The 288358-nt window shown below is 41.8% G+C and overlaps 5 protein-coding genes and 7 non-coding genes across 12 annotated transcripts in view; 9 read left to right on the top strand and 3 right to left on the bottom strand.

Moving 5' to 3' along the window:
• Positions 1–18550, top strand: part of nuak1b (NUAK family, SNF1-like kinase, 1b) — a 19301-nt gene extending 751 nt beyond the window's left edge. The window contains exons 1-7 of the mRNA XM_070830549.1: positions 1–483; positions 5469–5589; positions 9710–9861; positions 11029–11094; positions 11224–11343; positions 13050–13182; positions 14075–18550. The exon at positions 1–483 is cut by the window's left edge and continues 751 nt beyond it. Coding sequence (XP_070686650.1) covers positions 184–483; positions 5469–5589; positions 9710–9861; positions 11029–11094; positions 11224–11343; positions 13050–13182; positions 14075–15168 — 1986 coding nt within the window. The 5' untranslated portion in view covers positions 1–183 and the 3' untranslated portion in view covers positions 15169–18550. The remainder of the gene's footprint in view (positions 484–5468; positions 5590–9709; positions 9862–11028; positions 11095–11223; positions 11344–13049; positions 13183–14074) is intronic.
• A 59378-nt stretch (positions 18551–77928) lies between these two features.
• On the bottom strand, positions 77929–86202 carry LOC139201970 (overexpressed in colon carcinoma 1 protein). Its single transcript, XM_070831421.1, has 5 exons — positions 85938–86202; positions 82254–82278; positions 80022–80057; positions 79354–79433; positions 77929–78479 (listed from the first exon to the last, which is right to left on the bottom strand). Exons 1-5 carry the CDS (start codon positions 85978–85980, stop codon positions 78475–78477), a joined length of 189 nt encoding a protein of 62 aa, XP_070687522.1. The 5' UTR covers positions 85981–86202; the 3' UTR covers positions 77929–78474.
• A 4754-nt stretch (positions 86203–90956) lies between these two features.
• On the top strand, positions 90957–108055 carry appl2 (adaptor protein, phosphotyrosine interaction, PH domain and leucine zipper containing 2). Its single transcript, XM_070830162.1, has 21 exons — positions 90957–91053; positions 92834–92932; positions 93692–93751; positions 94680–94751; positions 95720–95807; positions 96054–96095; positions 96182–96240; positions 96666–96812; positions 97148–97230; positions 97566–97718; positions 99348–99536; positions 99635–99677; positions 99933–99989; positions 101563–101657; positions 102714–102869; positions 103072–103124; positions 103326–103500; positions 104318–104354; positions 104532–104687; positions 104782–104829; positions 105363–108055. Exons 1-21 carry the CDS (start codon positions 90997–90999, stop codon positions 105492–105494), a joined length of 2001 nt encoding a protein of 666 aa, XP_070686263.1. The 5' UTR covers positions 90957–90996; the 3' UTR covers positions 105495–108055.
• Positions 108056–108101: 46 nt separating this feature from the next.
• tubgcp6 (tubulin gamma complex component 6) lies at positions 108102–134018 on the bottom strand. The gene is made up of 25 exons (XM_070830161.1): positions 133762–134018; positions 132690–133492; positions 132364–132527; positions 131675–131888; positions 130542–130700; positions 130121–130242; positions 129894–129957; positions 129681–129790; positions 129440–129531; positions 127245–127384; positions 125723–125872; positions 125031–125112; positions 124419–124507; positions 123947–124062; positions 122356–122494; positions 122144–122242; positions 120214–122047; positions 119634–119795; positions 117156–117324; positions 116241–116382; positions 114182–114376; positions 113386–113518; positions 112265–112478; positions 110215–110408; positions 108102–108628 (listed from the first exon to the last, which is right to left on the bottom strand). The coding sequence occupies exons 2-25, from the start codon at positions 133470–133472 to the stop codon at positions 108537–108539; spliced, it is 5658 nt and encodes a 1885-aa protein (XP_070686262.1). The 5' UTR covers positions 133473–133492; positions 133762–134018; the 3' UTR covers positions 108102–108536.
• Positions 134019–139622: 5604 nt separating this feature from the next.
• Positions 139623–254827, bottom strand: plxnb2b (plexin b2b). Its single transcript, XM_070830166.1, has 37 exons — positions 254656–254827; positions 231277–231463; positions 178338–179470; positions 177001–177189; positions 176725–176850; positions 175633–175733; positions 173908–174034; positions 173145–173304; positions 172108–172219; positions 171461–171572; positions 170979–171080; positions 170091–170186; positions 169397–169484; positions 168502–168686; positions 166892–167040; positions 163634–163745; positions 162668–162804; positions 162029–162211; positions 160846–160939; positions 158310–158507; positions 156958–157137; positions 155448–155584; positions 153670–153770; positions 153075–153304; positions 151565–151746; positions 149138–149204; positions 148651–148797; positions 147368–147524; positions 146354–146454; positions 144518–144602; positions 143953–144104; positions 143534–143694; positions 141825–141972; positions 141558–141622; positions 141346–141421; positions 140291–140365; positions 139623–139727 (listed from the first exon to the last, which is right to left on the bottom strand). The coding sequence occupies exons 3-37, from the start codon at positions 179466–179468 to the stop codon at positions 139623–139625; spliced, it is 5571 nt and encodes a 1856-aa protein (XP_070686267.1). The 5' UTR covers positions 179469–179470; positions 231277–231463; positions 254656–254827.
• Positions 254828–263396: 8569 nt separating this feature from the next.
• Positions 263397–263537, top strand: LOC139202069 (U4 spliceosomal RNA). Its single transcript, XR_011584335.1, has one exon. It is a non-coding gene; the product is annotated as a U4 spliceosomal RNA (small nuclear RNA).
• Positions 263538–264337: 800 nt separating this feature from the next.
• On the top strand, positions 264338–264478 carry LOC139202081 (U4 spliceosomal RNA). Its single transcript, XR_011584346.1, has one exon. It is a non-coding gene; the product is annotated as a U4 spliceosomal RNA (small nuclear RNA).
• Positions 264479–265285: 807 nt separating this feature from the next.
• Positions 265286–265426, top strand: LOC139202088 (U4 spliceosomal RNA). The gene has a single exon (XR_011584353.1). It is a non-coding gene; the product is annotated as a U4 spliceosomal RNA (small nuclear RNA).
• Positions 265427–266233: 807 nt separating this feature from the next.
• LOC139202071 (U4 spliceosomal RNA) lies at positions 266234–266374 on the top strand. The gene has a single exon (XR_011584337.1). It is a non-coding gene; the product is annotated as a U4 spliceosomal RNA (small nuclear RNA).
• Positions 266375–267181: 807 nt separating this feature from the next.
• Positions 267182–267322, top strand: LOC139202087 (U4 spliceosomal RNA). The gene has a single exon (XR_011584352.1). It is a non-coding gene; the product is annotated as a U4 spliceosomal RNA (small nuclear RNA).
• Positions 267323–268120: 798 nt separating this feature from the next.
• LOC139202070 (U4 spliceosomal RNA) lies at positions 268121–268261 on the top strand. The gene has a single exon (XR_011584336.1). It is a non-coding gene; the product is annotated as a U4 spliceosomal RNA (small nuclear RNA).
• An 807-nt stretch (positions 268262–269068) lies between these two features.
• Positions 269069–269209, top strand: LOC139202086 (U4 spliceosomal RNA). The gene has a single exon (XR_011584351.1). It is a non-coding gene; the product is annotated as a U4 spliceosomal RNA (small nuclear RNA).
• Positions 269210–288358: the final 19149 nt, after the last annotated feature.

Genomic DNA, 288358 nt, shown 5'->3' with positions numbered 1-288358 from the left:
TCTGGAAATGTTAGTTTCCACATGTTTTGATATGTCTAGTAGGCTACGCGTTATCCCTTGTAATTTATTTATTTATTATTACTATTATTAGACCTTATAAGTATTATATTATCAATTTGTTTTAGATAGGTAGTTTGGGATATTTAACAGCGGGAAGGTTGTTTAAAACGCTTCCCTAGTGAGATGGAAACCGCTTATTTATCGCCCCACCGGGGGGCAACCCGTCCCGAGGCCCACAAAGACCAAACCTCTGCGGGCAAACCGGCGGGGGGTGACCTCTCCCCTCCACCTCCAGCTCCACCCCTACCTGCCGGCACCTCACCCGAGGAGACCCCGGCAAGCAGCGATGGACGGAGAAACTCGGGCGTGAAGAAACACCACCACAAGCATAACCTGAAACACCGCTACGAGCTGCTGGAGACGCTGGGAAGAGGCACCTATGGCAAAGTCAAGAAGGCCATCGAGCGACACTCAGGCAGAGAGGTGAGCCACTTCAGCAGCTGTAAACATCTGGCACCCTGCTTTTACAGAACCCACATGCTTGTAACACGTGCATGCTTTTGCAATCTAGTAGCCACTACAAACACTATTTGTCCTAAACTAAGTGCTTTGCTGCTCTCAGAGGCATGTGCATGCTCCCCCCCACCCCCACCACCACCACCACCACCACCACCTCCTGGGAATTCCCCCTGTGTTCTAAAGGGCCCTTGGGGCCAGGGAGCTGTGGCTGCACACGCCTCGGCCTATGTGGGGCCTCACGACCGGATGCTGGAGTGCAAATCCGGCTACTGACTGACTGATGTGACTTCAGTGATCCCAGTATGGAAAACAACTAACGCTCCCACAGAGATACTAGGGGCGCCCACTCACGTTGTTTTTGCTTGGTGTTTTAAGTGTTTCAGACACAGGCGGGTTTGTTTGAGTTTTACTGTGTGGGTCAGTCCGTCGGTTTCTGTTTCTGTATATACATATATACATATATGTGTGCGTAAAAAGTTATTGGCTGTCTTTGCCATTGTGAACCCACCGTCTGCTGTCTCCCTTGCAGACCAGCACATCTCTCTAGATAGGCTATTTTCACCTGTGGCAAAATTTGACCCCTGAGCCCATTCTGGCAGAACATGAGGAACTTTCCGTGCACTGAGAGGTCCAGGGGAAACTTAGTATAGGTCAACAATGTCCCCCAATGGTTTCATCCCTCCTGGCATATGCAGGCTTGATATGGGGACTGTAACTCTCTCTCTCTCTCTCTCTCTCTCCCTCTCTCTCTCTTGGCCTGTCCCACTTGGCTACTTGTCCTCTCCTCAGTATGTTTTCCTATTCATTATTGCCATGGCAGCAGCTCTAATGGGAAGTATTTTACTTTCACAAGCATTGTAAAATTGCACAATGAACGGTCGAAATGACTTATTTTGACATGAGTGACTTTGAGATACCGTGTCCCCAAGATAACTCAAATTGTTGGCCTTTTCCCCTCTGAAATGTTCCGTTTGAATCACTAAGAGTGTTTGACGGTCCCTCACACGAGGACCACACTTGTTTACGTTTGCAGTGTCTCTAAAACGGTGCTATAAAGCACACCCTGGTGGTTCTGATGTTTAAGATTTAAGATAGTACACGACAGTACACCCAAGCTATGCACTCAGTTGCCAGTTTATTAGGTACATCTAGCTAAAACAAATGCAGCCTAATACAACAGTCCTGCAATAAATCCTCCCCTCATGAAGGTTATAATACTCCGTTTTTGTTTAGGCTATCTCAAAGAGTTGTTGATTCAACTGTATGACGATTTCAGAGGTTGTTGAACTGTATTGCATTACACTGAGTGGTGTTTCTGTTATTTATCCCTCACTGATATAAATGGGATGACAAATAATTCTTTGTAGGTCAAAACTCAGCAGCCTAATGCTTTCCATTCCCCTGTAATCTACTGCAAAGTGTTGAGCATGGCATTCACACTTAAAATAGCATGTTAGTAAAGCATAGGACTTCCTTGCACCACCGTGCTTCACTTGGGAGTTTGTATATCTTAGGGGAGTCCTTTGAGAATCAACACCCCTGCACATGGAGTACCAGCGGAAAACAGACGGTGCACCTCACAGGCCACGTGTGTCTGGCACTGCCTTGCTAGAGTTTACTTGACCTCTGACTTAAAGGTAGTCCCTTGTGTCCATATGGCAGATACAGCACTGTGGTGAGACTGTTATGCAATGACAGTCGTGCAGACTCCCTCTACCTTTTCCTGGTGCGTTCCTCAGACCAAATGAGAAGAGCAGGGAGAGCTAAGCGAGGAGACAGACTGAGGACCGTGTGTATGCACATGTGTAGAATGAACTGAAGGCACTTGCGGAAGATTGATTAGATGAAGGCACATTCAGTGTGTCAGCGAAAGTGGAACTGAGTGACTGTCTGCTTTAATCTGCAAACCCATATGTTGTACTTTCTGGCAGCCCAGTGGAAACCCAACATTATATGGAGTGCAACTGATCATAGAGATCATAGTCTGGATGTGTGACACATGCACAAGCTCATGTGTTTGTGCTTGCCTCTAGAAGATGTGTTTCATCTTTGTATACTCGTGAGAAAGATATAAAGAGGCTGTGTGTGTCGTATACGCTATCTAGATGGCTACAGTAAAAAGGTTGTGGTGACAGCCAGGCCTAAAATGGGCAGTGACACATGAAAGGATGTCCACAGCAGGAAATGAGATTGGAGGGGAAGGTTAATATCCTGTATGGGGGATCCATCACAGACAGGAGGGGGTGGGCAGTTAGCACAGAGACACAGGGAAGCCCACCACCATAATAAGAGAGGGACAGCTTCAGTTAAAGGGGTTAGAGAGTCATATTAATATGAGCTTAAATCACCACATTACATCATTCCCCAACAATGGATTCGCTGGGGAGGCTCTCGAGAGGGGAAAACACTGACATTCCTCTGTTATATGTGGTGCCGTTGATGAGGTATTATGATTCCTGGCTGTGTTTGAGAATATAGTTCTCTGGAAAAGTGATGGGCCTCTTCCTCCCACTCTCTCTCTCGCTGTCTTTTTCTTTCTCTTTCTCTCCCTAACTGTGAGTCAGACACACACACACTCAACACAACAGATGATCATGATCTTCAGAAAGCCCAGGGAAGGGTGAGCTTGTGATGAATACTTCATCTATTTTAATGGCCTGAGAAAGCTCAGAAAGATGTCAGGCTTCAGTGAAGCGAAACATTCACTTTCACTTCAAACAAGCTCTATTGCGAACAAGGAGGGGGTGGGCGGGGGGCTAGACGAGGCCGGTCCATACCTGGCAGGGGCCAGCGTGGGCAGCAATGCAGCGCCTGTTTACTGTGAGTGACAGTAATAGGGATCCACTTAAGGACAAGCGTAGCTGTGTGTCAGCCAGCCTGGCCAGCTGGCAAGTGGCTGATCTGCAGTCCTGTTTAATGATCCACATCGGGGTCAGAGCAGGGGAACATGAGGAGATACACTAGAGATACCTGCCGTCAGTCAGAAGAGACCTGGCTCAGTGTGGAATTAAGATCGTGGCTGTTAAAGGTTGATTACCACCCGTTAAGGAGAGAAGATCATTTTGGTTTTAGGCAGCAGTTTCACAAAGAAGGTTTCCTTGCCTTTGCGTGTTATTTTTGTAGATCATTTAGCAGTTGTTGTTGAAATTAACAAATTCCTGAATTAACATTAAATCCAGGACGGTGACTCACACTCGGCCTCACTGCTAAACACCCAAGTCAGAAATGCTACTCAAGTTTTGAGGCTCAGTGATAAAATGTCGATGAATCTGATGAGGTAAAGGAAAACAACAGTGTGAAGACACAAACAACATTTACTAATTACGAACACAGCATGTGGACCCCGTCGACCCCATCGTGTTTATTATGGTATCATTTCTTTGAATTCTGTGTAATCAAGGCACGCTGTGGAAGGGAACTATTCCGGTTTGGGGTTATTTTTATTGATGTACACGGTAATTAGCTTGGCACTCGCTACTGCCTGTGGTTTCTGCTGCATGGAATAAAGCTGGGCTCCTCCGAATACTACCGCTTAGCTAGGAGAGGACAAAAGTTTAAACTAACAGAATTCAGCGAGAGCAGACTCTATACAGGCCTGATCAAAGCAAAACCAGGACTCAGTCCAGAATGTTTAGGCTACAATTATAGTGACATGTGCTAGACTATGTACTCTCGATTGGTTTATTTGGAGAGGGCCACTAACCTCTCATTTAAAGAGTGCAAAGGCTAGACGTTTGAATGCATCCACTTGCGGCTGACTCTTCCCCCTGGTGGCATTGCTATGGCGGTGATAAATCATCAAATCAAGTGTAGTTGTTGACTGTCAGACCTCCTGGAGCAGGCCCATTGGCAAGGCAAGCAGACTGAATCACTTCCTCAACCCCTGCTCATTCTCCTGATTCCTCCATAAAACTCCCAGCGGGCCAGCTTTTCAGGCTATTTCAGAAGTAGGCCACTGGCTGTTGTTAATCAGAATGACTAAAAATAAGAGACCGGGTAGTGATTTACTAACTTCTCAAGGACTTTTTGACAGGGAAAGAAACACAGCTGTGTAGGTAAATACTGACATGTGACTTATGTAGGAGCACTCTGACCTCTCCTCTCCTCTCCTCTCCCTGCCATCCTCCAGAAACCATGATCATTTAACACCTTGCTCACATGTTTTTCATGATAGTCATGGTCCTCTCAACAACTATTTAGATGGATTTCACGGAGTCCAGAGGATGAAATCTACTGACTTTGGTGATTCCCCTGACTTTTCTGGTTGCTATGTAAAGTCACCATGTGAATCTGACTTCTGATCGCTCTCTTAGAAAAAGGTTGGGGGCCCAGATCAGAGACCTAGCCCAAACACTGACTAATACCTGGGTAAATGTAGCCCCAGGCCTTGAAAGAGTACAAAGTAAAGCCTCCATTACAGCTCCACGTGTCAGGTTGTTTTCCTCAAAGAGAGCACCTTTTCATTTAGCTTCATACAGAAAAGAGGCTTACTAAATTACACGGTGTGAGACTAAGATGACACCCCCTCCCTGTTTGACTCATCTGGTTGTCATGACAGCGAGGCCAAGTGATGAGGTCAAAGGTTGTTATTCAGGCTCCATGAGACCCCAGAGAGGGGAGGTAAATGAGGGTGATGAAGTGCATGTTTATTGGGGAAAGAGATGGAGCAATACATATTGAATTGGCGCATGTTTTTCTTAAACAGACATCACATGGAGTGGCGCATGTAGCCACGTACATTTTAAAGGTCACTGATAAGATAATGAATGTGACATATACACGTTGTCCTTTAGTCTTATGTTACAGTTTTCTTTGGTCTTTTCCTTTTCCAAATTAAATCAACATCAATCAACACAATTTGTCAATGTGATTAGTTACCTATTACTTTGAAATGCAATACTTCTGTTGCTTCAAGTCATCTGATTGAAGCGTCCTCTATCCTTTTCCAGGTGGCTATCAAGTCAATTCGAAAGGAGAAGATCAAGGATGAGCAGGACATGGTTCACATCCGCCGAGAAATTGAGATCATGTCATCCCTCCGCCACCCACACATCATTTCTATATATGAAGGTGAGCAACTGCAGCTTGTCTGGAACTAGCACACACATACACACATGTATATACACACACACATAAAACAAATCATTCACACTTGTTTGACTTGAACATATGTAAACAAAAACACCCACGTCTAAAATTCACCCCTCCCTCGGCGCGTTCAGCACTTGTGGCCAAGGTGCAGGATCGTCATGTTATGACATGCAGATGTCATAATAAGACCTGGACTACAGCTCTGGGATGTTATTCATCTTCTCTGCTCTGTCTGGCTGCTTGGGCCAGTAAAAGTCTGGATGGCTTTGACGGTGTGCTTCTGGATCTCTCTAAATGTGTGAGTGTGTGTGTGTGTGTGTGTGTGTGAGTGTGTGTGTGTGTGTGTGTGTGTGTGTGTGTGTATGTGTGTGTGTTGAAAGATTGTGTGTATTCTAAGGGATTGCCTCTCCCACATCTAAGAGGTCTCATCTCTTGTCTTCTCCGGTCTTGATCTCAGGGCCAGACATCTGCTGATACTTAGAGACAACTGCAGCTGGGAACCAGACTGTACTTTTGTGTATGTGTGTGTATGTGTGTGTGTGTGTGTGTGTGTGTTTGCACATATGTGTGTCTGCGAAAGTCATTGTGCCTATATTTGTGTCTATGTATGAGCCCGTGTGCATGGCTGTGTGTGTGTGTGTGTGTGTGTGTGTGCATAGCCAGGGAGACACTGGACTGACCTCAGTGACCCAGGCCTGCACCTTGTCTGACTCCAGTCCAGTGCTATGCAGAGGGAGGAAAAGCCTTAAGCCTTTCCTGAAGCAACCTGAACATATATCTACTCCAGGAAGCAACTCTCTAAATATCAAAGCCTTCAAGTCAGATTTAAATGGCTCGCATATTTACTCTTTTTTTATATGAGTCCTTTTGAATGACCTTAACCCTGCTGGTAGAAAACATAGATTAGAATTAATGGTGAGTATAAAGGTTAAACAATTCCCATTGAATTCTTTCAACATATTGCGTGCAATTAATCATGTCTTATAATGTAGTCTGGGCCTATGTGCCGGCAATTAAAGTCACAAAGCGCTGCAGTGTGAGTAGGCTTCATATGATTTGTGACTCGTGACTATTTTTATGCCCATGTCAACAAAGCAAGGGTTTCAATGCCCTTTTCAGGATAGCAGCCCTGGCACAATGGCAGCGGGTTGTGTGCCACTGCTCAAACTGGCTTACCCACTGTCCTTTGTTCAGTTTCAAAGTCCCCAGGTTGTTATCAGCAATGTGAATATGCAACAAACATCGTTATTTGTTATGGGAACGTGCCAGCAGTCAGCTGGAGGGCTGAAATGCAGACGAGTTATATTTGTTTTGTGGGAGAATGATTAAAAGAACACCAAGTTTTATAAACTCCAGCGAGGCTGTATGGTGTCGCTATGTGTGCCGCCTTCCTTTATAAGCAGGCAACTCCACCAACGAACTCGACCAGACTCATTGCCCTCACTCTTTATCCTCAAACCCAGCGTTTACTGTTGTGGCCTGGCCTCCACCCAGCCTTGCTTTGGAGATATATAGGAGGCCCAGAGATTTGTGTATCCGGCAACACCCTCTTCAACAGCCCCTGCTAACTGCCTTGTGTGAAGCAAAGCTGAAACAGATGTGTGTGTGAAGATTGATTTTTACCACTCCCTCACATTCTGCATCCATCAGCATGCTGTGCCGGGCATTTAAAAGTGGATTTTGCTCTTCGCTCCTCAGGCAGAACTAAGCACCCTCGTGCCCCACTTTTAAAACAGTCATCTAGGAGACTGCTGCAAAAATTGATACATCCACCTGAAATGTTAGCAGCATGCACTCATATGTAGTAACTGTCGCTGTAAAGCTAAGCCTGACCAAACTTGCACAAGTTAAAGGAAAAGTTTGATGTTTTGGGAAAAAAATGCTCATTCACTTTCTTTGGGGGAGTTAGATGAGAAGATCAGTACCACTCTCATGTTCATATAATAAGAAATGCACTACAGCCAGCAGCTGGTAAGCTCAGCAGAACTGTGGTACTTTTTTCTACACTCAACAGATACGAGAGTGGTGTTGATCTTCTCATCTCACTATTTTACCAATAAAGTGTATTTCCCACAGTGTCGATCTATTCCTTTATTAGGGAAAAGGTAAATGAGGGGGAGATATAAAGTTAGAACAGACATAAAACCATTCACCCTGCTGTGAGTGAAGAGCCACAATTTTTATTGTACTCTTAATACTGCATTCTCTAAAGATGACATAAGCCTACACGGCCATTTAAACTTTGATGATCTTTTTTATGGTGGCTCAGTTTAGTAAATAAGACAAATTCAAGAAATAGCACGCTGTGGTAATCACCTAAATCAAAAACGTGTTGTAATGCTTACTTGTTCATTGTCTGCGGCGGGAGTGTTCCACCGCTCTTCTGCATTACACAATGTAATGGTACTCTGCTTCTTAGCCCCTATTCAAGCCTGCTACAGTGGTCTATCATCAATGCAGGCAATAGGACAATAGGTGCTAATTAGTCAGATGTGAGGGCCTGACCTGTGAACAAAAGCCCAATGAGTGACAGCGAGGCTGCAGTGGTGGTTGGCATACCCAACGGGCTGTAACAAACCCAAGTTATGTAAGCCAGGTAATTACTTCACCACCAGGGGTCAAAGGTAGATGGGAGTGCAAGCTGAGAATTTCTCTCTCCAAGCACAACCCCACCACGGATCACTGTGAATGTCACCCCAGGTCACCACTCTGTCCACCAATCAGAGGCCTGTATCTGCTCAGCCCTTGTGGGTGCTTGGCTTACATCCCGTCTGTTACTTCCCGAGCAGCCAGACACTCACAATCAGGGAGCATTACCATCACTCAGCAACTGTGTGTTTTTGTAGAGGATTATATCTTTAAAAGGACCTTGGGAGAGGGGGCGAGGAAAGTAGTGTGACAAACTATGAAGGTGCTCACTCAAGGGTGCAGAAAGCAGAGGCCCTCACCCCCGGTGACCCTGCTGTGTGGGAAAATCAACCCACACAATACAGAGCAACATGGCTGACTGTGGTGTTGTCATCTCCTCAGTATTCCCTCTGTCTCTCTCTCCTTCTCGCTGCCTAACCATTTTCATTCCCTTCATGCCAAGGCGCTGGAAGAGAAGTATGTTGCCAAGTTGAAATTATACACCAGAAGGCTAAATACTGACACAGAATGATATGTTTGGTGACTGCAGTTGGACAGTAATGCATCCACAGTAATACAACTGTAATTAGATTACTTTCTTCAGGCACCAGATGCGTAACAAGTCACTATTTTAATTCAAGTGATACCGTCAGTTAATGTAAGAAACATTTTAATCATGTTATTATCTCTTCTAGAAGTCCAACATTGTTTCCTACCATATACTAGAACATTGACATGGATATTGCTTGGTTTCCAGTATTATCCACACACACAAACACAAGAGACAACTGAGTTTTAGTGATTCTCTCGAAATAGAAAGGGGATGCTCATACCGGTGTTGACTCATGACTTACTCATGAGTAACTGCTTTACTTTTTCTTAATGATTATGATTCTGCTGTGAGAAGGGGAATTTGCACCGTGCTGCCATATTAAACCTGAATTTATGTGATATTTTCCGATCACATTCACACTCAGTATGGCAAGTTAGCATGTAGGAGTCAGCTGTGAAATGTGTTGACATGATGCAAAGTGGAAGTGTGATGTGTCAAGCGCATTTCCTGACACGACAGTGTGCCCTCTACCTGCAAAGTTAACGCCTTCCCTCCATTTCGTTCCTGCTGTCTCTCTGTCTCACTCTGGTCTCTGAGGAGTGGGACTGATTGAGTTAACAGCCCCTCCCTGCAATGTTGTGTTGGAGCCAGACACATGAGGTGGGGTTTGGGTGATGTAACCATAGGAGAAGTGTAGAGATTTAATGCGCTCAGTTGGAATTTGGACTCCTGCTCCAAAATTAAGGGGGGCTGAACTAGTTTACTCTTCTTTTTACAGAACAATATACATTTGTGATTTTAACATGATTGAATAAACCTAGAATGACTTTATAAGTTGTCCTCCTATTCCTCTTTGAGATGTATTTTCCTGAAAGTAGATTTTAATGGACTCCTATTGTTTTTGTTGTCATTTCTCAGTGTTTGAGAACAAGGACAAGATTGTGATTGTGATGGAGTACGCTAGCAAGGGCGAGCTGTACGACTACATCAGCGAACGCCGTCGCCTGAGTGAGCGGGAGACGCGACACTTCTTCAGACAGATAGTCTCCGCCGTGCACCACTGCCACAAGGTGAGAAAATCCATACCATGCTATAAAGAAAAGCATGCACAATAATTTTCCCCTTAAATCTCTCTTTGTCTCTCTCTCTCACACACCCAGACCTTGTTTTCCAGGCCACAGCATGCTTAATGTAACATTAACCATGCACCTCCACAGTCAGCCATATAGCCAGTTAATCTGCAGGCCCTACACAGTATGCTTTTCTTGGCACGCTGGTGTTAGGGAGTCATCTGTTTCTGAGTGAAGATGGAACACAGGCCAGTTTAATTCAAACTTACACTCCGATTACAGTGCAGCAAACAGGCCCTGCATTATTTTTGGCCTCATCTGTTGACACACTGATGGATGTCCCGAGATACCCCCAAACACCCCAGAGATTTGGCTCCAGCCACACCCATGTCATCCCCTGTTCCACACCTCACTAAATCCCATCAAAACCCCAAGGTCCCAGGGCTTGTGTATGTGGGCTCCCCTCTCGCCATCTTCCTCCCAGCTGGAGATATGGATGATGTCATCACCCTCAGATAGGAGAGTCCCAGACAGCCATGAATGATGAATCATCACAATCAAGCACAACCTCCCGCAGGGTGGGGTAGCGTGAGTCACTGACACAACAAGCGAGCAACCATTTCTTCCTTTTATCCACCAATCAGGGTCATGTGAACATGAGCTCCCTGCCGGGCATTAACCACAGGGAGATGCCATGTTGCCATATAGAGCGCAACCCTGGGGGAGGTGGGGTGGTGGGTTTTTAGGGGGGTGAAGTCACTCCTCCACTTCTGAGGTGGGTTCTGTCTGTCTGCATACCACATGTTCATTCCAGGGGTTTCAAAACCAGGCATTAACAGCATAGTTGTTTTTTAATCCCAAAATGTTGTGAGAACATCATTCATACAGGGTGGTAATTACAGGCTCATGTTTATGTGACACATGTGAGTCAATTTGAAAAGAAAATCACAGCCGATGTCAGCAGAAAGACCCCAGAGGGGACAGGACCAATTAAAGAGTACTACACCAACAGGCTGCCTTGATTTCCCGCGAGAGCCACAAGCTAGCTTTGTCAGAGTAAATCATCTCTTAATACAATAGACTGTTCATTACTTGGATCCATCTGTCATGAATAATGCATAGTTGGATTAATCAATCATTACTTTGTTTTTTCTCATTGTCTTTCAGAATGGAGTGGTGCACAGGGATCTGAAACTGGAAAATGTGCTACTGGATGAAAACTGTAATATTAAGGTACGTTTTCCCATTGATCTGTGATGCTTCACGCACAGGACTATAATGCCTAACCTCAAATGATCTTTGCATGGGGGATTAACAATCACATGGCCATTGCAAAATTCACACGCAACCCTGTTTCCACAGATTGCTGACTTTGGGTTGTCCAACCTCTACCACAAGGACAAGCTGCTGCAGACCTTCTGTGGCAGCCCGCTCTACGCTTCACCAGAGATCGTCAATGGGAGACCCTACCGTGGCCCAGAGGTGAGGTCCAGGGAACCAAACATCAACAATGACAGCAACTGCACTTGTTTGTTTGTGAACTTAATTTCTAGGACACAATTTCCTTTTTATCCATCATTGCCATCAGTGCTTAGCTCCTAGCCATTAAATTTGCTGTGAACCCCCTAGATCTCTCCCTTATATAGATTTCATTATTATCTCACCGTATCATCATCATCACATAGGCCATACACAAAGAGTTGGATAGGCTTTGTTTTCTGCTTCTTTGATGGGATTACCGATAGTCTCCAGTCAAAGGGAGGTCTCTCTTGCAGCTCCACAGTGGGTCAGCTCAGATACTGTCTGTATCGCACCCCTGTCCTCGCCTTCCTACAATGTCTGGGTCCTTTGAAGTGAGGAACTGGAGAATACTTTTTGCTCACTTTCTCTTCATCTTAATGGAATCGGAATGAGCTCCACAATCTCAAAAAGACTCTTATGGCCAAAGTCAAATAGTTTTGGTGAAAGAGAGAGTGAAAATGTCTCCCCAAAGCCACTTATCTGGCAATTCCAGTCATTCTGAAGGGCGTTGTCTCTAAAATTGCATAAGTTACATAAAACAAAGCAACAGAAGGGGAAAAAAACTTAGCATTTTTAGATATTCAAGTCCAACCGTTCAATTTAGCGTAATTCACTATAATTTACTCAAGAGTGCTAAAAACTACAGCAGTCCGATTGCAATCGAAATTACAGAACCCCGGTTGGGGTGAGGCCACAAATTACAGCAAACACAGGCAACAAAAATAGAACACAACAATAGTGCGTGCCCTGTCTCGCCCTCGAGAATGGACCAATGGCAACAGGAGAGTGAAACATTCTTGATATGGGTCCAGATCCTTAGAGGAAGTACACTAGCTCCTTAACTGGCCCTATCAGATTTCCTTTTCCTTGACTATGTGTCAGCTACCGCCATCAGAAGCACATTCCTCAGGACATCTCATCCTCCCCTAACCGCAGTCAATACACACACACACATCCCTTTTTTTCCTTTCTGTCACACTCTCACACACACTGAGACAGGTCATCTGCTAAATCGCAGCGTGTGTTAAGCGAGTCATCGGGGGCCATCTCTGCCGGACTCATTACCCCCTTCCATTCCCACCACTTCCCTCGTTGCTCTGTACCTCCTCATGCCCCAGACACAAAGTCTTATGTAACCGCTTACTTAGAAAGCCACATTGCATTAGGTTGGTGGTCAGAAAGTGTTTTTCTTCTGCCTGACGGAGCAGGAGAGAGCAGGGAGGAATATGGGGATTTATCTATGTGGAAACAAGCCATTTCCTACCAGTGTACGGTCATTTGTCATTATTACTATGAAAGAAGCACCGGAGAAGCACTGCTGCGTCACAAGCTTTTTAACAGAGATGTTCTTGTGTGATGTTTTTGCAAAGAAGCGATTATGGTGCTTATTAATGTCAAAGTAAACTCAAGAGCATAACTCAAAGTTGTGTTCTGATGTTGAGCAGAGCCGAGCTCATTCCACAACATTCATTTTAATGCCATGAATCACTAATCAAAATAGGACTGGGAAGGCTGCATATTCATTGCTTAACATCAAATCCAACACACTTAAATTTTCTGTTTTATTCGCTTGCTGCATACAGTGCATATGTCTCATTTGACAGCACGTGTGTGTTCTGTGTACGACTGAATTAAGTAGTTTATGAGTGGTTTTTTGTTTTCACCAGGTGGACAGCTGGGCTCTGGGGGTGCTGCTGTATACCCTGGTCTACGGCACCATGCCATTTGATGGGGGAGACCACAAGAACCTCATTCGCCAGATTAGCAACGGCGAGTACAAAGAGCCAACTCAGTCCTCAGGTACTGCAGAAACTACTTGAATTTCCCTTAGTTCTTCTCATGCAGTTGGAACACTCCTGATCCCAGAGCCATTTATAGAACTATATCATAAACTCTACTCTTTAAATCTAGTTGGCTTTTATTTGCCAGAAAATGAATTTGTCAGAAAGTACCCACGTCTTTTTGTAAATTCCAGAAAACACTGAGTAGACTTTGAGACATTAGCCCATAAATTACTCAATAGAATATGGATCAGACTGCACGCATATAGCAAATCTGCACAATCCATTAAGTTTGATGCTTTATTTGTCCAGACAGTGTAAAGAAACTAAATATTGCCTAAGCTACAAAGCTGTCACAGTTTTTTTGAACATATGAACCTGTTCATTTTTTATTAATGTGAAGTCTAATTGGTAGAACAACACAATTATAGGGTAGGAACCGGAATGCAAAAATACACTTTCCCTGCAGAACGGAGCAATTTTTATGTCCATTTATACTGAACTGTCAAAGACAGTGTTGTGAATTCTGTCACTGCCATAACAGAGGGTGCATTATTGTGGTTTACACTGAACAATGGAACTATAATATAAAACATTTAGTGACGATACTTTCAGTAAGGGTATAAAAGCAGTGCAGTTGTTTTTAAAAGCCATTAGATTGAATAATTGCAGCTTAGCTAAAAGACAAAAAGGAAAAAAAGCAGCATGTCACAAACAATTATCTCACCAAATGTTTGAATATATCTTAAATTATTCCTTTATTTAATGAAAACCCACATCAACCATAGCCAGTTCCAGCTTCATTGCATTAGGTAGTTATAGCATATAATGTTATCAAATAATAGCATTTTTATGCCAAGTGGTGTGTGGTGTGAGAGCTTACAGAATGCTTTTGTTCTGTGTCCCACTAGATGCCCGTGGACTGATCCGCTGGATGCTGATGGTGAACCCTGAGCGCCGGGCAACAGTGGAGGACATAGCCAACCACTGGTGGGTAAACTGGGGCTGGAAGAACAGTGTGTGTGACTGCGAGTCCCAACGAGACCATGGAGGCTCGCCCATGCTGGCCCGCTTCATCGACTGGCAGAACCGCACTGAGCCACGTGGTTCTGGAGCCAAAGCTGCAGCCATGCCTCAGCTGCTGCGCCAGAGGCCCAAGAAGTCCAAGAAGGAAAATGTTGAGGCAGGACAGACCCACTGTGGAGCAGAGGACAAGCCAGGTCTGAAGAGACCCAAAGGGATCCTGAAGACCAGGGTTACTGGGGAGCAACAGTCTGCCAGTCTGGAGGAGGTGGAGTTGGGCCAGGCAGCTCTGCCTCAACAAGCAGAAGGGGGGGAGGAAGCCTCAAGCCCAGATAGAGAAGAAGAGGAGCCGACTCTGGGAGGAGGCTCGCCAGCTAAGATGGTGCCATCTCTGCCCAAGAAAGGCATCTTGAAGAACAACCAACAGCGGGAATCAGGGTACTACTCCTCACCGGAGCGCAGCGAGTCCTCCGAGCTGTTAGGGGGTGCCAGTATGTCTCTGCTAGCCACCTCCCCGCCCAAGAGAGTGATGGGGAGAAAGGGCATATTGAAGCGAAACGGCAAGTACTCCACCTACAGCGGGCCTCCCTCGGCGGCAGCGGTGGCTGGAGCCCTTGGTGAGCCTTCTCCCTCAACTGACTCTGGTCTGTCCCGCAGTCAGAGTCGGCCCTCCAGCATAGTCGGGGAGGACAGCTCCGTCCTGTCTCTGTCGCCCAGTTCCCTCAGTGGAGCTGAGTGGCATCCCTCCACCCCCCACCTCCGCCCAAACATCAGGGCCTGTGTCTCGGCTGAAAACCTGCTGCAGCTCGCCAACTTCAAGGGCTTCCAGCCAGCCCCGCCGCTCCAGGGACCCAAATTCAGCCGCGGCCCCAAAACAAAAGGCTCCCCAGGGGACAATGGCAGCTTCTCCTTGCTGGGGGACCTGGAGGACATGACTCAGGTGTACCAGCAAGCCCTGGACATCAGCAGCAACCTCACCTAACAGATGGGTGGCAGAGAGAGAAGAAGCAGAGGGAATTGAACATGACTGTGTGTGTGTGTGTATGCGTGTGTAAGGATGTCTATTGGTGGCATTAACGACCAGTGTGTTACTGGGATACACCTTTTGGGAAGTTGTGGCTTCCCAAATGGGCTGAAATCTTGAACGAAATGATATATCTGCACACATACATACACACACAGATGTACACACTTAGGTGCACTTCTCTGGCCAGAGGAAATTTAGTTAGGGTTTTGTGAACAAGAGAGAGAAGGAGCTGGCACGAGAATATGCCACCCAGTCTGCTTTCTTGGCCCGCCCATAGACTTTGCTGTGTTCAACATGTTTACATATTCAGCAAGAAGGCAAGTTAGAATCATAAACGCAGCAACCAGAAACTGGTTGGCTCTCCTTGTACACCACCCATTTTGAGTTTGAGTTTACAAAAGCACCTTAAAACTCACACAGAGCACATGTTTTTGTGATCTTTACTTCCTTTAAAAAAAAAAAACGAAACAAACCAGGGTCTTGTTCCAAAAAGTAACTGACATTGCTGATTATTTATTAATATTTTCATTGCTTTTAGTTTTAAGTGCAAAACTGGTGGGTGCTGGCTGTTACTGGAAGAGTCCTAATCTCGTTGTCTCCAACTCTTTGTGTGGAACTGACATATATAATTATGTTACTCAGTAATGAGAAACATATATATACTCAGCATATATAAGTATGTCTGTGTTTGTAAAACACGCAGGCAAATATACCGTCATAAAAGCGTATGTCCTATATATGTGTATGATACTAGGGAATATGTAGGAAGTGCCTTTTTTGATTCATAATAAAAAATTATGTATGTCATTTCCTTAAAGTGGAGGGAAAAGCCAGGCCAACCTGTCACCAGTTGTGCTTTTTTTTCTGATGTTGTTTTTGAATGTGGAGAGACCCAGGGCCTTGAGCGCACAGCTGACTAGCTTTACTTGTTTTGGGGTTCAAAGTTCAATCTCAGACAGTCTAGATCAAACAGTCTCGTCTCCTCCCCCTTTTCCATCCACAAGTGCAATCACACACAGATATGCCAGGATCTGCAGGCCACCTCAAAAAAGACCTTCTCTGTGTTCTTTGTCAGTGTTAAAGCCCATAGTTTGGTTTGTCAGCAGTTTAGGTGGCTTGGTTGAGCACAGATTCAGCCCCTGCAGCACCAGAAGTCTGCAGGGGCTCACCTAGAGGGACATTTAGTGAGGGGAGATGGCGCAGACACCATCTCACAGTCCTGGAATGTGCCTGGCTCTCTTAACATCGGTTGTTTTACATTTTTCAAGGCTACCTGAAAAAGCGAGCTGATTAGTGAGAGATTCTGTTTTTTTTGTTTGTTTTTTTAAATTTTTTTTTTTTTTTACCAAAGACACGAAAGGTGGTTTCCATTGTCAAACTAGTTAATATTTCACCCTGGGCTCTTCAAAAGAGCTAAGTAAGGCGGTTTGTTTTAGTCTGCTGATGACACAGCAAATTCCTCAGACAAAGGCTGGAGACGTGTTGGTGCTAGAGATCTCTATCAGCCCCAGACTGACTCAGCACAGGTGGGATCTGCGGTGCGTGCTCAGCCCTCCAGCTGTGTATACTAGTCCATTATGTCAACCAAGCACAATTAGCCAGCTATTGTTTTCATTTGACACTAAGAAAGAGGCAGCGTGTAGACATTTGTAGCTAGAGGGAAAAGAAAAGAGTGTGAAAGAGTGATGCGTGGAAAGGTGCTGAGATTAGAGAGCCTGTAAAACACAGGACTGCTCAAAGAGGTAGATTTGTTTGTTTGAAGGAACGGTAATGTAGAATAGTGAAAGTAAAGAAAGTGAGTAGAAAGAGTAGATGGAAAGTTTTTGTTTTATACCAAAGATGTTGTGAAGCTTTGACATGATTGAGGGGATGGAATGGATAGGAGAGGGAATCATGAGAGGATTTTTCTTAGGAATCCCCATCGGTGAATGAAATCATCCCCACATTGGCTTTACCTCACGTTTGAGGTAGTTTTTATTTGAGATGCTGGAGGCTGTTGATACAGCTTGTCTGGAGGTCAGTCAGTGTGTGACTTATGTGTTCTGCATGGCCTTAGAAATTGTGTTACACTTTTCGACAGCAGCAAAAAGTGGGAGAACGGTGACTGACATCATCCAAAATATCAAATGATGTGGATGGAAAACCACGCAGTAGATGACCCCAAGGAAATAGATCACATGTTGAATGTTTTCAGTGGCCCTCTGGTGTGAAGGAAAGGTCCTGGGTATTGATTCAGATGAAAGACCCATTGCGTATTATATTGCATTTTACTGCCTTTTGTATTGCATTTAATTGTCAACTGGATTTACAGTGAGAAAATTATACTATGTTAGTATTTTGTTTTATTATGCTTCTGTTTTTGATTTTCCAAAATATAAGAAACTTTATATTGCTTTATGTTATGGCAGAAAATACTTCCTTCCTCAAAGTATTCGAATTTCTCTCCCAAAAACTGACAAATTTGATCTGAAAAGGTGTAGTCTCAGTTTTCCCCCGTTTTGATACACCTGTTGGTGCCTATTAACAACCTCCAAGTGGCAAAAAAACAACTCTTAATTAATTGAAATAGGGCAAAATGCTAGGATATACACTACTATAGCAATATCTAACCCTAAGAAAATTTCATTTCCACCTCTACCAGAGAAGGGGAGGTCCAAAATGCTTAAACAACACCAGGAGGAAAAGGAAATAAAGCAATGAAAAGAATCTGAAGATGAAACTTAAACTGCCAAACTGGAAATAAGTGGTGCATATCTGTTAGTTAGCAGAAAGTCTAATCATAGGAAAACTTGACTGGATATTGTTATGACAATAATAATAAATTAGTATTATTATGTTATTTAAGTATTATTTTCGTTACAGCTCATTACTATTGTTGGCTATTGCCACAGTTTTGGTTTTATTTTTTTTGTCTGTTGGTGATCCTGGACTGCCAAGGTGGATTAAGTTGCGTGCCTTTGGTATCTTTTATGAACTTTTTTTTTTCTTTTTGATAAGGAGAATTATTATCAATGTGATTTTATACTTGTATTTATTGGTGATCAAGCCATTTAATTTGTTGTCAAAATACTCCCTGTTCATGCTTTGGCCTGCTTTTGAGTGTGTGCCGTGTTCAGATCATACTGCACACAAAAATATTATTTGTCTGTTCAAAATAGAGTGGTATCATCTCATTGTGAAGGCAGTGGCCAAGTGCGTGTTTTTAAGAATAACAATTCAATAAGACTTCCTCAAATCCTGTAAAATGTCTTAATTCATCCATTCGGGTGTATTTCTACTCAACACAATGCCTCTGTAGTACTGTATCAACTCAAATAAATGGTTCTTGAAAGTTAAATGTGTTTGTTTTTATGCTCTGTGTGATCATTTGAGTTTACACAGTTAAACAGTAGGATAACGTTAAACTGTAATGAAGACAGTCCCTTTAAGTGGACATGGAAAAGCCTCAATAAATACAGGTACACACCCTCCATCCCATTCACAATATAGGTCAAAATTGCTGCCTCTCACACACTACCAGTGTTCCTTCAATCAAAATGATTTCCAGAGTTCAAGCTCGACTTCCAAAGGTCGCTTTAAAATGGGAAGATACTCAAATGAAAATCCTTATAACCAGAACAACTTCTTTCTGGTTTGATACAGTGATAAAAATTTAAACAAATATTCCCAAAGGTTAGAATGGGACAGAACTATCAATACGCCATCCACCACTGTGATTCTTACAGTAGGGATGCATGTAAAACAAACTATTAATGGAGTGTCCTAATTTATTTTTCTTTTTTAAGCATGTGTGACCCAAAAACCTACATGAATGCATGAGGGATATCAGAAGTTGTGATCCACATTGCTATTTTCACCCTTAACTCTAACATGATGAATTAGATTAATTGATTGAAGAGTGTGGGGTCAAAATGCCACGCTCAAAGATAGAATTTATTAGAACCTCATGGCCTGCTTAAAACAGGCTGCCAGCCTGTCCACAGCAGAACTACCAACCAATCTTGGGCACTGAAATTAGCTAAAGTTTCCACACAGCCCCAGCCTGAAATTAACTTGATGGATATTAAAGTGATACTCCACCCAAACTCTGTTTTTTAAGCATTTAAAAGTCATTAGGCTTCCAAGGTGGCTGCAAAGAGTTTGTAGTATTGTCCCTCACGGAGCACAGCAGTTCTGGTCAGCATGTCGGTTTCAATAAATTCCAATAGTGACCAGTTTTCTCAGTGGAAAAAGGATCAAAACAACCAAAGAGAGTTATTAAAACACCACTGCAGAATAATCTGTTATGCTTCTGTCCATCACAAACTGAGATTCAGGTTTAGTGGGCCAGCTAATGATTAATTTAGGCTGGAGCAAGCTGTCAAGGCAATCTGTAAGCAAGCTCACAGTAGAACAAGCTGCATGTGCTACAAAGTGTGCCTACTAATGTACATGGGTGTACATTATGATGAACATACATGAACGTATGGGGACTGAAATGAAACCAGCGTATTTAGCGTATTTATTTCAGTTCATTCAGGCTAACATATAGACGCAATGAAAAACCAAAATACCCCAGGAATAAGGGTTATCATTCCTCCTCTACCACGGTAACAAAAAAGTGTAGCTTTATCTGCGGCACGCCAACTTGACGTTCAGCAAAAAGACAAATAAGTACATTGTCACTGTGGCTCTGTGGAAATGTTTCCACCATGAAAACTGACCACAGTCATTGAGCTCTGTGTAAGTCAAAACTACAGAAAAAAAAGGGTAAGTGCTTTCACACTCAGGACAAAAGGGCCTGTGTAACTCGATTATTTTAATAATGAACTCTGAGCAGTGATTGAACAACCAGCCCCAATCCAGGAAATTGCGATACTGGCCAATCCAATCAAAATTGGGATCCCACTTACATGATGGACACCATTGCAGGCTAGTGAGACGGCACAAGCCAAAACCAATAGGTAAGTGGTGGCTTACCTGAAAACTGCTGGCAGTAGAGCAAATATAAAACAAATCCTCAGGGCAGTTATGTGACTAAAGTGTTGATATTACATCTTCAATGAATAGAGTTGTTTTTTGGACCCAGCACACCTGCTGGTAATTACTAAAAAAAGTAGACTTTAACATTCTCTAGAGAAAAGCAATTTCTTTGTCATTGGAAAACTGACAGAACCAAACAAACAGCAGCAGACAACATGGAGCAGAGAACACAGTTCATGTCTGGCTCGTGGAAGAAACAAGAGTGTCTGTTTTTAGGACTTGGAGAGTCAATTGATTGTCGAGGGAGAACATTGCTGCTGCTGGGTTAATTTGATCCACATTTTGTAGGGGCGAGTGGGTGGTTGGCTGGAAGCTCTGCAGTCTTTCGGGGCTTTGGTACTGATGAGTAGGACAGCACCCCCAGCTCGTGCTGGCCAGACTCAAGCTGCAGGCCTTGGAAGAAGACAGCATCAAATACTTCTACAATATGGTGCAGAGTAGGATTTAAGTTTCCTCAATCACACATTGAAGCTGTTATCCCAAGTCTGAAATTGGCCTTTGTAAGCTAGTCTGGGCTATAAAAGTTGTCTTTAAGCCTTCTATTTATAAACCCCTCCTACATCAATATTCATTTTTGTAACACTGACAGTGAACTACAGAAAATTACATCAATCATTGTCTAAAGTCATTATTTCTTTTGGGAAGTTTTCTGTAAAAGAGCAGGATAATTATTCTTGGAACAAGCACAGTTCTCTTTTTGTTATAATGCAAATTCCAGTTGTCTAAGTCAAAGGCGAGCAAGAACAAAGCTCAGACGTAACACTATAAGCAAAGGACAAAAATAATAAAGTAATTGTGCACCAATTTAAATACTTAGGTTATGGTATGGTTGTATGCAAAGGCCACTACAGACAGTATTATGGAGAAAAAAAGTCTTTTGAAATTTCAACGGCTGTAACCCCGACACTGATATGATCTGCGTTTCAAAGGCATTTTTTTATGTCCTCGGGACAATTTCTGGTTCACTTTTTGACCCTTAAATAAAGTCCAGCTGCTAGACCCTCTGAACTATTCCCTCCTTTATCCTCCTCCCTCCATCTGCAGAAGGTGAGCCTGTTTGCCCCTGAAGGCGGGGGTTTACTGGTGTTTTGAGGGCATACCCAACTACACACTCAAAATGCCCAAAACAACCCCCACAATACCCCATTCGGTCCTTTAGCGTGACCCCAACCCTATGCCTTGCAGATATGAAGGTTTGCATAATGTTGGAGGATATTAGCCATTCTCTACTTAAAGCAGGAAGCACAGACTTGAAAAAAGCCTAGCAGCCCCCTCGAGCTGCATCGGATAAAAGCCGTCACACGCAGAGGGATTTGAGACATAAAAGCTGAAGAATTTACATGAGCTTCAGATCCCTTTGTAACTCCTACATATGAAGAAAATAGGGGGAATATTCTGCAAATTGAGCAAAAAGCGGCAGAGAATTTGGCAAGGTCAGTGCTGCCTTGGCGCGTCTGGCTGCTGTTGCAGGCAGGATGTTCCACAGTGAAGGTTTAGGGTGGCTGTTGTAAACCGAGCTGCCCGTACATTGCAGGAAAAATAAACAGAGGGCCGGGTCTGAAGAAAGCCCTGAGTACAGTGGAGCGTGTGTTCGGTTAGCTGACACATTGTTTTAGAAATAACAGTCTGAGAGGCTGCTTTTCATGCTTCTCTAGACACACACACAAATGCATGGACACACTCACATGTGCACATCTTTATGAGTCTTCTTTGATTCTTTCTCACTCTCTCGGAAAGGACTCACACAGGTTCCTAACTCACATCCCTGCAGGACTCCTTTTCCTCTGTGCCGCTGTGATAACATTGTGACTGGATATGGAATGGAATAAACCACCCTCCTTTCCTGCTCAGCTTCCACTCCTCTATCATTCATTCTCCATTCAGCGGGCCCCCTCCACACACCCAGCTCTCCATCCCTCTCCTGTCCAGATGACTATTTTTAGCGGCAGCGCTGCTATTCTGGAATTTGTTGCTGACTGGCTGCTGGGTGTCTGGGCGGCGATCTCTTCTGGAATGTCTGGCCCACTCTCAAACCACTCCAGAGTCCCAGCGCAGGGCGGACTGCTCAGGGCTCTGATTACAACTTTAAGCCCACTGTAGCTCACTCTTCCTCCAGCAGAAACGCAAAGCTGGAATGAGGAGAGAGAGAAGTTCCCTGTCCTATAGCCTACCACTATAATACTTTTATGTATGGCTTGGTTTTGTCTGTGTTTATCTGCTTGGTTGCTTTTGTGCTTGTAATGATTATGTAGTAAAGACAAAAATCTGCTCAAACAGTGACTTTATCTGGACCCCCCTCCCATTTGGCCCTCACAAGCTAAACCATTAAATTTTATGGTTAACCCTTGTTTTTTGGTTAAAACAACCAACTACTTTGAAGTGGAGATGAGAAGATCAATACCACTCAGTTACATTTTAGGCTACCGCCAGCAACAAGTTAGCTAAGCTTACCATAAAGACTGAAAACAGGGGAAAATAGCTAGCCTTGCTCTGTCCTAAGGGGAAAAAATCCACTCACCACTATTTCTAAAGATCTCTAATTAGCACATAACTTCTATAAACAGAAATCATCATATGAATGCAGAACCTGTAGGCTAGGAACAAGAAGCGTTCTGGTTTCCATTTGTCATTTGTTTGTAGTCCAAATAGTATTGACCAATCATGTTTAAGCAAGCAGTCCATATGGAGAGCAAAAAATGGCACCCACAAAAAAGTGACTGGCTGAAATGCAGCCTTGAAACCCATTGGCTTTTATCTAAGGACAATTTAACTATTTATTCCCTTTTTTCTGCATTCGTACGCAGATGAATCATCTGTTCATAGAGAGTAACCAAAATGTTGAAAAGAGGAAAGAAGTATTGGCGTGGACATCTGCTAATCAGATATTCGGATATCTGCTGGCTACACTGGAAGCCCTGAAACATTAGCTCTTGCTCCCGAAGCTAAATCAACCTCAGATGACTGGCTCGGAGATTAACACATGATATGCAATTTCTTGAATCTGTACAAAAACCCAGATGTAGTTCGAGACTATTTAGTGATGGGATGACACCAATCATGATGCCAAATCAATGTGTTTAGTGCAATTGAACAAATGACATTGGAAAAAGAAGTTTGGCAAAATGAGAATGCTGTCCAAAAATTTGCAGTCAGAAAGCATATAAGTACATATCAAAATATGTTGAACTGTTCCTTTAAGGTTGGGATAAGCCATGGTTATGGTTAAATTAATTGGTTAAGTCTCCAGGAAACGAAAAAGTTAATTCAATACCGCTTTGCTTACATGTTTTGGTGTGTTTGTGTGTGTGTGTGCTTGTGCGTGTGGTCCATGAAAAGAAAATAAGCAGCACTAATGGGAAGTTTTTCCTGTCTTGGACCAGGCTTTAGGGGTTTCAAAGCAAAATTGTTTGCAGTGGAGGGAACGCCGTCCAAGCCCACCTGTTGCTCATGATTGCAGAGATCCGCTTGAGCTGGGCCTTGTCGAGAGACATACTGCAGTATGCCACTCAATAACATCAATGGACCAGGCAGGCCGCTTCATTTCACAAGATTACCCAGGCAGAGACAATGCACTACAATGCAGTGAGGATATTATAGGCATGCCTGAACTGCTAAGCAACGGGAGAGATGCAGTCAGCAGTGATGCTCACGTTTTGTTATCCATCACCCAAACATTCAGACATGACTAAATCATTTAGCACAATACTGCTGCTTGTCATTCCAGTAAATCATGGCTTTGTTGATGTTTTCCCCCTGGCCACAATCTGAATCAACAGGGTGTACTTTACACATGTCTCCATAGTGTTTTATTGGATAGAACCTGCCATTCTAAATGGCAACGAGAGTTCATCCGGCGAGGGAGTGGTTTCCCTCAGGCCAAGTGATTAGGGCATGAACAGGAGGGTGTAAAAATAACACGATGGGACACAGCCAACTTTTTTAAAACACATATTCATGCAGCCTTTGCCTCTTCAGAAGCCAAGAGGAGGAAATACTTCTATGGCATGTAACCCTTTCATTGTAAATCAGTGAACTCTGTGTCCTGCAGATCCTCAGGCTACTGATAAGAATTCCCATCACAAAACATTTTGTTCTTGTTAGCATTAGGATGTACACAGGCAAGTACGAAAAGTGAACAGTCAGCAGTGTGAGCATGGATGCAGCTAATTGGCCTTGGCTCCCAATAAGGGGATGTGGGTTTAGCTCCAGTATGGTGGGGCCGAGTCGAGGCCATGGAGAGGGAACAGTGGAGACTGGGAGGAAGCCCGTCAGACGCTGTGGCCGAGCCATCCAGCTAACTGGCCAGTCAGGTAATTAAACAGCCTTCAGCACTCAGTATGAGAGCTGTCTCTCTCCAGAGTGTGAAAGGGCTGGGAAGCAAAGTCGTTCTTGGCTAAAGCTCAGAGATGTGTGGCCTGGCTGCTCCGAGACCCAATCCCATGGCTGCAGGGTTTTAGCACTGCTGGTTTTAGCTCATCCTTCAATTTGGTTTTTGTTTCGGAGGCTTTTTCTTGTACCAACCCCCCACCCCAATCCAATTCACTCGTAGCTTTAAGTAGAAATACAGCAGAAAGAGCTGGATGGATGGATGTATCCCCCAGCTGGATAACATTCCTTTGGTTTCCACTTGTGTCTGCTTCTCCTTTTTTATGGGTCAGTGTTTCTGTGATTAAAGTTTCTTTTCCTTTTTCCCCTCCCTCTGCTTTTCCACTCTCTTTCCATTCATAGTTATTTTCCTCTCTGTCTTTTTTTGCCTATCCATTCTTCATGTGAATTTAAAGAGTCACAAAAATGTAACCAGGGAAACTCCCATCCAGGTTTGTCCTACAGACACTTCATCATCAGAATTGAAAAAAAAACACATCTTCTTGGTTTCGTCCTGTGAATATGTTCATTTCAAAGGGAAGTCTAGCAATTATTGTACCGGATTTGGGTTCAGCCAGCTCACAGTAAATACTATGTTGTGTCTGCTCAGAGAACAGTGCCTTTGCATCAACACAACATGTTGCAGCATCACTATCACACTTTCTCACGCTCTGCCACTATTTAACAATGTCTGTTCACATCGTCTTATCAACTGTGCCAACTGACTGGCCATCCTCAAACTGACTTTACAATGATTGATATGAGCATGGGTGTGGACTCCTTGTCTTGCTTCCTCTTTCTCCACTGCTCTCCAGAAGTGGCTGTTTCACACGGAGGGGGGTTTGATGAGATTCTGAGTGCGAGACAAATGACTTTGGCTGTTCAGAGCAGTGACATAACAGAAATGACCCTGGCGTATCCGAGTACAGTATGTATATTTGCATGTTAATAAACGCGGTCCCAGATAAGTAAGCCAACTGCAGCACTGTGTCCACAAGCTGGATTTATGCATGACCAGAACAACCAAACAGACATTTATTCTATAAATTCCAACCTAAAATGAGATTACAGCTCATCATTACAAAATTAGATTGTCCGTTTTTTCCACATCCAGTCAATTTATGCTGTTAGACAGTAATCAAATCTCCCAGTCTCGTGTTTCTGCAGCTTGTTTGGAAAAGTACACTCAGTCCATTACGATAATCTGCTCAGTACAACTAGCCTACTGTACATATGATCAAGTATCACCAGGGAGTTTTTTTTTAATCTGACCTCTTTGAACCTTCGCCACGTTCAGATAACTTGGTAGAAAAACTCTGTCTACATTAATCCCTGTCAGGGTGGTCCATCTACCGTTGTCTCTTTTTAAAAGGAAGTGGAAAAAAAACTTCCCAGGAGTATGTGGGGCCTGACATTTGCTATCCCATTACAGCCCACCTAAGACAGGGCCGTGCACATAAAACAACGTGAGACACAAGGTAATGAAGTGCTAACCACTGAGGTAATCACTCTCGAAGCAGCGACCCTTTCCCCTTCTCTTCTCGTCCTTCCACCCTTGGCTCTTCTTTTTCCATCCTTACATCCTCATGCGCTTTTACAATAGTATGTCACTGACAAGAGATTCCAGCAGATAAATGAAAATGTGTTTTTGTCCCGAGCGTGCCTGTGGGAATGGAGACAACTATGAGGAGGTTTTGTGGTTCTTCTCATGATGAGGGGATTAAAAGCAGCCTCAGGGGGATGAATACACGCTTCTTGGATTGATTTAAGAAAAGAGGAACATCCTAGACAGATATCACGGTTTGTATTGCCTGCCAAGATGAGGGGTGGGGAAGTTCTTTTGGGAACGGTTGAGTTTCAAATAAAAGCAACCGCTCTGCGACCACAACAGGTGAGTCCCGTTTGATGCTCACTTAGGGTGACATTTGGATGGAAACGCTATGCTTTTTCTCCCAGGCAAAGATACAAATCTCCCTTTGGCAGCTGCGGTTTGTTGGGGTGGGGGTTGACTGTTGGGGTGTCCTGTCTTAACATGGTAGATAGGCTGGTGAGTTGTTTCAGAAAGATTCCCTTTATGAGTGATGGCCATCTGGGCCATTTCTCAATATGTGTGTGTGAGCATGTGGATGGTTTTTCCTTTTTTTTTTCCTCCTCTCTTTTTTCTTCCTCCTAAACAGCAGTGAAATGTTGAAGGAAAACAAATGAAAAGATAGTGCTTTGAAAATGGATCTGTCCCAGCAGCCCTCCACCACCGCCTCCCTCTCCGCCTCCCAAAATTCGGACCCCCCTCCTCCCTCCACTTGTACAGGCTTGACGAAAGAGTATACCTCTCTTTGTTGCACGCAAGGGTGGGGGGGTGAAGGGAGGGCTGTGGTAAAATTAAAAGAAAAAAAAATTGTGAGGGAGGAGGAAGGAATGATGGAGACAAGAGAGGAGGAGAGGGTGATGGTTAGAGGAAGATCCATTTAAGGAGGCTGGTGATGTAAAATATAGAGTAGCTAGAGAGGAGATAACAACAATGAACTGAGAGAGAATAAATGGCAAAGAGGTTGTGTGTAGGGGGGAAGAGAGGAGAAAGATGAAGAATATTACAAGGTTCAAAATGGCTGAAGAAATGTACAAGGGGCAATGGTGCAGGAGTGCTGAAAGGCTGTAGCTTACCTGGAAATTAAAAGACAAGGAAAAGGAGGGGTGGTCAAAAGGGAGAAAGTGAGGGAGATGAGGTTTCACTCAAAACTTTCATATTTACTATGTAAAAAAAACAAAACAACGAATGCACAAAAAATTGCAGAATTTAGAAGCAGAGATCAATATCTCTAACACATCTGTACCACCCAACCAAGAAATAGACATATGTGTAATCATGTGTAAAGCCATGTGTCATTTTTAGACATAGGTTTTGTATTGTATTGTATTGTATTTCTTCAACTTCATGCTGCTGTCTGCCCTTTGACGCTGGGCAGGAAGTGCGCAGTGGACTTTTCAGAACTGTTCCTGACAAAGCTGCTTGTTGGTACTGAAAACACGTTGGATGAGAGGGGAATTTTTAAGCCATAAACCCAAAAACATGAGCAAAATGGGGCTGAAAAGCTGTGTAGACATACACACACATATATATTTGTACATGCACATATGTTTGTATGATGCTCCAGCTTTAATAAAGAAGGCTGAAACTATGAGCGGTCTTCGAAGGAATGATTTGAAGTCTTTGAAATCAGAAAACAATGTCATCACTTTCATGCAAAATATTTTTCACTTGCATTTTTTTTTTACACGCTTTGTTCGGAATCCAACTCTTGCCACCTCTTTCAAAACAATTATTGTGTGATTAGCAGGGAGCTGCCATAACTTGTTCCTCTGACCACCGAAACATTTTATGCCAAGACATTCAGTACCTGACAACATCAAAGACAGTAAGAGACACACACACACCTCCCACACGTCTCTTTCTCAAAACACAAATCTTTCATACGCTAATGACACGCTATAGTGGTGAGCTATGTACTTAGCAGGGTGGGAAAGATTAGTGAACTGACAGACATTCCTAGCAGCTGATGTCAGTGTTCTATCACAAAATATGCTCAATATGATGTTACAAACCAAAATATGAACCCCTTGGACAATGTGAGAGCTGATATGTTTGGACGAGGGTGGTCCCCAACTGGCCGACCTGGAGGTCAAAATCATAACTCCTGAGGTAGAAATTCCTCAGGTCTGGTCCAAAGAGAACCCCACAAAGGTGAGAGGTGGACCAGGATGCCTTTGTTGCCAGACTCTGGAAGCAATACTTGCCAAATGACTGGTTCACGGGCCCATTGACCACAAGGGCACATTCCAGACATTCTGCCCAATGACAGTGACGTCCTGGTGAGTTTACGGAGGACAGATGTCCTCTTCGCAACCTGTGTGGCAGAAGGGTGGGTGTCAGAGCCGAACGGGGGATCTTTTGATATCATTGTTCTCTCCCACTTCCAGACTTGCTGTGGTTTGAACTCTGGTGATTCACTCTCTATGAGTCTGTGTGAAGCTCATCCATCTAAAAGCCACCAGAAGTTTATTTAGACGCTGATGGTGGAGCAGGAAAAATAACTTTAGACCCTGCAGGGCTTGCAGCTTGTAGTCTCAAGGTCAGGTCATATTAACTATGGTACAAAGCTCAAGCCCACATGTCAGAGTCAGACTAAGTTGTCTGTCTAATGGTATCTAGCCATGCAGATAACTGTTGGTTCAACACAACACAACTTTACGTGATAATGTGTCAGTGTTGTGTTTCCAGCTTGTTGTACTGTGGCCAAGAAGAGCACTTGCTGCTTTAACTGCCAGTTTTGTAATACACTATCAGTAATGAATTCCTTCTGAAACATGCCTGGAGTTGCCCGACATGTTTTTATATCAAAAACCCATACAGTAACACACCTACAGTAGTGGCAGTCAGTCTGCATCACTACAAATCTGCCAAATCAATTACCTGCCCTTCTCTTTAATCTTATTTTTTTCCCAAAGGGTCAGCGCTCGCAGAGCTTTGATTGAGTTCAACCAGGTGCACATAGCTACAGTATTTAGACGGGGTATTTTCCTTCATCTAGTTCACATCCTGAAATGGCCATTTTATCTGGAATTTTCCCTGAATAAAGCAGCTGCATAAACAGGACAAGCAATTTGTGTGCATGCGATGCTAAGCACCAGGGCTTCCTCCGCCACATTTGGCTCCCAGTGAAATGTCAGCAACAGTTTAGAGTTCCATTGCTGATCCAGTTTCCCTCCTGCAGAGCGAAGAGTTTCATTATGGGGCTTGCCATAGAAAGACGATCTCACTCCAATTAACCTCTGCCTTCTGTGGATGGAGATAGAAGCTTTTGTGCAGCACGTGTGACGAAATGCAAGCCTCATATCCCCAGTGTAAACACGGCAATTATTGGAGAGCTTTTTGCACAGAGTCACAGTGACTACAAAGGGTTTTGTCTCACTGGTGGTGTGTTTGACTTCCTTTCCCGCACACATGATTTGTCTTTCAGTCAGGCCCGACCATGGGTGGAGCAGCTACTTCCTGTGCAAAGGCAGAAAAGGCTGAAGGGGTTAAAAGGCAGCCCAGTGACCCACATAAACAAGCACTCTCATTCATGGCCTCTGTTACTCCCTCATTGCTAAAGTCTGACTCACAAACGTTCAAACACCACTGAAGTGCCCCCTCTTTCCCTCCCTCCCTTCCAATCCCATCACCACCATCAAACTCTTCTCCTTCTCCCACACAATTCACCCACTCCAGAAAAGCTCTCTTGTATCCTCCCCTCAGTTTAAAAATCAGCATCCACACCCCATAGGCCCCATATACGCAGAATCCTAATGTACATGCAGCATACAAGAGCAAGGACACATACTGTATATACACACATGCACGCACCCACACACTCGGTCTTTCCTTCACACACACAAACACCCGAGAGAGGGAGAGGAGGTCAACATAACTCTTCTCGCAAGAATGCAGAAGAAGTTTATGTTGCCATTGGAAAGGGAGAGAGGCATCTTGTGTGAGCTCAGATGAGCAATTATCCTTTTCAGCACACAGACAAAAAAAGGGCCCTTTTTCTGGGAACGTGCCTCCCACCAATATTTCTCCTAGCAGCCGCAAGAGTACAGCAACATTTGCACTGAATGGGCAAATGTTGATCTGTCACAGGGTAGGAATGTGTTATTTTTACCGCGACTATTTTTACCTCCACTTATTTCCATGGCGCCAAGTAATAACATTTTGTTTGGACACATAAAAGTACAACCAGAAAGCGTTCTTGAGGAATTTGCTTTAGATGGTATTGCCCTTTGCATGCTAGGTAAGCCTATATAGATGCTTGGTATTGCATTTTGAATTATGAGCTAATTTTGTTTATGGTCCCAGCTTACTAAGATGTGGTGATATAACATAGAGTCATGACATCATAAACTCAGAGTAAATAAAATGTTATAGGCCTATCAGATAGAAGAAAAAAAACACAACACATAGATTCATATGTCTGCTTTGATTAATGATAGTAACCTATCTCTGTTTGAAGAGGTTCACACAACTTTATGGGTGGGTTTTAGGGTTGTGTAAAGCAACTTCTGCACTGCAACCAATTACTCTCTATGTGACTTTGATAAAGAGTAGAAATAAACAGTCAGGGTTCTAATCTTAAATAAGTCCAATGACTCCACATTGACTCCACATTCATATACAAACATACATATAAATGTATATATATACATACACACCATCAACCAATCCTTCCTGTCTTTGGGCTGATGGACAGTGTTTACAACTGTATTCCCACAGTCGATCATTGATGCCGTCTCCGCCAACATTTTAGCAGCCGGTCTGTTTATGCGGCCGTCGTCTGTGGCAGGGTGGCTTCCATGGCACGCTTTCCTTCACGATCCCTGTTTATGTCTCCTAATCTATCTCTTCTCTCTCTTCTCTCCCTGTGTGTGTGTTTGTGTGTGTGTGTGTTTATCCTGTCCTCTACACAGTCTGCTTGCCCTCTGCCAAAGATTAATTGAATTGTTTTCTGGCATCTACACTCATGATGTGAATAAAGGAGAGGCATGCGAGTGTTTACAGTTCATTTCTCCAGTTGGCAACTGAAACAGACTTCATGTTTTGCTTCGCCTTCACAATCCCAAAAAAGAAAACAGCAGGACCGGGAGTCTAGAAGCTACAAAAAGGCTTCTTCATTGAGGGTTAAGCTTCCTCCCCTATCAAACAGTTCAGAGTGGTGGTGTCAGCTGACTGCCCTGGTTATTGTGTGAGATGTCTGTGAATGTGTCAAAATTCACGACCAACTAATGCGGTGCCAAATACAAGCCACAACCGTTTTTTGTAAAATACCGATATCTTTTTAAAGACTATGTCATGACACAACCTTTCATTTAAATGTTCCAAAAATCTTGGAATGTAAGGTGTATCAAAGATTTCAAAGACTTCATCCCTACAAGAAATTTCCCCAAAAAACCCTTCAAAAATCCTGGAGAATCTCATGCAGTATTAGTAGTAGTAGTTTTTTTTTAAATAAATAAGGCTCATGGTTGTGAACACTAATTCTCTGTTTGGCTTGTGGAAGATGCATTGCCTTTCTGTCTCCTTCTCTTTCCCAACCTCCCTCTCCTTCCTTCCCCCGACCATGTTTTTAGGATGGTTGGCAGACAGTGCTCACTGTAGAAAGAGACAAAACCCCTTTAGGCAGGATGGGAGCCCTTATTTACTTTGCAGATAAGGATTGTGGGTAGTGGAGGGAGCGAGGCGTGCTGGCATGTTGGCTTGTTTTCGGGAAGCTTCTGGCATGTCTATGATAAGAACACAATGAGGGAAGTTGGGGGTGGTTGTTTCCAAACAATTAAAGACTGCTTAAAATCAAGTCTTTTATAGCAGCTGTGCTGCTAGTCTGCTGAACCCCACTGATTAGCTGATGTCAGATAAACTCAAAGAGCTCAATCAATTATTGACAATGTGCCAAATGTTATTATTTCATACTTTTAGTTATATAAAAAATTCAGTCAGTGTTTAGGCTGGTTTGGTCAAGTTTGCATTTCAACACATTTAGTTATTTCGATGGTTTATTCATTAGCTCTTTCATTAATTCAATTCCACTTTTAGCTATAAACATTCCAACGTATAAAATGTATTGCCTAGCTAACTTTCAGCTAACTTTTAAGATTCACCCATTTGGCCATCACATTTAACTAAGAATTTATCCACTTCTCGTTAACTATTTGGACTTTTCATATTCTAGTAAACTGTTTAAACTTTTAGCTACAAATGATTGAATGCTTTGGGCTAAATACTGTCGACATCATTGTTCTATAGCATCGAAACCTTTTGTGTGACTACATACTGTAGATCTCACTGTACAAGCATACTGTCTGCTGCTAAAAGCAGACACAGACTTGTCAGCTTCAGAGTAGTGTACACATAAATTGGCCCTTTAATCTCTAGAGAGAGGAGAGCAGGAATGGTGTGGCGTGTCTATGCCAGCCGAGCAAGACTGAGCCGAAGTGTTAAGTGCGTTGAGTGAGAATTACAGCTGAGTGTGATCATTGTAATTATGAAGTTCAGAGTTGCTTGCACTCTATTTATCATCACTTGGGGGTAGCTCATATCTTTCACACACTGACTGATTTGGCTGATGAATGTGTGAGTCAGGGACTTGGGTGTAGATACAGTAGGACTCCAGCCAAGGAGTGTTTCGTGTTTTATAATCATTTTCAGAGGTGAATACTCTATCTTGTCTTATTTTTTGTGTTGGCCATGAGCATGTGCGTTTACCCGAGAGTGTGCGTGCGATGTGACGGGGTGTTAGTGAACAAACGACTAAAAATCACAGCCCTTGAACACCGTCAAAGCAACCAAGCTGTGAATCACGAGTGTGAGTCAATTTTTAAAACTCAGGCTGACATGTGCTGAGCGCTGGAGCGTGCAGGTGTTTGAGGTTCTCAAATGAGCCATTTCCCAATCCAATCTCCAACTATCCGATATCTACTCCCCAAAGATCCATAACGGCACTTGTGTGGTGTTTTTCCAGTCACTGTCTCCACCCATTTCCATCATTCCCACTCGTTCTTGCTCTTCCCGCTTCAGTTGCTGTTGGCATCCATTGTAGGCACATCCATCACCAAAACGCACGCAAAGCCTAGATACCTCGATGGAACTGAGATGAAAAGATGGCCTTCTAGCATTCCTAAACATCCTGCTCAAGTCCAATGGACAGTCACTCCTCCAATCTGTGATAAATCAGCGTGTTGACAGACAGGACGAGCGAGAGAGGTGAAGACACCTGTGAAGGGAGGAGCTGCAGAAATTCATGGCGTGACTATCTTTACAGCAAATTGGTCATCACTACTGAGAATGTGGTTCATTTCGCTGAGCAGCATGAAATTCTGAAGGCGTGTGTGTGTGTGTGTGTGTGTGTGTGTGTGTGTGTGTAGATAGATTAGATAAATAGAGAGAAAGAGACAGAGAGACAGAGAGAGAGACACTTTCATGCTGAAAAAAATGAAAAAAAAATGTTTCCTTTTCATAATAGGGCCGCTGTGCCCTTGTAGAGAACCCAGTTGACCAGCAGTATTTCATTAACATCAAAGAAGTGAGTCAGGTGCAGTGCAGTTTCAGCTTGTGTTGTACAACAAATCAGCAATTAGCTCATTCTTGTGCTTTGGCATCATCATCATCCTCTCTGGTTTAATTTAACTTACGTAAGAGTGTCCCCTCGCTGCAGCATGCCCGCTTTGTTTGGATGCTTTAGCAATGATCATGTGGGTGAAACTGACCTTGTGAATGTTTATACCCCGTAGTGTTTACATGTTTACGAGTGTGTGTTTACGAGATAGCGGCTGTGATCACTCACTGGATTAAAGATAGATGAAGGCCGGTTTTTGGTTTGTTTGTTGTTTCATTTGCCTTTGCTAAAGGCAGTAATACAGGGGTGTAACTATTTGGGCAACTTTTAATTGGCACCTATCTTAATGGAGCTAGTTCAGCATTTAAAATTGCTTCAAGTAATATTTTATTGGCTATTTGCACAGTAATCGCAAATATATCAGCAGGGGTTTGTTTCAGGTGTTGCTGATCAGTACAAGTTGCTACTTTAACGGCTGAACAGATACTGTATCTGTAGGAGAACGCACTTACCAAGTCCATTATTTATTAATGAATTTGGGCTTGTTTGCAGGTTGCAGTTTTTTGGCCTTGTTTCTAGAGTTTGAGTTGCTTATTTAGGCTTGCGCCCTATATTTTTTCTGTCTCAGTCCACTGTATTTCTAATGAATGTAAAGCATTTAAGCCTCATTAAAAAAACATATTTAAAAAAAATCCTCAGCAGATATGTTATGTAAACTGTTGCACAATCAGTCCACAGCCCTGTTTCTTCCGTCATCCCCTTCCTTCACACACACACACACACACACACACACACACACACACACAGGTGACACAGTCAGTGAGTGAGACTGGATTCAGTGGTGGATAATTTAAAGGCAGTGTGCAGATTCTGTTTAGTGTGAAATATGTGATCACCGTGCAGAATGTTATACGCAGCTAATTCGTTAATTTATTGCAGTATTAAATGCTTGCTTATGAAATTCAAAATAAATTCATAAATATAAACTGCATACAAATTTATCAAATGACTACAGTCTATGAGTAGGTAACATTTCCTATTTTATTTAAGTTTATGAAGCCCAGTCGCTTCTTTTGGGCTTGCGTCTATGGACCTGATTGTTTGTTTCTCTCTCGAGATCTGGCAACACTGTCTCTACACTCCCAGGCCTGGGGGCCAAAGCGCAAGTTTCAAGCACTAATAATCCTCCATAAACCTTTCTCACAGCAAACACATAGACTTGTCGTTGCAGAAAAGGCACAGATGTAACTAATAACATTAATGATGGCTGCATTCCATTTAGCTGCGCCAGTAAACCATGCCAGTGAGCCGTAGCATGCACAGTATCAGGGCCCTGGCACTGGAATACCTGAATGGAATGCGGCCATAATTATTGTGATTAGTTACACCTGTGTCCACTGTAAGAAACTATATTCATTGTATAAGCATTGTATTTGTTGGACAGGTAAGCTGAACTAAGATCAATTTACAGCAAGAATATTAGAGCAGCAGCAGTTGTTTTTCCGAGTCCCTTTGCACTTGGGAGAAATGTGAATATTTGCTAGTCTAAAAATGAACTGAATAATAGTGTATCCCTGTTCTGTCACTGGTGTAGTATAATAAGATGAGATTCCCAATGGCAGACTTTGCTTAAAAGTCTCAAGTCTCTTCTCCTATTTTCTGCTGACTTAGACAACAAACATCATGCTAATGAAGCGGGTCGCTGGGGTCAAGTGCAAAATGTTTCTCAATTGCGTCTCACCATTACTGAACCGCAGCAATTGAAGCAGTGCTGCAATCTGGTTTCAAATATTGCCTTTCTAAGACTGGCAGGAAATTGGAAGCAGCCAAAAATAATGATTTTCCGGCATTAAGGATGATGGATCATAATTTATCTCAAACAAAGGGGTTTTTAAAGTATTTATTCTACGAAAACTGGCTTAAAAATATCCTTTAATCAATTTGGTGAAAGATTAACTACCTTGCATGAGTTCATGCTATTGAGTTCTGTCTCTACAATTATCATGTGTTCAAATGAAGTAATTTCATTATCGAAGGCAGATGTTCATTTAGCTGACACTGCTAATTGTCAGTCTCCTCCTGTGTATGTGTGTGTGTGAGTAAATGAATGTGTGTATGTGCATATACTCCAAACACACAGCAGGCAAAAATCCCAAAGAAAGCCAGAAGTGATCCAATCTGACTCCAGGCCATCTGTCTCTGCCAGAAGAAATGATAGAGGGAGCAGTGATAAATTATTTCTCTGCTTGTGATCTTCTGGGCAGCATTCTTCCCTTTCCACAAGCATATGTGACCCCTGTCTTCCTTTTTTTAAATATACTGCCTTCCTCTAGATGCACGTTTTATCTTCTTCCAAATGTACCAGCTCCTCATCCTTGTTCTTCTGTGGTTGGGTCTGCGTGTTGTGTCGTGTGGCCGTCTTTCAGATGTCTCCCCAAGGCCTCCATAAGCAGCAGATGGGTATAACGGGGTCCATGAGCACTTTGAGCTCCATAACCAAGATCATGTGATTATGTGACACCCAAGGGACAACATAGGGAGAGACTGATCTCATCTCTTTTCCATATAAGTCACCTCCCTTGTTTAGGCTGTGTAAGTCTGGAAAAAAAAACAGATGCTGAAGCAATTTAATATGGAGTTTGTGAAGAATTAGGGATGGGAATTTTCTGTGGCGGCTGCACCCTTGAGCCAGACCCACACGAGTCTCACATTGCCAGACCTGTCTCCACACTGCAGGAGAAAGGGCTGGCAGAACCAACTATCAGTGGTACTGTAAGTAGCAATAAACTGGGGGTTCTTACAGCTAATTTGCATAACCAGTCTGTAACTTTAAAACTAAGATTATTACAATTTTCTCATCAAGATGAGACCTTTTTTCCATTGGTTCAAAATAGACCAGTACTACAACAGACGCAGTTTATTGCCACCGCTAGATGTCACGTCACCACCTTAACTCAAACCCTACAATTTTATATGATGCCAATTCTTTAGGTAACAGAATGTAATTTATGTTTCTGCACTTGCCATACCAGCTAAGTTTCCATAAAGCACAGGCTCGCAGCAAAACCATATACACTAACAATGGCAATCAACCCCAGCGACCAAATGCAATCATTTGCCATTGTGCTGAGGGCTTACATAATTACATGAATAGAATGTGTTTGACATTTGTCTGCTCTTGGTTCTTGCGCTTTGATTTGATCTAGAAACATGACATTTACATGGAACCAGTAACCAGATACCTGGTTAAGGTGTTTACATGCCATAGCATCTCAGTTCTATTGGAAAACTCTTGCCCAAATATGCACAAATTTCTCAAACGTGGGATATGGTTCCTGAACCCAGGCTTATGTGTACCAAACAAACTGATTTACTCTGATAAAAACCTGATAAAAATCTGGACTACTAGTATAAGTGTAAACACTCTTATTGATAAGGATACTAAAAAACACACAGCAATTAAGTAGTTCCTGGCCACTGGGCGGCAGAATAGCTACAAAACACACTGACGAGCACATAATCCTGACCTACAATTTGATGATTTTTAAAGAAAAGTGTGAAGTATGTCATTGTGTCCTTATATTGTGGCTCCTATTTGTTTTTGACTATTAAGTAGTGAGTGCTGTTTTGGGATTGGCCTAGTCTAAATTAGCGCTGTATCAGATAAAGTTTTAAAGTAGGTGTGTGTAAAAACCCACCACTGTATGAAAAATACATGAATGAAATGCAATATAAAGTTTGTACAACACAAAGTGCATTGAAATCACAAATGAAAATATTACATTACCAGTTACCAAAAAGTTGTTAAGGAATCATGTATAACTGGCACACATATGATGGCTACTTCAGCATATGGTCGCTCTTTCATTTTCCAACTTCAACCCCTCTGCCTCCACCCCTCTGTGTCCTTGACACCTTGGCTTATCCTGTCCTCCTTGATTTGGCTACCACCCGTGTACCCACATGAGGTCATTCAATCTTTGATGTGAAGCTGTTTGGTGCTGCCTCTCATGAATAGGAGCCATCTATACCGCCTTTGATCACAGTTTTGATGCAGCTGATGGAGCAGGGTTTATGTGGTAGCTGCCACTTCTTCAGCCTTCTAACTCCCTCACAGCTGGTCCTCCGCTTCCCCTGCGGCTTCCTCCTTAACTCTGACACCTGTGTTTGGCTCTCCTGACAGGTAAATCACTAACAACGACCTTGCATAGCTTTCACTGAACTACTCAGTCTACTGTACGTCGCCGTAGCTCACATACCCTCAGTCTATGTCTTTCGCCACCAGTCTATGATGGCCAGACCCAACGATCGTACCAGTGATGAAATGGTCTGTCCCCGCATATAAGCAGCCTGACTCGGAAAATTAATTAGGCCAGGGAAGATGGGGGTGCAAGAAGGGGTGGGTTGGCGTGGGCATGTATGACTTTCGTCTTCACAGGCAGCCAAGAAGCCTAATGTTTACATAGGGGGAACAGAAAACATACATGTGCATTGACAAGTGGAACTTTCATGTGCTGTAATGTTGTGTTAATGAGTAAAACAAGCGGCTCTCTGTGTGAAAAAGCTACGTGTCACTAAGCGAGGCAACTTCAGCAGCTGTGAATTTAAACATGAATCCACACACATGTTAAAATTGTACATAAACACAGAGACACACACAAACCACCTGTCAGCGCAAGAAACAAGTGACAGAGCTTTACACTGCTGTAGTTCAAATAGGTGGCTCACGCGTACAGCTCACGTGTTGATGCATACTCTGGTTATGAGGCCAGAGCTTCAGAGAAACAGAAAAGGTCACCTGCACACCTGCACACATTATGGTACCCGCTCTTTCCACTTTATCATCTCCACTGGTCAACTCCTACAGTTAGCATTTGACTTAATGGCTGTTAGACACACACAAGGAGCCTTTCTATGGAGACAAACACAGTGAGGAGGTGAACAAGTCTGTGTTCTCCGCTGAAGATGGGAAGCGAGAGGCTGTATGCGTGCAAAGCCTCCATTCATCATTGTCAGTAGCCTTGTGTTGTCTGGCCAACCCCCAAAAAGCTCAAGGATGAACCATTGACTCCTGTAAAAGGGGTTTCCACTTAGCCATGGCTCAATAAAAAGGGCCAATGCACTTAGCGTGCTGTTAATTACTCCACTTCAAGTGAAGCAAAACCTCTGTTAACTTAACATAATGGACTCTGTCACCACTTGTTCTGGGTAAATGATGGGGTTGTTGTCAACGCAAGTGATACATATCGAAGTTAAAGTTGGTGATATATGTCTTACGAAAACAGTACAAGAACAAATGTAAATGGTTTTTGAATTTTTGATGGTACCTTTGATGCGGATATCTTAAAGTTTGTTAACCACACTTTCTTCTGTCAAAGCTGGAGAAGCAATTTGATTCAAAAGTCTGTAATCGATTCTACAGCTCACTAACATCTATGTGAACTTGTACCATGGATGTATTAATGGTTGTGTGCACCCTCACAGGTGTTTTCACTTATTCTGTCTGATTAGACTGTTTCTCAGGTTGGAACTGGCTGGAGCACCGCTGGGCTTACGTTAGCTCAACAAACTAAATGAACCAATAAGAATGATAAAGGTGTAACTCTTCCACCTCAACAGGTGCACCAAAAATAATTGGCTGGTCAAAGTGAAGTCAATCAAGCAGCCTGTTCTCAGAGGAGCTAATCGAGTACAGTAAGTGAAAACATCTGTGTAGGTAGACCGTAGGTGTGTAGGGCTTATAAGAAAGCTGCAGACAATGTGACCACTCACTTTTGATATCAGTGGCAAACTGCTGTACCAAAAGCCCAAAATGCTTTTTTCACCATTATGAAAATGTCTATTGATTATTACACAAAGGTTTTATATTTGTAAAGAGCCTATAGAAGCTACCAGCCGAGTGGGACTGAGCGCAGAGGGCCTCAGAAGATACTGATGCACACGTGCAATTGGCCGCACAATGAAGAAGTAATCCAGGACACAGGAAAACTTTTTAGGCTCATGTTCCAAGTGAGTTATCTATCTCTTACAATGCATCCATGGGCTGTACTAAATGCTAATGTTAGCATGCTAACATTCTTATAAGGTTGTCTATCTTTTAGCATGTTAATATGCTAACCATTACTAATTAGCATTACAGGTATTTGGTTATTAACCAAAGAAATGGAAAAGGTTTAAGTTAAAATTCTGACCTGATGATGGCCCTACCAAAGTTATCAACAAAGTTAGTATAATTCATCCAGGTTTGGGATCATAAAGGTCTGTGCCAATTTTCAAGGACAAGAGTTATCGAGATGTTGCCGATATCCAAAAATGTTAGTCTCATGGTGGTGTGGCGCTAGGTGAAAAGTCCAGGGATTTCCAACTATTAAGATTCAGTGTCCGGGAGCATGAAAGTCTGGAATAAGTTTTGTGCCCATTAATCTTGTCAGATCTAATGGGCGAGATATTTCAGTCTAGGTCAAAAAGGTGGACCCGCCGACTAACATTGCTATCGGCTGAGCCCCACCACTGTGTGGTTAAAAAAAGAATGATCCTTTTTTGCACTTTAAAAAGAACTGATGTGGAAAGGGACTGACCCGTTTCTGTCTTTAGAGGATGTATAAATGCACAAACAAAACCTAGTGGCCAGAGGAGTTGGAAGTGTGCGTGAGGCTGAGAATATCTGGCCTAGTTCTGAACTAGCCCTCTCTAAATTGGTACACTTCTCTCAAGGGCAGCTGGCCTCAATGTTTATTGGTCTTCTTAGAGACAAATGCGTTTGTGCGTGTGTGTATAAGTGTGTGTTTGCACCCTCGTGGTTTTCCACATCACTTTGAAACAGATATTATTGGTCTAGTAAGGAAGCAAGCGGATGAAGACTTCACTTTTTCTCAGTTTGGATGTGAAGTGAGTAATGTAGCAGCTAGCGGACCAGTACTGGAGAAAAATGCAAGAGTCAAATTCAATTACCTTAAGTGGACCAGATTCAAAATGAGTGGGTCTGTTTCAAATTGGGCCAGTTTTCAACTCACAAAACACCCATTTTAACTCACTAAATGTAATATGAGCTCAGAGGCAGTGCCACTGAGATTAAGACTTTTACAGACAAAAGGGGCTATCAGCAGTTAATGTTTATAACTCAACACAGCAGTGTCACTGTAGATGGCGAATTATCTGGATTCCTTGCGATCGTTGCCTTACTGGAAAGTCGCAGGGGTAACGTTTCACTTTGAACTCTAGCACAATGTCCTGCAGTGATAGAGGCTTCTGGAAATCCTCCTTTTCAGCCTTAGGCAAATCTTTCAATAGCCATTACAGTAAAATATTACCTGTAGAAGGCAAACGAAGCCCAGACAGCCATGTGTCCAACAGCCCAGCCCAAGGTAATATCCGCTCGCTATTCATCTGCCTGCTTCAATAGAGAGGTGCATCTGACACAAGTAACCTCACATGCAAACATGCACTGTATCTCATGTGAGGCCATTTATCTAATTTCATTTGTCTAATCTTTAAGGGAATCTGTCGCACTTTCTGTCTATGAAGATCTTACCTTTATGGAGAGTGAGTGCAGGAGAGAGAAAGAGAGAGAGAGAGAGGTAAATTACATAATGAGATCAAGGGCCAGAGCGTTTGTGTGACCCATTTTGACGAGCAGTAAGCAGACACGATCTGAGAACCATTATGCACTCTGACAGGTCCAAATGAATGGGCCATTCCTCTAATGTGGAACAGGGATGGGGGGTCTCGGATACTTCAAATGTTTCAAATTCAGCAAAACAGTGACCTCCCTCCAGAGAACTGCGAAAATAAATCCCTAGTCACACACTTCGACCACAGGAAAAGAGAAAAATGGGCCCTGTCTGCACAGCCCACTCGCTCGCTTTCTCACCAACACATGAGACTAAGTGGAAAAGTATGTGACGCTTCGCTTGCATTATGTTGCATGTTTCACGTATGTGTTTCATGCTTTTTGTGTGTGTTTGTGTAAAATATTCCGTGTGTCTTTTCACATGATGTGTATGAGCGTGCACTGATCCAATTGTAATACATGTGTGTGTGTGCGTGTATGTGTGTGTGAGGATTGCGCAGAATATCTGTTTTCTCCATTTTCTATTTCCTTCTCGCCTCTTGTTCTCTGTATCGTCTCCCACTGTCAGTCTGCCCACTAGGCCAGCGTCTCTGGACCTGAGCCACGAAGAGGCCACTCTCTGGCTCCAGTGGTGTGTGCTGAAAAATCCCTACTTGAACTCAGCAGACCCTCCTGCTTCATGACAATCCAGCTTCTGGTTAAAGGGTTGCAGGATTGAATCCCAACACTGGCTGGAAGAGGTGCAGCAACATATTAAAGTATGAAAAATGAGCCTTATGTGTCATGGAGCACAATGGCATCAGTTATGGCTCCAAGAGGTAAACATTTTTGCTTGCTGACATTATTTAATGGCATCCATTAAAACTGCAACCTTCAGAGTTCTCAGCTGCTGACTGAAAATGTATAAAATACATTTGTAGTCATAAAAAAGTCCTTGTCCTACTTCAGAAATCTACAATCAGATTTTTAAATTGGGGTTTGTGGCAGACTGAGGTATTTGGAAAATGTAAACTAGTTACCAAGTTCGGACATTTGCTCTTTATGAGAACATTTGACCCATTTTTACTCTCCAGTTTAGTTTTATGCAGACAAATGTCTGTTTGTAGCAAAACTCTGCTTTAGTTTTTAATTTTGAAAAGTTTCTCAAAACATTCTTTTATTTTATTCTACTTTTTTTTTTCCTGCATGTGGTATTTATTCTGTTCCTTTTGTCTAAGTATTGAAAAAAAGGAGCAGAGAAGTGGATGAACTGCAAAAAAGAACGTACTTCAAAATGAGGAAAGGTGAAACTCAAAACTGTTTTAGCACATTGTACACTGAAGAAGGAATGCATACATATCATCTTAGAGTCAAACTTTGTTTTCATTCCAACATTGTTGCAAACGTTGTGTGTGTGTGTCGAGCCTTGAACGTTGTACCATGTATCCGTTCAAACCATTAGCATCTGTAAGCAGGCAGTATGCACACCAACCGTCTCCCAAACAATAAAGGTTAAAAAAGTTCACAGTACAGTACAAAGTTCAACCCCATAACTCTCTTTGTCTTGCAAACTTCTGCTCACAGGTCATGGTTCTCAGCCCATGTCACTCAGTCTGTGAGTGTGCCTGCAGAGACAAGGAAACCGTAAAACCATGAAGTGCTTCTTTTCCTTCCCTCCGACACATTTCTCTTTCGGCAGGGCTTTTTTAGCAGACTGAGCAGGAGGCGGCGGCGGCGGAGGCGGAGGCGGAGGCGGCGACGGCGGCTGCAGTAGGAGGCTGATGGAGAGGGCCACCTGAACAAACCCAGTGTGGAACCAGGCAGCCAGGACAGCCAGGCCCAGCCAGATTTATGACTCTCCACCCTTCTTTTCCCACACAGAGGCCCCTCTCTGGAGCTTCTGGATGCATTGGACCTTGTCTATTACCTTTTGTCACCTCTGTCTACCTCTCCTTCCTCTCCCTTTCCTGTCCCACTATCCCATTTCTCTTCATTTTTTTAATGTCCATCTATCTTTCCCCTTCCTCTATTTCTCTATCTTGGTATGTCTTTCTCTCTTTCTCCCCCTCCTTTTCTTCCAGACATCCTGACCAGCTGTTCATCCAGACAGGGTGTCTGCAGCTGTCTGTGCGAAGCTGAGTTGCAGCTCCAGAGGTAGACCGCATAGCCTGCAGCGTGGAGCTCTTTCCCAACACCTCTGTGTCCTCTCTTCGCAGTATCCATGACCTGAGCATGACCTTGACACCAGAACTAGATGTTTTCTCCAAAACCACCCACACTGCACAAAGGTAGACAAGAAGAGGTAACAGCAGAAAATGGACAGGACAAATACCACAATATTATGTTGTACAGAGGCACATGATACACTAAAAGAAAAAGAAATCTGCACACAAACTCTATAAAATTAAGCACAGCTTTGAGGTTGCAGCATTTACAGTACAGTAAATACACATGAAATGGAAAAAAAGTGCTTTCAGCCTTTGTCCCACTTTTTTAAAATTTTCTTCTCCACCCAGCAGCAGCGAAGCCTTGGCAGAGGCTTCCCATTGCCTCGAGTAAAAATCAAACCACTGGCTATAGACATTCAGTAAATGGGCAAGAAATTTCCCCAGACATGGGTAAACTCTGTAACAACACCCCACGAGACAAGGGGTAGTAAAACCAAATGAAGTGTGCAGCAAATTAGCCCTGCTTTTCTGCAGACACTGGAATAATTAATCCAGCCCTTGCACGCTTTTCTGCTATTGCATTCTACACTTTTGGCTAAGTCCACCTCAAATGATGGACTCACAGAACTCTCAGTTGACTTTTTACCTCCAGAATAGGAACCTTTTAAACTACACCTTCATGCATATTTGCTCTGGGGTTTGTGTTTAAGTTATTTGTCATTATTTTTGGAGAAACATTTCTCCTGAAAAAACATTGACATAGCTGTGTTCCTGTTATTAGAAGGAGTTCCATTATTGGAGGGAGCCGCATAAAACATTTGGAGTAACACCGTGTTAAACTGCAAGTGAACTCAAACTGACAACATACTGTAGTTTCCGTTGCAGCACAGTGTTGACCAAATGTTATGAATCATCCAAGCTTTCGCAACCATGGCTTATTACTTATGTAGGGTCTTCAGTGTTGCTTGGTTGATTGTTGCAATAAACTGTGTTGCCATCTGTGCTACACGGTGGAGTCCTGAGACCTCGGAGATGGACGTGTTTACTCTGCAGTTAATCACCATGTCTGATGCGGACTCTGTGGACGTGTGAGGGAGGGGGGGATGCCGCCTAAATGCAGTCACCACAACCTAATGAGGTGGTTTAGCTGCAGCAGCGCGTCTTAAGCCCTACTCTGTAATTCAGAGACATCGACTCAACAGTTCCCCTGGCCAGCCTGCGTCACAAGTGCGTTCGTCCATATTCGCCATGTCGCCCACAACCCTGTGAAACATGTTGATCGGCTGCTGGAGGAGACCAGGGTCCAATGGGCTGTCAATCAATGTGGAGTGTGTGGTTTGAAAATGGGGAGAATAAGGGGAGCAAGAATGGTTACTGAGGATAAGGAATTACAATTTGACCGATTTTTGTGGGGTAAGCGTCAAACTTGCCATATGAAAACAAAATTAGTCTAAAATCTGCTGCACACTCACACACATGCTGTAAATCTCTACTATATACAGAAGGCACTGCAACAGGCCTGTCTCCTCCTCCCTGTCCTCGTGGCACAGCAGCAGTGTTCTTGGCAGCGCCTGATGCTGTAGCTCCACTCTTTGCTAATGGTTAAACAGCATGCCCATGCCATGCTCACTAATGACAGGCTAGGCTTACTCCACTGAGGTAGCGCTTTTCAGAGTCAACAGCGCACAGAGAGCGTATCAAGCACCTCCCAAAGCAGCTGAGGTACTGTGAGGACACTGTCTACATGCACAAGAATGCACACATGTATTAACAAACACTCCGATGTGTTCAAACAAAGCTCTGCAACAGAGAAAGTGTATGCCTACACAGATTTTCGTGATGGATGTGGACTAAAACACACAAAAAGCTATTGATTTTTATTTAAAACATTTATCTTTCAGCTGTTCCTCAAAGATCTCTGTCTGATACCACTATTAAATTCCAGTTTAGTCCGATTCTGTTCATCTAGTCCTTATATTTATGTCATTTGTCATCATCAGAGCATTGGTCTACTTTGCTTGAGTATAGAATATTATAATCAACAAAAGCTGACGTCCTGATAGTCTTGTTGTTCCTGGTAAAGTCAAAGTGTCCCAGAATGAACTCTCACATATTCTGTATATTTTACTGACAAATTTGTCTACACATTCTTAGATCTAAAAGTAAATCTCTCCAGGATTCATAAGCTATAACTCATGGCACTGAGTTTCACTAATTCACCCTCCCTTCACTGAACAATCAACAGATGAGAGCAATTGTGTGTCGTTTGTTTGTCTTTAAAAACAGCAGGAGGGCCGGAGAGCTTTGTTTGACTTGGCATTTGTTTAGCCATATTATTAGGACAGTAAACTTCCGAGTTTGAGCTCAGTCGGTATGTAGACCACATGTTGGGCCTCTTTTTTTTCAGCATTTCCCATGAGACAGCTAAAATGTAAGAGGACCTCCACCTATTCGCATGAGAGGTGATGTAGGGGAGGTAAAGGTCTGCAAAGTGTAGGAGAATTTCATGCACATCATCCATCATTTCCAGCTAGCAAATCACAAGTGTGTGTACATATGTGTGCAAAAAAATCCCACAAAAACATTTGTGTTTGTGTGTGTGCATGGGCATGCATGAATCTAAAGGTATGCATTCACTCAAATTCTCTTTCTTTGAGATACCTGACTCTCAGATCCTGACACACTTTCCCAGCATCCACAGGCTGGATCTGTTTCTGCCCCTCGGCGGGCCCACTTCCACACTTCCTCAGCAGAAAAGGTGGGAGCTAGAAGAATGTGTCTTTTCATCAAGACTGGCGCTGCATGAATATTTCAAGCAGGCAACATGATTCCTCAGTGCCACCCGACACAAAGGAGAGGCCTCTGGGTGAGCTCGTTGGTGGAGCGAGCAGAGGTGAAATCTCAGATTGGAACTTGGCTTCAAGGCACCACCTGCTCGCAGTGACAGATGAGGCCCTTGTGTTGGTGCCGTGCCAGAGGTTTGGTTAAACTCTATCTGACCATGTCTGCATGTATCAGTGCCAGGCCCACCACTGGAACTCACTTTGCTGTGGAAAATCATAACTACAAGCCCAGGCATGTCCTTGCATTGTTGATTGTATGTGTATGTGTGTGTGTGTGTGTGTGTGTGTGTGTGTGGACGGAGAGGATGGGTGAGCCTGTGGACATTCCAGGCATTCCAGGTTGGCAATAAAGCCAAATTGAAGGTGGGGGATAAAGTCGGGACGTGTTGAGTGATACCTGTGCAGCTGGGACTGAGAAGGTGGGACAGAGAGGTTTGGGATGGTTGAGAGGTGCTGACACTGCTTTAGGTGAAAAGTGGGGAGAGATTAAGTTGGAGTGAGGACTTTGCCCCATTTTGTGGCCAGACCAACATTAAGTAGGTTGTGCTCCAATTTTGACCCAGAAATAGAAAATTACACCCTCAAAAGTGCACAATATTACACACATTGTAAAGATGTGAATTTGCCCCAGTTGTTCACTCTCCCACAAGCAGCTGACTTGGTTTAATAAGACTTGAGTGGTTTTGCTCAATGTTGCCCTGAGCGAATGTGTATCAAACATTTCTGTCAAATGGTACTGATTCCTGTGCTGTATTACTGCCAACACACTGTCATGTTGTTATTGTACATGTTCATGTTGGCGACCGTGGATTTCATGTTGGTATGATATCTCCACATTTGTTTGGGTTTAGAAACCTTTCCAGTGTGTTGGTTAAGGCACTGGCCAAGCTCAGTCTCTCCAGATCCGAAGCAGATAGCAGATACATGGTTTAAAAAAATACACATGCTTTTCAAACACGGGGAACAAAATGTTCTTTCACACATACTGCAAAGAAGGCGACGTCCATATGTCTACAACAGTTATCAACAAGAGCAGTTCCGTTATGGTCTGTAACTACTTTAAAAATAATGCCTTCTCACGTGAGCAGTTCAACCAGCAAGTCTTCTCAGACTGTTTAATGTGAATACCGTTAGAAGGCTGAAGAGGTAAAACTATCCAGTATTTCATGAAAACTTGTGAAGCCTATAGTCAGCCATGCTTGCAGCTTTGTGATGCTGTACATAGGCACAGAGCTAAATGCTAACGTCAGCATGCTAACATGCCCATAGTGACGATGCTATTATGCCGAGGTTGAGCCAAGCCCCCAAGCCAGTTTTACATACAACAATAGCATCTGTCATGTGATGCCATTGGGCCCAAACTGACTTTTTTCCAAAGACATCATAGTTGTCTTTTTTTAGCATCAACCCCCCCACCGAACTGACTTATTTCACCATCTGAATTTGATCCATTTGCTCCGATAACATTTTGAAACTCTTGAAAAGCTGCAAGATTAAATCATTTTATCTTTATCTGCAGGAGAACACCAATGTCATTAAAATTCAGCGTCTGCAAACCATGTATGTCTCTACAAAGTGTTTGTGCTGATCCATCAAGAAAATGTTGAAATGTTTCCCTGGATAAACTAAAGAACATTTCTTCCAATATAAGATGAAAGGTAGAGTAAAATGTTTCTTCTTCTTCTTCTTTCCTATTCTGTTATCATTATCTTCATTCCTTCAAATTGGTCTTGTGACATATTTCGGTGATCCTGACACCCAGGTTGAAGACCTATACTCTACAACATGCAGCACACTAAAATCCAAACTATGTGGATTTCTTCTATAAACCTTTTCGTAGCCATAAAATCATGAAAGCCAATGTTACATTGTGAAAGAGCCATATAACAACTCCAATGGTAGCAATTAATTTTATATCATTTCCCTAATATGCTCAATTTATCAGTTAAAATGCTTAAGTACTGCCAGTTGATGTTGAACATGACCTCATCTGTTGAGCAACAAATGTTTAACACCTTTGGTGCACAAATCTTCGCACAGCTTGAGCTCTGGTATGTCCAGTTTTCTGGACAGCACCTTTTGAAATATACATGTGTTTGATACGTTTCCAGATCTCTCTGTTTGTGAGCACAGCTGAAGGCATGGCTCATTAAGCCCCAACACTGAAGCAATTAAAGCCAATTAAAAGCCCAATGGACTTCCCGCTGAGACAGGTCCTGAAACATGACACTGGAGAACAATACAGGAAACAAAAGGTCCAGGCCGCAAACACAATGTGGTCATCAGGGCTCACCGGGGACTGTTACAGTAGTTCCACTAATCTGAATGAAACCTTATGACAGATTTGGATTTTAAAATGTTTTAGATGCTCGAGCGTAACCTTTCCATAAACATAAATAACATGTTTCACCTGCTTTTCGCCTTTTAATTTTCCTCTATCAGTGGATTTTGAATTTGTAAGGCTGAAAAAACAGCCTCCATTGTTCTGATGTTGTACTCTGCAGACCCGAACTCTCACACAGACTCTGCTCTGCTCTGTTGTGGCAAAGACACAGAGTTCTGTTGAAGCCCCCCCCCCCAAAAAAAGACTGCAGCTTTGATAATGGAGCAGTTTTCAAAGCTGTGTAATAATGCCCCTCAATGCCCACAGTCGATGGTGGCTGCTTCAACTCGAGTCTTCTGACATCTGGATGCTCTTCAGATAGTCTCCCTAACATGGCACGGTCAATTCAAAGTGAGGCAGCGTTTCAAAAGAAAACAGAAGAGGCTTTTGTCTTGTAGTTTGACTGACTTCCAGACAACATGTGGACGGGGCAGCCATTTTAAGGTATGTCCCTCTGCAATTCTGGGCTATTTTTTTTTTTTACCCCTGGACAGCCTAATGCGAGCCAGATTGTTGGTGCTTTGGGGAAAATATAGATCTCATGATCACCAACAATTGACCAATTCATTTGAGACCTCCTTTGACATGGCGTATGTGCAGCTGCATTTAGGACTGTGGTTATTGTGTGTCTGCTTTCGAGTGTGTGTGCGTGCGTGCGTCTGTGTGTATGTGTATTTAGGCTCGATCACCCCCACAATAATAAATCAAAAGAGGCTGGTAGCCTTTAGATCATGTTGGGCCCCTTGTTTTGAAGAACGGATTGGCACTCTATATGAGCACTGATTGAGCCACTGAGAGGGTGTTTGGATTAGAATGAGCCTATACATTGCACAGATGGGGCTCAGCCTAAGTGTGCATGTGTGTGTGTGACAGCCAGCATATTCTTATACACACAGTTTTGCAGATATCTACTGTACGGCGTCATTGAACCCAGCCAAATAGCATGGAGCAGGCAGCAGATGGAAGCAGTGGCATTAAAAGCAACAAAGGTCATGTGATGAACGGTTTGAAGGTTCAGTTGAGATCACCAGCCTGTAGCTGGAAGTTTTTAGCGCAGATAGCTTTAGATGGGCTGCCATAAAATCTGTTTGGAAAGGAAAGGAGGCAATAGAGTAACTTTACTGGCTTGAGATGAAGTGCTTGTGTACAAAGGGATTCCAGAAATGCCACAAGAGATGGAGACTGCCCACGGCCAGGTAGGTCTCTAAAACATCCTCCTCCTTTATCATGGAGCCGTTCACAGCTGGTATACAGCTGATTCTTTGCACTGCTCTATTAAACCACTGGCACCAGTACTCATACACAGTCTAATATAAAATGTATGAGTGGGAGAGCACTGCAGATAACAGCAAAGATAAATCTGAAACGTTTTTGCCTTTTATCTTGAATGCATTTTATCACCCACTGCTGACTAGTACCATATCCTCAGACAGTGTAAAAGAGGCAACCGCAACGACTACAGTAAATGGATAAAAAGACACTTTTCCTTAAAGTACAGCCAATTCACTTTTATCTTTATGTTTGGAAGTTTGTAAATGGCCTTATCTTTAGAAGCTGTATAGCCTGATTGCCTGGCAAGTCACTGCACCCAGCTGTTGTTCCGCATGGTGTGTCGTTTACATTTTTGTTTGTGTGTGGGTTAAAAACCTTGATACAAGGTGAGAACTAGTGAGCTCCAGAGGAAAGAATAATTTTGAACAGTTTCCCACTTCTGTCAGTCTTTATGCTAAACTAGGCTATATGGCTAAACTATGGATTGTATATAAAGATGGATGACATGTCTCCACTTCCTCCCACTGTGCAAAAATGAAACCAAAATATCCTCCATGCAGTCTGTGCAGCAGAGATTGTAGGTGGAGCCGCGGTATTCAGGTAGCGCCAGTGCAGCTGTTCAACTCAGTCCAGCACTGCAGAACAACTCATTTTGTCCGTTTGAAACAGACAATCAAGGTAATGGAAACTTAGAGCTTAAGTTGCATCTCCTCTCCATGTTCTATGTGAGTCTGGAGGAGCGTCTGCAACTACTTCAGCAGCTGCCAATCACAGATGTGAATCATGACGCCACATCCCCTTTTTATAGTGTCAAACAATTAATTAAATCCAAACTTATCAGAAAGACGAACACTGGACTTGTTGTAAGTGAGGATTCATTAACATACACACAAAAATAGTATTAGTGCACTGTGTATGAACGAACACACATAAATGTCCCCAAATTATGTTTTTTTTCCAATGTAAAATTGGAAATCATATCATCATCACCATCATCAATCATGTCTATCTGATTTTCCAGATATGTCTTATGGTTGGCCACTGACTGAGAAATAAAACAAATCCTCATACTGAGTTGTATATTATGATCCAGTGGCTTTTGTGTTTTCATGAGGAAATTTTTACTCAAAACTATTAGTCTGTTCCGTGAGTTGGAGTTTTCTGAGTCTTTGAGTTTAATTCTTGATCAGAAAAAGGGTCTTCTAAGTGGTAGGACTCCGTTTAGTCAGAAGAAAATTGAATGCCATTGGGATCAAAAATGCTTCCCACCATTTTAACCCTTAAAAGATCGGAACCACACGTCTGTTATTCCACTGCCTGTTAGCGTGCGATTCCTTGATCCTGCTGTAACCTGAAGCCTGTGTAGCGAGCCGGACCACATGGGGAGTGCGATGTTGTAAGGTGAGGTATTTTTCGACTGGGAGACGGATATATAATGCATTCCAGACACTCGGCCGCACACGGCTTTCTCCCCTGCTACCTATACGCATCAATCCTCTCCCCTTTCGCCAGAACAATAAACCCGCTGCCACTAAGGAAGAACTCATTTCAGACCGAAAAACACAACTACCTCTTATGTCGCTTCCTGGGGCCTCCCGACGTAGTCCACGGGCTTGGAGTTAGTCTCTAAACACTTTCTCTGACCTATTAACATCAACCCTTGACCCATAATTTAAGACCTTGTACCCTCATTCACACATTCAAGACCCCATAACTTTTTGCCATTGACCTTCAGCTCACTCATAGAGCCAACCAGGACACTAAATCTCCTACCCAGCCCAAAAAAAAGTTGCCAGTTATCCTCCACTCGTGACCTTTTGGATGATCACCTTGCGTAAAGATGTTTCTGGTGATTCTCCTACACGGAGGTCTAAGCTGGTTTAACTGAGTTGCATAACTGGGATGATACTCAGGTTTCTCTGTACAATGAAGCCCAGATGGAAGATGATGTGTGTTTTTAAAAACAAAGCCCAACGGGTCCTGCGTGCCTCCCTCCTCCTCCCCTCACTCACTTCCTGCCCTCTACCCTCCATCTTTTCCTCATCTCCTCCACTGCATTAAGGAGCACCAATCAGGTTTGAGCCTAAAACAACAAAAATCACCTCTGTGAAAGCCTCTCCTTTCACCCTGTCAACACACAGGAAACACACAGACGGTGTGCTGAGATAATACTCTAATTACTAATTAATGTCCAGGGTTGTAAAAAAAACAAAAAAGGAACATTGTTATTTTCAACTTGCAAACATTTTTCCTCCCACGTTCGAGTTACATTTTCAATGATGTTCACTTGCAAAGCACCTTTCTCCCTCTGTGATTTTGGTGTTTCTCTCTCCCACTTTCTCTCTTCATTAAATCAGCTCATTGAATGTTATTATGTCAGCACTGACTCACCAAACAGAGTCAGAAGCGAGTGGGGGTTGCAAGTTAAATTTGATATATTTTTTACTTCAGTAAAAGCAGATCCGTTTACCGGTGTTTCTTCAAACTGCCGCCAAAGAACAACAGATTGACAGCTCTCCCTGTGTGAGACGAACACTCCTGCATGGCCTTCATTTAATAGGAATGCATGGAAGCATGTCTGCATGTGTGATGTCTATATGTGTCTCAGCTTCCCCATGTCGTTCCAATGTTCTTCACTCTTTCATCCCTCCATTTCTTGTTTTCATTCTTCCCTTCCAAGGCATCAGATCCTGCAGACCTTCAGACATATGAGAGCTGATGGTTCATTCTTCCTCTCCAGGCTGGAGAGCTTTGAACAGAGCTGCAGGAGACAGACTCTGTAAAGCCAAACTGAGCCCTACTGGGCTGGATTATACCTCCTTTAGGCTTTAGGCTTGATATTTTACAATAGGAATAATCCATTCCTATCGTATAAATATATTATGACAATGTGAAAACACTGTAACAATATCAAAGTGATAAACTTACAGAAAATTACTCCAATATACAACTCCCCTCACCCTTATATCAAGTTTTAGCTTGATATACAGATTCGCTGTAATCGTGCCGTAGGTGTCCATGCATAGGCTTTATCTGTTGGCTGTGACAGTTTTGATCAGAACTATGAATGCACTTGTTCTAATGTATACCTGAAGTAATCGTTTACAGTCCACATTCACTCTATTGCACTGAGCAGCAGAAATGCACAGACCTGCTAAATGAGAAATAGAGAGATTAGTGGCTTTTCTTAAATTTGCAAACCAACACTCGTTGCATGAGAAACAGGTAGGTGGAAAAACAAAGCTCTTTAAGCGAGGCTGTTGTAATGATAGTCACCTGAGTAGGTTCCTACTGGCTGTTCCATTTTTAAAAGGAGTGTGTAAGCTGCGGTTTAGCCCTCCTAATACCTTTCAAAGACATACATCTTTGAGTTTGACTGAAGGTAAACACAGACGGTAGCTGTTTTTGCAAAACTGCCGAGCACAGTGGATCCACTTCCTTGTAAAACCTCATGTCAGTGTGAGGTTGAAGCTTTCATTTGAGCGTGTGTGCATGCTGTGGGAGTGGGAGCAAATGCGAAGAAATGTTTAATTTCTGCAAGTGTATGACATGACAAGTAAGACAGTAACTGGACGTACATGATATACTGAGACTGTGGATAATTTTTCTACTGTTATACAGTTCCACTGGGGTTTCACAGTTGACAGTGCCATTAAAGTGATGCAGTAACAAACTTTAGATAAGAAGTCCTCAAGGTGAAGTATGTGTCCTTCTTCCTTCCTGCAGAGGATGGCCTAAAAATGTTCATGCCACACCAGGCTAGGTCATGCTCACTGGCTCATAACACACTCAACTACCTCTGAGACTTTGTCCTCTTTTAGTTTCTGAGAACTGCAGTCCAAATTCTCTTTTATTGACCTACTTTAGAGGTGGTGCACGGATGATATATGGAGCAGGCCTTTTTGGAGAACAGGGCTAGCCAAGTGGTGGGGGCTGTGGGGGGTTGCAGCGGTGCATACCTCTGTGTATGTACAAGGAGTAGCCTTTCACCTCTCAAGCTCTGTGCTGCCTTTGTCTTTGCAGAGGAGGGCATAAATCACCAGAAGTCCAGCGCAGGAATCCACAGTCACCAAAAAATCTAAATGAATGAAGAAAGAGAAGGGGTGAGGTGAGCAGAGAGGTGGAAGTTCTGCAGAAAGATTTTGTTCAGTTGTTAAATCCAGAGATTCATTCTGACAGTGAGAGCCAACTCACAATCCCCCGTTCCACCCCCATATATATATGTGAGTGCAGAGGCAGGGTTTATGTTCAATCTACAACATGTTTAACTCACAAGTCTGTCAGGCAGCTAGGAGACGGAGCGAGGACGAGACAAAGACAAAGCGAAGAGAGAGAAGGAGAAAATGATCCAGTTTCTTTTCTCAGGCTTTACTCTAATCAGTTCTGCAGAGGGAAAACACAGACAAGAGACAAGGAAAAAGAATGTGTGAAAGCCCAACTTTTGGGTCACACAAAGGTGCAGAGTTAAAGGGTTTTCTCTTATGGTCTTGACCTCTGACCCTTTTCACCATTATGTCAAAAACAACCAAGATTCACGTCTTTTAATTGTCAACAGAAGACAGACTGACTTGATGTTATCTCATACTGTCTTTGGGCTTTTAAAGAAGATTCAATTTTGTCCCAGGATGAAGATTCACTAAAACAATTTGTTTTTATTAGTTTCAAAGGATCTTTGGTCTATTTGACATCACATCATGTTCACCACAATGTCTCCAAAAATGTTTTCCAATTATCCTTTTTATCAATCAGCCAATCAAACTTTCATATTTGCAATGCAGCGTGAAGACGACACAACAGAATTGAAAATATAAAGATTTGGGTTTAAAATAGTAAACTTGTAAAACAAAAAACAGAAATATATAAACATTTAGATATGAGACAAGAAAAGCGAAAAACAGCAAATTACAGCCGTAAAACCCACAAAATCGAAATCATTAGGTTTCGAGTTCAACACTTTCAGTTATGCTCAGATACTCGGGCAGCCTGTGTCCACAGCGCTTAGTTTACCTAATGTTTCAACCCTCATTTAACATGAAAATACTTAAAGTAAACTTTCCTGGAGTTTTACATACAGTAGAGCAATTTTACCGATTCCCTCAGCAGCTCTCCAATGAACCATTTAACACTAACATTCCCAATGCAGCAGCCCTCTGACCTCGTCATTGTCTTATCTTTACGCTGTAACACCATGTGCATTAAAGAACCATTTTACCAATTACAATTAGACTTGAGTCAGCAAAAAAGCATTAAGTAAAACTAAAGAAGCAAACACTGACGTATACAAGGCTGACTACACTGGAGCCACTCTATACAGAAATGTTATATGATTATATCATCTCTTACTATAGGAAAAGTCCCAGGATCACCAAAGTTAATAAGATTCATCCTCTGGGGACCATGATTGTCTATATGAAAAGTTGCATGAATCCATCTGGTAGGTCCTGAGATATTTCACAGTGGAAAAGCTTGACCTGTCGGTAGTGCTGCTGGAAAAGTTAAGGAATCACTAGGATGGATCCTCGTTTGGATGCATCCTCTGAGGAACACTGATACCTGAAATGATTTCCATGGCTATCCATCAAGTCGTTGTTGATATATTTCAGTCTGAACCAAGTCATCCTTATAGCTGTGCCGCTAGCATGGCCAAAAACTGGTGCAGGCCACATGCAACTTTCTCCTCTTTGATACAATCAATTGGATTTTGTTCTTAAGATGTATTTTTATTCAGCACTACCTTATTGACTTTACAGGGCGCACTTTTAAATGTGCGCCCTGTAGGTTTTTATGTGTATAATGTATCATGGAAAGGTGGTCGTGTAATTTAACACCCTGTCATCATTAGAGCATGTAATCGCTCATCTACACCCACAGCCGTCACTCTCAGAGCTGTGGATTGGCAGTGATGATGGGTATCAGTCATTACACACACACACACACATAAAGAAACACACACTGTAACCTCCAGCAACAAGCTCGGACAGGTGTAGATCCTGTACACCGAGAGGTATTACATGCTGTCACTGTGCCATTACATAAGAGTTTTCAGGGGAGGGTAAAGCATTCTTACAAGCTGATTCAAGTGTAAAAACATTATAAAACATGGAAATGAGTAGTCTGCTAAGCGCGACTTGGACAAGGGGGTGAATCAGGAGCCCTTAAATCAGTTTAAGACCTGAGCAGGGCCAGGACAGGTGTGAGCAGCTTCCCAGGTGCACCTCCACAGGCCATGCAGCACCAGTAATCAGCAGTCAAGGGCGGTAATGACAGGGTGTTGTTGTCAGAGAGTTGGTCACACACACATGCACACACATGCACACAAACAGTTAGAACTCAGAGGGACACTTGCACGCACATAGTCAAACTTTTATCATAACAGGCATTTTGCTTTCTCAACCCTCTCACCCTCTCCCCTGTGTCTGCCTCTCCCCGTCGACCACTCACACATTTTCACACCTCTGCTCGGCTACTATCTCACAGGTCAGCACATATGCAATAAAGTCAAACAGCAGCTGTGTGGTTATATAAGCAGCTTCCAACTTGTCTGCAAACCTGTTGACCTCAAGCCATTCGGGTCAGCCCAAAGGTCAAACAACACTTCAACCAATAAAGACAGTATGTAATCCATTTTTTGATATGGAAAATTAGCACAATACCTGTATTGTTTTATTTTTGTTATTTGGTGGCTGACCATGGACAAAATGAAATCTGAATTCTCCTTATGTTGTGTGTAAGGAAATATTAACTATTTTGTACTGTGGCTATCATGCATATTTTTCTGTTTAATAGGATAAAACTGTTTTGGACATATGTTAAAACAGTCTCTATAAGCCTCAAGCGTGGGTATTTCCCATGGCATCTGACATCTGAGGTTTAGCACGAGGGCTAGGCGTGTTTTCAATGCCAACAAGCCCATGTTGCCTTAAGTGAGCTATATCTTCTGGGTTTTGTTCGACATGAGAGAAAACCTAATTCAAAACCACGTTAAAATTCAGCCTTGAAACACAACCATAACCAACTGTTAAGTGGTTCACTTTAAGTTAAGTTGATTATTCAATATTTCTGTTAAATAAAAATTCTTTCTGCCTTGTTTTTTCACTTTCAATTGTGAGTATCTAAGGACCTCAGACCGCAAAGAAACAAAGTTGATTCTGAGACTATAAGGGGGAGTGTATGTTTGCATTCTGTCAAAGCCAAGATTGATGTAAAAGATTTGTGAAAGGCTAAGTCAGTCAAAAGCAGCCCAAAGTCCATTCTAGGCCTATTGACAGATGAAATGAACATTTGCCACCTGTATGCTCTTATCTTGAGCTGCTGCTAATCTGAGGGGGTGAAGCACCCCATCTGTCACGGACTACAGGTATGTTAGGACATGCAGCTGTTGTCTTTCAACTGCTTTCCCTCAGTAGGGTGTGGTAACGGTGCCGGCACATTGTGTCCTCAGCTCAGGAAAAGAATGCAAATGGTGCTCTCAAAAACCACCCCATACTTAGCACCAGCACCAAATACCTCTTGACTAGCAGTGTACTTTTTTCCCCTCAAAATTTCCCTCATGGCGATGTCAGAAGTGTAGTGAAGTGAATAGTGAGTGGATCTGGCCTCTGGTCTAGCCAGGATGTCATTATGAGATACCAGCGTCACCGCATGCTATTTTTAACTCTGTCCTTTCCCAATTAGACCACAGTCACAGCCAACAACCCGGGCTTAATGTGTACGTCTGTGTGACCCTGAAGTCTAGTTGGTTACGTATCAGGGGGGCAACTGTCTCGCAGCTTGTCTCAAACACATCTCTAATATGCCTGCTGATTACAGGCCCTGTCAGAGCTTATTCAACAGCGTTGCAGTGGAAAGCTCTCGTCCCAAAGATATTGTGAGCTTATGGAGCACTCAATGTGGAGGTATGACCGCAGATACCATCCTCTGTGACCCTGCTGACTGTAAACACACACCAGGCTTAATCTTCGGGGGCCTCCATAAGCTGCAGAGCAAACAGAACCCCTGACATAAGAGCTGTGCTGAGGAAATAATGAGTTGAGCATCTTGGGCATAATGAGTAACTGTCGATGAAAAATACAACGGGTTACATAAAGGATAAAGTGTTTTGCATGTTTTGGCTCATTCACTACAAATCATGTATACTTTACATCACAGCTAACCATTTTATACCATTGCTTTCCATTCATTTTCATACAATATGAAGATCTACAGATTCTGGACATCAGTCTCTACACATCAAAATGTAACACTAGCAAAAGATGAAGCGGGTCTGATATTCACTTTAATGGATTAAATTACCCATGCAGATTTTAAGGGTCTGCTAATAGATTCTCACACTGTACAGAAATGGAAAAAATCATGTCCCAGAAACAGTAGAAAAATCCTGTTCAGTCAATTTAGATGATAATAATTTAGACATCAGAAATGAAGAGAATCGTGACATGAAATACTCCCAATATGATTCCAATGAAAGTTGATAAACAATAATGTTCTACTATAAGTAACACAAGGATTTGTATAAAGGGTAGTTATCCCATCAAGACTTGAAATTATGATATCTATACAGAAACTGTATCAGTGAAGTCATGTTATAGTGAAACAGGGTGGGCGTGTGTAGCAGCAGACAGGCCTGGACTGTAAGGCTTCCCTGTACACTCCATTTCATGTTGACAGGTCCTTCGTGTCACAGCTAACACGCATGCCAGATTGGCATCTTTGATCTTACATAACCTCCCTAAATTCTCCAGCCACCACCTCCGCTGCAGAGCTCAGCGCAGGAAAAAAAGCTTTTGTCTCCAAAAAAAGCCAAAACACCACATCTGTGAGCAACACTCATTTGTTTTGAATTCCTCTTTTTATCCTTTTACATCGATACTAAGCACAACCCGGGCCGGCTTAATGACCTACAGCACGGAGATGAGAAGTCAGTTGCAAGGCAATTGTGTTTGTATAGACTGCGGGTTCCGCTTAAGGGAAGCAATGGGTGGCAAGAGGAGGAGGAGAGAGGTGAGAGGATGTGGGGAGGACAGTAGTGGCTTGGCAAATGCTGCTGTGGGTGAGCGTCAGGCCTTGTTGGCGGGCTAAAGAAGAACATCATGCTATATAGTCCCGCATTGGAGGGTTTTTATAGAGTGAGAGTGGAAGAGGGAGAGAGTGATCATTATGGCTCCTGGAATAGCATAATTAGAGAGAAAGGCCCCGCTGTCTCAGTATTTGTGCGTGAGTGTGTGTGTGTGTGTGGGTAGGGCTGTTGTTTTTCTCTTTCTCTCGGGATCAAACAGTACAGCATCCCAGGTGCACTTATGTAATCCAGCTCTACTCATGTACAGACAAACTTTGCTTAAACTCATAATACTTAACCGTAACAATTTTTTTGCCCACCTGGGGGCAGTGGAAACACAACACTGACACATTCTCAACTTTCAACTTTATATGGTGTGCTGGCTTGTTGGTGTGTTGGCTTGTTAGAAAGCAGTTGCCTATTTACACGTCTAGTAGACACAGCTTCAAAGAAGAGCTGGAACAAGCTACTACAGAATACATACTGTATAATGCCGTCATACAGTCACAGTGGAATAAGATTGATACATCATGGCTTGACATTTTGGGAAACACACTTGTTTTCTTGCAAAGGTTTGGACGAGAAGATAGATAGCACTTAAACAATGTGGTGTCAGTAATTAAGAAGCAAGAGGCAGCAAATGGTTGGCTTAGATTAGCTATCTCCTCTGTACTTTCTATTGAAAAGTCCAGATGAAAACAGTTTGGAGGGTCGTAGGGTAATACAGAGCAACATGGACACTGGTTCTGATTAGAGGTGTCCGGTTAAATATATTTAAGCCCTTTTTACGGTGCTTTGAACGCCACAAACTGCAATGGATTAATATCCACCCACTACCTTGGATTGGATTGGAGGTTTATTTGGGTGTACTGAGCATTTACGTTTATTTTATTAACCTCAGAATAGTGAAAACCAGAACAGTCAAGACATTCTTTTGAGTTGATACCGTCTAAGTCAATACACCTAATGATATAAAGATCTTTAGGTTTGTCATATTAGTGTTTCTGTCTGTGAACACAGGAAACATTTTATCAACATCTCTCAAACAAAAAATCATTGGGCCTTGATTGAAATTAGTCCATTAGGTAAACACCAGACTGATGGAGTAGCCTAATCATCACATCTCATCAGGAGAATGTGGATTCGATAGCGGTTAAACACACATCAAGGCTGGATTCAGGAAATAGGAAGTGAACGGCAAATTGATTTTCTCCTCTGAACAAAAGCACAAGCATACTGTTTCCAAATTTAGTGCTCCGCCATTTCCGTTTACAAAGACCACATTTAATGCTTACAGCTACACATACGCATACTGGCGGGCGTGCAGACACACTTTTAACACATCACACACTGTGAGCTAATTGCATACATCCAAGTGTGTGCATGTGTGTGTTCACACTCAGACACACACCACTGTTCTCTTCCATCAGCTTGACTTGATTAGCTGTTGCGGTGTGTGCAACCGCTCTGCTGATGAAAGACAAGGAGCTGGATCTGTCACTGCCGCACGGGCATTACAAGCACAGCAGTTTACACAACAATGGAGCACTAAAGTTGGCCTTCATTACAGGGATTAGAAGCCTAATCTAAAACACTGTTCAAGTCTCTCATCCCAACCCTAAACAGCCTCTCTAGGGGGGCCCTTCCCTCCTACACCAACCATAACATCTCAGACTTCAAACACTCCATCTGTAACCCCAACCTCTGGGTGCTATCCCCTCTCTCATCGACCCCTATCTCAGAGGGTGATGGACCCCATGTGACGGCGCAGCTGTGGAATGATTTATTGCTGGGTTAATTGTTGGGTGAATGGGAATTGTACCCATAGGCTGCAAGTTCTGGTTTGATTACGGGTTCACCTGCTATCAGATTGTAACATGCAGTTCATTAGCTTCTTAATGGGGCTCATTCCCTCCCCCACTCTGGACAACTAAGGGCCATGGAGGGAAAGGTTAGAGTCCAGGGAATAGAGGGTGTGCTGCTCTATTGCTGTAATTAAGGGTCATTTGTTTTGGACTTCCTGTGCTGACCAGCTGCATGATGTCTGTCCACCATAAAGCAGCAAGGATCAGCAGGCCTTGAAAAGCCTTCTGATGCCTGAGACCTCAACCCTGTCATTCTGTGTCTGATACCATGTGGTTTAAAGGGTCGGTTCACCCACATTTCCAAAAAACATATTTTCTTATTTACCCCATTGCTATCTAGCCTTGAAAATAGTTTTGGTTTTATGTCTTTGAAGGTGCTTGAGGTTTTGAGATATACGCCATAACTGCTGCAACCCCAAAGGAACGAGATGATTGGAATTTTGTTTGCGCTGCTCAAAACATTATAAAAACATATCTCAACAGGAATGTGTCTGTCCAGAAACAATTTCCCAATTACTAAGAATGATAATTATACATTTTGTTTTATTTTTAGCTCTCCAAAACACCCAACCAATCAAAAAAACAACAAACAAAGCAAAAACATTAAAATTATGAATACATTGCTGAAAAGCAGACTTTTTTTTTTTTTTCAAAGTGAAGTGATTTAAAGGAAAAAACAGAGTTTGAAAGTCCAAAAAGCTAGTGGTCAGGTCAATGGGTACATCTTGGGATTGACAAACAAATGTCGATGGGTCCTGATGACAAAACGTTGAAATCTTCAGTACAGATAAGCAAACCTCAGACACTTACACGTGGCAATATTGGCGAGTATTGATTTAAAAAAAAAAGCCTTTCTTCGTCACATGGCTTGCACAAGACCCAGTAATGATTGTTTGAATGAGTTTTTGGATTTTTTAACTAGATGCAACAGTGTATCCTGGCTTAAAAATTAGGAAAATTATTTCAGACCCTTGTGTGAAACTTTTATTATAACACAGAAAAACTGATGCAATGTTTAGCTTTATTTTCTGGATTAATGCTTTGGTTTGTGAGTTTTGGTGAAGTACTCCCTGAGTGACGCTAATTATCTCCCACCTGTTGTCCCAATTATCCACTTAGCGCACATCTCTGAGTGAATGTACAAAAAGGTCAGTGTCAGGCATTTTCTCCTCATTTCAAACCTTACCAAGGTGGAAACCACGTGGGTTTTAACTCTTTCATCATCAAGCCATGAGACGAATAAATGCTTTTGAGCAAAACTCTACATTAGTCTTACTCCTCTACATGTGAGTGCCCTGAGTTTGCTCCTTCGTATGTGCTTTACATACGATGTGTTTACTGCAGTGATCTCTGTCAGCCAGTACACATCCACAGACTTCTCTATGAGGGTGTAGAAAAACAACAATTCAAGAACACTAGAATCTGCACTCTTGTGTTCAAAATGGACTGAAGAACAAATTAATGTCAACTTTAATTTCTGTTTTAAAGACGTGAACACCTAAACCAGACCATGAAATCCAAGAATGTGAGGTGGAGGCTGACGGAGGTGATGGAAAATCAGCTGCCACATTTTTAAGAGTGTGATTGGATTGGTTTGGAATGGATCTCCTAACGCCACCCTGGAATCTATACCTTTTTATTATTTCCCATAATATGGGTCTACTGGCGGAAGCACACAGAAAAAGGCATCCCTCTGAAACAGTGTGAGAAGTGAAGTAATCGCCCAAATACGTCCTTGTTAGCCCTGAGTCCAGTTGACACTCATTGGGCTTCTACCCAAGCTAAAAATATGTCTCAGTTTCTTTCATCTCTCCTCCCTTTCATTCTGCATGTGAGAGCTTTACTGGGTGCTGCTGGTCCGTGGCCTAACTGAGGCCTAAAGCCCCCCTCCTGTAAAGTAGTGGGATGCCAAACATCCTCTGATTTACAGCTTGGAGCACACGCAATGCCTTCTGCTCCTATGGGCTATAAAAGGCAACTGAGAGCAAGATGTCCAGATCCCGCTTGCTATATTAACCTACATTCTTTCCAATGGAGTAGAGTGGCTGCATGAACAGACTATAACCACATGGTGAAAGGAGGTAAACCTTCCAGGCCCCAACAGAGAGCTCACGTGAAGGGCAGATGGAGGGTTGGAATAGCGGTCTGATAAAATCAGCCGATTACCTGCTTTTGCATACTGTGCACAGACCAGTCAATAACATTCCTTTTCTGCTACACAACACTGGCTCCACAGCCTTCTCTGGCCTCAAATCGTATTAAATATTTTTCTCAGGTGCTTAAGGCAGAAACATATGGGGATCTAAGTGACAAGGAGTCAGAGAGAGAAGCAGCAGTGGGATCCATGTTCAGGACCAAATACGAACGCTCTGTGAGGCTGTTGTTAGTCACAGCGGTGCGTTGAAATAAATGCTAATATAGCGTGCTAACATAGCGTGCTAACATGCTCACACTAACGATGCTGACACATTGATGCTTAGATGATGTGATGTGTAAAGAATGTCTACCATGTTCACCATTTTAGTGTGCTAACATTTGGCAGTTAGCGCTAAACAAGAAATAATGCTGAGCATGATGGGAATATTTTTCAGGTATTTGGTCAAAAACCAAAGTTTTGCTTTCTTGAACTGAAAATTATGAATTAATGGAAGGTCTTAGCACAGCAGGTGTAGAGTACTGTACTACATATTTTGAATCACTTTGAGATAGATTTGTGTCAATCTGCCAGAGGATCGAGTAGGATCACCAAGGCCGTTCGGATACACCGTCCACAGACAAAAGCATCTGTGGAAAATCAGGTAGATGTTGAGTGTTTTCCAAACAAATAGAAATGTCAACCTCATAGTAGCGCTAGATGAAAACTCAGGCAATCACCAGGGGAAGCATGAATATACAAACACACAGACGTTGCCATCCATCGAGCCACAGCGTTAGCGTGGAACAAAATCAGGGGACTGGGGCAAAACATTAGAAATCTAAAAAAGGGAAAAAATTAAGCATCTGTCAGGTCCTTGCAATGCTTTGAAGGCTGCACATCCTCCAAAGTGAGCAGGCCCCTGTTGAAGATGCCGCCAGGACTCTCGACTGCCTTTTCACTCCACCCATTCCTCTCAGGATTAGCTTTGCTATGATTTAGCACTGTTTCTCACTGGCCTCTGGAATGCGACGGATGACGGATCTATTTTCCTACATTGTTTCACCTGCTCTAAATGGAACCACATGCTGAACAGCACCGCCTCTCCTTTGTCTGTAATTGGAAGCACATGCACGGTGAAGCACGAGAGTAAAGCAGAGCCGCCGCAATCGACAGGGTCCCCTGCTGCCCCCCTACACCTTCCCTCCCCTTCCCTCGGGTCTGGGGTGCCACATTTTAGTCCAGGCCAAGTGGCAGGCCACAGAGCATTTATTGAACTAACTGACCTGGCATTACATGTCAAATTCAGTTCAGTGGGATGACTGTATCGTGTGTCCTGTGAGTCTTTCAAGCCCTCAGACTGAAATTTGAGTGGCAGTTGAGAGTCTGCTGAGGAGGGAGACCTTGACATTGCTGACATGCTTTGAGAACACGGTGCTGCGCTGTTCATTCGCCACGGTCTGCGATGTCTGGACGGGGACAGGCCATGGATGCGGGGCAGAAGTATCACCAACTCTTACATCATTGCTTTGTACTAGAGCAAGATTGCATAAGGGAAGAATGTACGATATTTATTAACCTCATCAGTCACGTTAATTTAACATGTCTGTCAATGATGTATGGGAGGGAAACAGAGCTCTGTACGTTCAACAAAACGCAAGAATTGCTCGCGGGGCCGTAGCCAGGAATTTAGAAATACTAAGGCCATGACCCTCCTCTCCTCCAGAATAATTTTAAAAATATGCTAAAAATAGTCTCAGCATTATCTTAATTTTAACATTTTAGCTATTGTGGTAACTGTTCAATCATGTGTGTTGATCATTGCTACTATCCTTGGATGTTTCAAATGTATGTGCAGATATTGACAGACTGGAGCCAAAGTTTCTCACCTAAAACTTTAGTTTAAGATGTTTACATTCAAGTAAGATTTTATGACCCCATAACGAGTTCATCATGTCCATCGTGGTCCATTGAGCAACTTACAAAAGTGTGTTGGTGGAACTAGAAACCTCTGAGAATTGACTTTTCTGTGAAGCAGGGAACACGTTGTGTCTAAGAGTTCAAGTTTTGGAATGAGAAATATTTACATAATCATATATTGTTTTTTTTTTCAGAGGGAGAGTTTAAGTATTTCTGTGAAGTGAATTGAACTTTGTGGAAAAACTATATCAGACAAAAGTTATCATTCTAAACACAATATATTTTATATGTCAGAAAAACTGTCTGGAGATGAGTTTTGAATATATTGAAAGTAAATACATGATACTTCATACTCCATGTCCCTAAACCATCCTTATTCCAAGAAAAAGTAGACAGGACGTCTCATTCATATCATCAATGGTATCTTTGGCCCTGCGTGTTATGTCGGCAAAATAATTTGATCAACAGTGAGGTGGAGAGGTTTTTACGTCTTCTTCTCTCTCAGCCAGTTTGGAACATTGGATGGGAACATAAGGCATACAGATTTGAAATTAATGAATCATGGGTATGTATTTTTCAAAATATTTTTCATAAATTCACTCGCCAGCAAAGCGCTTCCTTTCCCTTTATTTCTCAGTATGAGGTGAAAAGGCCAGATAAGTCATTACTGGGAATATTGTGACGTGCAAAATACCCATTTTCAGGTTTCAGCCTCATTATTGTGAAAACCATAAAACAGCGTCCTTGATTGAGCCTGACATCAGCTGTAAACTCTTCAGAGTTAGCTCACGGGGGCCTCTAAGTGGCCTGATTGCCATGGAAAAGCTGGCAAGGTTTTTTCCACCAAAACAGTAATTAGCACCCTGTTACAGTTATTGAGTAAGATTAGCAACTCTGGCGCCTAAGATTAGTGCAACCCTCTGGCTTCACACATCATCTGGAGGAGATTGTGAGCGCTGCTGACTGACTTAAACCATTTTATCACAATGTAGACCTTGAAGCAGTTGCAGAGGCCTTGCGGGCAAAAGAAGAACATGCTTCTCACTTGTTATGGGTAACTCAGAGGAAATGTAAGCGCTGACTGGGTATCCTGGATCTTTCAAGCATGCTGCAGGGTTGAAGCTTGGGCTGTGCTACAGCGACATCTACTGGTGATAATTGGAGTTACAGCATAATCAATTAGACCTATACGTGCTGAATAGATCTAGTCTTTTCTTAACTAGAGTTTGGACTAAATGCCTTTTTTTTCTTCTTCTTCTTTTCCAGAGACAGCATGGATCAGATTAAAGTGACACAGAAAATGAATTTGTGATGAAAGTAATGAGAAACAGGTTTTCTTTTGTTTGCTCAGGGCAAAAAAAAAAATGTATAAGCAGTTTCTTTCTTTTGCTTTTTGTTGCTTTATTCAGCAATAAAACTTCTGAGATTATTTGAGATTTTGTACTCAAACTAAAGGCTAATGCCTGGCTAAACAGCTCCTGGGACATACAGATAAATACTGTATGAAATGTCATTTTACCGTCTAAAGTTGCAGTTTGATTGACATGCATTAGATCATCTTCAGTTATTATTATGTGTTAATATTATGAAAGTGAAGACATTTTGTATCTATTGGTATGTAGCTTAGAATTTGTTGTCAGATAAAATAACATGTTTATTTCCTTATTATTTTATCATACATTTAGAGTGAACCAGGCTTGAGGTACAGCAGAGAGGAGCAGATCAAACGCTGATGTTGACTAAACATTTCTGTTGGAGAAAGAGCAGCTGTGATGTCGCGGTGGGCCAGATGCACAGATGATCTGATTAAGGACGTGCTCTCCATCACGTAGCTCTCACAGTTCACACACAGACAGATCTTTATCTGTGTCTGATGCAAAAAACACCACTCACATTTACCTCAGCGGAGAGGGGGCTGCCATGTTGTGGAAATTTTAGCTTGACAGATAGAAAGTCAATGGCTTAGTGTGCATTGATTCAACATGCTGTTGAACAGGATATCACACTCAATACTCTCTGCATTGATGATATAACACATCACGTGGTTATAAAATTATATGCGAAATGGAAAGTTTTCATTGAACCCTTTCCATTAATTCAGCTGGAGCATCCACAAAGATAAAGACATGAGACCGTTGCATTGGAAATAGGCGCTTTAACTCCACACAAAAAAGATGTAAAGAGCTAGATCGCTCAAATGACCAGAAATATATTCATGTAGGTATGTTTAGTTTTATTTGTTTTGTGATATGTAAGATTTCTGCAATGTTGGCCACAGAACAATTTTAAATGAGGGGGAAAAGGAGGGTTTTTACATAAAAGGGTTTTTACATAAAACCCTCAACAACAGAACACACAGTCAAGAGTATCCAAAGGGACGACCTCCTCAATAGAAAGTAGTTGATGGTGTTATGTGAATCGCCCAAGATAACTGTATCCCATTGTATTGGTGTGGCAACCCAGACAAGTATTGGATAATTCTTCAAAATGCAATGACAGCATTTTTGTTTGTCTTGCATCCAGTCCAAAGGCCCCCATGGCACATACAAAATCTGTAAATGGTAGCTGTGGTGTGGTTTAGGTTGTGATTATGACAAATTATGGTTGAGGTATGGTTATGGATTGGCTTCTAAAACACTGTGTTTACGTTAAGGCCCTCATCATGTCAGTGAGTATTATGCTTTAGTGTTGCATATTCCCAAATATTTTTCTAATTGAATTACTGCCAACCAAAGTTATATCACTACTGAGATTATATATTAAGTTCAAGTACTTCACAACTGTACTTGTGGAACAATTAAACTCACAATATCAACTATCAAACTAATGACCCTCTGCGTTGTGTCTAACACACATGCGTTGGCCTAAACAGGAGCTTTTCTCTACACTTGAATTAGTGTAGATTTGCTCCTCAGTAGCTTTATTCTCTGTGCTGTGTGACCCCTGGGGTGGGCTGAATCCACGCACAATGTGATACAGAATTTTACTGCTGTACTGCTGGTAGTTTAACACCATTCATCAACCAGATATCATCTAAGGAACAGCTGACCAGCAGTAAAATTCTGTATCACATTGTGTGTGGATTCAGCTGCCTGTCCTGTTTCCTTAACCAAACACTAAGTTCAAGCACTTTACAGTTAAACTTGAGGTGACACTTAAATTCACAATATCACTGTGTATCCCAGCAGGGACCAGCAGGGACCTGGCACGTTTCTTCGACACATCGCCACATCGAAATGTCATTACCACCACATTTTCTTTTGGAGGATGTGGACGAGTCTTTTGGAGACGTCCCACCTCCAAGAGACATGTGCGCAGGTTCCTCGCGGGGCCCCGTACACATCTATGGATGGATGGGTGTGTTCTTTTAGACATGGTTATGTTATGTAAGGCAGGCTCTAGGTAGCCTGCCTTTTATAAGGCAGACTCTAATAGAACCTCCCCGATCCCCTCCACAGGGCAGAGGAGGAAGCTCTGCAGCTCGGAGAGGAGCAGTCCGGAGCCTCTGCTCATCCTAACAGGAGGCCAGCTGCTTCACGCAGGCCGTCCCTTAGCCGAGAGTTGGTGTCAACAGTGGTCTCGGCCTCTGGGGAAGCTGCTGGCCTCCAGCTAGGAGGAGAGCAGGTGTTCAGACCGCCTCCCCCTCTGGGCCTCAGAGCTTCCAGGCTCTCTGCCCTGCCGGAGATCTGAAGCTAGAAGCTCACCGTGGGTCCTATTTACAAACTTCTGTCACAGCAAGGTGATGTCATATATGAGGTCACAGATGATGTCATCCAGCTGTCAGGTTGCCATGGTGATGTTACAGATCAGAATCAGAATCAGAATTAGAATTCCTTTAATAATCCCCAGGGGGAAATTACTTTTGTTACACACAGCTCCAAAAGAATTAGAATAAACTTCAAACACAAAAGTAAAAGTATAAATTTATAAAAATTACGGTTTAAAAATTATTATTACAAACTATTACTCAGAGGTAAATTATTGCACCAGATGAGTCCAGAGTCTTATAATAATGATAATGATAATGATAATGATAATGATAATAATAACAACATGTACATTCAGAGTAAGGCGTTGTATTATATAATACTAATAATACTACTACTACTACCAATAATAACATATAACAATATGTACACTCAGAGTGAGGAGTTGTACATTATAATAATAATAATAATGATAATATTACACAGAGGTAAATTATTGCACTGTGTTTCTGGGATGGAACACTAGCCCCTGTTGTTTCAGATGGACTCTGTGGTAACACAATCATTTAAGAATAAACAACATGTAAACACACTGTTGAACTGATGAAAGTCTTCAAACCACATTTTGACACAGACGCCCTCTTCAACAGAGGGCATCAAAGTCAGGTAATAAAGGAGGACCCACCTTAACCCTTTAACCTCCTCACCAAGAAAAAAGCAATGAAAAAATGTATTCTTTATATATTTTATTTCCTTGGGGCACTAATCACAAAAATCAATGTTTTTTTAAGAACAGACCCCACATTTTTTGAAATATTGGCCTCTACGAAATGGTTGAGATGTCGTAAGTAAAACATGTTTTCAATAAGATATAGTGAGTCAAAATGTGCTCTACCATATGGTTGAGCAGAAGGTTAAAGGGTTAAGGCCCTCATCATGTCAGTGAGTATTATGCTTTAGTGTTGCATATTCCCAAATATTTTTCTAATTGAATTACTGCCAACCAAAGTTATATCACTACTGAGATTATATATTAAGTTCAAGTACTTCACAACTGTACTTGTGGAACAATTAAACTCACAATATCAACGTGTGTCCAAGCGGGGAGCTGGCTGATAGAAATGTGTGATTTGTATTGTTGTATTGGATATTTTAAAAGATTATATTGTCAGTAGGATGGTGATCTGAACTATTTTGTATCATTTTCTGTCATTTATTTGCCTCCATGAACAGATTAATAGAGCCGGTCCAGTCCAGCAGTGACCGCGTGCATCATCACAGCAAACTAATGACCCTCTGCGTTATGTCTAACACACATGCGTTGGCCTAAACAGGAGCTTTTCCCTACACTTGAATTAGTGTAGATTTGCTCCTCAGTAGCTTTATTCTCTGTGCTGTGTGACCCCCGGGGTGGTGGTGGGGGGGGGGTGTTCATAGCGACTTTATTGGCGATGCTTCAGTAAAGTTTGAGTCCTCAGAAAGTCTAAAATACATAGAAAACAGCATCAACTTTCAAAGTGTTTAAATCTCAGAGTCCCCATGATGGAAGTTATGTCCACTTCCTTTATACAGATATTCCAACACAGAGATCACAGACTTGCTCCACTGATCACCGTCAGTACTTGTGGGTGGTCGGGTGGTAAAGTGGATGATCTCGTTGTTACTACAAAACCTGACTCAACACAATGCTTACTTGATTATGTCGACATCTTAAGGAAACAGGACAGGCAGCTGAATCCACGCACAATGTGATACAGAATTTTACTGCTGTACTGCTGGTAGTTTAACACCATTCATCAACCAGATATCATCTAAGGAACAGCTGACCAGCAGTAAAATTCTGTATCACATTGTGTGTGGATTCAGCTGCCCGTCCTGTTTCCTTAACCAAACACTAAGTTCAAGCACTTTACAGTTAAACTTGAGGTGACACTTAAATTCACAATATCACTGTGTATCCCAGCAGGGACCAGCAGGGACCTGGCACGTTTCTTCGACACATCGCCACATCGAAATGTCGTTACCACCACATTTTCTTTTGGAGGACGTGGACGAGTCTTTTGGAGACGTCCCACCTCCAAGAGACATGTGCCCAGGTTCCTCACGGGGCCCCGTACACATCTATGGATGGATGGGTGTGTTCTTTTAGACATGGTTATGTTATGTAAGGCAGGCTCTAGGTAGCCTGCCTTTTATAAGGCAGACTCTAATAGAACCTCCCCGATCCCCTCCACAGGGCAGAGGAGGAAGCTCTGCAGCTCGGAGAGGAGCAGTCCGGAGCCTCTGCTCATCCTAACAGGAGGCCAGCTGCTTCACGCAGGCCGTCCCTTAGCCGAGAGTTGGTGTCAACAGTGGTCTCGGCCTCTGGGGAAGCTGCTGGCCTCCAGCTAGGAGGAGAGCAGGTGTTCAGACCGCCTCCCCCTCTGGGCCTCAGAGCTTCCAGGCTCTCTGCCCTGCCGGAGATCTGAAGCTAGAAGCTCACCGTGGGTCCTATTTACAAACTTCTGTCACAGCAAGGTGATGTCATATATGAGGTCACAGATGATGTCATCCAGCTGTCAGGTTGCCATGGTGATGTTACAGATCAGAATCAGAATCAGAATTAGAATTCCTTTAATAATCCCCAGGGGGAAATTACTTTTGTTACACACAGCTCCAAAAGAATAAGAATAAACTTCAAACACAAAAGTAAAAGTATAAATTTATAAAAATTACGGTTTAAAAATTATTATTACAAACTATTACTCAGAGGTAAATTATTGCACCAGATGAGTCCAGAGTCTTATAATAATGATAATGATAATGATAATGATAATGATAATGATAATGATAATGATAATGATAATGATAATGATAATAATAACAACATGTACATTCAGAGTAAGGCGTTGTATTATATAATACTAATAATACTACTACTACTACCAATAATAACATATAACAATATGTACACTCAGAGTGAGGAGTTGTACATTATAATGATAATAATGATAATATTACACAGAGGTAAATTATTGCACTGTGTTTCTGGGATGGAACACTAGCCCCTGTTGTTTCAGATGGACTCTGTGGTAACACAATCATTTAAGAATAAACAACATGTAAACACACTGTTGAACTGATGAAAGTCTTCAAACCACATTTTGACACAGACGCCCTCTTCAACAGAGGGCATCAAAGTCAGGTAATAAAGGAGGACCCACCTTAACCCTTTAACCTCCTCACCAACAAAAAAGCAATGAAAATATGTATTCTTTATATATTTTATTTCCTTGGGGCACTAATCACAAAAATCAATGTTTTTTTAAGAACAGACCCCACATTTTTTGAAATATTGGCCTCTACGAAATGGTTGAGATGTCGTAAGTAAAACATGTTTTCAATAAGATATAGTGAGTCAAAATGTGCTCTACCATATGGTTGAGCAGAAGGTTAAAGGGTTAAGGCCCTCATCATGTCAGTGAGTATTATGCTTTAGTGTTGCATATTCCCAAATATTTTTCTAATTGAATTACTGCCAACCAAAGTTATATCACTACTGAGATTATATATTAAGTTCAAGTACTTCATAAACTGTACTTGTGGAACAATTAAACTCACAATATCAACGTGTGTCCAAGCGGGGAGCTGGCTGATAGAAATGTGTGATTTGTATTGTTTTATTGGATATTTTAAAAGATTATATTGTCAGTAGGATGGTGATTTGAACTATTTTGTATCATTTTCTGTCATTTATTTGCCTCCATGAACAGATTAATAGAGCCGGTCCAGTCCAGCAGTGACCGCGTGCATCATCACAGCAAACTAATGACCCTCTGCGTTGTGTCTAACACACATGCGTTGGCCTAAACAGGAGCTTTTCCCTACACTTGAATTAGTGTAGATTTGCTCCTCAGTAGCTTTATTCTCTGTGCTGTGTGACCCCCGGGGTGGGCTGAATCCACGCACAATGTGATACAGAATTTTACTGCTGTACTGCTGGTAGTTTAACACCATTCATCAACCAGATATCATCTAAGGAACAGCTGACCAGCAGTAAAATTCTGTATCACATTGTGTGTGGATTCAGCTGCCTGTCCTGTTTCCTTAACCAAACACTAAGTTCAAGCACTTTACAGTTGAACTTGAGGTGACACTTAAATTCACAATATCACTGTGTAGCAGGGACCAGCAGGGACCTGCAGGGACCTGGCACGTTTCTTCGACACATCGCCACATCGAAATGTTGTTACCACCACATTTTCTTTTGGAGGACGTGGACGAGTCTTTTGGAGACGTTCCACCTCCAAGAGACATGTGCCCAGGTTCCTCACGGGGCCCCGTACACATCTATGGATGGATGGGTGTGTTCTTTTAGACATGGTTATGTTATGTAAGGCAGGCTCTAGGTAGCCTGCCTTTTATAAGGCAGACTCTAATAGAACCTCCCCGATCCCCTCCACAGGGCAGAGGAGGAAGCTCTGCAGCTCGGAGAGGAGCAGTCCGGAGCCTCTGCTCATCCTAACAGGAGGCCAGCTGCTTCACGCAGGCCGTCCCTTAGCCGAGAGTTGGTGTCAACAGTGGTCTCGGCCTCTGGGGAAGCTGCTGGCCTCCAGCTAGGAGGAGAGCAGGTGTTCAGACCGACTCCCCCTCTGGGCCTCAGAGCTTCCAGGCTCTCTGCCCTGCCGGAGATCTGAAGCTAGAAGCTCACCGTGGGTCCTATTTACAAACTTCTGTCACAGCAAGGTGATGTCATTTATGAGGTCACAGATGATGTCATCCAGCTGTCAGGTTGCCATGGTGATGTTACAGATCAGAATCAGAATCAGAATTAGAATTCCTTTAATAATCCCCAGGGGGAAATTACTTTTGTTACACACAGCTCCAAAAGAATAAGAATAAACTTCAAACACAAAAGTAAAAATATAAATTTATAAAAATTACGGTTTAAAAATTATTATTACAAACTATTACTCAGAGGTAAATTATTGCACCAGGTGAGTCCAGAGTCTTATGATAATGATAATGATAATGATAATGATAATAATAACAACATGTACATTCAGAGTAAGGCGTTGTATTATATAATACTAATAATATTACTACCACTACTACTACTACCAATAATAACATATAACAATATGTACACTCAGAGTGAGGAGTTGTACATTATAATAATAATAATAACAATATTACACAGAGGTAAATTATTGCACTGTGTTTCTGGGATGGAACACTAGACCCTGTTGTTTCAGATGGACTCTGTGGTAACACAATCATTTAAGAATAAACAACATGTAAACACACTGTTGAACTGATGAAAGTCTTCAAACCACATTTTGACACAGACGCCCTCTTCAACAGAGGGCATCAAAGTCAGGTAATAAAGGAGGACCCACCTTAAAAAAAAAAAAGTGACGAATGCTGACCACCCTGACCTCCAAACCTTTACCACTTCCTGGATTGGCACTAAACGTTGGACAAAATGTGAGAGACAGATATGTCAAAACTTGGGCATAAAAAGCCAAAACTATCTGCATGGCTAAATACCACAAAGATAAATTAGAAAATGTATTTTCTCATGATTTGGATGAAACAATCCTTTAAGTGAGTGTGTCTCCCACATTTATACGACAAGACAATATATCTCACACAGAGTAATGTAGGATTACCTTATGATGCCGTGCATATATAGGTTAGCTGTGGTCTTATAAGTCCATTCTCTACAGCTCTCTGTCCCTTGGTGAGTTATTAGAGAAGCTCTATTTCATGAGCAGGATATATTTTTCAGTCTGTTGTTGCACCTACTGCATAATATGATGTGGGATCACTGGAGGGGCTCAAACTGCTGCTGTGTGATGAGAGAAAGGACAGAGCTAACATCTCTACACCACCTCCTGCTCCTCCCTCCCTCTCCTCCGCGCACTCCCAACACAGTCACTTACTGAGACGGAGCTGTGATTGATCAGGTTGCAGGCAGACGGAAAGGCCTCGGCTCAATAATGACAAATGTTCTCTTCAGCAATCCTCACTTGATTTTATCAGGCAGTCTGTATATGACACTCATGTACACACATGTAATCCTTCAAGTCCCAGGCTTATTGATTACAAAAAGGCAGATACATTTCAACAAGGACCACAATCAATAACCGCAGCTGTGCGCAAACAATATAAAAGTCTTTAATCATAAATTATTGAATCAGATTATCATGAATTTGTTTCAGGCAGTCAAGTTTTTTTTATCTCATCATGTTGACATTGAAGAATTAGGTGATTTGATTGTGTGTTTGGAAAGGATTGTATGGACGTTTATGACAAGCAGATAACTTGTGTGTCAAGAGTATGAAGTGTATGTGTGATTGAAAGAGACGACTGGAGAAAATGTGATTTTCAGTGTGAAACATCACTGAACAACCCGATCACCTCACTCATTAGCTGTTTAATAATAACATCATACAGCGGTCAACAGCAGAATGAGACACTGGTGGGTTTTTAATGACCATTTGAGGTGTTTCCCAGTGTGTGAATAGGCTTGTAAGTAATGAAAACACTTCACAGCTGCTTTGATCTCAAATGGTCAAAAACCTGAAGGATGCTATATTTCCAAACGTTAAAGGAATAGTTTGACATTTCAGAGAAATATACTTATTTGTTTTCATGCCGAGCGCTGGTAATACCCCCATTTATGTCTGTCTGGTAGATATAAAGCTACAGCCAGCTGGTTAGCTCAGTTCAGCAGAAAGATCACCATAAGAGTGTAATGGTGTAATTTTTACACCATGACTTGAAAAAAGCAGATATGGTGTTAATTAGTGAGCTTTAGTGTTGCTGGTAGGTGGGTTTTGTTACCTTTGGTCAGAGCCAGGCTAGTTGTTCTGCCATTGATCCTGTTTTTGCGCTAGGCGAAGCTAACTGGCATCTGGCGGTAGCTTCACATTTAGCGTGCAGGCATGAAAGTATGAATCTTCTCATCTAACTCTCGATAAGAAAGCAAATAAACACATCCCCCAAAACAGTGAAATACTCCTTTACAACATATGTTGCTTCTCTGCGCACACACCATCCCTACTACATTCAAACAACATGCCGTGTTGCACAGTTTTTTACAGCTTTCCCATAATGTGCCACACCAGCATTTTAATGTAGAGGACTTAACTTCAGACTGTGATATTCATCCACATTCTGCCCTCTTGTCCCTATTAGACTAATTGAATAGGGCAAAGGCAATGGCATTCCTCATATACAGGAGGGACAACCATAAAGGGCAAAGAGGGGCTGATAAAAGAGGGAGAGACAGGCGAAACAACACGCTGTCAAAGCCAAAGGCCTCCGGTAAGGACTCACGCAGAGAAACCGAGGCAGCAGCAGGGAGGAATATAGCCATCAAGGATAAGGGACACCACAAATATAATGTCTCAGGTGTGTTTCTGCTCAAATCAGTGCTGTGGTGCTGTAGGCACACTGCAGCAGCTGTAAACTACACAGTACATAAAGCAGCTCCTCTGTATCTGCAGTGTATTCTGCCTCTACCACAGGTGAACAGTGTAACCGCAGCGGCAACGTGAGCTGACAAATGGCTTGCAATTAAAAGACACTACATGAAATCCCTTGGTATTAATGTGACTGACGCAGCTTGGCAGCTAGTGGGCGTCACTCTAAACAGAACAGACACAAACCGTTAACAGTAAGCTTGTGTTCAGGCATGATGAAAGAAGTCCCTATTTTTCCGCAACTGGTCAGTCGAGGCAGTCAAGGCTATACACACAGGCGTATAAAGCGTTTTGTGTTGCGCGGAGAGAACATCTCTTGAATCTCAAGTGTTTAGGGTTGGCCTATTTCCACCTTCCTCTCGGGTCCTGGTGCGTAGAGGATGTACATTCATTAGAAGAGAGAACTGTCAAGAGCTTGGCTGACAAATGACCTTGGCCCCTAATAACCGCCCAGCTGTAATGTGTTTTTTTTCTGGGGATATTGTGGTATTTACCACTTTTTGTTAAAAGATAAGTTTGGTGATACGCTATATTTTTCTTATTGTCAATAAGTCCCATGGGGAAAAAAAGCAAAACCAACAATGAATTGATCCTACTAACAAATATGCAGCTGTGATATATAGCCAAAACCTGATATAGATTACTCCTCTTTACCATAGGCCTCCATTGCTGTTTGGAAACTATGAAAACACATTATTGTACAGCATGACATGTTCCTCCATGATGAACATGGGCACTGTAGTTTATTTTTAGCCACACATATACCATCCTGCGGCTGTAAATACTCACTAGAGCTCCACATGTGTATGAATGCCGCTCAAAATAGTCCCCAACAAATACACTATTAACTACAGTGCCCAGATAGGTAGATAGATAGATAGATAGATAGATAGATAGATAGATAGATAGATAGATAGATAGATAGATAGATAGATAGATAGATAGATAGATAGATAGATAGATAGATAGATAGATAGATCTATTCATTCATGGGATTTGTTAACAATAAGAAAAATTACACATAGTACCAGCTTTATCCTAACATTCACATTAATGTGTGATACATAATATATAAAATAGGTTGTAATAAAATCAGTGCAGGTGTTGCAAAGCAGGGTCAATAAAAGATAGAAAATTAAAGAGACAGGATAAAACAAAGACACCACTTTTGTCTTCCTTAGTATGTTTCCTTAGCTCACAATGTTTTTGCAACAGAGTATAATTTAATGTTGTGTAGTGTATAATATTTGTATAGTTTTTTGTTTAGGTTTTTTTTTTGCTGTTACACATTAGATCACATTTATGTCATGAGGTATGAACACACTGCTTGACACTTCTGCTTCTGAGAAAGATTTGTGTGAATTATCCAGGAGCACTAGAATCAGAGCACTTCAGGAAAAAAAACCCAACATACTGCAGAGAGAGAGAGAGAGAGAGAGAGAGAAGCAGACAGACAGACAGACAGACAGACAGAGTAGTATCATGAGTCATATGTTACATAATCAGTCTGGTGTACAAGTTGAGCGATAACAGCAGGTACGACCTGGTTGACGCACTCTTGACTTAAGTCATTATTATTATTAGCATCTAGACCCATCAGTAAAATCAGTGTCATTTTCAGACTCTGGTGTTGCAGCAGGAATGTGTTTGCTGCTTTCTGTGGAACGCAGATTTGTCTCTGTCTCTCTGACTCTCTGCCACACAATAAATCATGGATGGCATCTTAGAGAAATAACTGAGCAGTGATTATTATTGCAGAGGGCTATTGGGAATGTGTGTGTGTGTGTGTGCGCGTGTGTGTGTGTGTGTGTCCCAGACAGTTGGTTAGAGAGTTGGCTGGGTGTCCTGTCTCCTCCTGAGAAAGAACGTTCCAGTGCCGTGACCAAGAAGCCAAGCTGGCTGTCACAATGCCCGCTGCCACCGCCCACAGCTGCCAGTCCCAGGGTGGGTGCTTGTCCACTTCGATGCCCATCGTTTTTCTTTTTTTCTTGCAAAGTGAAGGGTGATGATGGATGCCTTATGCAGACCTCCACTGTGCATCCCTGCGTCACTGTGCCACCCATGACTCCATGAGGCAGCGTCCTCAGAGCCCCGGCAAGCTGTCCACATCCCCGCTCAATGAGAGTGTTAAAGCCTGAGACTTATTCAGTGTGTGGTGAGCCAGAATTGGAGCACTTTACATGCTCTCTGTTGTAATGCGAGTGTCTCTGGGTGAATGACTATGCAGGACTTATGCAGACAAAGAATAGAGTCATCAGCTTTCATCTGAGTCCTTGTGCCAACTTCTGTTCACTTTAAGAGAAGGAATACAGACAAGCAGCAGCGTTTTTTTCAGAGTACCTGTGTTGTGTTCCCTTCAGCAGCTGCTAGTCTGCAAAAGGGGGAAAAACAGAATCACTGGCTGGATATTTATACAACACTTATTAGACAAATTTCTAGTTCTTGTTTTTCTGTCTTTAGACAAAAGACTCAAAAACACCCCCACACTCTACCCAGCACACTTTGAACTGAGAAACCTCAGTGGAAAAAAATGGTCTTGCTGTGACAGAGAATACCAAAACAAACCAATTCATTATTACATTTAACCCCTATGAGCACAAGGACAAACATGACATGAGGGAAGTTGTCAGGACTGCAGCTTTCAACAGTGAGGTAGCGGTTTGTCGACTGTAACCTCTTAAAACAGGTTACATTACAGTACAAAATGTCACCATTTATATTGTTTTACTACATCCGTAGCTCTGTCAGGGAGGCAGGTACACATATGGTGGCTTTTTAAGTCAATGCCATAGTACACTGTATTAGAATGAGCGAACAAATACGACTGTTATAGATATCAGTAACGTTTAAAACTAAAGTAAGACGCATATCAATTCAGAAACGACCTGTAAAAGTGAAATCAAAATGTTATTGTGATTTACAATGGTCAAAATAAATGCTGCAAACCATATTTACATTATCTCAACAGGTATGAGCAGCCAAGCTGTAACAGTAAAGGGCATGTTTCTCATTAAGATTTAGTGAAAATAAAGGTCAAATTAAACAAAGAATGCTGCAGGCAGGAGTGTGGTTTCATGGGGCGGTGGCTCGGCCACTAGGGATTATTTTTCTCTACGCCTTGAACTGCTTCACTATGAAATGCCCGTCATTGCCAGACACCATCATTACAGCGCCATTCATTTTCTTTGGAGGGATGCTCGTTTTCAAGAGTATGGGGCGTACAGTACAGTGTTTTAGATGTGTACCTTTACGTGTGGACTTGGACTGACTAGCAGCCACAGTGGTCAGGTCTGTTGGTAGACCGACATACACGCCACCATAGTTCCTGAGAGGAGAGGAGAGGAGTACGTTAGCTCTTTATATCTTGGAAGATAACACACTTTTTAAAAAAAAAAAAGATCATATTAGGCTTCAGGTTTTGTTATTATGCTTCTGACTGATTATTAGATGTCCCTTCACTTTTTATTGCATTTTGTTTTCAAAAGTCTAAAATTGAATTATTTAAAAAATTGTTATATTTGTATAGTCTCTGGTTTTTATGTGGTTTCTGTGGATAATGGATGGTTCTGGCCATTAGCTGTGGACAAGCTAAAGGTGGTAACATTAATTTTGCCAACACAGACACTCCAACACCATTAGCATTGTTACATTAAAATAGATGGTGCATGCAGATAAAAAAAAAATGTTTCTCAACTAAAAGGTATTAATGATTTTACAGTCACTCCATCCATTGCTCATTAGCAGTTACAGCTAGTCAGAGCTTTTTGTAACTTAAGCTAGATGTGTCATCTAATGACCATTGATCTTTTTGTAAGAGTATTTTGCAAGTACAAACTGCAAAGGTGTAGTGATTATCTAAAAATAATCTAAATGAGCAATGCGGACAATAATCTGGAGAAAATTAGCAAAATACCTTCTTTTCTCATCTTCTGCCGAGGGATCTTCTGTCCTGATTGAGAGAAGAGGTACAGGTCAGGTCAGCTCATATGAGCACAGAGGACATAAAAACAAACTACAAACAAACTAATGAGAAACAGGAAACACTGAACTGTGGAAGTGCAGTCATGTAGCTGAGAACATGACATTTGCAGTACGCTGCATTAACTGTGTAGGGATATAATATTGCTAACTTGATGAATCGACTGACTTGCCCTTTTTTCAGGTCTGAGGACAGGCTAATGAATGACCAATTTCCTTTTACCTCAGTTTGTTTTTTGTCCTTGTTGTTGTTGTTTGTTTATAAAAGGCTGATATGAAGCTGCACCACCTGATTCATTGCTTGTAAGTTTCCCGGCAGTGTGCGCAAAATAATTATGTAAATTTCTCTTTTGGGGTGTATTTTTCCCAATATATTGTTGTTTGTGTGTGTGTGTGTGTGTGTGTGTGTGTGTGTGTGTGTGTGTGTGTGTGTGTGTGTGTGTGTGTGTGTGCGTGCGTGTGTCTGTGTGTGTATGTGTGAGCGAGTGTGTGTGTGTGTGTGTGTGATATTTTGCTGTGTAGTTAAGTCCTAGGAAGCTGTGATTAGCTTCAGTGAGTCAGTCTTGTGCTGCTGTCAGCTCTCATGGGTCCTGTGCTGGCTGCTCAGATAGTTATCAAGGTGCACACACACACACAAAGATATATGTGCAGTAGACACATGCACACACACACACACACACACACACACACACACTAATTCCAGGAAATGCTTTGGAAATGCTGCCCCTCCCAAAGTCTTGATAGACATTAACTGTTGATGGTAAAGAACAACGTGTCCTCTGATTTGACACTAAAGCCACAAAACACAATTTTACCAAAACAGAGGTTTAACAAAGTGCTGGACTGGGTTTCATGGTGAAACATCTGTTTATTTATTGTATTATCAGTCTGTTTTTTACTGTGTTTTCAATATTCGTAATGGATTTTGATAAGCAGGGAGACAACCTTATGATAATCTAAAAATTAAATTTTTTTACTGCATTTACCAAACTATGGATCACTGCAGAAGTCTTCATTCCACCAACACACAGTATCTACAGAACACACATGCACTTACACACACAATGTCACAATATCCTCCTGATTCTTGCCATTGTCCTCTCCCAGCCTGCTAATTTACCTGTATACTAACTCTCATGTCATGTCAGACCTTGCTACTCCCTCCTGACTCCCCCAATTCCCTCATTGTTCCTGCAGTAAATATACTGAGCCATTTCCATCTGTTCCCTGTCAGGTCGCCTCATGTATTCCTGTGTTTCAGCCACTTCATCTGCCTGCATGATCCTCTGCCCGAACCTCTGGCTTCTGTCTTTTTGCCTGGTTAAGTTTGTCTTTCTTTGTCTGGCTTCCTGATTCCTGCCTGACTTTTGACTTTGAGCAAAGACAAGCTTTTATTCACATCTACTTTGAGTAAATAGCACGTTTGAGTTGTGCTTCAAGGTCTAAACCTGTGACTTCACACACAAATATAAATAATTTCCAAATCAGATTTGTAGGTCAGGTATATCATAGGTATAGGTATATCATTCAATGTCACATGTGAAGCAAAAGAAAACAAATTAAAGCAATACTTTCATATACATTTCATTTAATATACTGTGCCCCCCCTTGTCCATCTTATGGGTAATACAAAAATAATCCATCACTTTTATATCTCTCAAAATCAACTGTGACTAAAATAAAAATTGAAAAGAAACCAATGATATAATCCCAACATTGCTTGTTTTTCAAGTCTATTGTATCAGTAATGGACTTTTGCAGCAACCTCTGCAGAGGCAAGCAGTTAAAAATGGTAATTGCCATTATATTTATGTATGAAAGGGATCTGAATTTAAATATTAAAGCTGTTCCATCCATGTTGCAACACATGACAAACGTATAGTACCTAATTTCAATGGGGAGACAACCAAACAAACAAGAAAAAAAAAACACATCAATCATCAATGATGAACTTTTGAGAAAATTGGGTTGCAAAACTTTAAATAATGTAAAAGTAAAGTGCTTTATGTTTAGAGTTTGCTGCAACAAGCATACTGCTTGAATACACTGTGGTTAAAATTAAGTCTTTTGCTTTCACTTTTGTTAAGTGTGATCTGAATGTAGGTTCAAGGCCACAGATGAACTTCACAAATACTTTACATAGTTAGAAAATGAGTGATGTACTTACACATCTTTGGCGGCATCTGCTGGGCCTGAAAACAGATGAAAAGACATCATTTAATTCATTTTCATTCTGAAAAGTACTGTTATGTCACAAACAATTATTTCCACAAGTTTACAATCCATGGTCCATAGAGCACGGTTTTTCAAGGGTCACCATTAAACAGCCTTGGGATGTGAAGCTTTGACAACCATGCATAAAAGACAACGAACACTCACCATTATATAATAAATCACACTTCAACAAATGTATTATCTGACTTATGTAACAGCTCTCCGCTCACTTTTTCACAATATGTCAAAGAAATCAACTACTTTAATGACTAACACTTAGTGCGACTACAGTAACACTCCTTTAGTCACTCAGAGTGACAATAGTAGAGATGTGAAATTCCATGAGAACAACTGGGAGACTTCTTCCTATAGGATAGGATGAAAATCAACCAAATATGAAATTTTGCGTGTTTTTACAGACATATAGCAAATGCTTCATTCAAAAGGCCACAATGTCTATTCAGGCTTGGATGACTGCAAGATGTGCCATTTTTGCCAGGGAACGTACTGAACCTACTTGGACGGGCCAAATGAACCCTTTAGTGACTTTAGATTCACACAGTAAATGTGGGAAGTAAGTCACTACATGTCTACTTTAAGTCTACTTTATTTTTCCACCAGCTCATTTTAGGGTGACATATTTGACTTTTCACTCTACAACATTTATATGATTTCTGTAGCTATGTTGCATATAAAGATGACACACGTTAAGACTGTAAAACACAGTGCGTAGCTACAGTTTAAACAACCCATGAGTGTTACTATGAAGTTTTACTTAGCAAAGTTTCGACCACAAATGGCCTTCTTTAGGTAAAAGATTTACCTGTTTTGGTTTCATGTTATAGGTCATGTAGAATAAAAGAACTGGAGGTGAAATAGTGCAGATATTTGTCATTTCTTAGTGCAGATTAACACATGCAAAGACTTCATGTATCATTGGCCTCATCACTGTGAAGGGCATATCTATCATCAGTCTTCAGAATGGGCACAATTATCTTTTTGTGGATTTTAATGTGAATATCATTTTTATTCATTTTCTGATTAATTTTACTGGCACAAGTACGTCCATCCCTAGATTGACCTTTAAAAACCAAAGAGCACAAAACCTAAACAATGACACACTAACATTGCCGATAAGATTAACTGAATAAAAATGCAGGGGTTTATACTGGACTTAACAATTGGCTTTTTATCCCAACATGAGATCACATAAAGCATACAGAGTAAAATGCCTCAACTATAAATGACACCAGTTGTGCTCGTCTCACTGTTGCTTGACTCTTTCATGGTGTGACAACAGCTCATTTTTTTTTTGCTGTACCATAGGCCTTCCACTGAGCTTTATGTGAACTGAAATGAGATCATACATTAAGTTGGAGGATGATCTATCTTACTGTTTGAATGTACAGTATTGTATTGACAACAGCAGGGCAACAAAAGCCTCAGTTTTGCTCGTCATTCGTTTTCTCATGCCGTTGTATCATTGCAGACATGTGCCTTGAATAGAAAAAGAGTGTGTAATAGTGGACAACAGAGACATACGGTGAATTTCATCCTTGTTAAAAGAATGTAGGGCGCTTTTTTTTTTAACGATTAATGTCTGAGTCTGCTGACATGACACAGGGGTCTATTCAGTAGCCCGACAAAAGCTCATTCATTTCCAAGGGTGCACATCTGGGTGCATAAGACTAGGGATGAGCAATGTGAGTGCGCTGAAGAGGTCGTTTGAGTTTGGCAAGACCAAGGCTTGAAATTGAAACATTCTTGTACGACTTTAAAGCCTCCTGAATCACTGTAGCTGTGGTTATGATGCTATTATCATCTGAAAAGAAAAAACTTAAAGCAAATAGTAACACATTACTTTAACGCACCAAGTCAGCGTTTATAATCAGTACACAAAACACTTTAGAAATGGCTATTATGTAGTGCTGCATAGATATAAGGTAACTTTATATTATTACATGTGTTGTACTACATTCTTTGTGCAAACACCAACCCTTCACAGGAGAAGTTATAGCTGTTGAATAAACACCAATAACTAAATTACAGTATTAAATGTTTATATTCTACTTATAAATGCTAAAATGCTAAAAATGTCGTTGAAAGATAGATTTTTATACACAAAAAACTCAAATGTGTAGTGACACCTTTACACATCCTAGGTTAAAATGACATAAAGCAGGGGCAGGAGGTCCTTCTATCTAAATTCTACCAAAAATAATAGTGTGGGAAACAGTGTGCTTTGACTCTGGTTTTGTGTCAGCTGGCATGGACAAATAAGTGCAGCCACTAGTCCGCATTTATCAAAGTGACAGGATGTCACGCGTCCTTGACATTGTGCTGAACGCCGACCTCTAAGAAGGAGAAGAAAAATGGATACAGCCTGCTGCACAGATATTAACACAGCTGCTGTCCTTCATGAACAAACACATGCAGACACCTACTTAGATGCTATTGTGGACAGTGTAACCTCGAAGTAGATCAAATTCAAAGGGCAAAAGAAAAGAAAAAGAGGAAACACTGGGTCCCGTTTCACAGTAGCTCTGTTAATATGCCTGGCAAGCAGTGATTATGTACCTGCAAGCCCACACACACATTTGCACAAGCAGAAACACACACCATGCTGCTTTAATGGGCAGTGGTGGTGAGGTAATCCTGCAGATACTTCAATCTAATTATTACCTCAATTTGAATGTGGTGCCCAGAGATTTGCTCAGTGTAAATTTAAAACAGGTATCGCATCAGCCTAAATCAACTGACAGAGATGTGTTATTTGAGGACAAGCCACAATAATGCAGGATATCTGAATGAGCGTTAGTACAACCACGCGATACACTGTTTTCTCCATTCAAATGTGTCCTCCAGGCTTTATGAATGAAATCTTGCCATTGATGGAGTATTTCGAAACCACCTGCTTACAGGCACAACCAGCATCAGTCAAGTGGGGAGACAAAGACGAGGGAATGTCAGTAAAACTGTTTCCCTTTCACCCACAAAATCCATGGAAACCAGCGCAAACACACCAACAGGAAGAAGGACACATAAAAAAAAAAAGCACACAGGTGACCTATGGAGGACTCGCTTTTGTACCAATGTAGACACTGACAGTGTAATTACAGTATCAGTGTCATTGTCATTATCAGAGCGGGACATTCCTGAGGCTACTACTCTGGTGTCTTTTACTAGAATATGGGAGACCCTTCATGATCGACCCACCACCCATGGGAATCCACAGCACGAATACACACACATACACACTCTACAGAGCGGGAGCCAGAATGGCGCAAACTGATGAACATGGGGTGGGGGATGTGGGATGTGGGGGGCTTTTTACAGACATTTTGAGACACATATATACATGGTGTTATACAGTTGTCTAATTATTTGTGAATGAAAACACACACACGCGTGCATACACACACACACACATACAGATAATGCGCACAGACACATCTGTAGACACTGAATGCAAGGGTAACCCCGACATACTTCATTTACATTCAAAATACCCTCTCCCCTTGGTGCAGATACATTGACAACTCTTACACTCTCTCACACACTCATCCATTATCACACACACACACACACATACAGATATATGAACAGATGCACACACATATTCCTTAAAAACACTCACCCCCTCCTGAGGTGCTGGTGGCTGAGGAATTGCCACAACCCATTTTGCATCGATGCAGCCACCGTCCAGGCAGAACGGAGACGCTTAAGAGGAAGAAGAAGGCGAAGAGGCAGAAGGATGAGGATAGGAGGGAGGCTAAAGACACATTGGGAGAGGGGTGAGGAAGTGAGGAAGAGGGGGAAAAAGAGGTGAGGTCAATGATATGTCTCCCACTGTAACACAGGGACCTCCTTTGGTCGTGTCCCCTCCTATCCCCTCTCTTCAGTCTGGCTCCTCTCTGCAATGCAATGGAGAGCTGAGAGTGAAGTCAAAGCATGGAGAGAGAGGCTTTTATACACACACATACACTAGGAGAGAGACTGGGAGAGAGAGAGAGAGAGAGAGAGAGAGAGAGAGAGAGAGAGAGAGAGCAAGAGAGAGAGAGAGAAAGATGCTATGCCCTCACATGATTTGCTCTTTTCCTCTACCCTGACATGGTTGCCCGGGAAACCGGGGGAAAGGAGGCGGAGGGTGGGGTGAGACTCAACCAATAAGGAGCTTCCATTTTATATAAAGGTTGGGGAAAAATTAAATGCGTTTAAGAGGCATCAATATATCAGCCTTGTCTGTGTGTGTGTGTGTGTGTGTTTGAGAGAGGGTGTTAGTGTGCATGTGTGTGGTTTTGCAACATCCTGTAAAATCCTCAACTTGTCTTGGTGTGCTGAAACATAGAGGACCTTTTATTCACGCTTTTTCTACGGGTGGGACGCACACACACACACACAAACAGAGACACAGCAAACTTGTTTGAGCTCGTGACAAGCAATGAGAGTGAGAAGATGAAAAAAGCCTTGTAGAGTCTTCATGAAACAACGAGAGTCATGCTTTGGTCACTTTCAAGCCCCTAATAAAGTACGCCTCTTTTCCTCTTCAGTCACGCCACTGCATGCTCTGACAAGACTAAATGGAGTCATTTGAGTCGAGTTTGGACAGCAGGATGCGTTACATTACATTAGCACCCTCAGCCAGCGACAGCTAGATTTAGTCAGTGGTGTTATTTTATGATGTTAGGATGTCTGTCTGGCTGAAATTTCTTTATGAGAGGTTTACACTGACAAGTCTCCAAATGAAAATTAAAGCAGAATTTCTCCTCCCAGTGTTTTTTATTTTTTTAAGCTTGGAGGTCACAAAGCTGTTGTTTGATAGTAAATAAATTGTGCACAGGTACAGGGTGAGAACACTTTGTGTTAAAAAGTTGATCTTCCACAAATGCATGTGCTTAGTAATGTTTGCTCCACCTTGAAGGAAGAGTTTGATGTTTTAGGGGAAAACACTTACAGACTTAGTTTAACCTTTTATAGGGCACTCATTAAAATACTTAGAAATTCAAAATTTCAACCCTAGACCATTACTGGTGGTCATTACTAGACTTTTTTTTACTTTACTTTAATTTTATGGTGAAAATCAGGGTCAGTGAAGTTACCATATATGGTTTCTTGCCGGTCTGTCGTGTATCCTGATTGTCGCTGATTGGCTTGGAGAAATCTCATAGTTCTACTGCCTCATGGTGAGGCAAGGGGCGGGTGTTTTGAACTCCCACTTAAGTTACCAAATATGGTCCCTTGCCCGATAAAGGGTTAAGAGATGGATACCACTCTCATTTCTGTCGATTAAATATAAGGCTACGGCCAGCAGCCAGTTAGCTTAGCTTAGCATAAAGGGAATTTATGTGCCTCTGAAGATTGATACTATGGTGATTTTGGTGTTCCCCTGAATTTTTCTTTGGCACCACTGTGAGGTTTGCATTCGTTTTATTGCACGTCATCAGCACCTGCTTTATAGGTCACATAAGGTGCTACTTTTCTGCAAATGGTAAATGTACAATAATCAACTTCTGAGAACGGGTCAGTTCATGTACCAGTCACAAGCTTTTGCACTATAGCAGCTCTTCTCTACTTTCTCCTGAGAGAGGCTTTCCTTGGTCAGCTGAATCGCTGCTTTGTTAAAGCCAGGTTAGTTCCACTGACATAAAGCATCTATTTTTATAGACCAGACTTAGCCGCACCAGCAAACACAATTAATTACCAAAGTCAGTACTGAAATGCCTCGTCTAATTTAGAGCCACAACTTAACCAATTAACCAACACAAGTCCACTGGGGAGGAAAGAAGGAGCTCCTGCTCGGCCTGCGTGGGAGCTTGATGAGGAGGCACTGCTTGTCACGGCTTGCCTACATTATCAGGACACAACACAATAAGACATCTTCACAAGACCAAATAAGTCAGTTAGACCATTACTGAGACCTAAAATGTCTTGGATCACCTAAAATAACAATTTCACTGTTACATCTTGTGTCTTGTCTTTAAGTGGCATTACCCTGAGATCACAAAGTCTTCTACATAACTACCAGGTATTATCACTGTTGTAAAAAAAAAAATAATTTCTAGAATATTTTTTTTCTATTATAATTATTGTATTTATCTATGTGTGAGAAAATATCCATGTTCATGTTTTCCCTCTAAGTACCCAGTTTCTCCTTATGATAGTTGTTGCTATGAGTCCCCTAATATCATACGTCCTGTTTGGACTCTAAGCTTTTTATGATATCCATATGGAGATTTTGTTGTTGTTGCTATTTTGTATATTCTACTCTTTTATTAAATGTATTGATGTTGTTGGGATGTTGTTTTCTGATGCACTGGTTTGTTTTGTTTTTCCTGATGTGGTTTGTGAATCAGGTGTTTGCTCCTCCCACAGTATTTGGATGTGACTGAGGACACTCCTCCTCATGACAGAGCACACCTGTGTTGTATTGCTTCAATAATGTTTGCTGGGCTGTTGCATCCCTTAATACCCTGAGGGAGACTTCTATGTCGTAACGTCCTTATATTTAAAAACATTTGTTTTTGGATGGTGGCTACAAGTGTGCAACTTCCTCGTCCCACACCTGTATTTTCACTGAGGTCAGCACCTCTCCAGCACCTCTCTCCTCTCTGTTATCATTGCTGCTGTTCTCGAAATGGATCATGTTGCTCTTGAAACAGGTGAAGTTATTATGTTTCAGTTTATTTCACAGTTGTTTTAACTAAAATTCTTTAATAGAAGTTTGCACAGTCAGATCATATAAAAGTTTTTCATTTTAATTCCCAAGACACTTACTGACAGTATTATTTTATGTATTTGAGCACCAAAGTGTTTGCATTACTTATGTATTTATTTTTTAGAGCTCGTCAATTTCTACATCCATAATGTAGATGGAAGCCTGAAAAGATGTTCTCTTTCAAGGAAAATACACCCAGAAACGTACTTAAAACCACTAACCACCATTTTTAATTCCTTTTTGTGGAGATGCCTCGTTCCAAATCTAAAATAACTTTACAGTAATCTCCTGTAAACAGATTTTTTAGATTTTACATCAAACCAATCTATCATTCAATATTTGTATGAATGAATTTAATGAAAAAGTGCCAAGAGGGTCACCTGTTCAGACTGAATTAGATCAATTTAAGTAAAACAAAGTGTCAAATCTGTGTGGATTGGAAATACACACAAATCAAGGCTTAACGGTAAAATCATTACAATATAATCTAAAAAAAAAATTCTGGAGGATGTTTTTTGTAACGCTGGAGTAACCCTGAGTGACCCCGAGAGTGGTGACGGGTATAAATTAGATCAGATTAAATGAAAATAAAAGAAAAGGAAGCATGACATTGGAATGTGTCTGACATTTGGAAAGCACAGCAGCATGGTGGTTATTCATCACTCAAGGAAGGGATTTTTTTTTCCCCTGAATGTGTGCAGCCTCTGCAGGAAGTGTGAAGTAATTAGACGGCACAGTAGCTCCAACAGTAGTCAGCATCAACACATTCACTGTTTGTAATTTGGCAATTATGACCGAGACAAAGCGACACAAAAGCGGGACGATGATTACTTCCAGGACTTGGTAAGGAGATGTGATTTTTTAAAAGGCAAATTTCTCAACTATGTTTTACATTGTATATCCATTTATTTTGCCACATATTTCTATAACTGTGAACTGAAACCCTTTTTTCCATCATTCTACAAACCAATTAGTTGACAGAATAATGTTTAGAATAATTATAAATGATACAATAATTAATTTAATGACATAAAATACTTTTTAAAGGAAAATGAGTTATAGGATGAATAGAACTTTCATTGAAACCAATAACCATCTCCATAATGGGTTCAGCTTTTTTGTGGCAATTATTTTGAAAGAGGTTCCCAAATTATGATCTCTCATTTTTTCCATTACTGTGGAATTCATGAGGTCCATTTTCTGCCTTTTGATTTGTGCTTGGACTCCATTACATTCAAGAGGAAAATATACTTCAATGCATTAAATTGATTTGATTTACATTTCTTATACACAATACAAGATCAGCTTATAGACGCCGTGCATTATACACAAACAGCTCAATTATATATTGAAAAGAATTCATTCATGATAATTTGATCAAATATGATAATGCGAAGGGCTATTCTGCCTCCCTAGTGAGTAATTGCCTTTTTGTACTAGTACTTTAAGTACTTATTTAAGTAACATTTTGAATGCAAAAACTTTACTTGCAAAAGAGTATTTGTACATTGGGGCATTGAAAATACTGATAAAAACAGACTGATGTTGTGCAATCAGTCTTTTTTTATTTTTTTAAGAGTGTCACATTTTTTCCATTTTATGTCGAGAATAAAACTCTGCAGTTCCTCATGTGTCCACAGGGGGTCACTGTTGATACGAAAATGATAAAGCACTACACGTAGCTTACCTCCATTTTAATAGTCAACCACAAACTGCACATCGAAGCTAAAACAAATCTAATCTCCAGAACAAGAAGTAAATCAAATATAAAAACCACCAAACCACACAAATGTCTAGTTTAAAGTAAAATTGCAGCAGTTCTTACTGGTTGCTCTCAACAGCTGTGGATGCCGTCAGACTTGGGCCCGCCTCCAACTCCTACGTGGTCCTCTCGGCCTCTCGCAGAGACTTCTGGGAGACCGAGTCCACGCACTAAATAATTCAAGCTCCCAGACTGTCCTTCTCTTCCACTGCTAACAAGATGCCGGCCGTACATCACAAACTGCTCCTGGAGGACGCCTTACAGGACAGTCCTCAGGTAGGCCTGTGTGGCTTGTCTCACGTTTAAAGCCACAACTGTCACATAAAAAAGACGTTAGGAGCGCTGTTAGCTTACTAGCCCAGAGAATATCCAGCTCCCGCTACAGTCTGTTTCCACTGGTCGATGACAGCTCTCAATTGACACATTGTTATGGGAATATACTCCTCTGGTAGGAGTGGCTGCTCCTTCCTGCTGTAAACAATGCTGTAGCTTATATTGCTAGTCATTATTATCGGGCATGTACGTGTTTCTGTTGTATTTACAAAGCTACCGCTCGTAGCAGGGGCTCCTCAGGTGATATTCTTGTGTGCACCCAGACCAATGCCACAATGGAAGATGTCACGGCCATAGCTCAACCAGAATCACTCTCCTGCAGTCTTTTTTTATTTTTCTAATGTCGTGTGAAGTTTTGAAGTGAAGATTTTGGGGCTAGACCCTCTTCTGGAGCCGAGCTGGGCCTGATTCGCAGGATGTGGGAGGGGTTTCCATTATCGGACGCCAGTGGAATTAGTCAGTAGCTTGCAACAGAGCAGCAGTGGTAGCTGCCTCTAGTGAATACAAGATGTTGTTGGGTGCTTATAGGGCTGAAATGCAGTATGAACGTTGTTCACCAAGGCCTGGGCCTCATGCAAAGATACCAGCGACGGTGAAGTGACACACAGGGTAATCTCAGCTGATAATGCACATGTAACACAGCCTTGTGTGTTCTGCAGTCTGCTGCATCAGTGTTTCCCCAAACAGGACTGACCTCTTTAGTGGTTCTGCTTAAGTGCAACCCATGCTGGAGGGTCGTGTCTGGCTTTTAAAATGCAGTTTCTCCTAACAAGAAATAGGGATTTTGCCTTTCGATGGCAGCACAGCCAAGCTTGACAATATTTCAGATGATTTCTGTTGGGTGTACCTCTCAACCTTTGTGTTGTGAAAGTCACCAGGAATGAACTGTAAACAGACTTTAGCCGATGGGTGTGTTCCTCTCTGCTGTATTTGCCCTGCCTTCCTGCACCTGGAATGGAAATAAACTACACCCAAACAGGAGTTTCTGTGTTTGCATAGGAAGCCTGCAGTAAAATCATGATTCCTTTTAAATTTTTCTTCAAAGCAGCGCTTCACTATGCGTCCACATACTGCAGATACCCTCATTGCTTTCACTTATTGTCTCATGTACTCTTTCCACTTCTAGCAGTGAACTATATACTGTGTGTGTGTGTGTGTGTTTCAAATTGGTTGTTAGTTATGTTACTGTGAGTGTAGTGTTCAGTAAACATTAAACAATATAAAGAACATTTGACAATTATAAAATGCTCAGCTCCACCTGAATTGTCCTGATTTACACACACAGTTAATTATCACTTATGGCTAAAAGAAATGCTTAAACTCATTTGCAGCAAGTTTCAAAACAAAGCTGCAAAGGGGGAATTTTATACTATTAATGGAGTTCATTTAAGTCTCATTTAAGCTTCAGATAAACAAATGTATTAGTGCGCTGAATGAGGATTCTGGATTTTGTTCCCCATCACTTACACTGAAATCGCAGTAAGAGGGGATCACTTATCGACCCGTATAAATAGAAGGAACTAACAAAAACTTTAAATCTTTAAATGTTTATATGGGCAGTTTGGGCACCTGACTGTGTTTTTAAGACGGACTTGAAAAACTGTGAACCTATCCTTTTTAATAATTTTCTCTCCATCGCCTGTACTTACAGTTACCTAGCCAAATGTCTGTTCATCCCTTTGTCACATTTATCAGAAGAGTGTGTGCATGTTTTGTCCCGCAGACTCGCTCCTTGCTCAGTGTGTTTGAGGAAGATGCTGGGATGCTTACAGACTACACCAACCAGCTGCTTCAGTCGATGCAGCGGGTGTTTGGAGCCCAGGTACGGAACAAAACACAAACAGATGCACATATGCAGCCTCTATTCCCTTAGCTGTGTGTGGCGCTTCAAAAGCAATAACATGAGGCAGTTTTTTTTTACACAGGACTCATACTTTTTCCTGCTCGACTGAAGATTATTTTGTGTTCAACATATGCAGTATTGATTTACACTGAAGAGACGGTGGTGCTGGAGTCAACCAAACTATGATATTACACTCATTTTTGTAACCTCTCACATGCAAATAGATGAATGAAACATGATGTACTGAGGGCTCCTCAAGAAACACCTGAGAAACCCTTTTATCCAGTTTAACAACTTAAGTGGTGCTACATTTGGCCTTTGAAACCAATTTTCTATACAATTTACTCAGTAAAAGCGATATGCAGTGAGTTGTGCTGTCAGGTTGTAGAGAGTTTTGACTTTGCTTTTCTTTGTTCTCTATAGAAAATTATGCCTCAATGAGCGACATGCTCAGATGCTTCATCTTTCCCCTAAAAATATACACGACTTATGTAACATGACGTCAAACCTTTTATGAACCAATAATGGTTCACCGGCGGAGATGGCATTTATATGACCCATCGCCTTTGTGCTTTTTCCACAGGAATTTTTCATTGAACCCTGATTCACCTGTTGTCCATTCACTTCCTTTTATTCCTTCAGGGGTTGAAGAGAGAATGACAAATGGAGACGCTACAGGCTAATCCCCAGTAAGCCAGACTGTTAACTTTGCTCTTTCCCTCTGTCTGCCCCCCACAGAGTGAGATGGGCTTGGCCACAGACCAGCTCTCAAAGCAACTTCTGGAATATGAGAAGAAAGTAAGTATGAGGACCATTAAGGGCGTACCGTTGGGGATGGATGGGGGGCGTGTCCCTTTTCAAAATCTTACTTTTGTCCCCATCCCTTTTTATTCTTTTAAGGTTGCATCTTACTGCAGTTTCTCTGAACTTTGTCCTCTGACTGTCCAGCCACCATAGTCCAGATAAGAGAAGAAGTTGATAAAAATGGCTGATACGTTTGTCAGACTTGCTTTCAATTATTATCTCAAAGCAGCCATCTTAACGTCATAGCTAGTGTGGGTGAAATAATTCTGCTAATGACTAAATAATTGCTAATGTGCTACAACTATTGTTTGAATGATAGAATTTTACAAAACGAGTCAAAAAGTCCAACCTTTGCACGAAGCACTGCCACTGTTGTTGAGACACACCCATTAGTATTATCATTTTCATCTGAACTTTCTTCCCATGTGCGATCTTGCGTGTGTCTGCCACACCTCGTCTTCGCATGTGTGTCACATGAAATCTGTGTGCATGAAAAGAGCCATGAAGCAGAAGTGCCTCTCTGTTGGTATTCTATCATGGTCTCATTTTATGTAGGTATGAAGAACAAAAAACAGAATAGCTGCTAGAATCAAAACAGCAGATCTATAAAATTGTTCTGAAAAAGTAAGAGAAGTGGATCAGCTGACCTGGTTGATTTGGATTGCAGAGTGGTAGTAAATCTGCAATGACCTGTATTGGATGCGCCTCTTAGCTCCCCTCATCAAGGCTTAAACCTCAGCATCTCAGCATGGGGTTTATTAGCATCCTTGGCCTTGTTCCATTAAAGTGATGTGCCAGAAACCCTGGCAGAACGGGGTATTTTCTAACTTCTTAGCCCCTAGCATGGACAGGAGCTATACTACATTATGCAGTTTTGTGGTTTAAACTTGCCTCCATCCCTTCTTCCTCTCCTCCTGTTTAGAATTTTGCCCTTGGAAAAGGTGATGAAGAGGTAATCACCACGCTGCAGAACTTCGCCAAAACTGTAGGGGAGGTGAGACCTGCGCTTGCAGTTTTGCTGTTATATGTGTGTATATTTCTGTATGTGTGTGCACTCGCAGCCGAAGAGAGGGATGATGAACCACTGCACAGTCAATAGCTGATTCTTAATCATGTTACAAAGGATATTGCACCTGCGCTCCCCGAGCACAAGGGTGAAAATTACCTCAATGAAAAGACCTGAGCATTATCCTCCCAGCAAGACCGGAACTACACAGACACTAAGAGGGAAACAGTGAAGTGGATTTGATGCCTATCGCACCGGATGGATAGCAGGGAGGCAGCGATGGGTGGTTGGGTAGATGGATGGTTTGGGTTGTGTAGGCTTAGGTATATAGACAAAACAGATGGGCCTTTCATTGTTAGCTATGGGGGGTCCACAAGCCTGCCCACTAAGTACTCAACAGGATTCACGACACTCACATCCAACACACATGCTCAGAGGACACAGGCTGATTGTTTGCTTGACGTGTACCCTTATAATTTACAAAGGAGAACTCTTCTCAAAAAGAATTAGGCCTACTTCTGCTTCCTAATCCTGTGAACTTTAGCACTTTGCTAAATCATTCAGATTTTACTGGGTGTCAGCTTGCTAGATTTTGGAATGTAGCTTGTTGATAAGCAGAGAATTACAGGTGGATTAGCCTGCATGTGCGATATGCGGTCCTATTTCCAATATGAGAGGAAAAAGGAGCTGTTATTCTTCTCTTCACAAAGTGGACTGTTCCTCAATATGGGCTTTTTAGGATGTAGCAGAGGCTTTGTCTGCAGTTACAAACCCATTTCCCTGAAAATGTTACTTTACAGAATGCTGCAGGAGTAACTGGAAGCAAATGTCACTGTACATATTAGGACAAATTGAAATCCCTCAAGATGTTTGCCAAGGGTACATTTCCTGTTGTTACTGTGCATTTCTCTTAGTTTTTTTTTTTTCTTTCATAATTTGTTTTTTGTGTCATCCAGCTGAACTCGCTCCACTCTGAGCTAGCCAATCAGATGGCCGACAGCATGGTCTTCCCCTTGATCCAGTTCAGAGAAAAAGACCTCACAGGTAGGGACTACACACACATACAAAATACCCATTATCATTTTACATGTTTGTTTTTTATTTCAAGTATTTTTGGATATTTATGCCTTTATTTTCCAAGTTACCATGTCCAGACCCCATAACACGACATTATTGTCATATAATTACAGATCATTCATCTGTTCTCTGTGATAGTAACTATGTACCTCAAGCAATAACGCATTTTTAAAAGATATTCTAACAAAACTTACTACATGCTAAATATTTCAGAGATAAGCACACTGAAGGAAATATTTGGCATCGCCACTGATGGTGAGTACAAATGCTAACCTATTTCACAAACCATTACAGCATGCAGTTCTATCTGACCCTCAAGTCCTTCGTCTCCTCTCCTGCAGAGCATGAGGCAGCTATGGTTAAATACAGCCGATTGCCCAAGAAGAAGGAGAACGAGAAGGTAGAGAGATTTCAAAGTGCTTTCTCAGCTTTACTGATGGAGCGTTTCCTCATTGATCACAAGCTGTAAAAAGCCTTGCAGTGCAGTAATGCCCTGGTAATGCAGCTCAAGTGTTTTATAATCATACAAATGGATGGAATTAAATATTCCTCTACTGCCAGGCCGCACTGTTCTAGTAAGGCTGTCGCAGCACCATGAACTATAATGGCTGAAAAGATAAGATTCCTCTGCTATTTGCCTCTGTTGAATGGATCGCAATGTCTTCTTGGACATACAAGATAATGTGACTGTGTTACCTATTTGTATGCGTGTAAGAGTAAGAAAAGTGGTTGCATATGTATGAGTGTGTGTGCAGAGCTTGATAGTGAGTTATGTTGTGTGTGCGTGTGTGTATTTGCATGTTTAACCCTCTCCTGTCTGGACAGCTGAAGTCAGACCTGGTGAAGGAGGTGGCCTACACTAGAAGAAAGCAGCACCAAGCCTCCCTGCAGTATTACTGCGCCCTCAACGCCCTTCAGTATCGCAAGAGAGTAGCTATGCTCGAACCAATGCTAGGCTACACACAGGCACAGGTACTGAGCAGCTGTTTGCAAAAGTGATTTTCCTCATCAGAAGGGATTTGATTCAAATAGGACAGATGTTTGTGTATAATGTGACCAGGCAATATGAACTATGGGGGGGGGGGGGGGGGGGGGCATTTTATCCTTGTTACCAAAGACCTTTGCATGTTAGCATGTGACTAGAGCCGCATTGCGTGGTCGCAAATTAATTGATAATGAAAACAAATTGATAGTTGGAGCACTACATGTGATCAAGTGATTATGTCTGTAAGACATTTCTATTGCATAAAAGTACAACTGTAAGAAATATAAGATGAATTGTTTGTGTGTTATCTCTAATCTCTCAGATCAGCTTCTTCAAGAAAGGCTTTGAGCTGGTGTCAAAGAAGATGGACAACTTTCTGTCTTCTGTGTCCAACATGACACAAAAGTAAGGATTACCTCATTAACATTCATTTTCGTGGGTACAGTACATGTGAAGAATCATAGTTTTGGTAGGGAGAATATAAAGTACTGTGACTATTGTGTATGATCCTAAAGAGAAATTAGTAATGCTCTGCAACACACTCATTCTCCACAAATATTCTGTATGTTTGGTCATCTTTTCAGATAATGCAATGATTTTACACAATAACTTGTATAATAATAATCTTAAGCATCTGTATAGAAAATCCTGTATTTTAATGCTCATGTTGTAGAAAAAAATATATATCTGGAAGTCAGTGTGATGGATTTTGGCTATATCAAAACTTTTTTCACGTCCAGTATTCAGGCCCAGCTGGATGCAGAGGCGGAGGCCATGCGTGTGTCCCAGAGGGAGCTTCTGTCTGTGGAGGACACTGTCTATATGCCAGATAAGGACACTGAGCCTGTCAATCGCACACTCATCCAGAAGGCTGGCTACCTCAACATTAGGAAGTAAGATTAATTATACCCATTACGGCCCTAACTGTTTCCTGTTCACGTAGCGTTCCTTATTCGTCGATATGTTAAGGGGTGTCTTAGGAGAAGAAGCGTGCAGCTTAGCAACAAGCCTTTAATCTTTCTTCATTTAACATATGTGCAAGTTGAATGTTTTTTTTTAGGGAATAAAATCTGTTGCAATAGATGGTAGAATAAGTCTTGAATGTAAATAACCAAACACAACGGAGGAAATATTTTTGCTTCTCCAGCTAAAGCTGCTCAAAAAATGCATGAACACAATAAATAACAAGTCTGTCACAGCAGACGGTGGGTCAGGTAACATGTTGACAGCGTGCGCTGTCAGCTTATTGCATAGTGGATGTATGAGAAGGGAAACTTCTTTAATGGCTTCAGGGGCCAGAACTGTAGCGTAGCCCGCAATGTGATTTAGTGAAATGTCAGAGCTGTCAAACCCTGTCTCCCCCTCATACACATCCAAAGTCTTTGACAAATGTCTGTGACACCAGAGAAAAGGTTTCCACAGACTGCCATTCTGTTTAATGACACACACTGCCAGCAGCCTCAAAAGCTTGTCAAATGGAGCTGAGTCCAGAGAACATTCGCTGTTTCAAATGGTTTCTCAATATTGAGCGTCTGAGTCACCCACAGCAGCATGAGCTACACGTTTCGATATTTATTAATCAAAGGAAAGGATTTGTTTGAAGATTTTTGTGAGTGTTATAGGTGAGTCATACACGTGTTTTGAAACTGAGTGTGTCATAGTGAAATTACGTTTTAGGTTATTTTTTTGAATTTATATGGACATAAAACCTCATTTGTCAAAATAAAGCAGCCCTGCAAGGATACATTAATGTTATTTCAGCATCGGCTGAGTCATTGCAGCTCCTGAACACTGAACATTGTGTTTGTCCTACATTACCACTGCAAAATAAAACTTGGTTTTGTTTATAATTATAATAAGTGCACGAAGGAAAAACAAACCCTGGGGCTGTTGCTTTTGGAAAAATGTATTAGAATTTCAGTTCAGCTCAAAAAACACTCACCTTCCCAATGTTGAAAAATAAAAAAGCTTTAGCAGCTTTGAATGTGACGTCACTTCTAGACAATCGTATGACATGTAAATCAGTGGGGACACAATAGAGGAGGAAACCTTGATTAAAAAAGGACTACCGCTAATGTCGTGATGATGGCAGCAGAGGGTTGCAATGTACAGATGAAAGTAACGAGTTCCTCTTAAAATAGAATGCATCCTTGAGGAAAATTCATTCAGAAAATATTTCAATAAACATCATATGATAACTGATGGAAAACATGAGACAACTTTATTTCAGTTTCAAATCTGGTTAATAAGCATTTTAAATATATTTTTTCCAGTTTTAAGTGGAGAAGGATTGAAAGATCCTTGCACAGCTTTATTTTTGCTGAGCTCATTTGTAAGCTAGGAATTTCCATCACATTCAACCTTATGCCCTTGACATTCTTACTCTTTACGTTGCCCTCGTCTCTCATTAAACTTTCAATAATGTCACTTGTGGCAGCAGAGGCTAGTGTGTTTTTCATAATCTCACCCATTAGTGCTGACCTTTTATCCTCACTCTCTGCTCCTTCTTCCCTTTGCTCCAGTAAAACAGGCCTTGTGACTACAGCATGGGACAGGTTGTACTTCTTCACCCAGGGTGGGAACCTCATGTGCCAGCCACGTGGGGCGGTGGCGGGAGGCATGGTACTGGACCTGGACAACAGCTCCGTCATGGCTGTGGAGTGTGAGGACAGACGCTACTGTTTTCAGATAACATCCCCCTCAGGCAAAACGTATGTAGAATTTTCTGCATATCCGACAGTAACAATAATACACAAACATGTATGAGATTTTTTTATTTCATTTTCTGCATTGTCGTCAATACCTTCAGGTCAATGATTCTCCAAGCTGAGAGCAAACGGGAATATGAAGAAGTAAGTGTGAAAGAGTCCGTTCAAACAGCTGTTTGATCTTCGTTTTGTTTTACATCTTCGTCCCAAAGATTTAAAAGTATCAGTCATAGGACAATGAAGGAGCTGTCGAGACTCATTTGTGTGGTTTTCATATTTGGTTTTGTGCTTGGACACATCTGCCAGGCCTGTCACAGCTGGTATCAGTCAAGTGATTTCAGGCGGCTCGTGTCTGAGCTTAAGGAAGTCCTGACATGGGTCTCTGTGTTTCTTTCTCAGTGGATTTGCACTGTGAACAACATCTCCAGACAGATCTACCTGACTGACAACCCAGAGGTAAAGCACCCTCCCACACAGTTTCATACCCACACGCACACTGCAAGATGGACCAAATATCTGAGAATTAGACTCGTACTTCTAAATCCGAAACAAACATTCCATTGAACTTGGTAGTTATAACCTCATCATCAGGTTATTTAATCAGGTAGTGGGACATGTGTTTGTTGTTCCATCACTCATATTAATCAGTAACACTTAATATGAGGAACTAATTCTGTTTAAGAGGCATAAAATGTGATGATGCGTTCTTACAGTGGTGTCACATAGACGTCCCTCCTTCTGTCTCTCAAGTGTCTCACAGCTGTTGTTGCCTTTCAGTCTCAGAATCTTGCATGTTTGCAGAAGGGCCTCCCCTATGAAAATTTGTTTTTCTCAGATTTTCCAGTATAGCTGTATCTGAAAACACTCTTTTCCCTACATGATCATCACTTGGTGGTTTACCACAGTGTAAGTAATAATTACATATTTCAGATGGTAATCATCGTGGTGTGTTACCACTGGCAGGTGAGGTGTCATGCAACTGCAAATTACATTTGTAAACTCAGGAGCAAAGGCACAGCAGTGTAGGATTTTTATCAAATAGTTCTGTACCATAAACTGTATGTAAAGATGGATGACTTGACTGCTCCCCAAAAATGAAGCCAAAACATCTTGATCGTCCCTTGGTGACTGGCTGCAGAGTAGGTCATAAACCCCGCCGCCTCAATGTTGGTGTGTGGGACATAGGCAAACTACCAAAAAGTCCCAAAGACTGTTTTTGTCATTTTTAGTTATCACACTGATGTATGTTCAATTGTTGTGAACAATTTGGTTGTAATAAGTTATTTGATGCTATAAAGAGGGGATCAACATCACGATGGACAGCCAGGTCTGACCTGGAATTTGACCTGGTTCCAAGTGGCCTCATCAGCGCAAGATGGCAGCAGCTCTATCAGGGATATTTTGGCTTTATTTTTGTACAGTGGGAAGAAGCGGAGACATGTCCTCCATCTCTTCATGGGTGCAAAACTGGATGGACTCGCCCTCATTTCTATACAAACAAATGTCGAGCTGATGATCAGCATTCTGTGTTCAGCGTTCTGCTTTGTCTCACTTCTTCTCTTCATGACCTGTTGAGCTGTTGTATTTTTAAAAAATCCACTAAATGCATTAAAACATCACAGAGTAAAGAGAAAATGTTCTCTTCAATAAATTGCTATTTTGTATTTTCAATTATTTTACAATTTACGATCCAACTTGAATAACTGTGTTCAAGGACAACTTTGTCAAATGTATATATATTTTTTAATATCATGACAGGCCTATGAACACTAATAGGTAAAATGACTTATTTTCCCCCCTTCAATCATTTTCTTTACCTGAAAACTTTTCTTTTTGCTGGAGAAAAGCTACTGGTAGACAGAGCAAAGGTTAGGTTGATATAATGTAGAACTGATGACAGGAAAGAGGTAATCTTAAAACTTGGTGCTGTTTTTAAATGTTTCAGGCGTATTTAAACACTGTTCTGGTTTAATAAATCATTCACCAGCCGATACAGACATGCTACAATGTCCCTGTTTCGTGTTGTTAGGCTGTGGCCATCCGACTGAACCAAACTGCCATCCAGGCAGTCACCCCCATCACCAGCTTTGAGAAGAGACCAGAGGGCTCGCCCAACCCTGACAGGTAAGCCATACTGCCTGTGTAAGGGTTTATATAGAACACTAAATACTGCATCCTCTCCTGGGGTCTATAACTTAATACTTTTACAGTGGCTGCACCATCCTTTTGTTCTTTTCTCAATGTGACATGCTTTTGCATTGTTTTGGTTTCAGCTCTTTCTGTCAGTTTTTATTGTAAAATACTAGTTTTTCTATGTGCCTTTGCAACAGTGCAAACATCATACATAATGACTTAATGGATGGTCTGGAGGAATAAAAGTGGATTTGTGCAGTATGAAGGAAATTGTTGTTTTTTTGTTTTTACAGGGAACTGCACAATATTTTGTTCAATAAGCAGTTATTGATTTTGTAAATCTGGATGAAATTGGATTGAGCTGGTTGTTCACATATGAAACATTTAGATTAGCCAGTTACTTGAAGAAAGCCCAGGAGATGAGGGGAAAAAAAGCTCTTTACTAGGATAAACTGTAGGTATGTAGTACTTTTCAGTTTCAAATGTTATTTAAAAGAATATAGATGTGCTTTATAATGTGGTAATCCTTTTTCTTCTGTGTATATGTGCTACTGGAAGACTGTGTCTTGTAATCCCATGTGGGATGGGCCTGAAATGTCAAGAAACAGAAATATATATGTAAACTGATTTTTAAGTGTCAGTATTGAAAACTATTGTCTGTGTGAGATTATGGGGTGCTGACAGACATAACAGCATCTAAGAGTGGGCAAGGCAGGGGGTAATTATTCCTCTTGTCTGGCTGGCTGTGAGCAGAACGTTCTCATAATAAAATAAAAATGTAAGTGATGAGGACAAAATCCATCTTTTTATGCAAATATGCACACTAAAGTTTTTACTGCAAAAAAAAAAGTATAGATTTTATCCCCTGTCACTTACAAAGGAGTTGTATATGGAAGATCTGTTTATCTTAATACTGATTTGACCATATGACTCAAAAGACAGACTTCAAACAATGTGAACCTGCCCTTTAACCTGAGTTGTGGATGTTTTCGGGTTTACTTGCTGTATTGTTTATGGCTCATTCTGCATTCTGTCTCATTCTTGCAGAGCGAAGCCAGGAGGCATACACGCTGCCGGCAGCGATTCCCAGAAGACGGGGGCTGCTCCGGAACCAGAGGACCTGATAGCCCCCGGGACACCCATTCAGTTTGACATCATGCTTCCGGCATCTGAGTTTCAGGACCAGAACAGGGCAGGGGGGAGGTGAGCAGACAACTGGATCAGGAAGTTTGTGTGGGTGCATGTTTGTGAGAGACAGGAACAAGTTACTGCTGGGTAATTTCCTGAAAGTTGGCCTCATAGTGATCATTATATGATTTCCTGGAAGCTGAATGCTCCTTAATTGCTCAATGCAGGGGTTTAATTTTGTTTTTTTTCGCCTGTGTGTGTGCTCCCTTCCTAACAGGCGCACAAATCCATTTGGAGAAACAGACGATGACTGTTCAACAGAAAGTGACGGTAAATGTCTAAATCCTACTTAATGGTCCATTTTTTACTTTGTCCATCACTATTTGATTTTAGTTTGACTTCACTGTGTACATGTTAGCGTACCTTCAGTTTACTCTCCATTACTGTTACCGTGTTGCTTTTATTCACTGTGGGTGAGTGTTTATGCTGCTGATGTTCGTGCGTGTGGGCGATGTTGTCATGTTTCCCCAGACTCCCTCCTGCAGCAGGTGTTCGCCGTGCGCTTCCTGGGATCAATGGCGGTGCGCTGCGGCAACGGTCAAGAGGTGATCTATGAGGCCATGAGGCAGGTTCTGGCTGCCCGAGCCATCCACAACATCTTCAGGACCACTGAGTCCCACCTCATGGTCACCAGCAGTAGCCTCAGGTAGAAATCAACACGCATTTATGAACTGTTGCGTGAATACACAAAGACAACTGATTGGACCTCAGCATATACAGGTGGTGATGCATTCACACATTTACCAGCAATATAGTTAAAACAATTTTGTATGGTATGGAGAAAAAAATAATATGGTGTGCTGGCATTACTGATTGTAGAAAACACAATCTGTAATATAATAATCTATATTATTCTTATGATCATTCAATAGTTTCGGCATTGTTTGCCACACAGCCTCACAATCTTTCTACTGCCCATTACAAATTTTCCTAATTAAAACTTTAATTAAAATTATTAAAACTTAGATGGCCCGGTTTGGGTTTTGATCACACTGCTATACCGTGTAGTCTTGTTGCAGTGCAGCATGGAAACATCTTACAGCTAAAACTGTCTTTACAGTATTACAGTTCATATAACTTCATCTAGTTTGACTTATAAAATCCAAGATATCTCTAATAACGATTGTGCGGATGTCTCAAGTTGTGTAGGACTTAATCATAAAAAATCATTGACTACAATGTCAAAAGACCTTGGAGCAGGAACCCAGCATAAATGTCTGTGACAAACAATTCTGTCGTCCCACACTGGTTTTTCAACAAAAACATGATGTCGAGCTGTTGCATAACCCATGACTGAATGTCACATTTGTAAGAAGAAGTGTCATAGCTCAAGACTGTGAAAGAGGGACAAGAGCTCCCAAAGAAAAACAGACTAATCTAATGCCAAGGCTGCAGTGTCAGTAGTGGGGAGTAGATGCAGTGTCTTCATATTTTTCTAAAAGTAATTTTTATTTTCACAACAGGTTGATTGACCCTCAGACTCAAGTTACAAGAATAAGTGTAAGTGTGAAAAAAATCAAGATTACTCAAGAAGCATTCTTTCTTTTTTATGTAGAGGTTAAGAAGTTCAGTCATGTTGTTGTATTTTCATATTGCGTTATTGTTATTCAACTGCTGCCACATTTTCAGAAATCTTTATTGTGTCCCTGTCACCTCTTAACACTCCTCATTTCTCAGTTCCAGCTTGGAGAAGTGTGTCAGTTTGCAGCCCACCAAGAGAATGGGAGGCTGATGGGGTTCGTGGTTGAGGGCAGAGACTGGAGCGACGGCGATGAGGAGGGAGAGCCCTCGTTTAGCACCTTTGTGTTTGAGAGCAACACCGAGGGCGAAAAGGTTGACGCACAAAAGACTGACAGTTATTGCACGAGTGGAAACATGTTAACGGATGCACAAATGTATACTGAAGTTTGTTTGTCCTCATTCCCAGATTTGTTACACCATAAGCTTGGCGAAGGACATCACAGAAGCCAAGAAGGTATTGTCATTGTTTGTCTTTGTAAACATACAGTGCCTATTTAAAGTAATAAATCTTAGTTCATATGCCCCCAAACTCACTTTAGAGAACTTTTAAAAGAAAACGTAAGTCATCCTTTCAAACTTGCTTTTACCTTTAAACTTGTGCTATATTTTACCTCACTCACAGTATTGTCATGAACTGATTATTTTGAAGTCTTGCATCTAACCCTTTTGTGCATTTTTCATCTTTTGTGAAGCTTTTGTACAAAACATGTTGATAAACAAAGTTTAGTTACAGTATAAAAGTTTCAGGGTTTATAGTCTCAAATCGCTGAATTACATTTTCGTAGCTGTTTTCAGCAGCTAAATGGCAGAAAAATATTAAAGTGAAAACATCTCTTCAAATTAGAGATTTCATAATGGAGCTGTAGGAACACAACCACTAGAGGGAGTTAATGAACATTTTACATCATCACACCTTGAGGGATTCAGAAAAAAAACAAACAAAAACCTCTTACTTACGCCGGACTATTCTATTTTGTCACCCCCAAGGACCCAGAGGCCTTGGCCCAGCTGATGAAGAACATGCCTCTAACTAATGACGGCAAATTCCTGCTGCTGGAGCCTGAGACGGGCGACACGACCAACGGAGCAGGACAAGAAGACCTGGAGTCTGAGGCCTAACCCCAGTCAGGACCAGAGAAGAAAAAACAACCAAGACCAGGGCCACGGTCCAACTTCTGCCTAGGAGAGAAGGCTGTTCCTGGATGAGGGCGTCATCGTGACCCCCTCGCCCAAACTCTGGTACTATAACACCCATATTAGAGCCTCTAGGCCACTTCCACTCACCCTGTGTTACTAGATCTCCAGTTTTAGTAGGGGGTTGCCAGGACCAAAAAGCACATCTCATGGGCGCTCCATTAGATCTGCTTTTCTGCGGTCAGACTGTAGCATGGGTCTTTGGATTTGGAGATGTTTCCACCACTGTGGCTGGTACTTCCATCGAAAGGGACATTATATAGGTATCGATTTGTGTTTTACTGTTTAATACCCCCATCCATCTAACAGACGGTGGTGAATCATTTGCCTCAGTTATGGTTTACATCTGTTTTTAGGTTTACATAGTGTGGAGTCTGTTTGGAGTTTATTCCTTTGTTGTTTTACATATTAACTTGTATGTAAGGCTGTTATGCAACTACTCTGGCATTTATTTCTTGTTTTATTTGTGTGCAAATGTTACTGCACTTCCGAGGTTAATATCTTTTTAATAACTCTTGATGGCTACAGAATGCACTAATTGAGAAATGTGACAGGTCTTAGATTTTTAGACAATGACAGACAGGTTAAAATCATGTCAATTTCTCTTCTCTGCAGAGCAGTGACTGTTGCATTGCTCATTACTCTGTGTGAGCATATGCGTCTTAAGGCGGTGAACACAATTGGCACAAGTGATAAGCCCTAAACGTTTTTGCTCTTTCTGCACTCCTGCCACTATGAGGTTACACAGACTTGGCATCCTAACTATCCTGTATAAACTAAATTAATGTAATTTCTTACATTATTCTCCACTGCCTGTACAAAACAAGTACAGTATTAAGATGATTTTCATGCAAGGTCCTCATTGAGTAGCCCAAATAGTGTTAAATAAAATTAAAAAGTACGTCAGTGTCTATAAAGCTTATGTATATATGAACTGTTCAAGTGTCCACACGATATTTAATCAGCGTTGGCTGTAGTAGGAGCTTTCAGAGTCAATATGCTTGGACTGATGCAGTGTATGATTAAATAACATTGATCTCTCTCAGTCCCTTCGCAGAAGATTAAAACCTCTATACTGAGCATTGAGTTATAATACTAAAAAAAAAAAAAATCACTGAAATGTTACAGAAAGGCATGTAGGCAGATTACAGTGGGGTATTATAACCTCATTGAAAAGCAGTCTGCTCTTTGCTTTATACAAATGAATGCTAATCAGAACAGAAACTGAGGGGAAAGTGATTGATCCGTGAAATTCTGCCTTCCCTCTGGATCCCAGTGCAGTTTTGTTCCATTTCAGCCCATTTGCGCTGTAACACTAATCTCAATGGACAGTGGAAGCCCATGGTGCACTGTGTGAATGTGACATGTTTCGTATTGTGCAACACAGACGAGGTCAAAACCACTGACTTGACGTTAATCGTAAAAGTTTCGATATGTAGACCAGTGCGGTCGCTTCTCCGCTTGCTTTTTCTGCTCTACATCAGAGGGCTTGGCAGAAAGCACACGTTGAACAAGGATAAATGTGGGGATATTTCATTTTCTGCTTTACTGGTGAAATAATTAGACTGCCCATGACACCTTTCATTATAATGTCAGGAATGGAATTCAATGAATGGTACAAGATTAAGGGAAATGCAATCACTTTCTGGTGCAGTTAGAAGAGAAAGCAATCCATCCATCCACTGTCTATACCGCTTATTCTTAAGGGTCGCGGGGGGGCTGGAGCCAATCCATTGACATTGGCCGAGCAGCGGGGTGCAGCCTGGATTGGTCGCCGGTCAATCACAGGGCTTTTTGGTTTTAGTGTGCTTTTAGACGAGCTGTTCAGACCCTTTATAAAGTCTTTGTGCTGGCTGTAGCCTTATATTTAAAGAGCAAATATTAGTGATGATGATCTTCCAATCTAACTCTCCACCAGAAAGTGAAACATTTTCCAAACTTTTCTTCAGTCACAACAGTTAACCACTTCTATTTCTGTTGCCTGATGTAAATGTGTATCGGCAGGTCTTGTGATACTATTAAAAAAAAAAAAAAAACTCGCACCCCTAATAAAACTATAGCGATGTACACAAATGTGCTTAGAGCCAACAGAAGTCACAAGCTGGTGCCTGTGTTGTTCCTCTGATTGATGGCTCGGTTGGTGAGAAGATTTTCTCCCAACTTTACCATCCTGTCAAGAAACCAAATCCTCTTACTGTATGTGGCCTGCTGCAGCCCATTACACTTATTACAGCTGTGCTGCATAGTCTTGATATATTTGTGCTTTGTAAGTAATGCACCGTCAGGAAAAATATGGGTACTCATGGTGTAGAAAATAAATTCCAGTAATATAGCAAGGACTGCATTTTCTCTCCTCTCCCTGTCTTTTTGTAAATGGCTGAAGTTGACAGAATCCACTACCCATAAGGCTTTCTCCATAGTTTGTCCTAGTTTTCTAAAACCAATGTTAACATGCAATCTTTAATAAATAACTCCTTTTTTTCTTATTCAACTGTTTTTTCTTTACACCAAAAAAGCACCTTAAGATCAATCCAGAGAATAGACCTTTTATTAAACAAAGTATTTTGCTTGTGTATTTACATATAAATGACAATTAAGTTATACACACTTAAAACCTACAAAGCTGGAGGCACACCTGAGTGACATTACAGTATGCATCGGCTTCATCTCAGTTTGGCAGCACACAGTTTTAAGAGAAAACTCATTCATCAAGCACACAGACATGTAGGCCAAAGCCATGCCCTAATATAAAGTACAGGTGGGTTTTTTTTTTTAAATGTATTTTGAGACTTGATTTATTATACGTCTGATTATCTGTCTTCTGACCTATAAACATATTTTGGGGATTCTAAAACCGTTAACACCTACGGTACACATTGGTGTGTCGGATAAGTATCTAATAAATGGTCATTATTACGTCAAGTACTCACACTTGGCTCGTGTACAACATACATGCCAGCTGTGTGCTCAGGAGTCTTTGTAGTAATTGTTGAAGTTGATGCGAAGAAGAAAATCCTCTAGATGAGGCTGGTAGCCTCTGTTCACCAGCTTGGTTACCACTGAGGGAAGAAAAAGAAACGAAGCACTTTGAAAGTTTGTTTTCTAAAAACTGTTCTCTCCACAGCTCAAACACATTTTTCATGTTAACACGCACGTGTACGTAGAAACATTTTTTTTTCCCCCTGCTGTAACCACTCCTCCTGTTCATCCTGCCATTAAGATGCTCCCAATATAAGCAATGCAGGAAAAAATACTCATTCTGCGCAAGAATATTTCATATAGTTCATCTGAAGCTAATATGAGAAGTGGAAACCTAGTTGGTGTAAACATAAAGAGGGAGATGTGCCCTTCAAAGACTGACTATCCGGATGCCTCAGATCACTGGAGGCTCATCATGGTCAGATAAACTTCTAGAGCATACACTACTCACAAAAAGTTAGGGATATTCGGCTTTCAGGTGAAATTTCAGGATGAACCTAAAATGCATTCTAACCTTTCCAGGTGAACTTAATGTGACCTTCTCTAAACCTTTGAATGCACATGTCCAACTGTTCAGTGTTTCAGTACTTTTTGCACAAGTTGCTGTTCTCTAACAAGAAGCTTAACAGCAACATTCACAACAGGTTTGATCCATGAATCCACCAATACATTTCCTGCTTCAGTTAGAATTGGTATTTAAACAGTCCTCCTCATCATGCTGTTCACATTCTGACATCATGAGACCAAGACGACACCTAACTATTGATCAACAGCACCTCAACACTGGAGGCTTCAAACAGGAAGTCCTCAGACGGAGGTGTTCACTGAGCTTAGAGGGTCCCAGAGTGTCATCAGGAGGTTGTAACAGTGATACAGAGACTGGAAGAGTCACAGAAAGGAGAGGAGTGGACGTCCTTTGGCCACATCCCAATTTATTTGTTGTGGTATACCTACCACTGTTGTTAGATTTTCTTTCAATAAATTGTTTAAGATGAAGAAATAACCATTGCATGCTTCTACTTAAATGCCCTACTTTCATGATATAATATCACTGTAGCATTGACTTTTTACATTTTCCATATATTTCACCTGAAAGAATATCCCTAACTTTTTGTGAGTAGTGTATTTAGATGGATGAATTGGATGTATCGGAGCACAAAGAGAGGACTGGGTTGCAGACCCTGGCTTTAACATGTGACTGGATGATTTAATGAATCCCTTACACTTAGAGACATGCTTTAAAAAAAACTCAAGTTGTCAACCCTTAATTAAGTACTGTACCGCTTGAAATTTGAAGACTACATTGTAGCACCTTTTGAAACATTTCACAATATCGTACCAATGTAAGTGAAATGAACTGGATGGGATTATCTAAACTCTTTGTTTTGAAACTTTTCTTCCTCTTCTTCCTATTCTGCTGATTGAATGTCAAGTCGATATTCCACAACACATCCTTTGGCTTTATAGTCGCTGATCTGAGCAACAACTGAATCACCACTTAAAAAACTACTCCATAAAAACATGTTTGAGAATAATGAAAATAAGGGATTGGACCTGCTTTACATTTTGATTACCCTGTTCCCCGAATGTAAACGTGGATGGATGCAAATAAACAGACCAGACAGATTCCCATTAAATTAGATCTCAAACAATATTCTGTCCTTACCTTTGAAAAGGAAGTGAGAGTAATACTTGAAGGTGTTGTACGACTGCTGCATGGCAATGAAGCTGGGGTGCACTGCCTCCCCCTGCTGGCTGTCCCAGGGCTGTGCGATCAGCTGGGCCCGAAACTTGAGGATCAGGCTGAAGATGCTGTGGATGATGTTCATGACGGGCGCCGCCTTCTCCGTCAGCAAACCCCTGTTGGGGGGGGGGGGGGGGGGGGGGGCGAGAGTGGGTGAGTGCAAAGTTAAAGAAATGTGAAGTGACTTTTCAGACAGGATGAAACTATACAGTGTGTAAAGTGTGATACTTACAACCTCTCCTAATGAGCTTAAATCATTCATAGGGTTCAGCAGTTGAACTCAGATCTTGCTGGAATTTTAATGAAGTTGCAACGAGGCGGTTGAATTAATTTTTATAGGAAATTATGGATGCCACTTCAACTCGCTGTGCCTGTACAGCCTGAAGAAATGATTTAACATATTTGTCCTCATGCAGCCGAAAATCCTCATAGTTTAAAATACATTTTTGCTCACTACACTTTGCAGAGAATCATTAACGACACATTGTTTTCAGGGCTGCAACCGACAGTTATCATGATTTATTGACTGAATTCATCAAGATAAATGCCAAATGGTTTACTGCTTGCTCATGTGGGAATTCTTGAATCCTTAATTTTGAATTCCTGAATTGTTGGGTCTCTCTCTCTCTAATTAAAGAGTTTGGTCTAGACCTGCTCTTCATGTAAAGCGTCTTGAGATAACGCTGTTGTGAATTGGCGCTATATAAATAAAGATTGATTGATTGATTACTGTTCCAATCTGAGAATGTCAGCCAAACAAATGCGAGAAACTCAAAGATGTTCACTGTTATAGAAGGAAACCAGCAAATATTCACCTTTGAGGAGCTGGAACCACATAATTTATTTGTATTTTACCTTTAAAAACGACTTAAAATGATGAATCAATTACTTGTTGTAAAGTAACTGTCCAATTAAAACAAAAGACAAGCTAGAGAGCATCTGGACCTGAGCCTGAATGAGCCTAAGGAAAATGGGAGCCAATACAAAAAAAAAAAAAAACATTGAGTGTGGCCTATTTTTAGGGATCAACTGAGCCAACTTTTTCTCTGCCAATACCAACTCCAACACCTCAACCCAGGGTGTGATTTCATTGTAAATACGGTAATGGGTTTGAAAAAACACGAGAAAGCTGTGACATTGACAAATGTTTAGCATTTTTGCTTGAAAAATTACCTAATTCATTCTCAAGATAGCTAGCAATTAATCAACTAACTAATTGACCAACCTGTGGAGCTCTACATTAGATAATTTCTAAGAAAGGTAACATATGTGTCAGCATCACCACTGTTGGATTGTGGTGTCCCCAGAACATTTTTGAACAAAAATAATCTCAAATCAGAACCAGTTTAGAGCATCTGGCTCCTCTGCATGCATCACAACATTCATTCAACAGATTGGTATACACCTTAACTTTGTGAGTTACTGCAAAATGTCCTGACAAACCAAATCACGTTAATGCTTTTTCCCCCTAACATTTTAACAATTAGGGTTATTACATGTAGACCTACAGATCAGTCGTAAAATTCTGATTTAATGCATTTTAATTCAGGCAGCAACACCAACAAATTCACGAGGGGCCAAATTCTAATATAAAAGCATTATACCAAATTAACCTTAAAGAGTGAGGAGAGACGTCCTGGAGAGAGCCGCCTTGTAATTGTGGCACATACATTCAACTGCGTAGCCAGGTGACAAGTGCTCTCTGTACACTTGAATTAATGCATTTTATGCATACGGTGTTTGAGTTTACAAGGTTATCTGTACCTGCTCTCACAAGCACGGGATAAAAGCTGATACCACTGAATACTTGGAACTGTGATCACTCAAAATGCTGAAAAGTTTAAAATGTATTGCATTAAAGAGAAGCCAAGGACATTTGGTCTTTTTCCAAAATATCTTCTTCTAGAATGTAGTAACAGCAAGCATTATATTGCAATACTGTACTATGCACATATGCCACTCCGGCTCTCACCTGAAGATGGCTCTGTTGAGGTAGTCTGCATGTGTGCGGTGGATGGCGTCCAGGTCGCTGGCAGTGGCCAGCTTGGCTGTGAACTCGCTCCAGGACACTTGCAGGATCTGGTTGGCGATGTATCCTTGGATCACCTTGACAAAGTGCTGCATCTCATGTCTGTACAGCTGCAGCTGACGAAACTGCACCGAGCGCCCCGCACCTTTCACCAGCGCTGAGGGAAAACAAAACAAAAGGTGGGAACAAGTCAGGATCAGTGCGGGACGGGTTGAACATAAACATTTGCAACATCTCTTTTTTTTTTTTTCCTGTTAGTCAGCAGCTTCAGCTCACTTTGGCCTCTGGAAGCTCAGAGAACTCAAAGACAGTGATCTATATTTTACTTTTATTACACAGCTTTGTTGAATACTCCAATTGAATTGGTCAATTACAGCATTCTGTGGTCTATTATTTCTGTATATCGGACCGTTGCTATGGACACATTTCTGATAGCGGAAGTAATAAAATCCTTTTAAATCAATACAATCTATTTTATGTCAAATTATTAATTTCTTAAGTATTAAGCCATGTAATAAGCAGGATAAAGTAGAGCCAGTGATGATCATTATTACAAAAGAAAACCCCTCAGGATGGTGATAATGACCGGCTCGACGCACATTATCCCTTGCTTTGAAAAATCATTGCACATGAACTAGTAATGAAAATAACTGATAGTTAAAAGATATATTTAAGTCACAGACAGACCTTGGTTGTATTCTGAGTCTTAAGTGATCATCCACATTTTCACCTGGTAGGCAGTAATATTAATGTAAAAAATCGAATGTTTGCCTCCCCCCAATACTATAATACTTTGTTTTTTCCCCTTCAGTGTACCCATTTATGTAGTCTGTACACAGGCTTTCACTGATCAATACTATCCAACCCACTGAAGCATACTGTTTTACAACAATCCCACTGGTATGAGATACGCTTTGTATTAATAAAACAAAGGAATCGCAGTAATCCCCTCTATGAATATTTTATAAACAGTTGAGGCAGAACAGGCAGAATCTTAACTCTTCCTTCTCAGAGGTGAGGTGGAGTCTGAGCAGGGCCTGAATCAAACGCTCCCACCCTCTCACCTGTTCTCTTGAGGTGGAACCAGACCTCACGGAGGCTCCACACCATATGTTTGAGCTGTAGCAGGAACGAGAACAGACGGTTGTACTTGTTCATGCAGCTGTCCGTGATGATTATGTTCAACGGCCAGTCCACCTGGGAGATGACCCGAAGGAAGAAAGACAGAGACGCCAGGGGATGATGAAGGAAAAAAAAAAAAAAAAAAAAGTGTGTGGAGGTGTGAGAGCGAGTGAGTGTGAAAGAAAGAAAAAGCAAAGTGGAACAGGAGTTGGGGAAAAACAGGTAGAGGTGGAGTGACGGATGAGGCGAGGGGAGAGGAGAGGAGGGGAGGATAAATGTGTGAGTGCAGAGACGTTGATAAAAGAGGTGAGAGGATTGTGAAGGGAAGACAGTGGTGAGAGATGGGGGGTTGGGAGTGGAAGAGGAATGGAAAAAAAACAAAAAAAAAAGATTTATGGGAAGAGAAAGAGCAAAGCAAAATATGCGAAGCAAGAGATAAGGAAAGAGAGGGAGGCAGAGTCAGGAAAGGTGCAAGGTGGAGATTCAGTCGGACAGGAAACAGTCGAGAGGGAGATAGGAGTGTGAAGAACAAAGACCAAGAGCAGAGGACAGAATGTCCAGCATTAGTCACCGTGCATTACTGCATGTCGTCCAAAAGCTCCAACTCCAATCAATCTGACTATTTAAATTCGCGATAAGCTGATTTTCCAAACCCAGAGCAGTTTGTCGAAACATGACAGGTTGTCATATTCAAGCTGCCACTCATGCTGACACCAGCACACACACTCTGTTACTCACCTTGTAGCGCAGCTCCAGACAGTTGAGAGAATCGGGAGCGTGTGGGTGGAAGGTCTCTGGGAGGAAGCGCAGGGCGAACGTGAAGTTGCCAGCTAAGGGGGTGTCCCCGTGTAAGCTGTACTGCAGGGACTTACTGAGGATGGAGTTCAACACCAAGGGGGTCAGCAGCTCACCGGGAGTCTGGCCGCTGCCCAGCTGGGTGGAGGAGACATCGATTAGATGGATACACAAAGGTCATACGTGGATGACTATCCATGACTCTACACCTGTTGTTTCAGATGTGCCATTAAGGCCTGTGCTATCAAGGTTTTCATTCCAAACAAACACTACGGGAAGCTGATTACAGTGATTGGCTGGCTTTCCGGTTGAAGGTGTGCTAATCAGTGAAATCAGCTGGCGCGGTGTTTGGCTGGAACAAAAACCTTCTGTCTCATGGGCCTCAAGAGACAGATGTACATGAATGTTTCTGCAGCACAGCACCGAGGTGTTAGCGAAGGCTGTGCTTGTTATTTCGTGCCAGGAAGCTTGAGCTTGACAAGAAGTAGACTAGAAATCAGGCTGTGACGCATCATGTGCTGCATACAGGCACAAGAGAAACATCAGCAACTGGGATTAATGCTTTAGAATAACAAATGTATCAAATGGAATGAATGTTAAAAGGATGCAACAATTATGTAGCTGACAAACCTGCAACTTTACTGCGTTGGTTCACTCTCACCGTTTCATAGTGGGTTTTGTTCTGCCACAACAAACAGCTGGTTTTAGAGCAAAAGCTCTAAAAACCCTCTGTACACCTACCAGCCCAGCACCCAACAGCAGATAGGCACAGTTAGCAACTAGCTGGTGAATGAAATGGAGCATTTAGCAGCTACAGAACCAAATATTTCCCTCAAGAGTTGATAGAGATTAAAAACAGTTAAAAAAAGAAAAAAAAGAGTGAAGACTGGGCATACATTCATCAGGTGGATAGAAACACGACTTCAAATTATAATGTTGTTCCATAACTGCTGGATGTGTAAACAACAAACTCTTAATAAGACCCCCATGTTATCTTCAAAGGTGATTTTATGTCAATGTTGTGTTCACAACTTAAAATCAGATACTGCAGGTTTAAGCAAAATTGACGCTTTAAGCATTATTGATGTGTAATCCTGGAGTCTGCCATCTGGGGTTTTTGTGTCCATGTTACAAAAGTTGGTCCAATATTCACTCTTCTTTAAGCTCCAACTTCTCCACAGTCTCCTGAGGAATAGCTGGCTCTTTAGCTGCTAAATGCTCCCCTCTATTCACAAGCTAGTCATTAACTTTGTCTGTCTGTTGAGCAGGTAGCGTGCAGTCAGTTTTTACAGCTTCTCTTTTTTTTTTTCTTTCTGGGTGAAACAGCTGCCTGCTGTTGCTGAAAATGATGCTGCTGAGAGCGTGGGGAGTGAACCAAAACAGTAAAGTTGCAGGCTGTAAACCAAAACAATGAGTTTAAAGGCGGTGAAAAGCTCCATTAGGCTGTCGGGTGATAATCCTTTGTGGGTTTGTCAAGACTAGCAACCCCCTTTTTGCATTAATTAATTAATTAATTAATTAATTGTCATTTAATCCTTTGATAGAAAAATACTGATAAGAGCTGCTTTTAGTATGCTGCTTCTTACATTTTACAACAGCGCTTTTTGGGGAAGCTGTGTGTGGTACAGATGCAATATACCCAGGCTCTTGTTTCATATTTTCTCCTGCAAAATGCAATATAATATCCATCATGCGAGACTCATGCAACTTCTTCTAGAGAACTGCCATTCAACTGTGGCGCATACGTTTCTAAATAATGGCCAACTCAGTGTACTGTACAGGTTTCCCTGGCTAAAAACAGATAACACCTAATGCATGCAGTGCTAATTAATCAAAGAGGCGGTTAAATATGCATATTGCATTCAAAGTGAGGACAATACATTTGGTCTTGTTCCAAGTTCTTGTCTTCTCCTAGAATGTGATAAGCTGAAGGAAAACACCACATATCTCCCCGCTTTGAATGTGCATAGAGGTGACAGTAAGACTTCTTAAAGAGTTTCACCTTTTCAAAGAGCAGATCGCCGAGGGACTGCGCGAACTCGCCATCCTCCATCAGCAGAAAGTGGCGCAGTGCCTCAAAGTGTCTTTCCACCCCCAATTCCACAAAGAAATAGTCCACCACTGCCTTGTTCACCAAAGACACACTGGGGATGGAAGGTGGAGGAGAGAATGACCAAGATAAGGAGAGAAAAGTTTTGACACAGGAATCAGGACTGAAAATGATGCTGACTTGTCGATTTGATTCAGGGTGAGAGGCTGATAGACATCAGCTCTTTTTTTCCCCCCACTTTTTGGACATCTTCCTCTCTCTTATTACCTTAAATTATTCCCAAGCAATCCATATTTATATAACAGAAGGATTTCAGGTATGTTCTCTTTAACTGAAAAGTCAGCAGGGACAAGATAAAAATAGAGTCAAAACTCTCTGGCGAATTCCACTGTCATCTGATCATGGGACAAAAATGCGTTAAAAATTTAGAGCCATGAATTCCACTGCTAAATATACTGCACCCCCTTTGTGTGCAGAAAGGGATGACAAAGTCATTTCATTACACACAAAGGTTAAATTGCACAGTGTGCAAAAACATTGTAGGTGGAGACTGACTGACTTGTCTGGAGCTCTGATGGAATTTCAAACAGAAAAAGGATCCTACAAAGATGGAAGGTAATAAGAATTTAAATTATTCCTCCAGTGCAGAATGTGCACTCAACTACAGTTTATGAGGCCTGAAGTAGCTGAAAAGTGACGAGCCTGCGTTTTTCTTCAACATAGCATTTGGCTTTATAGGTCAAGTAATTCTTTCTCAGACACTCAAAAGTCACACTTGTAAACAGTACTGTAACTTGTGCTTTGAATCCCTCTCTAACACAGAACAGACCCTGTCCTCCTGCAGTTTTCTTTCAGTCAGACACTCACTGTGTGATGAGCGGGGTGGTGACAGAGTGTTTTATCAGCACTGGCAGGGAAACCATCTCGCTGAGTTGGACAGCAGTGGTGTCTGTGGCTCTGCGAAGTGTGGGGTCCATGGGGAGGCCCCAGGGGCCCCGAGTTACCTGCTTCAGCAGCTGACACTCGGGAGATGAGGCTGTGTGAGAGGGAGATGACAAGCGTGTTGCTAAATAAATATCACTCTCACAACTGCAGTAAACCATTTTCTTCTAAATAGTGCAGAGAAAAAAAAAAAAAACATATTTAGAGGCAAATGAAAAAGAAACAGGAGTCACATAATTATCCAAGTAATGTTTTTGCCAGATTGGATGGAGTTGAAACATTTAGTCAGTCAACAGAAAATTAATCATCAAATATTTTGATCTTGTTTTGATATCATCATTATTTGATTCGAAAAATTTAAGTCATTTTTTTGAGTAAGAATGCCATAAGCCACCTTTCCACGTTTCTCAGTGTTCTATGATATTAAACTGAATATCTTTGGGTTTTTGGCTGACCGTGGGATAAAATGGGGCATTTAAATAGACAAGCTTAGGTTTTTTACAATATTTTACAATGTTGTGAAGTAGATGATTAACCAGCTCATTGAGAAAATAATCACCTGATTCATTGCTATGACCATAATCCCTAAATTTGGCTTCCTTTGAAATGAATCAAAACCTTCCTGACACAATCTGTAAAAACATAAAAGCCTCACAATGAGCAGTATTTACAGCAGGATGATTTCATTAAATAGCATGATATTGTAGGTTGTTTCAGTTATTTTGTCCATCCTTTATTTTTTAACGCTGGGGAGCGTTAACATATGGTTAACACTCCCACATAATTGAAGCTCTTGACTTTGATCAGTAGTGTGGAAGATGGATTCAGCTGAGTAGTTTCTGATTGATTCCATGGAGACCCTGGAAGCTGGCATAAATAATACTACCATGACCAAACTACACACGCTGAGTGAAAAAGACAAGATATTCAGTCATAATGCTACCACCCAAACATAAACCAGGCTTAATGCCCTTATGAAATAGCACTGCTTTTTATGCAACCTCTGTGCTTGCTGATGGAGTACATATTTAACAGCCTCTGGAGATGCATCACTCCTGAACATGTTTTAATTTACATTAACTAAGCTCTGCCGCTGTAAGGTGTATAATTTTCATTTCTCTGCAATTTGACATGATGTTTTGCTGCATTTCAAAAGATGTTTCATTTCTCATTAAGTTATTTCAGAGACATCAGGGAGTAAACAGACCGCACACACTCATACTGAACGACTCGCCTTTGAACATGTAGATGTGCTCATATTCTTCAATTAAAAAAAATTAGGAGTCTACTATCAGAGGATCGGGGGAGTTCATTTAATTTTTTACTAGATTGTGCTGCAGGCTACAGCTCTTTTTGTTGATAAAAGAATGGGTCAGGGACCCTGCATGTTTAATCTCATCTAATTCATGTCCACAAGCGACGGTCGCTGTTTTAGCTGAATTATTGTATTTAATCCTTTACACATTTTTGTTTTCACTTTTGTTAAATTATGACAGATAAAACAGAAGCAAGAACATCGATTTTAAGTGATTCTAATTACTCTAATTATAGACTCTGAATGAATTATTTCATTCTAATAAATTTCTGAGTCACATAATTTGCTTCTGACTGGAATACGGTACCTGTTTCATTTTGCTGTGAAAATGGCAAGTTTTCAATATTGCTGAGGCTTCTGCTGATGGGATTAAGGGTAACCAACAACCTTGTACAAAATGTGTACTTTATGAAACTGCTCAGCTTTTGCAAGACCTTAGTTTAGTTTTCAAATGTTTTCTGTTATTCAACATAACTCCATGTCCTCTCCTTCAGACTTAAAAATGTGGAGCTCCTCAAGGTTCTGTTTTGGGTCCCTTTCTTTTTTTTATTCAGATGCTCTATTTTGGGTAGTGTTTGTAGTTACATTGTCTCTTTTTTCATTGCTATGCTAATGATAGCTAGGTATATGGTCTTGTAGGAGCCTGTGAATAAATTAACTTTTTTCTCAGCAGAATAGTCTGGCTGACATCAATTAAAATTCTGAATGTCAAGTACAAACCGCTCACCTCTATTTTTGTCAACTGAGTGTACTACACTCAACACAGTTGCCAGTTCATTGGGTACACCTAAATAAAACTACTGCAGTCTAATACAAGTCCTGCAACAAATCCTACCTTCATGTGGATTCATAATGTTCAGTTTTTGTTGAAACTGTGGTGTTGATTCAACTTTATGGTCATTTTAGATTTCTAATTTCTAATTCTAATTTCAACAGAGTAGACATTATTGTGTCTAGAATTGTGGTCTGAACTGCCAAAATGCCCCACTGCATGCACAAACATTTTCATGTCTTGAACATTACATTTCCCACATTAATCATGGCCAAAGATCAATGGTTCCTTTGACGCAGTAATGTTTTCAACTAACCCATGAGGTTGTAGCAGTCTTCATAGTGTTCCACCTCGTACTGAGCAGACAAAGCCAAGAGGTATTCCTGCTCTGACCTTTCTCCTGGTGACAAACCAAAACCAGCTGCCCAGGACCGCCAGCTCTCAGGCAGCTGCTCACCAGGGCTGTCCGACTTAGAACCTGAAGTGAGATGTAAACAATTACTTACATATAGATAGAAAACATTTTTTGCTAGGCACAATTCGTAAGGTTTTCGGACTTTATTTGACACTAATTCAACAATTTAACAGTTGAGTCACTCTAGTTCACTAGAGTGAAGATGGGGTAAAAAAGGGTATTATATTGAAACCTAAGGCATGTCCATCCATTGTCTATGCTGCTTATCCTTAGGGGTCACAGCTAAGAAATAATTGATTTAATTTATGTGTAAATTAAGTATTTATGAGGAGTAAAAGCACCCCCTCATCTTGTCCTCTTTATTTCTCCTTGTTGACATGATCATTGCCTCCATGTTTTTCTGTTCTCTTAATGTAGATAACATTTGCATCAAAGATCACAACATCACGTTAAATGTGTATCACTTAATCTTATTCATTACCTTGACCATCCTCAGTGTTCTGTTGAATTCCACTGTCTTTGCCCTTCACCACACACCCAGCTCCAAGTGAAGAATCTGATGAGTGGCCATAGATGCTGCCTGGCAGTGCAGAGGCCTGTGGCTCTGTCCCCAACACCACACAACCCACCCCCAGCGTTGAATCAGATGAGTGACCGTAGGTGCTGCCTGGTAGTGGAGATGGAAGTGGTTCTGCTTTGGATACAACGCATCCTATACCTAAATTTGAGTCTGAAGAATGACCATGGGCACTGCCAGGTAGAGGAGAACGTTTGGGTTTGTCTCCTGAAACTACACATCCAATACCCAACTTCGAGTCTGAGGAGTGTCCATAGGAACTTCCAGGTAGAGCGGACAAGGGGGGTTCAGTTCCAGATACCACACAGCCTGGTTGAAGGATGCAGTCTGAGGCATGCCCATGTTTACTCCAGCGAATTGTCTCTTCAGGTATGTTTGACACAAACTCGCCCACTTTTATATTAGCATCAGAAGAGTGACCATGGATGCTGGGAGCAGGAAGTGTTGCAACAACATCTGAGATGTTTTCTCCAACTTTAATGTGGGCATCTGAACTGTGACCATGAACACTAGGGGAGGGCAGGGGAGCAACTACATCAGAAACATGCTCACCGACTTTAATGTGGGCATCTGAGGCATGACCGTGGACATTTGGAGTAGGAAGAGGAGCGACAAATTCTGAAACATTTTCCCCAATTTTAATGTGAGAATGAGAAGAGTGACCGTGAACACTGGGGGAGGGTAGAGTAGCATCAACTTCCGAAATATGTTCTCCAATCTTGATATGTGAATCTGAGGCGTGACCGTGGACGTTAGAGGATGGAAGAGGAGCAGTTACCTCTGATACGAACTGCCCAACCTTTATGTGGACCTCAGAGGAACGTCCACGGGTGCTATGTGATGGCAGCGCAGCAACAGCGTTTAGGTGTGCACTGGAGATGTGAGTGTTTGGCAAAGTAATTTTCTCATCCGTTTTATCTTGAGCAACTTGAGTGCTTGGGTCATGTGATTCCATCTCACCATGGTCAGAAAGATTTGTCACCACTTTGTGATGATCATTAAACTTGCCACCTTGGTCTGGTGCAGTGGAAGGGGCTGTATCAACCAGATCTTCTTTTGTAGTCTCAACAGATTTACCCTCATCTTCATTTGCCTCTTCTTTAGAAGTCTCCATTTCGGCTTTGTCTTCTATCACAGATGCAACTCTTGTCTGCTTGCTATCTGCCATTGAGCCACTCCTGTGTACTGGCTGCACTGAGGCATGAGAGGGATGTCCATAAATACTTGTCTCAGATGTATTTTGGGGCTCTACTGGAGTGTATTGGCCCAGAGGAAAGCTTGAATTGGAGGCTTTGCCAAAGGGGTTGGCTTTGGGGAGACTCTCCTGGACTTGAGACATGTTCGCTCCTATGGGGATATGAGAGAAAGATGGGTGGTTTTGGATCAAGTCAGGCTGGACTGCAGGTCCCCAGCGGGGCCTGTGTTGAGCTAAGGCTTGGCCAGTGATTCCCTCAAGTGGACTAAAGGGGGCACTGAAGTCATAGTCTACTAGCTGTGCTGTGGCACACACTTCAGGTAGGTCAGAGCCAATGTCCTGCAGGGCTATGTCCACCTGCTGACTGTCAGGATTTGGTGATTTAGGGAGAAAATCATTGATGTCAATGTCCTCAGAGATGAGGGCAGGGTCTACTGTGAGGGGGTTGACGTTGGGTGCAACTGGGCCTGGTGGTGGTGATACAGCATCTGATTCTTGAGTCTTTGCTGGCTGCTTTTCAGACAGATCCTGAGTGGGAGATTCCTGTTAAGAGAAGATACTATTGAGGAAGTACACAGCACACACTTTTGGACAGCAAAATTATGTGAAAAGAAATGTTAAACCAGCGTGTTGTCATACCACTGGTGCTTGTGGTGCAGTCTGTTGTGCTGGGGGAACAGATGGCATTACTTCCATAGGAGGTCTCTCATGGCCTAAAGGATATTTCTCTAGCATTCCCTGGAAAGAAGTCATAAGAGCTTTAGTTAAAATTACTTCCCTTACCTTAAATGATAACAATCACTTTCATTTCCTTGTCCTTTGTGTGTTTTCTGTGTTAATTTATTGTGGACCTGAATCTGCTGCCTGTCATGCATGAAGAACTGTGCCCGGGCATCGTCAAGTCTCATTCGCTGCACCCGCCACATGGCCCGTCTCTCTCTGCAAGCTGCTTCCTCTGACAGACGGCTGTACTGAGCAATCAGCTCCTTCCTACAATGTAACACAAGTTACAAATTGTAGTAATAATGTAGCTGCGGGTTTTATCAAGAGCAACTTGTAGTAAATTCACATATAGGAAAGGGCTAATGGCATATAGAGCTAGGGCTGTGACCAAAACCATGTTACCACAATGTGGGGCTGAAGCATTACTGGTGTATGGTTAACAGCCAAACCTTGGGGATACACTGCTTTTTCACTTCCTCAAGAAGAAAATCCAAACCGTCACAGCCCTATGTAAAGCTGGCACTAATGATTATTTTCATTATCTATTCATCTGCATATTATTTTCTTGATTAATCAATTAATCATTTAGACTAAAGAACATCAATATCCCAGTGAGGTCAGTGGGGATGTCTTCAAATGTCTTGTTTTGTTCCACCAACAGTCAAGAATCAAAAGATATTCAAATTACAATCGGATAAGAAAACTAAGGACAACAGCAAATACTGAAATTCAACCAGCTGGAACCAGGGAATTTGTGATTTAAAAAATAATTCAAAACAATCAATTATCAAAACAGTGGCTAATTAATGATGAATGAACCAATCGCTGCAGCTCTAATGGTGAGATAGGACACATGGCTGTAAATAATCAATTACGCAACCTGTAATTTGTGGGGCCGTTAGCTTCATACTAATACTCAACTTAGGTAAGGAAGCAATATATCAATAATCTTCCTAAACACAGACCGGCTGATGTAATTCTTGCACCGATGTTCTACAACATACATAAATAATACGCCTTATTTGAATCCTGAATAATTTAAATTTAAAATGTCAGTGCAAATCATTGAGCAATCAGTGTTCCTTCTTTTCTATGACGATAAACTCAAGCTTTCATGTATATGTGCTTATGAGGGGCTCTGATAAGTGTATTGACAGGCGCATGTAATATGCTTTCAGGCTCTGTGATGACTCTGAATTCAATTTTAAGCAATTTTCTTAACCAGTTGGCAGGCACTTTGAGCATATATAATGAACTACAGGCCTATTAAATACAAAATCCATGTGTTTCCTTGATGAAAGCCTTATTTTCACAACTGATATGGAAAATTTTCAAAGCCCATCTCCAATAATTAAAGTATTTAAATCTTGAAATATACTGCAGTGCAGGAATGGTAGAGGAAGCCACTGTGAAGTGATTGGGTGAAAAGCTTCAGTTTTGGCAAACTGTGATCTCTAACACCTCGTTGAAATAAATAACTTTTAGCCATCTTTTGGAGAACCACTTATGCCGTGCTCTGATCACATTTTCTCATGCTGCGACATCGTGCAGTTACCCCAACAAGTCCAGCTGCTGAAATATCCCACACAGATGGCATTGACGTCCCCTCATGTTTGCACATACTTAACTATTTCTAGATCAAATAAAGTCTTAACAGTGATTAATCAATCATCAATAAAACATTAACATTTCTAGTAGCGGCTGTAAAAACAGTCAGACCTGGCTCTCTGCTCAAGTTGCTCCTCCAGGGCTTGTAGTCTCCTCTCTCTGTCCCTCACCTCTCTGGCAAAGCTGAAGTCATCCTCTTCCTGCTTCTTCTTGGCTGCATTTCGCCACTGGTGTCAAACACACACACACACACACACACACATATCATTGCTCTCAGCTTCTAAAATGAGTATCAAAGGCTTTGGGTGAATCTTATGAACTTGTTTCTGCTACCTCAAAGTGGGCAAAAAGTTGTTAGTTGTTGCAGGTTTACCATTTGATTAGTATCGAAATATAAGGAATAATAGAGAGTAAAAAACGATGGTGTGTCAGACCAAAACTCTAACATGCTCACCATCTTACTTTCTCACACATTTCTCATGCAAATATATGCATGCATACGCGAACACACTTTTAAATCTCTGTTACTCTTATTCACACAGCAATATATTTCCGTCTCTCTCTCACACACACGTATTACTACCTCTTGCTCCTGCTCCAGGTGCTGTTTCAGCTCCTCAAAACGTTCCCTCTTCTTGGCCTCCTCAGCCAGACGTTGTGACACCTGGCGCCCTACAGGAGTCGAGAGATAACAGTGGGCTGCTTACCCCCCCTCCACAAAGAAAAGTACTAATATCTCGGCCTCTCTCGCATGCACACACAGACACACACGCCGAACAACATCACCATCTGCCTGACACGCACACAAATATGCCGATGCCAAGACATGCATAGAGCATCAGGCCAGCACCACCCCTCCCAAACATTGCCACCCATCTTTTGAAGTAATAAATGATGTGAGGAGTTTGCTAAACTGCGTAAGAGATGATTAGATTTCACAGCCCATAATACTGGAAGCTTTACAAAGCATTCCTCACTGCTATAGCCCCTGTGCTTCTCTGCCGCTCTCCTGAGAGGAATGAATTGAGCTGAAAGAAACTCTCGTAGTTAAGAGTCAAGTGTGGATTGTATTCAGAGCAGACCCATTTGCAAAATGTGTACTCGGGAGAACAGGAGTGCGCTTATACATCAACCCCAATATGAAATTATACTTGGAGTATGTGTGTGTTTGTATGTGTTTAAGTGTAACACTAACCGCGAATGCTCTCCAGGGTTTTGGCTGCTGACTCTCTGACCTGATTGATCAGCTCCTGGCGTGCCTCCTCTGCTCGCTGGGCCTAACAATAGACAGACAAGAAATCATCATTAACAAAGATCCATCTGCCTGCCCTGTGCCTCACCTCTCTTCCTTACCACACTTCTGCCAGTCAGCACACACGATATAGGCCATACAAACCAGGCTGTAACACTAAATCAAGAGGCGTGCAAGCCCCAGACTTCAGCTGCATCATTTTAATGACTTGGTACAGAAATTCGCAGCACTTGGGGGGGCGATTTCACCATCATGGATCATGTAAAAAAAATCCACTCTTTGTCTTGAGGGACAGCAGTGCCTGCGTAATGACTTTTCTTGCTGCAGGTTTGCCCCCCTCCCCCCTCCCGATGTTTAGGCTTCCTTTGATTTTTAAAAATCAATTAAAGTCAGCTAGAAGAGACACAAATGTGTCTTTATTAAGGTAATGCACCATGTTGACAGCCATATCTACTAACATTCACTGTATATGAATCTGTCTTCATGTTAATTTTACCAAAGCTCTTTTGAAATATAACTGAGGAGGAGCATTATTAACAACAGCTCAGACTTAAAAGGAGTACATGGGGAAAAAAAACCCTCACAGATAAGAGGCTATTGCATGGGAACAATATACAGTGAACGTGTCTCAGTACTTGCTCCTCCCGGCTGATGGCATTGTGCTTAGCAACCCTCTCCATGCGTCCGCGGTACACAGCACAGTCCCTCTCAATCTCCTCCACCTCCTGGAGAGAGAACGTGACAGCAATGCGAGGCACTGGCAGCTCAGACCAGCAGATGTAGTGCTGTGGACAAACAGTTAACAGGCAGTTAGTACCCTAAAGAAGGCTCAATCTTTTATATCACAATTCCTAAAGTTCTCACATATTAAACGAGTTTTTTCCCGAAACATACGCCTTCACATCAAATCAACACTAGCCATTAGTTAGCATATTGGCAATGATACTTTCACTTGTGCATTTTTTTAAATCCATGATTTCACCTGTGGTCATTGCCATCCTACACTTGTCCAGACCCAAACAAAGCTCAGTGGAAATTAGCATACACAGAAACACTGTAGTTACAGAATGCCAATTAGTCAGGAGCATGGGCCCTGTGCTTCAGGTCAGGCAGGTCGAGTCGTAAAAAACATTATGTGCTGGTGAATCAGCAGGTGAGTTACAGAGAAGTGAGAAAATGAGATACAATTACATACATAAAAACTACACCTCATTGAAGCTTTCCATTTGTCTGGCATGCTGAGTTTAATGTCATTATGTCAAGTGAGGTGAGTGAGGGGTCCATTTATGTAGAAAGAAAACTCTTAAGATTCAGGTTTTATACAGGTGACTCACAGGCTGTAGTGCTGAGAGTCAAAAGGCACCTCGTGATGATACACAAACAATTAGCCGATTAAATGTACAGGCAACTATTTTGATAGTGCCAAAAATGCCAAACAAAATGCTTCTCAGCTTTTAGATCTCTCACATTATACTGTTGGAAAAATGAATATATTGTGGTAAACTGACTATCTTTAGGTTTTGGACTGTTGGTCAGACAAAACAAAAAGCAATTTGGAGGCATCATCTTGGATGCAATTGAATCATCGTTTCGCGCCTACATACATCAACAAAAATCAGTATCTAAAATGACAATATTTGTTTTTTTCTTTTCTTTTTACAAAGTCTGCAGTGGCAATGGGCTGAACAGTTTTGAGTCCGAATGTCTATGAAAACACATTTGCCTCATTTGCCAATTTGCACAATAGTGACACAACAATAGTGATGTATGTGTATTGATGACGTTTTGCAAGAGCTTCTGTCCCCATATGTTGAAGAATCGATTACTTGTCCCATCCCCTTTGGGAAGTATGGATTTCCAAATAGGGACAATCATTGTTGTGGCAGGTAGATAACTGTGTAGTGCATGTGGATTTTGTGGATGTCAGAATTGCATCTTTAAGCCAATATTGTACATTTAATGGATGTTAACAGCAGCAATCAAATGTTATAAGGTAATCTTAGGGGTTAACATTATATATGTATATTTTATTCATTGCAAACAACTGTCACTTTCTACTGAATAAATTAAGAAATGTATCTGTATCTTTACACAATATTCAGCTGCACAAAATTTCCTGTCTGCATATATGAATGTGTTAAATGTCTAAAAACAAACCTGTGGACAGCAGATTTTGAGGAGGTTGATAGTCTTTCCGCAGACGTACACGTCATTGGCGATGTGTCTAAGGAAGATGGGCACACAATCCTCCACATCCTTTGAGATCAGAGTGTAGCCTTGGACCCAGAAGTGTTTGTCTGCAGAAATCCAAAGATGACTATTACATGCGGTTCTAAAATTCAGACCAAGTAGTTTTGCGTGTCCATTTATGCCTCTGATAACAGTACAACACACTCACAATTGGAGGTACACAAAAAGACAGTGGTGGAGCAATACTCAGCCTGCACTTGGCCTAAAACTTTTCCTTATTAGTATGACTTACGGGGCATGGCAAAACTCTGCCCGCCTGAATTAACACTTGGAAATTGTTAGCGCTTAGCTCAGTGATCCTAAGCAAAAAGCATAAGAGAACATGAATGCACTGAGCTTCCAGGGCTCTTTACAGAAAGCCTGCGGCTTGCCAAGAAAGCTTAGTCGCTGATTGCTTCCCTGGCCGACGGACTTCGAGGAGAACAATGACATTTGTGTGTCCTCCAAAAAGCAGGAGCGAGAAGTGCAGAGGTTCACTGCAGGAGTTGATGAGGTGTAGCCGATGAGCAAATGAACCTCTTAGCCAGACAAAGCCGAGGTGATAGTCTGACCTTGAATGGGGTGTTGCATGACATACAATATTTGGACAGGCTGTAATGATTATTATAAAACTATATTTATGGAGTGCTGTCAAAATGAAGCAGTTACAGTGTGTACTTGCTTGGGCAACAGGATTTCATCAAGATTATTCTTTACTTTTAAAGAATTCCCTTGCAGGTCTGCAACTATGGATTTTTATTATTGATTAATCTGCCAATTAGTGTCTAGATGAATTGTTTTGTCTATAAAATGTCAGAAAATTGTGAAAAACGCCTGTTATATTTTGCCAGAGCCCAAGGTGACATTTTCAAACGACATTTTCAAATATATTATTTTGTCCACCCAGCAGTCCAGAGATACTCACAGTACTATCATATATGACAAAGGAAAGTAACAAATCCTCACATTGAAAAGCTGGGGGGAAAGTTGGGCATTTTTACTTTTAAAAATTACCCAAATGATTCATTGATTGTCATAACAGTTTCTCATTGCTCATAATTTTCTACTATTCTGTGATTCTACTCTTCTACCCTATTACGTTCATATCTTGAATCCTTTATTTCTGAACAACCGAAAATACTATATCTAAAAAGTTACTTGTTTTAAAACTTTACTCAATTACTTGATGAAAAGAAAATTCATTGGCAACTACTCATTTTTCAAACTAAACTGACAAGAATTTGATGTGTGCAGGCTCATAATTTGCTGCTTTTCTTGGTCTTGCATTATAATAAATGTCATTTTGCACATGTAAATGTAGTTTTTGGGGTTTTGGACTTCTTGGCTGGATAAAACAAGACATCTGATGATATCATCTTTTACCCTTGATATTGTGATGGCCATTTTTTTTCCCTGTTTTTTCTTTTTCAAATAATTAATATGTAAAATGAGAAAGTAACTAACAGTTTAACTGATAACTAAAAATATCCAGCCCTATTTGTAGCATTCACAGTAAAATCTGGACTTGAGTTATACCAAATGACTGTGTCTTTATATCAACCATTAAATATTAACATCTATAAAATGTTCAGTCAGCCAGTTCCTGTAGTCGATCCTGTATTTATCTGCCCTGCGGGGATCATCTTCTCCTGTCTAAACTCTACTCCTCTGCTCTCCACAAAGAGCCAAGTCATTAGTTGGCCTAAAAAAAATAATTCACTTAGTCCAGATTTGTCAAGAGCAATTACAAGAGAAGAGATGTAAGAAAAAAAGAAAAAAAAAAAAATCAGAAAGTGTTTTGTTTCAGTCAGCATGATGTACGAACTGAAAAGAAAAAAGAAACACTATCTATTTGTGCTTGTCCCTGTGGCTTACTGAGCGGAGATGGCTCTGATCCCCACAGCTGTGGTAGCAGTGGTATCTGTTTCCCACTGATTATCATCCAATAACTTCATGACATCCTTTTTAGAAACAAGGACAAATCCAACTAGGCAATAAAAGGCTGTTATGAAACCTATTTTTTTCTGCTTGACAATCTGTCTGGCAGGCTTTTCATTTTCCGAACCTGCTGAAGCCAAAGTGTTTATGCAATGACGTGCGTGTGTGTGTGTGTGTCATCTCACCTCTGAAGCTAAGATACTCCTCATTGACCTGGATCATGAATTCTCCATAAACATCTCGAAATACGCCGCTATACACCCAGTCAGACACGAACCTAAGTGAAGCACAATGAAATCAGTCAGGCACAGTCCTGATTATCCCTACAAAAAAAAAATAATAGAGCAGGTTCTGCATGTCAATAAGATCCTTGTGGTTATATCATTTTGTTTTGAATGCATCTACATGAGGAGTGCAGTGACTGACCGTGTATAAGGTTCGCAGCTGCTCTTCAGCAGCGACAGCAGCACTGGATAGTTCTCGTTGCTGCAGTTATTCTGTGCTTCATTGTACAGGTAGGAGAGCAGTTTAACACCCTGAGGAGAGCCACACATGGCAATGAGCTGACATACCATCTGATAGGCTAAACGCAGCCGTGATGGATGACATATTGCAGTTTGCAGATAAAAGAGGACTCACCACAGGGAAGGTAGCCTGGCTTGCACCCAAAGGCCCGTCTACGCAGCACAGCTCTGACAGGTACCTTAGATTAAAAGAAACCAGAGGTGTTTTTGATCTGATGATATTTGCATCAAGGTCCCCTCTGTCATGACATGACTGTACCAACAACAGGGTGAGGCTGACGTTCAGAAATGTCAAATTTACACTACACACCAGCATAAAAAAAAAGCCAGGTTCGACCTCACCTTAGTTGGCGGCCCACTTTGCGGAAGAGGAAGCCAATCATCAAGAGGGTGAGGGCGGGTGGAGTGCTAAGAACACATGCCCTGTAGTAGTGCAGATACTTTCGCAGACCACCTGTAAAAGCCTTGGAGAGAAACACATTTTTTTAATCTAATTATCTTTGCTGATGTAAAACCAGTGAAATGCTAACCTGACCTTGTTTATGAATGTGCTGTTTTTATGTAGATATTTGTTCATTTGTGTTTGCCAACTGACTTCTATCAAATTGCCCTTGAGGGATGAATAAAGTATTTTCAAATGAACTGTGATGAAGCGATGACCACAACAATGGTAATGACAGCTGTGCCTCGCAGAGCACGGGTGGAGAAAGATTAAGTAAAATGTGCAGCCTCAACAGCATTAATGATGATTATACAAACATACCTGAAAGACTAGGCCCTTTTTGTCAGCACTCTGCAGAGAAAAGCGACTAAGCCTCAAGTAGTAGGTGCCGTACTGGGCCAGTTCCCCCAAGAGACGAGACACGCTTTCTGGAGAGGCTCCTGACACGCAGACGCCAGGTCTGACGTCAAACTGAACGCTCTGGGAGGAGGATTACATATTTACAGAGGGTGAGGAAAATACAATGACTTCCTGTACAGTCTAATAACATCCAATAAAACTGCCCTGCAGCAAAGACCGTCTTTGTAAAGCTTACAATATTGAATTTTTGTTGAGGCTGCCAGAGAGTCACCTCCATGGTGATTTCTGAAGGCATGGTTTGTGACTTTATTAAACTAGACTGCAATCCATAATCAGCTGTTTGTTGCATTGTCCTTCCCGTGGCTGCTTTATGAGAACAGGATACCAAGTTCCTAGACAGGAACCTTTTGGGGTTACAAAAATAACCCAGACAATACTCTGCAGTCTAGCACAACACTACCACAAACCACAGCCTCAAAGATTACCTTTGAGTTTAATAAACACCTCTCCGGCAGTCACAAGGAAACTTTTAACATGATAAGCTTTGCAGAAGTTGCGAAGTTGCAGAAGAAGCCTTTTGTATTAGATTACATTAAATTGTGCGGCTGTTGATGATTTTGTGTCCACTTCTTAGACGAGCTGGCATGTTAATGATAAACGTCTGCTAGGGTGAGAGGACATAAAGAGCTAAGGGAGTAAACAAGAGAATATGCATTCAATTTATGCTGTAAATAACTATAATCTTCTGAAAACATAAAAACTTAAACAATTAAGTGACATAAGAGCCCTCTTGAGGTTTTGTTAAAATACTTTCAATTAATGTATCTTGTCAGGTGACTGACTTAAGTATGTGCTTGGCACTGCTGTTCTTTTGTCTCTTTTTGCCGTAAGTTGTTTTTATATATCACACGTGCACAAATTGTGTATTGATTCTGCTCTCTGATTCTCCTGTCTGTGTTTTTTCATAATTGTATGCTGTCACAGTGCTTTTATCACTTCATTCAATGTTTGCACTTGAACACAATCTAACACCTAAAAACAACAAATCAAAATGCATTTTATTGAAACTGACAAATAAAAATAGTGGAATGTACCTGGTTGAGAGGAAAAGTCGTGGATGCCACGCCGATCAAGACGTTGAGTAGGTCAGTCACAAGTTGTGTCTGAGAGTCCACAGGAAATGGGAGGAGAGGAGAGGGTGTACTAGTGCTGACCACCCTCATCTCTCCCTCCCATAGACGGTAGAGTTGGTCAAAGGCCTCCCTGCCTCCCTCTGTTAAATAGAGTGACTCCCTTTTCCCCGGTGGGCTAGTAGGAAAACGTGAATGAAATTTGGTGTTATGTTCCAGATAGAGTGAAATTGAAAACCCAGGTAGCTATAAGCAGAGCTCTCTAATACATTGTTGACTTTGTAGGTTAAACTCTATAACTTTTTAAATGCTTTGCTTTATTTGCCTTAGTTTTGTTTCACTGCATATCATATCAACTTGTTGTGTTAGTTGTGCTTTTCTCTATTTTTGGATGGTTGAATATTAAAAGTTAAATATTTAGGGGTTTTGGACTGTTGGTCTGACAGAAGACATCACCTTAGACTTTTGGCATTTATGCTGGGTACTTTTCACCATTTTCCAGCATTGTACAGATTAATTGATTCATCAGTTATAAAAAAAATAATATCAAATAATAATTTGTAATAATAATAATTGACTGCTTAATTAATACCGAAAATTATTGGTAGTTGCAGCCACTGCCCCAACCACAGCGCAACTGATACGTCACTTACCAGCCAACAGACTCCCAGCAGCGGCGTCTTCCAGGCTCAAACGTGCGGAGTGCCTCCCATATGTCAATGTCTGGAATGGGGCTGGGCTCTGACTGAGAGTCTGGAGTCAGGTTGGAAGCTGACTGAAAGCCCTCATCCTCAGACTGATCTAAACTGGAAGGGATCTGCACAGACAGCAATTAATCCTGATGATGCCATTGCAAAACACCGGGCTTTAAACCAAAATCAAACACTCTCACACTGCAAATATGAATAATTGGCGTGTTATAATGAATTAGGACTGACATTGCCATATGACAAAGCAAATCCAAATAGTAGTCTCATACCCGTATAGGCAGCCCAGTTACATCAATATTACTGGGAACAGGAGGTAGGTCCAGTCTTATGTCTATGTCTGAGGTTCGAGTGTGCTGCAGTGCTCCAAACAGTGTCAGCCTGGTCTCCCTCTCAAACCTTTCTTCCACTTCCAAGTTAGTCCTCAAAGCCAGCAGCCCTGTGCCCGGAGGGGCATCCATCAGCCCCTGAGTTCCACACAAGCTCTCCAAAGTCCCCCATTCCTCCCCACAAATTAGACCCCATGCCCGAGCCTCTAGCCTCTGCAGCTCCTCGCTCTGGTAGCCCCACGGTCGAGGCCTTCGCAGCACAGGCCTCTCTCGTCTCATGTAGTCCCTGCTGAAAGAGGTGGGAGGTGGAGGTGCCGAACCAGCTAGGTGCACCAGGAGCTCAAGAACTGCATCTACTTCCTTCAGGCCAGAGGATGCTCCCTGAGGCAGCCTCCCTAACTGCTCCTCCAACCTCTCTGCTTCCTCTCTGCACCCTGCCACCCGCAGGTCAAAGCATATCATCAGGACTTTGTTCCTGGGAGGTGTATTGGCTGTGGCACTCGGTCGTGAGGCAGACCCTTTGGTGCTGTCTTGAAATAGCTTAGACAGCAGGGCACCATAGGCCCGCTTCTTGAGAGCTCGGCGGACACCTTCTCTTGAGACTCCTCCCAGGGCACGACGCTTCCATGACACCCCGGACAGGCTGGAGTCACACAGGGCACCCAGCAGCCCGGTGATGCTGCTGCTGTTGCAGCTGGACTTCACGCGGTTGTTACATGGGTACATGGTGGCACTGTAGCTTTAGCCTGTATGAGTGAATCAAAATGGGGTTAAATAGCTTTATTTTGAGAATTAGAACTGGGATTCACTGGAAATGTTTGTCTAGATTTTAGGCAGTATCAGAAACTACACATGCTCACAGTCCAACCACAACTGCACCAAATATTGCACCACATAGCCAGCTAACGGTGACTAGCCAAGCCAACATTTAGCTTTGTTAGCGACTGCTCTTGATCAGACTGCAGAATGACCTAACCAGCCCAAATCCAGTCCAAAACTGTTGGAAATTATTTACCCTCTTGAGATGGTGTGTTTTCCGTTGATTCCGACAGTTTCAGTCTTGCATCCACCCCAAGTGACACCTTCCCGTGCATGCTAACGTTTGTTATTAGCAAGCAAACCCGGAACAACTGCCTGTCTTGCTTAGCTTATTTGCCAAGCATGCGTAACCCAGCGAGTGGGTCGACTACACACCTCCCAAATACCTTTATTGTTCAGTGATTTCTTGTTCCAGAATATTTTTATAAGCTAAAATGCTATGATGTTGTGGTAGTTAGCCAACTGCTAGCTAGCCTCATTCATCTTTCATCCTCTACCGCGGGGGTACTGCATTAGAATCTGCCCCTTTGAATATGATTGGACAATAGAAAGCTCGTCCTCCAATGATTGGCTAACGGTGTTATAGAGTCGACGCTGATTGGTCAGCTCTGTTTGTCAATCAGAAGAAGGCACAACTGTCATTTGCCAACCGCGCTTTGTTGCATTCAGGTGACACGGGAAAATTGTACATTACTGTTTCCTAACTTCCTCCTCTTGTGCCACATTTTACGGACACCTTTGACAAGACATTGTAGCCTGCATGTATTTAAAGATGAGATATTATGTAGTATGTCAATTTAACGTGTGATGAAGCTCTTCGTTTGTTAGTGTTAGTGTGCAACTGAGACCTAACTTAAGGAAAACTGTGAATCCCATCTAACAAAATATGAATACAACCTGCTTCTTTAATACAGTGTCCACATTGCATAATGGATGTTGAAAATGAGTTTGGAATTGGAAACACAGTTCTCCTTAAAAATGGCATTACTTGCAAACACTAATTTCTTTCTAAGGTTTCAAACCATTGGGTACATTCCAGCATTGTGAACTTGTAATTGTTTCCTTTAATGTGGACCCAATGTTGGCCTACAGTGGCCTATATGTTCATGGGTCTGTCAATGTTTACACCATACACGTTTATTTTTGTTCACAAGTCTCTACATTAAAGAGCTTAATCTCAGTAATTCTACCTATTTAACCCTTGTATGGTGTTCAGGTTTGTGGGACCCGATTTAATCCGTTTTCATGTTCTTTATCAAAAGAGAAATTATACGATTAATCATTCTTTCAAACTCAGACTCATCAATATGAGCCAAGGTCAATGAGTCTGAGTTAGAAAAAATAATGAATCTTTTTTCTCTTGATAAAAAAATGAAAATGGGTCCCACAGACCCAAACAACATACAAGGGTTAAATCAATGATTGAATAATTAATTAAACTAAAGAAACTGGTGGCTGTGTTTTGTATATTTTTGTTCTTGTTTTTGTTTTCTTTTTTGCATACTAAAGATGTGGCCAAAGTGCACAGATATACAGTATTGTCCTCCAAAGCACTACAGTTACCACACATGGACAGTATTTTAAATCATTTTATGATCTGGAGTTCTGTAGCTTGTGGCTGGTAACTGAACCTCTCAGGGAACAGTTTTCTTTAGATAAGTCGGCCTGCTCTCCTCCCAGCCCATTAAACTCAGCTGTTAAGAGAGAGACCACAGCTGATTACACTGCCTGCAAGTCAGGGTCATTCTGGTTTAAAGACTTCAACCTACTCTAAAATCCTGTAGAAAGTCTGTTAAAATGCAAACTACCCTGACACGATATTTTAATTTGCTCTTGGGTTATCGCTGAGTTTAGCAAGCCCTAGAATTAGTTATTAGGTGTTAAATTATTCATCAGAACAACTGTTTAAAATGACACCACACAATCATTGTTTTTATTTTCACCAACTTCTCCTCCTCCTCCTCCCCTAAGGCAGAGGAAATCAAAGCCAAATCTCATTAGAAGGTTTGAAACATGTGGAAGTGAAACGCAACCTGCTGGTAAACACAACCATTTCCTGCTGAAGGAGAGGCTGGCTGCTGTGTGCAAAGCATCCCAGGCAGGAGAACAGAAGCCAGCAACATGCAGATTTTAACCCAATTTCTTGTAAGAAACCCTGCAAAGAGGCTGACTCAGTGTCATTGATTTCCAGACATCGAAGGACATGGTTATTTGGAAATGTTATCACAAGTGCAGTGCACTGCAAATAACATTGACTCCCAAAATGATGTAAGCTGCAAGTCTTAATAGAAATATAAAGTACAGTATTTCCTTTGATTTTCCACCAGTGATTAAGGATAGTGTACAAGATGCAGTGCTTGCAATAATCAAATGTAATCACTCCTGCTTTGGCAGCAGCCCTTGAAGTTGCTCTATCTGTTGCTGCATCAATGATCTGCTCATTTAGAAGATGGCCTGCGCAGGCCTCTGGTCTGTCTTTGATATCCCACCCCCTACGTCTGGGTTTGTTAAGCAGTCAGATGAGGCAATTTTGCCTTTCATCTTTCTTTTTTCCAATTTCATTCTTAGCTGTCAGTACTTAATTAATGTTTTCGCAGCAATTTTGCAACCTTCATTGCCGATGACAGATATGCTGTGCAGCTATTTACACTATCAACTTGTTTCATGAAGCCAGACCTTGGCTCCTGGTCTGTATTCTGAGCGGTGGGACAGGAACCTGATGTGACATTTGGAGAGAAGCATCAGCTGTCATAGAGCACGCTGCACAGGAAGACTGATGCAATCAAGAAAGTTGTTTGTGATCATAATATGTGCTTATATCTAAAGAAAACTGCCATGCTCAAGCACTTGGCCTTGTCACTCATAAACGAATTGACTGGTTATAAGAAGTGTTCATTGTCATAAATCAACCTATAACTCCTGCTTGTGTGTAAGCGCTTTGGTGAATCTAAGAGTTATGTAATGAGCTGTATAAATACTTAGGGCTTACATAAAAAATTCAGTTCGCTTTAACGAGAAATTGTCTACCTGTGGCAAAGTGTTACTCTATCACCCAAGGTGGTTGTAACTCATGCAATATGCATGGAAGGTGAGTGTTCAATTGAAGCAAATCAATATTCTAAAAGTGAAAGAAACACAGAAGATGTGAAGGGCATATATGTCTCTGAGTTTATTCACGGAGGAGTGAATGATGAAATCTGTGGGTAACTGCTCCGTCCACACAGAACTTTGTAAAATTAAGGTTCATCCAGTACAACCAGATCAGGTACGAGATTGAGAATCTTCTGAGCTGCCTTGGATGGAGAGGAAAATGTTGGCTTCCAGTAATGGTCCTATACTGAAAATGAAGTATCCCAGTTTCTTTTATCATTACAGCACATTCACAAGTTTCAAAATGGAAAAAAGTCTCGACAACTGCACAAACTGTTTTTTTTCTCTTTTGTTTTTTTTTGTCCCAGGACTCAATGCATAGGATTATACAGTTAGAATACAGTATTTCAACATGTTTTACAAAGATTTATAGGGTATAGGAAACGAGAAATAAAAATAATAACTGCACAGCAGTAAGAAAGGTCATTTGTCGAGTATAGATAGTCATTTATCGTACACACTGTAGAATAGCTTAGAAACACAGGGCAAAAAAAATGAACACCGTTGGAACAATTTCGCGCTATATTCAATCTACATAGGGTTACCGGTTTGAATTCAGACTAATTTAGGAATGCCAGACATTTTCATAGGAAACCCAAATTACATTGGCCAATGTTTTACATTTATTCATTTTGGCCTTTTGCCTTAGCCACCAAAGTCCTACAAAGCACACGCCACAGACACCCAAAGGAAATGCACACATCAAAACTGCAACCATAAAAGAAATCATACTGAAATGTCTTCAGCCTATTGGCACGCAAAATGGCTGCTGCAGGGCATCTAGCATTTTAGACAGCACACAGAATATCACAAGTCCAAATACATTGCTGTGTCTATAGCACTATCGTCATCATAATCACCTAGGTTACCAATAGAATAATTTAGAAACAATATATATGCATCATCCTATTCAATAAGGCACATTTTTGGTTAAAGAAAGGCTCTGAAAGAAGCTTCTTGCATCAACTCTGTCAGTGAGAGAGGAGTCAGCAGTAAACAACAGCGGAGACAAGGATGGAGTCTGCAGTCGGCATGCAATTAAGATCAAAAGCCTCCCCTGCTGATTCCATTATACAGAGTGCCACTCTGCACTGCACTGAGTGGGCAGTGCCAAGTGCTGTTGGTCGTGATGCCAGGGTGCCATGCTGAGACGGCAGGCAGACAGGCAGGCTTGAGGTCTGTGCAAACCTCTCCCTAGCCAAGGCAGGAATCGTTAACATTCTGGGGTCTCTGAAGCTCGTTATGCTCCGTCAACTACACGCACCCATGATCAGATACAGGGAATACAATTAAATCATCTGTCAACAGCAAAACCTCTAATTTCTGGATGGAACTTAGTGGTGTTTAATGGCCCAAGAAATATCAAACCCTCATTCCTACCCTGTTGACACCTCGGCTCTGACATTGACATATCAATATTTCAATTACTATAACAATTATGTACATGATTGAATCTGACCTCACCAACATCATACAAAGGCTAAAACCACTGTAATTTGTTCAAAACATACCATTTAAGTACCAACTGCATTCTCTGGCAGGTAAGTAACATCAGCAATAGGCTATTTCATAGCTTTAGAGGCAGAATGCTTGATGATTTTTTGGAACATTATAAGGGTAATACTTAAAAAAAATGGCACTAAAAATCATGACCACTAACAAATGCATCAATCAATTTGAAAATGTCTCTAACATATTGCTGAATTGCTACTGTATGTGAATACATTTAGTAAGCTAATGTGAGCTAATTCTGACATTATTGCAGGGCTAATATGAGTGACATGGCTCCATGACAGAATAAAGCTGCTTCTTGCTGACACTTGAAAGTCATTTCATAGCAAATAAAAAATATTTGGAAATATCAGTCAGTAACTGAAATGTCTTTAAAAAAGTTTTGAAATGTCCTTCTCTGTGCTTTAGTTGAAGTGGAATGTATCATGGCACTGTACAATAAAGGGAGACAGACTGTGCTATTATCGACTTCCACAGCACAAATCGCAATCCAGCTTGAAGCAAATCTGAGTCAAAAGCAACAAATGTAACTCAAACATCTCTACTGGTGACCTGTCATTCATATGAGCCTGTACATTGCTAGATTAACCAGTGTCCTTGTGAGGACCCTTTGGTCTCTGTCAAAAAAGCTCAGTGAAAGCGCAGGCTCCAGTGTGTCACTGGGTATGGGGATTAAAATGACAGAAAGCAGGCGTCCCTTCGCCCTCACGCCTGACAGTAGGCATCCTGTGTGTGCACACACATTCCCGTACATTCACACACACTCAAGTTTAGCATCGCACTCTCTTGTTCATATGTTGTACTTCACACAGACATCTACGCACACACAGGCTAATAAAAACACTATCCGCACCACAAGGTGATCCATTTAAAAAGATAATTTTTTTTCCTTATAAAGCTTTCCGCATAAAGACTGCACGATAAAAAAAATATATAATACAATTCTTAAAACCTTTTCTACACAGAAAGAAATTGAACATCTGATTATCTCCTGTGCCAGTGCTCCACAGAGGGGCTTAATTCTCAGAGAGAGGTCTACCGCACTGCATTGTGGGAGCAATATTCAGTGAAGCATGAGTGAGCGCGCAGACCTTTAATGTCTGGCAAGTGAGCTTTAAGGCGTACCTATGACAGTGTAACCCATCATTTTCTTCCCCTATTTGCTCTCTATCTGCATTTCCTTAGTCCCTGTTGCTCCACAGTACAGAAAATTGTCCCAGAGCCAAGTAGTACAATACACACACCCATATGAGTCCCTTCTCACCTTTCCTTATTTCCATGTTTTATTCTCTAAAAGGAGAAATAAGCCCCTGTAGTCACTGGCGGTATCCTACCATTCCTCTCCTTCCCTCCCTTCCCTTCCCTTCCCTTCCCTCCCTCCCTCCACTCGGTGGGTTAGAGATCAGTCACTTTGTTTTCCAGGGCGGCTGCTATCTGCTGGAGCCGCAGGGTCAGCTGTTTAGTCTGGGCAGCTGGGTCCTCGTCTAGGGATGCGATGATCTAAAAGAGGGATGGAAGGTGCGAAGGGCAGAATGAGGGAGAATGAGGGAGAAGTCCGAAATAATAATCAAAGAGAAGGAAGAGGGAGAATTATGCAGAGGAGGGCAAAGGAGGAATGTCGGAAAAGTGACGAAACAAGGACAGGGGAGACGGATCGAGAATGAGCACAGGACAAAGAGGAGGAAAAAGGGTGGAGAGTGGGAGGAGAGGATGGTGTTATTTGACATCAACGGTCACGTCATATAAGCTGTTATTGTTTGTGAGCCCCACTTAGGGGAGACTGACAGCCCCATTTGTTTATCCAACTTGTTCATTAGGTTTTGTTTATCCCCTTTTCATGACCTCAAGTGGCAATGCACAATGGACGCTTAAAAATCAATTCCCAGAGCAATTTTCCAATTCACATCCCACAGAAATGCTTTCAATTAAAATTTCATACAGTCACTCTTCTGGCATATCAAGAGTGAAGAGAGAAAAAAGGAAAAGCAATAATATAGTGGGCAGTAGTGCATTCAGTGGAATAGCCTCCTTTGGGTGCGATAGGAAAGAGTAGGGCCTCTTACCCCGTCATAGTATTTGCTGGCGTACTGGTAAAGCTGATGGAGAGCCACTTGTGTGTTCAGTTTGTCCGTGTGAGACTGGAGAACAGACAATTTCAAGGTTAAAGAGAAAATGTAACTAAACCATAAAAACAGCAATCAACAATGCATCTTTTCGGGGTTAAAAGAAAAAAAGAAAAATTCAACTTGTAGAGGCAATAATAAGAAAAGGAACCTTTGCAGAGAGGCATATTATTTTATTGAAGTTATAATCCATAAGATTTTCATGGTGGCGGAGAAAGTGAAACACCGTCCGACGCACAAGGGATGTTGCAGGTAGTACTCAAACAAAATGACCATTCACTTTAGTTTCCATCCAAATTTAGCACAACAATTAACCAAATTTCAAAAAATACTATTAAAACTACTAAATTCCAGTCTTCAGTGGAGCAGAGGCTTCAGCAGACATTGAAGTCTCATGCTTCATGTACATCACGATGTATTCGCCAAATCTGTTTTCATTGCACTTTTGTCAACTTTTCCACCTCGGCCAAGTGTAAAAAGTTTTCTTGCAATATTTTAGGTTGTTTTCTGAAATTCCGGCATTTCCGCATGCAAATTGAAAATCTGCATAAAAGCAGGTGGCTGCAAAAGCACTTAGCGACCTGTTAGATGAAGAATTTCAGATGACAAGCTGCCTTCTCAGAAAGGCAACCAACTCCTGTTACTGTGCACTGTTGTTTTGTGGAAAACTACTCACGCTGGGTGCAGTATGAAATCAGATCCCATGATGGAGTGATGAAAAAAGGCTGAGTATTGACAGACAAACAAGGTGACAAGGTGGCTGCACAGTACGAAGATACACCAGTTGTTTTTCTGTTGTAAGAAAAACAACTGGTGCATCTTCGTACTTCGTTCGGCTTTTCTGACAAAGTAGCTGCTCAAGGAGTGCTGCTCGTTTGCTGTTACCACGGTAACCACAGGTGTCACCAAATGTCCAAGGACTGAAATCTTGAGGATTATAACTTCAATAGCAGGCTAATCTAAGTGGCACAGAAATTGACAGCTGCGTTTCTCACCCGTGACACCTCTGCCAGATGAGTGTTCATGTCCTGGTCACTGACGGACACCATCTGCCTGATGCCCTTGTAGTAACTATGCACACACACACACACACACACGAGAAAAGAGGTGGTAATCAAAACATTATGCAATTGTTATTGTAAAATCTTGTCAAGACGCATTCTAAACCAAGATTAAGAGCGTATTACAAAGGACTGATAAGACTTACTCATCCACCATCTTCTTGTAGGTGGAGATCTCCTTTGCATAGAGTAGTTTGTTACTTGGAGAGTCCTAGAGACAAAAAGTGGACAAAATGGTGAAAACAATGGCACTTAAGATTGACAGAGCTTTGACATTCCTCTTTTCACTCCTTTCCGCTTCTCATGTAAACCACTTTGTTCTCGTCCTCCGTCTTTTACTCCCATCTTTCCTCTAGCTCTTTCACCTCATCCCTCCCCCTCTTCTCCTCCTCCTCCTTCTCGTCTCCACTCACCCGGCTGAGTTTGTGCTCGCTCTTGGTGCAGGCGTCCATGAAGGTCTGGGCGATGACAGAGAGCGAGGCGTCCACCACTTCAGACACGTGGACGTCAAAGGTGAAGTGGGGATTCTTGAGGATGTTCACCCAGAACCGCAGAGGAAGGCTGCCGAAGAAAAACGGCAAGAAAGCAGTCTATTATTGCGGTTGTTATCATTATTATTGCTTCAGAAGGGGGGGAAAATCTCATCAAACGCATTACATCTATGAATTCATTTGAATCAGGGAGGCATTTCATGTGTGAGAGCACTTGCCTGAGGTGCAATTGAATGCAGCACAAGATAATGACAGGGCTGGAGAAAAGCCTCTCTCGTAGGTGTCAGTTTATTCAGAACAATACCTTTGACTGTCACTTAATATTACTATTTCATATGATACTGACCTCCCTGCGAATCATTGCTGTTAAAAGAAAATGAAACGAAAAAAAAAAAAAAATTACCCAGAAGACTTATTTCTTAATAACAAAAGGGATCTATGGGAAGCAACAGTCAATGATGCTTGCCTAATCTCACAAATAGTGATTAGAAATGCTACAGTAACACCAAAACTTTGACCTTTTAAGTTCCCGTCCAGCTTAACAACCTAAAGCACCGATGAACATTTGCTCGTGTAGTCTCGCTAATTTCCCTTCTGAACAGCAAAAAAAAACACAGTCCATACACTTTCCAACCTTGTGTCAGCTTGTGAATTCAAAAGAAAAGTAGAGTAGTTCCCAAAAAAAACTCTCCTCCCTGATCGGTGCGAATGCCCCGCCATCTGAGACATGAAACGCACACCGTGTAAAATTCAAACTGGTTTGGCAATATCTCCAGGGAATGCAGCAGTGAGGATACAATAGAAGCACAAAAATAGCAATGTTGCTATAATCACAGAATTAAATTAGCTTGGGACATAATTACCATGTTTGTTTGTTGTTGTGCCTCATACACACATTCATATTTAATACATGGCCCTCAGTTGATTTGATAAACAGAACGGGTGGATGCAGAATGTGGTGTGGAGTGTAGTAAGTAATTAAATCGCTCATCTCTTGTCCTTGTGTGGGTGCTCTCTTGCCAGCCCAACGTCAATCACTGGCATCTACATGCAACACGTCGTCTTGTATGCTTGAGCCTTAGCCGACGTGACACTAATTTATGCACTTAAATGTCACATGGGAGCAGGGGGATTTCAAATGCAAACTAAGAGAGCTGAAATTGTGCATTTGTATTCAGCTCTTTCTGAGATAAGTTTTTTTTCTTGGAGAGTTACTGTATCGCAGGCATTGTGGTGTTGGTCAGACTCAGACGGTTGCATTTAAGTACTAATTTGAGGGAGGGGTATTTCCATTTCATGCGACTTTATACTTCTACTCCAGTATATTTCAGAGGGACATATTGTAAATGTTGTCCCACTACATACACTTGACGGATATAGTTTCTTCTTTCAGACTTTAAAATATTTGGTTTTATAATATATTTCCCTCTTAACTTCTCAGATCGTTTCATTTCTTCACTGTTAGACACCCAAAGAGGTAAAATGATCCTATATTTCAAAAGAGAGCTTGAGATTGAGATTCCAGACAATGATTTACATTCCACTTACATAAAGGATCTGAGTACTTTGTCTACCACTAATTACAGTGCATTCAAACGAGGGCGACTAGCAGTGGCTTGCAGTACTTTTACCTATTAGTCTTCCAGATATGGATGGTCTCCTCATCCACATTGTTGTGTTTCAGCGCTTGCTCATCCAGGAAGTCAAAGAAATATTTGACTGCCGGCGGCACCACTGCCCCGGAGCACAGCACGCTGCGGAAGAAGTCATCCACAAACTGCTGCAGTGTTCCCTGAAAGGGGCCACAAATAATGTGAGACAGAGTAGAGATTGAGAGCAGGGCCAGAAATATCAAAGCCCTGAGACATAGCTATTTGCATACAATGTGAGTGTGCTATAGATATTTAGGCTTATCTGAGAGTATTTTAACATTTTCTGCCCCATCCAAACCTAGAAGTTGGCTTTTTAACTGAAAAGCAAAAATTTGCCACAGTCTTTTGTGTAACTAACTAACAAATGTGTGATTGAGTCAATGATTCTGTCTTCATACCTTGACAGAAAGGAGTCGTGTTAGATAGATCTCTGTAATGGCTTTGGTCATCGACTTGTCCTTTATGCTTCCTCGTTTAGATTTGATCTCATCCAGTTCGTCTGCTGGCCTCACCAAGTGAAACACCTTGTCATCTTCCAACAGAGCATTCCCTATTGGGGAAAAACAACTCTTTAAACCGCCTTTTAATAATTGTACTCCTTATTTATTCATGCACATCTCCACAGAACACATTCAGATGATAAAAATGGAGGGTGCATGCCAACTGAATTTGAATGCAGAGAGAATATTCAAGTAGAAATGATAAAGAATAAACTATTCTAAAATGCATATAAAAAGGCGGAAGATAAAAGTGCACTTCATTTCAGCATAATCTAAAAGTGTGCTATACATAAAAGAGGATGTATTAGCATGTTAAATGAGAGTAGGGATTGTTGACAAAAGCCCTGGGGAAAAGAAACAAAGGCAAGCATTACATTCGTCAGTACACACCTGATCTATGTTTGTTTTGGTTCAACAAGAATGTGTTTATGTGTACAGTATATTGTATTTAAAAGACACATACGCTCTTCGTGGTTTTCCTGGTTCTGGTCATAGTTCTGCTGAGTGTGAAGCACTCTGGACAAGACTAATGTGGCGTTATCTCGCACCTGGAATGAAAGTCGTTTGTTAGACAGAAAATACAAGCACAACAATACATACTTACTTCACACGCCTTGCATTTAATAGGTACTGTGACTGAGGTCAGCAGTCTCTTTTAGTGCCCCAGAACTAATTCATAATCAATGCGATTGAGTGGACAGCAACAGTGGGTCTTTATTGGGGTATTTACAGGCCATTTTCTTTGGCGTCAACCCTTTATTGACCCTACAAATACTGTGATTAGCACTAGTCTAACACAGCCAATGAATCTATAGCAGCAAGGCAGTCTACTAAGAACGACTGCAAGACATCAGCGGGTAGGATGAAAAGAAGAGAAATACCTTTGAAAAAAGGGGATTTAAGTGGCTGAAAAGCAGGACAAGAAGGGGATATTTGTGAGTGACCTTTGTTTTCTGAGGATCAATACAGTGCCAAGAAGATTTAGTGGCTTTCTGTCGCCATTGAGAGCTGACAAGAGCAAAGCCAGACCAGGCATTATCAACTGCCAGGTGATGAGAAATGTGGCATGGCAAAGCATGTTGCTAAACTAATGAATGCAAACAATATAGAGAATCTGCAGTCTGGTGCTTTCTTGGATTCTTGATTTGTGGAAACAAAGATATTTTTTGTAAATGTTCCATCTTGCTCACATTCACTAAAGATACAACAGCTAACACATTTCATAATGCTTAATAACCCTGCAGTAATGGGGTGTTTTTTGGTCACCATCATCATATCATAACATATCATCACCTTTTTAAGCTGATAAGGCAAAGTGGTAGCAAACAGTTGGCTATTCACACAACCAGCACATATGAAGCAACATATCATTGTCATGTTATTATGTTTCTGTCCAAACAATGAATGCAAACCTATTATAACTGTGTTTTAACTCTGTTTTTGGTCTCTACCAAAGAATCTATATATCTATAGCCTCTTTAGCTGCTAAATGCTCCACTTTGTTCACCAGCTAGTTCCTAATAGTCTATGTCTGCTGTTAAAGACTAGAGAGTTATGGAATAATTCAACTTTTGCTTTCTGGCAAAAACTCAGATGAAAATATTGATATCACTTTCCTGCCCAGCTGTTAAAGATAAAGCTACAGCCAGCAGCAGGTTAGCTTAGCTTAGCTTAGCTCAAACAGGATCCAGCTGGCTGCTGGCTGTGGATTCATATAACACATATGAAAGTGGTATCAATCTTCTCATCTAACTCTTGGCTAGAAGGCTAATAAGTGCACTTGCCAAAATGTTGAACTGTTCCTTTAAGAACTGACAAGACATTATGAGAGACAAGAGCAAAGCCAGACCAGGCATTATCATATATTCATACTCTCAGTGCACTGCCAGATTCTTTTAGCTAATGCTGGCATGTCGTTGTCACGATACAATTCAGAAAAACATGTTTTTAAACATGTCAACGTGTCTGCACATTGATTTGACAAGTTGCAAAAACTATGAAATTGATCGAAAACAGTTTTGTGGTATTAAGCCTCCAGTCAATCAGATCATTATCTAATGTCTGCTGATTTGTATATGTGCAGCAGACATAGATTTCACACACGCCACCATGACACAAGATGCACGGCTCAGCCTCTGACTGAAATGGCGTGAAAATAGGCAACCCCTTTCACATCCGCACGCCCACATACAGCTATTTACTTCCCCTCTGCCTACTCACATTCCTTGCTATTTCCAGTCTTCATTTTTTTTTTTTTAAAACATGTTTAATCAGGACACACAATTTTGTCAGTACTCACGTTGTAGTGTGCCAGGGTGTTGATGCGTCTCCACCTGCCCTCTTTCTGGGAAGTCAAGTCCAGATCTGACAAAATCTGCCCCGTTGAGCCCGGGCGCCACTCTGTGGTGAAGGAAAAGGAAGAGGAAGTTGAAGATGATGGAGGTGCACTGCAATGTTTGACAAATTGTTACCATACTTATTTCTCATTCCTGGTTGCATTTATTTCATGACGGGCCAGTATTACCCTAAGGTTACCATGTAATATTGTGGCCTTAAATAAATTCAGCTACCCCTCCTTTTTATCTGCCTGTCTCTCTATCCTAGGCTTAATTGACACGCATGAGTTCATTTTGAGAGGAGAAGTAGCAGATCCATATTTTCAGAATAATTTCAATCTAAATCTAAACTGTGATTTGCACCCTTACATTTTCAGTTTAGAAAAAATCCGACACCGCTGCAGACCTGAGCTCAACACCATCTGCGACATATGATTCATTTACAAGTACCACCAAATATAAGGGGGTTATCTCTCTGATTCACCATGAAAGAAGACGGATCTCTGCTTATCTAAAATGTATAAAGGAATGAGATCTACAGCATGCGTGGGAATACGATATGGCTTTGAAGTTAGAAAATGTCTATAGAGCTTTAGCCTTTCAAGTCAGTCCCCAAGGTTTCTGACTACAGTAGCAAGTAAAACTTTGTTTAGGGATGGAGGCTTTCTTCGTGTTGCTGACACTGAATAAGTTCTCATTCTCAATGAAGCTTTTCTTATTCCACAAACACAGAGAAGGAAAAAGGAGTGAGATCATCATCAAAATAACCTATTAAATTAAGTTAAACTTGAATAAATAATCCATTGCTTATTGGGACGAATGCATTCTGATTTAATTAAAAATGCATTTCAGTCAGGACTGAAATAGCTTCTCCATTTTGACATCCTCACCATTCCCTGTAACCTTTACATTATTCATCAGTATTAGACATTTCTACTTCAACTCATTCTCCTCTTACGTGGCCCTCATTTACTCACCCAGTGTGACACTGTCGACCTTGGGCCGCTGGGAATATGGCAGGTTCCTGTACACCTGCTCTATGATCTTCTCCTTCACCTGAGAGATGGTGTCACAGTTCAACACCTTGACAGGCGTCACATCTGGCCCCTCGCCCTGCACCAGCACTTGCAGGGTCTGGCAAACACACACATACACAGACACAAACATGAAGCCCACGTGGTAACAGTGTGTGCAGACAATGTGCACCTACCATAGACTGTGGCACCTACACACACAAATGACAAATATGCAGAAATATTCAAACATGGCTAGAGCACCCAGCCACCCACCCATAATAGCAAACCCACACGCCGAGTCCCTCTGTCGGGATGTTGTTGTCATGGCAACCGGGCTTCGGTAAGTAAGTAAGCACACACGCACTCCTCTGTGACACCTAAGGGGATGCCTGTCACCTTGGCCAGCTAATGACCAAGGCTCAGCAGGAGCAAACTCTGACCCACCTCGCCTCCCCCACTCAGTCACTCTGTCAGAAATAACTAACTGACCGCTCGACAGATCCAAACATGGGGGCAGCAACCCTCATAAGGCTGTCTGCATTTGTGGTGAATGGGAAAAGCACGCTGTGAATTAAATCCAATAGGAAACACTCTGTCTGGCTGTGAAATCTAAGCTCATCGTGTTTTTTCTCCCTCTGTAATTCAATCACAGAATGCGATCCATCACGGTGGGAGACGTGTAATTCAGACTAATTTGATAATTGTCCTCGACAACGCCATTACCCATGGGTCTTTTTATTTGTGCTGACTTTAACAGAAAACAGCTGTGTTCACATTAGCTTCCATTATTGAAACACGATACCAAAGCGAGACACACAGGCTTTTCCTGACTCCCGAAAGCTACCCAAATGGATACAGAGCAGGTGCAGGTTGCAAGGTCGACAAGGGTTTGCGGTGGTGGCTTGTACTCTATACTTGTACCGACTTGTAGTACTTTCACTGATTCCGTGCATTTCACTGCTATAGTGGAATGCGTTGCCTGTGTCGTTTTTAAGCCGAGAACATTGACACTGAAAATGGATGTCACACAAAAGCGGGCAGTCGCCTGTGGGGTTTTCGGTGGTTACCATGGCAACTGCACTGTGAGTGTGTGCATGTTTGTGTTTCTCGCCAGGCACAAAACGCCATGCAATCTCAAGGCAGTGTGTGCAGTTTTTCTGAGTTTCTGGTTGTGTTTGTATGGGGGTCTTTGTGTGTGTTTGTGTGTGTTTGTGTTGGGGGTGGGGGGTGTCCATCCATCTCACCAGGACAGAGTACTCTACATCGTCGCCCAGCAGGCCAGTGTCGTTGAGAGTGTACTTGGCTTTCTTCACTCTAGCGTCCACAGGCCCTTTCTCGATCTGGTGTTTGATGGCTCGGAACAGTTTGTACAGGGGCTCGCCTGCAGAGTCCTGGTACAAGCACACACACAAACACACACCCACAAGCACACAAAGCCAAGAAGTTGTCTCAGATGTTGTCAAGAAGCTAATTGTTGTGATTAGCAGTTTAGAAGACAGATAAATGCACATTATCAATACTGAGCACTAATGATAGAAAAAGCCTGTAGTTTGATGTTGTAGCATGTCATTATACACATTTTCTACATAAGCAATTTAGTGATCACACAGAAGAAAAATCAGCACTGAATTCATTAGCAGTTTAAAAAATATATATGTTGAGGCTACCTTACAGTACAGAAACATATTAACACATTTCATTTAATTCATTTTAAGTGACCAAAAATGTTACCTTCAAAAACTGGTAAAGGCAGATAGACATCCAATTACACAGCATCCTTTCCACCACTGTCTCTGATCTGATAAAACACATGACATGAGCAGTTTTTAAATTTATTGTAAGAGTGAAATGTAATCATTTCGCTGTATTAATGTATGTCAGTATTTTCATATCATGCAACTTAAATTCTGAAACCTGAAGTTACCCTGAGAAATAATCACTTGGCCATAATGGACAGTTTCATTGTTTCCAGTGTGGAAAGTTAGGCTACTAAAACAGATTACAAAATATGTGAAAACAAATGGCAATGTATAATGTTTTATTTTTATGCCTGTATACTGTGTTTTACCTTGTTGCCAGACAAATTGCCTCTTGGGATCGTAAAGTTAAAGTTCGAAGTTGAATATAAGGTAATACGTGTTTTGGACCATTGTTATTGGACCCTCTACAAAATTTTGAAACACTTTCTTAAGACATCTACAAAATGTCAACAAGGGATATTTCTGCACAGCTTGACATTGTCAGGATTTTTTAAAATTCAAAAGTCATGTCGGTGGTCACTTGACAGATCGTCCATCCTAATGTCAGCTATCCACTGGTGTCGCCCGTTGTTAGCTGCTAGCATGCCTAATTAGATATCTTGTATATAGGGGGGCCTGTGTTGGCACAATGGCCTAATCAGCATAATGAGCCTCTCCATTGGGGGATAATTAAGATGTGTGCTTGCATAACAGCCAGTCACAGCGTGCCCAGGCACAGCAGACAGTTCAGATCACATAACCCCCTCCCAGCAGTGATGAGCGACTGTACTGTCAGACAAGTGGGCCCTGCTGGGGGAGGGAAGGCAGCCATCAGTGGATGATCTGACCTTGACATGATCATTACAGTGAAGGAAAAAGTAAAGAACAAAGACCGCTAAAATTGGAGACTCTTTTCTGGAAGCTATTTACTCAAATCATCACTTGAATGTTTACACACTCTAATACTACAAAGGACTTATGAGATGTTGCCAATGGAGGAACCACTGAGCAATTAATATTAAGAAATATCAGAGAAAAACATCCACAGTATTTGACAAGTTCCTAAAAATACCAATTAATTTAACAATAATGAGTCATAATTTCATGCCAATCACAACATTATTTTTAAATGACTTTTAAATAATGCATAGCTAATCTTTGTAATATAAGAACCGATCTCTCCTCTTGGTGAAAAGGGTAATTATTAGAATAGAAAGTGGGTCACATTAGATGTTGGCTAAAGGAGTGCAGGTGAATTACACTTTAGCTGATGGAAGTTGTTGTGATCAAGATTGAGAGGAGCTTATTTATACAAAACATTAGGGTGAGTGCCCCTTTTTTTTTTATTAGAAATGTCCACTGACAAAGGATTACGACCTTAAGCAACTCACAGAAAGCCAGTGCAATTTGTCTAATGTATTCAGGGAAATTAAAAACATTTATGGACCAAAAGCAATTTTTAGCCTTGGTCCATTTGTCAGAAGCTGTAGGAACAGAAGATGAAGAAGAGGGCAAAAGAAGAATCATCAAGCACTTTGTGCTGGGAATCCAAGGAAGAAAAAAAACAGAAGGAGAAACAGAAGGAGGAGGAGTGGAATAGATCAAGCAACAGTCTGGCTCTTGATAGTGGACTACAGTAGTCAGTGTATAATTCAACAGAAAACATGGCAACAGAATGAAACAATCCTCTGTCTCTTGAAGTGAATCCCAGTCCTCCTAAAATGTTAAAAATCCTGCTGCCAGGGTTTAGATATGGGGAGATTCTGATTATAGAGCTGAGAAATAAGGACCGCTGAGGGTCTACTGCCACGCTGGCAGATCTGTGAGGATGAACTACAGGACAGCAGTGTTTCCAACAAAATAAATTAAATAAACATCAGCATGTCAACATGCTCTCAATGACAGTGCTTACACTTTCTAATTAGCTACAACTGAGGCTGATGTGAATGTCATTAGTGTTGGAGGTCACAAACCAAAGTATAGGTAAATCCTGACCTGATGATGGTGACTAATGATTGACCAAAGTCAATGCATTTGATCCTGACAGGTAAGAGAAAATTTAAGGCAAATTCATCCTATAGATGTTCAAATATTTCACTCCATATGTAAAAACGTTGACCTGTTGGTGGTGCTAAATGAAAAGTCAGGGGAACACCCAAGTCAGTAGGATTCATGTGAGGAACGTTAATACAATATCTGTATAAAATTTAATGGCATTTCATCCAACAGTTCTGGACATAATTGGATAACAGACTAATATTGCTATACATAGAACTACTCTGCTGGTGTGGCTAAAAAGCCACCATGATAACTTAATTGTCATGATATCTTCGCTTTACAGAACTTCTTCTATCTGTAGCACATTATCTGACTGCACCAGCATGTAATGAGGAGCAGCAGTGAGTTGCTCTTCACTCACCTGCGCAGCATGAGTTTGGGGTTCTTGCTGTGGACGTATTCCTCCATCAGCTCCAGCAGCAGCGTTCTCATAATATCGGTGTAGTACTCCAGTTTCCCATGCAGAGCCACTGTCAGCAGGGAGGCAAAGTACACTTTGGCCCTGGCATTGAAGTCATGACTGCGCTCCAGGGTACGGATAAACTACAAACACAACACCAAACACAGTTAAATTAGTGATCCTGATGAAGCCTGCAAGTAAATCAAACATAATATGCATTTAAATCAAATCAAAAGACTAATGTTAGTGAAAACAGTAATTATCAAGGTAAATTCAATTCTGCCCTGTAAAATATTATGGCTTAGAAAAGATACCAATTAGCAGAAATGGAATCACCCACACATACGTAGTTAACACCTCAGAGACTGTTTCTGTGCCAGCAGAATTGGATTAGTAGGAATCTTCACACGTCTCCCTCTGCTATGTCTTCTGCTTCACACTTCCAAATACTCTACTCCACTAACAAAAATATTACAAAGTCCTTCAATCAAGGAAAGAGAGCCTTAATTCAGAAATGATGAAAATGACCTTACAGTGTAATGACTGTGGTTTTGGATTTTGAAAGCTAACAAATGCAGGGGATAGTGCATCATCTGCATTGCGAGAGGCAAATTCACACGTGTGATTTACAAGTTGAGTACAAGTTGATCCATGTCATTAAAGATAAAGCAGGCATGATTTTACCTTTTTAACTATAACTAGCAAATCCTCTGAAGCAACTAAAACCAATAGTTTTTATCCTGCTACATTTTAGGAGGCCGCAGCCTGATTTAACACTGTTAAAATACCTAAAAGAAAAAACATATTGTCACAAACTCTTTCATTATGATGAACAAGGCCTTTTGAAGCTTAGTTTATTCAGAAACAATGCCACAACTGTAGTTTCAAATTCTGAGTAGCTACAAATAAAAGAGAGGTCACTGCACATGCTCAAGGATGTGGTTCAGTGTTCACGGAGCTTCACTAAATTGAGCTAAGAGGAGGAAAACTAAAAACAAAACATTATGCCAGCCTTTTATTAATGTAAAAACCTAACAAATACACTTATTGTATGGTTTAAATGATTGGCGCTCCAAGGAAACAGGATCTTTTTAAAGCAGCCACTCCAAGGTCGTGCTTCGTGCTAGCTGATGGCTGCTGATGTTAAAGCAGCTCACGCATATTATGTTCACCATTTAGTTTAGCGTGCTAGGAATCTAGCATTTACTAACTAAACTAACTAAACACAAAGTACAGCTGAGGGAATAGTAAGTCTTTGGTCCTAAACCAAAGCCTTTTTGGTTTCTATTCAATGGCAATCCATTGAATAGTTGCTGAGATGTTTCAGTCTGGACTGAAGTGGAAAAAATCTGCACATCTATCTCTTTGCAAAGGTCAAATGTTAGACACCTTGTGTGTACTATATGCAGTCATTATCAGTCTATGACCACAGCTGACCGTTCCCTGATACATCCATGTGCAGTATAATTACATTAATGAGGAAGGTCTTGGAGTTCAGGAGGTTGGAGAACTGGTTGAGCGCCTGTGTCACAATGGCCCGTCGAGCCTCTGGGATGTCTAGCTTTCCTGTGATCATCACGTCATTAGCACCGTCCTTGGAGGGCAAGAAGAACACGCGGTCGGTGTAGGTTTTGTAGTCCAGGAAGGGGATTCGTCCCTCGCTTAGCTCGTTGGTGTGGTCCTCCATCTCGATCATCAAGTCTGCAAGAGGGACACAAGAAAATAGTGAAAATGTCCCTTTTTAATAAGCAGCTTTTGTCATTCGTGTGCTGCTCATCTGTCTCAATCATTATGTTGCAAGAGCCAGTGAAGAGAAAGCGTTGCCTGGAAAATTATTTCAGCTGTGAAAGATTGTTTTCCATTACTGTTACTGCAAAAACTGCTTCTCATAACGATGATAACAGGATGCTAAGGAGAATTTATTTAATTCAGCGCAGTACAATACATCAAAGAAATGTAATTGGAGCTATGAGGCACTTCATTACTTTATAACTTCTTAGAAACATGGATCCTTTGTAGAGCAATAGCAACATTGTTGAGCTTTCGCACAACTTCACTGTTGGTACCTGTGAATTCTTTCTTGCAGCGATCCCGTACGCTCTCCTCCAGATTCTCAAGTTGGTGTTTCACCTTCTCGTACTCCCTCTCTGCCTGCTGACTCTTTCGCCTGCACAGATTCCCCAAACACATGAGTCATGAAAGCAAAGTTTGTGAGAAGAAAGGATTTTAACTTCTTTAAAAAATTATCATCAGAGGTCTAATTGTTTGAACTCAAATCTTCAAATATCCCAAAAGCATCATATTAGCTCTGTTATTACTCCATCACTGTGGGTTCGTTGCTCCTGACGTAGGTGTTTTATAAATATTCAGCTGAAAATGAGCAAATTGCACTAATGCATGACCTGTGCCAGACACATCACCTGGCAAACACACAACTCTTTTTTCCTCTAGGATGCATAGACTGAACTGGTGACACACAGAAATTAAGGAGGATAAGCTATTACATTTTTTGCCAACACAAAAATACCATATACGCAACACTGTATACAGAGCAGAAAGTATGTTATTAGAAGTGCAATATAAGATATAATAATATAATATAGAATAATATAATAAAAAAGTATTGACTGAAAAATAAAAACAAACTGTACGTACAAATTAATGGTGAAAGAAAGTTACGAAGAGAATATACTTTTTTGAATCACAGACAAATTTGGAATTTTTGTACTACCTTTGGCTGTAAAATCCCCATATGACTAGTAATCCTTCAAGTAAGTCCCTATACTGTGATATAACAGATTAGACTGGCTTGAAATGAAAGTTTTTGTTAGTGTGCTGGAATAAATGATGCTTTTAGCCTTAGAATACTAAACATATTCCCCCCAAGCAAAAAACTTGACATTAACACACAACTCTAACCCAGCAAACTACAATGTTTATTTAGCAAGTGCAGCGGGCTATTAAGCTATTCAAAAGCAATTGAAAAAAGTATCTGAAGTAATATTATGTAACAAAAGATCATCAGTAGGTTACAGTCTATAGATGATACACAGACAGCCCACCAGCCTCATTATTTTCAGTTGGTTTAGTTCACTTCATTCTGCTGCTGTTGATCAACAAACCTTTCCTTTGTGCTGCTGATTTACATTGCATGCAGAAACAATGTCAACATTTTAAACAAGTTTGTCTCTCTCAAACTGAAGCCAAAGTCGAGATCCATAAATGTTAAACAGTTCAAGAAATATAAAGCTATAAAGCTATAAAGCTAAAATAGTTCCCAATATTGGTGTGGGGATGTTACACAGGATGTCAAGATAAATCTGAGGCGTCATAAGATAATTAAAAAAATAAGACAAAGTTGAATGATGTTTCTGTTACACAATGTTGATTTTTTTTCATTGCTTTTTTTGTTGAAGCTTTTCGTCATCTATTTGGGATACTGAAGACCTTGGATCCTCTCTTTAAGCACTTATTTTATGAGATTTGCTTTGAAATGTATTTCTAAACTGATGACATGTTTTAGAAAATGACAGTAATTCTGTTTTGGGTGTCAGACAATCAAGCTGTAAAACATTAATATCTGCGATTGATGCTGACAGTACTAATTACGCAGCACTACCCCTCTCAAATCTCAAAATAAGTCTGTTTGGATTTCTGTTATTTGAGTTTTGTAACAGTTTGCTCATTAAAGGTCACACAGGGAGTTGCACGTCTCTGACATCTAATTAGACCCCAAACAATAGTAACGTCCCCTTTTCTATTTTTCTAACAATGCAGTTGGAAGCATTTTAACTTTTCTTTCATTGTACTGGATGTGACAGTAACTTAAAATAGCTTAACACACCTGTAGCAGTAGACAGAGATAGCGATGATGAGGAGCATGGGCACAATGACAGCAGGGATGATAATGTAGAGTGACAAATCATTGTTTTTCTTGTACTGCACAGAGCCGACCACCCACTCCCCTTTCCCAAACTTGATCTGTGGATAAACACAAAGAGGGAATCTTATTATCTGCACAAGTTCATAACATTTTAGCAAAGAGATTCAGGTAAGTGAAAATGGTAAAGATTTGACAGAGCTGTAGAGGAAACAGGGATGGAGGAGAATCTACATAATTGCCCACAGTTGTGCTAAAGCAGCTACTGGGCCTTTCAGTATTTTTTAAAGTGCTGGGGCTATGTGCTAGTAAGTGGGCCCACATCAGCTGAACAAATGCATAAATGTATTGAGTTTAATACTTAATAATAAAGCTTTTACTATATAGTTATTCTGTACGATTGATAGTCCTGAGGTGTCACTTCTTTCTGCAGCACATAACCACAAAAAATTTAACAATAGCTCAATTGAGGAATTACCCAGAGAGGTTACAGTATTCATCACAATTGCGGCTCCAGCTGTAATTAAATGTAATTATAAGGGCCTGTAGCTACATGAAAATTGTTCAACCAGTGAAAAAAATGGGGTCCCAAGATGTACAGAGGACCCACCTTGAGAAGTACAGTAAAGATTTATGATGCATGCATGCCCTCATCTGCAAGTCTGTGTATGAGTCTCCAGTGGTATAATGTAATGTGATTCACGTACTCAAGTACTGCACTTAAGTACACATTTAAGGTACTGATAGTTGACTATTTCATTTTCATGCTTTGTCATATTTCTGCTTTACACTCCACTGCAATTTATACGACAGCTTTAGTTCCAAGTTCATTTACTAAGATTTTTGCATGCAAAACATATGAAGAGTTTATAAAATATTATGCTTTATTATAGATTAAATGATCCAACAGTTCACTTCAGTAGTGCTAAAATGATTAGTCAGACTAGGCAATGAATTGGTTATTACTACTTTGGTAATAATTCAAATAATATTCCATGAGAAAAAGGCTGGAGGACTTCATCGTTACAGCCTCTAAAATGTGAGTATTTGCTGCATTTTCTCATAAAAATTTAACCATCTTAATTTGTTCTTAATAATTTTGGGTTCTGAACTAAGGTTGGAAAAGGTTTACAAGGTTTATGAGGGTGTCACTTTGGGCTCTGGGAATTTGTGAAAGCATTTCTAAATATTTGGAACCACGTTCTTATTAACCAAGAAATAAATCAAGAAGAAAAGATTAATTGAGAAAATAATCAGATTAAAATGTAATGAATCATTATGTAAAGCAGTTGAAAATTAGCTCCACCTCAGTAATATAATGATACAACAGTAATATAAACTCACAGGGGCATTATGTACGTAAATATCATGATTACAGTCACATACCTTTTCATAAATGACATTTTCATTGTAGGACTTTTACTTGTATATGAGTAAGTGTGGTATAGGATCTCAATAAGTTGTCTGATCTGACCGTTAAATCCAGCAGCTCGGGCCGGGTGTCTCTGCGGTGCCGTCTGGAGCGAGCACGGGGCGGGGTCGAAGGTGGGTCCAGAAACAGCTTGTCATCCTGAAGCGTGTTGACAAAACAGGGAACGTCGCCCACAAAGGCTTGAGCCTCTTTGGCTGTCATTGCTCTGGAGAATCCACGACCCTGCAGGGGAAGATCGACTGTAATGCTCGTGCAAGTGTCTCGCCTGAATTACATGGGAGCGAAATTAATTACTGCATTTATACACCATCAAGTAGACACATCATATGATGAGTATTAAAAACATTATTGAAAGAATTTTCATTAGTAACGGGTGGAAAGTTTATAGCAGCTCTTAACTGTTCCACTACGAGTGCCAAAAGTAATTAGAAAGATTAAAATTATATTCATTGTAAGCACAATTCTAAGTAATTTCTTACATAAGACACTGCAGGCACGGTTCCAGTCAATCCTACAGTCCCGGCATATAACACTGCAGCACCCTTATGTATCTACAGACATTCTTTCAATTATTGTAATGCAGTCTAAAATATAAGGAAGGTGAAATTAGCTTAAGTAAACCGGCATCTGAGTAATTGAAAAGCCCTCAGACTTTCTTATGCAGATGCCTTTCCTAACTAATCCACCTAAAGTGTGTTTGCCAAGAGAAACTTTAAAAGCGGAGTGCAATGGAACCTCAAACCTAACATGAAGAAGTAATAAGGTAAAAAATCAATCTATTTCTGAATCTGTTAGACAACTGATAAGTTGATTGACAAAAAATTTGATCTGTAATGGCAACGAAAGCAATAATAAGAAAATGATTGGTTGCATCCCTACAGAAATTAAAAATAGAAAAAAACCCTGTAATACATTAAAGTAAACAATAAAAACATAATAGATATATAAACATATATCAAACAAAACCTTCAAGTTTTCCTTTGCCTCCGATCAGTTGATAAAATGAATTAAAATTTAAAAAAAAATGTTTTATTTAAAACTATAGATTGAAAATCGGATATATGACATGCTGAACCTCTTTTGTAAACTTATTTAGCTGTCCATAATAGGATAAGGACACTAAGATTTCATTGTACACAACACCAGTAACAGAGTAATGTGTATTTCAATTTCTATTTCATATAGCATGATTTTTATATGCAATGAAACCAAGCCATAATATAAGCAGCTAAAGACTGACAACGTGGTAGAGCGACTGCAATTCAGCATCTTTTCCTTCTTCGTCCTCAAGTCAGATAATAACACCATTTGTCTTAATTCCTTCACTTCAAAGAAACACACTGCTGTGACACTACAACTGCAGCAGTACAGAGACCTGAGCAGCCCGCACTCACAGTGACGATGATGATGCTGGCCTCAGTGATGACCTTCTTGGGCAGGTCGTTGAAGATGGGGTCAGGGTGGTAGTCGAAGGGCTTCAGCTCCTTCGAGTACTTGTCCAGGTGAATGTGCGTTTTAAGGTGCTGAGTCAGGGAGCCGTTGACCGTTGGAGACCGAAACTGGATGACCGTGTCGTTCTTCTCGTGGGCTTCCTGAATGTATGGGATGCAGATGCAGAGAAAAATGTCACAAGTGGACATAGACGATACAAAGTTATATGTAGACACGTGGCTCACAAACAACACACAGAGCAGAATACAATAATATTTAAAGAAATTGTGAGGGGATAGAAAAGCAAACAGCGGGTGATGACAGAGCTTTCTTGAAAGAAGCAGTGAATTGTTTTGGGGGTGAGGTGGTGGGAGAAAAAAACTTTTTCTCTTGTTTGGTACAATGGGGAAGGTAAAATGATGTGCAACTTTTTAGTTTTTCTATGAAAATTCCAATCCGCCATTGTAGAATAGCAGCCTCTGATGAATCACAAATCATATTGAGTCATTCCTCCTCTGGCTTTGTTTATTTATTTTTGATTAACGTGACCGATGGGGATATTTCTGTCACTCTCTAATTGTTTCAGCACAGGACTGACAATTCTGTGCTTGACAGCTAAACCGCACACTCCTACGCGCAGTTTAAGTTTTTCAAAAGGCTAAATGTGTAGTCTGCTACAAAAGGTCAAGACAGACCTACTATAAATTTCGAGACTAGTTGTTCGAGTTGAATGCTGTATTTCTTGGCTAGAAGAGGTAACTTCCTGATGTCCTCAGTCGTTACCTGGCAACTGGTCAGAGCCAAGAAACAGTCTTGACTTGTTATTCTTCAGTTTTTGCACGGAATAAAAAAAATTAGATTGCCATTATTTCCCCCCATTTCTGGTCTGTGTACCGGCTAAGCTAACCAGCTGCTGGCTTTAGTTAGCAGACTGATACAACAGTGGTATCAATCTTCTGCATCTCACTCACTAATTTTATACTCTTCCTCCACATTTTCTGCTGTCCAATGTAATGCAAACATGAAACATAAAAACAAAACAAGTTTCTACAAGAGTCTACAGCCATGCTGGCAGTTGTGTGCTGGTGTACTAACACACAATGATCCTTGAGCATGAATCTGCCCACAATGCTAACATGATGATGTTTAGCAGCTATTTTCACCATGGTAGTTTAACACATTGGCATGCTAACATTTGCTAATTAGGAGAGCAAGTGAGGCTGATGGAAATGTCATCAGTTTTGTAGGTATTTGGTCATAAATCAAAGTATTGAACAAATTAAAAATCTAACCTGATGATGACACCCCACAAAAAAGTTAGTTAGTTAGTGAATCAGCAAAGTTATTACAAAAACTACAAGTCTTGACCTCATAGTGGAATGTCATGGGGTCAGAAAAATTTTAATACATCATCTGGGAACCTTAGATTTCTGTACAAAATCTCACTAATTGTTGAGATGTTTCAGGCTGGACCAAAGTGGCGGACCAGCAGTGACAGTGCCATCCATGGAGCCAGTTTGTGTTCGTGCGGTACGACTCATTTTAATTTTGTGATGTGTGAATCTACACTTAATTAACATTTATATTATGACTCGGCTTACAAGTGGTGCAACCAGCGCTGGAGGTCTCTGTTAACAATTACTAAAAAAAAAAGCTGGGGGGTCTGCTAACCTGACCCAAAATGTAATCAACATCTTTTCACCACAAGCCAACAGCAATAAAAATATTTGGGTCTAGTTCAGTGGATAGACTTAAACCAAGAGAAGCTTATGAAGTTGAGCAGCCAAAGCCTTTGAGATAACACTTTACATCCACTGGTAGTTTGTAGCAGCCAGACGTCTTTTCAAATCTCTCCTGTCCCTGGGTAGCAGGGACCAGGGACTTGGCCGGGAGTAAAGTGGTGAAGAGAGGCATGGTCACATAATCTTCTGCAACCTTAATGCTGGCATTAAATTTGGTCCTTTAAATGAAATGAACAAAATTGCAACTGCTTAACACTGCCCAGTACACTGGAGGGCAGGCACTGGCTAACATGTGTGTAACTCCTTCAAGTTCCCTGGCAGAGTCAATCCTACTTGATTAAGTTGGATGAAGAATATAGTTATATTTTGGTGAGGGTGAAACAGTGGTGCTGCAATCCAGGTTTTAAGGATTTATGGCCAAAGAAGTGAGTTGAAGTAACACTGGCTTATGGAATCTTGATGATCAGTGGAAGCAAGGGGGATTGGAGATGTGTGCACTTGTTGGTGTGAGTGCATGCTTCACAGAGTTTGAATGAATCACCACAGCAGTCACGGGCTCATGAGATGTGGGGAGATCGATGGACAGCGCTGCTACGGTGAGGGGAGAACAGATGAAAAACTACAAGTTCTCATAGACAAAGAATCATTGGAAAGAGACAGTTACGAGAAAAAGTGGGAAGAGCAAAAAACTAACACGATGATTGAAAGATGGAGAGAAAGATGGCGAAGAATAAAAAGAAATGGAAGAAACACCAACCTCAAAAGCTATCGAGTTGTCTCCCTGGACCTTGATGACAGCAGTCTGGATTAGGTCAAAGCCGGAGCCGGTCACCACAATGTTTCTCCCTCCACTAAGACATACACAGGCGTATATACATATAACCAACAGCACAGTACAACACATATATGAGCATGGAAATCAACAGCCACAAATAAAGAAGCTTATAGGGAAAGTGACGGGAAGCACCTGGGGTCTTTTTTTTTTATCTGAGATGAAAACAAATTAGTTTAGCCTGCAAGCAGCGTATCTGTTGTCTGTTGTTCCAGTGTGTGTGCCTAATCACACGCGCCCTAGTGCTTTCAATTGCACAGAAAAAGCAAGGTAACCGTCTAATGCATCCATTTTCAGTGATCATCAAGCAGTTTGGTACAACATCAAAGAGAAGCATTTGTATCCCCTCCAGCCAATCAGAAGTAAGCATGAAAAATATTCTGCACACATACACAAACACAGGCACACTCAGCAACTCTTGGAGGACATATCATACTTTTAAAACACAAAGAAGGTTTTTGGCATTAACAACCTCTGTCAAGGTTTCAGAGATAGAAGCGCAAAGGGCAGAGAACAAGGCAGGTGCCTTTCTTAGTGTTCAATTTTCCATAACAGTGTGATGCTATTTGACCTTGTCATCAATGTCAACTTAGCATTTCTTTTTTTTGCCTCTCTACTTTAAAAACAACAGTGTGAGGTATCTAAGGGGATTTTTTATGTCACCTTTGTTCCCTTACTTTTTCCCTTAATATTAGTCACCACCACCACTGCATGAATGATGACAAGGAGAGTGATCATCCTGCAGCTTTCCAAACAAGACTAACAGTCTGCAGCCATGCTTAGTGGTGCACAATGGTGCTTTGAGCTAAACGCTAATGTCAGCATGCTAACCTGCAGATGTTGAGCAGGTGTAAGATATACACCATAATCACAATCTTAATTTAGCTTGTTTGCATTCGAATATGTGCAAATAAGCAAATAAGTAAAATGTTATCGTGATATCAAATAGTCAGGGTGGACAAATTTAAAAACATCAGAAAGACACCCATCAAGTCTCACAATTTGCCTTGAAGTTGGATTCAACAGTTTATATATAATATGATATATAATATATCATATATAATTTGATTGAAGGTAAAAGGCTAGCATGCAGCTACGTTATACTGACCAGACAAAGCTTCCTTTGGGGTGGTGGTCCTGCACGATTGGGTTTTCCAAGAATCGGAAGGCACTTTGGATGGTTGTTATGGTGCTCTTTCCGTACTTCACTGTGACGGTGAGATCATCAGAGGGCACCTTATCTACTCGGTATTCTCCTGTCCGGCAGGTGATCTCTGCTCCGAAGTGCTCTCTGCCAAGACAAGGACATAGACTCATCACTGGCTGGCTGGAGGAGTGGGGGGGTCGCACAAGGTCACTGTGCAGTGGAAGCCAACATGGCAGCAGCTTGACAGCTTGTTAAATCCTGGCTTTGCTGCTTCTCTAGCTCGTTATTTTTCTGTTACCTCTGCCTAAAATGTCACCATGGGCTGGATTTGACAGAACACTCATGCTCACAACAGCGAAGGCAAATTTTAAGAGAAAAAAAACCTGCTTATGACACCAAAGTTAAGGTCAATTCCATTTTTGCTTCAGGAATGTAAAAGGAAAAAAAAAATCAATTTATGGGCTTCAAAGTGTGCATACTGTATAATTTGCATAGAATACAACGTCTGAATAACAAGTAGCACTTTATCAACTGAAGAGACTGAATTGAAACAGAAATGGGGTTTGGCTTGAATGACAATTATTGAGAAAAAAAACTTACACGGTGCAGTCCACCCCTGCAATGGTAACCTGGACATCATCCTTACTGCCAGTCTTCAGAGATTCTCCATTGATTGTAATGAGGGTGCCCCCAGCTTTGGGACCTCTAGAGGGTTTCACGTTCTCTGGAATTGGGTCCTGGTGAGGAGGTGGGGGTCGGAAGATACCGCATGAATATATACTTATCTTTCTCCTGCACACACATGTTCCAACCCACAGGCAAACACTCGCTCACACACGCAAGAACAACACACACAGATACAGTCTTATGTCATATATACACACACATTTCCGCTCATCCTCCTTGATCTACCCCTTCATCAGAGACATTTGTGCACACACACACACACACACACATAGAAGCGCCACATCTGCCTCAATTTGCTGAGCAAACAGTTAGGCGGAGCATTCCCCTGTGGGGAAGCTTTAGCGGAGCCAGAGATATGAAAAGCCAGTTAAATAGCTACGCTGTAGCCTGTTAAAGTATTAGAGAGAAAAGGGGTCTAGTGCACAGCATCTGGTTAAAGAGGAATGCATAGACATTCTGGCTTATTATACAGTGCATTGCCATTGTAATATGGCAGTGTCAAGGCGCTTAATTTACCAATACATTAGGATGTTGTGTTTGTATATTCTACTTAAATGACATGCCCTTGGTATGTTCTGATAAGGGGCTCTCTGCAGTTAGGAAATGGAAACATAATAGACATCATAAAACAACAAAATCAGCTGAAAGCTTTTAGATGCGTTCATGTTCTGGGTCACAGTTGTATACTTCCATACTGTAATGGAAGTATATAACTGTGACCCTGGGGAGGGGGAAAGGGAAAGGGAAAGACAGAGAGAGAGAGAGAGAGAGAGAGAGAGAGAGAGAGAGAGAGAGAGAGAGAGAGAGAGAGAGAGAGAGAGAGAGAGGTGTATGTGTGTGTGTTTGTGTGTGCGTATGTGCGCGTGAGAGAGTATTTACCCTGTAGGTGAAGTTCACGGAGGAGGTTCCTCTCTTCCCTCCCTTTACCTCCACCTCCACCTTGTCCGAAAGTTTGCCGTTAGGGTCAACAGGGCCAATCTCACACACCACACTGGACATAATAACAGAAAAAAAAGTTAGAAAATATTTTAGTCCAGGGCTGAAACTAACTATTATTGACTGAAAAATGCCCAACACAATATCCTTGAGACTCAAGGTGAGGTCTTCATTGCTTCTATTGTATGATTAATACTCCCAAACTAAAAAATATTTAGTTAACTATCACAAAGGACACGGAAAAAAGCAGCAAACACTCGCATTGAGAAGCTGGATCAAGAGAATATTTGTCATTTATACAATTAACTGATTATCAAAAGCAGTTTGATTTCTTCTTGTCGATCAACTAAGCCATTAATTGACTAATAATGTGGACTCTCTTCAAGACCTGTATTCCAGATGAATGAGCAGCTTTGCCAGGTTTATGGAAGTGCTTGTCAGTATTGGATCAAGATTTCTGAGCTTAAGCGACCTCTGCAAATCAACTTTCTGTGCTACTTTGACTTACTAACAGGAGCCGGTCCACTGAAAGCCTTCTGTAATCTTTGTCCAAATGTATCCATTTAAATTAGTTTGTTGTGAATATTACAGAGATTGGTAGACGGATGAGTACTGTGTCTTCTTTAGTTAATTGGACAAAGTGTTGAAAATAATTTAAGTAATTAGACAAAAATAAAAAAAAAGGAAAGTAAAATAAAAGGACTCAAATGTTTTGTTCACATTTTGAACTGGGCAGACATGCTAAACAGGTTTACGTTAATTTAATGTTGTTGACTAAGCAGCTTTGAACGCAGTATGATTACTGATACCAAATTCTAGCACTGTAGAAATTGAGCCCTCAGGGAATTCTCTCACATTGCAGGGTCTGAGGTTTACTGAGGTTTCATGTGATAAACCAAACACGTCAAAGTCTGCTGCAGTCCTCGGGGAAAAAGTGCTGCTGATGAAAGAGGTCAGCATAAAATAGCGAGCCTCATTTAGACTAACAGGTGTACCAGGGGTAGACAGTTAAAAGCTACAACGCTGATGTGAGGGCATGAATTATCACAGTGGAAAACACGTCAGAACTTAAAGCAAACGACTTCCAACATGTAGTAGACAGCACGGGACAACTAACAACAAGATGAAGTCCTCAACAGGCATGTCAACACTAAAAGTGGATGATTTAAGGATGAAAAACATTCCATCTGGTCTCATAAATCCTTCTTTATGCCTCATCATCCAGATGGCGGGGCAAGAATTTACTATAAACATGGATCCATCCTGCCAGGTGTCAACAGCTCTGGCTTGTGACTGTGGAGCAAAAATGTGGATGTTTTCTATTTTAAAGACCACTTCCATGAAGTGAACACTTTTTAAACACATCTGTGACTGAAGAGCATTTGTGAGGCTTAAGTTGATTCCGGCGTTTTTTTGGTTTTTTTTGCATTGCTCAGCCCATTTAAGCATCTTTGGGATGAGGAGGAACGCCATGTCTGCAGCATGAACAGAACACAAATGTGTGATGCTATAAAAATCAGCATGGGATGATTACAGTGCTTTGGTGAATTCATATCTCAAAGAATTCAAGCTGCTTTGGTCATTTGTGGTCAGACACAGTAATTTGAGAATGACGCAGAGTAATACACGTGTGCTGTAAAGCAATCACTTGCACTTTACTTGAGTATTTCCATTTTCTGATGGATTGATTTTCTTACTAGTACGCAGAGGTAAATCTTGTACTTTTCACTCCACTACATTTCCCAATTTGTTTTAGCTGGTGAGTGCTCACAAAAGTGCAGTGCCTAGTTTGGGGCCTCTTGTCATGTTTCAGATGTCTATGAGTTATCATCGGTTCCACTACAGAGACATTTTCTCTCTCAACTTGTTGCATAGTTTTGTTTAAACAACTGTTAAATGTTCAAAGAAGTAAAAGTATCCAATATTTCACAAAAAAGTTAAGATCAGGGAAAACTATGAATACAAATTTGTGTAGAACTGTTGAGCCCTATTAATCATCTCACAACCCCAAACTGTACATAAAGTAGTTAAAACTAGCCCCAACACAACCAGTAAAATGCTTCTTACACACTGGCATTAGTACACATTAGTATTAACAATGTAATACTATATCAATCACAAGGGGGCATTTTTCTGCTTTTTATATTTTTACTGCATTTTGACGATAACACTTGTATTAATACATTATACATTTGTATTAATACATAATACATTTTGCTGATAATACTTGTACTATCAGTAAACATCTTTCACCACTAGCATTCACCTTTAAAAAGAGTGATTGTGTTTCTGAATCAACCTGCGTCTGGAGACTCAGATCAATACAGTGGCATAATGAGCTAATTAAAATATACACCCAGGTCACCTCATGGAAAAGCAAAGCACTCCTTGGCTGATGAGGCATCCAAACCTAACAAAACCTAACAAAATCTCAAAACTTAATCCTGCCTGAACAACAACTCATATACACTACTCACAAAAAGTTAGGGATATTCGGCTTTCGGGTGAAATTTCAGGATGAACCTAAAATGCATTCTAACCTTTCCAGGTGAACTTAATGTGACCTTCTCTAAACCTTTGAATGCACATGTCCAACTGTTCAGTGTTTCAGTACTTTTTGCACAAGTTGCTGTTCTCTAACAAGGTGATTAACAGCAAAATTCACAACAGGTTTGATCCATGAATCGACCAATACATTTCCTGCTTCAGTTAGAATTGGTATTTAAACAGTCCTCCTCATCATGCTGTTCACATTCTGACATCATGAGACCAAGACGACACCTGATCAGCAGCACCTCAACACTGGAGGCTTCAAACAGGAAGTCCTCAGACGGAGGTGTTCACTGAGCTTAGAGGGTCACAGAGTGTCATCAGGAGGTTGTAACAGTGATACAGAGAGACTGGAAGAGTCACAGAAAGGAGAGGAGTGGACGTCCTTTGGCCACATCCCAATTTATTGAGACACTGAAAATTTCTTGTTGTGGTATACCCACCACTGTTGTTAGATTTTCTTTCAATAAATTGTTTAAAATGAAGAAATTACCATTGCATGCTTCTACTTAAATCCCCTACTTTCATGATATAATATCACTGTCGCATTAACTTTTTCCATTTTCCATAAATTTCACCTGAAAGTCGAATATCCCTAACTTTTTGTGAGTAGTGTATTTGCATGAACACATTGAGGTCTGTAAGTGTTACCTCGTGGAGACGGAGTATTTCTCCTCCTGATGGATACAGGGCTCTCCGACCACAGTGATGCTTTTAATATCTTCCTTGTGGATGCCGAGGTTGGAGCCCAGGATGGTAATGGAGATTCCTCCCCGCAGGGGGCCGAAACGAGGGATGATCTGGATGGGGAGATATAGCGGTGGGGGTGGGGTGCGTGTTTATAGGAAGAAGGGATTTGAAATGGATTTAAACAGATTAGTTGTGCAATAAGAACGCGTAAGAGATTTACACAGTCTGTTTAAGTCTGCTGAATAGTCGGAGTTAAAGTGTTTAATATTCACAGCCATGGTTAAGAATTACAGCCATACTGTAGGAGTCATGTTTGCATGTACATGTGTATGTGTGTATGTATCAGACTCCGACTGATGCTGGATTTTTGATGTTGATGCATTGAAAAAACTGATCACAATATATGGGCTGATGTTTTACATGAAAGCATAACATGAAGAAACATTTTGATGATAAAAATATGTTTGAGTCAAGATATTTTACAGTAAGATGACAGTAGCAGAAAAACCACATGAAAAAAAACATTATTAAACTTAAAGTAAACTTGAAGTTGAAAATACAATGAATCTAAAGCAAAACAAAGTCTACAGGAATGCTGTCGGCTCTGAGGCTGTAATTACTGTATGCACAACGCTAGAATAGTAACATGCTCACGAGTACAATGCTAACATGTTGATGTTTAGCAGGTACACTGGTCACCATATGCACCAACCAAGAGTTGCATGATAGCATGTTAGCAGGCGCTAATCAGCATTAAACACAATGACCAGCTGAGGCTTTTTGCATTTTTGCAGGAATTTGTCACAAACATATGCGGTGGACAAATTAAAATTATGACCCGATGAATGTGCGAGATGAAAAAATCCGGGGATCGCTTAAGTTATCAAAATTCCTCAGGGGGGCATGAATGTCTGATTTTGTTGCAATCCATCTTGTTGTTGTCAAGATATGTAAAAAGAAATAGAAATCAAAATTGTCATGGTGGTGCTTGAAGACAAGTCAGAGAATCATCAAAGTCACTGAAATGAATCCTCTGGGGACCTTGATTGTGTCTGCAAAATTTCATGGCAATCCACTGGATAGTTATTGAGAAGTTCTGTCTGGATCACAGTGATGGTTGATGACACAACAGATAATAAACATAAAAATGTGGCCTCAAAACATCTTGCTGACATACATTTATCTGTAATGTCTTTATCGGCTGATGTATCGGTCGGGCCATCGTATATTTAGTCATAACCTCCGTCACATTGACATCAGCACAATTACTGATGGATTTTTGTCAATGACAATGAGGCAACAACAATTAAGTGAGTAAATAAAGAATTGATCCAATCTAGATGTGTCGCAGATCAGCTCAGAACGCCCTCAAGGAGAAGCAGACTTTCAGCTGCTCCGACAACAGAAAGAGAAGAAAAAAAACACAACAACACAGCCAAAGTCCCCCAATCAATGATCCAATCACCACAAGTCACAAAGTCAAAGCCTTGTCACTGCTAATCACAAGCTTCTAATGTACGTTTCCAGTTTAAAGGTCAACATAAAGAGATGACGACGTTGTAGCTACTCACATCAGTGATCTGGGGGTCGGGGCACTCGGTGTTGTAAAGATCCTCGGAGCCTTGCTGGTCAGGGTTACACAACTTCTCGTACACACACGCCTTCTGCTTGGCGCACCACACACACCTGTACTTTGGGTCGGCGTTCTTGCAGAGACTACAGTCCTCCCTTCCCATGGAGCAGTTGTACAGAGTGACTGTAGAGGAGGTAATAAGAGGAAAAAACATCTATCACATTTTGCCATTATACCAATGTTCCAATATTTGTAAAAGGCCTCATTTTTATACTTTCAGTTTGGTGTCCTTGCTGAAATCTTTTTTAAGCGCTGTCACTTCTTATTTAGAATGAATATTTTTTGAAAAAGATGCTAGAATAAATAAAAAATAAGCCAGTGACTAAGAGCACTCTTTGTAGTAAAGAAGTAAAGTATCAGGTCTCTATCAAGGAAACTACACATGATTTTAACTAGTGTTAGAGTATCACCAATACAGATGTTTACATAATTTACTTCAACGTGCCCCCTTTACTTCTGAAACCAAACCTGCATCTTTGTATTTAGTGTAATAATGGCATATACTATATGTGTATTGTGGAGAAATGGCGATATGTCTACGCTCATGTCCGACAACTTTATTTTAATTCACATGATGCGAAAATGCAAAACAAAGTCTCACAGTCATCTGTCGTAATTGCCCCAAAATCATCCATATTCTGTAAAAACGTTTGTGATGATACAACCATTACCAATTAATTTTCAGTTGAAGATTAAAACCTACTCAGATGTAGTGGAGATGTAGTGAAGATTAAAACCTACTCAGATGTAGTGGAGGCCCCACACTGGGACTAGTAGTGTACACATAGGGCATTATAAATAAGATCTCCACATTAAAATGCGAGAGAGCGCACCGTTCAGGGTGCTGTCCATCTTCTTGCCCAACTCCTTGTCCTTCATGTAGAAGAGAACATTGGTCTCCGGTGACTTGTCGTAAGAAAACTATGAAGTTGGAAGAAAATGAAATATTAACTGAGAATTCAGTGATTAATGGCACTTAAGCTCTTCTCGGCAAATAGTGTGGGCTGCCATTCTCCTATGCCAAGAGAGGGGGAAAAAAAGGGAGGAATTTTTTCTTCCCAATCTGGCAGAATTTCAGCTGAAGAAATCAATGTTGGAAAAGAACATAGCTGGGGGCTAAGCGCTGCTTGAGTTTCCCAATCACAGAATTTATAATATGGAAAGGGATCTAAAATAACTCCAGTAAGGAGAGTCTGTCCATTAGAGGGAGCTAGAGAATATCAAAGGGACGGTGAAAAGCACCTAAAGGGTGATTTGATTCATAAGCTTAGAACATGAAGTCATCGGTACATAGATGAAAAGTCTGCTTTTAGGCTCTTTCAGTGGTGAAAATTTTCAAATCAAGCGGCACAATATATTTCAGGGATGTTCTATATTGCACTTAGATAATCCACAACTCAGCCATAGTTCAAGTGCCTGTGCTGAGTAGAGGGGAGAAACCATCTGAGCACAAAATCAGCACTTTAGTCAGGGGTAAAGTGTTGAGAAAGGACGAGTGCCAAGCAGCTAGAAAGCAGCCGTACTCACATTGAAGCCGCTAAATGTGTAGAATGGTCCATCCTCAAAGTTCACCTCTTCTTCCACATTTCTCATCAGCTCAGTGCCGATGGTGAAAGCATGACCCTGGAGGGTCGGACAAAAAACAAGCAGAAACATGGTGTTAATTTATGTTGATCCATTTGAATCTATTTTTTCTCTCTACAGAGCAAAAAATGTAAAAGATTATCTCGTTCTGCGGACTCTTTCAGCCCCTCTGTTGTCACTCAGAGAAGTCTGAGGTGATGACTGGCTTCTGTGCTTGTTCTCACAACAACACAAGAAACACTACAAGCAAAATATACACAATAAGCTCCACATCTGTTGGCATAATTCCCTCTCTCTCGCCCATGAGGGCTTCAAAATATTGGGTAAAATGAGCAGACATCATTCTGTGCAATCCAGTGGATTACAGGAGTACATACAGGTGGTGACTTTGATCAAACACTACTTAAATCACCATGTAAATTGATTTTCTATACAAGAGCACTATATCCAGAGAGTCTTAATGAGGAGCTGTCTTTAATTTGTTTGTCTTAATGGCTTACTGTTATCTATTTGGTGATTAACGGGAGCCAGCCTATCCTATTGTTGCTTTTAGCTTTTGCTGTATTTACACACACGTCGCATATAGACTGAAATACTCATATATAGGGACACATGGGTGTCTGCATAGATGTAGTATCTGCATATTCATTCTGGTGTTCTTGTGGGTCATGTGCCTGCGTCCAGGTAGCTGAATCTTCTGCCTCTTACCTCCTTTTTCCTGATTGCTCATTGCCTATTCATGTCTTTTGAATTACATGTTTTTTTTTGCCACATTTTGTCACTTTACACATGCACGGTAATAAATTGATTCTCTTTGCATTTGTGCCTTACCTGGTGGCGGTCCAAATTGATCCCCTCAAAGCTGATTCGAGTCTTGTAGCCCACAGGGATCAGCACAGGGTCTGGATTCTCAAACTTAGGACACGTTACTCCCTGAGAAGGCATTAAAACAAATCAGATACTCCCACTTTGCCAATCATTTACATTTTAAACATGCCAACCACTTAACGAACACCCTCATCTGCAGAGACAGATAAGTGTATCGGTGAAACATCTGTTGACTTGTAAATTGATATCCTCCACCCAACAATATTTGTCATGCAAGATGGTGACAGCTGATACCGGGATTTGAATTTTTTTATTAATTTTCAGGAGAAATTTGGATCGCTCAGGCGCCACATTGGCTGTGGTGATTAGATGTGTCTTTTGAAACTTCTGCTGCACCTTTCCCAGGATTTATCATACACGTACTTTATAGAGCTAAAACTCCCTGACATGCCGCTGATGTGTGGTTATCTCTTGAGCAGTCTTACCTGACGGTGCTTAATGATGTTGAGCCCCATCACGCTGTCATCCATGTCGCTGCAGGTGTGGTCACGTGTATTCCACTGGCAGCTCCACGGACTGGCCACACATGACATGCACCTGCAAACACACACACCGAAACACGGACGCATTAACACCAGAGATAAGAAAATGCGTTCGCACACGCAATTAGACAGGAACATGCACACATAAAAGCACATACAAACAAAATCTTAAAACATGCAAACTCATCAAAGAGCATCCGGCACAAAAATCCATGCTGCTGACAACAAAATGGATCTGTGCAACTTCACATAAGCAAAGCTCGTTCATCACACATTCCTCGGCATGAAAGAAATGAAGAAAAAAATAAGGAGAGGAGAAAAAAAATGGCGAGATTGACTTTCATTTTTTGATTAATGAATAGGAAACTGAGGCAATTTCCTTGGCTTGGTAATAAACGGAGGAGAGAAAATGCAAGAGGTGCATTCAAAACTACCATGTATCACAATTTACAAACAGAGCCTTGATCTCTCATCTGTTCAAGCACGGTGATACATTTACATCAAGGTTGTCAGTTGATGCTGTGTTCGGTGTCACTGTGTATTTTCAGTGAGTGACAGAGCAGAACTGATAGATTAAGAGTCTGACTCACGGAGTGTTTTCAGATTTCCTCACTGTGGCAGCGCAGTTATAGAACTTAAAGTCCCGCGTGGCCAGCTCCACAGTCTCATTGACGAAAATCCTGACCGCCACAGCCACAAAGTCTGAGGACACAGCAAAGAGAGAGTTAAAATGTGCTGCATTTGCTGTTGGTGTGGATACAAGTTTCACTCATTCGTGAATGGGGACGGGGCATTTGGGAATTATTCTGGATTTTCAAGACTTCCACAGTTCAAAATAAAATGTCATTGTGCATTTGAAGAGAAAACAAGGCATTCAATAATTTATGACAGAGCATGAACTCAAATACCTTTATTCTAATTATGTATTAATTAATTAATTAATTAATTAATTAATTAATACGTCTTAGAGTCTACAACCATGGCAGTAGCTCTTTCTTTTCTTTTCTTTTCTCTTCTCTTCTCTTCTCTTCTCTTCTCTTCTCTTCTCTTCATCAATTCAATTATAATTTGATTAAACAACAGCCTAACTCGGTAAATATTTGGCATTTGCTTTGGGGAAAAAGGACCTCTGCCATTTTTCTCTAAAAGTTTCATGTTTTATTTTGTAAAATGTATTAATTTTTACGAGATTTGAGTGTTTTAGGCCAAGTGGCCCACCTCTGCGATGAAACACTCATGAGAAAAAGTATTATTCCATCAGAGGAGTCATTTGTTTGCACGTAAATGGTATAAACTAAATTAATCAATTAAGCTTGTGAAACCACATTTTGACACAGGGTGCCTCTACAAGACACAGACACGAAATTAACAAATAGTATTGGATCTGACTAAGTTCAGATTGTTAGTGGTGCAACTTCCCTAACAAATTCGAAATTAATCATGTTACAAAAACCAAGTGACATGCAGTGAACCTGGAGGTTTTTGGCCCCCTCGGGGTCTGGGGCCCTGGGGCAGTTTGCTCACTTTCCTAATTGGTGCTATAACCTTGGTTATCATGGAGAACAACAGAGATTTGCCTTTAAAAAGGATGTATTAAAAGAGTGTAGGTTAATTATAAAGGCCATACCTTGGTCCTCGGGTGTTTGTGGTATAAGTGACGGGTTGGGCAAATCGCAGGTGACCTGACCAGAGTCGGACATGATGCCTTCACTCTGGAAAGACTGGATGGTGCAGAGCAGACGGTCAGAAAGCCCAATTGTAGGAAGGGAGGGGATGTTGATCTCCACCTGAACAAAAAAAAAAATTATGTAAGGGATATGAATGTGGCTGAGATTCTCACAGACAGGATTATTGGCTTTGACCTGTTGGACTGCTGAATAATGTCGATTCGCAGTGAATTCATTTCTCTGCTCTGTTTACGATTCAAACACCTTAGTTTAACTGTGAAGTTGCAATACACAGAGCGTTTCCTTTGAAGGAAAGATTGATTGAGAACAAGACAGTAGGAGAGGAGCTGTTGATGGAACTACAGGAGTGAGTCAGAAAGGGAGGGATGGAGAAGTAGTCAGGAAGCGCAGGAATGAAAAAAAAAGGCTACTTGAGAGAGACAGCGCACAAGAGAGGCTCTCCATCTTCAGGCTGTGAGCACAATCAACTGGGTCGGTTAAAATAAGCCAGTTTGGAGTTTCTGTGCAGATCGATACAGAGCAGGACGACCTAGAGCCCAGGGTCTCTGGTACACAATGGAAATAGTTTATTACTCAGACTGTGCATGTTTGTGTGACGTGCATGTAAGTGGGATTGTGTTCTGCAGAGTGAGAGAAACAGAGCTGCAGAGAACAAAAGGAGAGAGTGAGCGAGAATGAGTGAGAAAAGAAGCAGCGCCGCACCTTCTGAGTCTTTTTACAGGAAAGATTCGGGGGATAGAAGGAGACAATCTTGACACACTGTTGCCTGGGGCTCCACAGCCAGCCATTCTTCTCCTCTGCCCTTCGGCACTCAGACCTCCTGGTACACCTTCAGAAGAGGGATAAAAAAAACTCCCATCAGTCTCTGCTCCACACCCTGTAAATGGTTTCAAAAGGCCTCTAAAAAACAAAGCCTATGGACTCTTAACAGATTTCCAATGTGCTTTTGTGAATATCAGCCCCATCCCCGGGCGACTTCAAACAGCATCTGTGCAGATTTGCTGATTCCAGCTTCTCATATATGAGGCTTTGCTGCTTGTCTTCACCATACATGATAGTAAATTAAACATGTTTTAGTTTTAGACCATTAGTCCACAAAGCACCACAAGCATTTTAAGGACATCACTTTGGGCTCTGGGAAGTTATGATGGACATATTTGACTGTTTTATTCTTCTCCAGATTTCATAGATTAAATGATTAATCGAGAAAATAATCTGCAGATTATAACAATAGTGCAGTTCCAGCCCACAATATTTTATTTACACATTTGACAATTTGCAGTATGATTTTATTAAAAAGATAAGGTATATTTTTTCACATTAAGAGGATGTTGCACAGATTTCAGAGCGTTTTTGTCATTACCAACTGGATAAAAAACAATTTAAAACAAGAGCATTCTAGAAAGTGAATATAATGTAACACATTTCACATGTCTTAAACTGGGCAAACAAAAAGGAGTGAATAATATAATGCAGCATCAGATTTCAGTGGAAAATTACATGATTAAATTGTTTGCAAGAGGTAAAAGAAGAAAGCTACTGTAAGAGGGACTGCATGTAAGGAATATTTTATTATCTTTTATTATTATCTTCTATTATTATCTTTTAATCTCACAGTGCTTTTATAAATTCATTGATTAAATCACCTTGTTGCTGAAATATCAGAAAGAAAATATCCATCCATCCATCAAAATGTCATGAGTTTGAGGTGTTGACATCTAATGTCTTGCTTTACTTGACTAACAATTCAAAAGCCCAAAGAACTGCTGATTACTATTATGTAAGACAAAAAAACTGCAGAAATATCACATTTGAGTATGTGGAGCCATCAACATTTTGCCTAAAAAAATTATTAAGTGATTATCAAAAGTTCCTGATTAATTCCTTGTCAATTGATTAATCATTGAGGTTCTACAGCTAAGTATAGTACATGCAGTATTTCTTTGAATATGCTTATTTGACAGGGACAGTGCACGCTACTTAACTATACCAGAGTCAGCTATAAGCTCATTTACATATGTTGTCCCTGGGCAGAAAACAGATAATAACATCTAAAGAGTATCAACAACTTCCACAGGGGCACAACTGCATTTGTGCTTTCTTCTTGTTTCTGATCACATCCCTGTAAAATTCATGATACATACCGCCCCTTCTACCCTCAAGACCTTGATAAATATAGGCTGATGAGAGTAAATTGCACAGACTGCCTTCACTGCATGAGGCTGACAAACAGCTTTAATTCCTTATGGCTGACATGGACAACAGGAGATGGAATATAAACACCAAAGGGTACTAAAAATGTCTGCAATAAAACACTGAACAAATACCCTGCTGTGCTTTACAGATAGAATTGAAAGTGTGGGCGTTGGTCTGTCGCTGTGTGCATGCACTTAAATCTATTCAAGTGTGCGTATGTGAGATCCTCACCTGCCCTCCAGGACGCACCAGCCACAGTAAGGGTCCCTTAGTTCCACACACGATTGGCAGTCTTTCTTTTGGAGGCACGTCTGAACCGGCACCTTGGTGATCTGCAGCATTACAACGTGAAATGTGATCAAACAGTGCACCTTTGGGGAGACACTGCACAAAATATGAAGCATTTAAAGTGCGACTAAATCCTGGTTTGTTGCAGAGTGAGAATAAAACTAGGCCTGTCACTGGACATGGTCTCATGTCTGCTATCCATCCATCCATCCATCCATCCATCATGTCTGCTACTCATGATCAATTACTAAAACAATTCCCCCTTGATATTCATCGTTCAGTGATTCGAATAGACTAAACAGAGTCAAATGAAACTGCAGTCTCTTATCAGTTATCTTATCATCAGGCTACATATGATACAATCATCCTAAAATATCATACAGAGGTATAGACTTAACTACCCGACAGTGTAATAAGCTTTCAAACTTCCCTCCACAACCAGATACAATATTGAACAAACGCTACAAAAATAGTCGAATAATAAAACACATATAGTTATATAAAATTGAGTTCTCTTACTTTGATTCTTAAGTACGTTTGCTAATAATACTTACTAATAGTACTTTTCATAGCAAACCTTAACTTGTGATGAACTATTTTTTACATTTGTGGTATTTCTACTTTTACTTAACTAAAAGATTTCAGTATTTTTTCCTCTGAGAAAGTCAAATAAAAATTTTTTATCAAAACTTGACTCATCTTGTTGCGTTCTCTAACAAAAAAACCTAGGATAGGAGGTGTTTTTCAGTTGTCCATTTCACAGAACAAATAAACTTTTAGCATTAATCAATACAATTATCTACTGTGCGCATACTGGCAGTCTATTTTCTTTGGGGTTACATGACTATAGTGATGGTGGATTGGGCACCAAATGCTGCCAAAATGTAGGTAAACGCAGCAGTGTGCCTGAACGCCTCCTGTATATATATATATATATATATATATATATATATATATATATATATATATATATATATATATTAATATAGATATTTGTTGTACATATGCATTACAAAAGGGCCCTAACATACACACCTTTTTTTCTGTGGTGATGTAGAGGTGGCTGTGAGTGAGGTCAAAGAAAAGGTTCTTGTTGACCTTCTCTCCTATGGTGTCTCCAGGAGTTTTGCTGTACACATATGGCTCAGCGGTCAGGTGTACCTGAGGAGAAAGTAATGATAAAAAAAAAAACGATAGGACTGTCAGACATGAGGTCTTTAAGTCTCCCATCCTGCTTCCCTCAGGTAAAATCTCAAAAGGACAAAGAAAGAGTCAAGCAGAGAAAAGCAACAGATCAGAAGACATCACCACCTTGAAGACTTCCCCCTGGCTGTTCCCCAAGAAGGCAATAGTGTGATCATTCTCCACAGCGACAGCCACAGCAGTCAGAAGGCCCGACTTGGTCAACACTGCATCTGCCTTTAAGGCAAATCTCGGCTTGCTGGCCAGAGGAGAAGGCAGAAAGTCTGCACCACACTTGAAGTTTTCCAACGTATCCTTCTGTAAAAGAAAAGGAACAAAAGGATGATGACACACTGTGTGCCCTTAAATCAAAACAATGTGAGGGGGAATATATGGGAATCAAACCCCTTAGCAGTGTTAGAAGGTATATGGTAGGGGTCAGCTAAGGTTTAACTATGAAGGCCAGCATTTCACAATTGTAATGGAAATACAGTTTTTTCAATAAGTTATGTGTATTGCTGGTAATTTCTTCTACTTAATATAAGAATAAATTATCTAAAAAACAGTTTATTTGAGGATCTAATTTTTCTGACACACAAGTTGAGATTGAAGAGAGCTACAGCAATGCAAAATAATGACTCGTTTATGCAAATATATCTTCTGTGTTGCTCTACGAGAGAATGAATTGATGAAATATCCACACATAATGAACAGTGGCCTGCTTCATTGAATGTACCGTTGATATCTTAGTTATTTCTGTTTAAATATATTTTTCTATTTCTTTGGTGTTTACATGAATCTGTTCTGGTCAAATAGGCCAAAGGCATTAAATTAAAACTGTGTTTGAATTGAAGGGCTACTTGCTTGATTTAAATGACATGTGTTAAATTACTGTTATTAGTGTTATTCATCGCGCTGCATTTATTTCAGCACCATGTGCTGTTCAAATAGCCTGGCACAGTGGCCACAGCAGCATGCCTCTCTTTATGTGGGGCAGTATTAGATGCTATGAAGTTCCATTTATTAGAATTTAGACACGCTTTGTATTTGTGTCGTTTTCTATAGTATATTTGTGAAAATGTAAAAGTTTTGATGTCAACTATAAAAGGGACGCTTGGGCTTTCATCATTGGGCCAAATATTTTTGCTAAAGGGCCGGATTTGGCCCATGAGCCGCTATTTGCCTACCACAGCTATATGGTTTTATTGTGGATTAGCTAAGGGAATTGGGGAAAGAAACATAGCAGGAGGGGAAATATGAGAGACAGAACGAGAGCTTTGGACTGAAAAATACAAAAGGGTCTGGAGAACAAAGTAAACACTGAGACATTAAAGTAAACAGTGAAACATCTATGCATTATTGATGATTGTAAAGGGAATTCTTCTTAACATATCCCACTCACATCTGTTCTTTCAGACAGATTGTTTTTAAACTTCAAAATCAGCTGACACAAATTAAGCACTTACTGCAATTTTCGATGTGCAGAATTCGTCAGTTTTGGACGAGTAGGGGATGTCCACAGCTGGAAACCCAGAAATTTTCCCAGAGTCACTGTAGCAGGCGCTGATGATGTCCACCAGCCGCTCATTGATGGAGTTGAGTGGGTACATGCAGAGAGCCGAGTCACTGTCATCATCGTCTGGACTCGCCACCATGAACAGAACTTTGCTCCAGGAGACGACCTTCCCATACATACCTGATTCAGTCATGACCCGTGCCAGCTCTTTTCCTGGAGAAGCCACATACGCAGCTTGGACTTTGTTGTATCGGTTATTTGGGCCACATTTTAACTGGAGCTCCGTGTGGGAATAGTAATGGTGGTCGTTTTCACAAAGACGAGACACAAAGGTCAGGTTTTTACTATCCATACCATCAAGTGTCCGAGAAAAGAGGAAATAAACAAAATGATCCTCTTTGAAGGCAAGGCGGAAATCGTGCAGGTACTTGGGAACAAATGGCGTTGTCTGTACCGTAGATGCCTCAATGATGCTCTCAAAGATGACCCAGTCACGGTAGTCCTGAAGGATTCGTGTGCTGATCAGTTTTGTACTGTCCAGGCTTCCGTAGCCCTTCCCAACAAGAAACACACTGAAGGTGGGTCCTTTTTCTTTTGTGTAGGTGGACATGACGCCCACCACGTTCACGTTATCCTCTATGCTGGCCACATAAGTCCTCTCTCCTTTGCTGTCACTGTAATACAGCTGCTCTTCCACATTGGTCAGGTTGAGGAGGGAGCAGATGCCGCGGTAGCGGCTGCCGCAGACAATGAGGGAACCATTCGATGGATGGACCAGCAGAAGTTTGTTGAGGTTGGGCATGGGCTTCGTATCCAAGCATGCAGAAGCAGGAGGCGTACAGGTACGGGCATCCTCTTTGGGTCCCGTCTCGGCACGAGCCTGCAGGCGCAGCGATGGCCCCAGCTGGAAGATGGTGTTGACCGCCCCCAGGTAGATGCGACCAGTCTGTGGGTCCTGGACCACATTGTTGATGGCAGTCTCGGAGGTGAACTCCAGGATGGGGATGTTGTTGCTCTCCTCCTGGGCTTGTGAGACTGACTTGCAGAAGAGTAAGATGAGGAGGGAGACCCAGCTCGCCATCTCTGGAGATAAACAGAAAAGGAAAGGTGTTTCATTATTAATGAAGTTAAATGCACACGTAAATGTACATTAACCATCAGCAATATAAGACTGCAGTGTTGAGTAGGTATGTGGTTAACATTCGCCCCCAAACACAGCCTCACACATGCAATCTAATGGTCACATAGTCAGAGTCTGCATTCAGATTGCCTATTAAAGAAGTTCTAAAAGAACAGTGTTGGGAAATACTTTAATTAGCTTTCCTGCTGGGAGAAAGTGAATACTGGTAAGTATTTTTCCCAAGATGTCAAACTATTTTTTACATGTTGGTTTGCTGAATTTACAACAAAAATGTTTTCTCAGTTGCCTTTAGTGTTAGTCTACCCATGGAGAAAATTAGATTTTATTTGGCTAGGATTTGACAAACCTGTCTCTGAAATTTCTGACACCAGCCAAAACCAACTGACTTGAATTACATGTTGTTTGTAATGTTTAAAGCATTGAAACACAATTTTTTAGAAATGTGACAACAAGCTGTCTTTCCAGAAAAAGTGTTCCAGCTACTCTGAACAATCCACAGACACAGATGGACAGTATTTCATTGGTAAAATACCATTTTCTCCTCATCTATTAACTTAGTCAAATAAAACCTGATCTACTATCTAACTATCTACATGGCTACAAACCAACAGGGGTAAGTGAGAAAATATGTTTTTTGTTGTTTAGGTGCACTGATCCTTCTATAGTGCTACATATGAAGCATATCAAGATACAGATTTAGGTTATTGAGATACAACTACTAAGAAAACTGCCTCAAGCTAACAGTGTAGCTGTTTGAGTATGACTCAACTTCCTGCTCCAGTTCTATAAAGGGCGTATTATTTTGGATTTAATTGACTTAATATCAGAAATGATCGCTGGTGAAAAAATAAAACTGCTCTGTGTGGGGGTAAAGAAAGATTAATGCCGAGAGCTGGATCTCAAACCATAACACAATAAAATCCTATTTAAAAAGCTTGGATCTGTTCCAACTTCATTTGCACTTTAGTTTTTTTTTGTTTGTTTTTTTTTTAGTTGAACAACACCTCCGAGCACAATGCTCTCAGGAAGTACACCGTTTTGTCTCGGGAAACATGATCACACAATATCCCTGTAAAATACAGACAGCATCGTGTACCGGCTAGCAGCAGGTGCCTGTGGAGTCCTTGCTCACTGCTGTTTGCCCAAGCTGTGGTAAATATGGAACTGCAGGTGGCTTTGAAGCAGCTATTGCCTACACAGCAAATGTGCGTCTCTATTTGCATGTGGTTTCGAGCTTGCATCCTTTCTTGTCATTCCGCCCCCTGCCATTCAAGTCCATGGGCACATTTGTCAAATTGGAAACTCTTGATGAAACTTCCAAGAAGCTGTGTTTTATTATGTTAACCTACCTTCCCTCACTGGACTTAGTGGGGAGACCACTGATTAGACATTTACCCAGGGGGGAACCTGTTAATTTCACTGGCAACTCCCATTTACATTTAAGTGCCCACTACTCGATTTGATGATTTTATTTTTCTACGCATTTACTGCCTCAATCCCCCACCTCCTCCCAACCAATTTCGCTGTGTAAATGTATCGTGCCCTTTTCATTTTCATAGCCTTAAATATTTCAATTAAAATTGAAATGACGCAATAAAATCCATGTCCTGTGCTTATTCGGGACAGAAATGTGTGCAGTTGGTTTTTACGGCTTTAATTAAGAGGGAGGGTTAGTCAGCGTTTTTGTCTATTTATTAGACTCGATTTAACTAAGAGGAGCAGGCTGAAAAAAATCTTGAGTTTACATGCACAGTATAGGGATGGACAAAAAATAAGGGACTTCATATGAACAAGGACTTCAGCTTTAAAGTAACAAAACTTCAATTATGTAGCCAGATCCACAGGCAAAGTTAAATGACAATTACAGGCATGTGTCAGCTTTAAGAGGCGCTACAATAACTAACTTTTATGATTGAGTTTCCAAAGACGCATCATGAAAACTGCAAAACGCTATTCAAGCCTCAAAATGTTGCAACATTAACAAAACACAGTCAAGCCGCACTGACAAAGGAGTGGTGGCAAACTACAAAAAATGTTCACAGAGAGACAGAAAAATTGCCTAAAAAAATGATCACAGGATTAAATGAACACCTTTATTTAGGGAAGGGCTGCCTTGTGGCAAAAAACTTGTCCGACGTTAAAGCTAGAATGCACATGTACTTCTCAGTTTGTAGTCATTTTTATTACATTTCACTTATTCACACTTAACCTCTATGTACTCTAACAGCTGGATTGTGTTTTCTCACAACCAGCTGCAACTTGACAGTCTGTTGATGGCTTAACACTTTTGACTAGAGAGGTTCAGGTAGTCTGGCATTCCACATGACCTTTAATGTGCATTTCTTTCTGCTTGTGGAAACAGCTTGCAGGGAAATGTAGTGTTTTGTAACTTCAACAGCAGCCCCTGTACATACTAATAAAACCTATAGTAGGTTTGTGAACCTACAAAATATCTAAAATGAAGCAAAAGCTGTTTGTTTCATGCTGCTGAAACAAACAGCTGCATGCTGTTTTTTTCCCCCCGTTTTTGTACACAACAAGAAAAACCACACAGTCTAAATATTGAGCGTGAATGTAAATATGGACTGGATTTGAAGCATGACTGGCTCTCTGAATGTAACATCCACTCAAAACTGTAATATCCATATTTCTATCAATTCACTCAGTCATGATACTGACCGCACAAAGAGACTCCACAAAAGGTGGATTATGCCAATGGTTTCTGTGACAGAAAATTACTTGATTCCTTTGACTTCCAATCAAGCACACTGTGACAAAGCAACTTTCTCAGTCAGTAATGTACAATGCAAGGACAATGTCTCGGGGCACTCATTTAGGTTTTAAAAAAAAAACTCCAGTTCCACTTACATCCATAGCTTCAAAGAGTCATTTTCCTATTCATGCAAATCCTACAGCCATCCCCCAATCAGAAAAAAAAAATTCTCCTCAGATGCTGCATTGTAGGTCAGTGCAATTCTTAACATATTTCAAGGGAGCCTGTTCTCTCCTAGGATGTCTCCTTCTGTCGCTCTATCACTTTTCATCCTTTTTTCATGGGCTTAATCCTGAATGGTGGAATTAAACAGGCTTCAAAGAGCTGAAGAGTGGCAGACGTCTGGTGGGGGTGACACAGGTGGAACGAGGCCCATTTCTCCTCAGACCAGCCCACCTCTCTTTTCTCAACATGTCTCTAAGCTGCTGTGAGAGAACATGGCAACTGGGCATACCATCCAACACGTGGCTATTCTGAATAAATAAAAAGCTGCTAAATTTAGAGGCTGCGTGGTGCATCCGCCCGCAGCTAATGAAGCCTCCAATGGCCTGGGATAAATAATAATGAAACACATCATGTGCTAATGAAGCTGGCACATCTGAAAGATGTGATCCTGTGAAAGACACAATTGATGAATTAAAATTGCCCGATTGTTGTTGTTGAACTGACCTCAAATTAGAAATCTCCACTTGTTTGATTCTAGTTTAACCTAGTATCATTAGAGCTACTGAATATTTAGGTTACCTCCTTGGTTATCAATTAGCCTATCTGATTTCAGTTCAATTCATTTTGATCCGTTTTTTAGTGCTTTGTTCTTATCTTATAATATATCTAATGTTAGACATTGAATGCTACAGTTTAGTGCCACACAGAGGACTGATAAGTCCAAGGTCTGGTTTCATAGACTGTGGCTATATGCTGAATATTTCCAACAAATTACTCTGGCCTCTAAAAGCTTTTCCCTTTTTACTGTTTGTTCTACATCATTGTTAGCAAACCACCATTTAATGAACTCTTTTTTTTGTCATTTTGTGCCACTGGTCAGCAGGTGTCATCGGCTATTACCATGGAAACATGCCTCTTAGTTAGAAACTGTGAAACTTGCATTAGACTAACCTAGGAGCAAAATTAAGACTGGCCTAACACAGCAGACCAGTTATTGTTTCACTGTGTGTGTGTGTGTGTGTGTGTGTGTGTGTGTGTGTGTGTATGGTGATATGATTGCTTATCATCAGCATGATTTTACTCCACAAAAGTGATTTGAAATTTCCACCTCTAGTTTATTTCTTTGCTTGGATGGAAAATAATCATCAAGAGACAAAACTCCTGAGGTTCTACAAGTACTGGCTTGACAACAGCACATGAGAGTGTGTTTCTTTGTTGGCTTGCTAGTCACCACACACATATACACAAAGTCATTTTTTTAAGTGCTATGGTGCCATTTCTTTCACCCTCCCTCTACGAGTTAGGACATGCCTGGACAGGAAAAGAAGCTCTCAGCAGAGTGAAATGAAAGATAATTGAAAAATAGCAGGTGTGCACACAAACACACACAGATTCATAGGCTTAGCGATACATGTGCAAGCACCAATACGTGCACCGACGCAGCTTGAAGTGCTGACAAGGTAATCCCACTTCTACCACACAGAGACACTCTTCTCTTCAAACTGCCACGCTGTGTTTCTTTGACACAGGGGCACTAAAACCCAGCATGCTTCTCGACCAATCCTCTTGCCACACAACACCCTCAACCCCTTTTCTAGGATGACACACCGACACAGAGGGAGCGCATGAGCATGCCTGCACGAGGGAGCAACAGATCAGGAAGGAGTGAGGGGAAAACAAGAGGGGGGGTGAGTGTGTAGTGATTAGATCACACACACAAATACTTCCGCAACTGCTGACCTGGCAAGTTTAGAGCCAGCGTGAGTGCCCCACTCACTCATTAAAACAGATATGGAAAGGAAAGGATATAATAAATAAAAAACAGACACCCAACCCCGAAAACATAATAGGATATCACCCCATACCGCGATCATTCATATTCAGCACTTTCTTTATCGGAGAGCTGGCTTTGACAGATGCCAGCCTCTGACATTGATGTGGGGGTTGTCTTCACATTGAAGCCGCTTTCAGTGTTATACACTGATAAAAGTGAACTGCTATTAAATTACTCGCATGTCCCCAGAGGCCTCGGGCTAAGCAGCGAGGGGGAGAGAAGAGGTGAGTGAGGGGTTAATGCTCTAAAGCAAATCTTGCCATGTCTCTCACAGTGTGTAGGGTGCTGAAAAAGTCTGATAAAGTGTGTACAAGGCAACATGACAACGTGGGTTAGGAGCCATAGAAGGAGCCGGAAATGAGGGGTGGATCCTTATCCTTTATTTTTCCGCCGACATCAAGGAAAGGATGGGCAGAACGAGCTGCATTGTTAAAGATGAAACATGAAGTGGGAGAGTGTGAAGAACTCTTTCTCTGCATGTCTCCCATCTCACTTTTTTTTTTTTTTTTTTTTTTTTGACATGCAAACGCTCTTGTCCCATCCTTACAGTGAAATTGTTTCATGAGTTGCAATGGGGGGGCTGGTGTGAAGACGGCAATCCAATTTCCATATGAACAATTACCCTGCCGTCAGGGTTGGCAGTTCATTTATTTCAATTTGACTGACTGGGAGAACCACACTCACCAAAGCAGCCAGCCCAGCCATTGTATTCAGGGCACCAGGCACAGGCGGGGGATTGATGGGCCTGGTCCATTTCAGTGGGATCCAGCTGCTCTGGCCTAAATATGCTAACACCTTTAAAGTTGGCCCGTGACCCAAGAAGTGTGTGAATCCCACTTTGAGTGTGTGTGTGTGTGTGTGTGTGCCCCAATTCTCACGCCTGTGTGCTTATGCATCTCTTGTGTGTCTACATGTGTCTTCCCTCTTGTGTATGTTTGTCTGTTTTGATGTATGACCACGAGTCAGGGGTGTGAGTATAACCCGCCCCCACCATGCTTTTAGGCACAGCACTTTTCCTCATTAGGACTGATGTTGCTGTTTGTGTGTCTGTTTACCGTTCCATCACCATTTTCAAGGCTCCTGCTATCTCCCCTCTGCCAGCTGGACACTTGAGCAGCAAGAATGCAAAACCGCAGGCACACACGCACGCACAAGTGTCACATTTAAATGTGCATGTGTGCAGGGATACACAGTCACACTCACTACAGCGCTCTCTGCCTTATACCTTTCTCAACAGCTGACCTCAATGTCTCTTGTAATCTCTCAATCTCTGTTTGTCTCTCAAGCAAACACACAAATGCAACCTCTCTCTGTCTGGGCAGGAGTAGTTTGGCCTAATCTCCCATTGCTAACTGGCCTCCCCCACCCCCAGCTGGATGTTGCAGCTCTCCAGCGAGACAGAGTGGCTGTTTGCTGTGTGGACACAGCTGGCGGATGTGGGGAACCTGATTAAACGGCCTGGCCTGGCGGAGAAGAGCTACTTTCAGGAGCCAATAGCTCCTCCGAAATTGCCGCCACATCCAGACGGTTGCTAATACACACAAACAGTTGTAGGGGCATGCATGCATACACAAGCTCACTAATCAACTCGACTCACTCACAGATATGCATCTGAGATCCAACACTGTAACTGCACATGAAAAATGCTGCCCACATATTTTAAATAGCAATTCATCTCAGTTTTTTTTGTATTTATCGATTAATCATGCCAAAATGAGGTCGCAAAATTGCTTGTTTTGTCTGACAAACAGTTTAAAACCCAAAGTTATTCAATTTACAACACCAAGAAACTGCAAGTCTTCAGATACAAGAAACCAGAATTGAGAAATGTTTGGTATTTTTGCTTGATGAATGATTTAAAAAATTGGTTATCAAAATCGTTGGTTAATTTTCTGTCAACCAACTTGTCATTTTATTGACTAATCATTTCAGAGAGTCATTTCTCGGTCACACACTGATTGATGGCTGAAGGGATTTATCTTTGTTCTCTCACTCCTGTCAGACTCCAGGCTCTTTCTTAAGAACAGGTAATAATTCATTGTCTTGCTCAGGGGCTCTTCAGCAGGTTTGATGTTTGCTCTCAAACAGGGATTTAAACTGCGGCTTTCTCTGGTTAGAGGGCAGCTTCTCTAATCCGTACAGCACCCTGAGGCGATCCTTACGCACACACCACCCTCCACTTACATACAGCACATACTCACGTTCCAACACACATGCAGCCACAATTAAGAAGTCAGGCAGGCTGACTGACTGCTGGGAAGGAATCCATTACACACCTTATTGGTTATAATGATTTCACTTCACCAGCATAAACGCCAATGAGCCATGAAGGTATCTTGTAATGTGGTTTAGTCTCAGTGCCCAGCTTTAGTTTGGTTTCAAGGGGAATACTGATCTTATGGTGACTGATTGCTCGCTCGCCCTTATAGGAATTCACATTAAAATTCTTTAACAGTGGACCAGGAGATGTAACCAATGTATATTTAGAGTGGCTTTGGTCTTAAAGGAATAGTTTATCACTTTGCGGAAATATACTTATTTACTTTCTTTCCATGAGTGAGATGATGTCTGTGTGTTAAGCATAGAAATAGTCGTGTTTAGCCCAATTGAACTGGAAGGAGAGAGACACAAAAAGCCTGGTTCTGTCCAATGTGGACAATGTGGAAATACACCTACAGCTCAGTATTTAACACTTTGTATTTCATTTGTTCAATCAGTCCACCAACACAAATTAAAAACTGAACTGGATAAGAGGTTGTCAGTTTTTAAACAGTTCATCCATCTGCCTCTATGCAGCATCTTTGGCTGTAGCGTGGGTTTCTTACTTAATTCAGCTGCAGTGATATGAGATTGATGACACAGCGACTGGGACAGACGGACACTGTCCAGATCCTCCTCGCAGTTCTTAAGTGTTTGAATTTAATCAAATAGGTAAATGTTCAGCCAGGCAAACAGACTTACTGTAACACTAGCTGATATTTGCTGTAAGTATCAATTTCAGTTTGTCTTTGAATGGAATTATTTTAAATACAGAGATGCATCACTCTGTCTAATTACCTGTCCTTTCATCCACCTGCTGTTACTTTCCCTGTCTGAAGTCTTTGTCCTGCACATGCATTCTTGTATAAAGCCAATTAGAAACCTGGTTACAAGGAATCAACATTCGCCAGGCGATATCCAGCTGTGTCAGAAATCAGGTCTTCTTCAATCCCCTACCCCGATTATGGAGACCAGGCTTCTCGTTTACATTACATTGAATAAATCAGCTTGCAGGTGAAAGCCCAAAGTAACCCAGTTACTGAAGTGTATGTGAACACACACACAGTCACAGCAAAACACTGGGACGATGCGCACAATCACTGCACTCCCCTGTTGGGGCCAAAAAACACTTCCAGCAAATAACTCCCCCTAAACCAAAACACACACAGACATGTCATTAATGTTGATTTTCTCAGCACTTTTGGAGAGAAGGCAAATAAGTGTATTTCCGGAAAATATTGAACTCTTCCTTTTTGTTATACACAGGTAGGAAAGTGTATGGATAGAGCACAAGCTGCAAGAGATGAAATCTCTCTGGTTCTGCCCAGGATGAGCGACAGAAGTAACCTCGGGAAAGGCAGGGGGGATGAGAGATGATCGAGAGACAGAAAGACAGGAACAGAGGGAGGGCAATCGCACACACGTTACTGACTGAGTCTCAATATCTCCTTTGTGCAAGCTGGCAGGTGCCTGTCACTTGTCAAGATGAGTCAGAGTGCGGATGGTGACTGAGCATTGTAATGGTGGGAATATAAGCGTCGGCAGAGGCCCAGAAAGATTCCAGCCTTTGGTAATGACGAACAGCTATCAGGTAATGGCCAAAAGATTAGCCAGCTCTCCTCAGCATATGGAGAAAAGGTCACGTTTGAAGCTTAAAAGGTAATGGCTAAATTAGCTGCAAAAAATACCTCATAAAATTAAATAGCTTTCAGCGAGAAGCAATACTTTCCACTGGCCGTGCAGAAGGAAATAGGCTGCGCTACTTTTTAATTAGTCGCACGACGAGAACTAATCACAGGAAGGTGAGACTGATAAAACGTGTGCATGCTTTGACACAAAACCTCAACTCAAACACAAGAGCACTAACTTCCTCACTCTCACACACAAATATTAATGAAAAACCACTTTTGTTTGGACTACCTCCACCACTTCTTAGTGTCACACACTTCCACCAAATGTTCTTGATGCTATTGAAACCACTCCACAACACTCATCCCTCCATCCGCCGACCCTTACAATCTTCATCCATCATCTATCAGTGTTTCTGCAGCCAGAGGGGAGAGAGCTGCTAAGCAGGGCCTGACTAATGGCTAAACAAACACCATTATCAGGCCTCAGTGGCCGAACGCTGAGCTACAGGAGCCCCAGAGCAGGTGAGGCTCTTTAATACTTAATCCCCACTGCCCTGCTCTGCTAGCGGCTGCTCTAGACTAAGCTAGGATGGGCGGCACTGAAGGTTCACTAATGAGGGAATGAGCACAAAAACATGAGGGAGGAGGAGGTCTGAGGTAAAGAGGAACGTCATGCATACATGCACACACGTATGCAATCACTTAACTGCAAAAACTGAGTGAAGAACAGTCCGAATTAAGAGGGGGTTGAAACATGTGTGGCCCACTCGTCATGGCCAATTCCCTCTCTCAAAAAAGGCTCAGGGAGAAGTTAATGAGCCTGTTACAGCCCCACAGTTCCCCTGATAAGGCCGCTGATTACACCACATGTTCGGAGGCTAGAGGACTGTGCATGTGTGAGTGTGTTTGCATGCACATTTGTATGTGTGTGTCACCTGACCCAAAGCGGTCATCTGCTAATCGTACGTTCACAAGTCAGGAATGCACATTTTCTGATAAACACACTTTCACACACACCAATCACCACTCTCGAGGCGCAATCCACCCCTCTCACACTCGCCTACATACACCAACTAACTCACACCCGTGATCACATTTCTCACACACACACACACACACATACACTCAATCAAGTGTGACTGAGTGAGCGAGCCACTCAATGAGAGTGGGTGATTAGGCCCTCGGAGAGTAGGCCTGACCTTTCCCTCCACATCAAGTCCTTCTTGCGCATGTGTGTTTTTATGAGTCAGTGGCTGTAAGCTCTTGGGCCTGCGCCACTTCACATCAAATGTCAGAGGCTTAAATGAGATGGCCAGACAGGGGGACTGAGGAGAGGAGAAGATGGGAAGGAGGAGACAGAAGGAAGAATATACAGGATGAGAGAACGAAGAAAGAATAAGAAAGAGAGGGGATTTTGTTACAGCAAGCAGCAAGAAAAAGCCAAAGAAGGAAACAACTTGAAAAGCAAAGGATAGAGAGTGACAGAGAGAGAGAGAGAGCGCTGTCACAGATCAATCTTCTGTCTCCATTCTCTCCCTCTTTGCATGAGAAATAGCATAGCTGAGGTATTTTTAAATTCCATGTTGGTTGTGGGAATACAGCGCAGGCCCTCGTGGGTACACAAACCTCCCCCGCCTACTGTCGAGATGGTTGAGTCTGCACTTCCGCGTTCACAGAGCTCAGACGGACAGAAAGGCAGACAGTCTGAGTCAGGCCTGTTGGGAACAAGTGAGCAGGGGGCAACTGAGGTTTTTGGTTGTGTGTTTGTTTTGCTACTAACTGCTGAGGGTTAGTTAGCGGCCAAAAAATATTCATGAGCTCTTTAAGAAAAACACTGAAAGAACTTGTGCAAGAAAGAAGCACACAGGCTGTTTTGGGTTCCAGTTTTAAGTCTTACAGTTGGGATCTTAACATTACAAGTAATAATAATAATAGCCCTCAGCAGGTTAATTGTTGAAGTATGGGAATGTGGCATCAGTATTACAGCTGAAAAGATTAGTTTGTTTTGATAATCGATTAGTTGTTTTTCGTTAAGTAAAAATGCTAAAAATGTGAATATTTGCTATTTGTTGTCCCCCTCTGTGATTGTATATCTTTGTATTTGACTGTTGGTTGGACAATTCAAAGATGTCCGCTTGGGCTCTGGAAAGTTGTAATTAAGATGAGAAAAAGAATCAGTAGTTGCAGCATTAAACATCCTTAAAAGGAGGTCAAACTTTCTTAGAGGACGAAGAAAAGGTGAAGGGTGTGATGTACACACAGATTACAGTTTACAGACCAAATGTCTTTGACCTACCATACCGTGCAATGAGGGATTATTTATGAACACTTCTGTGCCCACTTTCAGTTTTACCTCAAAATAAAAATTGTTTTGGTAACTGTTAAGAACCTGTCTGATCTTATAACTGTGTGCTTTTCGCCTGCGGTTGTGGTGATGTCGCCATCTTCCCAGATCACAGCAGTAACGCTGGTGAGAACAATAGTGTCATATCTCATAGAAATCATGGCCAAAACTAAGAAAACGAGACCCAAGTTGTGACAAACTGGAATTATCCTTAAATAGGGGATTACGTTATGTGATGCTGGTGGTACAAGTTCCCATCTGTCTTGTCTCGCCCCTTTCATCATCTTTCTCCTCCTGTCATCACCGCAGATCTCAGAGGAGATTGTGAACCGGCACTCACCGTTGACGGGCCGGAGGACGTGTGGCGCGTCGCCCAGGTTAATTAAGTTTGAAATCGTAGAGATGATCAGCGGTGCTGCCACTCAGACTGCCAGCCTCCCCCCACTCCCTCGCCGTGTCCCTGCTACTGTCTGACAGGTAGTGCGTGTGCAAGTGTGAGAGAGCGAATGTGTTATTTTGTATGTGACTCTGAAAGGGAAGAGAAACGTGTGTGGGTATAGCGCAAAACCTTTAGGCAGTTCATTGGTTAGACAGAAAATTGAGATTTTTCTTTTTTTTTTTTCCTGTTAAAAGGTTGTGGGGGGGGTTTTTTTTTTTTTTTTTTAGGGGAAGGGGGACTTTTCCATAACTGAATCATGGATCTGAGAATAGAGGGTGTAATATACTGGATGGACTGTGTTTGTGATTTTGGCCCATAATTCTGGATTAAGTCATGCATCAAGCAAAACAGGCCAGACATTTGCTGGTTCCAGCCTCTCGGATGTGAGAATTTGCCATTTGTCTCTGCTGGTTTTGTTTGATCAACAGTCCATGCAATGTGAGAACATTAGCAATCTGAGGACATCTGGACACTTTTTGCTCTGGGAAACAATGATAGTGAGAATGCAGAATGCCTGCATACTGTACAGTATGTACTGTATGTTGCTCTTCACATCCTCAACTTCTGCATATGATGATTATTTTGATACTTGCTATTTTCTAGATTCATCAATTAATTGTTTGCTTGGTGAAATGTGAATAATAGTGAAAAAATGGTCATCACAATTTTCCAGAGCCCAAGCTAATGTCTTCAAATTGCTTGTTTTATTCAGCCAACAGCCCAAAACTTCACAAGATGACATGATATATTACAGAGAAAAGGAGTGTGCTCACACATTTGAGAGACTGGGCCCTGAGAATGTTTTTCATTTCATTAATTTTTGAAGAAAACATACCCAATCGTTGCCAACTGTTCTGTCAATCAACTACTTATTTCAACACTACTAGATGGACCCTTGCATTCATTCCATCAATGTCATGCTGACACGCACAGACACACAGGTACACACACTCTGGCCAGAAAGAGCAGTGTTGAGAAATAAAAAAGTCCAAAGTCTAAGAGACCAGTCCAGACTACAACCTTTCCCTGCCATGATTGCTCTTTTCCCCAAGAGGCTGCTAGAAGGAGCTGGAGCTGCAGTGATTGTTGATGGATGCCTATTGGAATGAGCAGCACGTAGAGCCTCTTCAACCCCCCCCCAACCACCACCACCTGTAATCCTCAAAAAATGGACTCTATGTATTAGTGATGCTTAAAAGGCAGGAGCCATTTCACACAGGCACACACACAAACATGCACACATTAAAAGCTACATCCATATTGGCTAAGGGGAATTATTCCCAAGGCTCAGTATCAAAATCTTTAATGCCGAGAGGTTGCATGTGATGAGCAGTGATGGAATGTAATTTAGTACATTTATTCAAGTACTGTACTTCAAATACAACTACTTCAAAATTCTATGCTTTTCCATTACAGGCCACTTTATACTTCAACTGAGCTGCATTTCAGAGTGAAATACTGTACATGACTACTGACTACATTTATCTGACAGCTTTAGTTAGCAATTACCAGAAAAAATTACATGAAAAAAATGATTATATGGATTCGAAAACATTTCACTTCTCAAATGTGAGAATTTGCTGCTTTTTCTCTTAATAATTAAAATTTATGTTTAGTAATTTATGTTTAGTAATTTTGATGTCCGAACTGTTGGCTGGACAAAAGAAGCTGTAATTGTAATGGCCACTGCGCACTGTTTTCCTTTACAAACCAAACAATTAATCATTTATGTGAGAAAATAATGAATGCATAATGAAAAGTCTTTTATAAAATACTATTAGCTTCACCTAAACCAGCTACAATAACAATCTAATATCAGTATTTTGACTTTTAATACTTTAAGTACATTTTCCTTATTGAATCTGCACACTTTTACTTTTGTATCATTTTCGCAATAAGATTTTTACTCATAATGGAGTATTTTCACAGAGTATTTTACATTATGCTGCATTTTTTTCCATGAAGAAATCTTATTATAATGGGTTAGGGTTAGGGTTATCAAGTGAACGAGTAATATTATCTGTCTATATAAATATAACACAATGAAACTGACCATTCTACTTTTATTTTTGATACTTTAGATTTGTAATGCAGAACAAGCATACAAAGGATCTCTGTACCTCTTCCATCAAGCGGTACCAGCACGGTGAGACGACGCACACCTGAACATACATTCCTCACCTGGTTATATTTTATGTTTAATTCAGTTTTTGATTAATTGCTCAATCCTCATGTGATCACCATTTCTAATCAAATGGAGGCACACAAAGGTCAGAGGGAATTAGCCCCCCACCGCCTAAAAATAAGCTGCTTTAATCAGGTTGCAGATGGCCTGATAAGCAGCAGGGTGGCATTAGGGGCCGGTCGTGTGGCGTAGCTGAGGCGTGTCAGGGATAGCATCTGCACCTCGTCTCTAAAGGTGCCACTGTGTCTTTCATGTCAGGTGAGTGCGCTGACATTCTGTCACATCCAGACTTCAGATGTGGTGGGGTGGAGGGGGCCATACATCAAAGTCTAGGTTTATGTTGGCAGGGGGCTAAGACAGACGCACACAGCGCGCTCCTGTAAAAAGACGTGGACACTCTCATACATGCGCTCACATGCACCAGCCATGACAGCCGTTAAGTTTGACTGTGAAATGTCTGGCGGTGAAGCCTACATTTTAGTCTCTTTATCTCCTGAGCCTTTTCCTCATAATTACAGCTGTCCCTTCTCCCGGACTCGGTCACACCAAAGCTGCCAGTCTGCATAGCTCGAGCCAGAGGAATTATCACCCCGGCCATCACAAAACGGAGCATGCCAAGGTCAGGCCCTGTGTTCAATTTCACTTTTGATTCCAGTCCACCTTTCTTTCTCCTCTAACACTTATCCACTCCTCCCTCCCGGCCCACCCACACTGTCGCTGTTGAATTTCACTCCAGGGCTAACCTCTATTTCCAGGACAACCAGCACCTTGACACTCATTCATTTCCAATCCTGCAGAGTGGTCGGCTGAATGGAAATTGACGATTCAATTTTTGGAATGAAACTCAAGAGTCCTTTTGGAATTGACTCTCCCCTTCTGCCCTCCCCTCTCCTCCTGCTTGGGTGCCCATACTGCCACCCCCTCTGCCCCCCGCCAGTAGCTATCTCCGTCCTGGTCTGCTGAGTACAGCCAATTTCTCCGCTTGTATGGAGACGTGGGCGAGATGGCTACCGCAAAGCGCAGCTTAAAATGCCCTACAGCTCCCACCGACTTCTTTCAGACACCTTTTCTCCATGCCTGCTCCCTCTCATCACTAAACTGCCATCAAACAAGCAAACACTTAAAACCAAAGGGTTTATTCTCAGCATTGCTCCCAGCTGGATGTTGGGTGGCAATTTAAAAATGATCTATGCAAATGTAATTTCGCTGTGTGTCATCCAACACAGCCAATTAATGAGTGAGCTTCTCCAACCCAACTATAAATTAACAAGGCTAGATATAATAGCTAGATTAATGTGTTTTTCTGGCACTTGCCTAATTGCTAGAAGACTCCGGTGGGGCTAGTGTGAGCTGCCTCATTTCTACATGTGATAGAGTGAGTTAAGACAGAGGACGGATAAACGCCTGCATCAACTCCATCATTTATATGAACTTTGTTGTCTTTCCTATTGGTTTATATTGAGGGAATGCATGAAGAAAGTGATGGGGAGAGATATTTTGCCCTCAGGGAACTAGTATCTGCTCCAGCTTCAGACTACTATTACTTGTTAGATTGAGTTTGGTCTGAAGGACGGCATTAGCTTTAGACAGACTTAGGAATTTGTTAATGGAAAACAAATCCATAAGTGGTCAGTGGGGCATATGTGCATGGATGGCATATCTGGTAATGAGCAATGAGAGCTCAAGGCAGAGAGAAAACATTGAAGATTATGAGAAAAGAGCCACGTCAGAGGTAAAGAAGACAGAGAGGTTGAGTAACTGTCTGTCTGAGCCACAGGAAAGAAAGAAGACAGTGATAGTGAAAAAGACAGAAAACAAGCTTCAGGATCCAAAACAGCACATCACCAACAAGGAGGCCTTTTGTTTTGCCCCTCTCAGCCGATTGTTCTCTTCGCCGAGGGTGAGAACGCTAATCCGCTGTGGAAAGAGGAGTTGGGAGGATTTACTCTAAGTATCCTTATTAGTGGGAATTCACTGATATGGGGAGGAGGGGGGGGGGGAGTGGGTAGCGGGTGAGGGGAGAAGGTAGAGGGCAAAATGAACAAGGGGGAAAAGGAGAGCAGCGGGAGTGGCGTAGTGTATTCTGAATACACTGTAGGTGCCATATGAATCTTTAATACAGGGCTTAATGGTGAGGGAGGGAAGGAGGGAGGAGTGGAGAGTATAAAGAGAGTGAGGGAAAAAGGAGAGGAATCTCTGAGGAGGTTACTGAGCTCTTCGTATCACAACACTCCTGATAAGTGCCAGCCTCCCAGGATCAAACCTAATTCTCCACAGCTCCAATGCCACCACCAAGTCCCTTTCAGATGCAGAAGACGCTGGCAAAGGACAGATTTGCCTTTGTCTTCAAAAACAAACAGAGATGGGCACGATGTTCAGATAAAAATGGATAAAGGATTTTTCCAGGTGATAAATTTCTTAATTGCTTTTGTTAAACACATACCCTGCTGGAAGCTTGGCCATGGTACATCGTTTTAATTACACGCACAAGAGCCTAATTAGTTGTATCTGTTGTACCAGAGGCTAACGTGCACCCAATTAGACCCAAATCAAAAGGATGTTACAGTCAGAGGGGGGAATTGTGCGGTTCTTTGTTCTTGCACAGTATTCATCAAATAACAGAAGAAAGTAAAGACGCCGCTTAACTTCCCAAGTTGCTGATGTCATGATCACCCCTGGTATCTTTAAACTAATTAAATACATTTTCTCGTGTGAGTGCTTGAACGGGTGGCTGCCTCACTTGTCAGTGTCTCCATCTCTTTGTCTCGCTCGCTGATGATAATCGCTAAAGTGGAAAAATTATCTGTGCAATGATAAAGGCTAAACAACACAGCTCATTATTGTGGCATTCGTGCAACAGTGTGTGGATTAACACAGTAAAGTCTTCCGAGTCAGATCCACCAGCTGGTGCCCATAAAGAATGATAAAAGAAGAGGCTGACTGTCTTAAGCGTAGTAATGACACCACAAAAGCTGGTTTCCCTCTGATGAAGGGATGATATTCAGTGATAATGGAGGAGTCCTGTGTGTGTTGCTCTTGCACCATGGTAACTAATTGTTAAACGGGCCCTCAGGGGAGATAACCTATAGCCTAGCAAGAAACATCTGACATCGGGAGCTTAGAGCTAAAATTATTCGAGAACATCCACAAATGATTTCCCTAACGACATGATGAATAACATGAGCAGAACAGAATCAGATGATCCACCACTTTGAAAATACAACCACATCAAAGCCTTCTCACACATCCCCCAAAAGAGCAGCTCCTTCCCTCCACAGTGGGGCAAACAATCCACGAAACTTCCACATCTATCGCAGGTTCTCACAAAAACTTTTAACATTCAGCACGGCAAGCTTTTTCCCTCCTCCCCTGTGCGAATTTAACGCATTTCAGAGAGCACATAATGGTCTCCTGGGGCAGTGCTATAGCAGAGTCGGAGGGAAACAGCATTTCAGAGCATGTAGCGTTTCATCTCTGCATGTTCCCCTGTTAGCTGTTAACAACCGTGTTGGTCTACTGTACTCTACAATCACTCCCATCAGTCATTGGAAAGCAACCAGAGTGCATTGCAGAATTAGCTGTGGCCAAATGGAGTCCTGTAGAGTTTTTCTCCAGCCACGATTAGAGCCCAAAAGCATATCTAGCTAGCAAGGTCGTCACTTTGGATACACATACATTAAATTTGTCAGACACACAGAGACACAACTTGTCTGAACTCTAGTGTGCTCTTTGTGGAATATGCACTACTACTAAGAGGCATAAATGTATTAAACAAGTAGCTGTACAGATGCACATGGGAGTGCAAAGGAGGTAATGCTAATAATAAGTGGCGTCTGGTGGAGCAGGTCCATTTCCTTGATTGGTTCTATTGTATCTCGGCAGGAGAAATGGTGGGCTCATGCCCACATGCGTATGGACCCGAAGAGTCCCTGGCAACTCTGAACGTTGAGATGGATGATGTGGTGGCGACGGGGGGGTTGTAACTACTGATTGTTACCATGGTAACGGTAGACCAAGGATCAGGAGGTTAGATCGCATGGTGTGCAGCTCTTGATAGCTGCGTGAGGGCACACGTGGGAGATATTCCCAAGGTTTATAATCACTGTCAGCCAGCAGCTCAAGAGGTCTGTGCACACGCATGCGTGTCTATGTGTGAGTATTTGTGTGTATGTGTGTGTGTGTAAGCGTGTTCCAATCTTCCTGGGAAACTCATCTGGCCTAAGCTTCCAACTGGCAGCGAAATCCTAAAATCCTACCTACCAGCTTTCTCATGAGTGACAATCTTCTCTCACTGGTCCCTTGTGGGTTGTGACTTTTTGAAGAAAGAAGAAATAACATTTTTAAGAGAGCAGGATGTGAGATTCTTACAAGAGATCATCTAGGTTGAAAGAATACAAACAGACTGCTGTGCTGCAGCATAATAACCCAACATCGGCCATGTTTTCTCATTTACCGATCAATAACCAGTATGTACACCAGTTATGCAACCATGCTTCCTGGATCAAATCAATGCCAACCTGCGTTAAAAAAAACCTCATCATCATATTCGCCGTAGTATGCCCGTCGACACGCTCCACTCATCGAATCACACACTGAATTTTCATTAGGAGGCACTTAATAGAGACAGGCACGTTTAGAGTTTCTCTCTGGGTGGGTGGGTTATGTCGATTAGGCTGAGTTAATCTCTATCACAATAAATAACATTGATTACAACTGCTGAATGCTAGGGGCAGAGTGCTGAAATTTAAGTGCAAAGGAGGATGGGGTTGATGTATGAGGACAGCAGTGCAAATGAATAAAGGGTGATTGGTAGGTTATATGTAAGAGAGGGCATGAGGGAGACAGAGTATGAGAAATTGAAAGTGTGCGTGTTTGTGTGAATGTGTGTGTGTGTGTGTGTGTGTGTGTGTGTGCAGCAGGAAACTAGAGAGAGTAACCACAGCCATTCCTTTAGGAGTATCATATTCTCAGTGAGTCAGAGTGTCAGACCACTAACAGACACACTGGGCTTCTCCAACGGGACACATGCACTCCATGTCTTTAACATGCAGAGAGAAACAAGCTCTGGCTCATGTTTCCTTGGCCAAGGTGAACATTAACTAAACAAATCAAACCAAACCCGTAATGACACTGCCGCCGCTGACAATAATCTGTGCTGCACACTTTGGGTGAAGAAGCGTTTTCTCGGCAGACACAGTTCACACAAGGGTCACAGTGGCAGAGACGAATTGTTTTCAGCTAAATCCAATCCTGAACTGCTACAATAACTTCTTGACAGCCGGGAAAGCACCAGAGTTCTGCTCCCGTTCTGCACGAATTAGACATTTAGTTTTACTTCCCTCTGTTATTATGCTCCTCTCTCATCAAAGTTATCTTTTCATACTGAACAAAAAATTGTTCCCCCATATTTAATTTAGGTTTGAATAGACAGTTGTTCTATTTAAGTGGGGAAAAAACATCCATGTTCTCAAGGGCAATGACCTTGCACAGCTTAACAGATCTTTTCGATGTTTGCTGCCTTGGTATGCTGCCTGGATCTGTTTACAATGCAGCATGCTCAACATCACAAATCGGGGATTGCGTGGCTGTTGTCAGGGATTACAGGTCTGGTCTTTGAGTTTTTCATTAAATTGCTGTATCGGAAAACAAATAAAAAAAATTCCGATCAGCCTCTTGGCAGAGAGGACCATCTCACACATACATCTGCAGGGCACACATTTATGTGCTTTTCTTATAAATTCCACCTATAATACTATGCTTTCTCGTGAATAAGTAAATTATCTGACTGACTCTGCAGTGCACAGACACACAAGCTTCCTTATTTTCTAGATGAGAGTCGCACTGACACTGTGGAGGACGGCATAAATCAAGGAGAGGCTTGGGACCACTGGGTGGACATCACATAGAGTATGTGTATTTTTTTTCAAACTGTAATATGTTTAATATCTAAGCTCTTTATCCTATATAGGGCTGCAGCGTGATTTTGTTTGACACCGTAGAGAGTGGAATCCTCTTACTTTCGTCTTTATGAGGTCAGCAGTGGAAATGGACAGAGTTCAGACAGATGGGGCCCGAGGGAATGAGGCAGGAAAAAGAGATAAAAATGGGGGAGGGCATCAAAGCAAGCAGGGGATGAAGACAGGAAAGAAATGGGTGGTGACAGAAATATGTAAAATTAAGGGGGAAAGAGGAGTGACAATCAGAGAAGAGCTAAGGGAGATTAAAAGCGTCATGCTTCAACTGAGGTGATTGCCGGATGGTCGAACAGTGTGTGAAACCCCCTCCCCCCCACCATATCTCTCTGATGTTGAAATTGGGAGATCTGTGTTAGCCTATTTTTGTAACTTTCCAAAGCGGCAATTCACATTATTCAGGCCCACTTCAGCAGTGATTAGCCAGGTGAGTAGAGGTCAAAGAGTAAAGCTTCTTCTCTTCTCTTTCTCAATATCTCTTTTTTATTCTTCACTCAACATCTCTTTTTTGTTCCTTCTTCTTTTTTTATATATATATATATATATATATATATATATTCCTGTCCCTTTTCATATGTACGCACGAATGAAACGCTTTGAGCGCTTTTGAGGAAGGATTGTCTGGAAAAGCTGCTTGAAAGATTACCCTCTCTATGATGGCCTTCGAATGTTGTATGAACTAATACATTTCAAGCATAACCTGAACTTAAAGCAACTGAGAACGTGGCTCCAAATCTTAGGTGTTTAACTCTAACATTGAGTAGTGATGAAATTAATTAAATAAGCCACGATCAAATTTAATCTGCTTCATCAGAACAGCAGTTTCAAAATGATTAAATTCTGATTGGTACAAAGATGTATGTGACAATATCGTTTTCAAACTGAGCCCCGCCCACTTCAAATTAGTGAGAAGAGCACAAACAAAAAACAAAAATCACAATCTCTCCTGCTAAAATAAGCAGGAAACACAATGAGAAAGAAAGTTCAAGGTTTCTTAAAGAGCAATATAACAGTCTGCGTTAGCTTGAACAAAACGCTTTGAAAACCAAAAATGCAATAAAACTAGGGGACTTATTTTGTCTTACTCTCTGCAGTTTGTATTTTTATGCCTTTATCTTGCCATTATCTTGTAGCATGAGAGAGTGGCGTCTCTGGGTATGTTATAGATTTTCATAGATTTCTGGGCGGTCTAGAGAACAGAATTACTGGGTTGTCTCTTGAAAAGGGAAAAGAACTTCTGTTGAAATGAACACTATGAAACCAGGATCAAATCACCGTGTAATAAAGTCACTGTACACCCAATATAAAAACTCAAAAGATTGGATTTAGTGTTTAGTTGCACCTGCTAAACAAGACATCTCCTCAAGCGTTGATGGACTGCACTCCCTCCCCTTTTCCCGACAGGCCCGTTAACTCTGCTGCCCCCTGAACATTGATGTGGCCACTTTTCCCTGCCGAGGCCATGGGGTCCTCTGTAAAAATGACTAGTCGCCAAGTGCTGTCTGAAGTGAAGCTTTGATAAAAAAAGTGCCTTTTTTCCACTTCGCCGCCCAGATCTGCAGGAACCAGTCTGCTCCAAAAGCTGAACCCCCCCCTCTCCTCCATCCCCCAGCCCCTTCCACCTCCTTGCATCTTTTTAGAAATGAAGCGGGCAGGCAGAAGAGCTCCAGCTAGCCTCCATCCTCGGGGCAAGAACGTGGCCTTGACAACTATCTCCTCCCTGCGACAAGCAATCCTTCTCCGCAGGGCCGCCCGAAGAAAAGTGTTGATGCTAACAAAATGCATGACAGCCACTCACTTATGTTAACAGCTCGCGCACACAGAAGTGCAACATCCCTCTGTTTGAGTTTGGTTTTATTTTCAATCACCCCTTCTAACATCTGAACCCTGCAGTCTCAGGGGGAGTGGAGGACAGTTGACAGTGAGCCAGACAGCTCCTCTCCGCCAGGGGTTTGAACTCTTTGTCCTGCAGAGAGGGATGGGTGTGCAGGCTGGGATGGGGTAGTGGGAGTCGGGTTGGGGGGAATGATGGTTTAGCAAAAGGGGGAATGGAGGGGACTGGAGAAGAGGCCCATCAATATCCTGTCATGGCTGCCTGGGAGAGCTACTGCTATAGAAATGCTGAGATAACACAAGAAAAACAAGTTTGCTTCCTTGCTTTTTAATTCATCCTGGAAAACAACTGGGGAAAACTTTACGTGACTTCCATTTCGAGACAGGAGCAAAAAGCTCTAGAATAATCAATGTCAATGGACCTTTGTGGCTGGGATAATCAGAGAGTGGAGTGCTTATTGCATGTTGTGTTGTTTTAGGGAGCTCCACAAGGCTTAGTACAGAGCCTCCTCATGTTATACAAAGAAAAAGAGCATGGACAACAAAATGGTCCACAAAGGAACAAAACCTAACAAATTTGAGGTCAGAAATTGGCAAGGCTACTGAAGTTGAATTAATCACCTCTGTTTTGGTAAACACAGCTCAAGGAGTAAATTGTTCAAACTCTACAGGGTTTTACAGATGAGCGGATACCCATCACCCTGATTTCTCTTTCAAACTAATCACTACAGACAGATGAAGCCTCGCGTTGATTCTGCAGTCTACTTCCCTACCATTAATATGGTGCATGGAGGGTCCGGCCGACCTGCCAGTGCAGATAGCGTAGAGAAAATTCTCTTATAGGGCGAATAAATTGTCCAGCGGACCTAAACATACTGTCATCACTGTGAAAAGGGCAATGACAGCCTCCATAGACCATTCCACTTCAGCACTTTTAATGCATGTTAAGAGGATTGAACTGGCAAATTAAAATCCATATCAATTACATCTCGCCTCCCATGACTCGTAAAGGGGAGTAGTGTTTTAAGGTAAAATATCAGTCATTAGGTCTACATCATCAAAAAAGCATTAGAATTTGTTCTAGCTCAAGGAAAGACAATTGTGGTGGAAGAGAGACTGATATACTGTTATTTCAAAATCATGACGCAGGGAGAAAACCAGGCTTTGACACAAATCCAACCATTTCTTTTGCAAGAAATACTTATTACATTGCAGGTGTCAACATTTGATTCACAAAGTACCCTCATGCTTTCAAAAATCCCCTCTGGCACCATTATTTAAAATAAAAACAATCAAACATCTTCATTTCTCAGAGATCCCGTTTTTCCCCCTTTCTCATCTCTCCAATCCCTCTAACCAAATATTGCATCGACTCATGTCTTGCTATTCTGGAGAGCTTCCACACAGACTCAATAAAGCCGTGTGCGCTTCTCTCGTATCACATCTAAGATAACGTATCTCAATGAGTGGGCCGCAGGGCCTCCCTCATCCACAACAGATACTACTGTTGTTGTTTTTCTTTCTTGCTGGCAGTGACAGAGTGGAGCGTTCCAAGTTCGCATCAAGCGAGTCTGAGCTTTTTGAGAATGTTGATTGCAACACAGTGCCTTCATCTTACGCAATCCGCTGAGACCAAGACCGAAAAACTAAAACATCACAGTAAAAATGCACATGTCAATCGATTTTTGATCAGCTCAAGCAGATGCTTGGCCAACAAGAAACATTTCACACTATAGACGGCTGTTTTGTTTTATTTTTCTCCTCCCATGTTTGTTGTTTAGCTTTGTTTACGGTTTTCAGAAAATTAAATCAAACATGAACTTCCTCCACGAGCCCCTAATCAATCAGTGATGGAACAAGTATTCCGACCCCTTAAGTAAAAGTACCAATACCACAATGTAAAAATACTCCATTACAAGTGATAGTTCTACATTTAATGTCCTACTTAGTAAAAATGCACTCTCAAAAGAAATAATGCTAAATAATGCCCCCCTGTGACTATACATGATTATTTTCATAATCAAAGCAACTATTTACACTGACAATGTGTAAAATGACAAAGCACTGTGACAATGTGAAACCTGGGTGTGATGAACCTACAGATAATTATCTCCTGAATCTGCAGCCACCCTCAGTGTTATTAAGTTTTAAAGTGAGGTTCAGCTCATTGTTTAGCTGTCTGATGCATAATTGTATTACTTTGGGTCACTCTCACTTTTCTCACCTGCGAAATGGATTTGCAATCATTTTTGGACTATTCACTAATCTTTATTTTTTTATGAAAAATGATGATTTGATAATTGTACCTCTTTGGGTCTTTAACTGTTATTTAAGTAAAACCATCTGAGAAGTTTAGAGGGGAAATCTCTCTTTTTTGGAAGTGCTAACAGCTCTTAGTCATCCAAACTCATAGACATTGCTTTTTGTGAAGGGTAAATCGTTAATAATGCCTTGCATTTTATGATTTTATCTTTTTTTTCATCCCAATCATCTTAATCTGGAAAAAAAAAAATAGAAGCTAAAGCTGTCAGATAAATGTAGAAGAGTCAGAAGCATGTAGTGAGAAATACTCAAGTAAGGTACTAGTAGCTCACACTTGTATTTATTTAAAGTACTTGAGTAAATGTACTGGTACTGGTACTTTACTGCTTGTTGCATACCTTGTTAATTCAATCTTCACCTAAACAATGGCCACTTCACCTTTTGACCAAAAGCCAAGCCTCCAATAAACACAAATGTAAAAGCACAGACTCGCTCAATTACTACTACAAAACTACCTCATTTACGCTCTTGCTCTTGCAATTACCAGTCGTGAGAGGACGATTAGCCAGAATTCTTGCAAATTACAGAAAATTGGGTGTCTGTGCTTTATGAGTAGAGGAAAAAGGTAGTTCAGGGCAATTTAGGAGACATCATCACAGTGAGGGAACAGATATAGACAGTCCTGAAGTCAATTGACCCTGCACATTTCTAACCCCCCTCACATGACCGACGATGGCCTCTTTCAATTCACCATTCCAACCAATTACACTTGCAGGGAAAGCAGAAAAAAAAGACATTCCCAGTCCAATTTCTCTCGCCCTATCTTACTTTCTCAGAATGATACATTCAAGCCATCAGACAAGGCCGGGGCAAAGTGCATTCATGAAAGAATATACAGTGTGGCTGTGATGGAAAAAAGAAACAGTGGGGAAGGAAAGTGAGTTCAACTCAGAGCTATCTGGCTCCCTTTGATCAGGAGGAACAGTGGATTAGAAAGGATTCTCCAGAAGTTTCCACTTAATCCGTATACCATTTTTAGAGCCTACCACTAAACATTATAGCAAATTTACAGCAAACTCGAGCCTACCTCCAAGGTCAGATTAGACTGCACGCCTTTTCTTTTTTTTTTAACCTTGAACTAAATTATTCCACAGCGTCAGGTCCACATCACTGGTCAGAACAACTTTCAATTCAAAAAATTAAGAAAATAGAAACCATTTGTCTTTGGCTTTGGTCTCACTCCTTTCCTGTGATGGTTGCCGCTACACTGAACCACGGAGGTCAACTTTTCCACTGTGTGTTGGGTGAGAATTTTTAAGAGAGAATGAGACAGAGTGACAAGAGAAACATTCCTCCAGGGGTGTTAACTATTGAGAACTGTGATGTTTTCTGCGTACAACAGCCCTCCAGTCTCTTTTGAACTTTAAGTGTCACATCTCTAGAAACAATTTGAGATTGTGTTGGGAATGCGTGTGTGTGTGTGTGTATGTTTGTCCTCTGAGGGAGAGTATTATGTCTTTGGGGGTAGACTGATGAGACAGGCATGTAGACTCCGTTTTTGTGTCGTCAATCACCTTCACGTACAGTAAATGATTTTTCAACAAGCTCCAGGGTGATGGATAATCAGAACAAAAGGGTGGGCCGAGTACTCCTATCCTAGTTTTTCAATGGACGGCGGAGGGAAGAGAAGGTCCCTACAACACCGTGCTCTTGTTGTGCTCTGCACGTTTTTCCATTTGGGGCGCTACCGTTAAACGTAGCGCCCTGGGCCAAAGCAATGATGGATTTCCCCTCCTGGCAGCTTCCCTTGTTTCAAAGGAGCACTCAGGATGAGAGAGGGGGACTGGAGGGGAGGGGGAGATGTCTGGGGACAGAAGCCCCATGTCGAATGAGAAGCTGCCAAATGGAGCCTCTACAGCTCTTCATCAGGGCCGGTGGTCCTGGAGGGGTGGCTGCTGGAGGCAAATGCTAAAAACTGCAAGCCAGGCAACACATCTGTGCAGCTGGGTTCCCTCTATGGCATGGAACATAGAAACCCTCCAGCAAGTAGAGGCGTGCGAGTCAGGGACAAAGAGAGAAATGCAGAGGGAAAACAGAGAGGGAGCTAGTTAGATACAGACAGAAACAGGGGAAAGTGAGCGGTATGTGAGGCTTCTGTCTCCACATACTCAAACCAAAACTTTCTCTCCCCCTCAGCGTCGACCACACTGAGCTGAAACCAAAAGCAGCCCTCCAAAGGCTAGAGTGCCAAAGGAATGCAATGCAAATCTCCATGCTAATGCATCCTCTGCAATCATTCTTGTCTCTCTTCAGCTGTATGGTTCATGCAGTTTGTCTCTATTTTCATTCAGGTATAATTAAGGCCCACTGTTTACATTGTTGATCATCAGTTAAGATGATTCACCGTCTGGCGGAAAGCCTTTTCGGTATTGTTGTTGCAGCATCTCCGTCTCACTGTTGATCCATTGGAGGAATTTATTCTGAACTGATGCAGCAGTTTGTGCTGACATTTACTTTACTTCTGCTGCTGTTTGCCTCTCCATTCCAACCATGTTCATCTTTGCTTTGCAAGAGACACTTTCACTCTGTTGTCATCAAACCTCCAATGTAGCAGGGATGTTCAGCCAAACAATGTATTAAACATGAAAGCAATACTGAAAAAAGGTTTCCCACACATGCTTTTGATGTTGACAGAATTTTAATTTGGGAATTACCTACAGACAAAGATTTTGGGGGATAAAATTATACAATATAAAAAAAGAGATTTTTTTCGTGGGAGTGGAAAATCTCACATGGTGCCAAAACTAGCAAATGCCCAGGCTCAATGTCCAAGACTTGCTTATTGCAATAAGGCTTTTTAATCTTCAGGCAGCTGCAGCAAATTCACCAAGTCTGGTAAGACTTTCCATAAGGTTGTTTCAGCATGTCACATCGGTGTTATGCACGCTGCACAAACACAGCTTGCTTTTTATGTCTATGTGATGTCTGAATTACTTGAAGCCCATATTTCAACAGCTATCACCCAGACCATGCCAGCAATTGCACTGATCTCATTCTTACAACCACGTTTAATAAATTTGTCTCATTCTGAGAGCCACATGCATCACTTTCTGCATATCGTACTTATTTGAGTCAATCCATGACTCTCTGTCCTCTACACATTCATGATGCACTGGTTTATTAGTAATTACTCAGTGATGGAGTTTGCCATTGCACCACGGCTGTCAGCACCAACAATTTTAGCTTGTTTAATAAGCAAAGAAATAATAAGATGCGACATATGATTACAGTATGTTATCCATTGCAATAACAACCGTACTTATTACACATGTATGCAAGCCAGCCTTGTATAATGTGAAGTGTGACCTTAAGTTTTATCATGACAATCATGACCCTGTTCAGGATTTCCATTAAAGAATATCTGTCTCATTAGATTATGGAATGCAATCTGTGCAGGGCGAGATAAAGTGGTACCAGGTCATACACTCAATATCTCATCATTATGTAACAACTGGGAGTGCGGCCATGGTTCTCCTCACACATGCTTACACACGCACACGCACGCTTCTCCCACCAGATAACAGTCGAACTGGCAGTCCTCTCATCAATTTAGAACACAAATACACACCAAACAGAAACTGCAGCCGCGGCTAGATAGGAATTTGGATTTGGAGAAAGTTGCTGAAAATCAAAAGGTCTAAATCCAGCAAAGAGTTTTCACACTGCCTTCCATGTCTACTTTTTCCATTTCATTACAGTGTATTTTGAATACTAATGGACATGGGTCGCACAGCCACACAACACTAATGATTTACAGCTGTGGAAAGTAAATACACTACAGATACAAGCAGGGTAAACAGGCCTTGGAGGTTTTATTCAGGCACATTCCTGTGTACACCGTAACGGTGGTTTCATTTGAAAACATTATTTATGAGAACAATTTCCCCGACAGTGTCTAGAGGAAAGCGGTAACGGCACTTAACATCTCTCTCCATCTTGAGAAGGAAAATGTCATGCAAATGGATGAATTCTCATGCGCTCCTCATGAACAATCCTACTCAAACAGTGCCCTGCAAATCACTTAATGCGGTGGGGAAATGGGCATCTTTACGTCGTCTTACAGCGCCTCAGAGATGGAGAAGGAGATTGCCACTATGTAATTCCACTTCTTGCTCAGTGCCAGCAAAACCCTCCCTTAAACATTTCAGCCATGATTTAGGAATAAAAAAAAAAAAAAAAGAAAAACAAGCTGGTTCCCTCTCAGCTTTTCACCCATTTGTGGTGAAATTATTTTTAGCTTTAGAAATCCGTGAGAATGAGAAACAGAGAGACAGCACGAGGGAGGGAGAGAGTTGCTCCACACAATGCCAGTGGATTATTGGCAGCTTGCAAAATCCCATCAGAAAGGATGGGGTAGAAACAGATCACTCTGTGTTACATGGAAGAGTAAGAGCTACAGCGCTGTATAGCCATGGCCTGCTGTATCACCCTCCTCGCCACACTTCTTCTCATCTTTTCCCTCTGAGAACTGGGCCACTCCCGGGGAATTAACCCTGCAGTCATTACGCTGGTCAGGGTCACTGGATCTGTGGCATGTGTGGAAACACCAGTAGTGCTCTGGCTTCAGTGCTCCGCCTCAGGCATCCTGCCTGCCTGCCTGCCTGCCTGCCTGCCTGCCTGCCTCCGCATAAACACAGACACGCATGCACATCCCAAACTGAGCCGTGTCACGTACATAAAGAATACCCACACACCCAGGCTTGGTGCCCAGTCACCAGTCAGCCTGCTTAATAAGGACGGCAAATAGTCCCCGCAGCACTAAAGGCACAATAACAGAAGCCATGATATTCTCTCTGTAGCTGGAGCTGGAGTTAAACAGTCTCCACGTCCAGGCAGAGGGCTGGAGGTTCAGAGGGCTAAACGCACACGCTCCATTTGAATTAGGGCTGGATTCACTGAGGTGACAGGGCTCGTTTTCAGTCGCAGCCTTCAGGGAGAAGCCTGCCAGGCTATCTCCTAAACCAGCACCACATTGACGTGCCACAGGTAAAACCCCGCTCCAAATAATGAGCACGATGAGAGTAGGCAGGGCAAACAATGGCTTGAGGCACCTGCTGTAAACGCTGGCATCACTTTTTAATTGCCACTGTTCTCAGTTACGCTTGGTTGAAAGGGGGAGGAGTGGTCTCTCCTGTCCTGTTCAATCTGCGATTTGCCATCTTTTATACACAAACTACACTGAGCCCTTCCCACCTTTAGCTTGAAAATCAAACAGATGGAAGAATAACCCATTTTAGCACTCGCCATGAAATGCCTTTCAATATACCGCCTGCCCATAGCAATTCCCCCCCCCTCCTACTTTGACTAAGGTGGCAAGATGAGCAAACAGACATTCAGGCACACGCTCACACCCCCCGGGGCATCATTATCCCAGACACAAGAGTTGCCGCCAAAAGTAATGGAGCTCTGGGTCTACCTGGTTCATGGCAGCCCCTACTTTCATATACTGAAATGGAAGGAATGGGAGAGCTCTGAACAGTGTTTATATATATATATATATATATATATATATATATATATATATAAATATATATAAATATGTACAGAACTCTGCCAGGGGCTTTGCTGTGGGATTATGAGAACTGGCCAAGAGTCAGGATAAGTAGGGAGGGGTGAAGGGGGGCAGTCCTGCTGTTGGTGTTTTCTTTCCCTCTGTGTTGGCTGGTTCTGTACTGTACTGGGCTGGGTTATACTGGGCTGGGTCTGGCTTTTGCTGCCAGCTCCCAGAACACAAGGACCCTTTTTTCCTCTGCCAATCACAACCAGATGTGCCCAGACTTGTTTTAAGAATTCTGATCCCTCGCTCAGTCTTGCTTTCAGCTCTAAGCGAGTCATACGAGTAACAGCACACACACATACACTCACCAAACTTGGTGGAGCACATAGTCTGACTAAAATACACACATTCTGTGACAAGCATGCACGCAAACACGGCCTGGCTGGGCCCAAAAAGAATCCCAGTGCAGGAATGGGCTCCAATAACATGCTTTTCAACACTGAGGAGCTTGTCTCATTTGCCCAATCCCCCAGGACATGTAGTTTGAGAAGACTCAACCTGACATGACTGAGAGATTTACGAGGTGTAGGTAGAGGCCTATTTTCACATAGACACCCAGTCCCATCAATGCAGTGCCAAGGCCTATCAATTATAGACCTGACAGGTTTCCACACCCGGAAGTTCTTCGCCAACTATCCCCTCAGCCCTAGAAAGCAGAAATACAATGTAAAACACTGGCCTGCCGTGGCATTAGTGTGCCTGTGGGTGTATTTTAATATTTGAATGTGACGGGAATGTTTTTCCTTCAAACACAGCGTGAACACAAATTTTATGTCCTCCAGCTATATAAAGCATTGATGTTAATGATATCAGCACAAGAGTACAGAGATCATTCTGTACGGCAACTGTGCAGCTGCTGTTTGTGTGTAAATGAATCTAGAGCTTGGAGGGGGTCATGTGTTGTGTATGTAGGCAGTCGGAGCTGATGTGCAATTAACTATTCATTACGTAAATCTGATTAGGGAATTATTCATCCATGCAGGTTAGGTGAATAAGTATTACACAGTGCCTTAACCTTTTTTCTCCTTTCTCCTGTGCTCCAGAGGATCTGGTCCTCTCTCTCTCTCTCTCTCTCTATCTTCTCTGCCATGGATCCACCTCCAGCAACATTATCAGCGAGTACCATCTGTTCCCTGCAGCAAGTGTAAAATTGAGCTGCTTGAGAGTTGTCCGATATCGATCGCAGCCACATTAATTTCATAACGCCACATACAGTGTGTCACCATTCGCAATCACATCATGGAATCTGGGCGTCCGGTCATGCCCACAGTTGCCACTGCTCACAATCTGCATTCAGAGTGCCTGCACCACAGGACATGATGTATGTAACACTAATGTCAGAGCTGCATGACTAGGGGAATATAAAGTACACTGTGGTTTTAGTTTATACAGTTAATAAACACAGTATAGTGGCATATTTATAATATTTAACATCTCAGTCTATTCATTAACCAATTACTACTGCTCACAAATTGCAATGAAATTACCTTAAGTTTAATTTCAATAATAATTAGCATGGCACTAAGCCAAGGTGTAAATAGCTTCATTTACCTGTCAATGGCTATGATGAGTAACAGCTTTAGGACATATTAATAAATGTGAGGAGCTCATGTTTCTGATGAAACCAGAAAAGAGTCTAAAGCCATGCTACCAAACCACTACTGCAGTGTCAATTACACATTAAAACAGTAAAGAAATTCGCCACATTGACCATTTTTTCTATCTTTAGTGATTTATTCTCTTTTCTCATACATGAGCTACATGTATACGTTATACAATGCACAACACATTATTCTTTAACTTATGACAATTTGTTAACAACTTATTAAGAATATGAAACTAACAAAATAAGGGAGAATTTGTTTAAGGGAGAAATTTTTTACCAGATGGTGGCACAAGATGAAAGTATAGCAAAAATGATTATAAATCATTCCCTTGAGACTGTGAAAATCCATACCAAATTTAATGGAAATCTGGCCAGAAGCTGTCACGGAGAGGCAGGCAGACTGACTGACCACGCTTGCCATCTCTAAGCTGTGCTGCGAGCATGACAAAAACAATCACAAATGCACCAGCAAAACCCTACAAAATGCATGAACACAGTAGAGTCATTTATTGGTGTCTTGCAAATCCAGGAGGATCTCACCCATGACAAGCTTGACGTGTCACAACAACGGCAGTCGCGCTTGTAGGTGCCACAGTGTAAACCAGACACAGGGCAAGATCCAATCAGATGTGTCGGTGGTGTTTAAGTGCTTTTTTCACATTTGTTAGACAGTATGTATACCTTCATTCACACCAAGCAGTCTTTAAAAATACTAACCTCAACCTGTCAGGAAGTTTTCTGTTACTTCTGTTTATTGGCGTCAAAACTAGAAGCTAATGTCAAACATACGGAAACTAAGTTGGATGAGACCCCATGTCACACAGCTCCATTTTAAGCTCAACTCATTCTAGTGCCTAATTTCTGATTCAATCGACACTTCAGCCTTTTGTACAGACCATAAAAGTCACAGTTCAAATAAGGCAATCTCGTTTCAAACAAACCAGACGTGTATGGCCAAACAAATCATTGTCAGCAACTCCTATGCACTCAGACATTAAGTTAAATGAAAACACAGTGAGAGAATTCAGCTGAGCCGAGTCATCAGCAGTCATCTTTGGAACAGTGTTGTTTGATAGCAAAAATCACTTTACAGCCAGATGCTTAAAGCACATTAAGACCTAATCTCTCCAGGGTTACACAGGGAGCCCAAGAGCATGGAGGCTGGTTGCAGGAGAGGTTGGAGGGTGCGAGTCGAGTGGGAGTACACGAGAGGGGAGTACGTGCCCTACAGGCTCCTCTTTACTAGATGGTCCATTGTGGTTGACTGTACAGATCGGTAGATCAGGTCAATAGATCATTAAGCAATCCCTATGCTCCCGAAATAACACAGGGATCAGAGAGAAGATAAGAGCCTGGATCAATGCTGGACAGACGAGAGGTTGAAGCTGAGGGCAGAGGCTGGAACAGGGATGGCGGGTGTGAGCCCCATCATGTCAGTGAGCGGAATCGTTCTCCCGTGTGTCAATGCAAAATTGTTGAAGGGTCAATTCACCCAAATCATTAAAAAACATTTTCTCACTTAGCTGCAGTGGTATCACGCCATGCAGATAGCCTTGGTTTTTATCTCAGAGTTCGTCTACACCCACACAGAATAAAGATGAATAGAATTTAATTCGTATAGTATCAATATTACAGGGGAGGTGGGTAGTAAAATACTTCTCCCACCTTATAATAAGTCATTTTGGACAGCATTTTAGCAAACTATAGGAGCTGGTTTTGTATGAGACAATAATGAACTCCAGGAAACTCAAGTGACCATCACCAATGAGCCTAGTATTATTTTTTGTATTAGACTTACAAGTAAGTATTTAGTTGTAATTTAATTACTAATTACACAAACAATATCAAACTGAAATGTCAGTTAGGCTGTTTTTACCGTAATCAAGGCACCAGCATATTCAATGGGGCTAAATGTATGCAGCTCACAACATTTATAATTAGCATTACAGCAGCCCATTTACAGTCTTTGTCTCATAAAGTTCATCTTTCTTTACCTGTTTCTTTACTTGTTTTGGCTTCATTGTGCGATTTGACTGCTGCGAGTGATCTTTCAAGTCAGCAAAATAATTTCCTACCTCTTTAGTTTTCACTCTGTGCACTGGGCTGATGTGAAAATTCAGCTGCATATATGAAAATGTAGAAACAGACTTTTAAAATGCAATGTTTCTCCAGAGAGAACTTAAACTATGGACGGACTAGTCAGTTTGCCAAAAAGCAATAGCTAATTGGAGCCGTAAATACTGAGCGCTGGGTGAAAAATTACATACATATGCGCTCTAGACTGGAATCCCTGACCAGCGCATGTAATATTGAAATCAGCCCTCCCCCTGTGGAGATATAAATCCAATTTGAATAGAGCTATAGGAACTACATTTTGTTAGAACACAGTTTCAATGAAAACTAATGTAGTTTTATAATAATGGAGACACTGAAAATACATACTGCGGTTGAATTTTTTAAATGTAATTTTTCACTGCTGTGAGCACCACAAATGAAATTCGCTTCACCTCCACTGTGCTTGGGTGGCAGCAGAAATCTCAGAGGTGGATATCCTAAAACCTGGTCACACAAAATAAAATCTGTATGGCTAGAGAGCATGAAATGTAAGTGAGAAAGACTGGGGGTTTTTTTTAGGAATTTGTGTGAACTGACCCTTTATAAGCACTGAGTCCTATGACCATGGGTGGGCAGGAACGGGTGAGACTCTGCCTGGTTTTGGCCACCTCTGCTTCTCTGTAGGTGGGGTTATTGGGTACCTTTATGAAACAGGGCACCAAGGAGGATTTGGCAGTGTGAAATGGATGAGGTTTTAGACCGGAGAATGGGAAGGAACAGCTGGATAGAAATCACGTAATCCTTTTCTACTCCGTGTACTGATGCGTTTATTGCCTCTTTAAAATTCACTAATACAGATCATTCTGTCTGGTTAACTCATTAACATCCGTTGTAATCTGGCGAACCAATTTAACGACATACATTATTCCAAACGCCTCTGGGCAAAAGCACAGCTATGGCACAAGCACTGGTTTTAAAAGATGCCTTCTATCAGATAAGGGTGTAATTATACAAAGCACAACAGTGTGTAGGCTAATGCCTCCATAAAGCACTTACTAATACCTTTCTATATGGTAGATATCAGTGTAAGCCCATTATTATGACTGAGGCCCATTCATAATCGGAGAGGTTCATTTTAAAGGTCAACACCTGGTGTTTATCGAATTCTCTCATAAAAAGGGCTAAAGAAATTGATTTATAGCAGCTTCAAATTCCTTTAGAATTGATTTTGTACTTCAGGATATATCCACATGTCTGCTCTATTGGGAGGTAGAGAAGCTCGGTGTCTTTGATCACACTTTCTCATTATCATCTGTAAGCAGGACTGATATTAAAATAAACAGAGCAGGGGGGAAAGCCTGGGGGCCGTTGCTTCCTGCCCCCTGCCTGATGCCGCCGTGGGCTCTTCCTGTGTGGGTGTCGGGCCAGGTCTGCCTGCTGGGGACCTGAGGAACTCTGTCTGTGCAGAAGAGAGGGGAGGGAAGAGGAGGAGTGGCAGAAAGCCATTCGCACACGCTCCGCCCTAAAGAGGAACAGCATGCCAGCCCCGGTGGACATCTGTTTTCACAGGTGTGCTCACCCAATGTGATTAAGATTGGCGCTGCACACCCCCCGAGCAATGCTGCACTGGTACGCCAGCACTGTGGGTGCTGGGGCATGGGTGTGAGACGCTTCGAACAGTTGTGTTGTTTTGGGGCAGATGGAACTGATGATGAGAGTTTGACTGCAAGAGGAGGGAGCAAGTGGAGGAGAAAAGGAACGGATGGAGAAGAGGAGTTGTGTGAAAAAAAACTTTATAAAGCTTATTCACTGCATACAACTGTTTAGAGGAACATAACTTAAGAAGAGTGGGGTTTTTTCGCAGCACAACTTAAGAAAAGAGTGGGGTTATTCGGAGCACATGCTGCTTGATTCTTGGAGTGTGAAGGAATGATGGAATGATGAATGATGGAAGGGTTGGAGCAAGCCAAACATAGGACCAGTGTTTTGTAAATACCAGCACAATTCCAAAATTAGCTAAATATTCAAAAAGATACAAGAGCATACATTATGAGAGATGTCTGGGGCTCCTTCCCCAGGAAATTTTGGCCGTCAAACTCTTTCATCCCCTGCGTTCTGCCTTTGCTGCATCCATTTATGGTGGAAGCATCCTTATTTATGTAAAGGAAAACTCAGGCGCTAGGTGACAATTGAAAATATGATGGAATATAATGCAGTAAGGCTCTTAGACGTTCAGTAATGCTCTCAAATATTTATTCTCCTGTAGATCAACATTTCTCATTTAATGTTCTCTCTGCTAAGTCAACATACATGTAAGCATGATTTACTCTCCAGTACTCTTTTGTGTCTTGTGTTTGGGGAAGCAGCCTCTTTAAAATGTGCAAATGGCACGTCAATGATAAATGAATTTATTGTAAATCATTTCTAATCTATAAAACCCTGAACTTTAATAGTTCCTATATGTTACCACAAAATTTTATATTGCAACATCTCTGATTCATCTCTGTGGCATTTAATGTAAGGCACAATCCATGCTATAAAGAAGTGACCTTATTTTTGCTGTAATGGAATCTTGGTTTATGATTGATCCCCTTAACATAGGAACTCACTCAACTGCCTGCGTACACACAAACGCAAGAGGAGCGGGAGAGACGCTGTGCTGCTGCTGACTCAGATGACTCTGAGCAGCACGTATGGGATAAATGACAATATTATTGATATGTGTATATTTCTCACCTTTCCTCCGGGGGACCGAATAACACGTTAGAATTGCCGCAAGTCACTTTTTAGAAATAAAGTCGCTAAGCGGGTCTGAAAAGTCGCAAAGTCTAGTGAGAAAGTGCGTGTGTGCGCGGTGGGGATAGCTACGCTTGCCAGAAAAGATTAAGTGGTTGTATGTGCTCATAATTCATATTCATATGAAACATTTTGGCAGGAAAAAAAGACCTAAGGCTGAAGAAAAAGACCCACCTCTGTCAGGAGCATGCTGCTCCTATGAATCTGATTCTAGTACTTTGTCAAAACAAAAGTGGGGGTACGTGTCCCTTGTGCCCCCCCCAAAAAAAGCCTATGCCTATGTACAGAGAAGACTGGATGGTCTGAAAGGGAAACCAGAAAAGCCTGGGATATAGGTAGGCAGTTGTTTTGGCAGAACCATCACGGCTGGTACCCAATGCTACAATGCACCTGCTTCCATGGCAACCGGAGGAGGGATTGCTTTCCCTTACACCAGCAGGCCACTTCATGCTTTAATGTAAAGCGACAACTTGCCGGAATTAATTTGTGTGTTGTCAAAAAAAAGTCCCTCAAACAGATTTAATTCAGAAATATAGAAAAAAGCAATTTTCTTTATTTATGTTGGCTCCCTCATTCGCCCCCACACCGCTGCTGCCACACCATAATTCTCCAGTGGTTTTTGAGAACTTTCAGCCATTTCAAGTGATCTCACCCCTGGAGTAGTACGAGGCAGCGACAAGAAAATCTTTAACGAACGAGAAAGCAATTCCATTTCACAGCAGCGAGAAACCGAAGAGGAGGGGCGGGAGAGTCAGTCACCAGCTTCTAAAGAGAAATGGAAGCCTTGGATAAAAGCTGCTCACCCCAAGATATCTTCAAAAAAAAAAAAAAAAAGAGAGCAGACAGACTTAACACCAAATCATCCTGCTGTACGACTCAGAAGCTTACCTAGCACTGACAACTGACAGGAAGAATGCTACGCTGTATGTAGCTTATTAGCATCTGTGAATATCACTTTGCTTGTGCCCCGCAATTTCTTAAAGCTTTAACTGTGACTAAGAGAGCAACACCATCTTTTACAGCACAAATGATTTCACAACTGTGGAATAAATTGGTAACTGTGTAAGTAAAGTTTATTAATATAGCACCTTTCACAGAAAAAAGTCACAAAGTGCTTCACAGGAGTAATAAATAAATAAAATAAGAATTAAATGCATATATTTCTATGTTCAATGTGGGTATCAAGGGTTTTCAGCTCTGTTTTCATCACAGAGGTTAGTGATTTTACAAGGTTGCCGTGTAAAACCTGTTGCTAATGTATTCTGAAGGGAAATAAGAGGAATGATAGATATGCACATATAGCAGGCAGCGTTCAGAGTTAATGTTGCTTGCTGTGATATCAAGCTGCTGGAAACAAACATGTTCCATTAGCCAGTCTGGGATATATTACAAACCCTGATCACACAGCCAATCCACAGTCCTCCTTCCATTAGCCCTCCAAACGTGTGCACCCCCTCTCTCCCTTCCCATCAATAAAGCAATGGCAGGCATCGCTCCCACAACTCTGCCCGGTTTCAATCTGCTCTCACTTCCTATCGCCTGGCGAGCATAACTCAGCAAGGGGTATGACTTCTCTCAAAAGCTAGATGTGAGAAATGTATATATTTGTAAGTGCTAATACTAAGCGGCACAGAATGTTGGGCCAGCACCAGACAGATGGTTCTGAGAGAGGCAGAAGATCAGAGAGAAGCTCCCTCCCACCCTCTCTGTCCCTGTTCCTCTATTTCTCTGAGAGAACGCAATATCACAGCTCTGTATGGCACCAAGGAGCTTCAGTGTACAAAAGCAGCTTTAATTCCCCCGATGGTGGAATCTGCTCACTCTAACAAGGGTATCAAAGTAGTTCATCAATGAGAGGATATTTAAAACTTCTATTCTCACAAGCCTACATAACCATAGGAGGAGCACTATTGGGAGGGTTATTGGGGTGTGGAAGGACAAATAGAGGCACATAACAGAAAAACAGGCAGATAAACTACACAAAAACAACAAAGACACATACAGATAGTTTTGGAGAAAGAGAGCAGGAAAGCCCTTCTCAGATTTGTAGCCGAGTGACTAATGACATGGAAATTCCTGTATGTAACTGGTTTAAAGGCACAATTAGCCTTGCCCCTTGTGCCCTTCATAAAGCACTGCCAGTGCAGATTAATTGATATAATCAAAGGCCGAGTGAGCTTAATTTATGAAGCCAGAATTCTCCAGAGCAAAAGTTATAGTGTGAATAAAAGGAATAACTGACTCACTGTACGCACACTGTGTGTGTGCATGTGTAGGAGGGATTGTTTCATTTTCACAAGAGGCGGGATTTCATGTCTTTATTTGGAATACATCTGTTTTACACTTGGCTTGCTATGACACCTCATAGGAGGCCAGGGTCAAATGAAGTGCAGGAGAGCTTAACAACACTCGCACACCAGGGGAGGCTGGGCTACTCAGCAACTAAAACTTGGACGCACAAATTGATCTACTTTCACACACACACACACACAGTCGCACAGATGGACAAGAAACCACACAGATAGACAAATTCTCTAGACTCATAAAAATCCTCCTCTTTTTCTTGAATGAGGCAGACTGTGGGGGCTATGTCAAACAACGTGTATTAAATGACTCAGACACATGTACAATAATCTACTGTGCCTAGTGGTCTGCTTCTGTCTTTCACTATCTTTTTCTATCTAAAACTCACAAATGGAATGTGCTCGGTGCAAAGAACTCAATCAGGGGTGAAAGCACAATGGCAGCACTGCATCCCTACAGAAAATATGTTGCTTGGTGTGGTGGAAAGAGGGGAAGGTGGAGCCGACGCTGCAGATCGATTGGGATTCTCATTGTTCAGATGGGTTATAAAGCCCTCTTTGTCCGCCCATGCTCCTCTGACCTTTATCAGGCCACTGAAGAGGGCAAGCTCCGTCAGGCTGAGAGGGAAATGCGATGTTTTGTTTTGCGCTTAACACACTGCTCACAGATTGCAGAGCTGGCATGGTGTGGCGGACACAGACTGTCTGCCGACCTGGGCGCTCGCCGCCCTGCCCGACCTTGGTACCACTGCGCCAATGTGCCAACGAGGGCTCCATGACAACCTTCCTTGCCTAAAACATACTCTCCCTGAGACAAGGCTGGAAAACCGAAATGGGCTCAAGACACAGAGTTCATTAACAGATAAACGGCGGGAAGTGGGGGAAAAGAAAGAGAGATGGAAATAAATGAGGAAATGACAACAGACAGAAGATATGGGGAGAGGTTGGCAACCGTCCATGAAAAAGACAGCTGGCAGCGACATCCTTCACAAACCTGGCGATGCAAGCGGCACGATGGAAGAAACCTCCAGAGACATAAAGAGAAGGAGAAAGGAAGGAGGAGAGGAATAGAAGGGTATTGGAGGAGGGGGTTTGTGGAAGTAGATAACGTGGATTTCATTTCCAGATTCCCGTGCTAATTAACACAGTTCCACATACAAGGCCCCCTGCCTGCCTCGCAGCCTGGCCCTGGTCTTCAGTGCCGACACAGAGGAGCGGAGAGCGAGGCAAAAATGCGAGTTTATGCGAGCGTGTGTGCGAAAGAGCCGGGGGAGTATAAGGGATGAAAAGGGATGAAAGGTGAGGCGAGGTCTGGTGGCCTTGTCTGAAGGTGAGTTGGCTCCCCCGCCAGCCTGCAGCCTGGTCCCTCTGGCGGAAAGAAGGGGGGGATGAAGACGAATGAGTTGGAGTGTGGGGTTGCTGATCAACGGCCGAGGCACTCACCGGCCATTTCACTCTGTCGCTCACCTCATCCAGAGGGAGCAAGTGAGAGAGAGGGACAGAGAGACTGAAAGAGAAGTGAGGAGACCAATGAGCCGGCACCGATCCAGTCACAACACCACAGACACAAATCCTGGTTCTGTACCATTAGGTCCAGACTGTCATAAATCAGACAACGCCAGCCAGCAGGACGGAGGAAGAAGGCCAAACAGAGAAGTCAAAAAGCCACAGCCACACAGCACTGATCAGACAGCAGAAGGGAGGGTGGACACAAACAGCGACCTTTGAACAGAGGAAGCATTAACACCAACAGCAAATAGGCTCCACACACATTTTGGAGGAGCTGGACAGATTAGAGATGGGCAGTGAAACTCAATGCTTTTTGAGCGCTGACTGAAATGTATCCATGCCTTTTCAGACTTTTCGTCTTGTATATTTTTTCTTTAAAAGGATATTTGTTTATCTCAATCAGGAAATTTTTATGGCTTTACTGATGGTTGACAGTAGAGAGATGGCAGAAAATGAGGGTGGAGAGGCAGCGATCAACAGGCAACAGAAGCCCCTTGCTTGACCAGACCCATGGAAGTTGCGGTTTATGGTCACTGCCTTAAATGCCTTGGCCACCAAAGTGCCCTGAAGCTCTTTTTCCTGCTTGTGCTAACACAAACTAAAACACTTATTCCATTAGGAGGTCTGGTATGTTTTGTTAAATTAAGAAGGAGTTCTGCATAAAAAGGTATATATTCATTAAGTCATTGTAGCGGAACTGACACAAGTATTGCATTGGCACTGGACTCGAAAGATTTACCAGCTTTAGGACGGAGTAAAACATGCTTTTTAAAAGCTACTTCACACAAAAGGGAATGTAGCCTAGAGTCTCTGCTTTTGCATCTCATAAAAGCCTGCATTAACATACATGATCCAGATTGTCCTAGTGCTAGTAGACTAGGCATTTAGTCATTAGGATTTTGTCATTGTAAATTGCGATGCTTGATTAGAACATGTGGGTTAGCATTTCCATTTGGTAATGCCATTACTGCAGCAAAAGCTTCATTAGCATTACTGCATGTAATAACCTCAACAAGGGATTTCCTAACCCAGATTTCAACCACACCCAACCCAGTCATGCTGCTTTGGCATGAGCCCTCCTGGCAAATGAACAACACATCTGCCCTGAAAGGAATACATATATATTGTATGAAACACTAGAGAAAAGACAAATATTGCTTGTGTGTGTGGGAGAGTAGTGTATAGTATAAGAAAAGATTTGATTCGATGTAACACTAAGTAGGAAGTAAGGCTACAGATTGGCACAAACTGGCAGCAGCACAACTCTTGGTCTTGCAACAACTTCTGGCAAGCATGTGCCAATCCTTCCTTACACAGCACTACGCCATGGGGGGCTGAACACTTCTACACTGCGATCCAATTAATTTCATCTCTGCACACAACACATTTCGACATGCTAGGAGCGTAAAGAGAGGAAGTGGAGGTATGAAGGGGGTGAAGGTGAGCGGCGGGGCAAGTGGGAATAACTGAGAAAGAGGAAGTGGAAGGATGGGCCAGGGTTGAGGAATCTCAGAATTTCTCGTATCTTGCATTTGAGTTTCTGCACAGGGAGAAGAAAATGCAATTACACGTGCCCTCTCAGCCTTTTCGGGCAAGTGTGGTGTGTAGAAGTGAGGGGGTAGTGGTGGGATTTGTACCCTGTGGCGGCCAGCACTCCCATACTCTATGCTAATAGACGCTTGTTCTGCATTCTAACAGGCATTTGGTGGCAAGGCTCTGAGTGGGGAGCAGCGGAGGGTGAGTAGAGAGCATCATAAATGTAAGAGGGGGGGCGGGTCTGTTGCCTCGTGTCTCCAGAGATAGTGGGAATAATGAAAAACTCTGCTGGGACTTCAAAGCAAACGGCTGGTCATTTCCTGTGGTGATGGCTGATACGGGCCTACATGTTCAGGCAACAAGCACGCACACACTTAGTCACACATTCCTGCCAGCGAAACCCCGGCCAATGAACACCACTTCCTTTGATGGTATATCGGAGCCAGAAAGAGGGAGAACTAAGTCTTAGGATGTAGAATAGATTTGAAAAGCCTTTGTGTGTTGCTGGCGTCACCATCTAAGTGCTTTAGCCACGGCCTCGGGGTCAACACTTACGCAATGTGGGTGTAATGCCAAAAACCAGCTGGTGAAGTTAACTGTTTTTTTCACACTCTGAATTTTCAAATCTGACACTTGCAACATTAAAAAAAATCATTGGGCAATAAAACATGTAAATACATTCTGTTATTCTGTTATTCATTGTTTGAAGCAACAGACCTTTTCATAGCAGAAATATTAATATATTATAGCAGGAAAAGCGCAGGTGTAATTAATAACATTAATAATGGATACATTTCATTAAGGTGTTCCAGTTGCAGAAATCCTGTTTTGTGCGTGGTGGCTGATGGACATGACATACTGGGAGCCTTTATGGAGCACAGCCATCATTGATATTGTTAGTCACGACCAATGGTTGATGCAAAACATGGTTAATAAATGGGCCTTGAGAAATCTGGATGGGATGAGATTTTTTTTTTTTTTAAGCTTAGATAAGTATAAAAAATATATGGGGAGGGGACGGGGTCAGGCATACTGGTAGTGAATTTTAATACACAATACCACAGGCATATCAATGAGCCAGTCATATAAATGGTCACCTATATATAAAACAGGACTTAACACATATAACACAATAATAACAAACTGCATAACTCTCATTACTAGAGTAGCTACCAACACAAATTGAACAACAAACACGTTACAATCCAGAAGGTCCTCACAGATTCAATCATAACATCTCGGGGAGGAGGGGCAGGTTACAAAGCGGAGTTTTCTGAGTTGAAAAGGTTGACTATATCATTTTAATCCAAAGTGTCAATTAGTTCTCTTTCAAAACACAAAAACATGAAGTTGTTCAGTCAATGTAGATGATACCAGGCACGTTCGGATAGTTTGTTGCAGAGGCAAGTCCCTCACGGCTGCAGGACTTTAGAGGAAGGGTTATGATGACCCTCAACAGACTGGTGATATTGAAAAAAAACATCTGCAGAGAAGCTATCCAGTAATTCCTTTAGTGTGGGGAAGTTATTCTGAGCCATAGCTCCATTTAGCAGAAGCTGCTCACTACATGAAACTACCTTTTGACAGTGTGTAACACAATGTAGCATAAAGTCAGTCAGATAAGAGAAGTCATTTTTAGTGGCTAAATATATTAAATTCTAAAAATTTTCAAGACAAAACAAAAATTTAAAGTAATTATTGTTATTATCATTATTAAAACCGGCATTGTCTATTCACTTATTCATTTACTTATTCTATTTTTTACTTTTTTAGGAATCTGACAGGGTGGGCAAGCTGTTAATCACAGATCCGCCTCTGCTAGATCTGTTATGACCTGTCTAGTATAAACCAGCATAAATTAATATAATAAATATAGCCTCCAACACATTTGTTGACAGGCTTTTGATTCATAGCATTCTTATATTGTTCCAGCAGAAACATTTCTATACTTGTTACTGAGTTAGTGGTGGTACTCTGTAGCACATATTTTGTGTCATCCCTCCTCTGAGGTTTCAGTTAACCATTTATCACTTGGGCTCTGAAGATGACTATCTGTCAAAATTAACACAAAATGCAAAAAACTGAAAAGAAAGAACATATGTAAGTGTGCAAGAACAAATCAGGCAGTTCAGATGAAGGAAATGCTGATGGAGATGTGTGTGTTGCTCATCCCAAGGTCAACATACAGTGCTGTGAAAAAGTATTTGCCCCCTTAAAGATTTCTTCTGTTTTTGCTTTTTCGTCACACTTACATGTTTCAGGTCATCAAACAAATTTTAATATCACACAAAGATAACCTGAGTAAATACAAAAAGCAGTTTTTAAATGATGATTTTATTCATTAAGGGACAAAAGCTATCCAAACCAACCTGGCCCTATGTGAAAAAGTAATTGCCCCCTAAACCTAATAACCCTTGGTGGCAACAACTGCAACCAAGCGTTTGCAATAACTGGCAATGAGTCTTTCACATCGCTGTGGGGGAATTTTGGCCCACTCTTCTTTGCAGAATTGTCTTAATTCAGCCACATTGGAGGGTTTTCGAGCATGAACGGCCTGTTTAAGGTCATGCTACAGCATCTCAATTGGATTTAAGTCCGGACTTGGACTAGGTCACTCCAAAACCTTCACTTTGTTTTTTTTGAGCTATTCGGAGGTGGACTTGCTGGTGTGCTTCGGATCATTGTCCTGCTGCATAACCCAAGTGCGCTTGAGCTTAAGGTCACGAACTGATGGCTGGACATTCTCCTTCAGGATTTTCTGGTAGAGAGCAGAATTCATGGTTCCATCAATTACGGCAAGTTGTCCAGGTCTTGAAGCAGCAAAGCAGCCCCAGACCATCACACTACCACTACCATGTTTGACTGTCGGTATGATGTTCTTTCTCCGAAATGCTGTGTTAGTTTTACGCCAGATGTAACGGGACGCACACCTTCCAAAAAGTTCCACTTTTGTCTCGTCAGTCCACAGAATATTTTCCCAAAAGTGTGGGGGATCATCAAGATGTTTTTTGGCAAATGTGAGATGTGCCTTTGTGTTCTTTTTGGTCAGCAGTGGTTTTCTCCTTGGAACTCTCCCATGGAGGCCATTTTTGCCCAGTCTCTTTCTTATTGTTGAATCATGAACACTGACCTTAACTGAAGCAAGTGAGGCCTGCAGTGCTTTAGATGTTGTTCAGGGTTCTTTTGTGACCTCCTGGATGAGTCGTCGATGCGCTCTTGGAGTCATTTTGGTAGGCTTGCCACCCCTGGGAAGGTTCACCACTGTTCCATGATTTCTCCATTCGGGGATAATGGCTCTCACTGTTGTTCGCTGGAGTCCCAAAGCCTTAGAAATGGCTTTTTAACCCTTTCCAGACTGATAGATGTCAATGGCTTTGTTTCTTGTCTGTCTGGCTAGTGAAATTGAACTCAGCTTTCATGTGGTTAATCACAGTTAATTCATGATTTAACAAGGGGGGGTAATTACTTTTTCACATAGGACCAGGTTGGTTTGGATAGCTTTTTTCCCTTAATAAATGAAATCATCATTTAAAAGCTGCTTTTTGTATTTACTCAGGTTATCTTTGTGTGATATTAAAATGTGTTTGATGATCTGAAACATGTAAGTGTGACAATAAAGCAAAAACAGAAGAAATCTGTAAAGGGGCAAATACTTTTTCACAGCACTGTAGCTCTATATGTACAAGAAGCACAATCTGAGTGGTGATCTATATGATAGTGCTATGCCAGCATGTTAATACAAACAGTGCAGTGGCCGTTTCTGGCCAATCCAGTTTCTTATCATATCATTTAATTCTGTTATGAAAGTCAGTCTAGCCTGTAGGCTTTTTGTGATCGTATGTGTGTGAGAGATGGCACCCAGAAGCACATTCCTTTATGTCTCTTTGCAAGTAAAAATCACCAAGAGCACGTGTGAAACAGAGTGAACAAAAACACATCTGGTTCCATTCAGGATGCCAGGAATTCTTTGCCTGCTTGGTTCAGATTACTTCCCAAGCCCTCATACTGGCTGCGCAGGAGAGCAGATAAACTATGCCGCTCAACACAATGTCTCGCCTATTCAACACGCAACTGGAAGGGTGTAAGTTGACAAGGACTAGAGGTGAAGCTGAGTTTACAGGCGGGTTGTGGGTGTAGACAAGCTTTAAGTGGGAGATGCCTGTGTAGCCAGGTGTGCTAACTTATTGCTTTACAGCCACTGCAGACCTCTCCTTACGGTATGTCTAACAGGAACGGGTCACAGGTGAAGGGCACGTTAAAGGTTCCACAAGAAGAAAAACAGCACCTTGATATGATTCTAATCCCTCTCACTGAGATCTACTGGTGAAAGCCAAGCAGTAGAAGGTCAGCTTTGTAAAGATCCAGAGCAGAGAGACAGAGATATAAGGTCAGGAGAATAAGAACCTTGAGAGCATTGGTTAAGGCTGCACTGCAGCATTAGCAGGTCTAAACCACATGAGAGGAGAACTGGAGAACAGATATATTTTCCACTGTTTACTGTCAGAAGTCCAACTGAAGTAAAACATCTTTATTGTTGTTTTGGTGCAAGAGCCCCTATGTGCAGCTATAAAAAAAAACCAAGATGATTTTCTATTCCAAAATGCAATATCTAGACACCTTGAGATCAGTTTGTTCTACACACCAACCTAAATATAATTCCCGAGCGTCACCTTGCCTTTACATTTCAGAATACCCCTCTTCCAATTCCCCCACCCCGTTCTCCTATCTCAGAGGTTTGACAGAGTGATGTCTTCAGCCAAAAATCACCTCGTCTACTTCGGTTCCCCAGGAGATGGAGTGCCAGTGATGTAGACGATTCAATCAGTGAGAAGTGAAAGAGCAGATCACAGACAATACGCCGCGGCCCCATTACCCCCAGTCCTCAGTTACCGCTAGCGCCGCTTAGCTAGGGCCCCCACCTAATGGGCCATAATATCATTTTACGCCATGTTCCAGCTTTTTATACTAGCTCTAAACATAACTCTGTCGCCAAGGCACAATAAAAACAGATATATTTCTTTATTACTCCTCACGAAGCATATCAGCAGATCTGAGCACCCCTGCAAAGGAAACTAATATCTACAGGAACCCGCTTTTTTTCCTTGGCTCATTTAGAGCAGACGCACAGTTGTTATTACATTGAGCTGCACTCTGCCAGCCTCACCTCCCCATGCCATTCACTCAGAGTGTAATGGATGTTTTATTATAATCAAATGAATACAATATCTTCACCATAAATAACCTACTGAAAAAGCCATTTTCTCTGTCTTGCAATATGTTTAAATGTCCATCATGCCTCAAGCATTGAGGTGCCACATGTTTAATTCAAAGCTGATGCAATTTGAGTATTGTGTGCTACTGTAAAAGGTGAAAACAGTGTCTCGTCCACCCTTTGCCAACCCTCACATCCCCAAGCTGCCCCCTTCTACTCCTCACCCAATAATCACACTCCACATTTTCTCCTCAATTTCTAAAGTCATGCGAGTCCCCGACAGGTTCATTACTTTGCATGATAGCAGGAAGAGGAAATGTCACCTGGGAACTCTGCTTTTTAGGGCATTCACTTCCTTCATTTCGTGGAGCAAATGCTGTGCTTGTAAATCTTGAGCCCAGATGTGCAGAATTTCACTTCAGTGAGGGCAAGTTATTATCCGTTACTGGGAATCATTCCCTACACGGGGTATATGGTGCCATTGTCCTGTACCCTATATATCATCAGGTCTGACCAGCCCATTTACACTATGGGGATCTGACAACAGATGAACGAACGCTCTGGCATGAACATGTGTGCTTGTGGTTGTGCTGTGTGTGTGTGTGTGTGTGTGTGTGTGTGTGTGTGTGTGTGTGTGTGTGTGTGTGTGTGTGTGTGTGTGTGGCAAGATGGAGCAGAAGGGGAGTTGGGGAATCCAATCTCTCACACAGAGGAGCAGAGACAGGCGGGCAGATACGCTCCGGGCCCAGAATAACCCCGGCAGTATCCATGAATGAAATGACAGGATTACAGGGGTATTAGAAAACCTGCTGAGATGGTTGATAATGCTGTTTATGGTTGGGCGTCACACCGCTTGCAGGGAAAAAGTCAAACTGTTTGACTAATGAAAATATGGACAAGCCCTTCACGTAGTCACCAAGCAGAAAATTCAAAGCCAGGGGTCTTCTTCTCCATTTACAGTAATGGTTTGGTGTTGGCTATTTGACAGGCATTAACACAAATACACAAAGATTTAGGACTGTGCCATTATTGTGGCTAAATCTCTTAAAAATTGGGGCAGTAAACATAAGCCCTGCTATCCTGGTTAAGAATAGGATTATTGTTGTGTCAACAACCCCCATAGATAATAGTAATTACTGCCCCTATTGCAGTGCCATCAGACTGCAACTTCGCTAGCTGACAGCTTGGTCCTAATTACCAAGAACCACCAATTACTGGCTCCATTTCATTATTTATATTGCTCAGCATACCCAAATAAAAGAGACTTCAGTGACTCTGAGCAGTCACATCTCTGGCAGCTGCAGAGGAGCATCCGGGGGACCTGCTGAATCATTGTGTCATAGGTTTTTCCTGACGATGTACTCGTCAGTATGCACACACAACACTGTTAGAGCAAAGAAAACTGAGTAAAACTACATCAATGAAGCCAATAGAGGGCTGCCCTTACTTCCTTTTTGCCACCCACAGGAAGTCATTTAGCTGCAAAGGAAGTGCATTATCATCTCTTCTTTTCCCACTTGCTCTTATCTGCCAGCAGGGCTGCAGAGTCCATTCTAAAACATCAGCCCTGGACCTTTTAACTTCTAAAACAGTTTGCATGTAGTATCTGCATTCAAATCTCATTCATTCCACTTTGAAATCTATGCTACAATAATTGAATCATCTGCTGCCATGTAAAAAATTCCTCCAAAAATACTAAAAAACAGAAAAACAATTCTTTATCTAGTAAGTTTATTCAACCATCCGCGCACACACACACACTGACTTTCGCAGATGTTTCCCATCACCTTCTGCTGCCAAGCGTCGTCCAGTGATGGCTGAGAGAAGGCAAGCGGGGGTTCGGGGCGGGGGTGTGAAATTCTGCTATTCCTGCTCCAGTGAATTCTGCAAAAACTTGGCAGATCATTGTGGAGATTTGTATGTCTGTGGATTTGATATGAAACTGTTTGAGAGGCTCGTCTGGAGTCTGTCTCTCAACGTGCCTCCTCCTAAAGTGGGTCTGGCTGTTTAGCTTATGTTCCCATAAAGCCTGACGGCCACATTTCTCTGGCCTCAAGAGTGCAGACGGGCGATTAACTCAGCAGACAGGTCTTATACCATCATCTGAGAGATATCCATTACTACACTTTGCTGCTTCAAAATAGTATGCCACCAAGTAAAGGAAGTGGATCCTCAAATAAGGGAACCAAACAAAAAAACACCATCATACGCCATGTTGATTAACCAAGACTCTTTCTCCATTGGTGATTCAGAATAAATTCAATAAATAGTCAAATACAGCTCAAAAAGCTCAAATAGCAGCTCGTGCGCAGCAAGCTACAAAGTGTGTCAAGCTATCGCGTTCCAAAAGAAGAAGCAGTCTAAAAAAGTGATTAAGTACAAACAAAAGGAGTCTACCGTCGTGATCCAAAGCGCTTAGCATTCAGATGACAGTTGCGCAGGGCAGGCCTTGTTTGCAGGGGCTGGAGTGGAGCAGTATATGTGGCCCGGAGGCCGGATCTGTTCCAACTGTGCCCTGGCAAGAAAACGTTCAGCCCAGTCAGCCTCGACAGCTTGGATATTCACAGGGGGCGATGGAAAACTGGAGGGCTACAGTACCGAGTTGGACTTGGGGGAGCTCGGAGTAGGAGGAGGAGGGGAAGGGGTGATGAGTCAGGAACAAGGTGTTTTATATTATTTTGGTACCACAAGGACATGGCATTTGCCGCATTCGATGAGCAAAACCAAACATAGGCTTGTGATGTGGGTCTCTCGTCTGTGTTGGCCTGTGGTGATTAAGTTTATCACCTGGCAGGTCTGTCTGGAGGGGGCCAGCAGCATTTTAAACCACTTTTACACATTCTGAAGGTGTGAGTTTATGCCGGCACTGCAATAACTTGCCCTGGTGATGATTAATTTTTTAAACCTGGAATTGAATTATACATTTATACCTGCAGAGAAAACTAAACAGAAATGACCCCCTATGCTTCACAACAGTTGGAACATGAGGTTTTTCTTAACATGTGCATTTTTTACACTACAACCTTAATAAAGCAGTCGGCTTTAGATTGCATGATACATTGTCATTTGACAAACCATTGTGACAATTTCAGCGTTTCCGCAGATCACAGGCATTAAAGTAAGAATCATCACTTTGATTTAGTGTGACAAATGAATTATTCGCTCTCATCTCTGAGGAGGCATAGTAAAATCTTGACTCATTTTGAATATCATAGAAAGGACTTTTGATGTTGGACAGCTTTCTCCTCACTTGATTAACCTGAACCATCTTCAGAAGTGACACAGTTAGCGTATCACCATCAGCAATATTTTAAAAAAAGGTGGAGCCTTTTTCAAAAACAATATTTTGTATGGGCTTCCTCTTTGAAACATTATCATTACTGTCGTTTTAATGGTCTTGCTTACCTATTTTTGCCAAATTCTTCAAAGAAACACATTTGAAAGGTAAACTAAATGAGTCTCTCATAAGAATAAGAGTGTGAAGCTCCATAGTTGACTGCATTTATTAATGTTCAAAGTATCTAAAAGCAACGCAGCAGATGAAAAGGTCAGTGTCACAACAGAGAAAAAAAAAAAAAATACGATCGGCCCCACTCTCACCACCATAAAAAAGGACAACATAAAAAAGAAGATTCATTTGCTCTTGTGCATCTTAATTCATTCATCCCCAAGTAGCTCTTTGCTCCGGGTTGTGCCGAGGCAAAGCCTCATGGGAGAAATGATTGACACCTTCTAATCCTCATGGATACCAAAAAGCATGTCATCACCATGACATTTACACCATCTTCTGGGATGTGCAATGAAGCATGGGAGCAACAAAGGGATAAAAACTGAACAAAACTCTAAAAATAAGAAGTTTGAATTTTTAATGTGCTGTGTTTTGGGTCACAAGTGAAGCTTAAGTACTTCGTTCTGGCTGTGCTGAATTAATAGAAATTGGGTGGAGAGATGCTTCAGCTCAACCACCTGGGGTACCCTACATTTCAAATGAGCCATATTTTGTTTATCTTTCACCAGCGGGCAGGCTGGCGGGCATGCACCACTGAAGGAAATGTGATGGAAAGTGGGGCATAAGAGTTATGACCTAAGCAAACAGCTGATTATGGAGAAGATGAGTGAGGAAAAGAGTTGTCTGTCAAGCTAAGCCCTCCACAGATGGACGAGCGAAGCGCACTAAGAAACCAGCAAGTCCTGCGGCTTTGTGAAAGCTTTGGGCTTTCAAGTACACCACTGAAACTGTTTAGGTGGAAGTGATGAACAGTGGATAAACCCAAATACAGTATATCATGTGCAATTACATGTTAATATTCCTCACCTTTTCATTCATCTCACTGCCTCAGTGAATCATGGTAACTGCAGATTTTCCACTCTTTAGTGAAATATGAACAGAAGAAAGCTTTTACAGCTGCTATATAAACTATTATAGCAGCAGTTAATTGCTGGGGATCTTCATTTAATGAACATATGAGCAAATTTAATTATTTGCAGCCCTTAATAAACAAGCGTAGATACATACTGGTGTGAGAATAAAGTTTTGACAGAATACAACTTATCCTTACTTGTAGACCAAGTTGACTTGTAATTGGAGTATTGTTTCCTGACACACAAACACACAGTGTTGACCATTTAACTAGCTAGCAATGTTCCACTTCTATGAGCACAATAACAAAAAGTGTTTTCATTGGTGTACTGTGGCACTTAGGGGGTTGGCTTGTGCTTCTCCCAGGTGAGATGGTCAACTATTTGTTGGGTAGCAAAGCTACTGCCTCGCTCCCTTCCCTCTAGTCTGTACACCCTATCTGCTCAGTCCTCTCCCTAGAGCTCACTATCGCACCGCCACTTCTCCTCTTGTACTGACAGCCAAACAATGGGAGCCAGGATTGCCTTAACGAGTAGAAAGTGGAGGCTCGACTAATTAGAAGCACCATCACACCAACCCCCCCCCTTACGCCATTGGCTGCAACCCTCCCTGTTAAATCAGAACAGTGTGATACAGCTTGGCCAGGGCTGGGACTTTTGGGCCCATTGTGAGAGAAATAGGGGCTGGAAGTTGTTTTTTTTCTGGCTACTGGCCAATGGGGGAGCGTGGTAATTGCCCAAATCCCACTGTGGCAAATGAAGAGAAAGAGTGTGGCAGGGTGGCAAGCCAAGGAAAGTGAGGAAATGCTGGGACCAAGTGTGGGAACAATAGTCTAGCAACAAAAAAATACAGATAGAGAAAGAGACAGAAGTTTAAAAAAGGCATAAAACATAAATGTTTAAAAGAAGAAACATGGTATGACATGTAGAACAAGTGATTCAGAAAAAAGCCAGAGCCTGAGGACTCCCCGTTGTGTGAAAATTATACCAGAAGACAGAAAACTGGACAAAGTATTGTGAGTTTAAATGAAAATAAAATGACCTCGGGTGCTACTCACTAGGGAGAGGCAGACAGGGGTGCAGAGAGCGTCTTGGCTGTTGGAGTGGAACAGAGCAGGGTGCAGCGGCAGCTGCACAGTGGGCCCTCACTGGATACTTCAATCACAGGCAGCCGAAGCCCCGGGCAAACTTGGCCAATTAGCCGCACACTGCCGCTGACCCCCAGCTTCATTAAGGGCCCGGGCTCTGGATAAGGGGAGAAGGGAAAGACAAGGATCAGAAAGACAGAGAGAGAGAGAGAAAAAAAGAGAGAGAGAAACCATCAGCACTGGTCAGGTTTGACAAGACGCACATGCATTTGCACGGGCACACCTGCTAGAGGTGAAGCTCAAGGTTACAGATAAACACAATTAGCTGTGTGAGCACACTCCACCACATATGTACACACTCGCCCTATTACACTGCCACCTCCCTGTAGATTTGCACCTGCAGCAAAGGTGGTGATGAGGGCGTTATAGCTGTAGAGGCCAGAGGACATAAGTTTCCTCCATTCTGCCAAACCTCTGCACTGACAGCAACAGGTGTGGTGGCCAGCAGACATGCAGTTACCAGGCTGAGAATCTGCTCTTTGTGACAGAGACAACGGCAGATCAGAGAAAAAAAATCAGAGCTAGAGGGAGAGAGGAGAAAACTGAAAGGAGAGGTGAGAGACGAGGAGGTTGAGAGGAAGATACAGACTACTGAAAGTCCCTCGAGGGGAATGAAGAGAAAGAGAGAGGGAGAGAGATTTCCATTTGGCTCTTTTCATCACAAATCCCTTGCTGGCAGAGTGCAGGCAAGCAGAGCGAAAAAAAACACATCAAAAAAACAACAGATACAGTAGCTATGACACACCTGTTGTTCTGCCGTAGAAATACAAATTTACACGCTTTGGTGGTCTGGAGAGACCTCACAAACATGTGTGTATATAACAATGAGAGAAAGAAGAGGGTAAACTGACAATATCCCATTTCAATTCAGATTGGGTGGGGCTGTTCAAGGTGCTTTGGGACAGGTTGCGCTCAATGAGCCCTGACAACAACACTGTTTGGTGTATGCGTGTGTGTGTTTTTCTGCATTACAAGTGTGTTTATTCACAAGGGGCCTCTGCTTGCATCAGCCTTGTGATGGGAGCCTCAACGGTGCTCCAGGGTGGGGGTAGCAACTCACTCTCTCCCTCATTCTGTCTGTGCTTCCTCTCCGATTACGGGCCTTCGATCAGGCTAAAGTAATGTTTGCGCGCTTTGTCGCCAGTGTAGCAATAAGTGCTGTCAGAAACCTTGCATGCTTGGGTGGAGAGGAGATACTGGCCCTTTATTTAAAATAAGCCAAGGATAAAAGATCAATGGCCCAATTCAGGCCACGAATTGGAGGGAAAAGTTCACAAACATAGTGGGAGATTATGAGAGGGAGATATATGTGTGGAAAGGGGGGAGCAAAGAGAGAGGGGGCATCTAGCTCATCTGGGTGCTAGTGGCTTATTGATCGGTGGAGACACACAGCTCCAAGCCATTCATCACAGGCCACTCAGGCCCTTAGATAACTCCTATGATAGTGCCCTGCTGCTGAGCAGCTGCAACTAGCCACATCCATTATCCTTCAAAGTAAGCCCCCTTGCCTGGGAACAGGCCTGGCGGGGCTGCTGGGTGACAAGCTGGAGGGAGGGCTGGAATGGAAATGGAAAAGACCAGGCCTGTGGTTATGAGTCTGTGGCTGAAGCTAGTGTATACAAAGACAGGAGCTGGGGTTGAAGGGCCAGGGTTTTATGAAAAATGGTGCTGACAGCCAGAACAGAGATGAGAAACTGTCTGTTTGCACCAGTTGGAGGAAAAAAAATGCAACGGCACTATTGTTTCCATTCTTGGCCAAACAGTATTAGCAAAGCTGTTTTATAGCAGATAGCGCACAAACCATCCAAGCGACAGGAACCTCTGAAAACTGCTGAGTGGCTCTGTACGAATGTGTGTGTGTGTGTGTGTGTGTGTGTGAGAGAAGAGAATTCCCAGACTGGGCAGTTGGGGATCAGCCATAATGAGCCATGCAGGGACAGAAGAGAGGTAGGGGGGGTCGAAGTGAGGGCAAAAAGAAAGAAGAGAGCAGGCCAAAGAGCGAGGGAGAAAGACAGACTGAGAGTGATGGAGACAGGCTCAGAGCCAGAGACAAGGCCCCAAAAGAGCAATTACAGGAGCTCCAGAGAAGGTGTGGGCCCAGCCCCGAGGCATAGTTTCACACAGCACAAAGCCCTGCCAGACATGCACTCACAAGCACAAACACATACACACATGAGCCTTAATCTAACAAAAACTTCTATTGAGCAAAAGCCAGCGTCAGACAAAGCAGGAGAAGACCATAAGTGAAAGTCAAGACGGGAAGGAAGCAAGCATGAGGTGGAGTATTTTTAAACTAAGGTCATCTTAATCCAAAATTTACCATGCTATACTCCCACGCATGTTTTCACTGCAACATTCTCCACTGGTCGAAACCTGTTCCCTTAACAGCATGGCCTGAAACAAAAGCTAAAACTCTAGGGCTGAGGTCAGCATGAGCAGAACTTTCAAGTCGATTGTCCTCCGTGTAGTGAGTTCTAAACAACACTGAAAAGTCTGGACAGCCTCGCACCATGGTGCCTGTCATGCATACGAGTCCGAAATGGTTTCTGAAGGCAACTGTTTCAGCTCCCCCAACACCCCAGCTCAGCTCACCTCACCCATCACCACCACCACCACCACCACCACCACCACTTAAAGGAGAACGACAGGCTGGAAGAAACAAGCAAGAAAGATACGGGAAAAAAGAAAGAGAGAGATGTGCAAACAGATAAGGGGGAGGGGAAATTAAATTAAGAGAAAAGTTCTTGCGCACCGGTATGCACCATTGATTTCCTATTCTCTTGGAAACATTTAATGAGCTTAAATAGGAGCCTCGTTTGACACTGCCATAGTGACTCGGAGGAGCCTCCCAGTGAGAGGAAATCGTTCAGCGGCTGTGACGGATACCAGAGGGGAATGGAAGATGGAGAGAAGGTGGAGGTGGAGGAAGGAGGAGGAGGGGTGGGGAAAAGGGAAGGTTTTAATGCCAAAGCATGAGACGTGTGTAAGACAGATGTTGGATTATGCTCGGGAAATGGTCCATGGGTAGCATTACTTGCCTTAGTTCTCAGTGAGGAGGAAAAAAGAATGAGGGATGAGAGAGATTACTGGAAGAGCGGCAGACGGTGGAGAAGGCTAAAGGTGGTCTACATTCAACAAAGCTGCCTAGTTATGCAGGTGCTTACCACTCACAACAGGCATTCATTATAACTCAACAATGTCCAAACTGATTGACAGCTACTGCTCTACTGCAGAGTTACACCTCATTACTTCCTGAATGACCTCCTTATGAGACAACAGATGCCTATTGCTTGGCGGCCATCTTGTTTTTATACCCTCCCTGCTCTCTTTTCTCCCTCTATCGGCAGGAAAACTATTGTCACTTCAGAAAGCAAAGTCCAGAGGCGCTTCACTGCTCTCTACTGCTGATGAGGGCCCCACTGGGAACCATTGGCAGCCACTTTATAAAGCTGTCTGGCAGAGTGAATGGACTCAGCGTCCCGCCACCTTTTGCAGGCAATCATGATAATAAGAGTGTGGAGTCAGGCATGGCTGTACACTGGCACCACAGGGGGGCTTCCCCTAACCGACCGCTGGGTGTGGAGGTAGTGTGTGTCTGACTGTGTTTAGGGCTGGAAAATAGACTGCTTTCATTGAATTTACTCGTAGTGCAATTTTTAACAATTCTCTAAATCCAAGCTAAATAAACTGAGAGTAACAGAAAAGAACTCAACCAAGAGCCTCACAGTCCAATGCAGAAGGCATGAAAGTAATCAGGAGAAAAATATCAGTAGTAAACCAACACAAAAAAAGGAAATATGCATTGAAATATGATTGATACACTGAAGTATGGTAAATGTGGGGCTTTAGATTAGTGTCGACATACAGAGTTGTGTGATGTGTTGAAAATTTGGTGGTGAATTAGTCGATTATTCAATCTACAGAATATACAATAGAAGAATTGCTGCATTTATCTTTTTCTTATCCTTGCAAAAATGCATCAATTCTGGATTTTTAACTGTTCAGACAAGCCCATGCTCAGGATAGGTAAAATCCCAAATATAGATTTTAGGAGTTATAGTCCAATCCCAGCATTTATGCATGCATAAATCCATAGGACAAACACGGTGCTTTGCATACGTTATTGGAGAAGTGTGTGTTGGAACACTATTGCTGGGTACAAAACAGACTCTAAGACATGATGGTCAATGACTGAGTGTAGACATCACTCATTAAGTATGTAAACACACTAATACACATGTGCATTGCTGCTGGTAAGTGGTTAAACATAAATATTTCAGGTCCTTATCTATGCTTTTTACTCAGTCAAACATGTTTCCTACTTTAGAGCAGCTCGACATTCCATCGTCTGTTTCTTATATTAGCAGGTCAGACAGGAGTTCCTGACCCAAGTCACCCACCCCCCCCCCCAACTTTGGCTTAGCTGCTGGGAGGGCTTGTACCACCTCTGAGTATCTATCCAGACAGATGCTCTGTAAGCAGCGCTGCCGCCAGTGTGGGTGTTTGGCACAACTGGCAGTAGTGCTGAGGCCACGTTTAACTGGGCTTTCATGTGTGACTTGCAGCAAATGTCGTGATGAAGCAGATTTTTTTTTTTTTTTTTTAAGAAAGTGAATCTTGGAACGAAACAATCATGTGATCCTCTGGTGATTAATTACGGTGAAAGAAAAACAGCCCACACAAGAGTGCCCTTTTTCTTTCTGTAGAGTTTTAGCAGATAGAAACAGGCATACACTCCTACACACACACACACACCAAGTATAGGAACTGGAAATGACTAACAGAGGCATAAGTACTACAACTTGGGAAAGCCGTGGTGCTGAAGTGCCCTACACTGCTTTCTCCAGTGTCCTCACCTGTCATTTCCACCATTCTTCTTCAATATAGTACCAGCAAGAAACAATTTTTCACCAGAAAGGGTCTTTGCTCTCCATAGGAATCCATAGGCCATCATCTATACGACCATTTTCTAAATCATTTACAGTGGATTATATATAGCCTGTGAAGAAAAGGTCATTATTGAAACAGAAAGCTATATTTCATAATTGCACTACCACGCTTCTATCCCCTCAGTGAAATTGGCTCTCCAGAATATTTTCTCTCTCACTATTTTCCATCTCTCTTTATCTCCCTCTCTTGTCTGTTAGAGAGGGCGATTTTGACAGGCTGACTGTCTCTCCTAGTGCAATAACCACCCTCCATTTGTATCTGAGGAGGGTGCATTAACTAGACAGCATAATCAGCCTGCACAGGAAAGGCAGCAAGCCTCAACAACCAACTGCTTTTTGCCACTCTTTGCTATAACAGCTCGCCATTAGGCCACAATTAGCACAGCTCAAAAAAAAAAAAAAAACCCCTCAAAGACCTTTAGATAGGAGAGCGGATGAGAGAAACAAGACTTTCACCAAGGTCCATTGTTGCCCTAAACACTCAGGAGAAGTAATCTTACTTATCACACTTGATGGTGAAGGCAAAAGGTCTTTAAAGAATAAGACTTAAAAAAATAACATGTAGTGCCGACACGTTGCAGTGCCATGGGACAGTACCAGAATTAAAACTGATACCATTGACATGTTACAGTAGAAGATTTCCAAGCGAGGACTCTGACGAAAAAGGCTTATCGCCAGGCACTTCAGACAGTGCATAATTCATCTAAAAAGGCAGCAGGCAAAAAGGAAAAAAAAACATCTGAAAGCACTGCCTTATCATAAGTGTATGCACTTTCTGAAACATGAAGTGAGTTTTGTTGAAGAGCCCCTGTGGTGAAGGTGCACTTCAGGTGAATGTGTTCATTCAGCGTAGGAGTCCGCAAGAGCCAAGTTCGGTACGCACAAACACATCCCCACCCTTGGGACTTTGGAACAATAAAGAGAAATGCGTGTCCCTGTGGTCATTTGTGGCATACCGGCAGTGGGCAGACACAGATAAGAGTTTGGATCGGTGGAGGCTGACACACTGTGATTATCTCTCGCTGCTGGAATTGACCGTCCATCAATCCAGACGGCCAAGAGGACCGGGGCCGGCCAACTCAATTGTTGCCTGAGACAAGATTTTTATGATTCAATGACCTCGAAAAAAAATGAGAAAATGTGTCAAGTGTTTCAAATGTGCTGTTGTATTAGCGCACTCGTGCATTGTGATTCAGATCCACAGACACTCGTGAAGAGAGGGAAAAGTGCTGCAGTCCCAGAGGTACAATCACAAGCACATATGTTCTCACACTAAGTCTTAGCACAGCCACGGCTACACTCGGAGACTAGCACCTGACTTTCCAGGGCTCCCTCTCAAGTCACAGTCTGTCTTCCTGGCTGTCTCTCGCCACCTTCCCCCTCACCTCATGTTGCATGTGGACCTGAAACCAAGTCCATACACCAGAGTGAGCCACAGGAGAGATGGCGGAAAGAGGTGATGAAAGGGAAGGAGTGAGGAAAGAGCGAGGAAGGGAAAGAGAGAGCGTCAAGAAGCACATTCTTTCTGGTGAGCGCCATCTGGAAGTGGAAAGGTAGATAAACAATGACACGAGCCACATCCCATCTCCTTCCCAAAGCCTGAACAGACACACACTCGCCACAATGCGCGAGCGGCATCACCACCGATCCTGTGCAGCGCGCCAAGCATTGTCAAGGATTGGGTCTTATCAATCGTTGGCCAGATACTGAGCAGAAGCGTGAGGCAAACAAAGGGAAGGGGAGAGAACAAAAATGGAGGGGAGCTGCAAGCAACAATGAGAAACACAAATGAGATGATGGCTGGGAGCCACCCGTCCACGCGGCCTGGACCGACTCTATTTAATCTGGTCAAGTCTGCCCCAAAATCAAAGCAATCTCCTCTAGAGAGCAAACAGAGGAAGGAATCAGACAGCCAATCCCACCCAAAAAGGAAGTTGCTGTGGAATTGAATGAGGGGATATGGGGCTATGCAGCATTGTGCTACGCATGCAGACTATTATGGCTGGGGAACTCTGCTTTATTTAAAAAAGTCCATTTGCATTCACTCAGCTTGCTGGAGAAGCTTGGGGGCAACGTTAGCTGCTGCTCCAGCTGCTTTTGAATTCCTCACCATCTTTTTCAGGTCCTTCTGGCATGCAATATATCACAGTAGTAGTAGAAATCTTTATTATCCCTTATGGGGAAATTGTCCTTGTAGTAAGTCAGAGATAATAACAAAAACAATGGCCATACAAAAGCACAGCAGTTGAAGACTTATGAAGAGCAACAGCTGGAGCAACAGCCGGAGGGATAGTCCTTGTGGGCACTACCCCTCTTGGGGCCACCATGCCCCGAAAGAGTGCTTTGCTAGACCTGAGCAAGACTAGAGTAAGACATACAAAGGCCACAGTGGGGATGACACAAAGGAAGAGGGCCAAAATGAAGAGACTTTGACAGCTATCCCTCGGGCTGCAAGAGGAGCTGCACCTGTATGCACCTCGGCTCAGCTCAGTTTAGTTTCTGTCTCTTCAGACCCCCCGCCCACCCCAATACACACATAGCAGACTCTTCAGGCCTGTTGGCACTGGCAGAACGACAGGAGGGAGGGATCAGGTGGCTGGGGCGAGCAGACAGAAAGAGAAGGGTTGGGGAGTGGGGTTGACAAATGAGTCTCGTCAGGTAACATTCACAGATGTGAAAAGATGGAGGGGAAGAAGAGGGAGAAGATAGGTTAAGGGAGGGGAGGGTGTCTGTCAGCTCATATTGGTTCATCAGCGAAATTCTCCTGCCCTGATTAGAAACCACTGCATTAAGGAGAGGGGAGGACAGAGACACTTTGAAGGAAGAGGCATTTAGAGTGGGTCTGTTTGCTCCGGAGGACAGTTTACTGATTCTAACTGAGGAGACAACGAAACATAGCTTCAGTCTCTCTGTCTGGGATACTTCTCACTACGATGGCTCTGATCAAAAAGAGCATGGCCACAAGGCAGAGGAAGAGCCCTGGAAGCATTAAAAGGGCTTGGAAATTTGGGTCAGACACATGACATATTAATACAATGACGAAAAAAGAAAAATGAAAAGAAAGGAAAGGGGAAGGAAATGAAAGGAAAGGACCAAAAGGGAACCCAAAATATGCACAGCAGAGGGGATTTGTGTTTCAACATGCCCCAGCGTGTAGGGGAAACAGGAACTTCTTCGCAACCAAATAAATAGAACATAATCACTTTAAAGTGATTTTGGCCAAATGAATGCATGATCCTTCAGTTGTATTCAGACCTTGATAAATGCCCACTGTCTAGGCTGTTATTAAACACCAGAGAGACTGGTGGGTCCCTGTGCCAGGCAAAACTAATTAAAGCCAGGCAGATGTGTCTGGACAGTGGTGTACCACACGCACAGAATGCTACACACACACACACACACATGCATACACATACACACAAGACACAAGCTCTAAATGGGCTGTTAACCATGTCCACAGTGTAATCAGTGCCAGCTGATGAGCCGTCACCGTGCTTACTAGACCAGGTGAACACAAAACAGCATCTCTGCTTCAACTTCTAACTTTGGTGTGCTTGACTTCATAAAACTTTGTCAGCCAGTGGCCAGAGAGAGAAAAACGCCTTTCCCCCGGTGCCTTATTATCTTCCCCAAAACCAGGCAACACGTTTCTTTTCTGTATTCCCTACTTTCTCTGCCGCAGGTGATGATGAGAGTTAGAGCTAACAGCAACCAATTAATCTTTCATGGTGCACGTGTTCTTGCTTTTGTTAGGTCTTTGTGAATTTGTATGAGACTGCAGCTGTACAATAGAGAGCTAGTGACACTTTTATCATCATCCTCCTCTTCTCAGTCTCATACTTTGTGAGCAAACAGCTGGGCTTTTTTTTTTTGTTGCAAAAGCTATCATTACAGCAGCCTACAGGCAGGAGAGATGCACTCCAAATCGCTGATGGAAGACCAGCTAGCCGAGTTAGAGCTAGAGATGAGATTGCATTGGGGATGTGAGTACGGGAGAGTGGGGGTCGGGTGGTGTGGTTATTAGATAGTAAACACACAGAACCACGCATTTGTGCACACATGCACGGCGATCTCATCTTCTTGTAATCACACTAATCCTAGGTCACGTACACACACCAGGAGCTCTCTCACAGTCTCTCAAAGACCCATACACACAGTAGTGACTAATCACCCATCTGGAACAGCCATCCCCAGGTCTGGATGACAAAGCGCCCATGCCCACATATATAGACTAATTCCCTTCTCAACGAAAGGCTTAGGCTGCATTACAGTCAAAGAGACAGGTCTAGAGGGGGGAGGGGTAGTGGCTTATGACCTGGCTCAGACAAGCATGGACAGAGGAGGAAGCAAGTGACATCACAGATAAGGGTGATGTACTTAGGCTAGCTGCTAGTGGCTACATGGAGCTGACAACTTTGTACGTGCAGTTGATTTCAATTGCAGTTTCCCCGAGTCAAGGGCAGGGAGAGGGCAGAGCCAAAACAGTAGGAAAAGCCATTTCAACGTGACTAGGCTAGTTTGAGAAATGAAAAATCCGGTGTGGCTTACCCACAGGGCTTTGCTGAAGCCCTCTCGTCACTAAATATGAGCATGTTAACAGTGGCAGGTGCTAGCCATCCCTTTCCCAGAGCAGTCCATGGGGTAGGGCTTATCCTCCAAATGCCTCAACCACTGTGAAAAACTGTTCACTCGCAGAGGCTGACTGCTGGCTGTCATGATCCAGGTAAGTCTCCGAGTTGGGAGAGGGACTTGATGCAACCAAAGCCAGGTTCAGAATGTGGGATGAGGTTGGATCAGAGCCAGGAGCCATTAGCGAGCAGTGTGTCTGACACAACGGGCAGAACACGACATTTTCAAAGGCCGTAGAAGGACTTGAACGGAGCCGTGGTGAAGAGTTCTAGGCAGCTGTTTCATTCAGCCCCTCTGATAACAACCCCTTGTCCAGATTTGCTACTGCAAACAGGGCAGGGGAGCGCAAGGCAGCACGAATACAAATTACTTCTTCGATAGTCTACACTAAGCAAAAACTAGTGAACTGGCATTCTCTCTTTCATTTCTTAGCTGATCAAGCCCCTTGCGGTTTAACATGAGCTGCTGTAAAGAATTTTAATGCATTGGCACGCATTTAGATTAATGTGCATCCTTACAAAAGAGCATATGACAGCATGGTTAATAAGCAAAAACACCTTAGCTATCAGGAAGAGCCAGCAGTATGGACAGACAAAGATCTAGCTAATGGCCCTAGCCATATCATTTACCGTAGAGCCCCTAGCCATATGCAGGATCACACACTGGCTCCAAAGATGGGGAGGAAGGGACACTTTCATTACTCAAAAGATAACATCCTAAGAATACTTTCTAGGGGATGAGTCTTGCTGTCAACTCCCACTGTGAATAAGCACACAACTAGGGGATCAATTATGAAAGTTGGAAATGAAAACTCAGGCTTATTTAATTCTATTTTTCTACTTTGTGTTTAGATTTAACAACCAAAACAAAGCTTGCAAGCAATGTGACTAACGGATGGAGGCACAGGCACTTAACCCCAACAGCACAGTCCTTTTATAGTGTTTCTGGGATTTGCTAAAAATCTTAGCAATGCGATTCTCATTTCAAACATAAACAAGGGGAACAAAAAGTGATTTCAAACACTGGTGGAAAGCCATTTGGCTGTGAGTGGTGCTTGATCTTAACAATCAGTCACAGATTCAAGTGGACTATGCTCTGTTGGCCCACCTATCACATACTGACCATAGCAATCACCAAAAACAACAAGCCTTTACATCTGTGACTGTGTCTCAGTCCCATTAAAAACCCATCACACCCACTACCACCACGCTACGCTTACTGCACACAAAACCCATTGCTATAATTGGCTCCACTGCACCCTTTACCCAGTTTGGACGGGCCAACCGCCAAATGCAAACAACTCTGCAGCAACTGGAAGAGAACAAAACTCTGGTCATGTCTCAGTGACAATCAACCATGACAAATTATTTCCAAACATGGGGAAGAAGTGAAAACAAAGAGGGCCGTTTCAATCAGAGAAGAAGGAAATAAGGGATGAAACAGAGAAGAGATGAGGTGAAACAAACCATTGTTCATTGTCTGCTACGGGAAGCTAAGGGTGATGACAGTGTGACTGTGAGCTGACGGCACACCTCCAGATGACAACACACACACACACACACTATCACCTCGCACATACAGACAGAGAGGTGTGGTTGTGAAGCAGATCAGCTGTTTCACAGCGAGGGCCACAGCCATGTCATTACCCTAGCCAGTGAGAAGAGGAATCTCAGCCTGGTATGCTGAGACTTGCTGAGAGTTGGCAGAGTTTGTGTGAGGGTGTTTGACAATGACAGAAAGATAAACAGAGAGCAGGGGAAAGAGTTAGACTCTGAATGTGGATGAAAGTGTGACTGAATGAAAGTGTGTGTGCACAGAGGTGATTGTGTGCCATCAAGGCTCAACTCTAGTTTGAGCGAGCGCTGTGGAGATGTTTGTCATACCAGAACGAGGAGCGTGTCTGGACTGGGATAAGACTGAGAGAAAATGCCTGCAGGTCCCTGAGGCACACTGAACCAAAACACACTGCCCTCTCTCTTCAGCAGAACACACTCAACGACTGACTTGCAAACCCATGATTTGAGCTTAAGGCCCCTCATTAATATGAAAAAGGAGATACAAATGAGAGCAGAGGGCAGAAAGGGGGAGTTATTTGTGGAAAAAATTGTGATTTATAAGCAAAAAGTAACTAATTATCACCACCAAGAGACAATAGAAACTCACAATCATTCATAATTGTTTCTTGGTGTGACATGACTGTAGATAAAGGGAAACTATAATTGATATTCTGAACTGACTTTTGTTAATTAAAGCACTGATTATTCTGCTAAACAGACTTCGACAACCAGAGGCACAGCATTGCCCTTTAGAAAAAGGCACTTGCACAGCGTTAAACTGAATTCCTTTGAGGCCTACGTATTTGGCAGCCCTCTGTTGTCCAGGGATCAGGACGTTCAATGATATGTAAACAAACACAAAAATGGGAGAGAGGTTTGCATACGAGACAATCCCCAAACCAAGCAATTTTATTTGTTTTCCCCAATAAATGTCAAGCTTTATTAATTGATTGAGCCCGAGAGGGACAGGGACTGGGAATGCAGTGAGGCGGTGGAAGCTATGAGACTGTGTGTGGACTATTGTGATTTCATCCCCCTCTGCTCTCCAGGGAAATTGATGCCAAAACCTTACACCAACATAGAAAAAAAAAAATCCTCAACTCTGACAAACTCTGAATAGCAACAAAAATAAGCCTAAAAAATGATCTAAATCCTCATGTAGGAAAAGTTTACAGAAAAAAAAGTGCCCTGTAATTACTACAGCATATCTTTGGCCTGAAGGGTTTGTGGATTAGAAAGGTTGGACACTGAACAAAAGGGGACCTTGGCTTACTGAGAACCGGGTCTGGGCATATAGGGGAGGCAGTTGAGGACAGCAAACTAAATGGAAGTGACAGTCAGCAGATACGCGCCAGTCCCCTGCACCCACAATCGCTCCCACTGCCTCCTCCTCTGGTGGGCCCGGAAAAGAAAGGGAAAATAAAAAAAATAAAGAAAGCACCCCCCCACCCACGCACCCCATCTACAGATTACACACAAAGCACCCTAACATGCCAGGAGAGGGGAAGGGAAGGTGAGGGGTGGAGTGGGAGGAGGGGGGTGGGGGTGGGGGTGGGGGGGGTGAATAGACAGGGAGTGCTGCCAAGGCCTACTTTTAGATAGCGTGGTTATCAGCTAGGAAAGGAGAGAGAGAAACAAAGAGGAAGTTTACTGCCGTTGTTTTATCTGGAAGGGCATTAAAGTGAGAGGCACACAGGGGATGAGACAGCAAGAGTAAAGAGAAAGACCATTCAGAGGAATAGGAGAAACTGTCCAAAGTCACGCAATCTTCAGAAGCGTTCCGTCTCTAACTCACAGTTATACACACATACACTTTGCCCTTGGCTGAAAGTCATCCCTGGTTCATGGTCGGTGGCTTTGATAGGAGTCCGGGCCCTGGAATGAGTTACTAACGACCCAGAAAGCTGCTTGTCAGGCTATTGGTGCAGCTTGATATGCAGCGAGAAAGGCTGTCACTGGAATGGAAACTGAATGTGGCCTTTGATAAAACACTCAAAGAGGGATAAAAACAGAACTGGAAGTAGGCAGCCCATTAGGCCGTGATAGGAAGTAGGGGAAGTAGAGAGGGCCAGACAACAAGGACTGGGGGTAAATCCACACCCCTGTGTGCTGTCCTTGACCCTGTCAGATGGGGCTGAGGCCCGTGGTGAGAAAGAGTTTTGGGCACACTGAGCCCCAGGTGTGAGCTGGAGAAGGATGAGAGGCATGACGATGAGGATCCCCCCCCCCCAACCGCCATCCCCGGCAAATACAGCACCCAGACAGCCCGCCGGAGCCCACTAATCAGAGACTTTAGCTGCTGACCTCTCCACAGGCTCTATACCTTTTAATGAGATCCATGCCTTTGATTCGTCTAGCTGCCTAGAGGGAGAGGCAGATCATGCATAAGCTCAGACACACACACACACACACACACATCAGCTTTGCCAACTGTAGATGGACACATTTACACACTGCTGTGGACACAAAGACGTACACAGTCGAAATAATGAACATACTGTAATCCACAATGGCCAAGGGCTCTCATGCGTGTACCCACATGCACAGGGGAAGTGGATGCACAACGATGGACTAGAACATGCACTGCCTGAGAACTAACTAAAGCAAACTAATCAGCACACACAAGGACACACAGAACCACACAGACATAAGCTGAGTCCAGCTCAAGGACACAACACCCATCTTGTTAAGAAAAGGCCGAGGGAGGTGCAGGTGAGATTAGATCCAGACATGCTTGCTCACAGATAGAATTGAATTATTGATCAGTCAACAGATTGTGTTATGAGGAATTCATAGATCCACGCCTGTGCTGTCCAGCTCCCTTAGGCTGAAAGACAGACTGTGTGAGGACGCACTGTACATGTATATATTGGTGTATCCTCATGCGTGTGTGCACGTGTGTGCTGGGGAAGCCTTTGGGGAAGCAGGTTGCACTGGTCGAAGTCCGAATTATTTTCCGTGGGCAGAGTGGGCAGTGTGAGCTCGCACTTAGACAAGCCAGAGCAAACAGTGAATCGATCAAGCTGACTGGGGTGATGCATACAGACGGAAGGCCTCACCCTTGCTGTGCTGAGAGAGCTTTAACTGCACACACACTGAGTGGCTTTTTCATTCGCACTCAGGCAACAGTACAATCCTTAGCTCTTAATACCACAGTAGAAAGTGAGCAAATGGGATTTTTATTTGCCTGAGCTTCGCGGGTGGTCTGCTGCTGCTAATAATGTACTCAAAAACAGGAACTGGCTTAGCTTGTGGTCCGTTACTAACATCAGCGTCAGCTATCATGAGGTGCATGCCATTAGACAAAGATGGGACTTTATTTTGTCACGAGGCTGTGACACCAAAAAGTCCACTTTAACCCAGAACACTTTCAACACTTCCTCAATGGTGATCGACAGCATGAGGGACTGGGCAACATGACATGATGCTTTTTTTTTTTCTTTTTTTTTGCACCCCATTACTTTTTCCAAGTTATAGCCTAGTTCTTCAAAAACAAAAACAGCTTGCAGGCAGGTCAGGCGGCTCCATGCCTGAACTTTATACGGTCTAGACACATCACCATCATTAGCTTCTCAAATGTTAGCTCACTGATAAGATTAAAAACAGCAGCAGCTTTATGGTCACACGCTGTGGAGCCACCATATAAATATCAATATTTAATGGACACTATGGCTGGAACTGGGTGTGGCCAGTCCTAACAGAGATCCTGTGGATAACAACACTGCAGGTGTTGATGAAAATCCAAGTCACTTTAATCCAGTCTAATTAGATTTCCCATACAGAAAATACAGGCATTTAATAACTTGTAATTAGACCATATTTAATAATCTTGTTGGTTTTTGGTAATTAGGATGTGTCTTGTTTATATCTTACGTGCAGAACAGATGTGTAGTTTTAGCATGCTGCTCAAGGGGGAAAATGTTTTGTTTTCAAGTCAGAAGGTAGAGAAACACATAAGAACCCAGTGGGACCAAGATGTAAGTTAATTTTTTTCCATCATCCAAAGAGGAGATGAACTCCATATGACTAATTAAACAACAGACACAGAGGAATGTGTGATGACATCCTCATGGCAGGCAAAAACGGGGACTGGAAATGAAACAGAACAGAACCTGTTTAAAAATAAAAACCGTCTGACGGAGGAGGAGGAGGAGGAGCAGATGTCAGTGGAAGTGTAGTGTAGATCTCACCAGGGAGGGCTAAAGAGAGAGATCTTAATGGAGGTCTAGAGTGGGGGATTAATGGCTACTCGGGCCTGGCCGTGCCACCAGTCGGCACCAGTCGGCACCAGACTACCAGTAAACAACACGACTCTGGCATGGCCTCTTACACCCCACTTTGCTTCAATCTGTTATTGCTATGCTACACACTTCTCCATATCCAATTGAAAAAGGATGAAAGTAGGAGGGGAAAATGTCTCCTGGTGAGACTTGTGTGATTTGGGGATCCAATTTGGCAGCCTGTTTTCTGTAAACATTGTAACTGCAGCTTGTTTTCAAAGAATGCGCTAGCAAGCAGCATTAGACTGTTTGCTGTGTGGGGAGGAAAGAGACAAGGTCTTGGTAATAAGGTTCTCTAACCCCAGCAGCAGATCTACTCTGGCTAATGACTGTAATTAAAGAGCCCACTTTCAAGGAGGGATCAATGACGTGGGATCAGCCCAGACAGGACGTCGAATAGACGTAGCTACAGCAGAAGGGAGCGACCACAGGGCTGAGTTTAAAAACTTACAGGCTGTACAAATGGGAGGCTGAGTGGTAGGCTAGCATGTGTTATGAGTGCCTGTAAATATTTCGACATTCTTACAGGGGCATGTGGCTGCGACTCTGATGTCATTTCTCCTAAGTCTATCATTTGCTTTAGTTAGAGGCTGAAAACCCAGCAACTGTAAACACAGATCTGTGAAAAGGGGAACACTGGGAAACAGAGTGTCACAGGGCAAAAATAACCCGTGCAAGATGCGCAAATTATCTGCATGACCATCACATGTCTGACCAACTGTATACAGATTAGGGAAAAGAAGGGAGATAGCAGAAAAAAATGCAGATGTCATGTCTATGTGAGCTGCAGACACCAGCATAAAATATCCTCCATCTACAAAACTTCCTTTTTTGCAGAAAAAGTTAAGGGGGGGGACACCATAACTGGGCAGCTTTAAGGCTGCCCAGATGAGTCAGTGAGGAATAATGCATGTCATCACGGCTGCGTGAATAGGAGAGTGAGGCTGGGGGGCAAGCACAGACACCCAAGACATAGAGCTATGATGACACCTCCACAGATCTGCATTTCAGAAGACATCTCCGGGCCCCGGGCAGGTTAGAAGCACTAGGATTAATATCCACGTAGACTACTGACACACTGGGTAAGAAAGACAAGGAAAGTTGAAGAAAAAAAAAAAAAAAACAGATAGAGAAAAAAAATTATGAAGCACAAGAAATTTTAAAAGAGAGACTCTGTTCTGCTAATAAAGGGGACTGGACTGTACAGTATGTTCAGAGGTGGACACGTTAACATAAACAGGAATTTATAAACACAAGCGTAGTGGGTATTTAATCACTTCTCCAGCACAAGTATCATGGTTGGCTGATCAGGCATAGCTAACATTCCTGTAGATCATGACCATGCCAGAGAGGTGTTCACTTCTACAGGTCTGCCTTTAGTCCATAACAACACCCCAACTCAGCAAGGTCAGTGCCGAGGTAAAGGCCTGACTCACAGTAATGCCCTACATGAGCTTGCTCTCCAAAAAAAGAATGTAACAAAACGTGACAAAGCTCACATCCAGACTACATTATGTTCACTGTTTTATAACATATTTGCAATTTATGCTCATTTTTACAGTTTTTATTGCAGATTTTATTTGTTTTTGTACTTATATTCTACACACCCTCTTCTCAGCTGTGCACCACTTGACTAATTTCCCCATTGGGATCAATTAAGATTTAACTTAAGAATGAACTTATCTTAAAAAAAACATGACTATTACCTGAGAAAATCCCAACTCAGACATTAGGAACTACAAATTTTAGCGTCCAGTGGTCACTACAAAATGTCAGTCTCTAAGGTTAAGGCAGTATCTTTGGCAGTATTATTACTGCTGTCGAGACTGCCACAGTAAAACGGTCTGTCAGTTTACAGCTGAGAAGCAATAGAGCCAGTGGCATTTAGCTTGATTCTCAGGAACTTTAACAATTGCTGTATGAACAGATTTTAATAGGTCCCTCTTGGATCATAGGCTACCGAAAGGCCACAATAACCACCTCATTTAACAGACACAAGAATGATACTGACAAAGAAATGATTTCATTTTCTTAATACCATTTCATTATGAACTGTAATAACAGCAGACAGCCTTGTCTGTACACTGATTAGCTCAACTTGATAGTGAAGATTGTGAATTTTGCCTACACTGCAGAGGAGGTGCATATAAACTGGTTGTGCGATGAGAACCAGAGTAATAAAAGATGAGGCCTAAAACCTTCACACTGACAAGAACAGGTATGTCTGAAGAACATCTCATCTTTCCAACGCAAAATCATCCCTGACATCTAATATTGATTGAAACAGACAACCAAGAAACAGACACACAACCTCCAGCAGTGCTGCCATCCCCATGTCCACTTCCAGCTGCCAGCAGATTTCAGCAGATGCCAGAGATAATAAGGACAGCATATGTTTCCTCTAGATCTAATGTGGCTATTGCTATTTTAAAGCACGTTCTGCCTAAAGATTTAATGTCACTGTTTTTTAACGTTATTAAAATTAAATTGAGGGTTTTGTTTTTCATTGGTCAATTTCAATGGTCAAATTCAATTTTAGATACAATAAAATCTAAATTAACATTTTGCAAAGATGAAAATAAATGAGTTGCAAATGCGACAAATTTAAATTTCCATGCACTTAAAATTGTAAATCAGGGGCTGTAACACATAGTAATAGAAACAGCAGTTGCTTTGCAATATGGAAATTCCAGTGATAAACATTTTTGATTTTAAATATTTTTCCACTTAGTTCATTATGCTAGCAAAGCAACAGTCTTCACAGAGACACAGTGAAGAATGCATGTTTTTTTTTTTTTTTTAAAGCATCATCTATTTAAAATAAGGTTGCTCAGGGTGATACTCTGCAAGTGAGTTACTTTCTAGATTTAGGAGGATCATTCATCTCTTCTATAAAGTTACATCTGCACAGACCATCCCTCCATGTCTTCCTCAGCCACATTATCTTCCCCCTTTGCTCTCTCAGGTTGGTGTGACCTTCATCTCCAGCTGCTGCCAGTGCACTGACCCTTCATGCATCTGTCACCCACCAGTCCTGGCTGAGGCTCACATTCTGTACTTTATAATTAATCGCCCAGAAAAAAAAAATTAAAAAGAAGAGGGCCAATACTTTACGGCAACTACCATAATAACATGAACCAGCTGGACGTCATATTAGCTGTAAAGCAGAGGTGATAATTAAAAATGATCTTGGCAGGAGTAAATTGGTCAGTTTGAGGATTAACTGTGAAATGACTCACTCGGATAAAAATGAATTGCACCCTCTGGTGCCTTAGCTAGGATTAAATGGCACTCAACGTAGAGCAACTCTCAGTCATGAACGAAAAGTGCTGTGAAAATGTATAACAGGTGGAATAAGTGGCTCTACATAGTTTCCATTATTCCTCATCTACTGTGAACCTAAGTCCATTTAAAATCCAAATCTCTCAGAGAAAGATATATCAGCAAGCTGCCAAAACCTGCACAGACACCCACAATTTGCACAGAAATGAAGCGTCGACTCATCCTCGACATGTCAAAGTCTGAGAGATCTGTAAGTCGTCTTTTCATCATAAAGCAGGCGAGCTGGACTAAACATCGGCCGCCACATTACACTGATTGAAGCAGGCACGACCAACTTCCCTCTGAAGTGTTTAAATGGATAGCATTTTGATAGCAATACTTGCCAGACTCAATTACCAAAGCAAAAAATAAATTAGCTTCCCTCCCTCTTTTCCTCTGCCATCACAAGCTTTGAAAAGAAAGCATCTGACTAAGATTTCCCCGGATAGGAATCAAGGTGACCCCCCCCTACCACCACCACTCTCATCATTGCTGATAAGGTTTCAGATAACTGCTTCTGGGGAGTCATGCTAAAATGCCTGGCTGGGTGTGAACTTTTGCCAGTGGCTGAGTAGGTGAGCTGGCTGACATGCCTCCAGTGAGCAGGTAGCATCAAAAGCCTCTGCGATACTATGTGTCTGTGTCAGCCTGTCAGTTCAGCTGCCAGGGGAAAGTGGGTAAGGGGAGGGAGATTGAGGCAGATGTCTGTATTGTGTAGCCATCAAAGCCGTTCAGTCCTCAAATATGCAACCTCAAGGCTGCTGACAGTCAACACCAGCCACAATGCCTTTTGAGCAGCAATGAAGATCATGTTTTCCTCTGAAAAACTTTTTTTTATTCAAGTTTTACCTTGTAAAACCTCATATCACGTCAACCATCACCCTCTGTGCTCCATCCCATCCATCCATCCATTGTCTATATCACTTATCCTTCAGGGTCGCAGGGGGGCTGGAGCCAATCCCAGCTGACTTTGAGCAAGAGGCGCGGTACACACTGGACTGGTCGCCAGTCAATCACAGGGCTGACACATGGAGACAGACAATCATTCACACTCACATTCACACCTACGGGCAATTTAGAGTAACCAATTAACCTGCATGACTGCGTGAGGAAGCCAGAGTACCCAGAGAAAACCCACACAAGCACGTGGAGAGCATGCAAACTCCACACAGAAAGATCTCAGTTTCAAACCTGGATTTGAACCTGGAACCTTTCTTGCTGTGAGGCAACACTGCTGACCACCGCTGCTCCATCCCATCTTAGTTATCCTATGATTTTGGTTTTTTTTTCAGACATTAGGGTGTCTCAGTTCTCATGCAGAACATCCTGCCCACAACCTGTCAACCGAGCAATTAAGGCAGCTCCCTCCCCATTTGAATCATTTATTTCTTTCAGGAGCGTGAGCATGTGTACAATATTCATCATGTTCATCTTAGTCATGCTCCAAGCACTGAGAGTGTAGGGAAAAGTCACAGTAGTTGAAGGTAGAACTGAGGGTAGGAGAAAAGCGGTGTGGGCAGCAGCGGGGGAAACCAGCATGAGTTGGCAGTGGCACAGAGAAGAAAGTAAGCCACAACGGGTAGAGTGCACGGTGTGGTCGGCCATGGACATGGGATGAAAGACGGTGTGGGTTGAGAGGGTGTCAAGGTTGTTTTAAAGGTAAAAAGTACACCCCGCTGAGCTGAACTTGACCATAAAATCCCAGGCTAAAGTACTTGACATGGAAGCCTGCAGACAGACCAGGTTAAACTCTGGATGGCAATGAATTTAAAGCTCTATGAGGGGGTGGGTTGGTGATGGAGGGGGAGCAAAGCAGTGCCAGACTGCTATCTCCCTCCACAGAGCCCATCCTCATAGCCTGCTGGTGTGGGAGAAAGTGTGAGAATTAGCATGATCACACCTTGTAGGTCTGTCATATATCAGCTTTGTTATTTCCGATCTCAAGCACATAAAAGGGAAGAAGTGCCAAAGGTGGCATGGGCTTGGTGTGTGAAGTACAAACAATGCCGCATGGCTGCAAGAGGGCGGGGAAAAGACAGGAACAGTGTTGAGGGGATAGTTTAGGACAAGGCCATGAAGTCCAAGGGCAAAGGTGGCAGCTGTAAAACCCGGCGGAAAAAAAGATCATAAATCCACCTCACCATGACGTCCCGTCATCGTGAGATAATCCTCAGACATGAAAAGACGGGCCTATCTCCAATCTGAAGGAAATCTCTATTCCCCAGATCCTACAGCAGTCTAATGCCAAGCTGACACGCCCTTCACGCATCTGCTCACTCTCCCCTGAACTCTATGTGTACTTTAGATAAGCCAGAGGAACAAGGTAATGCATATGGGTCTTTCTCATGTGTGCCACACCTATTTTATTTTAAAAAGGTTTATAAAGTTCATTCTACAGAGGGGAAATGCTGGTCAAACAGTATCTAACAGGCAGCTTTAAAGTGAAAGCAGATCTAACAGATATTGCAATATGATTACGATTTAGAATGCATCCCGTTTTTAGTAGGGACAGGAAAAAAGGAGACGGCACCAATGAAATAAACACTATTCATGCATCAGCTTTTTTTGTGCTGCTTTTCCCGTTTGTAGGCTGCAGGCAGGAGGCATGGGATTGCTTGTTGCTTACGAGGATTATGGTTTTATTTTCAAAATGAAAATGACAGAAGTCAGTAATCCAACGAAAGGAAACAAAAGAGACTGGGGATGAGTTCAAATTCATTTGACCTCAAAAAAAAATTGCAACGCTCTCTAAAATGCTGCGCGTGCTTCCAGGAGACGACACGGTTTTAAGTATCTCAGAGAACTGTGCAACACTAAAGAGGACAGGATGAACTTTAGCTCACTCAAAATATGTGGGAGCTTAACAGCTGAGTGCTCCCTACCTCCGTGTCTCAGTTGGTCAGCGGCTATTTTACTAGATCCAAAAATACACAGCGTTGATCTCACCGCAAAGTTTCATTTGCAGAGCCAGCAGCCTATCACCCAAAGCAAAATAGGGACTCATGCAAATGCCTGCTTTGTTTCTTATTTTCTCTGTTTCTGTTCCATTACAGGGTATGAGCTTGCATCCAGCTTTTGGGATTGTTTTGCAGAATCCTCAAACACTAACATGACCTGAATGAGAAATGTCTCCTATTCACTTGCCCTGAAAAGAGCATCTATGATGAAGAAGTGTGGTGCGCTTGTCTTTTTCACCCTTGCGGGGAGCAGGAGAAAACATTTATCACCACGCTCCTCTCCGCAGATAAGGTGTCTCTATTTATTCAGAGTGGAAGAGATAAACCCTGAATGAAGCATTGTGGGACAGAGAGAGAGAGAGAGAAAGAGAAAAGAGAGGGAGATAGTGGAAAGAGGGAAAAGACTAGGGAGCAGCTTGGTTTTCAGTCGCTTGTGTGTGTGTCCATGTGAGCAGATGGCATCTATTGGAAAACCATCACTGCTCAGCCAGGAGACTGGAGGCTGACCCCCTGCTCTAACCCCCTTCAAGCCACCAGCACTATCACCCGCAGGCGCCTTTCCTGCCTCCACGTGCCTCCTGCCTGCACTAATCCATTCCCACCATGAGTCTGCCTGTATAATGTTATTTAATAGGAATAATCCCCAGGAGATGGAGCATCCTATGTACAGTAGGTCTGTGCACAAGGGGCGGAAGAGGGCAGGGGCTGCGAATAAAAGGACGATTTAGAAAGACAACAAGGCGGTACAGTGGTCTGTCGAGGGCTGCGCCAGGGACTGAGAGATACAGACTGACAGAACTGCACAGGAGATTCAACAGGGACATGAATAGTGCTTCTGTCTCCTTGTTCTCCACAAGAGAGACAAGAAAGAGAGGGGTGGGAAATAAAAAAAAAGAGAGAGAAAAAAAACAAACAAGAGGCGACGCTCACTAGGCTACTACTTCTGTCCTCACAGCTGTGGATGCACAGCTACTGTCCAGAGGTGAGGAGCACAGTTCACATGCCCATTTCTCACTGAAATTGCCTGTGTGTGGGGACAGACGGCTCCTTGTGAGGTGGTGACTGGGCAGATGCTGTGGCTCCTGAGATGAAATGCATGGTTTACGGAAGAGCATGTCTACAGGGGCTGCTTTTTTTTTTTTTTTTTTTCTTCTCTCCAAACACACAGCTGTTGAGTTTAACAGTAGAACAACTTTGCACCCAGACATGACTAGGGCGCACAATACACACACCATCCTGCACAATCGCACCGCTGTTGCTTTTATTTCCAGTCTTTCCAAAAGCATCTTTGTGTTTAATGTGATGCTTTGGCTGTGCGTAAAGCACCTTTGATTGCGGTAGAGTTTCAGGATCACATCTAGCGGGTGTAAACGAAGACTTCTGCACGATAAAGAACAGTAAACAAACAAACGGTAAAGAGAAGCGGTGTTATCAGAGGCTCGACACGGTTTAGGCTCCCATGCCATGCCGTGTGACAGACTGATCAAAACTTGGCGATCATGTGCACCAGCGTTTGGAAACGACACTGTAGTGAAACGCTGATCCAAACAGTCCCAGCCCCACTTTGACGGGAGACACCAGCTTCCCAGGAACTCACCTTGGAGGGAAAAGAGCGAAGAGAGTAGTTGCACAGACGCGAACAGTCCAGATTGTGACCCTCCGGTGGAATAATAATCATGGGGGGGGAAAAAAGAAACAAGTCCGTGAGCAAGTTCACATTTTACTCTCCTCACGCGTCCTGTGAGAGGGTTCAGAAAGGCACTATTCCGTAGAAAACACGGGCTACTTGCTTCACCGATTCGTCAATTCCTGTTGAAAGGCGACCCGGACAACTCCTCAACAAAAGAGTCTCTGGTTACAATATCAGGGACTTTCTCCACGCCCAGGTGCCGAGTCACATGGTCATTTCCAGGTGTGTGTGTGTGTGTGTGTGTGTGTGTGTGTGTGTGTCTCCAGGAGCCAGCCTGCTCAGTTGGCAGCAGCACACCTGTGGGATCCGCTCACGCGTTCGCCTTGACTGTCATCGCGTTTGAAAACCGGGGAGGTTGTAGGGAGAGAGGGAGGAGGGAGGAGAGAGGGAGGGAGGAGAGAGAGAGAGAGAGAGAGAGAGAGAGAGAGAGAGAGGCAGGCGAGCTGAAGGAGAACCGACGCGTCCGGATCCAGACAGGAATGATTCCCCTCCCACTCCGCGCTCACCGCCGGCCAAGGCGCCGTGTGTGTGGACACAACGAGCGGCAGGTCCTGGAGGAGGAAGAGCAGGAGGAGGAGGAGGAGGAGGAAGAGCAGGAGGAGGAGGAGGAGGAGGAGGAGGAGGAAAACGAAACAAGTTGTGGCGTCTGTTCGCCGACGCACCGGAATATTTCCGCGGGCGGAGGGAGCGGTGGGAGCGGCGTGGCGGCAGCAGCGGCAGCGGCAGCAGCGGCCCCGCGCTGTGGTTTCTCAAGTGTGGTCCGGAACCGACAGGGGGCTGTGGGGGTGTTTCCAGGTCATCCCAAGGAAAATAAGGAATAGGATGTGTTCAAAAGTAATGCTGTTCATTTCACTAACGTCCCTGCCCCTGCTCTGCCTACATAGTTACGTAATTCTGCTAAGTCATACCATAAGAAATAAGGTGTGTTTTTTAAAGAAAAGAACCTATGAAATAACAAATCTGTTGATTCAGTTGAAATTGAGAAAAGTTCACAGAAACACGAAAATATAATTTCTCAACTCATTCTGCTGTGTCAAGGATGCAGATTGGTTATATTAGTCTAAGAATACAGGCTGCAGAGACATTTGACAGTTAATCCCAGTAGGGAAAAAAACACTTATATAATGTTACTAATGACATTAATGTGGTTCTGTTGCATTCAGGTGCCCCAGTAAGTCATGACAAGACAGCGTGGCAGTGGTCCAGCATGCACGATAGCAGGACCCTGAAACTGAGGCAGCTTAATGGAATTCAGCCATCACTGATGTTATCATTTGCTTCTCTGTTTTTTCCCCGCTGTGACTGTCTGTCCATTAAAAAGACCTGGAGATATTACACAAGCTGAGGTCATGGGTCCAAACTCCACAACCCCATCCCAAACCAATTAATGTCTGACACCATAACACCTATTTGATCTTCATTTTTGGCCTGAAAAAGACAACTTTAACGATATAAACTCGAAAAAATATCAAAGTATGTGTTTCGAAAGCCGACCATGTGTGATTTGTGTGTAGTTTTATAATGTAAAATGGCATTTGAAAGAATCCTATAACACGTGTCTGTTCAGGAACAACCCCGTGTTCGCTCAGGATAATCAGCAGACAGCTTTACCAAACTTTGCTTTTGAAGGGAAAAGCTTCCCAGAGACTGCTGACAAGGAGGTCTGTCAGTTCTCCACAGAAAGACACATTGCCGTTGAGTCTTTCAAATGCCATTTCTTGATCCTTTGAGCTTTACTAACACATTCCCATTTACATTCATTGTATTACGCTGGGAGCAGAAACCTCAGCAGCAGCTATCTTTAAACCAGATACTTTTAACTGCATCACAGTTCTTTTTGTCTTTGGCGAACTGATCCTTTAAGGTTGATTACCTGCGGTGTAAACTTTACTTTCTACTTTACTTGACTTTTCTGTTCCAGTGTTTGTGCTCTTTTAATGATGTGTAGTATGATGTGATTTGCATTGCACTGTCCTTTTTTGTCATTTTGAATTATGTAATTACGTACAAGCCCATCTAGGGCCAATAATTGTAAATTAGCTGTCACTATAAATTCTGCATGCAAACACATCTGTTATGTTTTAAGTGACTGAATGTAATGATGTTAACTGCACTTTCCCTGTCAAATAAACAACTAAATAAAACATAAACATAATAAACCATTGGTATTTCATGCACACGAACACAGATTAGTGAGGGAAAGGGAATATGAGGACATTGCTTGGTTTAAAAATATTTCCAAGAGCATTCCTCATTTATTTATATTTCACTGAGCCCCATTTGACTATGTCCTTACAAGAGCCGTTTTAGTATTCATTATAACGCAAATTATTGGTGTGCTTGCTGCACCTTGCCTGCTGAATCATTAATCACAAGAAGTATAATTTTGAAGCTCTTTAGTAGAGCTAAGTTTTAGAAAGTGCAACAATCTTTCATTACCCTGTGAATATGTAACACCCTTTAAATCAGCCATATGTTTAGGTCTTTTTTAGTCAGATTCTCACTGACTTTTGACACATTCATGCAGCGAGTGGCTGGAAGTCGCTTTCAGACTCGGGCCATATGTGTGTAAGTACTACTCAGGCTTGATTGGCTCTCTCACCACCCAAGAGGTTATATGAATAGCTTATTTCTGCCTTAGAGCCTAATATCACATAACACTGCAATTTGGCACATTTGGTTTTGTGGCTCCATGTCATGCCTTATTTTGTGGCCGGGTGTCATTTTTTTGAGTGATTTATGGGCATTCAAATGAGGCTGTCTGTTTGGGGAGATGTGCTGCCTTTGCCCAGTGGGCCCTGGAGCAAAGACTGGAGACTGCGTGGGTGTGAGTCAGTCCCTAACTGCTGACACAGGCACAGAGCTGGCAGAGATTCACACAGCAAGATGGGGAGATGGCCTTCACAGGTCTTCACATTGACTGATGAGATCAAGGAGAAACTAGGCCAAGCCAGACAAGTGTCAGGCAAACAGACACCCAGAGACAGAGTGAGAGAGACAAACACTTCCCAATCACAAACAGAGCTGAGATGGTGGAAAGTGGCGGCATTGAGCAGGGTTGTTTTGGGTCTGAGTTCGATATGTCCAAACCTGTTTGTCTAAAGAGTAATGAGGCTGCTGAGTCTTGGAACATGTTAGCCCAAGGGATGTCGGTAGCCAGGAATGGCTAAGTCAAAGCTCTTTAAATGCACTAAAGTGGAATAGAAGTTCACTTTGTTCTACCAGATAGCCCGTCCACGGTGACATTTTGATCAATGCGCCTTATACCCTCCTGCAGCTCGCCTTTATGTTGCTTGAATAGTGATGATCTGTTATCATGTTTGTGTCAAACAGTGCCATTTGTCATATACTGTCCCTTAGCTGGTCCAGGCTGTAAAAGGTTTGGCTATCAACACATTATACAACCTAATTTATGACACAGCATTTCGCTTGTCCATAATGATGTAGTGGTCATATCAGATTCAAGGTTCATAGTTCAGAGTCTGCTTGCAATGTGGGTAGACTGCCCTCTGTTGGTGGCGGCTTGTATCGATTCATCAACTAACAACCTCATTGACAAACGGGAGAGTGACATTAAAAATCTTCCTATTCCGCATTTATAGGCAGCGTGTTAAACATTTGATAAATGGTTTATAACAAGCTATATTGTACATGGCTACAAAGGCACTTTTAAGTGTTTGCAATTAAGATTCATTATTTGTTCATACAGCCTCCACTTACAGGTGATGTCAAGACGAGTTACAGTTGCTGACAAATGCATTAGTAAACACTTCTTATTGTAGTGTATTTCAAACCATGTATTCAATATCTACAGTATATACTGATTATGCGTGATAAATTGGGGTACTTAATGTACATAATGTGTTGCCGACAGGGTTAGCTGTTAGTTGCACGTTTTATATCCACCTTCACCGTGAGTACAGTGTGTGAGTTTAACAAATGTAGGAAATAACAAATACATTAAAGTGAATGCAATCCAATACAACAACATAAAAATGAACAAGCAGGTCTCAATATGTCTATTAAGACCAGTATTTATACTGCAGTAATGATTGTATACAGTAATGTTACGTATTATAATGTACTAATGCTGCAAGTTCATTAGGACATTATATTTAAAGATATTACATGTAAGAGTTAAAGTAACGTTACAGTTTGGTGACTATTTTGGTACGTTTTTCCTGATACAGTCCTAACGCCTTAATTCCTCAATAAGAAACATAGGACTTTCACAGATGAAGTCATGTTAATCATATGTCAATTGGTAAATAACCAACTGGTCCAGTACTGTCACTGCATTCAATTTTAGCACAGTTGGCCAAAGTCAATAATGTGAATGTTAATGCCACGTTCGTGTCATGCTCTATGCATCTCATCGCATGTTCAGTAAAAAAAAAAAAAAAAAAAAAAAAAAACTGCTTTGCTTCATTATTCTACACATTCTCACAGTTGTACCACCGGTTGCGCCCCTGCTATGCAACTGTATTGTTGTATCCATTAGTCTTGTTATTTTTTGTGTCACCAGGTGAAGGTTGCCAGATATACAGCGATGGCAGATCTAAAGATGTAGAGATAACAGATGGAGTAGTTCACAGACACAGGAAACTGTCATGGTGGTGAATGATAAAGGTGGGAAGAAAGACTCAACGGGGAGGCAGAGGAAGGTTATTTAAAGCGTAAGGCACACTTTGATTTGAATGGCTCCCTGACCTAGCTAAGTGCACCTCCAGCTGTCAGTTTGACTTATAAGTAATTACAGAGGGAGGGAGGGACGGACGTGTGAGCAACTGAGCTATGGCTACTGTATGCAGGGCTGAGATCCTCCGCAAAGGCATCTGCGACAAGGAGACATCAGGTTTGGCATAAAACGGACAGACAGGCTTATGGTGCCATTCTGACTCAGTCTGGGAATAACCACAAACTGGGAATAGCAGGGTGGCAGCAGTGTGTGGGTTGGTGTGAACAGTCTGCAAGCATGTGTGTGTGTGTGTGTGTGTGTGTGCCAGAGAGAAAGAAAGACACTGTTTGAATTAGAGGATTTATGTTTAAAGATGCTGCTTGAGTGTAAAAGTACATTACAGATGTCTGCAATATACATGTAGATATATGTTGTATATATGTGTTGCTGTGTGGCATTGAGGAGTGAAAGTGTAATACAAATGCAACACTGTGTCTTTGACCTTGAAGTTTAGGAGGAAACTAAAAGGTACCATGAGCGACATTTGTCATCTCTTATCAGATGTATCCTTGCAGTGGCTGAGCTGCCACTTTGCCAAAGAAAAATGTCATTGTTTTCTTTGCTCTGCTCATAACAGAATCTAATCACAGTTTGCCCAGCTCATCTTGTATTGTCCAGGTGGCCCCACTCTGAGAGGGAACAGAGGGACTCTCAGCATCAATAAATGTCTTTAACCAGACTGATGTGATATAGCCCAGATTACACAATGGCCTGTGTCCATCCAACTACACTCATAGGTTAAAAAAAAAAATAGATACACACACACACACACACACACACACACACACACACACACATGTGCTTGCATGTACGCCATTGTACACAAAGTGTTCGCCATATCTACTCCCTATTGAGTCAGTAACATCCGTAATTCAAAGAGGTTGTGTGTCCTTGACGTGGTCTGTAGCAGTGTGATTATGGGGAGAAAGCTGCACTGTGTGGTCTAAGCTGGATCAGCCTACTTGGCACGTACATAGTCTACAGACTTTACTGACAAGCTTACATTTCCCCAAACCAAAACAGTCTTATTTAACCTACTATGAGCTGCTCCACATGGTGTAATAAAGGTTGAATTGTGAGCTGAATTTGATTGTGAATCCTCGAATTTGAGCGCTGTGATTGATGGTTCAGGGGGGAAATAGCTCTCAGCATGGTGAAGACAAAAAGCTGCCCATTGAGCCCCTTTCAGGATGGCATGGTATTCTGTGGGATGCCCAGCAGCCTGTGCTGCATGGTGGAAACAGCTAAGCCATCTGTTACAGTCTATTTTCATCTCTGTGCCTACCAGTGGGGTAGAGCCACGGCCCAAAGGGACTTCAACTGCTCTCACAGAGTCCTATTTGTTCAACAGGTCAATTCTAAGCCTTCCAGTGAGGGACCACCAAAGCAGATCTCATTTATAGGGTGGCCCAGGTGATTACAAAACCAACACTCCGCTTGACTGGGCAGAGCTGGTGATAAAGGAGAAAGCGCTAATACAAAAAAGTAATCAGGAGCCCCAGAGAATTAGAGGAGATTATTGCTGTCACAGTTGTTAAATGACCATAACCCAATGTGTCCTAAAATGCTTCTTAAGCCAGGTTAAAAGGATCATCTTGTGAATTGAACTCTGTTCATGTAATGTGTTTCTTCGGTTGAGAAAAGAGAAATTTGTGCTTTCCAGGTGAGGATGAAACAGAGGCTGGCAGGATTCATTTGAGATTACTTGGCGCAAACATGCTGTAATCCCCTTATCTGCGTACTTACCTATCCCTGACAGTGATCCAAGCCTACCTCTATGAACCTCGTTGGCCTGACATTCTGGCAGGAGCAAATCCCTGTCTAATGTGTCAGCCCAGGCAGCTTTAACACCTGGCACGCCAATGCTTATCTGCTGAGCACCCAAAAGCGGCTGCATTATCCCACTGAAGCTTCACAACAAGTGAAAGGGCTTCTAATACATCCACACAGTGAAATTAGAGTTTGTGTCGTACCACAAACACACAGTGTGAGGAGTGAGCACCATTACTAAAGGCTTATGACCTCATCAGAATACAGTAACCTATCAGACATCACCAAATGTGGCGTCCTTTCTGACTCCAAGAGGATTTTAGAGCTGACTGAAATGTGGTTTATCCTTTTTGAAAGAACGAATGGTCTGGGCCCTGTTACTGTTAGCCTACTGAGTTACTGTGTCCCTCTTCAATCTGTAATTGTTGTTCTCCCATTTAAACTGCATAATTAATGCCTACATCCAAACTGATGATCAAATATGACCAAGAGTTTACTGTCTTGGTTCCCTAACTTGTGCTCCTCAGTGCAAAAATGTCTGCATGAGCTCTGTGTCTGTGCTTGTTAATCTATGTGTTTATTTCATCTTATTTTTTGTCTCTTGCAAACATATGCCTCTAGAGCAGTTTAAGAGATATAGTACATTGAAATGAAGAGAAATATGAGCAAGTTCAGCAGACGACATGAGCCACCAAGAGTTTACCTCTTTAAAGCTCCGTCTGGGATATAAAATATTCAAAGTCACATGCATCCATAGTTGTCAGTTTAAAATCGTGCTTAAAATTCATGGGCTTCTGCAAATATTAATTTGTTTAAAGCATTGTTATGAAAGGGAATCCACCACATAGATGAAATACACAGCACAAGTAAAAATACGAAAATGAGGAGTCGTTTGATCAATTTCCGGTTCGGCCATTTTTCATTCCTGTTACACAACTTGAAGGCAGCATCAGCCCACAGCATCTTTTCAACAGGTACTGACCAGGTGGAGGTTATTCATCACCCTTGGACGTACATTGAGGATTAATTTTTTTTTGGGATATGACACTTAAGACACTTATCAAGTTTGTGCACCGAAAACTTTCACTTCTTCAACAGACTTTTCGAGGAGGTGAGAAAAGTTTAACCTCGTACTTGCTAATGTGCATCAGAAACTGCAGCTAGCTTGGCACGGTATAGCATTTACCAGACTGCATTCAAAAAAAGTGTCATTTTGGCTCTAATATGAACTCTTATGATGATTTTAAACTGGGCTGCGTTTAATCCTGTTTGTTGACTTTAATTTTCCTAATTTGTACACGTTGCGTAAGCCTTCAATTTAGCCTGCTAGCTAAAAAACTATTTGGTAACGTGGCCGTTGGTCATAAAACAGCGTGTTAACATGTGAATACGAGTATTTATTAAATGTGGAATTGGTTAATATTGTTTATTTGGTTATTTTAAAAATCACCAGGCCCTCACAGGGAAAGTAGGGCAGGCTTGCCCTTGTCTATACTGACATCTGGTGGTGTTTCAGTCACATAGCCGTTTGGGAGACGCCATGATGAGAAGGATTTTGATTTCCAGACCATTTGAAATGCTGTTTTTTAAGAGAAACTGTCTAAATCTATGCCATATTATTACACATATACGGGGCACTGCTGTCTTCCGCTCCAACATCAATACATGCTTTGTTTTACCTAATTTAGCGTGTGTATGTGAACGCCAGCCCCTTTAAACGTGAATCCGCGATAATAAATTCAGTCAAACGGGCCACCGTACACGGTCTCCGTTTACAGTATATCTAAAAGAAATACATACAACCGTGTGTTATGGATTCATAGTCGTAATGTCCGTTCAACATGAAATTTTTGCATGCTTTTAAACGAGAGGGGAAAGCTTCGCGTTGGGGCGTAAGCGGCATTATAATCAGAGTGGGGGAGATTCAATCCCATGATGCATTGCGTCTTGGCGACAGGTTTAAATCTATTTAAACTTTAAATGAATGATTGAATGAATGATTCACATTCAGCGATTCGGTATAGAGTATAGCTTTTATTCTGGGCAGATGATCGTGTGTTTGTTTTGAATAGAGCCGAAATACCGTAATCAAAGACTGTGTGTGGCAGAATCACTTCGCTCCCCATAGCAGACTATCGTCAGCTTTGCGCAGTGGCAGTATCGTAGCCTATGAGGTTTATCCGAGGCGCGATTATTGCTAGTTGAAAACTTTACCCAATACCCCGCCTTGACGACTTGAAATATAGTCGGCAATGGCAATTTTTGACGGTCTCTAAGGAGACTGATAATTTGTTGAAAGAAACGTAAGTCGTACTGGTACAGATACATGAACGTAGTATTGAAGAATGAATAGACTCTGCCGATAGAGGGAGAGAATTTACACTAGAACCCCAAAGAAGTGACGACATAATGGTAACTTGCGTCATGTGTTTATTCATTTAAAGACACAGTGTATTTTATTTTGTGGCTTCACTTTATCTCACTTAAAAGCATAATCAGGTTTATTACCAAATATGAGAGAATAACATTAATAATGTTAATGTAATTAAAAGAGCAGTACAGTGTTTGAAACAAAAAGGATGTGCTTTATAGGAGAAGTCTGTGAGGTGATTCTGTGTTTTTGGGCAGATTTATCAAATATACTCAAATATATGCTAAAGTGGATGAAATCAGTGTTTTATCAGGCTAAAATAAAGAGCAGGGTTAGTCTGATTCTTCTTTGGAGAGTGTTTTTAGTCTCATGCAGCCCAAACCGATGTCTGTCTCCGGCCCAAACACGGAAATAGTTAGTCCCACCCAGCTACGATCACAATGCATGTTTGCCTAATCATGTAAGAAACCCCGGTAATCAACAGCTGACCTGAAATAACCTCAAATAACATAATGTGATCCACATAAACCACAGCATGGTAGTGACAGATTATATAAATGCAACTTAACTGATTTAACCAAACAATAATAACACAATATCAGTATAAAGCCTGATAGGTTTCCCTTTCATTCATTCTTTAGTACGCTTGTAAACCCTGACGGAGGGGTGTGCGGTTCTAAAAGACTTCCCCTCCTTATCTCTTTCTCTTCAGCTTTGCGCAGTGGCAGTATCGTAGCCTATGAGGTTTATCCGAGGCGCGATTATTGCTAGTTGAAAACTTTACCCAATACCCCGCCTAGACGACTTGAAATATAGTCGGCAACGGCAATTTTTGACGGTCTCTAAGGAGACTGATAAATTGTGAAAGAAAACGCTAACATTATTAGAAGGTTCTGATAAAAGTAACATAGAATGAAATGACACTGTCAACAGAATGATTTATATTACCTTAAAGAGGTTATGAAACAATGATAACTTGTGTCATTTATTTCTTTATTCAAAGGCAGCTTATTTTATATTATGGCTTCACTTCTTTTTCTACAAATTCTCACTTATACAGCAGAATCAGATGTATTACCAAATATGAGATAACAATAAAAGTTCTACAAATGTTCATTAAAAGAGCAGTACAGTGTTTGAAACAAAAAGGATGTGCTTTACATGAGAAGTCTGTGAGGTGATTCTGTATTTTGGGGCAGATTTATCAAATATACTCAGGTTAAAGTGGATGAAATCAGTGTTTTATCAGGCTAAAATAAAGAGCAGGGTTAGCCTGATTATTACATGTTTTCTCTGAGCCTTTGGAGAGTGTTCTTATCTCATCCAGCCCAAACCAGTGTCTATCACCGGCCCAAACACGGAAATAGTTAGTCCCACCCAGCTACGATCACAATGCATGTTTGCCTAAACATGTAAGAAACCCCGGTAATCAACAGCTGACCTGACAGTCAAATAACATAATGTGATCCACATAAACCACAGCATGGTAGTGACAGATTATATAAATGCAATTTAACTGATTTAACCAAACAATAATAACACAATATCAGTATAAAGCCTGATAGGTTTCCCTTTCATTCATTCTTTAGTATGCTTGTAAACCCTGACGGAGGGGTGTGCGGTTCTAAAAGACTTCCCCTCCTTATCTGCTTGTCTTCAGCTTTGCGCAGTGGCAGTATCGTAGCCTATGAGGTTTATCCGAGGCGCGATTATTGCTAGTTGAAAACTTTACCCAATACCCCGCCTAGACGACTTGAAATATAGTCGGCAACGGCAATTTTTGACGGTCTTTAAGGAGACTGATAAATTGTGAAAGAAAACGCTAAAATTATTAGAAGGTTCTCATAAAAGTAACATAGAATGAAATGACACTGTCAATAGAATGATTTATATTACCTTAAAGAGGTTATGAAACAATGATAACTTGTGTCATTTATTTCTTTATTCAAAGGCAGCTTATTTTATATTATGGCTTCACTTCTTTTTCTACAAATTCTCACTTATACAGCAGAATCAGATGTATTACCAAATATGAGATAACAATAAAAGTTCTACAAATGTTCATTAAAAGAGCAGTACAGTGTTTGAAACAAAAAGGATGTGCTTTACATGAGAAGTCTGTGAGGTGATTCTGTATTTTGGGGCAGATTTATCAAATATACTCAGGTTAAAGTGGATGAAATCAGTGTTTTATCAGGCTAAAATAAAGAGCAGGGTTAGCCTGATTATTACATGTTTTCTCTGAGCCTTTGGAGAGTGTTCTTATCTCATCCAGCCCAAACCAGTGTCTATCACCGGCCCAAACACGGAAATAGTTAGTCCCACCCAGCTACGATCACAATGCATGTTTGCCTAAACATGTAAGAAACCCCGGTAATCAACAGCTGACCTGACAGTCAAATAACATAATGTGATCCACATAAACCACAGCATGGTAGTGACAGATTATATAAATGCAATTTAACTGATTTAACCAAACAATAATAACACAATATCAGTATAAAGCCTGATAGGTTTCCCTTTCATTCATTCTTTAGTATGCTTGTAAACCCTGACGGAGGGGTGTGCGGTTCTAAAAGACTTCCCCTCCTTATCTGCTTCTCTTCAGCTTTGCGCAGTGGCAGTATCGTAGCCTATGAGGTTTATCCGAGGCGCGATTATTGCTAGTTGAAAACTTTACCCAATACCCCGCCTAGATGACTTGAAATATAGTCGGCAACGGCAATTTTTGACGGTCTTTAAGGAGACTGATAACTTGTGAAAGAAAACACTAAAATTATCAGAAGATTCTCGTCAAAATAACATCAAATAAAATGACACTGTCGATAGAATGACTTATATTATCTTAAAGAGGTTATGAAATAATGATAACTTGCATCATTTATTTCTTTATTCAAAGGCAGTTTATTTTATATTATGGCTTCACTTCGTTTTCTACAAATTCTCACTGATATAGCAGAATCAGATGTATTACCAAATATGAGATAACAATAAAAGTTCTACAAATGTTAATTAAAAGAGCAGTACAGTGTTTGAAACAAAAAGGATGTGCTTTACATGAGAAGTCTGTGAGGTGATTCTGTATTTTGGGGCAGATTTATCAAATATACTCAGGCTAAAGTGGATGAAATCAGTGTTTTATCAGGCTAAAATAAAGAGCAGGGTTAGTCTGATTATTACATGTTTTCTCTGAGCCTTTGGAGAGTGTTCTTATCTCATCCAGCCCAAACCAGTGTCTGTCTCCGGCCCAAACACGGAAATAGTTAGTCCCACCCAGCTACGATCACAATGCATGTTTGCCTAAACATGTAAGAAACCCCGGTAATCAACAGCTGACCTGACAGTCAAATAACATAATGTGATCCACATAAACCACAGCATGGTAGTGACAGATTATATAAATGCAATTTAACTGATTTAACCAAACAATAATAACACAATATCAGTATAAAGCCTGATAGGTTTCCCTTTCATTCATTCTTTAGTATGCTTGTAAACCCTGACGGAGGGGTGTGCGGTTCTAAAAGACTTCCCCTCCTTATCTGCTTCTCTTCAGCTTTGCGCAGTGGCAGTATCGTAGCCTATGAGGTTTATCCGAGGCGCGATTATTGCTAGTTGAAAACTTTACCCAATACCCCGCCTAGACGACTTGAAATATAGTCGGCAACGGCAATTTTTGACGGTCTTTAAGGAGACTGATAACTTGTGAAAGAGAACACTAAAATTATCAGAAGATTCTCGTCAAAATAACATCAAATAAAATGACACTGTCGATAGAATGACTTATATTATCTTAAAGAGGTTATGAAATAATGATAACTTGCATCATTTATTTCTTTATTCAAAGGCAGTTTATTTTATATTATGGCTTCACTTCGTTTTCTACAAATTCTCACTGATATAGCAGAATCAGATGTATTACCAAATATGAGATAACAATAAAAGTTCTACAAATGTTAATTAAAAGAGCAGTACAGTGTTTGAAACAAAAAGGATGTGCTTTACATGAGAAGTCTGTGAGGTGATTCTGTATTTTGGGGCAGATTTATCAAATATACTCAGGCTAAAGTGGATGAAATCAGTGTTTTATCAGGCTAAAATAAAGAGCAGGGTTAGTCTGATTATTACATGTTTTCTCTGAGCCTTTGGAGAGTGTTCTTATCTCATCCAGCCCAAACCAGTGTCTGTCTCCGGCCCAAACACGGAAATAGTTAGTCCCACCCAGCTACGATCACAAGGCATGTTTGCCTAAACATGTAAGAAACCCCGGTAATCAACAGCTGACCTGACAGTCAAATAACATAATGTAATCCACATAAACCACAGCATGGTAGTGACAGATTATATAAATGCAATTTAACCAAACAATAATAACACAATATCAGTATAAAGCCTGATAGGTTTCCCTTTCATTCATTCTTTAGTACGGTTGTAAACCCTGACGGAGGGGTGTGCGGTTCTAAAAGACGTCCCCTCCTTATCTCTTTCTCTTCAGCTTTGCGCAGTGGCAGTATCGTAGCCTATGAGGTTTATCCGAGGCGCGATTATTGCTAGTTGAAAACTTTACCCAATACCCCGCCTAGACGACTTGAAATATAGTCGGCAACGGCAATTTTTGACGGTCTTTACGGAGACTGATAATTTTGTTCAATACGAAGTGTATCAACAAGTTAACAAACACAGGTAGCACTTAGCATATTTTGCTGAACTGTGCTGTGGATTGAATGAACCGATCATTAGACGTTGTGGTGTGTCATACGTGTGCTTCCTTAGTTTAATGCGATGCCTACTTTCCTTCTGGCGCATGACAGTGGAATATGTTTTAGTTATAATGACCAGTCTTTTGGATGTTTTATTTTGGGGACTCCGTGCAGACGTGGTAACAGCAGTTTCGGTTTGTTCTGCTGTCGTTTCCTCATGGTTAAAATGGTTAAAAATGCCACTGATATTTGGTTAAAGTTAAAAACATTCGTGTTTGTGGTGTGGCTGAGGGAAGGGGACGTTAAACAACGACGCACGCAAGGCTACGTCATTTCCGTTTATAACTTATTCCAGTTGTGTATTTATTTAACGTTATGTGTGAGTTTTTAATGCTCATTTGTGACTTTATTCGTATATTGATTACACTTTACAACACGACTCGACCGTGGAGTTGCATCAAAAGGTTTTATGTATCATAAAGACTGAACATACGACCGTATGGTTACAAGATTACACTTTCGGACACTGTATATCGCCGTTCTCTATCATCTCTCTTGAGATTCAGATTAGCTGTGTGTTTTTGTAGAGATGCATTTATTACGTCCCCATGGCTGGTTTTTATTTCTATATAATTGTAGCGATAGATTGCAAAGTGGGATTGAAGCCACGCCCACGTTTAAAACCATAACAAAGAGACGTGCGGAGCGGAGTCCCTTCCCCGTCGCTGCTTACAGCTCGTCAGCTTTGCGCAGTGGCAGTATCGTAGCCTATGAGGTTTATCCGAGGCGCGATTATTGCTAGTTGAAAACTTTACCCAATACCCCGCCTAGACGACTTGAAATATAGTCGGCAACGGCAATTTTTGACGGTCTTTAAGGAGACTGATATTATGTTTAAAGCAAATATCAAAGTACTTAATAGTCAATGATATAGAGAAGTGCAAGTGGCCTTTCTTGTAATGTAAATAGAGAGAACTATGCCACACCTAAGAACAATATGGTATACATTATGTTATGGCTTCACCTCTTGTTCTATAAATTCTAATTTATATAGCAAAATCCGATTCATTGCCAAATATGAAATAACATTTAATGGTATATAATAACACAATAAATATAATATCTAATTGTAATAGTAATAATAAAAGTTCTGCAAAGCTTAATCAAATTAAAAGAGCAGTACAGTGTTTGAAAAAAGGATGTGCCTTACATAAGTCGATGAGGTGATTCTGTGTTTTTGGGCAGATTTATCAAATATACTCAGGCTAAAGTGGATGAAATCAGTGTTTTATCAGGCTAAAATAAAGAGCAGGGTCAGATGGGTTTTAACATGTTCTTTGGAAAGCGCATCCGTCCCAAACACGGAAATAGTTAGTCCCACCAAGCTGCGATCACAAGGCATGTTTGCCTAATCATGTAAGAAACACCGGTAATCAACAGCTGACCTGATAACATAATGTGATCCACATGAACCACAGCATGGTAGTGACAGCTTATATAAATACAATTTAGTAAAAATCTGGATATAAAGAAGCAGATTTCTGTAATCTGTATATGTTTTTAGTTACTTCCATTCCACACACACGTCCTGGCCACAGTGCAGTGTACTTGCCAGAACAGCAGAGGGCACTCTGAAACATGATATGGTGATGGTGCAGAGAAAATAGATTGTGATGTTGAGGAACAAATAGTTGTTTTCTGTTTGTCTTTAAACAGAACTCTATTTGTTTTCAAGCTAAGCCATGATTTCTACATACATCATAAAGATATTAAACAATTTGGTGTTGGAGTGTGAAGAGTTTCTGCTTAATAGCCTCCTGTGATCGAGATTCTCTCTCTAAAGTGAAACATTTGTGCAGTCGTGTTTTACCACCCTGTAGAGAACAATAATTGCAGTGATCTCTGATTAGAAGAGGAGTGGGTTTTGGCATTCATGGGGGTGGAGGTGTAATCAAGTCGTCTTCTCATTAGGCAGATGAGCTTGAAGCTTCTTGTCACTGTGTAAGCCAGCAGTCCCCAAACTACGGCCCGCAGGCCGGATACGGCCCGCCTCCACATTTGGCCCGGCCCCCTGAACAATACCAGAGACGCATTATGATTTTTTTTTTCAGTCTGGCCACGCGATCGAGACTAATACACGCATAGAACGTGACATTCTATTCCACCCTTCTGCAGTCTGTGCCCCTATCTGAAACCCCCCCCAGAAATTTTATTGATTTCATAAATAGTGTAATTTTATTTCAGAAATAGTGTTATTTATTTCCTGACTTTTTTCTGTGAAGATCCCAGAGAGGGTTATTTGGTTATTATTTATTTCATAAATAGTATTATTTATTTCCTGACTTTGTTTTCTGTGAAGATCCCGGAAAGGGTTATTAATATTTGGTTATGTGTGGCTTTCTGGAAAACAATAAATGTTTACGTTTAGGCACCCCTGCGATCCATCCATCCATCCATTTTCTATACCGCTTATCCGTCAGGGTCGCGGGGGGAGCTGGAGCCTATCCCAGCTTACTTTGGGCGAGAGGCGGGGTACACCCTGGACTGGTCGCCAGCCAATCGCAGGGCCACATACAGAAAGACAGACAGACAACCACTCACTCTCACACTCACACCTACGGGCAATTTTAGAGTCACCAATTAACCTAATGTGCATGTCTTTGGATTGTGGGAGGAAGCCGGAGTACCCGGAGAGAACCCACGCTAGCATGGGGAGAACATGCAAACTCCACACAGAAAGACCCCGACCCCTGCGATCGTCACACTTTTTCTGTTACAAACTGACCCCGGCCCCCCATCAGAGAAGGGAAAAGTTATGTGGCCCTCACAGGAAAAAGTTTGGGGACCCCTGGTGTAAGCGCTCTCTTACACCCTTGCTGCCACACAAGCACACTTCATTTTCACACTTTCTCACAGTGCTCTTTTTAACTGTGACGTATATCTTTTCAATCTTACCTTCAAAGGTGTAGCTCTCATTCATAAAATAGTAGATATTCATCTGTATGAAATTTTAGTTCAATCGTACTCATCATCGTTTAGGACATTATCTTTTAAAATGATCAGTTGTGTTTCATGGGGTAATTTCTAAAATTGTATTGCAATAAAACCCATTTAATTATTCCAACTGAGCAAGGCACTTTGGTCACATTTGGTTGTATTAGTGCTTTTAATTGTCATCATACTTCATTATGATCTGAGACATCATACTATCTGTCAGTAGATTTATGTCTGCAATCTCACAGTGAAATATATTTTATTATGGAGACATGTTTCTGAGCAATCATACATTCAAGCCAAAAGTATCTGATATGTTACTACTCTGGGTTTAGTTCAGTATCTATAAGTAATAAGAGGTTCTGATACTTTAAAATGTTATTACCATAATTCAGCAACTTGCAAGTATCATCAAATTATGGGGAAAAAATGGATCAGGCTTTTAGACAAAAAGAGCATTTGCTTGTCTTCATCAAAGGTGAAAGTGAGGCTTTGAAGAGAGATTCATATTTACATTAATTACTTGAGGCAGCCTTTGCATTTAAACTCCATTCAGTATGGCCTGGGAGACTCTGGCTACTATCTGTTTCTAACGTCAGTACGCAAAACAGATGGAGCTTCGGGGTTGATACTGCCTGTGAGTGGTCCTCTTGACCTGCTTGTGACCCAGCGTTTTCTACATGTTAACGTAATTATGGTACTTGGACAAATTATGTGAGGCAAGGGGGAGTTTTTTTTGTCCTTTGTAGCACATTTGACATCTCTCAAACCCGACCTCTCAAATTTCACTGCCAGTTTCTCATCTGTCAAAAACAAAATGGCAAGATATGGCTTTGTTCTATGTAAGCGACAGCTGGAGACTTGCCAAACATAAACAAATAAATTGCACAGCATCACAGCACTAGTTTCTAGGTAACCATGTGACAGTGCCGACAATTGCTATGGAAACCAGCGTATCCTCTCTCTCTCTCTCTCTCCATCTCTCTCTCTCTCTCTCTCTCTCTCTCTCTCTCTCTCTCTCTCAGTTCTTCTAGGAAATGTGTGAGAATATTCCCTCTCCTGTGAATTGCTTTTACTTTCCAGGTTTGACAGTTGTGGAGGAAGACACAGTCACGTCATAGATAGTAATTTATCCTCATACTCAATACAAGATGTAGAATACATCCAGGCAGGCTCACAGGAAGTACCGAATGCTATATACCAGGGGAAAAAAATATTGTTTGATAATAAAATGTCACCAGTCGAGCTGACGAAGCTTTCTGAAATATGAACACTGCTTTTGTACATTACCGTGGTATTAACTGCCCTGCTTTCATACTTTTCTTCCCAGCTAGCAGCAAAAACTGTAATTAGCCAGAACTCAATTACAAATGAAGACATCTTTCAAGATCAGAGTAAACAAAAACTAGTTTTAATCATTTTCCTTAGATATTTTATTCTGCAAGCTAATTTACAATCTGCTTTGCAGCAGGTCTTTTGTTTTGATCATGTTTGTCACAAATCCAGTTACAACTCGTTGCTTCAAATGGAAAACCAGGCTTCTCTTCAAAGAGTGAGACATCACAGCATTTTCTATTAAAAAGCAGGTGCACATGTAAAAGAGATGCTTTGATTTGTGGCCAATTATGGCCATCCTTGTTGCATCACCTATATGCGAGTACTATTGCTGTTCTCTCAGAGATGATCAGAAGAATTAGCCCGTTATTCTTGGTAGATAATCAGAAATGTAGAGATCACACGAATGAACAGAAACCTAAAAAGTTATCAAGTTATTCAACACAACCAATTGAACTTGTTCCAGCCCTCTGTCTTAATCTCTACGTGGTGTGGAAGGGTTTGCTCCCAATTAGCTACCTCCTGTGACACCCTGACACCCTGCCGCATCATGATTGGCTTTCAGCTTCAGTTACCTTGAAAACCCCTCAGGTGATTGGTCTTCTCCACTCTTCATTTCATCTTTCTTTGCTCCATTTTCTCATCCTCTGATTGGAAGGGGCTGTACAGTCCATCATGTTTAGGAATAAATGTGCCATAAAAAAGTTATTTTTATGTTTTACTCTGTAAGGATGAAACAGCCATAAGCTTCCACATTTTATGTATATTTAAAATTCATGCTCAGAGTTGCAGTATTACAGGCTATCAGGTTTACCTGAAGTATAATTTTTGCAAGTTGAAAACTTGAAAACAATTTGAAACATTGTGATAATTATCAATATTTGATATTCATTTTTGCTCTTAGGTAGTATTCAAACTATAAAGACATGAGTGATAATCAATCATTCAACAGTCAACTTAAGTTACCAGCAACTACATATAGTCTAAATGAAGAAACATCATAATGGAAAAAAAAAACGAGGGCAGTTTCTTTCTGTTACTGCTGTCACTGAGGATGGACTCTGTGATGGCACTGCAAACAGCACTACAGCCAGATGTACTACACCAATTTCTTGTCATTTTGTCTCTTGTCCTTCTCACTTGAGGTGACATGCCTTTAGCCCACTGACTGTCCTGAAGGTCATACAAAGAAGCCGTAACACAAGGTTTTTACAGAAGATTGCAATTTCTAAAATGACATTTAAAATTGGGATAATTCTTCTAATTATCACAGCAGGCTGACGATAGATATACACACTGTATAATTGCATTGTAGCTGGAATGTCCATAAGAGATCCCTATTTTATGTTGATATAAGGCCTCTATTGTGTGTTGAAGATCATTTGAAATGAAGGACAGTCAGAATATTAGTAGTATGAGTACTTTATACATTTGTCAGGTTGATAGAGTGTTTCATAGGGATGTTTGAGCCCGTCTCAGGATCAGTGTCTGGGCTGATCTGGGCATACTGTAATGGATCAGTGATGGTTAAAATAAAGCCTATCAATCCCATACTTCCTTTACTGAACTCTACTGTGTTTTGCCCACCTCATCCTGTCAGCATTGCAACACAGCTTTTCTTAGTGCAAGCAAGTTTGTTCCATATGTGACAGAAAGAGTTTGGATGTGGAAAAATGTGAGCACATTCTCCCAGTTTAACTTTTATTCACATCATAATTATAATTCAAGCTGATCAGCTTTACAGTTTTGAATCAGGACCTTCAGTATTTGGATCAGTACCTCATATAAAATAAGGTGGGCCAAATTTAGAAGGCTACAGCTGTCACTGCAATTTGTCAAATACGTATGAAATTAACATTTAGGCAAATCCAGTACTGGGTCGTACTTGGTATTGGCAGAGACCCAATATCAAAGGATACAGATCAGGATCAGGGTGTATGCTAGCGTGCTTACATGGTCCTCTGTACATATGTCATTGGATCGTATGTCAGAAAAGGGAATCCCAGCTCCTTCAGACTATTAGCAGCAGAGCCCTGGTAGCCCCCAGTGGCCTGCGGCTCTCAGAAATAGCTTTTTTAAAAGGTACCAGTCTCCCCTGTTTCCTCAGGATCCAGGTGCTTTTAATTGGATTTCTTTGACAAGATTATTGCCTGCTCCCAGGCCAAACTTGGATTTTGTGTAGTTTTAACGAGTATGCCTATACAGTCACTTTAATAAGTAAACTTCACAAAGAACTTTGATTTGACTGGAAATTACAATGTGACCAAACGTTGCCTCACCCCCCCACCCTGACCAAGTGGTGCAATTCTTTGTAATCCTCCATAACGCCTTATGAGATTTTACCAGTTTATATGTTGTGAATCAAGTCTGACATACATGTTATATGTCTTCATGTAATAGCAAAGTTTTGGAGAAATTACAGATGCAGCACCAAATATTTCTAGAGCCATTTTGTACAAACACACTAGGGGATAAATTAAAATCCCCAATGTACAGACAGTATAAAGGCATTTATTCCCTTGGACTCAGCCCCTGTAAGGTATTTTGACCTTCTTAAATGAAACTGACTCAAGGAAGAGCGTGCACTGGAGGCTGCGAGTTATACCAACCAGCCCTATAATCCCTTAGAAAATGGCTCTTTCAAAATCCTATTACAACAGCATAGCAGGTCAAAGCAATTAGTCAGAGGAAATGGGCACTATTTCTCTCTCTAAATGGGCACATGAATTGATAAAGACAAAGAATAAGATCATATCTTACCAATTTGAATGTTTTATTGTTTAGTATAATGATGTTAGGCTACTTGGTGCCCATCAAAGACAAGAGGCATCCACAAGGACAATTAATATGTAGGTTTATTGTCTATACTTGCACTTACTGATCCAATGTCATTATGCAAATGTGTTCTCTAATTGTGCTTGTAAGAAAAATGTGCTCTAAAATGAATCCAGTGTAGTTAAAATTTATTGAAGTTGAATTGGCAGGCTAACAGGGTCTGAAGACAGGTGGTGTTCTAGTTTAAATTCTTTATAAAGTGCTCAATTAGAAAGATGCCACTTTTTAATTCAGAGTCAGTGAAGTCAAAGAGAGCTCTTATGTTCTGTTGTAGCTAGAATGAAATAGCCTATTTAGAAATAGCAGTAAGTTCACTCTGTCAAAGCAAGATTTAATTATATCTTTATTAAATACATACAGTCTGTTCATACAATAGTTCATATAACTCCATTACGAAATGTTAACGCTGAGGGATGTGAATTCAGAATATGAGGGCCTGTTTCAAGTGCTTGGTTCTAGGTGATCAGTCACAGAACAGCAGAGAATCTCTGCAATTATTGAGGTATTATAAAGTATGAAGTGAGACATAGGCTTCTTTTCTTGGGGCTCAGCTGAGAAATTTTAACAAGGTACAGGATTTTTAGGTGGGGCACCAGGTGGGAGTTTATGAAGGCACTTCTTCTGGCTCCGCTGTGTCATGCCCCTCATGCTGTGTCTCATCTGTTCTCGTCTCTCCACTTGTTAAAGCCAGCTAAAACGGGCTCTGGTGTTGCTTGCACTAATCTAACACCATACAGTTTTGAGATGTTACATCATGTGAGGTCTTAACTCTGCTATACAAAATCAAGGGTGAAAAAGTTCTAAATTGAGACAAAGTTTCACTCAAGTCAGAGTATGAGTGGTCATTAATCAGGTTCTCAAACACTGCTCCATCTGGAGGGTTTGTAAAACTAAAGGATAGGTAATACACCCAACTAACTGTAGCCAAGTAAAAACAATGTCCTACATTAAACATGATGATCCAAATATAGTCTGTTTAAACAGGTTTGACTGGAGTTCCTGAAAGAAGACAGGAATGCTTGAGAGCCCCAACTGTAAACCACTGGTGAGATTTAGTAGCACTCATTTTGTGAAGGGCTACTGTGCCACAGAGGCAGGGCAAAATATTACAGAAAGTTTACTTGCAAAGGCTTCACTCCCTGCGGCAGTACTGCACATGATTCTGACATCGATGTGTTCGGTCAGTGCTCCTCTCAGTGTGTTTACTTCTTTTATCTAAACTAAGTACATGGAAAAGTCTGATAACACCAAAGGCAAACACCTCCAACAAAGGTAAAGACTTTTCAAGCCACCAAAGCCAGTGTTACTTCTACAGCTCAGGTTTTAGCTCTCTCTCCGTGTTGGAAAAACCACTACACAAAACTTGGTATGTGAAAAGAATTATGCGAGAGGATGTTTGAGTTAGTTCAGCACGGCGTTACTGAACGCTTTGACAACTTCTGAAACTAACTTTCAGTCACTTATGACCTCATAACCTGACTTATAAGCCTGCATGGTTAACCACAGCAAACTGCTAGTGATCTTAAAGCTAAGCACTTAGAGCTGATAAAGCATAGACTACAGAGAATGTTTCACATGTATTTGTTTCTACAATTATCATTAGCTATCACCAATCAGCACATTAATTATTGTCAGTTAACCTTCCTCAGTATTTGCAGTTGAAATATGGATGAAATGTTTTGACTTCCTTCCAGGTGCTTGTAACTCAAACAAAAAAAAATGGCAATGACTTTTGCTATTTAGATCCCTATTTAGACAGACTGTCCTCAGGCCTGTCCCCAAATGTCATGCGAGTGCAGGGTCTAAACAACCTGAAATCCAGGAATTTAGTAGACATATGGAGGGTTCAGTTTATTCTCATATTCAAAAACTACAGCAGTGGGTAATTCTCATTTAATTAGCCATTATAACAGACTATAATAAGACAATGAAGCTTAAATATGGACACAACTGTATTCTGGGTGATCAAATAAACAACTTCCTCTTAAAATTAAGACAAAAGCAATTTGAAGTTGAGGATAAGTCTGGGAGTGTTCTGGTGTGGCAGCTCAAGGTTGCCCAAGTCTCAAAGTCGATCCATTGCATCAAGTCGAGGCCAGGCATCCTGTTAACTAACACCAAGGAAATAAATAGCCATTTACAAGGCACTCTGTACAGGTCAAGTAAGCACTCAAAAAATAGTTGATCACCTTACCTGTCTTGGCTTGAAAATCCTCAAAGATCCCAAAACTAACATTCATCCATTGTCTATACCGCTTATCTTTAAAGGTCGCAGGGGGGCTGGAGCCAATCCCAGCTGACATTGAGCGAGAGGCGGGGTTCACCCTGGACTGGTCGTCAGCCAATCACAGGACCGATACATTGAGACAGACAACCATTCGCACCCACATTCACACCGACGGGCAATTTAGAGTCTCCAATTAACCTGGATGTTTTGGAACTCCGGAGTATTAAGCACAGGGAGAACATGCAAACTCCGCACAGAAAGGCCTCAGGTTCAAAGTGCAAACTGCCTCTCTGCCAGCCACAACCTGGATCCATCTGGCTGTGAGGCAGCAGTGCAAACCACCACCACACTGCCCTTGTTAACAACCAACTCAATTAAGTAATCTCTGCTATCTGGGACCCATTTCTTGCTCCCCTAGATGAGACTCAACTCAACCAGCTAATTTCTCACAGCCTTTGCTTGAGTTCTGATACTTTGCCCTCATAAGCACTCAGTACAAAGCGAACTGGTAGCCTCTTATTATAATTCTATGTTCTTATTATTTTCATTTATTCTTTCTTTTTCTTCATTCCTCTGCACGTTTGACTTTACCTTTTTCTTGACTCGATTTTGCTATTGATTCATCTCATTGTTTCAAGAGAATCCTCAAAAGTAAAACCAAAATGAACTTAATTCATGGCAAAGGAAGGAAAGCTGTTTCAAGAGACTTTATGTCCTTGCCAAACAGTACGTTGCTATTCCTGCCACCGCCGTGTCTGCAGAGACTGTTTTACACTGCGGGGTAAGTGGTTAACAGACTGTTGATGCCTTGGCCAAGGATGTGCTTGTTTTCTTTCACAAGAAATAGAATTGGACATAGCAAGCAAGGGCTCTTCAGTAGACCTACATGTTGTAAATTTTGTAATTCTGTGACGTACTTCAGAGACCCAACAAAACATTTTGACCAAGAAATGTGCACTATGTATTTAAGTGCGAGGAAATTGAGTATTTAGTTATGAAAGTAAAACGTTTAAATTATTGTAATTTTCTGTTGAGGTTTTGAGCTATTTTATGTTAAGGTCATATGTAGATTTTAGTTGCCTCTTTATTCAAATGGGACAGTTATTAAAGGACTGTGCATGATTGTTGTTGAGCGCTACTTTCTTTTTATGGAAAGGATTTTATTCATAATCTGAACTGCCCATATAAGCTGTAGTGGGTGATAGCAGTCACCTTTTTTTTTTACCTTTTATTATTGTCAAATAAAACAAAATGTATATCTCCAGATTTGTCAAAGAATCTTTGGCTTCACAAGTTCATCATATCGGTAAAACTAGTAAGCAGACAAAGCAGTGAATAATTGTCCCTGCAAATGTTAGATGTTTGTGTAATTACTACCCTCTTTAAATAAAAAAGTACTGCTCAAGTACTACTTTGCATTCATAATACTTTAAGTATCATCAGGGAGGACAATCTAGCAGGAGTTAATAATGATACAGGCAGTAGTTGGCTGTTGGCTTGTAAATCTAGATTAGGATGACAAGTGTTCCACCATCCACAGCATTTGTTTCGCTTAATTTAATTTGTGTATATCTTGGCACTTAATCCATTTTAACATTTATATGGTATGCATAATTCATATTGAAGCAGAATGTTTAATATTGCAAGGCAAGTGTATTCCCACTGTTGTTGTGGTGGCGACCCCCATGAAACATAACTGGAGTCATCTGAAGTGTAAGTTATTGCTCCTTCCGTACAAATCATATTTAGATTACATGATCATATATGCTAAATGGGTCTCCTCAGGGTTCAGCCGGTCCTCAGGGTGCCTTAGTATTTATTCTAAGATCACATGGTCTCATGGTCCACAGACAAAAACAGGAATGAGGCCTTTTACTGAGTGGTTTAGTCAGTTTTGTAGGCCTGCATCATCTTGGTCACTTCATGTTGAACTTGTATTAGAAACTTTTGTCCCTTTTTTCCTCCTTGCTGTCTCTCATATGCCATGTCTTTTATTCATTTTTAATTAATTTTATTAAATGTGTTATAAGGTAAATGCATTTTTTGCCACAGCAGACTTCTGTATCCACACTAGGAGTCCTGCAAGCCACCTAGGCTGGAGTTATATTTGACTCAAGGGGTTAACCGCTGTGTTGACATTGGTTAAGTTGCACATAGGTGTACATAAGTTTTGATTTAACACATAGCTATACATACATACATACATACATGCGTAGGCTCCGAAACTATGCTGTAATCCCTTAGCACACAACTATAAATCCTCATTTAGGCTTCCATCCTGTAAGGTGTTTCATCGGACAGAGCTTGATTTACACCTTGCTGCTTTTACAGTCTGCGTACTGGAAGAGGAGCTAACGTCACATGCTAGCACTTTACACAGAGCAGCTTGATTGTGGATATGTTTTAATTTTTCAGTTGTGATATCTCCAAAAGAGACAGATACAGAGTGCAGGCTAAAGAAAAAGCAAAACAGAAACTGAATCTGAATTTGATTCTTTGATCCAGTCACTTAATTAAAATAGTAGCCGATTAAGTGGGCGGTAATGGACGGGCTTAAAGTACACACAGTGGTGTCACACCCTGCACACATTTCACCGGTGTGACACAATCTGCGAGACATCCCACGGCAAATCAAGCTTGTTTCACTGACAGAACCCAGTCGTGTCTGTTAATGGGAGCTCGCTATTACTTGCATAAAAGTAGTCGAAAATAATTCTGTATAGAAATTTGAAAGTCTCCAAAGGTTTGCCATTTAACTCTGCTGACTGACTCAGCGTGTCATCATCTTTTGTTAAAGAAAGAGTCATTGTTGTTGGTGTCAACTTGAACTGTGGGGGCTGAAGGTCAGTCAATGAAGCCAGCTGGTTTTGACATTTGCTGTACAAAGCTCTTTAGCGTCTACAGCACTAAGTCAGCTCTATCAGAAAGTGGATCTATTGACATATGGGGAATGTCAATGCAGGATCCAGTACGCAGGAACAAGGACTTAGAGCACGGTTTATTATTGGATTTCTGTCCTAACCTTCAACCTGTTCCTGCGAAAGTAGTTATTATTTCCCAAAGAGCAGGCTGATCTGGGTCTGTGTCCAGGCCTGGTAGGTCACAAACACCCACACAGAGGCCTGGAAGTGATGAAGCAGCAGTACATGGTCAACATCCATGACAAATCTGCTGTCAGACAGGTTCTCATTCCACCTGCTAAACACAGAGGGGAAAGCATTATCTTGGAGGCAAGACTCCAGTATTTTAAAGCAGCTGCACATGAACCAAAGCCAGAGAAAATTACCAAAATTCTGGGCAGTCTTTTGACAAATACAAATATGATTCAGAACTGAAATGTGCACCATAAATGAAAAATGCCTTTGTAAAATAGCTCCAATCTTGTAAAACACTTAAGTCAGTCTTGATAAGATGTCTACCTTGTACAAACACAGGCTTTATAAACCCATTTGAAGGCTTATGTACCAAATGCTACTGACGAGTAAAGCCTACGGATCAAATGAAACTTGTGCAGTTGGTTATAGTATGAACAGTAAGAGATGCAAAGTGTGAAGCAACAACACCATCTGGCCATATATCTGTTTACACTGTACATTACTGATGATGTAATTTCTGGGAATCTGCTCTAAAATTAGTCATATATATTAAAATACACTCCTACATTGAAACATGATCTAACAAACAGCAATAGCAAAATAACCTTAATTGTCTAATAATATGACTAACTTTTATAGAATCCATTCATTAGATGTTTTTTTTATTTGATCAGTTGAGGAAGTTTGGAAGCATTTAATCACATTGGAAACAAACTTAATGATTTTCCTATAATATACAAGTATTTCACATGGTTGGAATAAAGCAATTCTCATTGTTACTCGTGTATGGTCCATTAGCTTATTCGTTACTGTGTTTGAGAAGTAATTGCATGTTAATTGCTCAGCTTTCAATTAAACACTGAAAAAGCTGCTCAGGAGAATCCCTGCTACTAAGAGAGACAGCCATAGTTACGCTAAATCATCTAGCTCAGTTACAAATTAGCATCCTAAAATGTGGCCACTTTGAAGTCAATACATTGAACAGACAAGACGGCGCCAGAGACAAACTCAATTCCCATTTTCTAATGGAACACTTTGTTCTGTCTTTTGGACTCTGAGCAAATAAGGATTCAGGTTTATTTATAGCGTGCTCTTCAACAAACAAACGTGTCATTGTGTTGTGGTGACAAAGTTGGCGAAGGTGCAACCCGTACAACTGTGTCCTTGGTTTTGATCTGGCCTGGAGCTTTTGTCATCTGTCACTTTACCCTCTCTGCTTTGAAGAACTGAATGAAAAGAAAGCACTCAAAAAAACAGCAGCAACCTAAATGTCGAAGACGTGTGGTTGGGCCTCAGAAATTTTTTTTTTCTTTTGTTAAGAATACTATAATATGTATGTCATCAACTACCGCCTGTGTGGAAGCTTTTATGAAATACTGCTTAAAATTACTTAGATCATGCTGTCCTAGAAACGAAACTGCACTATCAATGCAGCAGGCTGGTTATTGGACGACTGGGAATGACTTTGAATGCAACATGGAGTCAGTGTTGCTGAGATATCCAGTCATGCATTCATACCTGTCTTTTCTTTTGGCTATTATTGAATAAAATCATTTTTGAAGACAGAAGATTTGAAAATGCGTACAGTAGTGGACTGTGGAGCAGTTTCACATGGCTCCTAAGTACAAGCTACCAGCACCACTCGTCTACCTGCACTCTGCCAATGGAAAACCCCTTGATGGATGCAACAAATAATCTGTTCTCCTCCACTGGGTATATGCATTATGTCACCTCAAAGCTCAGATGAAACCTTCGCCACTTCACCATGGGCAGAGCTGATGGTGACCTGTGGGGAGGAACGTATTTTATGTCGTCATGAGGTTGCGAGTTTCTTCTGCCGGTTGTGTAAAGGATGGTTAAATAGCCGTGTTAGCATAGCAAGCTATGACCACAGTAGCTAGAGGTAAACTGACAAGGAGCCTACTTTGCTGGACCTCCTTTACTTTCACCTACTGTACTCTTACACAATCTAAATGTAGAGTTAATATATGATGCCATTTATTGGGAGGACTTTCAGTGCTTTTTGAAGACATAGAGCAAACTGAAATTACCTTTAAATGTCAATTTAAGAAACATATACGCAGGTGACATAGTTAGGTGATTTCAGTTTGACAGCATTTGTAATAGCCTGCTGTGTCATTCCTTTGTGTGAACAGGCCTGGCAGTGAGGAGCTAAACAGGAAATCAGTCAACATCTGATACAGCTTTGCACCAGATTATGAAAAAGCAGTTTAACCAAAAGGAGATTAATTGTATAGTATTACACTAATGTCTATCTGAGTTAGGGAATTCTTTAAACATCAATGTAAGTCCGCATGGAGAGAAAGCCAAGTTCCCATGGTGTTCAGATAAGAAGACTGCGCAGACCTTCGGCTTCAGCTTTAATATCCTATTTGTGAAAGAGAGGCAGAAACAGGAGATTGGCTGTTGTGCCAGTTGAGTCGTCAGCTTCTATTCGAACACTTCCTCTAAATAGACACTTGATTATAGATAGACTGCGAGGAAGTGAAGAAAGTTGCTTCCACACAATCTGGATTTCAGTCAAACACAGGTCCATGCTGCGACAGCCGTGTTAAAGTCATTGGGTGCGATAAATGGCCTCCTCCAGAGACAGATTACTAGCTGTTAAATTTAGAACACATCACCGCCCATTTACCGCCTCCCTGTAGGGCAGCCAGAATGATCACCCAAGTATATTGTAATGTGTGATCACCTTAACTCTCTTGGAAACATGGGAACAAGTTTCCTTTTTGACTAGATGAAACCTTAATTGGAAACTTTATGTATTTTTACCTGTGTCTCTTCCTGCATTTTGACCACAGGACCCATGTTGCAGTTTTGGTTTCTGGACAGCTTCTTGCTCACAGATGTGATGTAGAACTTTCTGATGGACCGGGGACTCTTCCCTGGGTGAAGGTTGCAGAACAGAGCTGAACATCATTGAAAACATAAATCTCAAGACTGCTAAAACATTTTATGACACGGCTTTGCTGAATACTCAATTCTGATCAATTACGTAATTCTGCGGTCTATTATCTTTGCGTAGCCGGCTGCTGCTTTGGACACAGTTCTGATAGCCGAAACATTTTTAAATCAATAAAATCACTTGCAAGTCAGTCTTCAAGTCTTTAGTATGTAGCTGTGTAACAAGTATACAGCAAGTGGCGGCCATTATTGCAAAACAGGATGATTCAAACAACATCCTTGAAGTTACAAGTTAGTGTTTTTACCTATTGTTGCACATTTATTCTTCTCTCTTTAAGAACGTTAAATATCATTTTCACTCAGCACTGGTAATATAGTTTGTATTAGTTTGGTAATATTATATATATTACAGCGTATGAGTGAAAGCAGTGTTTACAAATGCTGTATTTGTTATTCTCTTATAAAACCACAACCAGACACACACCCAGCTGTTGAAGGAACCCTCTCTCAGCTCTTTATTTCATACTGTGGAGTATTTGGCCCTAAGTGGCTGACAAACACAGATCTTGCCTAGACTGAGCGTATTCCTATTAGCTGCACCACAGAGACTGTCTCTAAATGACCTCAGCTATATTTTTGGCATTTCTATCCTGCAGTTTCTTCTTCTTATAGTTAGTTGTATATAAATATAAATAAACACAAACAACACCTAGCGGGTGAAGGTTTTGCCTTTCAGATATTTTCAATCTCACTTTCCACTTTTCCACAGCTCTCCAACATCGAATCAGCGTCACATTCGTACAACAGGTTGTTGGCAGATTGCTTGACCATGACCATTCTAACAAAGTTGCTGTTTTTAGTCGATTACTGGTCCAACTTACGAACATTTCTTGAGGTGTGGTGTAAATCTGAAGATAAAAAAGTGTGTTCTAGCTCCTGTTTTGTGTCCTGAATTGAATTCCTAGGACTATATGGTCAAAAAAAGTACACAAGCTAACCCCTCCAAGTGGCAATTCAATGATCTGAAACCATCCAAAACAAAACCGCAACAATTTCCCTGCTCTGTTCTCTGAACCTCCCTTGTGTTTGTTTTGGCTGCCATCCACTTAGCCATCTGAGCCACCAGCTCTCTGACTAAGACCAAGGCTGCCTCCCTCAGCCTGTGGCCTGGGGTGGTTGTCTGCCATCCATGCTGACATACACAGCTCAGGCCAACTCTAAAGGGTGGATGAATAATGGACGAGCGCAGTCCAGAGGTTTTTCATCTCCCCAACCAGTGTGCATGGAGCTGTTGTCTCTCTTTTATTCATGTCTTAAACTCCCAAATCAAGAGCCAATGTTTCCAAGAATTTGTTCTCTTCGGCTCAACAGAGAGAGCAGAAATGTTTGTTATGACATTAGATTAGGAGTTACTGTTAAAACAATAAAATAGCTTTCATTACGAGGTTCAGTGTGTGCATTTGTATTTTGGACAATCCCTATGGCAATTCCAACAGCAATGAGTCTGGTTTCAGCTAGATGGAAAATACTGCTGTTGTGGAAGCAGAGAATGTGCCGATATCAGTTGCTAAGAAACTGCTGAGGTGTTGGTGTCGGACAGTGATAATTATACTACTGGAATGTGATCAGTTGTGAATAATTTATCCAGCATGAGATGGAGATACAAGAGCGAGGGGAACATTGCATCCCCCATATGTGTCAGAACCAAAGTAAACACAGTGATGAGGAGTCTGCTAATGGAGCCACTTGGAAGACCTCCGGCATAGCCAAATGCAAGATAGCCATGCCAGCGAGTGCGATATAAATATGTGTTGTAACGATTTTGGCTGGAGGAATCCTCGGATAGAGAAAATGACAGAGTCTACATCAGGATTCAGTGGGAAAAGCAGCAGACATTGTAACAGCTTGTTACCACAATGAATATAACAGCTGTCACAACTTGCCAAGTGAAAACTGAATGACTGCTCCACTCTGTTGAGCAAAATTTGAATTGCCTGTCTTCTTAGATATACACATTTTTATATTCACCCTCCTTTGTTTGGCAGTTCATGGACATTTACATTACTTGGCATGGGTCCTAGAGAAGGAAATGAATTATTGCATCAATGCTCTGAAAGCCCCAGGTTCACTGTGTGTTAATTGGTTTTCGGTAACTTAAAACCACAGGGAGAATAAGAAATACAGATATAACTAATGAGAATGATCCAAAACGGTTCTAACTTTGTTAGAAAATATTGTGTTCATCACTCAAAGTAAGTAGCTAATAGAGAAAGTGTGTTTTCAGGGCCTTTCTTATTTTAGTGGACATTGCACTTACTTAGTTTGTGTTGTTAAATAAATTTTGTGTTCAAATTACTATAAAACAGACCTGGGGCCAGTTACTGTTCCAGTACAGGATACTATACACAGGGAGTGGGAGTAACAGAAGGGTTAATAGGGGCCCAGCAATTGATTTAGCCTTGTGGACAGGTTAATGTGGCCATGCACGCAGTCACTACATTTGCCGCTTATTAATGCAACATCACTGGTAGCACAGCTGGCAGCGCCTCAAAGTTTCACATTGTTGTTGCTGGCAGTGTAAACGTGTTAAAGCTGCATATATCATCTGCTAACTACCGTCCTGGGCGGAAAGTTAGCACATTTGATTTTCTAGACTAGAGGGTGTTCTTGAGAAAGATGATATGAGAGGGAATATCCATTCAGACCGTTTTATATGCTGACTGCTACTCCAGGCGCTAAAATGTCAGGATGACAATCACGGCAATTATTAGTCACTGTTAATGCGCGTAGCACTTAAATAACTGAATGGTGTGTACTCAGGCTCAGCTTGGTGTAACAGTATGTTACTCAGTAGCTGGAAGTCTTACACTTTATGAGACCTGTGCACTATCCTGCGTATGTCTTCATCCTCTAGTTCACTGTGAATAAATCTGGCAAAATGTTTAACACAAATGATCTCTTTATGTTTGAAGAGACAGAATCCGCACAGAAACACCTGGACAGTAGCTGTTTGAAGTAATACTAAACTACAGCCAATGATAGAACTCCTGTGCAAAGCTGATGGATTGTGGGTAACCCTGTCGAGTGTTTCAGCTCCGAACACACTGCTCTCAGTCAGAGCAGGTTGACCTCACAGGTTGCAGCATCTTAACTAATGTGGCACAGCGTCCACTTCCTTACTGTCCTCCCTCCTCAATCAATCATTTCATTTTTACTCTTTGTCTCCTCGGGACCTCAAGCCAATCAAAGTTGGGAAAATAGGATTTACTTGCAAAGTCATTACCTCAAAGGACAGTCCGTGCACGTAAAGCAAACCCAATGATTTTATGCGACGAAAAAGGGAGGCGCACAGTCTTCCGCATCAACTCATCGGTGCTTTGTTTTTCCTGCTTGGGTATTGATTTTAAAAAATAAACACCTGTGGCTGCTTCTTTTTGTTAACCCACAAAAGTCCCATTGGGTTTCATTTTGCACTTATCTTATGATTAGATTGAGATTCTTAGAGACCCTGCTGATTTCACCTCGTGGAAGATGGTGGAATAACAGCATCTGACATTCCGATGTACGTTTTAAATGGCGCAAACCTTTCACTGTTTGTAAATGTCATGGTTAACACATTGGGAGGATGTCAGTGAATGGTGCTGCAAGAAAAAAAGGTTTTAAAAATATGCCTTGATTTACTCCATTGAGACTTCTTCAGGGATGGATTTGATATCTGATTCAAATTGTTTTCAATGTTATTTTTATTGGCAACCAAGGAATTTACATAACAAATAGCAAATATTATATTTATTCATATTCCCTGTTTATCTTTTACGTAACTAAATATATGGATAAACAAACTGCAAAGAGAGGTTATAGCTACATGCTTTATCTACTAACTACCATCCTCTGTGGCAAGTTGGCACATTTGCTTTTCTAGAGGGTGTATATGAGAAAGATATGGTATGGCAGGGAATATCGTTCCAGGCTGTTCCAGGCAGTGAGTGGGCTCTTATTCTTTCTCAAAGAAAAACCAAGAAGAGTCAGCAAGTTTAGTCATTCCAGCTCAGTAAAAGTCATAAATATTCCAACCCCTCAATTACAGGCTTTACCTGATAAAAAAAAAAAAAAAACCTCTTCATTAACTGAGCTACACTTTATGACCTGCTTCTGATAATGAGTTCTGGTTGCTCAGATGTTTTGTGGGGGCAGTATTTGTTGTAGCTGGTCTCTAAGCAGTCATCGAGTCAAAACAAGACAGAGGCGTTGCTCCGGAACACGTACGTTTCACTGTTTCCTCTGTGAGTGATGCTTTCATCTGTGGTAGATGGTGATGATGATGAAAACAATGTGTCCTCTCTTGGACAGGGATCCTACAAATGTACGCACACACACACACAACACACACGAGCACTCAGGCGTCCATGTCCACGCCTGTGGGCTGGACTCTTCTGTCTGTAGTAATGATGTCGTGTGTGCAGAGGTTAAAGGTCAGCCTCTGTCCTTTTGTCTCACAGATGGAGGAGCTGGAGGATATGTCCATGGTTACCACTGCACATTAAGCAGACAGTCGCTAGCTCAGCACAGCTTTTCTCAGCTAGGTTTAGCCTCACTTCACTTTAGACCCAGATACATCGT

This window comes from Pempheris klunzingeri, chromosome 5 (assembly GCF_042242105.1).
Source record: "Pempheris klunzingeri isolate RE-2024b chromosome 5, fPemKlu1.hap1, whole genome shotgun sequence".
Classification (NCBI taxonomy): Eukaryota; Metazoa; Chordata; class Actinopteri; order Acropomatiformes; family Pempheridae; genus Pempheris; species Pempheris klunzingeri.
The sequence above is the reverse complement of the archived record's forward strand: the minus strand, read 5'-3'. Positions and strand labels throughout refer to the sequence as shown.

What these genes read in the sequence shown, in the direction of transcription:
- LOC139201970 (XM_070831421.1), bottom strand. Translation starts at nt 85,980, where the DNA reads ATGGGTTGTGGCAATTCCTCAGCCACCAGCACCTCAGGAGGGG. An exon ending in GCAGATGCCGCCAAAGATGT is followed by an intron (nt 80,058 to 82,253) that starts GTAAGTACATCA and finishes TCTCTCAATCAG; the next exon opens with GACAGAAGATCCCTCGGCAG. An exon ending in GCAGAAGATGAGAAAAGAAG is followed by an intron (nt 79,434 to 80,021) that starts GTATTTTGCTAA and finishes CTCTCCTCTCAG; the next exon opens with GAACTATGGTGGCGTGTATG.
- appl2 (XM_070830162.1), top strand. Translation starts at nt 90,997, where the DNA reads ATGCCGGCCGTACATCACAAACTGCTCCTGGAGGACGCCTTACAGGAC. An exon ending in CCTTACAGGACAGTCCTCAG is followed by an intron (nt 91,054 to 92,833) that starts GTAGGCCTGTGT and finishes TTTGTCCCGCAG; the next exon opens with ACTCGCTCCTTGCTCAGTGT. An exon ending in TTCTGGAATATGAGAAGAAA is followed by an intron (nt 93,752 to 94,679) that starts GTAAGTATGAGG and finishes CCTCCTGTTTAG; the next exon opens with AATTTTGCCCTTGGAAAAGG.
- tubgcp6 (XM_070830161.1), bottom strand. Translation starts at nt 133,472, where the DNA reads ATGTACCCATGTAACAACCGCGTGAAGTCCAGCTGCAACAGCAGCAGC. An exon ending in GGAGTATCTTAGCTTCAGAG is followed by an intron (nt 127,385 to 129,439) that starts GTGAGATGACAC and finishes GGATTTCTGCAG; the next exon opens with ACAAACACTTCTGGGTCCAA. An exon ending in GTCTGGAGCTGCGCTACAAG is followed by an intron (nt 113,519 to 114,181) that starts GTGAGTAACAGA and finishes GTCATCTCCCAG; the next exon opens with GTGGACTGGCCGTTGAACAT.
- plxnb2b (XM_070830166.1), bottom strand. Translation starts at nt 179,468, where the DNA reads ATGGCGAGCTGGGTCTCCCTCCTCATCTTACTCTTCTGCAAGTCAGTC. An exon ending in CCTGTAAAAAGACTCAGAAG is followed by an intron (nt 173,305 to 173,907) that starts GTGCGGCGCTGC and finishes TTTTTTGTTCAG; the next exon opens with GTGGAGATCAACATCCCCTC. An exon ending in CCAGGAAAACCACGAAGAGC is followed by an intron (nt 144,105 to 144,517) that starts GTATGTGTCTTT and finishes TTTCCCCAATAG; the next exon opens with GGAATGCTCTGTTGGAAGAT.